At 39.2% G+C, this 212092-nt stretch overlaps 5 protein-coding genes and 1 long non-coding RNA gene across 11 annotated transcripts; 2 read left to right on the plus strand and 4 right to left on the minus strand.

The window, feature by feature from the left end:
- Window positions 1-8050: 8050 nt before the first annotated feature.
- On the plus strand, window positions 8051-24420 carry CSTA (cystatin A). Its single transcript, XM_007985613.3, has 3 exons — window positions 8051-8204; window positions 20291-20392; window positions 24189-24420. The coding sequence occupies exons 1-3, from the start codon at window positions 8139-8141 to the stop codon at window positions 24315-24317; spliced, it is 297 nt and encodes a 98-aa protein (XP_007983804.1). The 5' UTR covers window positions 8051-8138; the 3' UTR covers window positions 24318-24420.
- Window positions 24421-42169: 17749 nt separating this feature from the next.
- MIX23 (mitochondrial matrix import factor 23) lies at window positions 42170-66442 on the minus strand. 5 transcript variants are annotated; one of them, XR_005242019.2, is made up of 6 exons: window positions 66146-66442; window positions 54222-54347; window positions 50713-50859; window positions 47905-48026; window positions 45561-45620; window positions 42170-42486 (listed from the first exon to the last, which is right to left on the minus strand). XR_005242019.2 is itself a non-coding variant. In XM_007985607.3 (5 exons), exons 1-5 carry the CDS (start codon window positions 65609-65611, stop codon window positions 42436-42438), a joined length of 435 nt encoding a protein of 144 aa, XP_007983798.1. In that variant the 5' UTR covers window positions 65612-65677; the 3' UTR covers window positions 42170-42435. The 5 variants fall into 5 exon arrangements, 2 of the variants coding, with proteins under 2 accessions (XP_007983798.1, XP_007983799.1); XR_012090539.1 differs by lacking the exon at window positions 66146-66442 and adding an exon at window positions 65561-65677; XR_005242018.2 differs by lacking the exon at window positions 66146-66442 and adding an exon at window positions 65535-65609.
- Window positions 66443-66535: 93 nt separating this feature from the next.
- On the plus strand, window positions 66536-92339 carry FAM162A (family with sequence similarity 162 member A). Of its 2 annotated transcripts, none has more exons than XM_007985610.3 (5): window positions 66536-66680; window positions 84760-84882; window positions 86627-86735; window positions 89645-89753; window positions 92079-92339. In XM_007985610.3, the coding sequence occupies exons 1-5, from the start codon at window positions 66647-66649 to the stop codon at window positions 92169-92171; spliced, it is 468 nt and encodes a 155-aa protein (XP_007983801.1). In that variant the 5' UTR covers window positions 66536-66646; the 3' UTR covers window positions 92172-92339. The 2 variants fall into 2 exon arrangements, with proteins under 2 accessions (XP_007983801.1, XP_007983802.1); XM_007985611.3 differs by having other exon boundaries at window positions 66611-66706.
- A 1395-nt stretch (window positions 92340-93734) lies between these two features.
- Window positions 93735-98873, minus strand: WDR5B (WD repeat domain 5B). The gene has a single exon (XM_073009762.1). It carries the CDS (start codon window positions 98306-98308, stop codon window positions 97316-97318), a length of 993 nt encoding a protein of 330 aa, XP_072865863.1. The 5' UTR covers window positions 98309-98873; the 3' UTR covers window positions 93735-97315.
- A 3801-nt stretch (window positions 98874-102674) lies between these two features.
- KPNA1 (karyopherin subunit alpha 1) lies at window positions 102675-203045 on the minus strand. The gene is made up of 14 exons (XM_007985606.3): window positions 202942-203045; window positions 182319-182452; window positions 147914-148021; window positions 144396-144495; window positions 141949-142043; window positions 134280-134411; window positions 132653-132741; window positions 132231-132330; window positions 130132-130295; window positions 122287-122365; window positions 117452-117577; window positions 114981-115108; window positions 108219-108397; window positions 102675-107857 (listed from the first exon to the last, which is right to left on the minus strand). The coding sequence occupies exons 2-14, from the start codon at window positions 182445-182447 to the stop codon at window positions 107670-107672; spliced, it is 1617 nt and encodes a 538-aa protein (XP_007983797.1). The 5' UTR covers window positions 182448-182452; window positions 202942-203045; the 3' UTR covers window positions 102675-107669.
- On the minus strand, window positions 138450-141942 carry LOC140709821 (uncharacterized). The gene is made up of 3 exons (XR_012090540.1): window positions 140488-141942; window positions 140151-140395; window positions 138450-138548 (listed from the first exon to the last, which is right to left on the minus strand). It is a non-coding gene; the product is annotated as an uncharacterized lncRNA (long non-coding RNA).
- Window positions 203046-212092: the final 9047 nt, after the last annotated feature.

The following is a 212092-nucleotide window of genomic DNA, read 5'->3' on the forward strand; positions in this document are numbered from 1 at the left end:
CATATGACAATTTTCCAAATGAAGGTACATGTGTAACATCCATTTGCCATAATGCGTTAGGACACAGACCTCTGGGATTAACTCCTGCCTCTTGAGTGGGCAGGTGTAGTACTTGACACTGGATGCAATGTTGTACAATATCTTTTGCCTGTTTCCCTGTGATATCAAATTTGTTTTTTAACCCTGCTGCATTTACATGAGTCAAAGCATGAAGTTCTTGTGCTTTTATGAATGCAGAGGATACCAGTAAGTCAGCTTGTTCATTTGCTTTAGTTAAAGGTCCTGGTAAATTAGTGTATGCTCAAATATGAGTAATATAAAATGGGAAATTCCTTTTTCTTACAGTTTGTTGTAATAAATTGAACAGCTGGTTTAACTGAGCATCCATGCTATATTTAATTAGAGCTGTCTCAACATCCCTTGTGGCCTGTACTACATATGCAGTATCTGATACAATATTAACAGGTTGATTAAAATCTTGTAACACTGTAATGACTGCAACCAACTCTGCCCTTTGAGCCAATTGATATTGAGTTTTGATTACTTGCTCTTTTGGCCCTGTGTAAGCCGCTTTTCCATTGCTGGAACCATCAGTAAATACTGTCAGAGCATTTTCTAAAGGTTCATGTCTGGTAATTTTAGGTAAAATCCAAGTAGTCAATTTTAAAAACTGGAAGATTTTTGGTTTTGGGTAATGATTATCAGTAATCCCCACAAAATCAGCAAGACCAATCTGCCATGCACCAGAATTGATAAAGGCTTGTCTAACTTATTCCTTGGTTAAAGGAACAACTATTTTGTCTGGGTCATTACCACACAATTTTATTATTCGTAATCTTGCCTGACCAATTAATGTAGCTATTTGATCCAAATACAATGTAAAAGTCTTAATTGTACTGTGAGGAAGGAATGACCACTCCACAAGATCAGTATTTTGAACAATGATGCCTGTTGGAGAATGTGCGGTAGCAAAAATCGAAAGTTGGAGTGGGGCTAAGGGATCTATTCTACTTATTTGTGCTGACTGAATTTTTTCTTCCATTAATTTAATTTCTTTTGTTGCCTCTGAGGTTAATATTATTTTACTATTTAAGTCTGGGTCTCCTCTTAGGATAGAGAACAAATTTGACATGGCATAAGTAGGAATGCCTAGAGTTGGCCAAATCCAATTAATATCGCCTAGCAATTTCTGAAAGTCATTTAATGTTTTTAATGTGTCTTTTCTTACTTCTATTTTTTGTGGTTTAATTTTTCTATTTTATATCTGCATCCTTAAATAATGAAAAGGAGTAGAGGTTTGAATTTTATCAGATGATATTTGTTAGTCCTGCATTGGCAACCTCTGCTTGCAGAAATGTGTAACAGTCAATTAATTTGTCTCTTGTTTCTGCAGCACATAAAATACCATCAATATAGTGAATGACATAACAATCTGAAAATTTGTCTCTAACTGTTTGAAGGACTTGACCTACAAAAGTTTGACAAATAGTTGGACTATTAAGCATTCCCTGAGGTAACACTTTCCACTGAAACCTGGTGGCTGGTTCTTTATTATTTACGGCTGGTATAGTAAAGGCAAAGTTTTCACAATCCTGCTCTGCCAGAGGAATGGTAAAAAAGCAATCCTTTAGATCAATTATAATTAAAGGCCAGTCTTTTGGAATCATGGCCGAGGAGGGCAACTCGGGTTGGAGAGGCCCCATGGGTTGAATTACAGCATTTATGGCTCTTAAGTCCGTTAACACACACCATTTGCCTGATTTTTTCTGAATTACAAATACAGGAGAATTCCAGGGTGAGACTGAAGGCTCAATGTGTCCCTTTTCTAATTGTTCCTTTGCTAATAAACGTAAAGCCTCCAGTTTTTGTTTCAGTAGCAGCCACTGATTTACCCATACCGGTTTTTCTGTTTTTCAAGTTAATGGAATGGGTTTAGGAGGCTCTACAGTGGCCGCCCCTAAAAAGGATACCCTATTCCTTTTCTTTCTTGATTTTCCTCAGTCTCAATTGGGACTTTAATGCCATTTTCATTTTTTCCCAATCCCTTTCCTGGTATATATCCCATCTTAGTCATGATCTTTTGACTCATGGGGCTGTATAATGGAGCGGGCATAATGATTTCTGCACCCCACTGTTGTAACAAATCTCGGTTTGTTGAAACAAACCCAATAGACTAACAGGAATTGAAGTAATCATTGGCTGAACAGTACTTTCTTGATTATCTGGCCCTAAACAATGTAAAATCATTGTACTTTGATACACTTCTGAAGCTGTGCCCACGCCGACAAGTCTTGTAACAGCCTTTTGTTTAGGCCAATTTTTTGGCCACTGATTTAAAGCAATGACAGAGACATCTGCTCCAGTGTCTACTAACCCTTCAAACTGTTTTCCTTGAATAATGGCCTTACACACAGGTCTGCTCTCAGAGACCTGACTTGCCCAACATGCAGCCTTTCCTACCGGATCAGTGCTTCCAAACCCTCCTGTTCTTTTTATCTCATTGTTTCCAACTTTAATATAAGGTAGGAGTAATAATTGAGCAATCCTGTCTCCTGGACTGGCACTCCAAGGAATTGAGGAACTAATAACCAATTGAATTTCGCCTTTATAGTCTGAATCAACCACACCAGTACGAATTTGAACTCCCTTTAGATTTAAACTTGATCTTCCTAAGATTAGTCCTACAGTCCCCTCAGGCAATGGGCCATATACCCCTGTGGAGATTTTTCGTGGAGGCTCCCCTGGAAGCAGAGAGACTGCTTGTATAGTACATAAATCTACTGCTGCACTGCCGCTTGTGGCGGGGCATAATTGCCGTACTGTGATAACTGGCTTATTCCCTGAGGCACTTGTGACAGTGGGGGTTGTTCCTGAAAACCCTGGGGAACAAAGGGCTGAATTGGGAATGCCCCAGTTTGTTGCGGGGCCTGAGGCTGGCCCTCCTCTGTTTCCCGACAGTGGTTGCCCATTTTTATGAAATTTAGAACGACATTGATTACCCCAATGTTTTCCCTTTTTACATCCTGTACATAGGCCAGGTGGCTCTTTATCTGTTGTAGTAGCTTGAGTAGTTACATTTTGTTTATTTGAGACTAGGCAATTGTTTTTTAGATGACCAATTTGACCACAATTATAACATTTTCCCCCAAATATTCTAACTTGTCTTCCTAAAGCAACTCCTGTGATTGCTTGAGCCATAAACATAGCTTTATGCATAGCTCCTCCAATTCCATCACAGGCTTTAACGTACTCTGATATTACATCTGATCCTGCTGGGACCCTTCCTTTTAATGGCTTAATGGCTGATTGACAGTCAGGATTGGCGTTTTCATATGCCATCAACTCCATTATGACCGTATGGGCATTCTCATCAGTAATTGACTTTTGAGCAGATCTTGAAGCCTTGCTACAAAATCAGGGTAAGGCTCTTTAGAGCCTTGTCTTATTGTATTGAAGGAGGGGCAGGCGGTTCCTGGGTCTTGGATTTTCTCCCAGGCCCTAAGGCAGATAGCCCTAATTTGCTCAATGGCCTCATTTGGCATTATTACTTGTTGACTAGCAGTGCTCCAATTTTGACCTATTCCTAATAGTTGATCTACGTCTATGTTAATTGGAGGATTGGCAGTCCTATTTCTTAGGACCTGTTCTTGTGCCCCATCAATCCACCAAGTCTTAAATTGTAAAAATTGAGAGGGTGAGAGTGATGATTTTGCCAGAATCTCCCAATCATAAGGAATGAGTCTATGTTCACAAGCAATGGAATCTAATAATGTTCTCATGTAAGGAAAGTTGGGTCCCTACTGTTTTACTCCCTCTTTCATTTCTTTTAGCATTTTTATAGAAAAGGACTCATATCTGGCTTCAGCTACGGGAGGCTCTCCCTCTTGGGCCCCTTCTCCAGGTGGTCTTGATTCTAATATTACTGGGAATTGCCATGCTTCAATAGCTCCTTGTTTTCTTGCCTCATCAATAATTTTATGTAATGCACCACTCTGTCCACTAGGCAGTGCTGTACGATTACATCCCATGGTGGGCGGCTGAGGATATAGCGCCCTGCCCTGTGGCGCTGGAAACATTCCTGGCTGTCCATATGGATTTTCCGGGGGCAGCTGATACTGAAGTTTGGCTGGTAGCCAGTATTGATAGGCTACTGGCAGCTGGGTCTTATTTTCTACCAGCTGATATTGTGGACACTGTATTTGGATCGGCATTGCCATGACAGAGACTCTATCTTTTTCTATTTAATCTTCTTTTGGAGTTTGTACTTGTTTAACCTGCATTTGAGGTTGTAAAGTTACAGGCATCTGAGCTGCTGTAAGAGGAGTTGGCCATCGTGGTTTAGACTCTGATGGCTCTGCTAATTCTGGACCTTTTTCTTCTAATTTTAACGTTTCAGGATATATCACCTCCTGTAATTGATTATTGCCAACATTTTGCATTGACCAAGCCATTACCGGCTTTGCTACACATTTACAATGTGAACTTTCTGTTCCTTTCCGGGATTCTATCCCTGCCTCTTTTTCATAATCTACTGCACAGCTTTCAGGGACATCAGAAACAGAAACGCTATCTTCTTCTGTTTGAAACGGTTCTAAAGCTACTTTAATAATGACCCAATCATTCCATACTGTAAGTGGGATGATTTTACCTTCCCTCCTTGCTTGTTTTAAATATTTGCCAATTTTTCCCCAGTCTTTTAGATCTAAAGTTCCCTGTTCCAGAAACCATGGGCAAAACTGTTCTATTGTTTGAAATAGCATAATTGGATTATTGGTAAGAGACTTTAACTCCCCCTCTTTTTAAGAGAATTTTAATAAAGCTGCGATAAGAGGCATATTTACTTTTAGTTTGCCCCATTGTTACCCTAGGTTCTTCCGAGCGCACAGGCTTACCACAAGGCTGACTGTAGATGTACTCGGGAGTCTCTCGTCGACTTGTCCTCAATGACCAAGCTCGAGTGTACCTTCACCTTAGAGAAAAGCACCCTCGTTGGGCACCAGATGAAGGGGTGGCCTGCCCCTCCACACCTGTGGGCGTTTCTTGTTAGGTGGAACGAGAGACTTAAGAAAAGAAATGAGACACAGAGACAAAGTATAGAGAAAGAAAAAGTGGGCCCAGGGGACCGGCGCTCAGCATACAGAGGACCCACGCGGGCACCAGTCTCTGAGTTCCCTCAGTATTTATTGATCATTACCTTTACCATCTTAGAAAAAGGGAAGTGGCAGGATAATAGGATCATCGTAGGGAGAAGGTCAACAGTAAGACATATGAATAAAGATCTCTGTGACATGAATAAGTTTAAGGAAAAGTGCTGTTTCTTGGTATGCATATGCAAACATCTCCATAAAACTTTTTAGTGCATAAAGAGCAACATTGCGGCTAGCACGTCCCACCTTCAGCCCTAAAGTGGTTTTCTCCTTTCTCAGTAAACAGAACATACAATCCGGTTTTACACCAAGATGTTCCATTGCCCAGGGATGGGCAGGAGACAGAGGCTTTTCTCTATCTCAACTGTCAAGAGGCCTTCTTTCCTCTTATGGACCTTTGGCAGTGTAGGTGTCCCTGAGTACTTGAGATTAAGAGAACGGTGATGACTTTTCACAAGCATACTGCCTTCAGGCACTTGTTTACCAAAGCCCAACCTGCACAGCCCAAAATCTGTTAAACCTTGAGTCACCACAGCACATGTCTCTTGCAAGGACAAGGTTGGGGGTAGGGTCACAGATTAACAGCATCTCAAATACAGAACAAAATGGAGTCTCTTATGTCTACTTCTTTCTATATAGACACAGTAACAGTCTGATCTCTTTTTCTTTTCCCCACAGTTACAGGAGGAATACAAAAGACAAAAGCAATATTTGCTTTGGGGAAGTTTTTACTTCTACAATAAATTATTGAGAATCAATAGGAAAGAGCTGAAAGTACAGGGCATAGACCTCAAAAAGAGAAAAGTAGACTTGCTGTTTATCATATCCCTTACCACTGGGGAGATTCAATAAGGATGGCCTGGACTAGGATGTAAGTGAACAACTAAAAATGGGCTGCAGGCTTGGAAAAATGTCAGGGGCCTGAATATGAAAGGACTTGACTTGGGGAGGTCACATGAAGATGAGTAGAACCAGTGGCCTATGAAAGCTGAGCCAAAATCTTCAGACGACCTGTGGCCTCTTGAGGGAGAACCTTGTCATCCATATTCGCTGTTCTTCTTAATCCACAGTGTAAAGGCATTCTGTGGAGAGATTACCTGTGTAGCGCCCCTTAGTTTAGCCCATAAGACACTCACCTAGCTCCAAGAATTTGCCAAGCACCTACCAAACATCATTATAAAGAAACAAGCACCTCCCTGTATTGTGATATAGAACAATCTCCAAAATATATTGTTAGGAATAAAACAAAAAGTGTAATCATTTATATAGAATACCATTTTTATAAAAGAAAACCTATATAGATGTATATTTATCTATGTGTATGTGCATGTGTGTGGCCAATTATTATTATTATTATTATTTTTTGAGACACACTATTGCCCTGTTGCCAGGCTGGAGTGCAGCGGCACAATCTTGGCTCACTGCAACCTCTGCCTCCCAGGTTCAAGCAATTCTTCTGCCTCAGCCTCCCGAGCAGCTGGGACTACAGGTTCATGCCACCACGCCCAGCTAATTTTTGTATTTTTGGTAGAGATGGAGTTTCACCATGTTGGCCAGGATGGTCTCAATCTCTTGACCTTGTGATCCACCTGCCTCGGCCTCCCAAAGTGCTGGGATTACAGGTGTGAGCCACCGTGCCCAGCCTCCAATTATTTTTATATTTGTATGTGTATAGAATGTCTCTGAAGGATAGAGAAGAAGTTGGTGCCAATAGTTGTCTCTGGAAAGTAGAAGGGTGTCTAAGGAATTAAGTGAGTGAATAATTCCTTATATTGTAAAGCCTGGTTCCTTTCAAACATTTTTATCTTGTGTATGTATTATATATTCCCAAAATTGAATAATATAATATACATAAATATTCAGACAACGTGGTCATTTTGCTTCTAGATAAGTTGCCTGCAGAAGCACTCACTCACGTACAAAAGGGGGAAAAAATGCAACATTGTTTGTAAGAATGAAACACTAGAAACAACCAAAATCATCATCAGTTGGGAAATGAGTATATAAAATATGAACTAGTATATAGCAGTTAGATAGGTAGACTAAATAGATAGGTCTAGCATAAAGTAGCATATCGCAGTTAAAGGAAATGAACAGGATTGATCTATCTGTGGATTTCTATGTGTATATCAACATGGAAAGGCTCAAAAACATGTTGAAGAGAAAAAGGAGCATAACATAGAATATATTTAGCATACAATTTAAGTGAAGTTTTAAAAACACACCAAGTAAACGTACAAAAATGACCTGGAAGGATATCAATTCACAATGTACTTTGCTTCTGGAAGGCAAGGTTGTGTGGAGTGTGGGGCTTCCTCCATATCTGTAATATTTTATTTCTTAAAATAACTACCAAAATAAAAGATAGCAAGCAAACATGACAAAAAGATTAAAAATTTTAACTCTGAGTGATAGAAATATAGATGTTTGTTATTTTATTCTTTGTGTTTTTTCTGTATGTTAAACATCTCCAGATATTTAAATAAGAGTAAAGAAGACACATCCAGCCAAGGTCCTCCAGATAGATCGTTTTGCTTTCTTTCTAAAGTCAAGTAAATTCTAAATTAACCTTGACATTATTAGTAAGTTTTGCTTTAAAAAAAATAAAATTTTGTGTTAGAAGTTTTAAAACATTTGGAAATTCTAGTTGTAGTTTCAGATTTCATAATTCAGATGATGCAACAGGATGGAACCATTGTCAAAGAGAATGCGGGGATGTTTGATGCTTGTTAGGACATGACTCCTATACTTGCCTGTTTGTTCATCCTCCAACCCCTCTTTCTTCCAAATTCCATGTAGCATATTCTGTCCAGGAAGCAAGAAGACTTGCTTGGAGGCATACTCATTTTCCCCGTGCCTCTTTGCTATTTCTGGAAAATAAAGCATTCTATAGGCGGAGCTAGTGAATGCCTCTTTTAACACACGAGTCTCCACACTTCCCTGTTCACTTTGGTTCCAGCATCCTGTCCAGCAAAGAAGCAATCAGCCAAAATGATACCTGGAGGCTTATCTGAGGCCAAACCCGCCACTCCAGAAATCCAGGAGATTGTTGATAAGGTGAGTTGATGCCATTCAGGAAAAAGTCTAAGCCAAAATCTTGATTCATAAGTTGTCCTGGTGGAAAGGATGTGGCTGAACATGAAAACTAGAAGTTTAGGATGTGTGTGACTTTGTTCAGGTTTCTTTACAACTAAGATGAAATAAGAGGTTTTCAGATGAAACCTCGAATAATCCCCAAACTGTGAGTGTGACCTTGAGCGAATCACATTTCTTCTCTGAACTTCATTTTCTCCATGTGTAAAAGAAGAATTTGTATTGTATCATCTCTAAAGCTCAATCCTAGATATGATTCTAGCATTACTAATTCAGTTTCTGATGCAACTTTTCTAATCCCACCAAGTGAAGCCAACATGTAATTGAAATGTAAGGTTATTAACAGTTTGATGAAGTAGTCTTGGAATGTACTGCAGGGAAATTTTTAAAAAATAGATTGAATGAAGAATAATATTGTAAAGGCAATCTATTTACAAATTTCATACACTTTTGCCCAAATATACAGTGTTTTCGTCTTTTCAGAGTTAAAGGGTGATTCAGCTAATGGAGAAGAGAAGTGATAGTCTAGAGTGACTCCAAAATGTCAGAGGCTGCCAAATTATATATGGAAAAATAGAACTCAATGTTGTTAGCGGATTGATATGTTTTTCTCTTTTTCTTTTTTGTTTTGTTTTTAAGAGATGGGGTCTCACTCTGTCACCCAGGCTGGAGTGCAATGGTGTGATCATGGCTCACTGTAGCCTCAACTTCTCCAGCTCAGGCGATCCTCCCCACTCAGCCTCCTGAGTAGCTGGGATTACAGACTCATGCCACCATGCCTGGCTGATTTTGGGGGTTTTATTTTGTTTTTAGAGATGGAGTTTCATTCTGTTGCCAGACAGGTCTTGAATTCCTGGGCTCAAGCCATCCACTCACCTAGGCTTCCCAAAGTATTGGGATTACAGGTGTGAGCTACCACACCCGGCCCTGATATATTTTTCTAAGTGTTGTGTGATTAGCTATCATCTAGCTATGCAGTAAACATTTAGTTGCATATTTTATGAAGGAAAACATGTACAAATTACCATTTTAGGTTTTCAGTTTGTTACCTTATTTTCTTGTATTATTCCTTCTTGTTTTTTCTCTCTGAAACATCATTCTACGACAGCGTGGAACACAAGATCAGCTTTTGTGTGATTATAAGAGTTGGGATCCTGTATATTCAGGGAACTAGAAAGCTCTCTAAGGAGCCAGATGCCTAGAATCCCATCACTCATTCTTGGGGACTAATTATTTCTCTTTCAATCGTTCTTTTTAAAAATAAATATCTTGGAGCTTTTTTTCTGGGAGATGATATTAAGTCAGTAATTTCTTCATGTGAATCCGCAGATCAAATCCATGTTCTCAAACTTGAATGTGCACATGAATCACCTGCAGGTCTTGATAAACCTTAGATTCTGATTCAGGTGGCCTGGGGGAGGTCTGAGGTTCTGCATTTCTACCAGACTCCCAAGTGCTGCTGCTGCTGCCACCCATGGCCTCACTTGCCTGCAGAATCAGAGACGTATGGCATCCTACAAGGCCAGGGGGAGATGGCGCTTTAAAATCCAGGGTGCAGGCTGGGTGTGGTGGTTCATGCCTATAATCCCAGCACTTTGGGAGGCTGAGGTGGTTGGATCACGAGGTCGGGAGTTCGAGACCAGCCTTGCCAACATGGTGAAACCCCATCTGTACTAAAAATACGAAAAGTAGCTAGGAGTGGTGGCAGGTGCCTGTAATCCCAGCTACTCAGGAGGCTGAGGCAGGAGAATTACTCAAGCCTGGGATGCGGAGGTTGCAGTGAGCTGAGATAGGCCACTGTACTCCAGTCTGGGCAACAAAGCAAGACCCTGCCTCAAAAAAGAAAGTCAGCGTGCCAAAATAAAATTTGTCTATTTCATTTGAAAAATGAAGGTAACACCTCTTGCCCTACCGATGTCAGAGCTGTAAGGACTAAGTGAGAAAATGTGCATAAAAATAACTAGAAAATGAAAAACAAATGTGCATAGGTGAGGCATCACAATTGTTTGCTTCAAATTTGTGGCTGAAAGCATCCCTGACCCTAAAAAATCCCCCTGAGACTCTCTAAGGACCAGAGCTGTAGAAAGACAGGGAAAAATAAATTTGAAATAGAGACAGTACAGAAAATTTTAATGATTTTTAAAAAAATCTATCACTTGATTAGCAATAATTATTAATTTTTAAAATAAGAAGCTACCAGAGGGCCTTGCATTGTTAATAACACCTATCTGTGAGTCCCATTTTAAATTATAAAATTGATTTGAAAGTGTGTGTGTGGCAGAGAGGAAGCTGCTTCCCTTTGGCTCCAATGTCATCAGAGAGGTAGAATGAGAGATAAGTATTAAGAACAGCTACCTCACCCCAGAAAGGAGCTTTGCAGTTTTAAAAAGCTTGACCTCCATTCAAACTCTGATTTCATCTTCATAACCCCTGGGGCAGGCAGGGAAGGTATTGTGTCTATCTTACAGATGATGAAACCAAGACTCAAAGAGATTAAGAGTCACTTAGTTAAGCTGGGCAAGGTGGCTCAAACCTGTAATCCCAGCACTTTGGGAGGCTGAGGCGGGCGGATCACCTGAGGTCAGGAGTTCAAGACCAGCCTGGCCAACATGGTGAAACTATCCCTACTGAAAATACAAAAATTAGGCGGCGTGGTGGCAGGTGCCTGTAATCCCAGCTACCCAGAGGCTGAGGCAGGAGAATCACTTGAACCTGGGAGGCGGAGGCTGCAGTGACCCAACATCGCGACATTGTACTCCAGCCTGGGTCACAGAACAAGACTCCGTCTCAAAAAAAAAAAAAAGAGTCACCTAGTTAAGAAGTTAGCTCACCCCCAGTGTCTGACCGCCTGCACTCTCCACCACACAGTGGCAGAACACAGAGGAGCTTTGTTAGGAAAGGGAAATACACTGAGTGGAGAGAGTGTGTTAAGTTTGTCTTCTCAGTGGAAGCACCAGCCTCAAATTTAAGTCAATATAGGAGGCCAAGGCAGGCGGATCACCTGAAGTCAGGAGCTCAAGACCAGCCTGGTCAACATAGCGAAACCCGTCTCTACTAAAAATACAAAAATTAGCTGGGCATGGTGATGGGCGCCTGTAGTCCCAGCTTCTCAGGAGGCTAGGCAGGAGAATCGCTTGAACCCAGGAGGCGGAGGTTGGAGTGAGCCGAGATCGTGCCACTGCACTCCAGCCTGGATGACAGAACGAGACTCCATCTCAAAAAGTAAAAAAATTTTAAAATTTAAAAGTTAAAAAAAATTTTTTTTAATCATTAGAGGGACAGGTGCGGTGGCTCATGGCTATAATCCCAGCACTTTAGGAGGCAGAGGTGGGCAGATTGCTTGATCTGGGGGATTCAAGGGCATCATGACAAAACTCTGTCTCTACCTCCTCGAAAATACAAAAAAAAAAAAAAAAAAAAAAAAATAGCCAGGTGGTACACACCTGTAGTCCCAGCTACTTGGGAGGCTTAGGTGAGACGATCACTTGCACCCAGGAAGTTGAGGATGCAGTGAGCCATGATCACACCACCGCACTCCAGCCTGGCCAACAAAGTGAGACTTTGTCTAAAAAAAATACATAAATAAATAAATAAATATAGGAAATGAATATCAGTGAATCATTTCATGGTTGGTGCATTTCTTGCATATCTCCTAAGTGTCTAGCATTATGCTAATTATTATAGAAGCTACATAAGGGCTGTAAGATATGGCCCCTGGCCTCTAGGAGTTTACACGGTAGTTGGGAAAAATCGAGATATCTGGAACAGTATATAAAACAATATCCAATTAAGTACTTTTTCATAATCATAGGTTTTGGACCAGAAAAGATGTTAGAGATTGCTGGTCAAACCTCCTTCCTTTCAGGTGAATAATTACTGTGAGGCAGTTCAGCTACTCCCGTGTTAAAGCCCGGATTATCACTTATCTGCCCTCTCTTGCAGGAGTGAGCCTTAGGGCACAATTCCCAGTTCAGTGTTAGAAGGTAGAGGAAGAGTTGGAAAACTCGTTGTAGTTTAGGAAGCACTTTCACATCATTCATTTATATCATTTATGCCCCTACAAACAGCCCCAAGAGGCAAGTCTTATTACAACCACTTTATAGGTGAGAAACTTGAGTCAATTCCTTCTCCAAAATTACAGTTAGGTCCCCATGCAAGAACAGGGAAAATGGGTAGGTGCTGGCAATTCAGGGACAATCTCCACTACCTGACACTTACTTGCTAGTTTTATTTTTTTGATTTTTGAATGTATTTGTTTTTTTCTTTTTTTTTGAGACGGAGTCTCGCTCTGTCACCCAGGCTGGAGTGCAGTGGCCAGACCTCAGCTCACTGCAAGCTCCACCTACCGGGTTCACGCCATTCTCCTGCCTCAGCCTCTCGAGTAGCTGGGACTACAGGCGCCCGCCACCTCGCCCGGCTAGTTTTTTTTGTTTTTATTTTTTTTTGTATTTTTTAGTAGAGACGTGTTAGCCAGGATGGTCTTGATCTCCTGACCTCGTGATCTGCCCGTCTCGGCCTCCCAAAGTGCTGGGATTACAGGCTTGAGCCACTGCGCCTGGCCCTGTATTTCTGTTTTTTAAAATCACCTGTTAAAGTGCAAGTATTCTCAGAGGAGCTGAAGTTTATCAGCTTTCCTTGGCCTTCTTAGAGAGCTTCTTAGTGGAAGGCCAACTGAAGAACCCCATTAGAAGGAGAGAAAGAAGGAAGAAAAAGACCATCACATAGAGAAGGGAAGAGTATCAAAGACAAATGTTAACTGCATGGTCAAGGAATTTGATATCACCGTGAAAGAGGAATATTGGATGAGGGCAGAAAAAAAAGAAAGGCAAACAAAGGGGATGGCAATTGAGAAAACTTGAAAGTTTTCAAAGGCAGGAGAAATGAGTTCTCCTATTCTGAAAATAACAGAGACTGAACATGTCATTGTAGCATCATGTACTAAAGTACACTTGGAAGAAAACCCTCTTCCAAGATTCTCTGTATTAGCTGAGGTCATTGCTATACTCATCTTTCCTATTTGGGAAGACAAGTTGTCAGGATGGAAAACAACTGTGGTCTTTTCATTCAGAAAACATTGGTTAGGTAGACAGAACTGTGTGAACTGCTATGGGGGTAGCAGGGACATAAAATAGTGCCTGCCCTTGTGGAAATTTACAAAATAGAATGGATCTAAGAGGGACACATCCCAGAAAGACAGAGCCATACATAATCCCATTCATGAAAAGCCACAATCTGTATAATGAAGAACCAAATAAATGAATGGCCCAACAGCAAAAGCCTCCAGATCATTATTGCTGATTCATTATCTATATAATATGTTAATGAGCGTTTGATGAGAATTCTGAGCATGTTTATGAGAAGGAAAGAAATGTTATTTAATTATTTTTAGAAGGGTTATACATGCAATGTGCATGCACACAATGAACACACACACACACACACACACACACACACACACACACATACACGCTCCCCTTAGTCATAAACCTAATTGCTAAATACTATTCCTGGCTAACACACAGAACATGATTTTTGTCGGTCAGGACACCACACAAACACCTCATCTGCATACCATCCTGGGCACACCCTGGAACTTAGTATGTCATGGCTCTAACCCCATCCACAAATTTGCATTCCCCTCTCTGACCACAGCCTCCTCATTAGTCGCCTCTCCCACTGTCCCACACCCAAAGAACCTGCCATTCAGCCACACCAGAATCCTTCAGGCACCTACCTTCCCATCTTCATGATAACACACCCAGGCCCACTCAGTCTCTCATCCAGCCTGGACCCCATAACAGGAGGATAGCTTCAGATATTCCTCCACTCATGATGATTTCCTTGACCCTGGGAGCTCCTGGCTTTCTAATTCTCAATTAAAGGTCACGCCCACTGCCACCACTTTCTATGCAGCTACTACTGTTCCAGAATCAAAGAACTTTGCCAAAGCGAGGTGCAGAACCACAGAAAACTCACCCATTACAAACCTGTGGATTAATGCTGAACAACCCAGACAGGACCCAGGACTGCCAGAACATACTTTCAGTCATATTTGTTGGTCTTTTTCTAGAAACGCCACAAATGTAAATCTCTCTTCAGTTCCTCAATCCCTCCCACCCCCATGTTCCCTCCAGCAGGATGTCTCAGTTCCTACTCTTCTTACGCCAGCCATCCCCAGCCTTTTTGGTACCTTTCTGGAAGGCAATTTTTCCACAGATGTGGTGGAGGGGATAGTTTTGGGATGAAGCTCTTCCACCTCATATCATCAGGCATTATATTCTCATAAGAAGCACGCAACCTTGATCCCTTGCATGCAGTTCACAATAGGGTTCCCACTCCTGTGAAAATCTAATGCCGCCCGCTAATCTGACAGGAGGCGGAGCTCAGGCCATAATCATCACTGGCCCACTGCTCCCCTCCTGCTGTGCAGCCCGATTCCTAACAGGCCGTGGATGGGTACTGGTCTGCAGCCCAGGGGTTGGGGACTCCTGTCTTAGGAGATTGCAGGCCTCTGGTAAGAAAACGCCCCAGCTGGCCCTATCTCTTGCTGGATCTCATTCCTCCCTAGACTCTGTTCTCCTCTCTTCAGCCAGCCCTTCCTCTCTTAGCCAGGTGACTTCATTTCTTGCATCCTCAATGCCTTGTCCCACACTTTCTCCTTCCTTCAAAACATACTTAGACAACAAATGTCCACAAGTCACATCTTACTGGCCCTATTGTCCTTTCATGTTACTATTCAAGCTCTCCTTCCTTACTCTGTAAAACTCCCCCAAATGTAATTCATAAACTTTGCCACCAATATCTTTCTATCCATTTTCTCTTAAATTAGGCACAGTCCTATTGTTTCTGTAGAATGACTACAGATTAGGGGAAAGTCCTGGGTGTCGAGTGCCTCATGGCTAAAATCCTCAGATCTCAGAGAATAAACACCTCACTAAGATTCATGCTCGGTAACAATGAGAAATGCTTGAAGAACTCTGGGGTAAATGCATCATACTAGGTGCTCCTCCCTGGTAGCCTCCTCCCCTGGCTGGAGACCAAGTGACAAACCTCCTCTGTATTCCTTCAGCTCCCGTCACCATCACGCATGGCAGACTGAGAAAGGTGAAGGCCAACTGCATTCAGCAGGAGATGTGTCCATTCACCACCAGTCTCCCACCACCGTTCCCAGCTGTCCGGCATCCTCCTAGTGCCCATCCTGGGGAGTCTTTCAGTGTCAGGCTACCTTCTGAGACTTAAGGTTTCACTGACAAGCTCCCCTACTCTGCCCCTTTCCCTGCTCCTCCGCTCAAATCTCATCACTCAGGTCCACGTCGTCATCTAACATTAAACCATGCAAATCTATTTTACTGGGAAGAGGGAGGGAGGCTTCAGGTTACAAGTAGAGTGAACCAGAAATCAAGGTCCACAGTCTGACATGTGCCAGAGCACTTCAAGAAACAAACCAGATCTTTTAAATCCCCCTCTCATGGAAAATTCTGCATTTGTGGATTACACAGATATGATGGAAAGGTTAAAGATTTACATATATTTCTAGGACAGATAGAAATGAATACTTGGGGCCAGGCATGGTGGCTCACCCCTGTAATTGCAGCACTTTGGGAAGCCAAGGCGAGTGGATCACCTGAGGCCAGGAGTTCGAGACCAGTCTGGCAAACATGGTGAAATTCGGTCTCTCCAAAAATATAAAAAGTTAGCTGGGAATGGTGGCAGATGCCTGTAGTCCCAGCTATTCAGTAGGCTGAGGCAGGAGAACTGCTTAAACCCAGGAGGGAGAGATTGTAGTGAGTCAAGATCATGCCACTGCACTCCAGCCTAGGTGACAGAGCAAGACTCCATGAAAGAGAGAGAAAGAGAGAAAGAAAAAAAGAAAAGAAAAGAAAGAAAGAGAGAGAGAGAAAGGAAGAAAGAAAGAAAGAAGGAAAGAAAGAAAGAAAGAAAGAAAGAAAGAAAGAAAGAAAGAAAGAAAGAAAGAAAGAAAGAAAGAAAGAAAGAAAGAAAGAAAGAAAGAGAAAGAGAGGGAGTGAGGAAGGAAGGAAGGAATGAAGTAAGGGAGGGAGGGAGGGAGGAAGGAAGGAAGGAAAAGAAAGGAAAGAAAAGAAAGAAAGAAGAAAGAAAGAAAGAAAGAAAGAGAGAGAGAGAGAAAGAAAGAAAGAAAGAGAAAGAAAGAAAGAAAGAAAAAGAAAAGAAAAGAAAAGAAAAGAAAAGAAAAAGGAAAAGAAAAAAGAAAAGAGAAGAAAGACTGGCTGGCTTAGAAGATGTGCTTAAAAAAAAACATGACTGAAAAGCAGAAGGAACACAAATCAGATATATAAGTTATCAGGCAAGGACTTTAAAATAACTATGATTAATAATTTTTCAACTTTAAGCAGTCATGCTCAACTCATGGCCTCAGATTCCTCATTCATAAAATGAGGTTTAAATGGATACTTCGGCGGTTAGTGTAGAGATTAGCCCTTTCAAACTCAGCTCCTAATTTGACTGGTGTCCAATGCTGACCACCCCTCCTTTGGAATCTCGAAAGGCTTTGGAAAGGGACCCTAAGACAGTAACCCGTTTCCTTACTCTGCTTCTCTGTGTACCCTTTCTCCGCTCTCCTGCCCCTAGCTCTTCCCACTTCTGGTTTGTTGTCACTATTTGTCTTCTCCCTTTCTCCACTTTGAAATTTCATTTCCATCTCAACAGAGCAGTCACATTTTTCCCGTCTATTCTCAAGGTTACAGGAGAACTGAGTGGAGTGTTTGGCCTTTCAGAAGTGGTCTGAGAGCTCACAGTTTGCATATGTCTACATCTTTGAAAACAGTTCTGGTACTCAAACTGAGGCATCACTAGTAAGGGATTCAAAACATCTGCCCAGGGAGGATTGTTTGAGTCCAGGAGTTCGAGGCTGTGGTGAACTATGATCACGCCACTGCACTCCAGCCCAGGTGAGGGGGAGATCCTGTCTCTTAAATTTAAAAACAAAAAACAAAAAACAATTGCCCACTGATGGGAAGGATGAAGGACTGCCTTGGGAAAATTCTAGATGCATTGGAGGCCTGATTGAAGTTGTATGGACATGAAATGCTTTCATGAAGGGCATAAAGGCAAGTTCTCAATAAACAAGGTATATTCAATACACAGAGTTATATCCTTTTTCCTCCAAAGGATAGAAAAGAATTGAGGTTGAAGGACAAAGCCACAGATATAAAGACAACAGGCGATAGGCAAGTACCACCTCAGAAATAGCAATAAAATTTTGGAAGTTGGAAAACAGATGAACAATGGAAAATGCTGAGCAGTCTAAACAGAAGCCAAGCCCACAGAGGGGAAAGTCTAAGCCAGAAGCAAGCAGATTTACCTGCAGAACGTCACAAAGGCACAGGCATGAACACCACCAAAAACTCATAGCCAGGAGTAAGGCCTGGGACCAAAAGCAAGAGGACTGATCTGTATGAGGGACAGTGAGACCTCCCCGAGTTCCTTCTCCCTCACTGTCCTCTACCCTGGCAGAAGACGAGCTTTACACTTAGCAGGAACTGAGTCAAGAGCTCATAGTAGACTCTTGCATATCAGGCCCAGCTGAGAGTGGGAATGAAGTACTGTACAGAAAGCTGATGGGTTCAGTAAAAATTTACATATTAAATTTGGGACTCTGTCTCCCTTCTCATGCTTGGTTCGGGAATGCTGACATTTAAACCCAACCCATATCCCTCCATGGTAGACAGAATGATGGCCCTTCAAAGATGTCCATGTCCTAATCCCTGGAACCTGTGACTAGATTCCTTTACACAGCAAAAGAGACTTTGCAGGTGTGATTAAATTAAGGCTCTTGAGATGGAGAGGTTATCCTGGATTATCCAGGTAAGCCCATGCAACCACAGGGTCTTTATAAGAATTATACCCAAATACTGCACTCTAGTTAGTACATTGTTTTCCACAGGGGCATAGGTCAGCTATTCTGAAATTATTTTATGTATATGCTAGAACTGAACAAACAGGCAAATACATTGCAAATAATAAGAACCAGGATTCTTCCTCAGCGTTTGAGAAAGGAGTTATAATAAGGAAAGGGGAAAAGCTAAATGAGTCCTGTGGTATTTGATTTTTTAAATTTTATTTTTTTTATTTATTTATTTATTTTTGAGGCAGAGTTTCACTCTTGTTGCCCAGGCAGGAATGCAATGGTGTGATCTCATCTCACTGCAACCTCCGCCTCCCAGGTTCAAGCGATTCTCCTGCTTCAGCCTCCTGAGTAGCTGGAATTATAGACACCCAACACTGCGCCCAGCTCATTTTTGTATTTTTAATAGAGAAGGGATTTTATCATGTTGGTCAGGCTGGTCTCAAACTCCTGACCTCAAGTGATCCACCCACCTCGGCCTCCCAAAGAGCTGGGATTACAGGCATGAGCCACCACGCCCAGCCGTGGTATTTGATTTTAATCAGAGGAAAAAATATATGTGTGTGTGTGTGTGTGTGTGTATATACATATACACACACACATATATACACACACGCACATACACACACATACCCATACACACACATATATAATGACACACACATAAATGTGTGTATATGCACACACATACAAATGAGTAAAGATGTGTGCACATGTGTGTGAGTACACATATTATTTTGTAGCCCTTTGCATTGAGTGGGCCTAGAAGCAATGACATCTAGTAACAAGAGACACAGCACCCAAATCTTGGGTCTTAAATACTATTCTCCAATAAAAGGAGTGGGGACTCCTTGGAGAAATAGTTGATTCCAGCGAGGAGGCAAGGAAACTTCAAGATAAACCTGGAACATCTGACTCTACTTCTGTAGAGTCAGAAAGTTAGGAAGTGCTTATAAAATGATGGAGGCGTGTTGAAAGGACACAGGCATCAGGTGAAGAAGCTCCCAATGGCCAAATCTAGGACATTTGAGTAACAAAATAGAGAGTAATGAATTGTAATCCACAGAGTAAAATAAATATCCATGAGTCGTATTAACATAAAACAAGTAATTGACTACATGAAGAGGAGAGAACAGCTCTTCCTTACAGTAGAATTGCAAATAATAAATGTACAAGAAATTATTTTTTAAATTACCATTTGACCAACACCACAATTAATCATTGTTGTGGGCAAGAACCATCAATGGATGCTAAAATTCATGAATGCAAGTGCAGCGATAAAAAGACTCCTCACAAGACACTAACTAATTACAAAGGGAAAAAAAATGGTAACTTTACAGTGGAGAAACCTGGCAGATATCCTAAGTGACCAAAATTAACATCACCACTAATGAAATGTAGCTCCTGATAGGATGCACTTAAGCACAACATCACTTTTGTGCTATCCTTACAAAAATGTAATACTAACATAAGAGGAGATCACACAAACCTAAATTGAGGCACATTCTACCATTTAACAGGCCAGTATTCTTCAAAACATCAAGGTTGTGAACAACAAAGGAATGAGCCCAGATTGTACAAGACTAAGTAGAAACGACAACTAAATGCAATGTAGGATCCTGCATGAGATCCTGGAGCAGAAAAGAGACATTTTCAGGATAACTGGCAAAATTCTGTTAAGGTTTAGAGACTACTTAATAGTGATATACCATGTTAATTTCCTGATTTTGGTGATTATACTATGTTATGTAAAATGGCAAAATTAGGGAAACTGTAAATGATATAAGAGAATTCATTATACTAATTTTACAACTTTTAAGTCTGAAATTATTTTAAAATAATGTTTTAATCAAGTAGTAATTATTGCCCTACTGATTTTTGTTAATCAAAGATATATATAACTCTTAGAGTTTAACAGTCAAAATGCTCCTATATTGCATCACTACACTGAGTTTATGTGAATTCAGCCTAAAGCAACAAAATTTGATGTTTTAACCTATGTAATTGTATTAAAATCGGTGTTTTCTATTGAAATAATAAAAATAGCTCATAGATTTCATTACCATCTGTGAAGACTTTTAGGAGGATGAGGTTCCCAGATGTGTACGTCACATAGATGGAGTCTAATATAGCTTTGATTATTTGTTTCCTCTTTTCTTTTCTTTAGGTTAAACCACAGCTTGAAGAAAAAACAAATCAGAGTTACGAAAAATTGGAAGCTGTGGAGTATAAAACTCAAGTCGTTGCTGGAATAAATTACTACATTAAGGTTAGAATTCAGCACCTACTTTAGCGCCAAAAGATCTATTTCTCATTTTATGTAAAATGTTCCCTGATTTCCCTACCATATAATTCCTTCCTTACAGTTGTCCTAAATTAAGATGCCCAGCATGATTCCTTCCAAGTGGTAGACTCTCAAATTTGGTAAATGATGTGATACCATTTTTTTCTTGTGAATTCAGAAAGCTTTATTACATTGATTCTTGATTTCTGGAAATTGTACAGAAAAAGATTTCAGAACAGTTCAGGGCATGCTGGATTTGTGGCTGTGCTGCTTCTTAGGTAAGGAGGGAGGATCACGTCTCATCTGCCTGAAGGCGTGGGGCTGGACCACATGGTATCTTGAAGCCGATTCCACCTCAAAGCTGTATGATTCTATATGTCTAAATTAAATAAATTAAAGTAACGACTCAAATCATTAGCTGGGAAAATAATTTAAACCTTTTTTGTCCTTTAAATAAGCATTTTGATTAATATAATGTAAATATTATTTTGTAATTCAAATTAGTAGATTTAACTTATGGCACTCTAGGTATAGTTTAAAGCAGTGGAGTAGTTAAAATAGTTTAAAAGTTAATTTTATAGCTCTGTCAGAAAATTACACGATACATTGATCCAGTTCTAATTGAAGTTATCAAAATGAAATGAACAAGTCAACCATGAATATTTAAAAGCCATTTTTGTCCTTATGTATTAAGAAGATGATAATTCTGATTTTAAAAATAAAAACAAATATTAAAGTATATTTACTTAATCTTTACTTAACTATTCGACCAGGGCACAGTGTGGCTTATTTCTCTTAAACAATTCAATTAAAATATAAACATTTTAAAAGATGTTTTCAGCAAAAAATACACATAAGTAAGTGGAGCTAGTCAGCTTAGCATAAGAAAGTTTCAGTACCGAGCTATGTACATGGATCAGCCCTGTTCTGCCAAATGTGAGCTCCTAGTAAAGACCAGGTCCCGGGGAGACACATGTCACAGAGGACCCTGCTGTATCCTCAGAAAACAATGGCACCATTTCCTCCATTTTCAATCTGATTTCTTCATGGCTGGAAAAGAACGTTTTCCAGTTAAAAATGATTATGTGCAAAGATAGGAAGCATTCCATCAACATTAGAATATTTATTTTAATAATTTATGATTAATTCAAATGCATACATTTCACATATTACCAGCTCACAAGTCTCTTCAACAGTTCATCAGATAATTATCTTGAAAATTTCTGCCTGAAAATTTCTTCTCTTGACCACCCTTTTGCCCTCTCTTAATCAGTCTCCTCTCTCTCTGTCTGTCTGTCTCTTTCTCTCTGTCTCTCTCATCTTTTCTTCCTTCTGCTATCAAATTTTTCCTACTGGATCTCAGCCACTGATCCCAGTTCCCTTTTACTTCCTGGTAGTCTGGCTGTCGATCCCTTTGCTCTGAGCCACTCTAGATTTAAGGTCTTGACAGTGACGAGACCTTCTCTGTGTATTTCAGGTACCTATCAAGAGGCAGGTGGTAGAATGGAAGGACCACAGGCTTAGGTGTCAGAACCCTTGAAGCTCCTCCTCCTTTCTGAGCCTTCATTCCCTTATCTGCACAATGAGGGTAATAATCTGCTTCGCAGGGTGTTGTGAGGAATACATAAGCTGGAAATTTATTGAGCACTTACAATTCACCATGCACTATTCTAAGAACAGGGCTTGTATTATCTCATTTAATCCTCACAACAAATCTATGAGATAAGTACAATCACTTCTCTTGGGTTACCAATGAAAAAATTGAGCTCCAGGGTGGTGAAGAGACTAAAAAGGTCATACAACTATAAGATCTGAGTCAGGATTTGAGCCCAGATAGACTGAGCTTAACTACTGGCTGTGCTGCCTCTAATATAAAGCACAAAATAAGGGCTTTTAAAAGGTTACACTGGCCTGGTGTGGTGGCTCACGTCTGTAATCCCAACACTTTGGGAGACCAAGGCGGGAGTATAGCTTGAAGCCAGGAGTTTGAGATCAGCCTGGGCAACACAGCAAGACCTTGTCTCTACAAAGAAAATGTTTTAATTACCTAGGCATGGTGACACACACAAGTAGTCCTAGCTACTTGGGAAGATGAGGTAGAAGGATCACTTGAGCCGAGGAGTTTGAGGTTGCAGTGAACTGAAATCGCACCACTGCACTGCAGCCCAGGCTACAGAGCGAGGCCTCATTCCCCCATCAGTACCCTCCAAAGAGGTTACACTGTAGAGTGAAAAGAATGTAGATGCTAGAGCCTAACAGATCTGGGTTTGAATATTGGCTGTGCCACTTATTAGCTGAGAAATTTATGGAAAATCACTTAATCTCTCTTACTCTGTTTCCACATCTGTAAAATTTCATTGCTCCACCTTTCTTCAGGCCTATAATATAAGTTAATATAATCATTTATATAAAATGTTCATCATAGTGTCTGGCTAACAGTAAACATTTGATATATGGCATTTGTTAAAATTAGGATAGGAAGTGACATCAGAAGCACAATAAATATTTTTATAAGACAAAGCATTTATTGTCTCAAGCAAGAACCAAAGTAAAAATTCTTACCATAATTTTCCAGGTCTCAGATTCATGTCCAAACTACTGCTTCTGCTTCAACCTTCATACCAATGACTTCCTAGCAAAACCCCTTAGCTTTTTTTTTTTTCTTTTTTGAGACAGAGTTTCACTCTGTCGCTCAGGCTGGAGTGCAGTGGCACAATATCGGCTCTCTGCAACCTCCATCTCCCAGATTCAAGTGATTCTCCTGCTTCAGCCTCCCAGGTAGCTGGGATTACAGGTGTGCACCACCATGCCCAGCTAATTTTGTATTTTTAGTTTTCACCATGTTGGCCAGGTTTGTCTCAAACTCCTGACCTCAGGTGATCCACCCGCCTCGGCCTCCCAAAGTGCTGGGATTATAGGCATGAGCCACAGTGCCCAACCCCTTCACTCTAGAAGAGAGGGTGTCCACCCCCTGGACTCTGCTCAATCTTACCAGTGGGCGTTTATAAAGTAGATTCTGATATAGGTATATGAACCCTGCATCCCAAATTTTCTAGGGCAATTCTGATTTTCTTTTCCCTTATCAGATTGTATGGCAAATAAAGTGTCCCAAGTTGGGAGTCAGAAAACAGCATCACCAAAAATATAGGCTGTCACTGGTTTTCTTGATCCATGCATCTTTGAAAATAAAATGCTGTCCTTTGTGCCCAGATTATACTAAAAAAAATAACAAAATAAACCTAGGACCTATGCCTCTTGCCATGCCATTAGTCTACAATTTTTTTTTTTTTTTTTTTTTTTTAGGCAGAGTCTTGCTGTATCACTCAGGCTAGAGTGCAGCAGCACAATCTCAGCTCACTGCAACCTTTTCCTCCTGGGTTCAAGTGATTTTCCTGCCTCAGTCTCCCAAGTAGCTGAGATTACAGGCATGCACCACCATGCCTGGCTAATTTTTTGTATTTTTAGTAGAGACGGGGTTTCACCATGCTGGCCAGGCTGGTCTCGAACTCCTGACCTCGTGATCCACCTGCCTCAGCCTCCCAAAGTACTAGGATTACAGGTGGGAGCCACGGCGCCCAGCCTACTCTACTCTTTCTCTCCTAAAATAAGGTGGTGGATTTATGAATACAAAGAGTCTAAGAATGGGTGGACTAGGTCTAGCAATGCTATTCCTCAGCAGCTTTTTGGACAGAAGTCTTTATAGACCTGTAGCTCTCTCACTTGATGTAGACCCATTTGAATAAATCTCCTTTTGCTTTCTCTTTTTTTTAATACTTTTCAGGTACGAGCAGGTGATAATCATTATATACACTTGAAAGTATTCAAAAGTCTTCCCGGACAAAATGAGGACTTGGTACTTACTGGATACCAGGCTGACAAAAACAAGGACGATGAGCTGACAGGTTTTTAGCAGCATGTTCCCAAAGTGTTCTGATTCCTTCCACTGGCTACTGAGTCATGATCCTTGCTGATAAATAAAACCATCAATAAAGAAGCATTCTTTTCCAAAGAAATTATTTCTTCAATTATTTCTCATTTATTGTATTAAGTAGAAATTACCTTTTCTGTCTCAAAATCAGTGCTATTGCTTTAGAGTATAAATTCCATATAAATTGATGGCAATTGGAAATCTTATAAAAACTAGTTAAGCCTAATGCAATTGGCTAAAGGATAGTACCACACTCACCCCCACCACAGGCAGGCCGGATCATGGACTATCAGTTCGTCAGCCTCCTTGTTCCCTGTGGCTGCTGATAACCCAGTATTCCATCTCTACCCTCATATTTTAAAATTAAATCAAGTATTTTACAAAGTGTGTGTATGTGTGTGTGTGTGTGTGTATATATATATAAATATATATATAAATATATAAATATATATATTATATATATATATATATTTTTTGAGATGGAGTCTTGTTCTGTCACCCAGGCTGGAGTGCAATGGTGCAATCTTGGCTCACTGCAACCTCTGCCTCCTGGGTTCAAGCGATTCTCCCGTCTCAGCCTCCCAAGTAGCTGGGATTACAGGTGCCCACCACCGCACCTGGCTAATTTTTGTATTTTTAGTAGAGACAGGGTTTTGCCATGTTGGCCAGGCTGGTTTCGAACTCCTGACCGTAGGTGATCTGCCCACCTCAGCCTCCCAAAGTGCTGGGATTACAGGCGTGAGCCACCATGCCTGGCCTATATTTCAATTCTGAAACAAACTTAAACATAGAGAAAAGTTGCAAAAAAAAAAAAACAACAACAACAACTTTTTTTTCCTGGACATTTGAGACTTATGTTACTTACCATGATGCCCCATCACCAACAAATACTTCAGTGTGCATTTCCTCCAAACGAGGATATTCTCCTGCAAAACTGAAATACAGCCATCAAAATCAGGAAATTGGCAGGTCATAGTGGCTCATGCCTGTAATCCCAGCACTTTGGTAGGCCAAGGCAGCAGGATTGCTTGAGGACAGGAATTCAAGACAAACCTGGGCAACATAGCGAGACCATGCCTCTACAAAAAAAAAAAAATTAAAATTTAGCTGGGCGTGGTGGTACACACCTGTATTACTAGCTACTTGGGAGGCTGAAGTGGGGGGAAGACTTGAACCCAGGAACTCGAGGCTACAGTGAGCTATACTCATGCCACTGCACTCCAGCCTGGGTGATGGAGAGAGACCACGTCTCTAAAAAAATAAAAATTAAAAATTAAATTAAGCGATTAGGAAATTAACACTGATACACAGGTAGCATCTAATCCCCAGACACCATTCAAATTACCCCACTTGTCCCAATAATGTCATTTATGACAAAAAGATCCAAGCCAGGTGAGGTGGCAAGCACCTGTAGTCCTAGCTACTCAGGTGACAGAGGCAGGAGGATCTCTAGAGGCCAGAAGTTCAAGGCCATAGTGTGCAATGATCATGCCCGTGAATAGCTACTGCTGGGCAACATAGCAAGACCCCATATCAAAAACAGATCCAATCCAAAATCATGTGCTCCATTTAATTGCCATTTTCCTCTTATTTAATACCTTTATTGAGACATAAATTGAAACATACAACTTACTCATTTAAACTGTACAGGTGAATAGTTTTATACCACATTCACAAATGCATGTAAACCTCACACAATTTTAGAAGATTTTCATCACCTCAAAAAGAAGTCTCATACTGTTAGCTATCACTTCTCCAGCCTCCTCCACACATACTTCAACCCCTAAGCAACAACTAATTTACTTTCTGTCTAGATTTGCCTGGTCTGGACATTGATATATGTGGAATTATATAATATGCGGTCTTTTGTAACTGGCTTCCTTCACTTAGCATAGTTTTCAAAATTCATCAATGTTGTAGCATGTGTCAGTATTTTATTTCTTTTTATGCACAAATATTTCATTTTATCAATATATCACACGTTGTTTGTTAACTAATCAGTTGACAGATATTTAAGTTGCTTTCACCTTTTGACTATCAGGAACACTGCTACTATAAATATTTGTCTACAAGGTTTTGTGTGTATATGTTTTCATTTCTCTTGGGTATATACCTAGGAGTAGAATTTGCTGGTTCATATGGTAACTAACTCTATGTTTAATTGTTTGAGAAACTTACAGACTATTTTCTGAAGAGGCCACAGCATTTTACATTCCCACCAACAGTGGATGAGAGTTCCATTTTCTCCATATCCTCACCCACACTTGTTATTATCTGAGTTTTTTTAAGGTTAGCCAACCTGGTGGATGTGAAATAATAGCTCATTGTGGTTTTGATTTGTATTTCCCTGATGACTAATGCTGTTGAACATCTTTTCATGAGATGATTAGCCATTTGTATTAGGTTGGTGCAAAAGTTAGTGTAGTTTTTGTCATTTAAAAATAATAACAAAAACTACAATTACCTGTCTTAGTCCATTTTCTGTTGCTTATAACAGAATATCTGAAACTGGTGATTTACAAAGAAAATGAATTTATTTATTACAGTTATGGAGGCTGAGAAGTCCAAAGTTCAGGGCCAGGCACAGTGGCACATGTCTGTAATCTCAGTATTTTGGGAGGCCAAGGCAGGTGGATCACCTGAGGTCAGGAGTTTGAGACCAACCTGACTAACATGGTGAAACTCCGTCTCTTTACTAAATACAAAAAAAAAATAGACAGGAGTGGTGGCACATGCCTGTAATCCCAGCTACCTGGGAGGCTGAGGCAGAAGAATCACTTGAACCCGGGAGGCAGAGGTTGCAGTGAGCTGAGACCGTGCCATTGCACTCCAGCCTGGGCAACAAGTGTGAAACCCTGTCTCAAAAAAAAAGAAGTGCAAAGTTGAGGGACCACATCTGATGAGAGCCTCCTTGCAGGTGGCGACTCTCTGCAGAGTGCTGTCCTGAGGCAGCATATAGCATCATCACATGGTGAGGGGGCTGAGCGTGATAGATCAGGTCTCTCTTCCTCTTCTTACAAAGCCACCCGCCCCACTCCCATGATAACCCATTAATCCATTAACCCTTGAATGGATTAAGCCATTCATGAGGGCAGAGTCCTTATTACTCAATCATCTTTTAAGGGCCCCACCTCTCAATAGTACCACATTGGGGATTAAGTTTCAACATCAGTTTTGAAGGAGTCAAATATTCAAACCACAGCATATATTCTGAATACAGGCCCCTTATCTGATATGTGATTTGCAAATATTTTCTTCTCATTTTGTGGTTATCTTTTCAATCTCTTGATGGCATTCTCTGAAGCACAAAAGTTTTTAATTTTAATGAAGTCCAAATTATCTATTTATCCTTTTGCTTCTCATGCTCTTGGTTTCATAACTAAGGATCCTTTGCCAAATCCAAACTCATAATGATTTACTCCTCTGTTTCCTTCTAAGTGTTATGTAGCTTTAGCTCTTACATTTAGGTCTTTTATCCCTTTTGAGTTAATTTTTGTATATGGTGTGAGGTAAGGGTCCAACTTCATTCTTTTGCACGTGGCTATGTAGTTAGCACCACTGGTTGAAAAGATTTCTTTACCCCATTGAATGATCTTGGCACCCTTGTTGAAAATCAGTTAATCACAGGCACATGAGTTCATTTCTCGACTCTCAATTCTATTCCATTAATCTATCCTTTTACCAGTACTACACTTTTTCGATCACTGTTGCCTTGTAATAAGTTTTACAATTGTGAAGTGTGAGTCCTCCAACTTTGTTCTTCCTTTTCAAGAGTTTTTTGGCTCTTCTGAATTCTTTGAACTTCCACATGAATTTTAGAGTCAGCTTATAAATTTCTACAAAGAAGTCAGCTATGATTTTCATAGAGATTATGTTGAATCTGTAGATAAGTTTGGGGAATACTGCCATCTTAACACTATTAAGCCTCTGATTCATGAACATAAGAAGTTCTCCCAATTATTTCGATCTGTATTTTTTCAACAATTTTTTTTTAGTTTTCAGAGCATATATTTTGTACTTTTTTTGTTAAATTCATTCCCAGATACTTTGTTCTTATTGATGTTATTATAAATGAGTTTTTTTGGCTTATGTATTACAAGTTTATAGAAATACAATTGATTTTTGTATATTTTTTTTAACCTTGATGAATTTGTGTATTGGTGGATTATTAAAAATTTTCTATATACAAGATCATATCATTGCAAATACAGGCAGTTTTATATCCCCCTTTCTAACCTGGATACTTTTTCTTTCTTGCCTAATTGCACTGGTGAGAAACTTCAATATAAAATTGAATAGAAGGATGAGAGCAGGCATCCTTGTCTTGTTCCTGATCTTAGGGGGAAAACATATAATTTCTTTATTCTTTAGTATAAAGTTAGCTGTGGAGTTTTCATAGATGCCTTTTATTAAGTTAAGAAAGTTTACTTCAAGGCTGGGCATGGTGGCTCACACCTGTAACCCTAGCACTTTGGGAGGCCGAGGCGGGTAGATTACTTGAGCTCAGGAGTTAGAGACCAGCCTGGGTAACATGGTGAAATCGTGTCTCTACAAAAAATACAAAAATTATCTGGGTGTGGTAATGCATGCCTGTAGTCCTAGCTACTTGGGGAGCTGAGGCCAGAGAATCACTTGAACCCAGAGGTTGAGGCTGCAGTGAGCCAAGATTATGTCCACTGCACTCCAGTGACAAAGTGAGACCCTGTTTCAAAAAAAGAAAAAAAAGAAAGTTTCCTTCTAGCTCATTTTTATTATGAAACGACATTGGATTTTATTAAATGCTCTTTCTGCATCTATTGAAACAGTGATGTAGTTTTGTTTTTTATTCTATTGATACAGTATATTATATTGATTTTTTGATATGAAACCAACTTTGCATTTCTAGAATAAATCCCTTACAGTCATGGTATATAATTATTTTTAGATGTGCTACATTCAGTTTGCTAGAATTTTGTTGAGGATTTTTGCATTTATATTCATAAGAGATATTGATCTACAGTTTTCTTGTTGTTGTTGTTGAGACAGAGTTTTGCTCTGTCACCCAGGCTGGAGTGCAGTGGCACAATCTTGGCTCACTGCAACCTCTGCCTCTTAGGTTCAAGCGATTCTCCTGCCTTAGCCTCCTGAGTAGTTGGGAGTTGGGACTACAGGCATGCACCAACACACCCGGCTAATTTTTGTATTTTAGTAGAGACAGGGTTTCACCATCTTGAGCCTGGTCTTGAACTCCTGACTTCGGGTGATCCACCCTCCTCGGTCTCCCAAAGCATTGGGATTGCCACCATGTCTGGCCTGTCTATAGTTTTCTTATGACACCTTTGTCTGGTTTTGGTAGAATTGGTGAATTGTTATTAATTCTTCTTTAAACCTTTTTTTTTTTTTTTTATTAGAAATGGTCTCACTCTGTTGCCCAGGCTGGAGTGCAGTGCCCAATCCCAGCTCACTGAAACCTCCGTCTCCTGGGTTCAAGTGATTTTCCTGCCTCAACCTCTCAAGTAGCTGGGATTACAGGCACCCACTACCACCCTGGGCTAACTTTTATATTTTTTCAGTAGAGACAGGGTTTCACCATGTTGGCCAGTCTGGTCTCAAACTCCTGACCTCAAGTGATCCACCTGCCTTGGCTCTCCAAAATGCTGGTATTACAGGTGTGAGCCACTGTGTCCAGCCCTTCTTTAAACCTTTAGTACAATTCAGCAGTAAAGCCATCTGGGCCTGGGCTCTTCTCTGTGGGTAGTTTTTTAAATTACTAATTCAATATCCAAACTTATTATAGGTCTATTTAGGTTGACTGTTTCTTCTTGAGTCAGTTTTGGGAATATGTGTTATTCTAGGAATTTGTTTATTTTATCTATGTTATCTATTATTGGCATACAATTGTTCATAGTATTCCTTTATAATCCTTTCATTTCTGTAAGGTCAGTATTAATGTCTCCCCTTTCATTTCTGATTCTAGTAATTTGAGTATTCTCTCTTTTTGCTCTTAGTCTACCTGTAGGTTTGTCAACTTTGTTCATCTTTTCAAAAAAACAACTTTTGTTTCAATGATTCAATGTAGTGTTTTTCTATTCTCTATTTTATTTATTTCTACTTTAATCTTTATTATTTCTTTCCCTTTGCTTGCCTTGGGTTGACTTTGATCTTCTATTTTCTGTGTCTTAAGGTAAAAGGTTAGGTTATTGATTTGATATTATCTTTTTTGGCATAAGTGTTGACAGCTATAAATTTCCCTCTAAGCATTGCTTTAGCTGCATTCCATAAGTTTTGGTATGTTGTTTATTTTCATTCATGTCAAAGTACTTTCTAATTTTCCTTTTGATTTTTCCTTGATTTCTTTCTTGATTTCTTCTTTGACCCATTGATTATTTAGGAGTATGTTGTTTAATTTCTACGTATTTGTAAAGTCTTCCATCCTTGCTCCTGTCCCCCATCCTTGTGACTCCCACCTCCACCCTCCTCACCCCATCACCTGCCCCCCAATGCTCAGTCATTTACATCCTGTCCTAGACCACTGCCACTATCCCTTTACCTAAGTACCTGCCCTCTCCATGCCAGCTATGCTCCACCGTGGTGGGTGGGCACCTACCCATGGAGAAGCCAACTCCGACATCTAGTTTCGGACCATACAAAACCAATATCTGCTGTTCTTGGCCCTACTTAATGGATTTGGGGCTGAATTGTTAAGGAAGGAGAGAGGAAGAGGGAGTGGAGGGGAGAGTAAAGGAAAAGGAGAGAATGAGAGAGGCAAAGTGAAGAGAAAACTTGTTTTAAACATGCTCGGATTGGGCTGGGCACAGTGGCTCACCCCTGTAATCCCAGGACTTTGGGAGGCTTAGGTGGGTGGATCACGAGGTCAAGAAATAGAGACCATCATGGCCAACATGGCGAAACCCTGTCTCTATTAAAAATACAAAATTTAACTGGGCATTGTAGTGTGTGCCTGTAGTCCCAGCTACTGGGGAGGCTGAGGCAGGAGAATCGCTTGAACCCGGGAGGCAGAGATTGCAGTGAGCCGAGATCGCGCCACTGCACTCCAGCCTGGCTACAGAGTGAGAATCCGTCTCAAAAAAAAAAAAAAATTGCTCAAGTCGGGTGGTGGTGGCATGCACCTGTAGCTACTTGGGAGGCTGAGGCAGGAGGATTGCTTGAGCACAGGAGTTCGAGGTTGCAGTGAGCTATGATTGCACTACTGCACTCCAGCCTGAGTGAGAGAGCAAGATCTTGTCTCTTAAGAAAAAAAAAAAAAAAAAAAAAAAAGATGTTCTAAAGTGAGCTTGTCCAACCCACGACACGACCCACAGGCACCCAGGATGGCTTTGAATGCAGCCCAACACAAATTCGTAAACTTTCTTAAAACATGAGTTTTGTTGTTTTTTTTTTTTTTTCTCATCAGCCATCATTAGAATTAGTGCATTTTATGTGTGGCCCAAGACAATTCTTCTACCAATGTGGCCAGGGAAGCCAAAAGATTGGACACCCCTGCTCTAAAGTCTCCCTCTGGGCTCTGCACTCTGTCCATCACCCCATTAGTGCCACTTGACAATCCTCTGTCCCAAATAATAATAACAGCTAATATATATTAAATGCTTACCATAGTCTAGGTAGTGTTCCAAAGACTTTATAAACAAAACTTATTTAACTTTTTTAACAATCTCATGAGGTAAATATTATTGCCATCCCCTCTTTACAGAAGACTGAGTGTAGAAAGATGAAGTTATGTGCGCAAGGCCGCATGACCAGTTAGTAGAGAAATGAGGATGTGATCCAGGCTGTCTGCCTCCAGGGCCAATGCTCTTTTTTAACCCCTACACTTTACTAACATATGCTCAGAACTCCTTCCCTCAGCTATTCTGACCCCTTGAAGCAGATACGTAAGGGAGAGTTGAAACACTGGTTGTTTTTAAATAGCCATTACTAACTCTTACTGCCTCAGAATGGAGAAGCTATCCTATCCATCTGCCTTCAGCTCCTGGCACATAAACAGTCAATAAGTGAACCAAAAGATCTCCACTGGCTGACTAGTATTAGTACTCTGGAGCTCTTAGGTAACAAGAACAACTAGAGACAACTCTACTGGCTCAGAAATAAGAATTCTTTTCTGAGCAATGCAAAAACATAGACACACACACATTGGTAGCTCTTTACACAAAGCAGTTGATCAAAGATGCATGAAACTCCATAATTAGGGTGATTAGATTTACTTTAACCTGATTTTGGGGTGGAAAGTCTAAATACATCACACATTTAAAAATTAATCTAATAAGCGACATACAAAACCTATGCAAAGAGAATGACACTCATGCACTGCCATAATGATGTTTTTGTCAATGATAGACCACATATACAACGAGGTCCCATAAAATTATAATGCAGCTGAAAAATTCCTATCACCTAGTGACGTCGTAGCCATAGTAAAAATTTAATGCAATGCATTACTCACATGTTTTTGGTGATGCTGGTGTAAACAAACCTACCTTGCCACCAGTCATATAAAAATATAGTGCATACAATTATGTGTAGTACATAACACTTGATAATGATAATAAACAACTATGTTATTGGCTTATGTATTTACTGTACTACACTTTTTATCATTATTTTAGAATGTACTCCTTGCACTTTTTTTTTTTTAAGTTAACTGTAAAACAGGCTCTGGCAAATCCTTCAGGGGGTATTCTAGAAGAAGGCATAGTTATCGTAGGAGATAACTCTATGTGTATTATTGTTTCTGAAGACCTCCCAGTGGGATAAGATGTGGAGGTTGAAAATAGTAATATTATGTGGTGGCTCACGCCTGTAATCCTAGCATTTTGGGAGGTCGAGGAGGGTGGATCAGTTGAGGTCGGGAGTTCGAGGCCAGCCTGAACAACATGGAGAAACCCTGTCTCTATTAAAAATACAAAAATTAGCTCGGCATGGTGGACCTTGCCTGTAATCCCAGCTACTCAGGAGGCTGAGGCAGGAGAATCGCTTGAACCCGGGAGGCCGAGGTTGTGGTGAGCCAAGATCATGCCATTGCACTCCGGCCTGGGCAACAAGAGCAAAACTCCACCTCAAAAAAAAAAAAAAGAAAAGAAAAAAATAGTAATATTGATCATCCTGACCCTGTGTAGGCCTAGGCTAATCTCTGTGTTTGTATCTTCATTTTTAATAAAAATCTTAAAAAGTAAAAAAATTAAAAATTAAAAATAGAAAAAAGCTTCTAGAATAAGGATATAAAGGAAAAATATTTTTGTACAGCTGTGCAATGTTTCTGTTTTAAGCTAAATGTTATTATAAGAGTCAAAAAAATTTTTTTAATTTAAAAGCTTATAAAGTAAAATATTACAGTAAGCTGAGGCTAATTTATTGTTGAAGAAAGAAAAATTTTAAAATAAATGTAGAATAGCCTAAGTGTACAGTGTTTATAAAGTCTACAGGAGAGCACGGTGAGTCTCAGGCCTTCACATTCACTCACCACTCACTCACTGACTCACCCAGAGCAGCTTGTAGTCCTGCAAGCTCCATTTATCACACCATTTAAAAATCTTTCATACTGATTCTTACTGTACCTTTCTATATGTTTTTTATTTTCTTTTTTTATTTTTTTAGAAGACACAGTTTCACTCTATTACTCAGGCTGGAGTGCAGTGGCATGATCATAGCTCACTGCAACCTCAAACTCCTGGGTGCAAGAGATCCTTCTGCTTCAGCTTTCTGAGTACCTTGGACTACAGGCACATGCCACCATGCCTGGCAGATTTTCTTCTTTCTTTCTTTTTCTTTTCTTTTCTTTTTTTTGCAGAGATAGGGTCTTGCTATATTGCCCAGGTTGATCTTGAACTCCTGGGCTCAAGTGATCCTCCTGCCTTGGTATCCCAGAGTGCCTGTTCTATGTTTACATAGATACACAAATACTCACCATTGTGTTATGATTGCCTACTGTCCTATATTCAGTATGGTAACATGCTATACAGGTTAGCAGCCTAGGAGCAACAGGCTATATCATACAGACTAGGTGTGTAGTAGGCTGTACAATCTAGGTTTGTGTAAGTATAGTCTATGATGTTTGCACACTGACAACATTGTCTAATGGCATATTTCTCAGAAGGTGTCCCCATTGTTCAGTAACATGTGACTCTACAATAATTCACTGTCCAAAATAAAAGACTTGAACAAATAGATAAACATATCCTGTTGCTGGTTAGGTATACTTCATGTTAAAGAGAACATAACAATAAATAAAAATAAATAGGAAAAAATATCAAGTAATGTGTGCAGTGATTCTTGATCTTGCCTGCATATTAGAGTCTCTTAATTTATAAATTAACACCAAAATATCCAAGGTGGGGTACCACTGCAGATCGATTAAAAAATAATCTCTGGAAAATAGTCCAGGTGATTCTGATGTCAGCCAGGGTTGAGTGCTAGTGTGATATAAAGAGAAAAGGTTTAATGGAAATACTAGCTCTAATTGAATTAAAAATATATCTTAAAGTATAAAATGTATTACAAAATATTCCACTGAGCCAGGCCAGGCGTGATGGCTCAGACCTGTAATCCCAGCACTTTGGGAGGCCAAGGTGGGTGGATCACTTGAGGTCAGGAGTTAGAGACCAGCCTGGACAATATGGTGAAACCCCATCCTACTAAAACTACAAAAATTAGATGGGTGTGGTGGCACATGCCTGTAATCCCAGCTATTCAGGAGGCTGAGGCGGGAACCTCCCCTGAACCCAGGAGGCAGAGGTTGGAGTGAGCTAAGATTGTGCCGCTGCACTCCAGCCTGGGTGACAGAGCAAGGTTTTTCCCCCAAAGAAAAAAAAAAAAAAGTGAGCCAAATTTGTTTAAGCCAGATAGAATAAAAGCAATGTGAAAAAATATTTTTATTTACTAAATGCTGCTGAAATACTGCATTTTATTTTGGAATATAATCAACAATTTGGATACAAATTTCATATATACCATAATGAATTACAAATTGGTTAAAAAGTGAAAATTTGGAATAATTTAAAATCAACTTTAATGCAGAAGATTATATTTAAAAAAAAAAAAAAAAGCTTATTTTAAAGGATTAGGAGGTGGTGTTTGAATTAGCCTTATTCTCCAAGAATTGTTGGGATTCTCAGAGAAATAAGAAAAAGATAGACCTGCAACTGGATAAACTGCTGATGGAAAGAGTGTTTGGAAGTTTCTTGGCCATTAACAGCTGTTAAAGGAACAAGTTTCCCCCCCCCCCCCCAAAAAAAAACGGTCTTTCCTCAGCAGTACTCTTGCAACCAAAGGAAAAAATTACATCTCCGAAATATTTTCCCCACCAAATTTGAAATGGAATCTGGAAGCAAGAATTTTTACTCTATTGCAAATATTATTTTGCCTGACCCCAAAGGGAGAGACAGAGAATGTACTCTTGCCTTGCAGAGTTGAGAGACTCAACCCCTACTCTAGCAGGCACTCCTAGAATTTTCTGCCACAGACTGTGTTTTTGGCAGAGTGTGTGGCCACTGGTATTGGGCCAAGTCAAGATTCAGAGGGTATGACCGTGCCCAGGGCTGTGGGCAGGGCTTATTCTGTTCTTTCTGGGAAACAGATTTCCTCCCCTACCTGAGGGAGAGAATCAATCATTATCTGTCTAGTTTCTCATTTGGAGAGTTCCAGAGACTCATCCTGGGCCCTGGAGGCTCAGAGGCTTACCTTGTTGGACTTGAAGTTCAGACGCAGTGACGAGTTTCACCCAAGGAGCTATCCAAGCCCATCCCTGCTGCTCTAAACAATATGAGAAGTATTTCATGAGGAAAATAATGTGCTAACGTCGGTGGATTATTTAACAGGGAGATACTGCTTGGATACTGGCTTACTGGGAATGTTTTAGATAGGCTCTTTTGGTTCAAGAGAATTTATTTTATGTCACAGGGATTCTTTATAAAGATGCATTTGCTTAGAAATCTAGAAAATGCCAAACAGCCAGGCTTCATAGAGGAAAGGGGCCCACACAGAATGGGTCTCACAGTCAGAATCAGAATCCAGGCAGCTCTAAGAACCTGAGGAGCTGTGGTAATGGGTTTTTGTTCTAGGGCTCCATCATTAATGGGTCTCAGCTGTTCCCCAAGCAGCTGTCTGTACGTCTCTTTGTGTCTACTTTTCTGCCAGCTTCAACTGGCGTTCTTTCTTCTACTCTATATAACTCCTCTCTACCTCCCGGTGTACATCCTTACAGCTTATGCTCTCTCAGAACATTGAGCTTCCATGGCCCCTGTTGTGCCTCATCATCCCTCTCCTTCAGGCCTCACTTCCTGCTCACTACATAATTCTCTCAGTATTTCTCAGTTCAAAGCTGTGAAAAATTTGATTGCCCAGATCCTCTTTTTGCCCCAAGACATGTCACAGGACACTGGCCAACTTAAGGTTTAGCAGTTCTTGGGTAAGCTGCCCAACCTTAGTCTAATCAACCTAGTGTAAAATGGGTCATCTGGGGGTGCTCTTTCAGTAGGAGCTGTGGGTCAGTCTTAGAAAGGGCTCTGATGCGGCAGGCATCTAATCCACATGACAAATAGATGACTGGATGGATAGGTAGATAAAAAGCAGAAAGGCAGATTAGATAGATAGATAGATAGATAGATAGATAGATAGATAGATAGATAGACAGACAGATAGATAGACAGATAGATAGATAGAGTTAGACAGCCAGATAGAAATACATAGACTGACCAGCATATTTGTCCTTAAAGAAGTAGGGAGAGATTAATTAGGGGAAGAGATTTAGTGTGGGTTGAACAATTGAGCAAGGTGGGAACAGCATTCACATGTTGAAATATTTTATTTTATTTTAATTATTGTTATTTTTGAGATGGGGGTCTCACTCTATTGCCCAGGCTAGAGTTCAGTGGTGTGATCATGCCTCACGGCAACCTCTGCCTCCTGGGCTCAAGTGATCCTCCCACCTCAGCCTCCAGAGTAGCTGGGACCACAGGCACACACCACCACACCTGGCTAATTTTTTTGTATTGTTGGTAGAGATGGGGCTTCACCATGTTGCCCAGGCTGGTCTTAAACTCCTGAGCTCAAGCAACCTGCCTGCCTTGGCCTCCCAAAGTGTTGGGATTATAGTTGTGAGCCACCACACCTAGCCAACATGTTGCAATATGTTAGAGATCTGACCGCTACCCTTAGGAACCAAGTAATGGAAAGGTCCTGGTTGGGCTAGCTATTAATGCTAAGTTTCATTTTAAAGAAATAAGAGATTTCTCCCAAATTCTTCCACACGATTCTGGCTATTTCTTCATGTAGGGCTTAGTATTCTCCAGAATTTTCCTATAGAATCTGCCAAGGTTCTTCTCCCAAATGAGGCAGTCATGGAAAGTACTTAGAATGGAGCCTAGTTTGTGGTAAGCACTTGGCAAATGAGCAATTATTATTATAATCTTCATTAATTTAACAAATATATGAGCAGTGTATCACTTATGGGCTACATTTGACTGCATATAATAGAACCAAATAGGTTAAACCTCTATATTTGGGTTAACCACCCCTGTTACATCCCCAAATGAACAGATGACAACATCTCACATAATATCTCACCACCTTCATCTAATAACAAATTTGAAGGCAGGTAGCCCAGGGCTGGAATGACAACACACAATTCCTTCTCCTTCTTTCTGTTCAGCCGTCCTTAACATGGTTTTCGTCGTCTTTCGTCTTTGTCACCACATAGGCAAATAGCCCTAATCCTTGTCACTTCTAGCCACCCTAACCACATTCCAGGTAGAAAGAAGGAGGAAAAGAGGAGGAAGGGACAGTTCTCTTTGCACTGTAAATGTTTCTCAAAAATGCCCTAGCCTATCTCATTGGCCAGGATTGTCTGACTGATACGTGGAGCTGCAGGGGAAGCTGGGTACAATGCTACCCTAAACAAAACCAGGATTCCCTTGGTAAGGAAGAGAAAAATGGATATAGGGTAGGAAACTAGCAGTGTCTCATCCAGCTCAGACACTGAGAAGCACAGTGCCAGCCCTCAAAAACAGGTGGAGGAAAGAGATAAGCGAGAAATTATAACGGTGTAATAAAGATCATGATAGAGGTGTTATTGTGGATGTGCATAAAAGGGACACGTAACTTGTACTTGAGAGGTCAGGAAAGCCTTGCTGAAGGAAATGATAGCTGAGACCTGAATCACGGGTAGGAGTTGGCCAGGGAAGTGTGAGAATGCACAGATGTTCAGAGATGAGACTGGGTCTTTTCTTGGAGCACAAAGAAGTTTAGTGGGGAACAGAGTGCATCATAGCGAGCAGTGAGGTTGGAGGTGAGCAGGAGACAGAGGATGGACTTCCTAAGCCACTTTAAGGAATCTGTATCTGTCTTCAAGGCACTGAGAAGCCACTGGGGGAGCAATTTTTTTTTTTTTTTTTTTTTGAGACAGAGTCTCAAATCTGTTAAAAACCTGTCACCCAGGCTAGAGTGCAGTGGCGCGATCTCGGCTCACTGCAACCTCTGCCTTCTGGGTTTAAGCGATTCTCCTGCCTCAGCCTCCTGAGTAGCTTGGATTACAGGTGCCTGCCACCACGCCCGGCTAATTTTTGTTTTTTAAGTAGAGATGGGGTTTCACCATGTTAGCCAGACTGGTCTTGAACTCCTGACCTCAAGTGATCTGCCCATCTCGGCTTCCCGAAGTGCTGGGATTACAGGTGTGAGCCACTGCGCCTGGCCAGCCACTGGGGGCTTTTAAGCAGAAATTTTTCTTGCCGGTTTTGAAAACTGGAGTGGGAAAATCATTCAATCATAGCAATTATCTTTAAGTGCCAGTAGATTACCTATCCCTTCTTAATGCACCAGGAGATATACAAATGCACCTCAGGCAAGTCCTCTCCCCTTGGACAGGGGTGCCCCCAGCTGACCATTGCCTTCAGAAGCTGGAAGCCATGTTTGTCTAAACCTCTTGTTAACGTTTTGAATTTCCTTCCCAACGTAATTCTATGGGATAAAATTAGGCTTGTCCTGGAAATGCTACCCCAATGAGGAGGCATCACTTTCTATCTTCTTTATTCTTCAATGTTTATGCTCAATAATAAAGATTCTTTTTTAAGGGTCAATCAAGTTCATCAAGGGTATTCTACAAGGCTAAATACACACAGAAATCATGAGTAACCTAAATAATCTCTAATATGTTTGATTAGATCACCTAACTCTAGATAGAATGTTCATTTTTCTTGGTTTAAAAAGGGCTCACACATTTGATTAATCTCCCAGTTTACAAGATTACAAGTTTATCACTCCTGGACACTGGCACATTAGCAGGGACTACTATAGCAGCACTGGGTACATTATCACTACATTTCCCAAACTAGTATCTTCAGTGTACAACTTATTATTAAAACAGGATCTTGCTCTGCCACCATGGCTGGAAGGCAGTGGCACAATCATAGTTCACTGGAGCCTCAACTTCCTGGGCTCAAGAGATCTTCCCGTCTCAGCTTCATGAGCAGCTGAGAATATAGACAAGCACCATTTCAAAACATTTTTTAAAAGACTAGGTCTCACCATGTTGCCCGGGCTGGTCTCGAACTCCTGGGCTCTTGATCCTCACACCTCAGCCTCCCAAAGTACTGGGATTGCAGACATGAGCCACCACACCTAGTCCAGAGTACAACTTATAAAAGAATGACATATTAGAAAACACCCTTTTTATTACTGCACTTCCTTGGTACATTTCAGTCTTAAGTTAAAGCAACTTTTCAAAGACAAGGGCATTATATTTTCCAGGCAGCTGAAAACAGTCATTTGCAACCCACTCTCCACCCTATTCCTGATTTCCTTCTCTATTTTTTTTTTCATAGAACTTTATCACATTTTAGCATACCATATAACTTACTGCTGTCTTCCTTCACCAAATATAAGCTCTTCAAAACCAGGCATTTTTGTTTTGCTGAGTGATGTAACAATAGTGGTTAATAGTGCCTAGGAAGGCATTCAAATATTTGTTAAAAGAATTTTTAAATGTATCATCATAGGTGTTTCTTCATATGGCTGTCTGTTCTGCCAAGGAAGGGCCAAACTCACCTGTGAACTTTCGCACTTTCTACTTCTTTTGTGTGTGTATGAGTTGCTGAATCCTACCTATCTTTCAGGCAACAAAAGCGAATCAACAAATTGTTCTAAGGCAGTAATTACACACAGGACACTTTTTCAGCAAGCAACTCAACTTTCAAAAGCAGTGTCATCCATCTTCCTTCATTAGTTGAGGTTTTAAATGCCATTCATCACACTAAACCTATTCATTTATACTATCACTCCACACTGCCACCATTGCACATTTTTCAAATGTTACACTGGAATGATTCAGGCACTCTACTAACATAATTGGATTAACTAGACGGTATTTTGGCCGACCTGAAATTCTGGAAAGACTGTTAATGAATCCTTTCCAAGGATCTGAATTCCCTCCTGAGCAGCAGAATCAGGGAGATCTTCGTCTTTCTGTTCTTGTATCCATCTTTTCAACTCACTTATCTACCCAAAAATTACTTACTCAACTTTATATAAGCCATTTTTCACTGTGGACCTCTAGGAAATTTTTGTTGAGACTAGACTAAAATCTCCACAAAAAGTGTCTGACCTACAGTAAGTGCTCAAAAAGTTTTGTTCAAAGAATGGTGGGCACTTTATATCTTTATCACTCATTTCTAAATACATAATCTGATGGTGGTCAATGTACACAGGCCTACCAGAGACCTAGCTGGCTAATCTAACTGGGCCAGAGCCAGGTGGCTTATTTAAATCACTATGGTGGGCAGAGTCCTAAATTGGCTCAAGATATCCCTCAGACCATGAATATGGGACTTGGTGTCTGTCGTTTTAAAAAACCTGGCAAGAGATTTGCGGATGTAATTATGATTCTCATCAGTTGACTTTGAGTTAAGCAAAAAGATGTGGCAGGCCTAATCACACAAGCCCTTTAAAATCATTTTATCTGGTTTGTAGCATAAAGGGAAGTCAGACAGATTCCAAGTATGAGAAGAACTGAACGCACCATTGCCAGCCCTAAAGATGGAAGGAATCATGTGTCAAGAAATGTGGGTAGCTTCCTGGAGCTGAGAGTGGCACCTGACAGTCAGCAAGGAAATGGGGACCTCAGGCCCATGATGCAACGATCTGGCAACTCAATGAGCTTAGCAGCAGACTCTTCCCCTAGAGACTCCAGAACAATGCCCAGCCTGGCATTCAACTTGATTTCAGCTTTAAGACCCTAAACAAAAAAAAGGTCAGTCAAATCTGCCCATCTGGCCTACAGAACTGTAAAATACTGTTTGTGGTAATTTGTAAAGCAGCAATAGAAAACTAATAACATAACCATTCCATACTAGAAAGTGGTTTTTTTTTGCAAGGACCAAATCCTGCAATTACAGCAGGTTTGTTACTAACTCATTTGCTGTCATGCAAGCTCTTCCCTGCTTTTCCCTTTCCTGAATTTCTGCTTTCCTTTTCCATGACCATGGAAATACTGTCCAGGAAAGAATTCCACCAAAAATTAGTTTTTACATCTGAAAACAAGATCAGTTAAGGTACTAAAAGAAAACTTCTTTGGACAGTGTCCAGCTTATAATACTGCCCTTTTATAATCAACCCACAAAGATAAATCAAGGAATAAACTTATCAATAATCAAAAAGGTCCACATCCATGCCAATACATTTATAAAAATAAAAAAGTACAATACAAATCAGATATTAAAAGTGCATGCAAATTCTCTTATGAGAACTGTTGTACAACCTGACAGGATACTAAAAAATAAAAACTAAAATTTCAATAAATAAATAAAAAGAGAACTGTCTCAACATAGAAAACAATCAAATAAATATGTACACTGAGTCAGAAAATTATTTTAATAGTTACAAAACTTTTTTTTTTTTTTTTACAGAATCAGTATAAAATAGCAGTTGATTTCTCCATAATTATCAGAATTATTTATACTTGAGGTCTTGGCTAAGTGGGGCTGAAATCAACAAAAGGTCTTGGACTGTTGGCTCAGAAATCATCCTAGGAAGCCCGCCCTGTTGATATCTGTCATGCTTAGCTCTTATGAGATGACCCAGTCCTTTAAAAAAAAAAAAAAAAAAAAAGAATCTCTCTTTATTCATTCTTTGGAGGCTTGAAGTGAATTCGGCAGCGTTCATTAAACACCTAAAATATTGAAACAGAAATAAAAGTCATTGAGTTATCCTGTATAAATCAGGCCTGGAACTAAATTCAATTTAGTATACTTCAAAAGGTTATTATCATTTTTGTCCTAAGTCAACAGATTTAGGAAACAGAAGAGTTTCCTCACTAGTTCAAACTGACTTATGAGGTGCTGAATGCACAGAAGGCCTTGACATGTATTTACAAGACAATTCTAATATTTTAATAAAATTTAAGTTACTTAGGGAAAAAATCATCAAGAGCCAGGTAATTTAGTTACTAGCAAACATTTCAACTTCATATTCTGGACATTTTTTAAACAACTACACAAAAATATCTAAAATAAGTTTAAATAAAGAATGCTCAATAACTAAATGTCCACATGGAACTATGTTAAATAAAAATTTGGTATGGTTATTCAATGGAATACAAGCAAGGTTAAAAATAATTTATGCTCTGATTTAAAAAGATCTCCAAGATTATTAAGGGAAAAAAACAAAGTGTGAATAGTACACTTTCACTTGTGTAACAAAGGTAGAAAAATACACACACATAAAATCAGAAAAGGTGTATCTGAAAGCATATACCATTTTTCAGAGAGAAGGGAAAGAAGGAGGTGGCTGAAGGAAAGGGACAGAAGGTAGAATTTTTACTGTATATTACTATTTAAAAAATTTTTTAAAAATATTTTTAATATTAAAAAAATTTAAATTACATGTCAAAACTTTAAAGTGTCCAATTAAAACAATTCTGAAATTGAAAAGAATTTCTTCTCAGAATGTACCCCCATACATCATTAATGTGAAGAACAAATCACTTTTCAGGTTAAAAAAAAACAAACTACCTATGTTGGCTGCCATTGACTATTACAAAAATAAAAGAAAAATCGAAACACAGAGGTTGTGAGGTATTGTTATTATTTTATTTCTTTTTATTTATTTATTTTTGAGATGGAGTTTCACTCTTGTTGCCCAGGCTGGAGTGCAATGGCGTGATCTCAGCTCAATGCAACCTCCACCTCCTGGGTTCAAGCAATTCTCCCACCTCAGCCTCCCGAGTAGCTGGGACTACAGGTACCTGCCACTACACCCGGCTAATTTTTTGTATTTTTAGTCGAGACGGGGTTTCACCCTGTTGGTTAGGCTGGTCTCGAACTCCTGACCTCAAGAGATCCACTCGCCTCGGCCTCCCAAGGTGCTTGGATTGCAGGCGTGAGCTACTGCGTCTGGCCTACTATTGAATTTCTTAAGCTGAGTGGTGGATACATTAATGTTCATTTTATTAATATTCATTAAATTCTACGTGTCACATATCTTTGGCATATGCATCTCACAAATTAAAAGAAAATATGTAGAAATTATATAGACTCTTTCTAGCCTTTTTACAATTCATCTCACTCATTTCCAGCCCTGATATTTCCCTGAAATTCCCAATCAGACAAGAGGGAGGCTTCAATTTAGTGGCCTGGACACACTGGTTGGGGTGATATATACAACTTGGCTGAGCCTCTCCAAATCCTTTTCCCAAATGATTTCCTGTCCACTTCTGCTGGCCCAATGCACCAGAGCACGATGGCTACATTTTCCTCTTTTTAAAACAAGTAAGGGCCTCATCTTCTGTGGAGTGGATAGACCATATTTTCTTTAAAACTAATATTAAATCCAAAGTAGTTCACTCTTCCCACCACATTTTACATACATCATAAACTTCTGCACTTGTTGTTTCAAGCCAGATGTTTCACTGTACCCCTTCCCCATCCAATCCCAAGAGTAAATATGATTTCTCCAGAGAGTAAAAATGGGAAAATATTGCCAAATCCTCTCCAGTGACAGACACCTTATCATGTTGGTGGAAAGGGCAGGAATAGGAAACCTTGGCAAAGAGGATAAGATAGAGAAATGTGATAAAGCAAAGAAAGTCAATTTGTATTTTGCAATTTGTTCATGTCTCAGCAAGCTGGTACATTCTGGTTTTGGTTCAGCTAACCTCTCTTATAGGCATACAGCTTAACAACATTCCAGTAGTTAAATTCAAATGATAAAACAGAATTTTCAGTACATTTTCTCAGATTTAATAGATTTTTGCCCTTTGTAAATCTTTTAGAGTTTTAGAGAGGGGTAAATGGATATACTTTTTCAGAAAACTAAAGTCAGAGTTTTATGAATTTTGACTATATGTAAGTTTCTGGGATCTGGTCCCCTAATCTTGTTCCTAACAAGAACTATGCAATGATAATAAGGAGCTTGTAAATCTATGAGCAATCAAAAGCCTTAATATCAGATACCAGTAAAACTACATATAATAACAAGTTTTATGATCAGATAAGTTAGAAGAGAAGCAACTGTATAGGTTACCTAATGATAGGAAAACTTACGGAAAGTAACTGAGCTCAAAAAAGCTAATTTTAACAAATAGCCTCCTTGAAGGTTCTGAGTAGTTACTCTAAATGTCAACTATGCCTGTAATTAGTTAGGAGACATAGAGAATGCCTCTAATGCTGTTATGATGGCAGCTCATTTAGTTCTATCATATGCTTATAAAGCTAATTTTGTTTTGTTTGGGTTTTTTTTTTGGAGATGGAGTCTCACTCTGTTGCCCAGGCTGGAGTGCAATGGCTTGATCTCAGCTCACTCCAACCTCTGCCTCCCGGGTTTGAGCGATTCTCCTGCCTCAGCCTCCCAAGTAGCTGGGATTATAGGTGTGAGCCACCACGCCTGGCTAATTTTTGTATTTTTAGTAGACACAGTGTTTCACCATGTTGGCCAGGCTGGTCTTGAACTCCTGATCTCAGGTGATCCACCCGCCTTGGCCTCCCAAAGTGTTGGGATTACAGGCATGAGTCGCCTTGCCAGGCCCAGTAAAGCTAATTGTTATAAAATGGTGCTAATTAGATGCTAACTGAATCCTTCTCTCCCTCCCCCACCCCCCAAAAGGTTACAACCCTCAACTGTAAATGTAAATGAGTGATCTCTACTCTCCTTACAGCCTCAAGGCACTCTTTACTCCCCTCCCTTGGTTTCCTTTTGTTAGTTCAGTTTCCCTGCTACTTCTTTCCAAACACCAACGTTATTTTGTACCTTCCAGCTCCTGTCATTTACCACTTCTTCAACATTCAGTTCTGACTGCATCCATTTCAACTGCAAGAAAAAAAAAATTGAAGTTATAAAATTTAAAGAGCAAGAAAAAAATTGAAGTTATAAAATTTAAAGAGCTAAAACCACACTCATGTTTATCCAACAAAACCTGCTGCTGCTCTAGTATTTTTCTCTGTTAATGGCAGAGTTTGGAAGCTTCTTTGACACAATCAACTTTCCCCATATCTAATCAATTGCTAATCTCAAACTTTGCTGCATATTCTAATCACCTTGAGAGCTTTAAAAAAAAATCCCAAGGCCAGTCAGTTCAGAGAAGACATACAAAATGCCAGTCTTAACTAATGTATAAAGAAATGCAAATTAAGCCATAATATGACAAAATGAGTAAGTCTGATAAAACCTAACATTAGTGAAGGTATGGGAAAATATATACTTCTATATATTCTTAGTAAGAGTATAAATTGTTACAACTTCTATGAAGGGCAATTTGTCAAGACTCACAGGAAATGTACATTCTCATGTCCTTGAACCCAATGATTCCAGTTCTAGAGATTGATCATACAACTACAGACTTGCAAAGATAGCACAGAGGAAAAAAAGGACAAGGAGGTATAAACCTGATTTGAATAGAGAATTAAGAAAAAAAAAAACCTCAAGGAGGAAAGAAAATATAGGTGGAAGTGATCTAGAAAGGCATGCGCTTCCTCACACCTTAACCATACAGTCAGAGGTCTCAGGCTAAAAATGCCAAGTCTTTAGCTTTCTTTACAACAGCCAACCTAATTACTCTGAGAGAAAAGTAGCCAATTCCATTGCCAGGCCCTGAGAGCAGGGCTCACAATACTCCCAGTAACATTTTGTTAGAGGACTTGAAGGTGAAAAAGCTGGCTAGTTCCAGGCAGAAGGCTTGAAAATATTCAGGAAAATGAGGAGAAAAAAGCATGAACTATAGGTTGATGCCACCTAAGAGTTTAACAGCAGGATGACTTCCTCAGGCCAAAGTGAAGAACCCAGACCAGATTTGGGAATAAAATGCCAGACAGCTCAACAAGATTTGGGCAAGCATGAATCTGACACCCAGGCCAAAGACCCTGGCCAACTAGGAGCGCAGTTCAGGCAGGAGGTTTGAGACATTCGTGGCAACACTGATAAGAATGGAACTTGGTACAGGTCCAATAGCTCCTTGCAAACTCCCTTCTTAGATGCAGAACTGGCATCAAAGCGTAGGTCTGTACACATGGCAAGAACTGTGGAACAAGGAGAAGAACTGCATTCTGACAATTAGTCCTGTGCTGTGCAGTAGTAACAAGCCTGAAGAAGCCCACCAATGCAACCTAAGTTCCCATTTTAATCAGCCATACAGACCAAAATCATTAAAGCTCCACTTCTCTGACAAAGCCTGGACTGACTGCCAAAGAAATAATTTCAGTTGAAGAACAGTGTGAAAGTCACTAAGATAGTCTTCAAAACTGCTCTCAAATATTTAAAGGGATACTATGTAGAAAAGGGTTCAGAATTATCCTGGGTAACTCCAGAGAGAAGAATAAGAAGCAGTACTTATATATATTATGGGAGCAGAATTTCACAATATATATGAAAATCTTGGAACAATTAGAACTATCCAAAAGAGAATACACTGACGCTGAGACAGGGGATCCTCCCCTGCCACAACACCCTGCCCTTAAGCAGTAGTGAAACAAAAGCTAGAAACCACTGGTTGGTGATATGACAAAGAGGATTAATGCAACAAATACGGAGTCCCAGAGACTCATAAAGGAAAGAAACTGCTACTTCGTAGCAGCCAATATGCAAGGTCTTTCTTATATCCTTAAATCCTCCCCACACTACCCCTCTCCTCAAAAAAAATAAGAAGTTATTAGGTATCAGCTCCATTTTACAGACTCAAAATCAGAATTTTCAGAACAAGATTACAAAGCCACCAAGGTAGGTGGGATTTATTTCCTTAGAGCTGTCTGCCTTTGGATTATTTTTTAAAATTCTACAACATTGCAGATATTACAGCCAACTTCTAATATAATTTTATCAGTGCTACCAACAAACTGTCATCTTTGAGACAGTTGTCTCTAGGTCTTCAACAGGTAAACTTAAGGCCACTAACATGTGACAGCAGTTACAGAGGTCCAGAAAGGAAGGTGCTTTTTTTGAGTTAGAAAGGTTCAGGTAAACTAGTGGGGAGTTTCTGACTGGCATCTGTCTATAAATAAAATATACTCACTAAAGTATTTGACTATTAGTCACAACTTAAAGAAACTGACTGAATCCAGGGTCAGAAGAGATGGGTTAAAGTCCCAGTTCTACCACTTACTAGCTTGTGGCTTTGGGGGTGTCAGTTAGTATCTCTGAGTCTTTTTCCTCAGATAGAAAATGAAGAGGTAGAGTTGTACCATCTCCAAGAGCTCTCTCTGATTCCATAATCTTCACAGCAAACTTGAAAATTAAAAAAAAAATTCACGTTTCCTTATTTGCTTATGTACTAACCCATGGTTACCCCCAGCCCTATATGTTATCAAGCTAGAAAGCAAACCTCATGCAACTCACTGATTGGTTTCTCAACCCCTCCTTGCAGTGGTCATCCTGGTGATTCTATCTGGGCCCTAAAGACACAAGGGCAGATCTGGAGGCTGAGTAAATTGTGTGTCACAATCACTCCCAAACACTCAGTAGTTTAGAGTTTTGAACTTTGCTCTCCACTAACTAGTCACTCTATTCTGTTTGACTTGATCTGTAAACAGTGACTTTTCAGTTTCTGATTTAACAGCCTTTGCCCTGCAGTTTCCTTTGTCAACACCTTCAAGAGCATTGAAATACAAACTCCAATATTACTAGACTTTCACCAGTTTTATATAAATTATCTGTATGCCAGCTGGGCACGGTGGCTCAGGCCTGTAATCCCAGCACTTTGGGATGCCAAGACGGGGGGATCACATGGTCAGGAGTTCGAGAGCAGCCTGGCCAACATGGTGAAAACCCGTCCCTACTAAAAATACAAAAAACAAAAAAATTTAGCTGGGCATGGTGGCAGGCACCTGTAATCCCAGCTACTAGGGAGGCTGAGGCAGGAGAATCTCTTGAACCTGGGAGGTAGAGGTTGTAGTGAGCCAAGATTGCACCACTCCAGCCTAGGCGAAAGTGTGAGACTCCATTTCAAAAAAAAAAAAAATAAATAAATAAATAAATAAATAAATAAATAAATAATCTATATGCCTTCATGAACAGCAAGGGGAATAAGATCAACATCACTGCATTAGGTCACTGTCCAAGGGTTCCACCAGTGCCTGTTGCATGAGCAGGTATGGAATACAGACCTGATGCAGTAGTCATGAACAAAGAGAGCAGCAAAGACAGTGGCTGAGTCCTGGATCCAGTGAGACATCCTGAATTGGCAGAATGATCGAGAAAGTGCAGCAGCCCGGCCTACTCACCTTATGTGCAGCCAGCTACAAGGAAAGAGGTTTCTTTTCTTTTCTACTAATAGTTTTCAATAGATGATGAGGTCCCCTTTTTACAGTTTAGCTACATCTTCTAAACAAAGGGCAAACTTCATGACTGTGCAGTATGAAAAGCATGACTCAATCCCACAAGGATCCATAAGTCACCTATTATGCCATCTTAAAATATAAACATGAAGTCAGGTGTGGTGGCTCACACCTATAATCCTAGCACTTTGGGAGGTGGAGGAGGGCGGATCACTTTGAGCTCAGGAGTTTGAGACAAGCTTGGGTGACATGGCAAGACCCCATCTCTACCCAAAATACAAAAAATGAGCTGGGTGTGGTGGTTCACGCCTGTAGTCCCAGCTACTGGGGAGGCTAAGGCAGGATTGCTTGAGCCCCAGAAGCAGAGGTTGCAGTAATTGAGATTGTACCACTGCACTCCAGCCTAGGTGACAGAGTGAGACCCCATCTCAAAAACAAACAAAAAAACCATGATTTTGATAATTGTACACTGGTCCTGTAGGAAAAGTCCCTGTTCTTCGAAATAACGAATGAGTTTAAGGGTAAAGTGGTACAATGTATACAACATACTCTCAAAATGGTTCATGGAAAAAAGATATTTATGCACACGGGTGTGTGGGGAGACAGGGAGAGTGAGGAAGGCAGGGAAGGATGAAGAGAAGGAGAGAGGGAGGGTGAAGAGAATAAACTGTAAAGCAGGTGGGGCAACATATAAATAATAAGTGAATATAGGTAAAGGGCACATGGGAGTTCCTTGTACTATTCTTACAACTTTTTTGTAAGTTTGAAATTATACAAGAAAGTTGCCGCTAAGAGTCTCCTCAAAAGAAAGACAGCAATAAATCCCACATAATAAAATACGATGTATTTTTCTATTGTTTCCTTGACTTGTCACACACGAGGGCTGTAAAGAAACAGTTCTGCTGCATTAACTGTATTCTGAAGTCTACACCCTATCTATATTATAGTTGACTTGGGAAAATAAGGTTTCCTCTGACACATCCTAGGTAGGTACTTGCCATTTTCTTAAAAGTAAAAACACTGCAGGAATGGGGGAGGAAATGGGAAAAAGGCATGTCCAAGAAAAGGCCAAAGATCCCTGGCAACTTTTACACAGTAGGGAAATAAATTATGAGGTACAAGTGCATCTGGTTATATTTAAATCACACTATATTTTTATGGCTAACGAGGGTAATATCCTGAAGTTAAATAGTCTATATTACATTTCAGCAGATTTCTACAGAATGAAACTGGAGCTATTTTCAAAATATATTAGAGATGTTTTTTCTCAAGTTATGTCTCAAAAGGGAGATACTATACAGATGTGATTTCCCCAGAATTTCCGATGTGGTACTTCACCTGTAGTGATCCCTTGTCTTTAATAGAAAGAAACAAATAAATAATGAAAAATTATGACTATGTGCTCATTTTAGACAAAGCTGCTATGTTGCATTTGTTCAAGACGTGCACATTAATTTACCAATTAATATCTAAACATAATAAAATAAAGCCCACTAAAATTGAAGCACTCGTCTTTCGGTTATTTTTTTTTAAGTAATAGCCATATTATATGCCAAAATTTTCATATTAAAATTTTTACTTTGAAGGCTACAGTTGGAAAAACTTTGCCTGAGAAACATTAACTCTGTTCAACTTACCTTTGTCTGCTCTTTTCTAAGTTGCTTTAATAACGTTAAATCATCCAAATTCTTTTCTCTCTCTTCCCGGAGGTTTTTTACTACTGCTGAGGTCTGGGCTATACAATTTTTTATGACTCTGTCTCTACTGGCATGAGCTGCCATCAACTAAAGAACAAAGGAATGAAAGGAGAAAAAAAATGCATCAATTTTCACATTTTAGTGCTTTTCAAAAAAGTTCTTGAGACTATACAAATTTAATACTTTCTAAAACAATTTCTGATGACTGAAACCATGAAAGAGAAGATTGTGTTGAATCAGCTACTTCATCTAAAAACATAACCGGCAGCATCTCTGAGGGTGGAAGGTATGAAGTCTGGGGCTGTCCTCCTCCTCGATATGCTCCCGGTATTGCCCTCGGCTTCCTGCATTCCCCACACTGGACTTTTCACTTCAGTTTCGTCTACCTTACACCACTGACTTTTCCTGTGATTCCATTCATGTGTTCCTCTATTCTACAACCACCCGCGCACACCTGGCCACTGACGGCTATTCTTCCTCTCTTTGTCCTTTCATATTTTTTTCTGTCTTACATTGTTAACAAGTGAAAGAAATTATAAACTAAGTCATGTATAGAAGATTTCACTACAATAAAGAATAACAAAGAATGCTACATTTACCTACGGAAGACAGAGCCCTTTTCAAGATTATAAAGTATAAGTACTGATAAGGAAAACTTATATATGAAGCACAGATTAGTAGTTGCATCAATTGTGTGTGCTGACTGAAATTAAGGATGTCTGACAGAGCAACTCTTTGATAACCTCCATCTTAATGCAACAAATTAATAAAAACAGTTCTCATTTATTTCCCATCTTGATTCATAAAGTATCATGGTCGTGTTTCAAACATACTTCCATAATCACAGCCACATTTTGATAATACCCCAAAATCTGCATTTGTAAAGCACTGTTTCAAGTTCATAGACTTTATTTTTCAGTACTGATGTTTATGTTTACCATGGGAATAAACAATGTAAAGCTAAAAAAAGTCACAGATTGAAGGGAATATGCTCTAATAAGATCTCATTGACATTTATAAGTTTTATCTTGAGTAACTCTTGAGATTTGAAATTTCTAAAACGAGTGCTTCATAATAACTTTACTGATCATCTCCTAGGAAGAAGTGCTATTTGAAAAGGCAAATATCCCTTCTTTAGCTATAGAAGGAAGCTGGGTCAGGGATTAAAGTCAGGGTGAATATGAGCAACTTGGACATTTCATAGAGTTCTGCTTCTTGACTGACATAATACTTAAGGGAACTCAGTGGTACTTATTGGTATGGGCACTCTGCTGCAGGCTTGATCCCTGGCACAAAGCTACTTGAAAAATTAAGTTTTACTTGATATACATGTTGCTGAATCCTTCCAGGATAAAGATACAGGGAAAAACTCAAACACACACACAGGATTTCCAAAACAGAAGAGTTCTAAATTTAGTATGCAAGCTTATCCTGACTCAACAAGGAGATAAAAAATAACAACTTGTGACTCTCACAGGGCCTATTAAAAAAAATGATAGCAGCAGCAGCAAACATTTTTTGAGACAGGGTCTTGCTCTGTCACTCAGGCTAGACTGTGGTGGTGTGATCTTGGCTCACTGCAACCTCTGCCTCCTGGGCTCAAGCAATCCTCCTGCCTTAGCCTCTCAAGTGTCTGGGACTGTAGGCGCACGCCACAAAGCCCAGCTAATTTTTGTATTTTTTGTGGAGATGTAGTTTCACTATGTCACCCAGGCTGGTCTTGAACTCCTGGACTCAAGCGATCCTCCCACCTCAGCCTCCCAAAGTGTTGGGATTACAGGCGTGAGCTGCCGCACCTGACCAGCAATATTTATATACAAAACACTGAGTACTGTAGGCACTTTATAATTCAATGCGCAAACAACTGTATGAACTAGGTACTATTATTATACTAGTTTACAAATATGAAAACTGAGGCAGACAGCCAGGCATGTTGGCTCACACCTGTAATCTCAGCACTTTGGGAGGCCGAGGTGGGTGGATCACTTGCGGTCAGGAGTTCGAGACCAGACTGGCCAACATGGTGAAAACCCCATCTCCACCAAAAAATACAAAAAAAATTAGCCAGGTGTGGGAGCATGTGCCTGTAGTCCCAGCTACTTGGGAGGCTGAGGTGCGAGAATCATTTGAACCCAGGAGGTGGAGGTTGCACTGAGCTGAGATCCTGCCACTGTACTCCAGTCTGGGTGGCAAAGTGAGACACTGTCTCAAAAAAAAAAACCAAAAAAACAAACAAACAAAAAAAAAAAACCTGAGGCAGAGGTTATGTAACATATTCAAGATCACCTAGCTAGGAGGTAGCAGATGTGAATAATCTAGATCTAGAATCCATATTGTTAATCACTACACTATAAACATCTAGGTTAACAGGAAGATTGTAAATGGAAACAATTTTACAGATTATGGAAATTATATGAGTAGTGAGGTGAGAGAGGGAGTATCACCAAAGTGACCATAAATTTTAGTTCTTCAGACAGAGGTACCCAAAGAAAGTGAACTGTCTAACAGCCTCATAGCCAATTAGGACTAAGTCCCATACTATCGACTCTGGACACTGAATTCCACTCATTAAGTCCACAACCTTATGGTTTTCTCAAGCCACAAGACTTACCTGCTCATTTAAAATAACACACTTTAACACAGAACAAAAATATCAGTAGTTAATGCTCTGAATTTAACTGACATGGATAAGCTCGTCCAAAACTGATCTGAGAGAGGCAGTTTAGGTTTTAAGGATGCCTTCTTCATGACTATGAATCCAAACAATAACCTTGTGGTAGAACTTAAAACAGTAAGTGTCATTTGAACTTTAGCTTCTGCATTAATGAAAGAATATAGGTAAATAAACTATGAAAAAGATTTTGCTGCATCATTATTTCCTTCTGCTTTTGGAGATTAAAAAAGAGAAATAAAGGGGGGGCAATGAAAAAAATATACTTGAGAAACCAAAGCCTCAGGAAAGGACAATTGATCCATTGGTTTTCCTTCTCTCCCAGTTGCCAAATGCTTCTATTCCCCTTCCTGAGGAGTGAGAAAAAGAAGATTTAAAGGTGTGAAGGGTTTTAATTCTTCTTTATACCAGTTGTCTGGCTTTTTAGGACTGATGTACTCACAGTCCTTGCTCTTGTTACTGTCTTACTTCACTGTTTCACTCTCCTCTTTCATTCCTTTGTACATAAGGTCTCCGTGAGGTAAAGGCTGCAAAACAACTGCTCCCATTCTTTAGAACCATTTCTTCTCAGGTTTGGTAAGATTTCACAAGCATAAGGTCACACATTTTCTTGAATGTGTAGTAACCAGATCAAAACTTATATACACCATCAGGTATAGGCAAAGAAACCTGAAGATGTCATTCCTTTAGTCACAGCTGAGTTACAAGATAACTGATTTCTTATTCAGTCTGCAAAGAAAGACATGAAAGAAGCAAAAGACTCAAAAAATACACTTACAGACTCATAAAGTTGTTTACAGGTTTGGCTGGCATCAATTTTCCCTGCAAAGGAAGCTGTTGGAACCGTAGTGTTTAATTCATGTACTATTCTGTCATCAATTGTCCTCATCACCTTGAGTAATTCCTATATGTATTTAAAATAAAAGAATATAATCCAAATGGAAAGTTAGTGATAAAAAATAAGTATTTAAGTAAAAAATAAAGCTCTTGGATATTTTACAATCCTTTAAGTCAGGAGTGAGGAAACCAAGCCAAATACAGTGTAACCATAAGAAAATGTTCAAGGATGATAGGTAGGTTAAGTAATGGTAATTTTAACAGTGGGCACCAACTCTATATGACTGTCTTAAGAGTTAAGACTGTTTTACTCACGTTGAAATCCCGTTTGCTGGCATGGTGTTTAGCAAACAGTGTATGCTCCTTCCATCTCCAGCATACAGCCAATAAAGTATACTACTAGTTTTTACTTTTTCTTAGTAACCCTAGCTCATATGTTCCAAGGATCCCTCTTCCCTCAGAAAGCCTCCAATTCTCAAAAAAAAAAAAAAAACCTAACAGAAAAATAATATCAAAAGGGCAGGGAACTTAAAAAGACTGGTACTAACTACCCACATAGCATAGCCCTCCTACCCACATGTGATCAGTGTACTTCTTTTCACTTGTCACTAGAGAAAGGCTGGACATCAGCTACATCTTGTCTTCAGTTAAACTCTGGGATAAGTTTCTGGCAGTATATCTTTCTCTTTCTTTTTTGTTTCTCAGATTTACAAAATATCCAAACAAGAACAACAACAACAACAAAAAACCCCAGTCACTTACAAAGCATCAAGAAAATGGCTAGGCACGGTGGCTCACACCTGTAATCCCAACACTTCAGGAGGCTGAGGCAAGAATATAGCTTCAACCCAGAAATTCAAGACCAGCCTGAATGACAGACATAGTGAGACCCTGTCTCTACAAAAAGAAAAGCTTTTTTAATTAGCCGGGCATGGTGACTCATGCCTATAATCCTAGCTACCTGGGAGGCTGGGGCAGGAAGATCACTGAGCCCAGGAGTTCAAGGCTGCAGTGAGCTATGATCACACCACTATACTCCTGCCTGGGCGATAGTGAGATCCTGTCTCTTAAAAAAAGAAAGAATGAAAGAAAATAAAACAGAATTATATAATACTAGGAATACACTTATTATTGAAAACATCCAAGTTAACATTCAATATTAACATGTATTAAAAGCAACGTTTGATTCTTTCTCCCTCAATATACTATCCTACTTCTTACCTTTGCCAAACTTAAATCCATGACTGAAACCAATTCCTTTCTTTCCTCATCCATTTGTTAAAATAAAAATTCTTATTATGATTAAATTATTACTTTCATTTTAGAAAAGTTAGAAAAACACTTTAAATAAAAATCATCTATAGTTAACCATTATCAACACTTTAATATGTTCCTTTGGTCTTTTTTCTACACACACCTATTAATGTTTTTATAAAACTGAGGTACTATGTAACATTTTAAAATCTGGCTTTATGACATTATACTATGAGCACTCTGTTCTTGTTGCTAGAAACGTCTTGATTTTTTTTTTTCTTTTTTTTTTTTTTGGGACGGGGTCTCACTCTGTTGCTTAGGCTGGAGTGCAGTGGCATGATATTGGCTCACTGCAACCTTTGCCTCCTGGGCTCAGGCGATCCTCCCACCTCAGCCCCTCAAATAGCTGTGACCATAGGCATGTGCAACTACACCCAGCTGATGTTTTTGTATATTTTTGTAGAGAAAGGGTTTTGCCACATTGCCCAGGCTGATCTCGAACTCCTGGACTCAAGCAATCAGCCCGCCTCAGTCTCCCAAGGTGCTGGGATTACAGGCAAGAGCCACCACACCCAGCCCCGAAGATATTTTAAATAGTTGCCTAAGTATTCTATCCTGTTCAAGCACTACAACTCATTTGGTTACTTTCTCTTTAATGAACATTTAGGTAGTTTCCAATTACAAACCACTTAGTCCGTTCAATCTAAGTCTGTAGTCTAGATTCTGTTCTATCATTCCATTAATTTTTAATTAGTGAATTTAATGGCCTTTTCTATACCTCAATCTAGAAGTGAAACAGCTTCCAGAAGGCTCATAATTCAGACTAATAAAACACTGGCAAATATCAGGTCTAAAACCAAGTTCATTATCTTCTCGTCCTGTATCTTTCTATTTTTTTTAACAGTATTCTCTGTAAACTGGAATTCTTAAGGGATAATCTCAACATATTCACTGGGCAACCACCATACATAGTGGAGGATATATGTATTGTGCTTAAGTGGCAAATTCCAAACAAATGATGGTAGTACTATTTGGGGAGTCCAAAAAAAAAAAAAAAAAAAAAAAAGGTAAGTAGAAGACAGGGACCCACCTTGCCACTTTACCTCCTATGACTGGCCTATTAAAAAAAAAAAAAATGTCTCCTTTAAACTCTCCTTCAAAACCTTCCTTTTCACTTGCTAAACTGAATTGATCTTCTGAGGCCAAGGGTTAAGCTGTGCCTTTTGGATAGAGGTTTTCTTGGTTATAAAAGCCCTCAGCAATATTTGTCTTTAAATAATGCAGCGGTAAGAGAGAGTACCACAGAGTTCATTCATTTATTAACTCATTCTTCATTCAAAATATAATTACAGTCATTCCTTAGTATCCATGGGAGTTTGGTTCCAGGTCCTCCTATGGTTACCAAAATCCAAGGATGCTCAAGTCCCTGACATAAAATGGCACAATATTTGTATAAAACCTATCCACATCCTTCCATATACTTTAAATAAACTCTAGATTACTTATATCTAATACAATATAAATGCTATGTAAACAGGTGTTAGTTATACTGTAGTGTGTAGGGTATAATAATAAGAAAAAGTCTGTACATGTTCAGTATGGATGCAACTTTTTTTCCAACTATTTTCCATCCACGGTTGATTCAATCCATGGATGTAAAACCCATAGATATGGGAGGGCCAATTGTCCTATGTCTAGTATGTGTCAGGCACTATTCAAAACATCAAGGCCACAGTAATGAATAAAAGAGGTCCTTGCTCTTATACAGCAAAATTCCTGAAGGGGGAGATAGAAATGAAACAAGTATCCTATAAACAAGATAATCTCAGGTACTAAAAAGTACTATGAAAAAGAAAACAAACTAAGGTAACGAGATGAAGAGTGACTGAGTGGTGCTTGGGGGCTACTTTAGATAGAGAGATCAAAAAAGGCTTTTCTGAGGATGTAGCATTTAAGCTGAAACCTAAATGACGTGATTGAACCAACTATAGGAACATTTGGGCTGGGGGTGGTGGCTCATGCCTGTAATCCCAACAATTTGAGAGGCTGAGGCAAAGTAGGAGGATTGCTTGAGCTCAGGAGGTTGAGGCAGTGGTGAGCCATGATTGCACCACTGCACTTCAGCCTGGGCAAATACACAAAAAAGCTAAGGAGAGGTAGTTGGATATATTTTGAAGACAGATACATCCAACTGTTGGGTATATTTTGAAGACAGAGCTAACAGAAATTGCTGAATTGGTGGTCAGGGACGAGAAAAGAAAATAGGATGACTTTCAAGCTTGAGGCCTAAGCAACTAAATGTATGGAAATGCCATTAATTTATGGTGATGGGAGACTGGGGAAGGAAGAGACTTGGAAAGAGTGGGAACATCAAGAATTGTATTCTAACTCAGGCTGCCTGATGATTACTGTTCATTGTTTGTATGTGGTAATGGTATGGTATTAGAAAGTCATAATCTCTTGGAGATACAGTCAGAAATTTTACAGAAAAAATGGTATGGTATTTGGGATGACCTCAAAATAATCAGATTAGGGTGGGGTAAGTGGTAGTAGCGAACAGATGAAACAAGAGTGGCCATGAATTGGTTGTTGAAGTTGGGGAATGGGTACATGAGTGTTTGTGGTACAGCCTCTCCTTCTGTGTTATGTTTAAAATTTTGTAGAATAAAACTTTTTTTTTTTTAAGTTCTGTTGTGGCAACAGATATTGGCGTGCATGCGGAGAAAAGGGAATGCTTATACACTACTGATGGAAATGTAAATTAGTACAACCTCTATGGAATACGTGGAGATTTCTCAGAGAACCAACAACAGAACTACCATTTCACCCAGCAGTCCCACTACTGGGTACTTACCCAAAGGAAAAGAAATCATTATATAAAAAAAGACACCTAGAGGCTGGGTACGGTGGCTCATGCCTGTAATCCCAGCACTTTGGGGAGGCCGAGGCAGGTGGATCACGAGGTCAGGAGTTTGAGATCAGTCTGACCAATATGGTGAAACTCCGTCTCTACTAAAAATACAAAAATTAGATGGGTATGGTGGTGCGCACCTGTAATCCCAGCTACTCGGGAGGCTGAGGCAGGAGAATCTCTTGAACAAGGGAGGTGGAGTTGCAGTGAGCCGAGATTGTGCCACTACATTCTAGCCTGGGCAACAGAGTGAGACTCTGTCTCAAACAAAAACAAAAAAAGACACTTGGACTCATATGATGATTACAGCACTATTCACAGCAGCAAGCTAACTGTCCATCAACAGTTGACTGGATAAAATGTAGTGTATGTATACACACATATATATGGAATACCATGCAGCCACAGAAAAGAATGAAATCATCCAGGCGTGGTGGCTCACGCCTGTAATCTAGCACTTTGGGAGGCCGAGGCAAGTGGATCACCTGGGGTCAGGAGTTCGAGACCAGCTTGGGCAACATGGTGAAACTCTGTCTTTACTAAAAATACAAAAAATTAGCTGGGTGTGGTTGTGGGTGCCTGTAATCCCAATTACTTGGGAGGCTGAGGCAGGAGAATAGCTTGAACCCGGGAGGCAGAGGTTGCAGTGAGCCAGATCGTGCAGCCTGGGCAACAGGAACGAAACTCTGTCTCAAAAAAAAAAAAAAAAGAAGAAAAAGAATGAAATCATGTCCTTTGCAGCAACATGGATGGAACTGGAGGTCATTAAGTGAAATAACTCAAAACAGAAAATCAAATACCAAATGTGCTTGTTTATAAGTGGTAGCTAAACAATGGTGCATATACACATAAAGATGGAAAGAATAGACATTGGGGACTCCAAAGGATAAGGGGAAGGAGGAAGGTGAGGGTTGAAAAACTACCTGTTGGGTACAATGTTCACAATTTGTGTGATGGGTAAATTAGAAGGCTATGAGTGCCAGGTGCAGTGGCTCATGCCTGTAGTCTCAGCTGCTTGGGAGGCTAAGGCAGGAGAATTGCTTGAACCCAGCAGGCAGAGGTTGTAGTGGGCCGAGATTGCGCCACTGTACTCCAGCCTGGGTGACAAAGTGAGACTCCATCTCAAAAAAGAAACCCGTATATGTACCCCTAAATCTAAAATTTTAAAAATTAAAAAAACAACAAAAAACAAAGCTTTGTTTTGGACTTGTTACGTTTGATGCCTATTAGATATCTGAGTAGAAGAGTGGAATAGAAAGTAGAATATGCCAGTCTGACACTGATCAGGGGTGGAGTTATACCAATAAACTGATGTTCTTTAAAGTCAGGAAACTAGAAGAGATCACTGAAGGAGACTGTACAGAGCGAAGGGGGCCAATGAATTAAGGAATTCTAGCATCTACAAGTAGAGGAAAAATTCTGTGATGTCACCGAAGTCAGAAGAAAGGTTTAAAGGAGGGAATGGTCATTTGTGTTGAATGTTACTAACTCAAGAATTATATGGGGCCAGGTGCAGTGGCTCACATGTGTAATCCCAGCTCTTTGGGAGGCTGAGGCAGGAGGACTGCTTGTGGCTAGGAGTTCAAGACCAGCCTGGGCAACATAGTAAGACTCTTGTCTCCACAAAAGTAAAAAATTTAGCCAAGTATAGTGGCATGTGCCTGCAGTCCTAGCTACTTGGGATGCCAGGGCAGAAGGATCACTTGAGCCCAGGAGTTCAAGGTTAGATGTGCCACTGCCCTCCAGCCTTGGTGACTACGTCTCAAAAAAAAAATTGTAATGAATAAACAAATGATTCTATGAACAGAAATTAAACTTTTAAACTTGGGAGGATGGAAATCATGGGTGACCTTAAAGAGAGCCATTTAAACAGTGTTTAATGGACAGAAAAGGCAATGTGGCTTAAGTACAGAGAGAAAGATAAAACATGGTGTAACATGAGGTCCATTATTAGAGGTCATATGATAGGATTTTAGTCTTTTCTGAGACCCACAGGGAACCAAACATGTATTTTTTGTCATGATTAAGGTTACACGATCAGATCTGTGTTCTAAAATGACTGCTTAGGTTAAAGTGTGGAACATGGACTGGAGAGGAACTACAGTAGATGTCAAAATATCAGTTAGACACTGCAGCAATCCAGGTGAGATTACGTCGTTTGACATTTCCTGGGATTTTTATTGATTCTGAACTTTAACCAGTTTTAAGTTTGAACACTGGCTATACCTTAATCACTTTAGCCCGATTCATCTCCAATAAAACAATTTGGACATACTACTAAGTTTCTTACATAGCAATGGGAATCTATCCACATTAAGTAGGTAATGAGTCCATAATTTTACTGTCTTACCAATGGAACCTACAAATGTGGATTATCAAATAGTCATGTATTGCTTAATAACAGGGAAACATTCTGAGAAACGTGTCATTGGGTGATTCTGTTGTGCGAGCATCATAGCATGTACTTACACAAACCTAGATGGTATTACAGCTTACTACACACTTAGGCTATATAGTATAGATGACTGCTTTTAGGCTACAAACCTATACACCAGGTTACTGTACTGAATACTGTGAGCAACTGTAACACAGTGATACTTGTATATCTAAATATATCTACACATGGAAAAGGTACAGTAAAAATATGGTGTTATAATCTCATGGGAACACATCTGTATATGCAGTTGGTCACTGACTGAAACGTCATTATGTGGAGCATGACTGTATATCAATTTTTCTGTGTGTACCAGAGAATTATCAATATATGATCTAGAGCTTGGCTTTCAACTTGGCAGACACTAGCCACATGAGATTATGTAAATTAAAATTAAATGCAATTTAAAATTTAGTTCCTTAATTGCAGTAGTCACATTTCAAGTGTTCGAGAGCCACCTGTTACTAGTGGTCACCATATGGAGACAGCATAAATGTAGAACATTTCCACCATCACAGAAAGTCCTATTGGACAGTGCTGTATTCTAGAAAATATAATGACAATCCCTAAACTGATAACGTACTTATTCAGGAATTGCTGAAAACTGTATGCCATTCTTAAACGTCACAGAAGAGATACCAGAAAAGCTAAATAGAAAGAAAAAAAGGGAGGTAAAATGATTGGGGAAGGAAACATTGTAGCAAAATAAAGTGTGGGTGATAAAGTAGTAGATGCATGCCATTTATTCAATCATTTGAGTTATGAAAAGAGGGAGATTAGAATTTTATTTATAGGAACCTGTTGAGAACAGCGAATGTGTAGTCCAACATAGTGGCCCGTCAGTGTTTTTGTGGTGTAATGAGACAGGAAGTGATTTCTTTCAAAATTGAAAAGGCAGAAGGAAAAGAACTGTAAACCATCTCACCAGGCTCACATTTCTTCACAGGGAAAAAAGTGCCAAAGCTCTTAAGGCAACTCCAAGAGGTTCTAGGCAAAAGTTTGCGCTGCCCTCACAGATTATGAGCAAATGAAGGTGAATGCAGGCACAAAAATGCTGCATTTTTGGATCATTTTTGGATCATTTTTGATCATCCATAAGGAATTACTGACTACCTACCTGAGGCCTAGCCCCAATGGCATACACTCCTGTCCACACAAATTCACCAAGAAAATATACAGAAGACACCCCTGAACAGAACAGACATCATACACAATAAACTGCAACACCTGTCCACAGAAATAACACAAAAACACACACAGTTCAATGGTTCTCTGAAAGCCGCATCTTGTGTAGAACCCTCATGAGCTTCTCAACGTTAAATCATAGCCAAAGATAACTTTATAAATTCTGTAGTACCCCCAGCTTCTTCTTTCATCTACCTCAAAACAAGAGATCTGACTTATCATGAATCTCTCATTGTAGGCTGACTCTGAAATTATACAGGCATTTTTCTTGGAATGCATTTTATGCCTTCTCTCTAATTGGTAGGGTAAAGATCTCATCCTCTTGGAAGGCAATTTAGGTGTTGAAGCAGTGCCTATATTTAGTAGTGGGCAGGAGTAGAGAAAACTTTCTATTGCCTCTACAATTATACCATAGTCTATTCCTAAGATTCATTCTCAGGTAAAGTTATTTTATAATTCTACATATTTTTCAGGGAACATAGGGGTGAGGAGTAGGAAAGTGGTCATTGTATAACTAAAATACAGTGTACTCCAAAGAATGACATGGAACTCCCTTAATCTTTCCTCTCCTCTCCCTTTGACTGACAGTACCCAGAAGTAACATCATTGGTACTTGACATCAAGGTCCCTTTTACATGATGCTCTTTTCAGACAGATCTGGTTCCTTAAACTCTATTTTTACAACAAAGCTCCCACAGCGCTTCCCCCAAACCAGAAACACTGCCAGAGTCCTCTAACACCGAACATCCCCAAGGACAGGAATAGAAAGCAGCCCCATAAGTATAAAAGGAACCATCATTGATGCTAGAAAATAATATATTTAGTATGTGCCTAATTACAATGTGATTCAAAATCAATTATGTCAATGAATGTTCCTAATAGAAATACTAATATTTAAACAAGCATGTTGAAGTGCTGGGGGGTGGGTAGGAAGAAAGAGACATGTATGAGGACAATGGCAAGAGACATGACAAGAGGCACTTTGGGATTGGATTTTAAAAGGTCTTATATGCCATGTTAAGATGGCATATAAGATGTTTAGATCTAGTCATATGAACCTAAAACTTAAAAACATAGCTTAGATTATAAAATTCAGAATATAATAGCATATGACACAGTATTATGGAGATTAGATTGAAGGGGGAATACAGTAGAGAAAAAAGTGCCAGAAGATAGTAAGGCCTGTTGCAAAGCTAGTTCCAAAAATGACAGGGGCCTAAACAAAGCCACAGGCAGTAGTGATGAATCTTCCTAAGGCACCTCTTTGATCATCTCACCTCTTTGCCCAAAAAGGACTCCCTAACTGACACTTGACACACAAGGTCTTCCACAAATCTGGTTGCAATCTTGTGTAACCCCAATGTGACCCTGTGTAAATAATGTGTTCTAGCAATACTGATTTTCTATTTCCCTTAAATACATAAAACTCTTGTCTATTATCCTATTGCCTCTGCCTAGAATACCCCAGTCCCTGCCTGCCTAAGGCCCAACTCAACTATATCTCTTGATTTGTTTCTCTCTAAATTCTTTTAGCATTTTATTCTTTTTTTTCCCAATATTTTCCACATTTTACAGCCCTACTTAGATTACATTCCTTGTTTTATACTCCATCTACCGGGTTTTCGCAAGTGCCAGGAGGCTAGTAGGTATCTGTCATGGGTTGAATTGTGTATCCCCAAAATTCATGAATCCCTAATCCCCAACATGACTGTATCTGTGATAGGGCCTTGAGGTATGTGATAAAGGTTAAATAGAGGTCATAAGGGTGGGGCCCTAATCCAACAGAACTGATGTCCCTATAAGAAGAGGAAGAGATAGGCTGGGCGCCATGGCTCACGCCTGTAATCCCAGCATTTTGGGAGGCCAAGGGGGATGTGGATCACCTGAGGTCTGGAGTTTGAGACCAGCCTGGTCAACATGGTGAAACCCCGTCTCTACTAAAAATACAAAAATTAACTGGGCGTGGTGAGGGGCATCTGTAATCCCAGCTATGGAGGTGGAGGTTGGAGTGAGCCAAGATTGTGCCACTGCACTCCAGCCTGAGGGACAGAGTGAGACTGTCTCAAAAAAAAAAAAGAAGAGGAAGAGATACCAGAGATCCTTCTCCTTCCATGTGCAGGCACAGAGAAGAGATAGTGACATAGAGAAGACATGGTGAGAAAGCAGCCATTTACAAGCCAGGAAGAGAGGCCTTACTATAACTAATTGTGATGGCACTTTTCCCCCCTTAAATCAAACTGTGTAGCCTAGAAACTGATGGCAGCTTAATCTTGGACTTCTAGTCTCCAGAACTGTGAAAAAATAAATCTCTACTGTTTAAGCCACCTAGTTTGTGGTATTTTGTTATGGCAGCCCTAGCAGACTAATACAGTATCCAATAAATTCTTGAATGCGTGCTAAAATGGGATTCTAGGCACTCGATTTTAAACACTCTTTTCTGGCTTTTATTTCAATTTGGAAATAGGATATTTTCCAGATGTACTAAATCTAATTTTTGTAATGAAAATATAAGAATTGCAAAAATTTAAAACACTTTAGGCCGGGCGTGGTGCCTCATGCCGGTAATCCCAACACTTTGGGAGGATGAGGCAGGAACATTATTTGGTGAGACACTGTCTTACAAAATTTCTTTTAAAAAATTACCCGGGCGTGGTGACACGTGCCTGTAGTCCTTGCTACAGGGAGGCTGAGGCAGTATTCAAGAATACCACTACCTTCAAACCGTTCAAAGTACAAAGCTTACTACAGATAGGTCAATTTTTCAGTATCTTGGGTTAGTTAATGCAATACATACTTAAGATCATGATTTTGGAATTCAACTTTGTAACTAAACAGAAGCACACTTATGACTGAATTGGAACAGATAACTTTAATGGCAACTTGGTCAAAACCAGATCCCTATTCTTTAATTCAAGGGTTAATAATTAGCCCTAGATCTCTGATAATTGAACATAAAAAGGCAGAACCTTTAAATATAACATCTTTTCTAATGGGCAATGACACTAGAGCAGGTACTAGAATTAATCCTCCCTCCAAGCTTCCATACGTTCTGTCCCACAAAAATAGTAAATTGTACCAAGTGTTTGTTTTATCAACTAAATAACTCTACTTCACTTTTTTCTCTCCCACAAAAACTCTACTTAGAAAAGTACGAGACGAATGGTAGAAGCTGGAAACTGAGTTCAGGGAACTGCTACAAGATTGTTACAATCCTTATCCACGGATCCCAAGCTTTACCACCGCGGATTACCCAGAGCTTCCCACTCAAGGCCTGTGAGCCGCGGAGAGAACTATGATCCTCCTCCTCCCTCCTCCTACAGAGCAGCCTTGCTCCCTAAGGCCAAACCCGTGCCCCCCATGACCTCCAATGGCTCTACAAAAGAGCTTTGAATTGCCCGCTTTTTCCAAAGCTGGTTCATACTCCCTCGCAAAGGAGGGAATAGGGTCTGGGGACAAAAGGAGGGACATGCCTGCCACATGAGGAAAACCCCATCACCTGGAACTCGGCGAACTCCTCACAGTTCACACCGCCACTGGGCGCCGCCATATTGGACAAACACGAGGACCCCGCTGCAGGCCAATCACCGCGGAGCAAAGGTGACCGCGGAGCCGCCTGACAAAAAATATAGCATGAGGGGAATCCTTAGGAAAGCTGAGTGCAAGACTTGACTTCTACGTGGTCCGCGTCCACCTCGAAACCTGTCACCCTGCTGTCCTAACCCCTTTAACATGCCCTCCTGGAACTGGGCCAGATGCATGGATCAAAGATTGTCAGAACTTGAAGGGACTGTTTACTCCAGTCCCATCTTCACAAAAGGGAAACCATTTCCTTGTCGTTCCCCTACCACGTCGTTGAAGGAAATCTAGGCAAGTGAGGCCTAATACCTCTCACTCCAGTGCCTATCTTCCTCCCTCGACCCTGGAGCAGAGGGGTTTTTGTTAAGAACTTGGGACCACTAAGAAACGTCAAAGAAAAAACGGCATTTCTGGCAGAGTGGGTGGGTATGAGTAAGGTGTTTAGGATGGAGATGATCAAATGTTTTTAGAAAATAGGTAAATAGAAAACAAATTGAAAACATACACGTTAATTTCTCAGATTTGCCTGAGGGATGCTCCAAAGCCAAAAGGTCACTGAGCACTTAGTCTAATTACGTGTTTTCTGATAAAAGCTTATGCTCATTGAAAACACTGGAAGAGCGGCATACTGGAATACTAGTTTATCTGGTGTATTTCGGGCGTTTACAGCTCACGAAAGTTGCACTTTTCCCTTCTATTTCACACAGGTCCTTCCATGGATGCATATCCGCTAGGGCAAGAACCCACGGCGCCACACTCCACAAGACCATTTCCAAAACTGGCTCGGAACGCGGCGCCAGGGGCACTAGGCTGGCGCCGCCGGTCTCCAGCGCGTCGCGCACGTACTGCACGCCCCGCACTGGCGCATGCCGGTTCACAGCGTCGCGCACGCCCCACCCCCGGCGCCGCCTGCGTCCTTCCCTTTCCAGCACTGGGTGACATTGAGCTCACGAGCGCCGCCGTCCCCGGCGAAGTTCTGCGCTGGTCGGCGGAGTAGTAGGTGGCCATGGGGACCCTCCGCGGTCTGCTCCTGGCAGCGGGTGAGACGCCGGTCGGGCTATGGGAGGTAGGGCAGCTGGCCCGGCCGCTGCGGGTGGGGGAATCCTGAAGCCTTCTTAGGCCCCGGAGTGGCTCCATTCCATGACGCACTTTCTCGGTTGCTCGGAATCCTGCCTCCTTAGTGTCAGTGTGGGAGAGAACTAGGTGAGCAGCTACTGATAGACATTGGAGACTGCCCGTGAGTTACCCTCATCTCCATCCACTCAGCTCCCACCAATTTAACTGCCCACGTGCCTACCCTTCTCCCCACCCCAGTCCTCAGACTCCCCTGAGCTCAGTCTGTAAAACACCTACTATCCCTAGACTTCCCTTTTACCCATTCATTCAGCTTTCCACCCTTACCACCCTTATCTGTTGCTCTACTTGAGTCTTCCCTCTTCCCTGCCCCTTCCTCTCTGGAGTTTATCCCAGGAAACCTCCAGTCTGAAGTTTCCCCACTCATTAAATGTCTGATTAGGCCAAGGATTTAGGTCTTACAGATTAATAATAATTATTTTCTTAAAATGGAGGATACATTACTTTTAAACACTTATACAATTAATTGATTCGAATTTCTTGGAGGAAAGTGTGTAATTGAAGGATCTGCAGTTTGTTTTGGTGGTAGACATTTGTGTGATGACTGTTTTGGACTTAGGTAATGAAAACTCTTGGGAGGACCAGCAGAGCCTTGGCATAGTAGGGGTTGAGAAATCAGAGGGCTTGCATTTTGCCTCTTTTCTAGGTACCAGAGATCTTTTGTTCAATGGCGCTACATTATTAAAAAGTTGGTAATTCAATTTTTAAAGGAAAAATAGCCCCAAACTTGGCTATTCAAATAATATAAATGTATATTGTAAATGTAAATGAAATAATGCAAAAAAAAAAGTGAATGTTGCATAGTTTCACAAGTTTGGTATATAACCCTCCCCACCCCAAGGTTATCCTTTACACAGCTTATCTGATGTTCCAGTGGAGAATGGACTGGAAAACATGTCTCAAACTAAGGAGTATTATTATATTTGCTTCCTTTAAAAGCAAACACTTTCTCCACTAAAATCCTCAGTACTATGATTGATTTCATTGATTTTGTCAGTTTTGTTGAACTAATTCACCTAAAATATCTTCTGTACATCATATTAACCATTATAAAGCTTTTCAACAAGGCAAGTGAAAGGATCGTTGCTCTGTAAAAAAGTTAAAATGGACTGCAGGAAAAGAACTTTGACATCTTGGAACTAATACTGAGTGTATTATAAGTAGTTCACCTTCTTGCTTTGATAGTGTATTTATGCATCTTGAAAATTCCAAAGCCTCTCTGCAAACTTCTGGTATGTGAAAACTTCACTATTGACCACTTAACCAAAGCAGAATTCCTTGAGTGATTTAAGAACAATTTATTTTACTTCAGATATAAAATGTTTAATAGCACACTAAGGATGTTATATGAGCAGCTCTCTCCATATGATCTTCCACGAATATCTGATGCTTTGTGAGCAACTCCAGAACAACCTACTGCCTTTCACCCACTTCCTAGCTAAACACTTTCATATACATTATTTTGTTGGATGGATTTCTCATAGCAGCCCTCTCAGGTGAGTCTTACTCCTCCCACACTTTATAAGTGAAGAAACATAGGTTAGAGATGACTTGTCCAGGATCACTTTGCCAGCAAATGTTAGAGCCAGGATAGGAGTCGGTACCCTCTAATTCTGGAATTTTTGTGCTTTTTGCTGCTGTTCAAACTGTTCATTCAGGGGCTGTGCGTGTATGAATTTGTCATGACTAATTGGGTCTCAATCTGAAATGAAAGAGTCATGAAATGCAGATTTAGTTCTGAAATGCAAGTACATCTTCATGTGCAAATGACTTTTCAAGAAAGAAGACTGATTTAATAAGCAGCCTTAGCCAAAGGAATGATAGATCAAATAGAAATGTAGGCCCAGTGTGGTGGCTCACGCCTGCCATCCCAGCACTTTGGGAGGCTGATACCGGAGGATTGCTTGAGACCAGGAGTTTGAGACCAACCTGGCTAACTTAGCAAGAGCCTATCTCTCCGAAAAGCTTTTAAAAATTAGCTGGGCATGGTGGCTCAAACCCGTGGTCTCAGCTACTCAGGAAGCTGAGGCAAGAAGATCACTTGAGCCCAGAAGTTTGAGGCTGCATTGAGCTATAATACAGTCATGCTGCCACACTCCAGTCTGGGCAACAGAGTGAGACCCTGTCTCTGGGAAAAAAAAAAAAAAAAAAAAAAAAAAGCATAATCTAGGCATCCCTTATTTATCCAGAATATTTGGAATAAGATTCTCTACATAAGTGAAATTTCAGATGATCAAAACTTAACCTTATAAATGACGGACCTTTACTTTTGTTTCTCTTGGCGATCTTTGGTATACTCCCTTAGCAAACAATATAGCAAACATAATATAGGCTTTTATGAGCTCGAATTTGTTATTTTGTAGATGTAGTTGTAGATACAGATCAGGGTTGTTAAGTTGTGGTACTGGACACTTCCATGTTTGAGAGGTCCTGTGAACTTCTCAAATTTTTATGATTGTGTACCATTTTTGAGAGAGAGGGTCCATAACTTGTATCTGCTACTCAGAGCAGTTCATGCTCTTTAAGTTAAAAAGCACTGATACAGATGATTAGGAACTAAATGGCCATTTACCCACACTATGCTGGGTTTCATGAGGGTAAACACTAGATCTGTTTTGTTTTTACTCAATCCTTACCACTTGTTGGTGTTCAGCTCATAGTAGACAGGCAATGCATATTTTTTGGACGAAGGATGCTAGGACATATCTTGGAACATGCTGCAAATATAAGGTGAGTTTTCACACTTCTTTTCTCCTGAAAGAATAAAATAGATATAACTTTTAGGATATTGTATCTTTCTACAGAATGATTATTAGTTCAAAGGAATAGAATGACCTTACAAGAATGTTTCTTCTTGAAAGAAAGTTTTGCTGCCCTAAACTCTGTTGACTGGTCAGATTTGAAAATGAATTTATTATCGTCATTATTGTTACCAATGTAATGGACTATGGGCTGCCTTCCTTTTAGTTTAACTGACATTTCAGAGCATTGGAGTAGAGAGATATCTTAGAAGTCAGGTAATCTAGTCCTCTAATTTTTACAGATGAGGAAACTTAAGGGCCAAGAAGGGAATCGGCTTGCTAAGGATCACACAGGTACAGACCTGGGACATAGCCAATATCTCCTGGCTCCCATTCTGATTTTATTTCTATCACATTCTCCTACCTTATTGTTCTGTTTGTTCTTGCTAACCAACCTTAAATGAGAACATACCCATTTTAACTACCCCCACCTTTGGCTTTGCTCATTGCTCCTCTCCAGGTCTTACCAAGTATTTATTGAGTACACAATGAATGCCCTGTATGTATACTGTGAAGGCTCTAAAATGAATGGACTGCACCACTCCTATGGCTGATTTATTGCAGTGAACAAACAAACATATAATACACCAGAATAACCTATACAAAACAGTATATATATAAAGCTTTAGATTACAGACCAGATTATAAGTGCTGCTGTGGTGTCCTGGAGCCACTGACTTTGTGCAAGTCTCTTCCCAATTTCATATTTGGTGATGTTACATTAGTAGCTTAAGATCTGCTATGGTAAGGGTTATTGGCAAACACTACAAATCAGGACTTGTCTCCACTGGCCCCCTCCAGTATACCATCGGCCTCAAGAATTCTGAGATTCTTGAAGGCTCCATTGAAACAAAGGGGTTTGAGAGTGATGTGAGCACATGTAGGGGTGGTAATGAGTCTGAAAAAGGCTACGAGAGGAAAGATTACCTTGGATTTTGATCAGGAGGTAATAGGAGATAAAGTGTGGTGTTTGGAGAAGTTTGAACCAAATGAATTTGAACCAAAAAAACCTTTTAGCAGGAGAAGTAATACAAGAAACATTTCTGGAAAATTAACACAGTAACTACATACCAGTTGAACTGCTGCTACCTATGAAGATGTTACAGTAACTGATGTGTGAGGTGATGATGGAAATAACAAAGGAATATATTCAGGAAGTGTCTTGAAGAAAGGATGAGTTTGGAGATACTGAGTAAGGAAGGACTTAAAGACAAGTTTTTTAATGTTGAGGACTACGGAAGTATTGCCTCATTGTCAGAAATAAGAAAGTTGGAAAAATAATCAGAAATGCCATCAAAGATTTGTGTTAGTTTGGCAGAGAAGATAGTACATTATTGAGAAGGTTTAGGTGGCATTGAGTTATAGGTGGTGAGAGGTTGAAGACCTGAGGGCAAAGGAAGAGTAAAGTTATGGAGATAAAGATATGGGAGCAATTAGTCTGGAGTGGATTTTTAAAACAGAATGGATGAGTCCTTTTAGCACAGAATAGAAACAAGGACTAAGCCTTGGAGGTGTGACATAGGAACTGGGAAAGAAGTCATTAAAGAAGATAGGTCATAGAGGTTGGAGATGAAGTGAGAGAATATGGTGGTACAATGTAAGAAGGCATTGAATCCTTGTAGAAGGATGAGATCAGTAGAGTCATAGGCCACAAAAATGGCAAGAATAGAGTCAGAAGGGCTAATGATGAGAATCTAAAAAAATGTATTGGTATGACTAGAAAGAGGTTACTAATGTTGGTAGAGTAATTTTATTAAAATGATTGGAGAAGGAAACATTGTAGCAAAATAAAGTGTGGTGAAGTGAAGTAGTGGATACATGCCATTTATTCAATCATTTGAGCTATGAAAAAGAGGAAATTAGAATTTTATTAATAGGACCTGGCCGGGCGCGGTGGCTCAAGCCTGTAATCCCAGCACTTTGGGAGGCCGAGACGGGCGGATCACGAGGTCAGGAGATTGAGACCATCCTGGCTAACACGGTGAAACCCCGTCTCTACTAAAAAAAAATACAAAAAACTAGTCGGGCGAGGTGGCGGGCGCCTGTAGTCCCAGCTGCTCGGGAGGCTGAGGCAGGAGAATGGCGTGAACCCGGGAGGCGGAGCTTGCAGTGAGCCGAGATCGCGCCACTGCACTCCAGCCTGGGGGATAGAGCGAGACTCCATCTCAAAAAAAAAAAAAAAAAAAAAAAAAAAAACCTGTTGAGAACAAGTGAATGCTTTGTCCAACATAGTGGACCTTCAGTGTTATTGTAGGGTAATAAGACAGAATTTTCACTAACTACTAGTAGAAGTTACTGGAGAAGTAGTCAGCCTTTCTGGAAAGTAGTTTAGATAGATAGATAGATAGATAGATAGATAGATAGATAGATAGATAGATATAAAGATAGATAAATAAGATAGATAGAGATGTAGATGGAACCTTAAAGGGTTTCATACACTTTTACCCTTCACTTCTAGAATTTTGTTCTAAGAAAATAATTAGAAGTACCATCAAAGATGTATGTAGAGAACTGTTCATTGAAACATCACTTATAGTAGTGAATAATTGGAAACGAATCAAGTTGTAGGGAATTACTACATTCAGGTTATAGCTGTGTGTTGGGTGTTATACAGCTACTAAAATTATTAATATCTTGGAAAGTATTTGTGACATAGCAAGATACAGGATTATCTGATTATGAAAAATGTATATGTTGTATGTAAGTATAGGAAAGGTCTGAAAAGAAATATTAATGCACCAAGTTATTATCCCTAAGTGGTGTTATTATGAGTGCTTTTATTTTTCTTCACATATTTTTTTTAACTTGCAAATTTTCTTTAATGAGCAAGTGTTACTTTTATAATTTAAAGTTTATTTTACAAAAAGTTTTTTACATAATAACATGGTGTATAACAACTTGGTGGTACAAAGGTGTTTACATAGCAAGACCCCATCTCTACAAAACACATTTTTTTAATTAGCCAGACATGGTGGCATCTGCCTATGGTCCCAACTACTACAGAAGATGATACAGGAGGATCGCTTGGGCCCAGGAGTTCAAAGTTACAGTGAGCTATGATCGCTCCACTGCACTTTACCCTGGGTGACAAAGTGAGACCTTGTCTCTAAAAAAAAAAAAAAAAAAAAAAAAATTAGGTTTTTTAGTTTTGATTTTAAAAATGGGGGAAATAACATTTGGCAGGAAGAAGGCAGTGGAAAATAAGGATAAGTTTGGTACAACATCCCTCAGGAGAGGGATTACTACTTAAGAATGAAGGAAGACTGGTATTTCTCCAAGCCTGCAGGGAAGGATGAGAAAACGGATATAGGGAGTCTGTTTCTGTCACAAAGCCCAGGTCAACAGCTAAGGCCTAGAGAGTTTCAGATAGCCACTCTGGGGAGTGGGTTGTAATATTGATCCTCTGATTCCCAGAGAGTTGTCATATCTCCAGTCACATCACCTATGGTTCTCTCCAAGAGGACCTTGAAAGATTCTGAGAAAGAAAAAGCATCCCTACCTTTCCTCACTGTCTATCATGGGGTTAGAAAGGATATTTATGGAAAGGAGGGGACTACCAGGAGAAAAGCTGGTATTTCAACCAGCCTCACCCTGGCTGACCACTATAGCCTCCAGCTAGCAATAATATTTCTGAGGCACTGGTTTTCAAATTATGGGTCCCCCATAGCAGAAGTGTCACCATTACCTGGGCAATTGTTATAACTGCACATTCTCAGGTTCTGCCCATACTTACTGTATCAGTGGGGTACAGTAATCTGTTTCACGGGTCCCCCAGCTGATTTTGATAGATAAAAAAGTTTGAGAACCTTTACTCTTAAGATTAGCCATTTGCCACCCAAAGCCTTAGAGACAGCTGTGAGGCTTCATCTTAACTTCCTGCTAGGACCCCGGAGACACAGAACTTGTCAGCCAGGGACAAGCTGCAAGTCCAGCCAGAGGGTTAAAGGGCTGTTTTTCTTTTGGTTTGTATGTTTTTAATCGTGATCCACCAAAGGATGGAAAATGTCTGGCTTGGGCATCTGGTCAATATATTCTGTGTCTCTGAGAGAAAACGAAGGTCTTAGTAATGATATTAAAGCTTGTTTATTCTGTCATGTTGTTATAATTGCAAAATAAAAACCAAGACCACATCAAATACTTCAGACATTTTTTAGTGATAACTTTTTTACATTTTAAATTTTATTTTATTTTATTTTTGAGAGAAGGTCTGGCTCTATCACCCAGGCTGGAGTGCAGTGGCATGATCTCAGCTCTCTGCAAGCTCCGCCTCCAGGGCTCAAGCCATCCTCCTGCCTCAGCCTCCTGAGTAGCTGGGACCACAGGCACATGCCACTGTGCCCAGCTCATTTTTGTATTTTTTGTAGAGATAGGGTTTCACTATGTACTGATACAATTTTTAAAAATATTTTTTGAGCAAGGCCTTGTCTTTAAAAAAATATTTTTTACATTAGTCTATTATTCTAATATCTATAATAAGATAATATTTGTATGTTTTAATCAGCATTTATACTGTAGGGAGGTAAAAGTTATTAGCATACAATATGAAGTTGTAGTAAGAAAAAGTTGGGAGATATAGTCTGATCTAGGTGAACCTCTCATGTCTCCAAGTTTCTACCCCCCATGGCTACCTCAGGTACCTCTGACATCAAATTCTATTTGTCTTCCCGTTATTCATTCTGTTCTGGCCATACTGGCCTCCTCTTTATGGGCTCTAGAATCTTTTAGGGTCTTTTGCATTTTCTGTTTGGAATATTCTTCCACCAGATAGCTGCATAGCTAGCCCTTGCTTCCCTTCAAGAGTGACATTCTCACAGAGGACTTCCTAACTACCCTATATAAAATTTCATACACAGCCCATTCCAAACACATACTTCATGTCCCCATTGTTTATTTTTTTTCTCTCTGGCACTGATTATCTTATATATATATATATATATATATAACTTTTTCCCCAGTAGAATGCAAGTTCTATTGGCACAGATTTTTATCTTTTTTGTATATTTCCTAAAACAATGCCTGGCACATAGGAAGTACTTTGTTGAATGAATATCTCCAGCATACATTGATGTCACTGATAGTAAGTATACATGTTAGCATTTTTTGCTGTATTATTTCTCAAACTGAGCTAGCTGAGAGGCGGTTTGTCTTCTGTTCTCCTAAACTGCCTTTGTTCTAATTAGGAGGGATGGGGAGGGACAGCTGTCTTACGAAATAATTATTGATTCTTTTTCTGTTTAAAGAGCAGAGTCCTCCTAGCTTGCTGCCAGTTAACCTTGTTCCTTTTGTAAGTGCCTGCCAAAGGAGGAATGGGACAGCATTGTGTGAGATGGGGCCTTGTAGGTCACATTAAACCAGTGGTTCTCTGGGGAGATGAAAAAGTCCTGGAGATGGATAGTAGTAATTAGTTGCACAGCAGTGTAAATGTACTTAACGCCACTGAATTGAACACTTAAAAATAATTAAAATAGTAAATTTTATGTTACGTATGTTTAACCACATCTTAGGGGAGAGAAACTCCTAGGTTCTCAAAGTATAGTCCAGAACCAGCAGTAGCAGCATCACACTAGGAACTTGTTAGAAATGCGAATTCACAGCCTCCATTACAGAACTGTGGATGCAGAAACTGGAGGTAGGCAGCCTCATGATTTGTGTTTTAACAAGGCATTCCTCTGATTCACACTAAAACACTAAAGTTTGAGGATCACAAGATTTAATAATTGTGTCTTCATCTTCAGTGCTATTAAAAGCTGTTGAAGAGTTTCATAGACTTTTCCCATGGCCTCATAACTGCATAATTACCTTTATCAGAAATCCTAACTGTATTTGGGTAAAATTGAAAAGTGTTCTAGAAGCATTTTATCGAAGTTAATGTTTTACATAATATTTTTTAAAAAATAAACTTAACAGAGAGCCTGCTGTGTTTCAAGTGTCTTACCAGATGCTCGCATATTTGCTTTTCCATTTAACCCTCAAATCAGCTTTGGTACAAGAAACACTGCATTATCCACGTTTTAAATGAGGAAACAAGCTAAAAGCAATTAATTTATCTCCTTTCCACTAGGTATTACAGATGTTGTGCTTACCAGACCCAGGCAAAGTGTTCTGGGATTTATAGCCCTGAAAAAGGAAATAAATGAGGCCTTTTATGAAAAAGACCATGTGGCAGGTAACCACAGTTAGAGATTCCAACTTCAGATGTGTCAAGAGTAAGGACCTCTGAAAATCCATTTTTACCTAAAAGCAATGATAACACTGCCGGAAGTTAGCAGAAGCAACTTTTCCAGAACTCTGGAAAATTACCAGGCATTTGTAACAATCTGAGGAGCATTTATCAAAAAAAAAAAAAAAAAAAAAAAAAAAAAAAAGACTGAAATCGTGGTAGGACAGCAAGTCTTGTGGAGTTTTAACTTGCTTTATTCCTGTCTTCTCTCAGCTTCACAAAAGCCTTGAAAACCAGCAGCCTCACAAGTCACAGTTGCTTTGAAAACCAGCAGCCTTGCAGGCACTGAAGAAGGCGGAATGGGTTTAGAGTTCTCCAAAACTTTCAGCTCGAGAATTGTTACTATTTGACTTGTCTGACAGTTCACTGGAAACCCCATTCATAGGGCTTGTCTTTTTTCACCTGACTTGGAGTTTATTCACTGCAAACAGTGTTTTTTCCCTGGTGCATTTGTTGAAAATAATCAGCAGCACTTGTTTGACATAACATGGAGTGCGTAACAGCTGTATGCCAAAAATGACATAAACCAGATGAAATGGACACACTTATAGAAAGACAAAAATTACCAAAACTAAGTCAAGAAAAAATAAAAAATCTGAAAAGTCCTGTAACAGGAGATTGAACTAGTGATTTTAAAACTTCCTGCAAAGAAAAAGTCCAGGCCCAGATGGCTTCAATTGTGCATTCTACCAAACATTTAAAGAAAAAGATAGAATTAATCTTTCACAAACTCTTCCAAAATACAAAAGAGGAGGGATCACTTCCCAATACATTGGATGAGGCCACATTATCCTCATACCAAACCCCCCCGCAAAAAAAAACTCAAGAAAACTACAGACCCATATAGAACCCTTATGAATATTGATGCAGAAATCCTCAAGAAAATACTACAAAATGAATCCAGTGACATGAAAAATTATAGATTGTGATCAAGTGGGATTTATGCTGAAAATGTAAGGTCAGGACTCCTGACTCAACATCATTCACCATGTTAATAGAATGAAGGAAAAAAACACACAACCACATCAGTAAACACAGAGAAAGCATTTGACAAAATGCAACTTCTCTTCACTATAAACACTCAGAAACTATGAATAGAAAGGCACTTCCTCAACCTGATAAAGGGCATTAAATGAAAAACCTGCAACTAACATCTGACTTAATGGTGAAAGGCTGAATGCTTTTCTGCCATGACATGACAAGGATGTCCATTCTCAACATTTCTATTCAACACTGTACTGGAGGTTCTCGTTAGGGAATTTAGGTAGGAAAAACAGTAAGTGGCAAAAGAAGTAAGGCTATATTCCCAGATAACATGATCATGTATATAGAAAATCCTAAGGAATACATACACACACATACCCTATTAGACTAAATGTTGAACAGTTTTGCAGTATGCAAGATAAATGGGCAATGAATGATGCAAACATGAAGAAAAACAATTCCATTTATAATAGCATCAAAAAGAATAACGAAGTTTAAAACGTACTCTGGAAATTGCAAAAACACTACTGAAAGAAATTAAAGAAGACCCAAATAAATGGAAAGACATCCCATGTTCATGGTTTGAGAGACTTAATATTTTTAAGATGAAAGTATTCCTCAAATTGATCTACAGATTGAACACAATCCCCAACAGAATCCCAGCTGGGGCCTTTGCAGAGATTGGCAAGCTTGTCCTCAAATTCATACAGAAATTTAAGGGACCCTTAGCCGGGTGAGGTGGCGGGCGCCTGTGGTCCCAGCTACTCGGGAGGCTGAGGCAGGAGAATGGCGTGAACCCGGGAGGCGGAGCTTGCAGTGAGCTGAGATCCGGCCACTGCACTCCAGCCTGGGTGACAGAGCGAGACTCCGTCTCAAAAAAAAAAAAAAAAAAAAAAAAAAAAAAAAAATTTAAGGGACCCTGAGTAGGCAAACTAATCTTTAAAAAGAAAAGCCAAGTTGGATGACTCATACATCCTGATTAAAAACTACAAAGCTGTAATAATCAAGACTGTGTGGTGCTGGCATAAGGACAGACATCTGGATCAGTGGAATAGAACTGATAGTCCAGAAATATACTCTCATATTTACGGTCAATTGATTTTCTATATTGTGCTAAAACAACTCAGTGAGGAAAAGAATAGTCTTTTAAACAAGTGGTGCTGGGAGAACTGGGCATTTACATGCCAAAATATGAATTTGGATCCTTTCCACATAAAGTATACTACTATAACTCAAAATGGATCACAGACGTAATATTAGAGCTAAAACTCTGAAATTCTAGAATATAGGAGTAAATCTTTGTGACCTTGTATATGGCACCAAAAGCTCAAACAATAAAAGAAAAGATGGATAAACTGGACCTCACCTAAATTAAATTTTTTTATACTTCAAAGGACATCATCAGGATAGTGAAAAGATACTCATGGAATGGGAGACTATATTTGTAAATTATATATCAGATAAGGAAAGAACTCTTACAACTCAAAAAGACATAACCCTACTTAAAAAAAATGGGCAGAGGAACTATGTAGATATTTCTCTGGAGAAGATATGCAAATGGCCAATTAGTACATGAAAAGATCCTCATTATTACTTTTAGATAAATGTAACTTAAGACTACAATGAGATACCACTTCATTCCTACTGGGACAGTTATAATCAAAAAGAACAACAAATGTGGATATGGATGTGAAGACATTGGAACCCTCATATATGAAAATGTGAAATGTTACAGCCACTTGGAAAATGGTCTTGTAATTCCTTAAATGATTAAATGGAAATAACCCAGTTATTTCACCCCTTAGTATATGCCCCACAAACGAAAATACATGTTCCTTAAAACTTGTACACAAATGTTTATAACACCATTATTCATAATAGCCAAAAAGTGGAAACCACCCAAATGTCCATTAGTTGACTAATGTGTAAACAAACTCTGGTATAGTGGAATAAAATTAGTCAATAAAAAGGAATCAAGTACTGACAAATGCTACAGCATGGATGAACCTTGAAAATATAAGTAAAAGAAGACAGTCATAAAAGACCACGTGTTGTATGATTCCATTTATATAAAATGTCCAGAATATGCAAATCCATAGAGACTGAAATCAAATTAGTGATTTTCTAGGGTTGGGGGAAGGAGGAAACAGGGAATGACTGCTAATGTATTCAGGATTTCTTTCTGGGGTGATGAATGTCTTCTGGAATTAGATAGTAGTAATCAATACACAACTTTGTGAATACATGAAAACCACTGAATTTCACACTTTAAAAGTGAGTTTTATGATAGGGAATTATGTATCAATAAAAGTATTATTTTTAAAATCTTAAACATGAACATATTTCGTGAGAAGTCCACAGTAGTATCTTTTAACTTGTTATGTTCAAAAGATAATATATATATTTTTAACAGCAAGGGGGAAAAGTGAGGAAATGATGCTTTTCACCATCATTGGGAAAACTGCCTCTGTAACCATGTTTTACTCCTACTGCCTCTCTTACCTCCCCTTACTGCTCCAGACTCTGAGGCTGCAAGACACCCAAGTGGGAGTTTGGAACTTCCAAGGCACAGTCTTTTTATCCACTAGCAAATTCATTTTTAACCACAAAGGTCTGAGGGCACACTCTTACTACATTCAGTACACGTCTTGGGCATTCAATTTCTATCATCTAGAGCATCATATAGTGGCAAGGCCCTAGTTAGATTTATCTCTGGTGCCTTTCCAGCTTTCATTTCTGTTCCACTCTTCCACATCCTAGAGACTCAGGGGCTCTTAGATGTCTTCTGATCTCAGGAGCTTATACCAGACCTGGCCGCATCTGCACCACAGTCCCAAGATCAGAATTACTCGCCTTTTCTCCCACCTGATCAAAACTATTTCTGGTTGTCTCTGCTTCTGATTTTAATTAATTAAAATTATTCATGCTAAAGCTGAAGGTAAGAATTCCTAATTAAAACTAATTTCTTAAATGTATTTATTTTATGAAGGTATTTCCTAGCTTTATTCACTGAAAAGGCAAAAACAGTGACAAACTGAAAAAAAATGAGCCCCCCACTAAGGAGTCTCTAAAAACATTTCTTTAAAAGAACCAGAGCCCGTTGAGAGGAATGTGTGATTCCAACTCAGGGGCAGAAAACATTTAAAATCAGTCTAGAATATCTTGTCAGAAAGAAAGCTATCAATGACCACTAAGGATGTGTTGAAAGGACTCGACAGCCAATTTAGAAGGGTTCCTAATAACTAAAGATGGGATTAAAAGGAACAACTGAAATAGTTTAGAGCACATCACGTGTAAAAATGCAACATAAGGCAGTTGCAAGAAAACCAATTTGTTCATTTGAAAACTGGCAAAGGGCAATAATCCAGCATTTATTCCACATTTTCTGCGTGATTTATGCCTTAAGATAACCAAATAGTTAATGTGAAAGGGGAGAATACCACCATTTCGCAATCCCTAATGAAATAAATGGATCTAGGTAATAATCACCATTGTCTGCTAAAAAAAAAAAAAGAAATTAGATGAAAGGTTGATGGGGAACCTTATGAAAGGTGAATCAGACTGATAGCATCTACTGATCAATCTTAATATGAAAGACAAAATTGGCATATGCCTATTGATGTGGCATAATAAGACATACACAGTACCTATCACCTATGACATTCTTGCTAAAAGATCTAATCTGAATCTTTCAGGCCTCAAAAATCTGTTTACAAGGAATAGAGGAGTTTGGAGAATATGTTGGATAACACCATGGGGGTGTGATAAGCAAAATGTAAAATTGAGGGACACTCTATAGGACTAATGACTGGTTTCTTTAACAAATAAATGATTTTTAAAAATGTAAGAGGAGAGACCTATAGATTTAAAGAAACTCAGGAAGCATTAGCCATATTCAGTTTGTGCACCTATTTTGAATAAGCCAACTGTAAAAAAAAAAAAAAAAAAAAGCCTATCAGAAATTTCATCTTAATAGGATTTGATCATAATATACTGATATTAAGGAACATTTTAAAATTATATTAATATTTCAGATATGATTTTGAAATACATACTGAAGTATTTATGGATGAACTAATATAATATTTGGGATTTGCTTTAAAACAATCCAGTAAGGGGTAGATAATAGGTAGAGTTTAGGGGAAACAATATTTTTAAAATTTTTTAAGTTCAGGGGTACATGTGCAGGTTTGTTACATAGGTAAACTCATGTCACAGAGGTTTGCTGTACAGTTTATTTTGTCACCCAGGTACTAAGCCTAGTACCCGTTTGTTACTTTTTCTGATCCTCTCCTCCCTACCACGCACAACCCTCAGGTAGGCCCCAGTGTTTGTTGTTCCCTTCTATCTGTCCATGTGTTCTCATTATTTAGCTCACACTTATAAATGAGAACATGCAGTATTTGGTTTTCTGTTCCTGTGTTAGTTTGCTAAGGATAATGAATGACCTCCAGCTCCATCTGTGTTCCTGCAGAGGACATGCTCTCATTCTTTTTTTAAGGCTGTGTAGTATTCTGTGGTGTATATGTACCACATTTTCTTATTTATTTTTTGAGACAGTCTCACTCTTGCCTAGGTTGGAGTGCACTGTCATGATCTAGGCTCACTGCAGCCTTCAACTCCCAGGTTCAAGTGAGCAATTCTCATGCCTCAGCCACCCAAGTAGCTGGGATTACAGGCATGCGCTACTGTGCCCGGCCTAAAGAAAACACCACATTTTCTTTATCCAGTCTGCCATTGATGGACATTTAGGTTGATTCATGTCTTTACTGTTGTGAATAGTGCTGCAGTCAACAAACACATTCATGTGTCTTTATGATAGAACATTTATATTCCTTTGAAGATATACCCAGTAATAGCATTGCTGGGTCCAGTGGTAGTTCTGTTTTTAGGTCTTTGAGGCATCGCCATACTTCTTTCCACAATGGTTGAACTAATTTATACTCCCATCAACAGCATATAAGTGTTCCTTTTTCTCTGAAACCTCTCCACAGCATCCCTTATTTTTTGACTTTTTAATAGTAGCCATTCTGGCCAGGCACAGTGGCTCACGCCTGTAATCCCAGCACTTTGGGAGGCTGAGGTGGGAGGATCACCTGAAGTCAGGAGTTCAAGACCAGCCTGGCCAACATGGTAAAACCCCGTCTCTACTAAAAATACAAAAATTAGCTGGGCATGGTGGAAGGTGTCTGTAATCCCAGCTACTCGGGAGGCTGAAGCAGGAGAATTGTTTGAACCTGGGAGGTGGAGGTTGCAGTGAGCTGAGACCACACCATTGCACTCCAACCTGGGCAACAAGAGCAAAACTCCATTTAAAAAAAAAAAAAAAAAAAATAGCAAAGGCTTGGAGCCAATCCAAATGCCCATCAGTGATGGAGTGGATAAAGAAAATGTGGCACATATACACCATGGAATACTATGCAGCCATAAAAAAGGATGAGTTCATGTCCTTTGCAGGGACATGGATGAAGCTGGAAACCATCATTCTCAGCAACCTAACACAGGAACAGAAAACCAAACACCATGTGTTCTCACTCATAAGTGGGAGTTGAACAATGAGAACACCTGGACACAGGGAGGGGAACATCACACACCAGGGCCTGTCGGGGGTAGGGGATTAGGGGAGGGATAGCATTGAGAGAAATAGCTAATGTAGATGACGAGTTGGTGGGCGCAGCAAACCACTATGGCATGTGTATACCTATGTAACAAACCTGCACGTTCAGGACATGTATCCCAGAACTTACTAAATAAATAAAGACTGAGACTGGCCAGGCACGGTGGCTCACGCCTGTAATCCCAGTACTTTGGGAGGCTGAGGTGGCCGGATCACCTGAGGTCAGGAGTTTGCTACTAGCCTGACCAACATGGAGAAACCCCACCTCTACTAAAAATACGAAAAAATTAGCCGGGCATGGTGGCGGGTGCCTGTAATCCCAGCTACTTGGGAGGCTGAGGCAGGAGAATCGCTTGAACCTGGGAGACAGAGGTTGCGGTGAGCCAAGATTGTGCCACTAGACTCCAGCCTGGACAACAAGAGGGAAACTCCATCTCAAAAAAAAAAGCAAGACTGAGAATATAGTTACTATATAGAGATGTTCATTTGGGGAGAAATTCAATAGAGTCTTGAATATTCTCATGATGTGCAAAGATTATTTTAAATCATAAATACATCTTATATCTTAAATATGTTTTGCTTTCCGTATATACTTGATATTTCTATGAAAATGTTTTATCCTAATATTTGCCAACAAGAGTCTTATATTTGTGTGACCTTTTGAAAGTTGAGTAATAACTGTAATGCTACTTTGCTTATTTTTCATAAAAGTGATTTTGTTTAATATATCTGAAAATGCATTTTTCATTTATTTTTTCTTATTCTTATATGTATACATCAAGTGTGGCATTTGAGAATCTGTTGATAAAATTTACAAAAGTAGAATTACAATTTTATGTTCATGATGAAAGAGTGACTTAATAATATTCACCTGATTGTATCTCTTATTTTGTGTGCTTTTGTTAAACATATGTCGATTTATTTTGCCAACATTATTATATAGACAGAGAACTCCTTTTCTTTCAGGTTAGTTCATGCGATCCTGGTTCATGGAACATAAAGTGAGATTTTATGGGTGACAGGGAGAGAGATCAGGCTTGACTTGAGGGCACATGGGAAAAGAAGGGGGCTATCCTTTCACAAAGATTTAAATATCTCGTAAGAACTGTTTGCCAGTGCAATTATAAATATGTGTATTTGTGCCTAATTTTTATTTTTTAAAAGCTCAGGTGATTATAATTTTATCTGTAAAATGTTGAAAGTGTAGTCTGATTAAAATAGTGTATATCTAAAAATTAAATAAATAATAGGCATTGTGGCTGGTTGTGAGATGGCATTGCATTGTGGTTTTGATTTGCATTTCTCTAGTGATCGGTGATGTTACTTTTTATTCCATATGCCTGTTGGCTGCATGTGTATCTTCTTTTGAAAAGTGTTTGCTCATGTCCTTTGCCCACTTTTTAATGGGCTGGTGTTTTTTTTCCTGTAAATTTGTTTAAGTTCCTCATGGAGCTGGATATTAGACCTTGGTCAGATGCATAGTTTGCAAAAATTTTATCTCATTCTGTAAGTTGTCTGTTTACTCTGTTGATAGTTTCTTTTGCTCTGCAGAATCTGTTTAGTTTCTGCACAGTAAAAGTTAAATGTATTAGATCCCATTTGTCCATTTTTGCTTTTGCTGCAGTTGCTTTTGGCATCTTCATCATGAAATCTTGGCCCATTCCTATGTCCAGAATGGTATTGCCTAGGTTGTCTTCCGGGGTTTTTATAGAGGTTAAATGATACTTATTAGCCATATAGCAATCATTGTTGAAAATGGGTGATGAGTATATAGGGGTTCGTAATACTACTCTCTATTTGTGCTTTGAGTTTAAATTTTTAAAATAAACTACATATATTCTTATATATGTAGTTTTAAAGTTATATTTAGTTCAAAACTACATCTAAAATTGATTTCTAGTTAGGGACTTGTGGCTTACAAGGAGCAAGGCTTTCTAGAGTTACTTCTTGCTGACCACTGCAGCCCCCTAACCAGTTTATCAGCATAGTATGGCAACTTGGTGACCTAGTTTATCACTTTTGGGAGGTTACTAATCTTCACCTAAACAGCCCTGATGTCATAATACATAATATTGCCACCAGAGCCATTGTTATGATAAGACACATGTGAGAAGGACTTATTTAAAATTTACAGCTGGTAACATTTTTATGTTGTAAATTCCTAATTTCCTAATCAATAAAACATTTATATTTTAAAAGAGCATCAGGCATAGCACTTTAAATATAGTATGTGTATCTTACATATAGTAAATTCATTTCCTAAATGAACTAATTTTTATAAATGAAACGTAACTTGCAGGTATTTCTTATTTTGAGAAAACATCACATTTTCTTTCTTTGAAACATTTTTCTCTCTTTTTTAGGAAGCTGTTTTAGGTTATGTGAAAGAGATGTTTACTCATCTCTAAGGCTTACCAGAAGCTCTGATTTGAAGATAATAAATGGATTTTGCATAAAACCACAGGAAAGTCCCAGAGCTCCATCCCGTAAGTTTTTATTTTTTCTATTTATGGAGTAGATAGCTCCCAAGGAGTAGGAAAACTTGGAATCAAAAGAACCCAAAAGAGAGAGGTTCCTATATCATACCCTCCCATGTAGAGAGAACACATGGTGTTTACATTGTGCATGTGCACATGACCAATATGACCACAGTATGGGAGGCCTGAGGGAAGTCCATGTTCCTACATCATACAACATGGGAGGCCTGAGGGAGGCCCATGTTCCTACACCATACCTCCCATGTTTTACTCATATGCAGGCCCATGTCCTACATCACACTTCTCATGTTTTACTCATACGTAGGCCCATGTTCCTACAGCAGACCTCCCGTGTTGTACTCCTACTGGTCATGGGCACATGCACAGTGGTTTCTTCATTTTCACCATTTGTCATTTTCATCTTGCCTGTACGGTTGGACTGGAGCTTTCTCCTTTTTTTTTTTTTTTTTTGAGACGGAGTCTCGCTCTGTCACCCAGGCTGGAGTGCAGTGGTCGGATCTCGGCTCACTGCAAGGTCCACCTCCTGGGTTTACGCCATTCTCCTGCCTCAGCCTCCCGAGTAGCTGGGACTACAGGCGCCCGCCACCTCGCCCGGCTAATTTTTTTTTTTTTGTATTTTTTAGTAGTGACGGGGTTTCACCATGTTAGCCAGGATGGTCTCGATCTCCTGACCTCATGATCCGCCCGTCTCGGCCTCCCAAAGTGCTGGGATTACAGGCTTGAGCCACCGTGCCCGGCCCAGACTGGAGCTTTCTCTAGGAGAATGGATGCACCAAAGTAAATAGTAGTCCAGAAATTATGTTTTAAAGAACTCCAAAGATGAACCAAATTAAGATACTATGTGTTAGGTAAAATATAAGTAGGACCTTCTCCTTATTACCCTTACTGGCTCTCCCTTTGCACTGATTTTTATCTCTAGTCCCGACTTATTAATGAAATGACTCAGATGGCATATATTCCCTTCAGACTCAACAAATCTTTTAAGTAGTATTCATGCTCTTTCTTTCTTTAGCGGGGTCTTTTCCTGTCTTCTTTTAGTTACAATTCTGCTGTTGTCTTAGTAATCCAAGTCTGATGTTCTCGTGACTCCTTCCTCTTTGTCTTAAGCAGTCTCCACATGCTTTCAGTCATCCTCAGACTGACTTCATCTCTCTTCCCACTGCTGCAACTCTGGTTCAGACTATATCCCCTCACCCTTGTATTACTGTCTCCCATTTAGACATTTTGCCCACTCTACCCTGTCCCCCTTTTCTCTCTCCATCCATTGTACAGATAGTAAGCCTTCCTAAAACATTAGTTTCTTCCGTGTTTCAAAATGTACAGTAGTTCCCAATCAACTCTAAACCCCTTAGCCTGACATTCAAGCTCTGGTAAAATCTGATTGTACCTTACAAACTTTTTCTTAATCTACTGAAGTCAGACAAGCTCCTCACTGTTCCCTCCTTGTTCATCCTTACTTCATATTTTTGTTCTTGATGTTCTTTCAGTTTTCAATGGATGAGGCTTATATTGGGAAATAATGCTTTTATTTTACCTCATGGGATTTTATAATCTTATTTGGAAAATGAAGCATCCTAAGAAATTCCATTCAAATAAAGCTCTAATTAACTTGAAGTTTCTCAGTGTTTCTGTTTAGTGACTAGTTGAAAAGCACTAATACCATTTTTCTGTTATTAAATTTGAGAGTTATAATCTCAAACACGTAAGATTTCTTGTTTGGTTTTTCTCATAGGCACTTACAGCCACAGAGTGCCTTTACACAAACCTACGGATTGGCAGAAAAAGATGCTGATATGGTCAGGTCGCTTCAAAAAGGAAGATGAAATCCCAGAGACTGTCTCGTGAGTGCTGAATTTAGTATTACAAGCAGCTTTCATTTCTCACTAACGTAAGGGAAAAACAATGCCTCTGAGTTCCAGCTGTTTAAAACTTTTCAACCAAATTTGAAAACAGTTTTCACTTTTCCAAATGTTTTATCTTTGGTTAGTACTTGGAATATAAACAATGCTAGAAAACCTGTGTCTTATCATTGGTATGTTACATAGTGACTAGTGAAGAACTGTCAGGTACTCTGAAGTCAATTGATTATTTGATTTCATCCCCCGGCTACAGAAGTGTGACTTTTTTAAAGTTTGTTTTTAATCTAGGTATATAAATTAAGTACCACTGACAATGACTATATTCCCCCAAATCCATTTAAGTACTCAACCTTAGACATAAAAGTATTTAATTGCAACACTCTGGAATTCAGGAAAGAGTGCTTCCTGTCACCAACTTCCTTAAACCTAAGGGAAGGGATCTTGGCTGGGATCTTGGAACTTTTTCAGAGTTTGTAGATAATGAGTGCAGTTTCCTCCAACCCAGTTTCTCAACTCCGTACTATTGCTATTTGGGGCTTGATGATGCTTTGTGGCGGGGGGGGGGGGTGTCCTATTTGTTGGAAGATGTTTGGCAGCATCCCTGGCTTCTGCCCTCTCAATGCCCATAGCATTGCCTTAGCGCTGACAACCAGAAATGTCTCCAGACACTGCCAAATGTCCAAGGGGCACCAGGGGGGTGGGAATCTCCCCTGGTTGAGAACCAGTGCCCTAACCTCATGTTAAAGACCCTGACTGGCTGGCACCTTGGCTAAAAAGAGATTCTGAGAAACAGATGTCATCTTCTGTGAGGCATCATCCTATTCAGGGACAGGGACTTTGGACAAAGCTCCTGGAAGTTCCCTGTCAGCAAGAAACTATTCCTGGATCTTCTGGTCTCTGGTTTCAAGTCATGACTGAAAAAGATCTGAGCTCATTCAGGACTTCTTTCCCAGGGAAATATGTAGTATTTATTTTCTGTTTACAACAACTTTAATAGAGCTTTTCTGCTTCCGCCAGTCAAATTGATAGCACATTACTTTAACTAGAATTATTTCAGCAGGAAAGCCCTGGTTTTTCTTAGCTCAAGTCATGTATTCTTCTGGGTAATAAGAGAATACTGGAAATAACCATGACATCAGGTTCTTGCCTATGCCTTCATTCTTCCTATACCAACAGAAAATAAGCTGGTATTCTCACCCATGGCTGTAAGAGATGCTGTACAGGCTTTGTTGTAGAACACCTTCCTCAGTCTACCTAATAGTTGGTTCCAAGATCCCCTCAGGCCCAAAACACTGCCTCATGAATCACTCTGGAAGGGTCTTTTCTGGGCCTAGGCAGCCATTTACCTTGTACTGGTAGTTCTGAACAGGCACTGCTTAACTTGCCCATTCCTGTTACTCCGTATGGGATGGATTATTTTTCATGAGGATCATGGCACTTCAAATCCCATAAAATACCATCAACATGGGAAGTCAGTTTGTGGTTAGTGGAATCTCAGGTGCTCCTAACTGACCAATTTGACGGTCCTTAGCAGTTGTATTGAGTTCCTGCCAGCCTGCAGGCCCAGCTTAAATGCCTGGAGAACCCCATCCACATGCTGCTTCACAGGTACCAGCTCCTACATCACATTGTACATGCCTTCATCTTCCTCCTTCCACCTGCAACATCCCAGATCCTTTGCCTCCTTCCAAGCATTTTTAAAGTAATCCTCTCCCCAATTTTAAAAGTAATATATGTTAAATATCTCAGGGGAAAGAAAGCACTTCAATCCCATCATCTAGAGATAATCACTTCCTATTTACACATCTACTGAGAAGGCCAGAAGTTAATCTTGGGCCCCATAAGGGCTCCACATCCCCTGCCTTGAGGTTCTGCCAGACACCAAGGTAACAGAATCGTGACCACCAGGTGTGGCAATGCATGCCTTTAGCCCTGGCTGCTCAGGAGGCTGAGGGAGGAGGATCGCTTGAGTCTAAGATTGTGAGTCCAGCCTGGGCAACATGTTGAGACCCCATCTCTTTAAATAAAGTAAATTAAAAATAGAACCGTGACTCACTGCCTGCTTGCAAAATCACCAAGGTAGATTGGCCTTCTCTTTAGAATCTTCTATGTTAAGCCTCTTAGGTTTCACACAAGAATGATGAACCAACCATCAACTTTTTTTTAAGGCACATGAGTCTGTATTCAGTGGATAGGTTAGAAAAGCTGCACTCTGGCACTTGCCAAAGACCACAATATCAAGTTCACTGTCACTCAATTTTAGCAAAACATTAGTTTAAAAACATAAATATTAAGGAGCATTGCTTAAAGGACCTTCTTACTATTTTAGATATTCTCAAATCTATTCCAGGTTCAAGACAGAGAGAAAAAAGCTGGGTATATGGAACACATTGGTTAACTTTCTCCAATGTTTGATCTTTCTGAATTGTGCTTTGTGTTGAAACATATGAAGCTTATTGTAGTATCTGTTGTCAAGATGTTTTCAGATGATGACTAGATCACATAATATCTTCTTAAGAACCTCAGGGAGAAATGGCTACCTGTTTCACTTTTAGCATTTATAGGCTGGTTGGAAACCTGAGAGCTGAAATTGGGGTCCACCATAGCAAGTATAGATTAATATGCCTTGCCCATGTTTTTTTTTTTTTTTTTTTTGGCTTTGTTCGTGACTTCACTTTTTATTCTTACTTTTGTACTTAATTGTGTGCTATCTTGTATTTTATATATAAATGAGTTATTAAAAATGCCTCACCCTCCCCAAAGTCCTATGAGATCTCTAGGTCTCCCTATATATATTTATAGACACTACTATACTTTGAATTTATACACAGCTTTTTATCCTGCACAACTTCTGAAAGGGAAAAGATCTCATGATCTCATTGTATTACTAGGTTGGAGATGCTTGATGCTGCAAAGAACAAGATGCGCGTGAAGATCTGCTATCTCATGATTGCCCTGACAGTGATAGGATGCATTGCCATGATTATCAGCGGCAAGAAGGTGAGAAGGGGTTTTTCTCTATCCAGTGTGTATGTTCTCCACCAAAAACCTAGAATAAATAAGGGATTGACCCTTGTATTTACCCTCTGAGAAGAGGAGGCTACTTTCTACATTACATGAGAAAAGATAAGCAAAAAAATAAGGCATATTGGGAACCAGCCTGGAATGTCATCCTTGGGGATAAATAGCAAATCCTAACTTTGGCGTGGTGAAGGAGGACTAAATTCATTTTGTGTAATATAAATTTAAAAAGTGTTTCTGATGACAGATGCCATAATGTAAATTAAGAAATATGACACTGGCATATTTAATAACCCATTCCATATTTCCAGAGTGCTCTTGGTACCCAAGTGTATTTACCCTCACCATAACTGCCTTCATCATGGTGAGCTTTCCTAGCAGGGTTCTTTATTTGAAGCTCAGCCAGACAGGGCCATATGTCTAAGGACCGTAGCTCCTAAGCAGTACATAGGAATGCAAGTCCAGAAATCTTTAGCACAGATTATGATAATTAATAGCTATCACTAATTGAACACTCACTGCATTCCAGGTACTTTTCTAGCTGATACCTCGTCTGAACCTCACAAAAACACTGTAAGATAAGTATTATTAGGACCTCATTTGTAGATGAGGAAAACTATAGCTTAGAAAGCCTTAGTAACTTGCCCAAGGCCACACATGTCCCTAATGATGAGCCACAATGTGAACCTAGACCCAATTCAGGTAATAGGAAAATTGCTCCCATTTATTGAGTGCTTATTATGTAACAGGCACTGTTAAGCTCACTTAATCACCCCCATAACCCTAACAGGTAAATAGTTTTCCCAAACTCACATAGCTAACAAGTGGCAAGATAAAAATTTAGACCCAAGTTTGCAGGATACCAAACCTCGTACCATACTATCTTGCTATTAAGCTATAGTTATTTTTATATTCAGCAGCTTTGGTCAAATTCTTCTTTTAATACCATGCATGATTCTGTATATCACAGCTTCCATGTGGAAAGAGATGTCTTACAACTACTTTAAGATACTAAAAATGTTCTACACACCCACTCTTAACTGACTTTCTTATCCTCAGTAATTCCAGAGTAAAAGGAAATGTACTTTTGGCTGTCTTCAGTCTTGTAGTTAAATGGAAATACCATTTTAGGCTGACCTCATGGGAGTACAAAGGGGCAGATGTGCTGAGCTGGGCGAAGTTCTCTTGAAAACTCTGTTCTACCCCACTTCATTTTTTCTTGTCTCCCTCTTTGACCTCTCATGCGTAGTTCTCAGGTTAAAACCAGCAGAAACATGTGGACAGGACTGTAAACTTCTAGGATCTGAGAAATTTGCATTGCTTTTGTATATTCGATTGTACTAGCTGAGTTTAAATACTCCAGAAGCAAATTATTCACCTGGAATCACTTCTAGCATCATCCAGGGCTATATGCTGTGTACTTCAGAGAGTTCTTCTCCTGTTCTTTACCATGAAATTGTAACATTTTAGTTTTATGGAATTTCCATTTCCATAAATGCTACTGGAATGGAGAACTTTTTAACTTAATGTGATTTGGAAGAGAAAAATAGCCATTGTATATTTTGCTCTCACCGTCAACTTTCCTTTCTCCTCCCCCTCCATATACCCAATTCTTTTACATATGAAATTACACAAATAGGAGGAAATATCAGCTTAGGGTACTAGTTTCACTTATTTGGTATAAAAGTTTTGAAACTGGCCCGTATGTAAGCTTCATAGAAATCTGACCATTTACATGGAGGAAAACGAGGGAAGAGGACGGTTGCCTCTCCCACTCAAAGGATGGAATTGTAGTACAGATACTCGTGGAAATCATCAATGGTAGTATTTTGGTAAAGTCTGGAATCTCCAAAGCTGAATGTTTTTGGTAAAAGAGAAGTAAGGAACTAGAAGGGTCTGAGTGTGCAGATAAGTTGGGGAAGGAGAAAAGATAGCAACAAAGAAAAGTGAAAGAAGAAAAATGGGATAGAAATGGCAATGAGAAGGTATTTAGTATAAAAGAGAAGTGGGGTGGAATGAGAAGAAAGTATAAGAGAAAAGGAGAGGATAAAGATTGAAAGAAAGGAGCCAGAAGGGAAGAAAAAGGAGAGGTGTGGCACTTCTTACTTATGCTTGAATGGATGAGCTGCTGTTCTCGCGTACGAGGAAGTTGAAGCACATGGAGGAGACTGCCACGCCCAGTGTCCAGACAGCAGAGGACTCCATGCCTCTACTGCCCTGTTAACCTGCTGTCGTCAATGCAAAGTAAAGATACCGTCCCCTGACCAGCATACAAATCGCCTGTTCAAATCTCTTTTGCTTTAGGCTGCCCAAAGAAACGAGACTTTAACACGCTTGAACTTAGAAAAGAAAGCTCGTCTGAGAGAGGAAGCAGCTATGAAGGCCAAAACAGAGTAGCAGAGGTATCCGTGTTGGCTGGATTTTGAAAATCCAGGAATTATGTTGCAACGAGCCTGTATTAAAAAGGATGTGGTATGAGGATCCATTTCATAAAGCATGGTTTGCCCAAACCTGTACCATTTCCGTATTTCTGCTGTAGAAGTAGAAATAAATTTTCTTAAATAATGACTGTGTTTTATTGTTTTGATCCAAGTAAAGTGTAGCCTCTCAGCCTTTTGAACAAAAATGAAACAATTTATTTCAACTTGAATACCAACTCTTTAGAGAAGCAGGTACCATATCTTACTTCTCTTCCCATTACCAAAGTAACCTCTCCACAGGCGAACTCATTTTGTAGAGATAAGGAAGGCCAGTTGCGTATATGGCCCAGGTGCAGCTTGGAGGGCCAGCCTTCTCAAATGCCTTGGTGTATTTGGTGGGGAGGCTGCTCCCTAATAGAGCAAGCCCTGAGAAGCAGCCAGACCACATTCTATAATCTTTGAACATGCTGTCAAATGGAGGCTTTTAGGAGAACAGTTTTTTAAACATCCTGACAAGGTCCAGCCAGGAATTTCTAAGGACTTAGAAATCCCAGCATCATGGAGTTGCTTGGGGTCAACACAAGTCACCCTCTTAGCTTCATGCCTTAGAATTCTCAACTGGCTGTTTTCCTACCACCTGAGAAGCTAAATTTCTCAATTACAAAAATCTCATGTATTATCATTGTTAGAAGTATTTGCACCTCATGTATATCTCATTTACAGTTTGACCTTGGGATATTGAGTTGTTTCATATTTAGGTATGAATACAGGTTTCTATTTTAAACATAGATTCTCACATGCTTCTTAATTATTCATGGATGACAAGTCATTACAGTAGTCCCCTCTTATTCACGGCTTTGCTTTCTGTGGTTTCAGTTACCTGAGGTCTGAAAATATTAACTGGAAAATTCCTATAACAATGCATAAGTTTTAGATTGTATACCATTCAGTGTAGCATGATGAAATCTCTTGCCAATCCATTCCATCCACCTGCGATGTGAATCATCCCTCTGTCTGGTGTATTCACACCATATGTGCTAGCCGTCTCTTGTTATCAGATCAGCTATTGTGGAATCAGTGCTAGTGTTCAGGTAACTCTTATTTAATAATTGCCTCAAAGTGCATTGTGCTGTGCCGAATTTATAAAATAAACGGTATCATAGGTATGTATGTATATGAAAAACAGTATATGCAGGGTTGGGTACTATCCACAGTTTCAGGCATCTGGGGATATATTCCAAGACTTTAACAAGCTTGAACTTAGAAAAGAAAGCTTGTCTGAGAGAGGAAGCAGCTATGAAGGCCAAAACAGAGTAGCAGAGGTATCCGTGTTGGCTGGATTTTGAAAATCCAGGAATTATGTTGCAACGAGCCTGTATTAAAAAGGATGTGGTATGAGGATCCATTTCATAAAGTATGGAATATATCCCCAGAGGGTAAGGGATGACTACTATATACAGCCATGCCAACATGCTGGTTCTCAGAGAGTTATAAGAGAGATTAAAAATACATGCAGCTGTTTGGGCACTTTTTTCCCAAATAAAAATACCCAGTAAAATGTAACATACTACCCATAACTTGATAATCTATCTGAGGATGTTTATGATGTCTGTCCATATACTTTATTTTAATTTGGCCTTAGCTTCTTTGTAGGTATCAAGTTATCACTTGCAAATTTATTATCAAAAAGCATAGTTTCTTGTACATTTTAGAAAATTAGTTTCTCTTATTTTGAGACACCTACACCAATGTTTTAAATATGGATAAATTTTAATGCGGAACTTCTTTTAAAAATAAGTAATCCTCTTCATAGAGCAATACAACAAAAATGTGTTGTATCTTGGAGATTTACATTATAAACGTAGTAACATTGATGAGATTTAGTTTCATGAAACCCTTTTTTTTTTTTTTTTGAGACAGTCTTGCTCTGTCACCCAGGCTAGAGTGCAGGGCATGATCTCAGCTCACTGCAACCTCCGTCTCTCGCGTTCAAGCGATTCTTTGTGCCTCAGCTCCTCAGTAGCTGGCATTAGAGGTATGCACCACCACATCCAGCTAATTTTTGTATTTTTCATAGAGACAGGGGTCTCACCATGTTGGCCAGGCTGGTCTCAAACTCAGACCTCAGGTGATCCGCCTCCCTCAGCCTCCCAAAGTGCTGGGATTACAGGCATGAGCCGTGGTGCCTGGCCAAACGTTCTTATTACAAATATTTCATTAAACTAAAGCTCACAACTGTTACTATGCATCAGGAATTTACGCAGTCATTTCTCCTTTGTGTCATTCTCCTATTTGATAATGTATAGTGACTATCTCTTTATGGGTTATATACCAGTTTCTTGGCCAGAATTCAAGATCTGCCCCTAACCCTATTTCTCCCAATACCCTCACATACCAGCCTTATAGCACTCATCCCCTACTAGTAACTCTGATATCTCATATTCCTCAGAATGTATCAAGCATACAAAATTTAATGAGCACTACTATAAGGTACCATAAACTACAAAAGAGGACAGTTTTGCCCTTGTTGCTTTCAGTTAAATTATTGTACTACTTTTTGCTTAATTTCTAGATTTTTTTTGCATGTTTATCATGTCTCCATAGGTAAAGTGGGCAGAAATATTTTTCTACTTTATATTTCCTGTAAGTGCTATTTGAATAAAGTTAATATATGAGGTTATGGTTACTTTTTAATCATCACTATAGTTTTGGGAATTTATTACTAAAATTTATCAAAGCAGGCAAGGAATGAAGTTGTATCCTTCACTGTCATTCAAACATTACTTGAGTCCCTTTCCTATACAAAAAAGCCAAAGAATACAATACAGAGACATACTTCCTGATTCCACAGAATTCATAATCTGGAAACACAGCCCATGAAAGCATTTCAATACAAACTGGTAAATAATAGGGACAGGAAAACCTAACTCAGCTGTCAGCTGTGATTACAGGCAGGCAGGCAGTGGATGGTTCCATCAGTGATTTCTTTCTTTTTTTGAGTCTCCCTCTCTCGCCCAGGTTGAAGTGCAATGGTGCTATCTCGGCTCACTGCAACTTCCGCCTCCCTGCAAGCTCCGCCTCCCGGGTTCAGGCCGTTCTCCTGCCTCAGCCTCCCTAGTAGCTGGGACTACAGGCACCTGCAACCATGCCCGGCTAATTTTTTGTATTTTTTAGTAGAGACGGGGTTTCACCGTGTTAGCCAGGACGGTCTTGATCTCCTAACCTCGTGATCCGCCCACTTCGGCCTCCCAAAGTGCTGGGATTATAGGCATGAGCCACCGCGCCCGGCCCCATCAGTGATTTCTGAACTGAGTTTGAAGCATAGGCAGGAATTAGTAGATCAGACACATAACCAAGAAGAGTAGTCTTCATCAGACGTTTAGCTTGCCTGAAAATCACAAGCACAATCTAAAAAGGTAGTGAAAGGTCCTTCAGAAACACCATTTATAATGTTGTTCTGGTTTTTTTCTTGAAAAAAACTAAATTTTTAGACTCTTAGAATGAACCTAACCTTGGCGTGTTTTTCTGGTTTTTATTCTATGGACCATTTCATATCTCATCACACAGGATATTACCAAAAGTGTGCAGGTAGCATCTGGCATGTCTTTCCAATCCTCCACCACCATCCCAGGCTTATGCACTTGTTCATCTGATCTCCCAAACCAGAAACCCTGGAATTATTCCAAATTCCCTTGCTCCCCTCTTTTAATCAATCATCCTGTCCTGTCAATTTCTAAATATTTCTCAAATACACTGATCCTCTAGGAAAGTCACTGAGAGGAATGGGAAATTGTCCAGTGATAGACAAATGAAATTAATAATAGGCCTCAAGATTAGAAGTCAGTTTTTAAAGAAGATATACAAGTGGCCAACAAACACACACAAAATATGCTCAACATTACTAATCATCAGAGGAATGCAAAATATAACCACAATAAGATACTCTCTTAAACCAGTTAGAATGGCTATTATTAAAAAGTCAAAAAATGGCTGGGTACAATGGCTCATGTCTGTAATCCCAGCAATTTGGGAGGCCGAGGCAGGTGGATCAACTGAGGCCAGGAGTTCGAGATCAGCCTCGAACATGGTGAAACCCTGTCTCTACTAAAAATACAAACATTAGCCAGACATGGTGGCACACCTCTAATCCTAGCTACTTGGGACGTTGAGACATGAGAATTGCTTGAACCCAGGAGGCAGAGGTTGCAGTGAGCCAAGATTGTGCCACTGCACTCCAGCCTGGGCAACAGAGTGAGATTCTGTCTCAAACAGTCACGGCAAGGATGCAGAGTAAAGGCAGAGCTTATACACTTGGGAGGAATGTACATTTGTACAACCTCTATAGAAAACAGTATGGAGATTTTCAACTAAAATAAAACTACCATTCGATCCAGCAATCCCATTAGTAGGTATCTACCCAAAGGAAATTATATTTAAAAATCACTGGCACTCATAGGTTTATCGCAGCACTATTCGTAATAGCAAAGTTATGGAACGACCCTAAGTGTCCATCAAGAGATGATTGGATAAAGAAAATGTGGTGTGTATACTTATATACATACACACACGCACATACACACCACGGAATACTACTTAACCATAAAAAAAGAATGAAATCTTGTCTTCTGCAACAACATGGACGCACCTGGAGGCCATTAAGTGAAATAATAATAAAGTCAAAAATCACATGTTTTCATAAGTGGGAGATAAACAATATGTACACATGGACATGGAGAGCAGAATCATAGACACTAGAGCCTTCAAAGGTGGGAGGGGGGCGAGAGATGGGAAAGTATTTACTGGGTACAATGTATACTATTTGGGTGAGGGTATACTAAGACCAGATTTCACCACTACGCAATATATCCCTGTAAAAAAAGTTTCATGGATATAAATCTATAAAGATTACAAAAAGTTTCTCAAAAAAGATTGGTAGTCAGAAGCTCTGAGTTCTAGATGTGCTTTTTCAACTATCTCATTTTGTAAATGTAGTATATGAATCTCAAAATTTAACAATCGATAATTTTTAAAATACAAAACTGCCAAAATTAAAACAAACCATCTTTTTAAATATCTAAGATTTTTGGCCAACTTGGCTCTACTACTTGATTTCCAAAAGGATTAGTGGTTACTTATCCACAGTTTAATTGTTTTATCATTTTCTAACGCTGCTGATGCGATGAGGTTTTCTGTAGGATGACAAGCTGCTGAGATCACGACATCTGTATGGCCTTGTAATTTCTGTACAATCTCTTTAGTCTGAAGGTTCCAAATGTAAACCAGGTTATCCTCGGAACCAGACACAATCCACTTTCCACCAGTAACTGAAAAATTGGCAAATATGCAATATTTCTCATTCTTATGACCGGTGTATGTTTTCAGGCACCTGCCTCTGCTATAATCCCATAGTTTAAGAGTGTTGTCCAAAGTTGCAGTGAGAATGTATTTACCATTTGGAGAAAATCTTACAAAAGAGATAGGAGGGTTATCATCATCAACGAGCGTTTTTAAACACTGACCTGATGCAGCATCCCAGATTCTACAGAGGCCATCATAGCTACCTGACACTATCAAGGACCCACTACAATTAAAATGAACAGCAGAAACTGGATCAGAATGAGCAGACAAAGTCTTGAGACACTTTCCTGTTTTCACCTCCCATATTTTCACAGTCTCATCAAAAGATCCTGAGATTATAAGGTTGGATGGCGGATTGAAGTTACAACAAAATACATAATTACTGTGCCCCTTCAGTGTTTTCAAACATTTTCCAGATCTCACATCCCATAATTTTAGAGTTTTATCATCTGAGGCAGAAACAAGACGATTGGAATCTGATGACCAGGCAACATCCGATATTTCCAAATTATGACCATAGAGTGTTTTCTCATATTTTCCATCATACGCTCCCCAAATTATGATTAGCCTGTCAGCAGAAGAACTTGCTAGCCATTCTCCATTAGGACTAAACTTAACTGATGACACTGCTTCCGTGTGTCCCACGAGAGTACATCTGAGAACATAGTTTGGGTTTTTAGGCACTTCCTTGCTCTGACTGGCCGATGAGGAGAGGGCCAACTGTGCTCTGGCGTCTCCTGACTCCTTTGTTGCCATGGCTCTGAAGCTCCAAGTTAGCAGGTGTGCTAGACGTCCAGTCCTGAACAAGGCAGTCCAGTACTTTGGCTTTCTGTCCAACAAAATGAAGATAAACGCACTGGATTTAAAAAGTACGGTTCTGAAAGCTTAAAGGTTCTGGACAGTCTTTAAACTGTGAGATATACGGAATCAGCAGCACGGCTTGGACTTCAGTTTTTCATCGTTTTGTTAAGTACTTGAGAAATACTGTTAGAAGGATCCTGTGCGCTGTCAGCAAGTAGGACACAAATGTTCGGCATTCTGTTAACATGTAAAGCCTTCAAAGCAGGGGTGACGCGAGGGGCGCTCTCTACAGAAAGTATTCTTTCACTACCGCCCCCTTCCCCAGGTCGAAATGTTTCAGAATGCTGAGCAACCCTACCAGTCAGACTAGGTAACTGAAGATGAATGAACCGCCGCTTTTAGCGGATTTCAGAAGCTAAAAGCCTACGAAGCCACCGAAACTGGAAATTCTGACCCGCCGGCTACTTTTTTCAGCGCTTACCAGCAGGTGCGCACTGCCGCGTCAATCGCCAACAAAGCCGGAAAAGCAGCCTGGCGCATGTGCAAAGGAAGTCCCTCCTACTACCGAGCCAAGATGACCAATGGGAGACGGCCATCTGCGCCTGCGCAAAAAAGTTGCAGATGTTCATTTCCGGTCCTTTTCGCCCCGCCCTTCAAATGCGAAAGGGACTGCCCCGTTGGGTGAGTGCATTAGCTGGACATGGTTTGTGCGAGACCTGACTGGCCACTGTGGGGAGCAGTGGATCGTTACTTCAAAGACCGTTTCTTTTTGGAAATTGTCACAGAGAAGGACTACATTTGCTTATGCCTACCTTAGCTGCAGGCGTAGGCCGACACTTGACGCGTAAACTGCCTAAATGGCAGCTAACGTAGATCCACCCAAACGCCGGAAACGGGGGAAGCTCCTGCTTTGCGTGGGTTCCGCTCCCTCCTGTTTGTTGCGGTGTGGAGCCTGGTGGCGTGTGTGGCGATGGAGTCACAGGGTGGCGGACAGAATTTATACCAGACTGTAAAATTCCTGGTTTACGTTTCCCCTGTAAAAGTTTCGTAAAGCTTAAGAAACAGGTCTTTTGGGGGCCTTTAAAAGCTGGTGTTCTACTGGGAGTAACGAGCAGACGTTTTAGCACGTACGGTTTAAGCTTCCACAGAGAAGTCGGGATCTCAAAGTTGCTTGAAACAGAAAAGGACAAAGAGGTTGGTGGAATAAGGTAATAGATGGGTAAGGTTACTCTTAAGGAGGCTTTAGAGAGTTTTCCCCAGTTTTAGGAGATGATTAAGAATGAAAGTATAAAATATACATGCTATTGAAGTTACAACAGAAGACATAATTACTGTACCCCTTCAGTGTTTTGAAACATTTTCCAGATCTCACATCCCATAATTTTAGAGTTTTATCATTTGAGGCGGAAACAAGACGACTGGAATCTGATAACCAGACACTTTTAAACAATAGGTTTACCAAAAAACTGGAAGCCCTACTAGTTTCTCCAACCTGTAGTTGCTCGATAAAGAGTGCCCGAGGCCGAGCACTCACGCCTGTAATCCCAGCACTTTGGGAGGCCCAGTCGGGCGGGACACTTAAGGTCAGGTGTTCCAGACCAGCCTGGCCAACATGGCGCATCCGTCTCTACTAAAAATAGTGATGGCGCACGCCTGTAGTCCCAGCTACTCAGGAGGCTGAGGTGGGAGAATCGCATGAACCAGGAGGTGGAGGTTGCAGTGAGCTGAGATCCCACCAACGCACTCCAGCCTGGGCGACAGAGTGAGACTCCGTCTGAGGGGGGAAAAAAAAAAAAAAAATGCCCAAGAGAAGCAGAAAAAGCGTGGCTTAAAAGATTTTACCGCTGGCCGGTCACGATGCAAATGTCTCGTCAGCGTCAAGAATTTAAAAGCACTTGGAAACAAAGGGTCTCCTATTGTATACTTATTAGGGATAATTGAAAGTCTTTGCCTTTATAAGGCAGAACAGGCACCCTTAGGTCACCTGTAATAAACCGACTATAGTTAAAACATCATTACTTTAAGACCCCACCAGTCTAGGGGGAAATTTAAACAAGAATGGACAAATACTTTAGTCTTAGCTAGTGCATATTAACTGTATAAACACAGTGAGGTAGTCCTCAGAATGAGGACTCAAATGGTTTATTTCTATACATTAAATTACAACTGTTTTTAGCTATTAAGGTCTCCATGGACCTCCCCTTGTTAACACTTTTAGAACTTTTTTTTTCTTTCAGCATTATCTTAAAGTTCAGTTCTAACTAAACCCTGCTGCTGCTTTTCTCTTCCCATTAGCCTGGATTAGTGATTTTGCTGAGAAGTTTAGAAACTGCACCAATTGAAAACATGGTGGCAGGCGCCTGTAATCCCAGCTACTCCGGGGGCTGAGGCAGGAGAATCGCTTGAACCCAGGAGGCGGAGGTTGCAGTGAGCCTAGATTAAGCCATCACACTCCAGCCTGAGGAACAAGAGCGAGACTTAATCTCAAAAACACAAAAAACAACCAACCAACTTTGTAGAGACGGAGTTTCACTACATTGCCCAGGTTGGCCAAGCAAAATTTCTTACATGGTCTCATTAACAGTTTCTATTTCTGCTGCCCTTAATCTTTACCATTTAGGTGATTTGGAAGTTTCCTCACTATAAAAATCAACTAGGTTTCTTTAAATTTCCCATAGACATCTTAGAAATGAAAGTCTCTTAATATAGTTTAAAGGTGTTTCCCTTGCCCCTCAGTATTGTAAATATCTAAACAGATGTGTTGCCACAAATGGGGCAATTTTTTAATTTAAAAACAATTTTTTGTGTGTGTTGGACCAAACCGTGGTGTGGGAGTGATTGCCACATTAAGGAATGTCTCAACTTCCTTCATAGCAATTCTTGACTACCAAATCCAGTCTCAATATCAAGCATTAATAGAACTATCTATACACCTAGTTGCTTAAGACCATTAGCCAATGTATGAAAATCTAGTTGGGCTAAATATGGAGTGGCCACATAACATCATCTAAACTAGGACATTTTTAAAAGTGAAAGGGGGCAGTAAAATAATTCACAGGTGTTAGTTGATCTCCAAATGTAAACTCTGGGGCTGTGCCCAGCAAACTACTACTTTTGACTTCCCAAGAGGACACTCTTCATAATCATAACTTAATCTTACAACATTGTACACTCTAGTAGTTTACACCTCAGCCTGAGAAGGTCTCTCTCAAACCTGGTCCCATCCTCTCACCACCCACTATGGTCTTTTGAGTTTCTGTTTTCTCCTTACCCATCACTGTATCTTAATAATGCCAGGCCCAAGTGGTGGGTAAAGCAGTGATCCTTATTGAGGACTCCCAGTGAACTCCATTGGCCTTCTGCAGGTTAAGTGGATATGAATGAAGGATTAAATGAGTAATTTTACTTTCTGCAAAAAGCAATCATAGAAATGACTATATTAATTTAAAATGAGAGAAAACGACTCCTTCAAAATGCAAGTGAAATGGGGCAACAATCATTCAAGCTATCTTTAATAAACCTGTAAACCCACTGTTTTTGGAGGCTGGAGTGCACTGGCGCAATCTCGGCTCACTGCAACCTCCACCTCCCAGATTCAAGCGATTCTCCTGCCTCAACCTCTTGAGTAGCTGGGATTGCGTGTGGCACGATGGCTAATTTTTATTTCTAGTATAGACGGGGTGTCGCCATGTTGGCCACGCTGGCCTCGAACTCCTGACCTCAAGTGATTTGCCTGCCTTGGCTTCCCAAAGTGCTGGGATTACAGGCATGAGCCACCACATCCGGCCATAAACTCAGTAACTTTGTACAATAGATACAACAATGTAGTCTGCAGAAACTAAGGCTATGTTTTGCCTCAAATGTTGTTTTCAGAAAAAAATACTTGGTCAGTGGAATCTCTTCAACAAAATAGAAAGCAGCAGTCATGGAGTGAAGAAATAAATCATCTTTGTTTCTACTCATCTGTCACTTATGTGATACACACAAGATGTAAAAAGGAAAAATCTGTTTAATAGCCTAAGGCAACCAGCAGCTTCCACACTGGTTGGATACTAATAAATTTTTTTCTTTACTGTCAAATATACCCATCAGCTTTTCTAAAACACTTTGTTTTTAAACACCAGACCTCTGCTATGACAATGTTTGATTTTGTAAACTTCAGGTCAAATCATGTCTTCTGAAAAGTAACTGTATATAAAACACATGTTAAGACACTTGCTTAAGATGTTAATCCTGGTTTCAAATAACAGCATAAAGGAATTCCTTTGAATTTTCTTTTGTAGTCAAGCACCCTTTACTAACATCACAAAGATGCATGCAATTCCTTCATTTAGTATTTATTGAATGTCTACTATGTGCAAGGCACTCACCCATGGCCTGACAGACCACATTCAAGTACAAAGAATCATTAGAGCCATTCCAAATCTAAGTGTCAGAACACTTTGAAGCAGGATGTAGAGTGGTCAGAATGACTTGAGGTAAAGCTGAAATACTCAACAACCAGTACATTAAAAGGCGATTTTAATTTTTGTCATTCCTTGGGATATTCCTTTAGGAAGAAGTAGACTGTATAAAATTCACATCCATGGCACTGCTTCCTGAGGCAGTAATTCTTCAAAGCCTTTCCTTCTGTGTCAGTACCTTCCACATTTGTGTGTTTGAATGGATCCGTCTGTTTAGCCATTATGTTACTAAACTCGAAATCATTTGCACAAAAACAAAAACAACCTGTTACTATACTTGTCTGGTCATACAGAATTTTAGCACCACACAAGAGGAAAGATGTTTGGCTTGAGAGGGCCTAAACTCCAGTCTGTGTAACCTAAAACCAACTTAAGTCTGATTTCGTCATTTTAAGGGTGCTGATGGTGAGGAAGAGTCAGGAAGAATGGTCCAACAAAAAAGGCTGGCCCAGCTGTGGCTGCCAAGTCTAGTTCTGGGAGTTGCTGGGCACGGAACTATTGCGTGGCCACTGCTTTCTTCAAGACACAGAATTTGCAGGGCTCTTCCCCTCCCTTGGACAGCCATCTAAGTGTTGTAACCTTCGGGCAAAGTAGTTTCTCCCAAGTCTTCACTTTGTCATCTATAATATAGTGATAATTATCAAAGAACATTTGGAAGATTACATGAGAAAAAAGGAAGGCCCTTAGCCAGGTATCTGGTGTACAACAGATGATCAAATAAAGACAAGTTACCTTAATTTGACCTATAGGGAAAACACTCTAGGACTTTGTTTACCCTTAGTTGAAAACAGAATGGAACACTACTTTTCTTTCTTCTTACCCCAAGTTCCAGATGTATTTTATGTCCAGTAGCAATTTGATATTTTAAATTAGCATATAAATATTTGCTTTATCACATGTTCTGATGTCCTGGTATCCGTTGTTATAACCTGTATATAACCTGTAATCCCAAAGTGCTGCGATTACAGGCATGAGCCACCACGTCTGGCCATAAACCCAGTAATTTTGTACGATAGATAAAACATTTTATGGAATATTCTTGATGACAGCCAACTTACTGTAGGAGTCACATTTGACCTTTGATAATTTTTTTAAATTACTTTAACTTCTGATGACAGGAAAAGGTAGACCAAAATATTTCCCAACCTGGCAGATATATATTTAATCTATTCACCTCACAACACAGAGAAATGGTCATACTGAGATGGATAAAAATTCAGATTTGAGACTTCCATGTATATAGGCATACCTGTCTGCAAATGCCACCATTTTGGAATGTAGGACTTAGCATACAGTATGGAAGCTGAAAGCAAACAATGCCGGTTTCTTAAAGTGAATCCCTTTTCTTCACTGAACATCATCCTTCGACACCACAATTTCCAATATACTTAAAAACCATCAACCCCTAAAAAGTTATAATGATTTGCCTATTGATACAAAAGTTTTCACAAAACTAGCAAGAAAGAAAAACCCCTTGACTCCAGGAAAACCTTTTCATAACGCATCCCCAAGCTAGGGGATTAAATCGCTGAAATGTTTATTTAGAACTACAGAAGTAAATTCAAAGTTGCCTGTGGGTAGACGTACAATAGAAGATTTGGTTGACAAAGTCTGGTTTATAAAATATACTTACATATTGTTTCTTAGGCAAAATTCGGCAGCAATCTGGAATAATTCAGATTTTTTATGAGATAATTGCCAATCTTTTTATCTGTGACGATAATGCCGAAAATGACTCAGAGCCAATAACCTTCATCTGGCATATGGAAGAAACAATCCTAGGGCAATAGAGTTTTCAAAAGCAGAACTAACAAAGATAAGCGTTTAAAAGGGTCTTGAACAATTACAGGAACATGAAACGAAGTGTTCCACAGAGAACTCTGTCCCCTAAAATCTCTTTCTTCTATCATCTACCTTACCCAGAAATTCTCAATCCAACCACATCTACCTGCTGGTCCATCAGATACCAGATGCCTTTACATCAAAATTCTCTTAATGCTTTTTTCCCCCACTGAAGTTCTCATTACAAGTAATATAGATTGGAAGTTTGGAGGATGGGCGGGAATAAAAAGGAAAGGTAAAACAAAGCCACTTTCCCCAATCCATATATAAAACTACAAAAGAGTTTTCCTGTATTGAAATTAACATGCTTTTGTAATGAGCAACGCCTTAGTGGTAGCGTATTCAGTGAATTTAAGTTAACAGAATCTGAGAGGCAAAGAACTAAAAACAGGATTTACAGTTACCCCTTGCAATGTCATTTCTATTACCAAAAAGGCTGCTTCAGTACCAACAAGTTCCAACACATCTGAGTTACGCTATTTAACTTTTAGCCAATTCCAACTTTGATACTTTAAGAAAAAATTTTATTGTTAAAAAAAAAAACTTAGATCTTATAGTTCATGAACTTCTAGGACAAGATAAATTCCTCTGTTTTAGACACAAAATAGATCACGTCAGTTAAATAGACTTTGTTTTAATTCATTCACTGAAACATCTCGCAACTGCTAGCAAAAATTCTGAATGCACACTACTCTTCCTAATGTGGGGAGACAACTGTGTGCTTTGTATTTTTCCCACTCAAATTGGCATATAAAATGAAATTATTTTAACTATCCAATGGAAGGTACATAATTTAAAACATCCTATAGAAATGACATGTTACTAGTAATTTACAATTTAAAAAAACAGCCACAAAAAAGTCAAAGCTAAAACAAGATTTTTACTATGAATCAGTGCTTCTATTATCCTTCTGAAAGAAGTTATATTTTAATGTGATGTAAAGGCAACATTGAAATTTCTTCTTTAAATTAACCACCTAATTTATCCCTAAAATTACAAAGAACCAAAGTCTTTTACAGGTCAAGTGCAGTAAACTAAAATGTTCTCTCAGCACAAAGCAGCACTAGAAAAAGTAACAGTTATAGATGGGAGTTGTCTAGTTTTGCAGTGGCTGCTCCATCAATAACAAACAGACATCAGACGGTATCCATCCCAGAGCACAGACACTACTACAGACTAGATGCGAAGAATGCGTCACACTCTTGGCTGATAAATGTCCTTTGTCTTTGACTCTTTCTAGTTTGAAGTGGATTTTTTAAAAGTTTAAATCAGGTCACATAAGTTGGCTGCTTAAATAACATGATGAGGTATGAAAGCTCTGAATATCCCTTACATTCAGCAGGATTTACCAGAGATGTATAATAGCTTGTCAGGGGCAACTTCCAAATAGTTTTTACACTTTGGGGTTATAATGAATTCTAGAAGAGGACAAGTCTAAAAAGGTTTAAAAGGGTATGCTCTGAAACAGAGGTGAGCAACCTTTTCCTTCAGAATTCACTTGAACAGCGCATCAACAAAAAAATCTTCTCTGGTAGTGTATCCCAACATTGAGTCAAGATGGCCAACTAGCACCGAGAAGTCGTATTGAACTCATTTGCAGTTCTCTTGGCAATTAAGCGTATTTTTTTCATTCCAGTCCAAGCACAAATGTGGATCACTGAACACAGTACTGGAAGCGCCATTTGCAGGTACAGATTGCAGTCATCATTAAATGAGCCAGAAGGCAGATACTGTTTTTATTTTTCTGGAGGGGAAGGGGAAGCGGCACAGTACTAGCAGGAGATGAAATAAAATGATTAGGGAACAATGAGGTTATAAGATCACTGTTCTTATTTGGGTTAAGCAAGTCACGTCGAGAAGATGGTTATTTTTTTCAGATAAGGACACTACATTAAAGAAATCGTGTGCAGCATGAAAACATTAGAATCGAGCTGCACCTAAGAAAAAAATCCCAAAGTTACTTTCAAAAGTATGTGTTATCTGCCAGTCACAGAGGGGAAAAGCACCTAGGGTGAACTGCAATTTTTTAATGAGGACCTTGATCAGGACCACAAAGCCTGAAACATTTGTTTTAATGCAGAAACACAGCCTCTAGTTACACTGATTGCATTTGGGAAAATTGGAGGGTTTTTTCTTCCTTAGTTTTTTAAATTAAATTATAGGATATGGTTTTGATTACTAAGTATTCGAAATCCTCATACCAGCAATAGAAATGAACCACTTCCAAATCCTAAGACACAAAAGACCAAAGAGAAGCAAAAGCAATACAAATTAATATGTGCCCCTCTCCTTTCTGCTCTAAGGGAATCTGCAAACCAGTATCATATTTAAGAGTCAAAGTGTTAATTCTTCAGCATTCCTGACAACTAGAAAGCACATTCACTGAAGGCTGAAGGTGAGGGAGTGGATGGTTTAACTTTAATATCTGAAGAATGGCGCCAATAGAGGAAAGAAAACCATCCAATCTCAGTAAGGTTTAATGCAAATCTGGCTAGAAAAAGCCACCAGGTAATCCAAGGGTTCACTGTGGAAGAACTCATGAAAAGTACTCTGAAGTATACACAACAGGTCTAAACTTCTCCCTTGTCGTAAGTAGTTGTGTAAAATTCAAGATAAAGATTTAGTCTCATCTTTTAATGTCAGTTTTTTCCCCCATGTTAAAGGGAATGAGGAGTCCTCCTCTTTTATTCCCCCACAAGAAAAAGGGAGCCACATTAATACTTGTATATTCCCATAACTCTAATGTAAGTGCGGATCTTCAAAGCCTAGGGATTTTTCCATAAGAGAGTGGGCCGTTCTGGTTACCCTTTTATTAGAAGGGTATTCCACCACAGAGAGCCGGAGGTTTTCCAGATGTGTGTAAGAGAGCAGGTGCGCAAGGCAAGCAAATGAGCGCAAACAGTATTATGGAAAACATTTGAGAAGTTAGCTCCATGAGGACTGTGGGCTCCACAAGAGGACTCGACTGGGTAGCCTGGTCTGACACAGGAACGTGAAAGCAGAGTATTGCTTCAAAGCTGGAAACCTTCCATAGGAGCCTCACACTGTTGGAAGATGTACTGCTGCTGGTTAAGGTCAACCTGGGGTGCAATGCTGCTGTCTTCATCTTCGGTCCCGAAGTAATGCTCAATAAGATCAAAGGCCTTTTGGTAGATCTCCTGGTTTTCATGACTCTGTAAGAACTCAATTTTATCCAGACCTAAAATGGAGAATAAAGGAAAATCTTTATTGAAAACTTCAATAAATATTGGAAATTCCATAACTATATATTCCCAAACTATATTTTGTCATATATCTCTGTTCTTGATGTAAAGAAAGATTATTTGTATCTCATAAGTATTTTATAATAGCACAGAAATGACTGCTGGGATTACATCTGAAAGCTAATATTATAAACTGACATCTTAAATACATATGCAAGCAACATCCAGTCTGCAGAAGCAGCAATTTCCCTAACAGTCCTTTTCATCCAGTGCCTAGCAGCAGTATTGTTTTTATTGAACTCTATCTATGACCCAATTAATTCTTTGCCATAAACTTCTTCAACCAAAGCATCTTACCATAAGCTTCTTCAATCAAAGCACAGTAAGGGTTAATGCCAGTGCCATTCCTTTTGGCTTCCTGTTCTCCAAGCCTCAGGATATTTTCCAAGCCATTTAGGGCAACCTGTACAATCTTAGAGTCCATGACCGTGAGGAGATCACAGAGCGGCTTGATACAACCCAGTTCTACTAGGTACCTAAATACAAAGAATAATGTAGTCAAACAAAACTTTAAATTTTGTTAAATTTTTGAAATTAGTGAACAAGTCATCCTCAACCTTACTGCAAAGACTTAAAAAAAAAAAAAAAAAAGGCACTCTTTCAACCATACAAGCTATACCTTTTCACAAAAACAAAACACCCTCTAAATAAATTATCCCAAACCAGTTCTCTGGCACCTTTCTCCATTCTTTTCCCTTCACAATTTATGCATTCCAAAAACAGGAACACTCACCTATTAAAACTTTGAAATGAGCAACTCATCAAAATAGTATAATTTTGAGTAATTTCATCTTTGTTTCCATAGAAAGCCATACCTCCCAAAACATGACACTCTTGGTGCTAAAAGCCAGCACAAGCCTGATAGGCCAAATCTTTCAAACATGATTCGAATTTTAGTAAAGTAAGTTGTGGGAAGAATAAACAAATGTCAGAGGACTCTAGAGCTGGTATTTTTCCTTTAATTCAAGCAGAATGTATAATCATATGTAATCAAGATTAATCATACTTGAACTGCAGAGACATGATTACATTCACAATAAATAGTCATGTCATTTTTTATCATTCTGGTTTCTCAAGTTGAGTAGAGAGAGGCAGGGATAATGAATCCAGTTGCATTCTGTGGATGGGTAAGGTCATTATGAAACTTACTGCTAGTGCTAATCTATTTCTCTCTCGCATGCTGCTTTTTTGTGTGGGGGAGGAAGAATTCAAAAATATATAAAAATAAATCTCTAGCCAAACAAGAAAAAAAGGAGAAAAGACAAAATTACTAATATCATGAAAGAGAATCATCATTTGATCTCATGGATAGTAAAAGGATAATAAAGGAATACTACAAACAACTCTATGCTGACACATTTGATCATTCAGATAATAAAATGAACAATTTCTTGAAAGACACAAACCACCAAAACTCAATCATGGAGAAATGAATGATGTGAACAGGCTTACATGTATTAAATAAATTGAATCATTAAATAATAACTTCCCAGAATAGAAAACACCAGGATGAGGGTTTCACTGGTGAATTCTGGCAAACATTTAAAGACAAAACGATACTAGTATTCTACCATCTCTTCCAGAAAACAAACAGTGGGGATACTTCCTAAGTCAATCTATGAGGCCAGCACTTCCCCAATACCAAAATTAAATAAAGACATTATAAGAAAGGAAAATTACAGACTAATATGTCTCATGAACATGAATGCAAAAATCCTCAACAAAACATTATCAAATCAAATCCAAGAATGTGTATGAAGAATTATATACCAAGTGGATTTATTCCAAATATGCCAGGCTGATCTGTCATTTTAAAAAAATGAATCAATGTAATCAACTTATGATAACTTCAACAGATGCAAAAAAGCATTTAACAAAATCCAATGCCCATTCATGATAAAAACTCAGCAAACAGGCCAGGCGTGGTGGCTCACGCCTGTAATCCCAACTCTTCGGGAGGCAGACGCAGGTGGATCACCTGAGGTCAGGAGTTCAAGACTAGTCTAGTACACATGATGAAACCCCATCTCTACTAAAAACACAAAAATCAGCCAGACGTGGTGGCGGGCACCTGTATTCCCAGCTACTTGGGAGGCTGAGGCAGAATCGCTTGAACCCAGGAGGCAGAGGATGCAGTGAGCTGAGATCGTACCACTGCACTCCAGCCTGGGCGACAAAAGCAAAATTCAGTCTCAATAAATAAACAAACAAGCAAACAACCCAGAAAACAAAGAGACAGAACTTCCTTAAGAGATTCTTTGACAGAATCTCAACAAAGAACATACAGTTAACATTATACTTAATGATGAGAAAGACTGGTAATAAAGCAAGGATGTACTCTCTCACCACTCCTATTCAACAGTGCACTGGAAGTCCCATATAATGCAGTAAGAAAAGGGAATAAAAAGTATACAGATTAGGAAGGAAGAAATTAAGACTGTCTTTCTTTTCAGATGACATCATTATGTAGAAGGCCCCAAAGAATTTATTTAGAAGGTTGTACGATACAAGGTTACTAACAATTCAATTACCATCCTATATTCCAGTAATTAACAATTGGAATTTGAAATTTAAAAGACAGTATCTCAATCCCAGTACTTTGGGAAGCCAAGGCAGGCGGATCTCAAGGTCAGGAGTTCAAGACCAGCCTGGCCAACATGGGGAATCCCTGTCTCTACTAAAAAAAAAAAAAAAAAAAAAAAAATTAGCTGGGCATGGTGGTGGGCGTCTGTAATCCCAGCTACTCAGTAGGCTGAGGCAGGAGAATCGCTTCAAACTGGAAGGCGGAGGTTGCAGTGAGTCAAGATCGTGCCACTGAACTCCAGCCTGGGAGAAAGAGCGAAACTCTGTCTCATAAAAAAAAAAAAAAAAAAAAAAAAAAAAAAAAAGACAATATCTCATTTACATCAGCATAAAAAAAGTGTAAATCTAATAAAATATGTACAACAGGGTATATATGAGGAAAACTACAAAATTGATGATCTAAAAAAAAAAAAAATGGAGAAATATTCCATGCTCATGGACAAGACAACTCAATATTGTTAAGATGGCAATTCTTCCCAACTTGATCTACGGATTCAATGTGATACTCCCAGACAAAATCCCAACAATAGATACCCACAAACTGATTCTAAAGTTTATATGGGAAGGCAAAAGGCCCAGAATAGTCAATACAATACTGAAGAACAAAGTTGGAGGAACGACTTACTATAATCTAATCAAGACAGTGTGGTATTGGTGAAAGGACAAACAAAAAAACCAATGGAACAAAATAGAGGGCCCAGACATTCACAATACTTGAATGTTTGTTCCCCTGATGGTATCCTAGATGCCATTTAGGCTTTCTTTTCTTCTCTTTTCTCTTCCCTACCTCCCTCCCTCCTTCCTTCCTCTCTTTTCTTTTGTTTCTTTTCCTTCCTTCCTCCCTCCCTCCCTTTCTCTTTCTCTCTCTCTCTCTCTCTCTTTCTTTCTTGTATGTCTGACTGGGTTATTTCAAAAGACCTATCTTTAAGTTTAATAATTCTTTCTTCTGCGTGATCTAATACACTGCTGAAGGTCTCAACTGTATTTTTACTTCACTCATTAAATTCTTTAGTGCTGGGAATCCTTTTGTATGTCATTATTGCTTTTTAAATTGTGTGGTGGTAGGATGGTAGGAGATGCTCATAATAACTTTTGTTTTGTAAATATGTATTCTTTGATTTAACCCACCACCACTACTACTACCATCATTCACGGATTCACAAAAAATTGGGTAATAATTATACTTGTTTTTATTAATCTTTCTTACATTTATGTATAGCTCACATCTGTTTCAATGTTTAATATTAGAAGGTTTAGGGGTCTATATTTTGAAGGTTGGTGATGTTTCCTTGACCAGAAATATCATGTAGTAACTCAACTGATTTATATTAATTAGCCTATGGTAAAATTGGTTTTGATATACAATGTTTCCCTTAAAGTTTCCTGGAACCTATCAATGATATTAAGTGAGGACTTCCTATACTGAACTAGCAGAGTGTGTGTGTGTGTGTGTGTGTGTGTGTGTGTTTGGTTTCTCAGATAAACTGCAAATTCATGCACGCACACACAAAAAAAGAATAGAGGGCCCAGAAACATACCCACACAAAAACAGTCAACTGATCTTTAACAGAAGAGCAAAGGCAATTTAGTGGAGAAGGGATTCCACCTTTTCAACAGTGCTAAAACAACTGAACATCCATACAGAAAAATAATGAACCTAGACACAGGCCTTACTGTGTGTTACTCATGAGGTTAGACAGGCCAAGTCTTCCCAATACCCAAGACTGAGGCTTTCATCCCAGTATTCACCAATCAATTACTTAATCATCCTTGTGAAAGAATGACCTATAGCAAGACTGACCTGCCACCTCCAAAAACACTGCATTCTCTCACTTTTCCTCATGCTATTCTCCCCTCCAAAATTGCCAAATCTCTATACAAATGGTAAGTTTCACTTCTTTGACAAATCTTTCTCTAATTTCAGTTAATAATCCTTATCTCTCATTAAGAACATGTGTTATATATGTATTAACATTTGATTATATTCACCCTAAAATTCTAGGTATTTCCTAAAACATTCTTTTGAGACAGAGTCATTCTGTCTCCCAGGGTGGAATGCAGTGGCACAATCTTGTCTCACTGCAACCAACGTCTGCCTCCTCTCATTTCAGCCTCCCAAGTACCTGGAACTACAGGAGAACATCAACACGCCCAGCTAATTTTTGTAGAGACAGGGTTTCTCTATGTTGGCTAGGCTGACCTAGCCTAGGTCTCTAACTCCTGACCTCAAGTGCCTTGTCCTCCCAAAGTGCTGGAATTACAGACGTGAGCCACCACGCCCAGCCAAGATATTTCCTAAAATATTCTAATTGTTTCTTGCATCCAAATCTGGTATCTGCAACAAGAGTAAGGAGAAGCCAGATAGATGTCTTTTATAAGTGATAAGATCAGTTTGTTTTTGTAATTTGGACTGTAATATTTTTGTGACATTCTTTCAAGATAACTCTTCTTGTGGGGAAGAAGAAACTGCTAGGAGAGTGATAATTTTATTATAAACAGCTATGCTGAATTTTACAAAGGGACAGTAGCAATTCTATGCTTCTCTAACAGAGCAAAATACTCCCGAATACTTTCTCATGAAAGATGGCCTAATAAAATATATATGTTTATGGTTTATTTCTTCTTCTTCTTTTTTTTTTTGAAGCGGAATGTCACTCTGTCGCCCAGGCTGGAGTGCAGTGGCATGATCTCAGCTCACTGCAACCTCTGCCTTCCAGATTCAAGAGATTCTCCAGTCTCAGCCCCCCAAGTAGCTGGGATTACGGGCGCATGCCACCACACCTGGCTGATTTTTGTACTTTTAGTAGAGACGGGGTTTCACCATGTTGGCCAGGCTGGTCTCAAACTCCTGACCTTGTGATCCACCTGCCTTGGCCTCCCAAAGTGGTGGGATTACAGGCATGAGCCACTGCACCCAGCCTGATTTGATTAAGAAAATATATTTACTATAAAATATAGAGATAATAATTATAAATGTGAATTTGAACATAAAGCTTATTCAAATAACTACAGTACTTCATTATTTTTGCCATCTGGTGGCAGCATAATTAAAATCATGGTACCCTAGAACCAGAATTTTGGAGGTTGGAAAAAACCTACAAGACAAATGCGCTATGTCTCCCTGAAATAACCTGCCCATGATGAACTTTACCAAAATAGCTACTGCATGTGTTAATCTGTTTGTAATTTTATTATTTCAGGTACATATTTCTTATTTTCTCTACCTGATCAATTTCTGCACTTTGTTACGACTAATTTTATTTTTTAATTCCAAACAGAATACTCAAAACTAGCATCTGATGAATGCCTACATTCAGTCCACAAAGCAACAATATAAGTAGCAGCTATGTTTGTCTGACATTACATATGAGTAAGGAGTTAATGCTTTAGCACTCATTTGAAACCATCTTTCCCTAATTTTGGATTCCCCATAAAGAAAGTTAAGAAAGGCTGGGTCTAGGCTCCATTTTTCTCTTCATCATTACTTTTTTCCCTGTCTGAAATACTAGATGTCCTGAATTTTGCATTTAATTATATGACGCTCCTTTGAAGAACTGATTCCCATCCATATTTATGTTTTCTTCCACTCATTAAGCTTATAAGCTGCTCATTGGGCATGATGGCTCACACCTGTAATCCCAGCACTTTGGGAGGCCGAGATGGGTAGATTGCCTGAACTCAGGAATTCAAGATAAGTCTGGCCAACAGGGCAAAACTCTGTCTCTACTAAAAGTACAAAAATTAGCTGGGTGTGGTGGTGCACACCTGTAATCCCAGCTACTAGGGAGGCTGAGGCAGAATTGCTTGAACCCGGGAGGTAGAGGTTGCAGTGAGCCGAGATTGTGCCACTGCACTCCAGCCTGGGCGACAGAGAGAGATTACATCTCAATCAATCAACCAACCACTAAGCTGCTACCAAGGGACCCATTTAAGTCTTGAGCTGCTACAGTTCTCTCCCTTTAACAAATGAATACCATAGTACTTTAGAAGATACCTGCCTCTACGAAATTTGGCACTTTATTCTTAGACATACCACTCTTTCAATTCTGATCCAATTCTACTATTAAGACATCTAAACTAATAAGGGCAAGAGTAAGTTATTAAACTTGGGCTCTAGGTTCTACAAGTAACCTATACTACCAAGATATTTCTAACAAGTAGCTCCAGAGTAGGTTGAAGCGAGGATTTCTATTGCCTCAAGCCTCAACTATCCCTTACTTCTTATATCCCAGGATTACTTTTCAGCAAAAAGAAATGGGAGAGATATAAAGAATTAAATATACATCTAATTATGACACCAAGGACAATTTCCTAAGGACTGGAACTAAACATTCTTACTTAATAAGATCATCTCTCACTTACCTTTCCCCTCAAATGCAGATAATCTTTTACTCTAGGTAATATGTGGGAGGTTAGAAAGTGATAGACACAATAATTTTTCTTTAACTTACAATATGCTGCCTGATTGGTACTTACTTGATCTGCTCAGCTGATCCTCCAGAAGTTGCATTTGTGATGGCCCAAGCTGCTTCTTTTCTTGTCCGAAATTCAGCAGTTTGTAAAATACTAATGAGGGCTGGGAAAATGTTGGCATCTATCACAGTCTAAAATTTAAAAAAAACTTAAATGGAAAAACCTGTAAGATTTATAAAAATATTCATGATACTAATTATAACTTCTAAGCTAGTTTGACTATTAACACACCTTCTCCTGTCAGAAATAAATGGGAAAGAGTTACATCATTATCTGCCCCCCTTTTTTTTGTGAGATAGAGTCTCACTCTGTTGCCCAGGCTGGAGTGCAGTGGTTCTCAGCTCACTGCAGCTTCCACCTCCTCGGTTCAAGTGATTCTCCTGCCTCAGCCTCCTGGGTAGCTGGGACTACAGGCACACAACACCAAGCCCGGCAAATTATTGTATTTTTAGTAGAGAAGGGTCTTCACCATGTTGGCCAGGCTGGCCTTGAACTCCTGACCTCAGGTGATCCGCCCACCTCGGCCTCCCAAAGTGCAGGGATTACAGGTTTGAGCCACCATGCCCGGCCTATCCCTAACCTTTATGCTATACTTGGTATCACTGAAAACATCTTCCCTGGAGTTTGTGATCTTATAATCTCCTATTTTCTCTGAGTTCTTTTCTCTTTTACTGTCCTCTTTTGTTCCGCCCATAGTAACAAATTTTGAGAGTTCAATTTTCTGCTCCTCTGCTATTGCATTCTCACATAGCATGTAAACTTGCATGTGCGTGTGAAAACTCTCTAGTCCTCACTTCTCACTGGAGCATCAGCCCAGGGTAGCCAGCAGTTTACATTAGGTCTGCCAGTCACCTCAAACACATCATCTGCCCGCTATATCAAGTTTCCTTTTAAGCCTCTCTAGTTCACAAAGGCTATTAATTTACGTTCTCAATTTTTAAAATCCTGAGTCCCATCTTTTTCCTTTCCTTTGGCATTGCCATGCTATTCCAAGCCACCACCTCCCAGATTACCAAAAATAAGTCTTACAGTTGGATGGAGTACTTTTACTCAATCCCATTCATGTACTAACACTAAAGTAGCCTTCCCAAAATTACTTTCTCCCGGTTTCTCCCTGGCTCAAGTACCTAACATAGGTTTATATCATTTCCTACATTAAGAAACTGAGAAGTTCTGCATAAAAAAGCCTGGTGGTGACAGGCAATCAAATACAGATGAAATCACTTCATGTGAATGTTACAGATTGTTATAGCTATTAATCTCAGTTCGTAATTCAGCATTTTGGGGACAAACTGCTTTCCTGGTCAAAAACTCTTATTATACCTGTGAAGGACTTCAACAAAGTTTGACAAAGTTGATGAATAGAAAGACACCTAATCCTGGTCCTGTCATTTTACTAGAGTTGCTCTTGAGCAAACCATTTTAATTCCATGAGCTGTTTCATCTTTTTATTCAAATTTTATTTTTATTGACAAATAGTAACTGTATATATTTTTGGGATACAATGTAATGGATGCTTCAATGCACACACACAAACACACACACACACACTATTGTGATAAATGAAAAATTTGGATTAGATGACCTCTCTGTTTCCATTCATCTCCAAGGCCTTCTATGTCTGTGTTGTCTCTTTTCCTACCCATTGTTCCCATCCTTGATCACTGCCCAGGCTGAACACTTTGGCCCACTGCTTGTTGTCCACTTGAGTTACTCTCTCACCAATACAAAGACAAAAAGTAAAAACCAAGTAACTATTTAAAGAAAAATGGGTATCCAAAAATTCATGAAAATTTGAGGCAATCTACTACATGGATCCACTGGAAAAATAAGTATCTTACTTGGAAAGAGTAAAGCCAATTGTGTTCAGCATAAAGCCCATCAAAACATTTTGAAAATACAAGACACTATTTCTTGGATCTTGGTGAAACATCAAATATGAAAGACAACAGGAAAAATGAAGGCTTATTTTCAAAAGACTTAACATCTATAAGCTAGGATAAAGTAAAAAGCTGACTATGAAGTAAGACAACAACACTGAAAGTTAGTGGTCTTCAAAGCAATTATGAAAACAATATACGTTTTGTTTTATTCTGTATTGAGATGGGGTCTTGCTCTGTCACCCAGGATGGAGTGCAGTGGCACAATCTCGGTTCACTACCAGCTCTACCTCCCGGGTTCAAATGATTCTCCTCCCCCAGCCTCCCACGTAGCTGGGACTACAGGCACCTGCCACCACGACTGGCTAATTTTTTGTATTTTTAGTAGAGACAAGGTTTCATCATGTTGACCAGGATGGTCTCGAACTCCTGACCTCAAGTGATCCACGGACCTCAGCCTCCCAGAGTGCTGGGATTACAGGCAGGAGCCACTACACCCAGCCGAAAACAATATATGTTTTAAAGGGTGACTGAGAAAAAAACCTTACTTTTCAATAAAAATAATGAAAGAAAAGTTAGGTCCTATGAGGTTACCTGGATCTGTGCCCTATTTCCAGCTGTAATATTAGATATCGTCCAACATGCTTCCTTTTTGATAGATTCCTTTGGGCTACTCAGCAAATGCAATAAACTCTGCAGAGCTGAGCAATTCAGAATTACCTAAAAGAAAAAGTTTGAAAATTTTACTTATTGTATTGTTCTAAATATAAATGTTTAACTTAAAGAACATATTTTATGAAAGACATAACATCTCCCCCTTGAAATTTTATAAATAAGTAACTTTATACAGGTAAAAAAAAAAGTATTCACTGTTAATAAGAATTAGTTTCTAAGATTATCAATCCAGTTTCATTGTACACATTCACAACTGCTAAATTGTACTTAGTAACTGCAATAGCATTACTCATTCACCTTCCCATCCCAACAGCGTAAGTCTTCTGAATGGATAAATAAATATATCAAGTGGCCAGAAAAGTCAGGAGTCTCAGATTTGTAGGTCCTCTGATAACACACTACTTGGTAGTCAATGAACGAATACGTACTTAATGAGGTATATCAGGTGCTTCATAGGATACAAAGATAAAAAAGATATGACCTCAGCTATCAGTTTATAAAGGTGAAGGAGGTAACACAAATACACATGGAGAAGGAGACCTACTCTACTAGAAACAAAAATAAAAAAAGTGTGATTAAAATAGTATATGGCAGGTTTAAGAATTAATCACTAAACAAAGAGAATAGAGATCTATTCTAAAAACAAATGCAGCTATGTATAAAGTTTATAATAAAAATTAACCCTTTCTCCCTATGACTGGTGGCTTTGACAGAACTGGAATAAAAAGCTAAATAGATTAAAAACAATTTTTTCAAAATCAGTTCTTAACACTGATATGGTTTGGATCTGTGTCCCCACCCAAATCACATGTCAAATTGTAATCCCCAAGGTTGGAGTGGGGCCTAATGGGAGGTGACTGGATCATGGGGTAGATCCTCCAAGAATGGTTAGCCATGGTTCTGTTCTAGTATGTAGCACCTTTCCCTACTCCTTGCTCCTGCTCAGGTCACGTAAGACATGCCTGCTTTCTCTTCACCTTCCGCCATGACTTTAGGTTTCCTGAGACCTCCCCAGAAGCAGAAGCTACTATACACGTTATGTATGGCCTGCAGAAACATGAGCCAATTAAACCTCTTTTCTTTATAAACTACTCAGTCTTAGGTATTTCTTTTTCTTTTCTTTTTTTTGAGACAGTTTCACTCTTGTTGGCCCGGCTGGAGTGCAATGGCATAATCTCTGCTCACCACAACCTCCGCCTCCTAGGTTCAAGTAATTGTCCTGCCTCAGCCTCCGAAGTAGCTGGAATTACAGGCACGCACCACCATGCCCAGCTAATTTTGTATTTTCAGTAGAGACGGGGATTCTCCATGTTGGTAAGGCTGGTCTTGAACTCTCGACCTCATGTGATCCACCTACCTCGGCCTCCCAAAGTGCTGGGATTACAGGCGGGAGCCACCGCACTCGGCCAGGTATTTCTTTATAGCAGTGAAATAACAGACTAATAAAAACCCTAAGTTGCCAAAATAAACTTGCAGCTACTTAAGAGTAAATATTTTTAAAAGGAATCATAAAGCAGAATATTAGAAAATAGCTGATTTGGGGATGGTAAAAGACTGAGCATAAAAATAAATTATAGGGGAAAACAAAAATTTCATGAAACAAATGTTTTCTTGTCAAAAATCATAAACGATTTAAAAAATGTACACCATCCAATGTGAAAAATATTTGCAACAAATGAGAGGGTTGCTATCTTCCTTGTGTAAACTGAAAAGAGAAACTAAAATTTTAATAGAAAATTATCTCATAAGTAATGAAAGAAATGCAAATTAAAATCGAGTCTTTTATGCCTATTAAATAGGCAACAGGATTTCATTAGCAATAAGGAGGACTGACACTGCACATAAGAAATGAAAAAATGCAGAGACAAGCTATTACAAAGTATCATAAGAACACACTACTGTGGCTATTTTTCATTTTAAGAAACAGTATGGTTCTATCACTAAGGCTGGAGTGTGGTGGCATGATCATAGCTCATTGCAACCTCAAACTCTTGGGCGCAAGCAATCCTCCTACCTCAGTCTCCTGAGTAGAGTAGTTAGGACTACAGTTACATGCCATCATGCTCAGCTAATTTAAAAAAAATGTTTTTAGAGATGGGGTCTTGCTATATTGCACAGGCTGGTTTGGAACTCCTGGGCTCAGGCAATTCTCTCCCCTCAGCCTCTCAAAATGCTAGGAATACAAGCATGAGCCAGCATACCTGGCCATGATGAGGCTATTAAGAAAGAGTTCTATGCCCCAAAAATAATAGGCTAGAAAGAAGAATGAGACTAAAATCTTATGGAGAAATTCCTTTGAATCTTTTCAAGGTTCTTTATCTTACAGGCACTAAGGCAGCTTATTGTTTCTAAAAGAAGATAATGTAAGTAACATTATTTCAGGAGAGATTCAGTTGTTATTAGGGGGAATAAACTGAGATGAGTAACTGCTTAGGAGAGGAGGAGGATGGGTGGGTACAGCAACAACCTGTGTGTGTGACAAGGACCAAAAGAACGTAATTTGATGGGGATCTAGTAACAATAAGAATCAAGAAGACCTGGCAACTTGCTATACAAAGTAGAAGGGAAGAAGACACCACATGTGACTGCCAAGTTTCATGTGTAGGTAAATACAATAGTTATATCATTACTTGAAATAGGAAAAATAAAAACTTGGAACTTGCTTTGTGGGGGAAAGAAGACATACTGCGAGACGTATGTGAGATATGCAAAGCAAGCAGAAGTATGTAAGAGACTACTGCAGATATAGGACTGAAACGTGAGATAGATTGGAACTAGACGTATAGATTCAGAACTTCGTTCCATTCAGTAAATATTCTTTAGGTACCTATATATTGTGCCAGAAATTATTATATTTACAGAGGCACAGAAATAAACACTGACATAATCTACCTCTAGAATCTTAAAATCTAGTAATTAGTTACAATACAATGTGATTAGTATTCTGATGGATGAAGAAAAAAGAATAAGTACCTAACTTAAAAGTTTAGGGTCAAACAGGCATTCTCAGAGAAAATAATGATAATACCAAGAATTCAAGAACAAGAAACATTAGGAGTAGAGAATATGGATATGTGTGAGGTGGCAGTCAGAGCAAGGGGTAGCAGTGAAGGCATATGTTCCAGGCAGAGGGAATAAACCATATGTTAAAGCTCAGAGCTGAGAGTGGCCACAGCCAATTCAAGGAACAAATATGGCAAAAGCATACAGCATATGGAGGTGGGTGAGGGACAGAAAGATACTGATAGGGTTCAAAAATTCAGAGGGTATAAAAGACACTATAGTTGCTAAAAGTCTCTTTCCCCTTCTTGTATCCCAGCCAACAAGTTCCCCTCAAAGACAACCAATATTTTCAGTTTCCTGTATATCCTTCCAGAGAAATGTTATGCAAATAGAGTCAAACATATATTAGTTTCCTCTACTATTCTCTTCTGAAGTGTCTGAACTAAGCCCTGCAAAGGATGAATAGAGACAGAAAAACAGGACTTAGTAACTGATGAGGGAGGTGGAGGAAAGAATCAAGCTGATTGGTCCAGGTTTCAGGGGAACTGTTGGTGCCATTCACTGATACAGGGGAACATAAGCAGAAGTTCAGATAGTACAAGGGGAAATGAGTTCCCTTGTGTAGATAATAAATTTAAAGTAAATACATTACAGTTAGAAGACAACTGAGAGAGCAAATCTAATCTCCTTAATTTTAGAGATTAGAAAAGGCATTAAATGTGTTGCTGAAAGTCAGAACTGGTGAAGAAAATGCTAAGGCTAAAACTCAATTCCCAATTCTCAATCCATGCACACAAGGGTGATCACTGACATTATAAAAAAAGATCTATGAATGAGGCTGAAAGATTGCCCCGTGAATGATGTTCACAAAAGGAGACAAGAGGAAAAGGAGCTTGCTAGGGAGAAATAAGTGGTCGCTGAGGCAGAAGAACCAAAAGACTTCAACGTCACAACACAGCTGAGATTTCAGGAAGAAATATAGCTAGAACAATGCACTGTGAATGGTGTGTCTTGATACAGAAGTTGAATGGAGAAGATGCGGACATTAGAAAGTAGGAGGGAAGAATCTTCCTCACACAGGGGACTTACCATGTACAAAAGGAGAAAGCTATCAGAGAAGGTGATATTGAGATGACAGAGAAAAGATGCTACGAGAGGATTCCGATGCTCATCAGAACTATTTCAAATAGGAGTGAAGAAAAACAAATCTGTCTGACCAAAAAATAGTCACTATCATAGGAGAACCCCAAATTACTACAGGCAACAGGTCAAGTCGGAGATACTGAAGGTACTGAGAGTAGATGCCTAAACCAACCTTTTTTTTTTTTTTTGAGTCAGTCTCGCTCTGTTGCCCAGGCTGGAGTGCAGTGGCACGATCTCAGCTCACTGCAACCTCTACCTCCTGGGTTCAAGCGATTCTCCTACCTCAGCCTCCCGAGTAGCTGGAACTACAGGCACGCGCAACCATGACCGGCTAATTTTTTGTATTTTTAGTAGAGATGAGGTTTCACCGTGTTGCCCAGGCTGGTGTCGAACTCCTGAGCTCAGGTGATCCGCTCACCTCGGCCTCCCAAAGCGCTGGGATTACGGGGGTGAGCGACTGTGCCTGGCCCAACATTTTTAAACATTAGTGAAACACAGTATCAAGTTTCCCTAACAATATGGAGTAAAATATGATAAGAGAAACATGATCATGAAGTTCAATGTACTGTTTTTAAAGGAAAAAAGAAACAGTTACCACTTCTTCATACCTGTGTCTGAATATCATCCCCTGTGACAATGTTTCCCACAGCTCGCAAAGCAGGAGAAACCACTTTATAATCATTATGCCTGCAAAAACAAAAAGTAATGTTATAGCCAACAGTTCTATCCTTAGTTTCATTTCTTTAAGACCAAAATTTAAAAACAAAAAATAGTGATAGAATTTTAAAGCAGAAATGTACCCATGGGGTTAATTAAGGGAACGTTTATCATGATGATGGGATGTCTGGTGTTCCCTAGAATGACTGTCTTTCCTCTTATTTTAGTACATTTGGAAAAAACTACCAATCTTTCTGAAGAATCTTTCCCAGCTATTCCATCACCTGGATTTCAAGTTTCCCTCTCTTTCTTTAATATAGGTTTCATTTCCTCTTTACTTGCTCTGGTATGGTTGCTGAGATAATTGAGAGCAATAGTTAACATGTACGCAACATTTTTAAGTTTTATAAATTGTCTTAATTTTCACAGAGGTAAAAGTGACACATCAACAGCTGAACTAACTTGAAAATGCAAGTCAGGAGTCACACTCCAAATACAAAGGTCTTTCAACTAAACCTACTAAACTGCCTTACTGGTCCAAAAACCACTCCACAAAGCCATATATATATATTTAAAGACAGATATTAAGTCCTTATTTCTAGCTAAGTAAGTCACTATCTTTTGATTTTCCTTAAGGGTCCTATTTTTCCCTCCACTTAAATGAGACTGATCACTCTCTAAAAACTGTGCCAGTTCCTTCAAATTTAAGATGTGACGATTAAAAAGAAATGGCTGGGTTCCATTCCAAGATAGGCAAATAGGAACAGCTCCAGTCTGCAGCTCCCAGCGTGACTGACGCAGAAGATGGGTGATTTCTGCATCTCCAACTGAGGTACCTGATTCATCTCACTGGGACTGGTTGGACAGTGGGTGCAGCCCACAGAGGGCAAGCCGAAGCACGGCAGGGCATCACCTCATCCGGGAAGCACAATGGGTCATGGGATTTTCCTTTCCTAGCCAAGGGAAGCTGTGACAGACTGTACATGGAAAATCAGTACACATCCGCCCAAATACTGTGCTTTTCCCAGTCTTAGCAACTGGCAGACAAGGAGACTGCTCTCCCATGTCTGGTTCAGCGGGTTCCATGCCCACGCAGCCTTGCTCACTGCTAGCGCAGCAGTCGGAGATCGACCTGCGAGGCTGCAGCCTGGTGGGGGTACAGGTGTCTGCCATTGCTGAGGCTTGAGTAGGTAAACAAAGCAGCCAGAAAGCTCCAAATGGGTGGAGCCCACTGCACCACAGCAAGGCCTACTATCTCTCTAGACTCCACCTCTGGGCGCAGGGCATAGGCTGAACAAAAGGCAGCAGACAACTTCTGCAGACTTAAACGTCCCTGTCTGACAGTTCTGAAGAGAGCAGTGGTACTCCCAGCATGGTATTTGAGCTCTGAGAATGGACAGACTGCCCCATGTGGCCAATCGGGGGAACCAGCCCCCAGTATTTCCATGTAGGTTCTATTTTCCCTAAGAGTCGGCCGGTCTGAGAAATAGAGAGAAAGTACAAAAGAGAGAAATTTTACAGATGGGTGTCTGGGGCTGACATCACATGTTGGCAGGTTCCGTGATGCCCCCAAGCGGCAAAACAAGCAAGTTTTTATTAGCGATTTTCAAAGGGGAGGGAGTGTACAAATAGGGTGTGGGTCACAGAGATCACAAGCTTCAAAGGGCAATAAAATATCACAGGGAAAATGGGGACAGAGCAAGATCGCAAGGCCAGGGCGAAATCAGAATTGTGGATGAAGTTTCATGTCCCACTGTGCACACGTCGTCATTAAGAAACATCTTAACAGGAAACAGGGTTCGAGACAGACAACTGGTCTGACTAGAATTTGTCAGGCTGGAATTTCCTAACCCTAGCAAGCCTGAGGGCGCTGCAGGAGACCAGGGTGTATTTTATCCCTTATCTTCAACTGCATAATACAGACACTCCCAGAGCGGCCATTTTAGAGGCCTCCCTCGGTACTGCATTTTTTTCCCAGGGCTGTTCATTGCTGAGAAAAAGAATTCAGCGATATTTCTCCTATTCACTTTTTCAAGAAGAGAAATATGGCTCTGTTCTGCCCGGCCTCATAGGCAGTCAGACCTTATGCTTATCTCCCTTGTTGCCTGAAAATCGCTGTTATCCTGTTCTTTTAGGATCCCCAGATTTCATACTGTTCAAACACACATTTCACAAACAATTTGTATAGATAATGCAATCATCACAGGGTTCTGAGGCGACATACATACTCAGCTTACGAAGATGATGGGATTAAGAGATTAAAGACAGGCATAGGAAATTATAAGAGTATTAAATGGGGAAGTGATAAATGTCCATGAAATCTTCACAATTTATGTTCAGAGACTACAGTAAAGACAAGTATAAGAAATTATAAAAGTATTAATTTGGGGAACTAATAAATGTCCATGAAATCTTCACAATTTATGTACTTTGGCCGTGGCTTCAGCTGGTCCCTCCGTTCAGGGTCCCTGATTTCCTGCAACAGTAGCCTAACTGGGAGACACCACTCAGTAGGAACTGAGAGACACTTCATACAGGCGGGTGCCCCTCTGGGATGAAGCTTTCAGAGGAAATAACAGGCAGCAATATTTGCTGTTCTGCAATATTTGCTGTTCTGTGGCCTCTGCTGGTGATACCCACAAAAACAGGGTCTGGAGTGGACCTCCAGCAAACTCCAACAGACCTGCAGCTGATGGACCTGACTGTCAGAAAGAAAACTAATAAACAGAAAGGAATAGCATTAACATCAACAAAAAGCACATCCGCACCAAGACCTCACCTGTAGGTCACCAACATCAAAGACCAAAGGTAGATAAAACCACAAAGATGGGGAGAAACTAGAGCAGAAAAGCTGAAAATTCTAAAAAGTAGAGCGCCTCTTCTACAAAGGATTGCAGCTTCTTGCCAGCAACGGAACAAAGCTGGACAGAGAATAACTTTGATGAGTTAACAGAAGTAGGCTTCAGACAGTCGGTAATAACAAACTTCTCCGAGCTAAAGAAGCATGTTCTAACCCATCGCAAGGAAGCTAAAACCCCTGAACAAAGGTTAGATGAATGGCTAACTAGAATACACAGTGTATAGAAGACCTTAAATGACCTGATGGAGCTGAAAACCATGACACAAGAACTTCGTGATGAATGCACAAGCTTCAGTAGCCAATTCGATCAAGTGGAAGAAAGGATATCAGTGATTGAAGATCAAATTAATGAAATAAAGTGTGAAGACAAGATTAGAGAAAAAAGAGTAAAAAGAAATGAACAAAGCCTCCAAGAAAAATGGGACTATGTGAAAAGACCAAATCTATGTTTGACTGGTGAACCTGAAAGTGATGGGGAGAATGGAAACAAGTTGGAAAACACTCTGCAGGATATTATCCAGGAGAACTTCCCCAACCTAGCAAGGCAGGCCAACATTCAAATTCAAGAAATACAGAGAACACCACTAAGATACTCTTCAAGAAGAGCAACCCCAAGACACATAATTGTCAGATTCACCAAAGTTGAAATGAAGGAAAAAATGTTAAGGGCAGCCAGAGAGAAAGGTCAGGTTACCCACAAAGGCAAGCCCATCAGACTAACAGCAGATCTCTTGGCCAGAAGAGAGTGCGGGCCAATATTAAACATTCTTAAAGAAAAGAATTCTCAACACAGAATTTCATATCCAGCCAAACTAAGCTTCATAAGTGAAGGAGAAATAAAATCCTTTACAGACAAGCAAATGCTGAGAGTCTGTCACCACCAGACCTGCCTTACAAGAGTTCCTGAAGGACACATTAAACATGGAAAGAAACAACCGGTATCAGCCACTGCAAAAACATGCCAAATTGTAAAGACCATCAATGCTAGGAAGAACCTGCATCAATTAACGGGCAAAATAACCAGCTAACATCATAATGATAGGATGAAATTCACACATAACGATATTAACCTTAACTGGAAATAGGTTAAATCCCCCAATGAAAAGACACAGACTGGCAAATTGGATAAAAAGTCAAGACCCATCAGTGTGCTGTATTCAGGAGACCCATCTCAAGTGCAGAGACACACATAGGCTCAAAATAAAGGGATGGAGGAAGAGCTACCAAGCAAACGGAAAACAAAAAAAGGCAGGGGTTGTAATCCTAGTCTCTGATAAAACAGACTTTAAACCAACAAAGATCAAAAGAGACAAAGAAAGCCATTACATAATGGTAAAGGGATTAATTCAATAAGAAGAGCTAACTATCCTAAATATATATGCACCCAATACAGGAGCACCCAGATTCATAAAGAAAGTCTGTAAAGACCTATAAAGAGACTTACACTCCCACACAATAATAATGGGAGACTTTAACACCCCAATGTCAATATTAGACACATCAACGAGACAGAAGGTTAACAAGGATATCCAGGACTTGAACTCCGCTTTGCACCAAGTGGACCTAATAGACATCTACAGAACTCTCCACCCCAAATCAACAAAATATACACTCTTCTCAGCACCACACTGCACTTATTCTAAAACTGACCACATAATTGGAAGTAAAACACCGAAATCACAACAAACTCTCTCTCAGACCAGAGTGCAATCAAATTACTCAGGATTAAGAAACTCACTCAAAACTGCACAACTATATGGAAACGTAACAACCTGCTCCTGAATGACTACTGGGTAAATAACGAAATGAAGGCAGAAATAAAGATGTTCTTTGAAACCAGTGAGAACAAAGACACAATGTACCAGAATCTCTGGGACACATTTAAAGTAGTGTGTAAAGGGAAATTTATAGCACTAAATGCCCACAAGAGAAAGCAGGAAAGATCTAAAAGCAACACCCAACATCACCAATAAAAGAACTAGAGAAGCAGGAGCAAACAAATTCAAAAGCTAGCAGAAGGCAAGAAGTAACTAAGATCAGAAAAGAACTGAAAGAGATAAGACATACAAAAAACCCTTCAAAAAAAAAATCAGTGAATCCAGGAGTTGGTTTTTTGAAAAGATCAACAAAATTGACAGACTGCTAACAAGACTAATAAAGAAGAGAAAAGAATCAAATAGACACAATAAAAAAAGAATAAAGGGGATACCACCACCAATCCCACAGAAATACAAACTACCATCAGAGAATACTATAAACACCTCCACGCCAATAAACTAGAAAATCTAAAAGAAATGGATAAATTCCTAGACATATACACTTCCCAAGACTAAACCAAGAAGTTGAATCCCTGAATAGACCAATAATAGGCTCTGAAATTGAGGCAGTAATTAATAGCCTACCAACCAAAAAAAGCCCAGGATCAGATGGATTCACAGCCAAGTTCTACCAGGTACACAGAGGAGCTGGTACCGCTCCTTCTGAAACTATTTCAATCAACAGAAAAAGAGGGAATCCTCCCTAACTCATTTTATGAGGCCAGCATCATCCTGATACCAAAGCCTGGCGGAGACACAACAAAAAAAGAGAATTTTAGACCAATATCCCTGATGAACACTGATGCGAAAATCCTCAATACAATACTGGCAAACCGAATCCAGCAGCACATCAAAAAGCTTATCCACCACGATCAAGTGGGCTTCATCCCTGGGATGCAAGGCTGGTTCAACATACGCAAATCAATAAACATAATCCAGCATATAAACAGAACCAAAGACAAAAACCGCATGATTATCTCAATAGATGCAGAAAAGGCCTTTGACAAAATTCAACAGCCCTTCATGCTAAAAACTCTCAATAAACTAGGTATTGATGGAACATATCTCAAAATAATAAGAGCTATTTATGACAGACCCATAGCCAATATCATACTGAATGGGCAAAAACTGGAAGCATTCCCTTTGAAAACTGGAACAAGACAACGATGTCCTCTCTCACCACTCCTATTCAACATAGTGTTGAAAGTTCTGGCCAGGGCAATCAGGCAAGAGAAAGAAATAAAGAGTATTCAATTAGGAAAAGGGGAAGTCAAATTGTCCCTATTTGCAGATGACATGATTGTATATTTAAAAACCCCATCGTCTCAGCCCAAAATCTCCTTAAGCTGATAAGCAACTTCAGCAAAGTCTCAGGATACAAAATCAATGGGCAAAAATCACAAGCATTCCTACGACAAAGGGCTAATATCCAGAATCTACAAAGAAATTAAATTAATTTACAAGAAAAAACAACCCCTCAAAAAGTGGGCAAAGGATATAAATAGACACTTCTCATAAAAGACTTTTATGCAGCCAACAGACACATGAAAAAATGCTCATGATCACTGGTCATCAGAAAAATGCAAATCAAAAACCACAATGAGATACTATCTCATGTCACTTAGAATGGCAATCATTAAAAAGTCAGGAAACAAGAGATGCTGGAGAGGATGTGAAGAAATAGGAACGCTTTTACACTGTTGATGAGTGTAAATTAGTTCAACCAATGTGGAAGACAGTGTGGCAATTCCTCAAGGATCTAGAACAAGAAATACTATTTGACCCAGTGATCCCATTACTGGGTATATACCCAAAGGATTATAAATCATGCTACAACAAAGACACATGCATGTTTATTGCAGCACTATTCACAATAGCAAAGACTTGGAACCAACCCAAATGTCCATCGATGATAGACTGGATTGAGAAAATGTGGCACATATACACCATGCAATACTATGCAGCCATAAAAAAGGATGAGTTCATATCCTTTGCAGGGACGTGGATGAAGCTGGAAATCATCATTCTGACTAAACTATCACAAGGACAGAAAACCAAACACTGAATGTTCTCACTCATAGGCGGGAACTGAATGATGAGAACACCTGGACACAGGGTGGGGAACATCACACACCGGGGCCTGTGGTGGAGTGGGGAGCAGGCAGAGGCATACCATTAAGAGAAATACCTAACGTAAATGACAAGTTAATGGGTGCAGCAAATCAACATGGTACGTATGTATACCTATGTAACAAACCTGCATGTTGTGCACACTTACCCTAGAACTTAAAGTATTTTTTAAAAAGTCAAAAAAAAAATGGCTAAAATATATAGTAGTCTAGTGACTGAAGAATACAAAGGATTACTTCCCAAATTTGAATGATGTACTTCAGACTCCTGCAGCATCATACTGCCATTAATTCACATTAGCATGACATTACTGATCTGCATCTGGTCTGTAGCCTGCTATAATCCCAGAGTTTTGTATTTTGTATTAATACATTATAACTATCTAATCTATTCGAAATGTCACGTTCGAGACAATGTCTCCTTGCATCTACTTTCTACTTTGAATTTCCCATGGCTTGTAACTGTACCATTTCTCCATTATGTTATCATTTTCATTTTTTTCTGCTGCAGTATCTAAAAATTTGATTATTACGGTCTCATATTATTTGTCACGAGTAAATTTTCCACTTCGTTATCAAAAGCATCACAGACATGATAAAGCAAAATAAGATTCAATTTCTGATACTTGTCTAAAATAAGCTCTAAATGAGACAGACAGATAAGGAATGACTATTTTAGTGGCAGTATGCCTTCTGATGTCCAGTGGCTGATCTCAGGTCATCCAGTACGAGCCTGCAACTACACATGTCGGAGTTTTCCCAATGTTTCTGCCAAAGGTCTGCTAACAGCAGAGGAGTAAGAGGTTCTCTATAAACCTCAATAAAACAAGACAAACGGATCTGACATCAACATAAACAAGTAACAAAAACAGTAGCCCAAAGCACCATAAATCAATTATCATGTACAATCAATTAATATTTAAGTATTAGCAGCTAGAAAACTAGTACCAAGGGAAAAAAAGTGGACACACTTTCTCAAAGATATCTTACATCAGCAGTTCCACAAGTCTCCTACATACTCCCGCATCGATGACTGCTTGAATTTTATCATTGGGTCCATCTGATAGATATGAGAGGGCCCAGCAGGCATCAGCCAGTACATCAGTGTCACTGACAAACAGCAACCAGGAAAGCACATTCAGACATGGAGAAACCTGTAAAAGGAAAATGATGATTATGAAATTTAATAGCCTAAAGCCAGAAGTGAGGTGAGATACTCAAGAAGGCAACCAGGCATATACTTGGTGACTTCTAGGGTGATCTGCTCTTCTAAAGATGAAGCAGCAAGTACCTAAGTGGCATTTCCATCTTTGGCAATGTTGTCAGTGATCTTGCACTAATCTGTAGTCAAAGCCCAAGGAAAATAATTTCAGAGAGCAAAGTTTTATATACATCAATTCTTGGAGTGAGATTCCCTGTCAAAACACATTCTTTGTGGACTAAATAGGTAAAGGAACTTTCACAAATGCGAAAGCTATAAAATTCTGTATTTCAGATACTTTGTTATAGACCAAAAATGCTAAGGTTTTAAGATGAATTCAGTGAAATATGATTCCAAATTAAAAACAACTACAAAAAAACCCGTTTAATATCCAGAATCTACAAGAAACTCAAATCTAACAAAATCAATCCCATCAAGAAATTCAAATCTAACAAACACAATCCCATCAAAAAGTGGGCTAAGGACACAAACAGCCCATTCTCAAAAGAAGATATACAAATAACCAATAAACATATTAAAAAATGCAGCCAGGCACGGTGGCTCATGCCTGTAATCCCAGCACTCTGGGAGGCTGAGGTAGGTGGATCACCTGAGCTCAGGAGTTCAAGACCAACCTGGCCAAGATGGTGAAACCCCATCTCTACTAAAAATACAATAATTAGCTGGACGTGGTGGTGCGCCTGTAATCCCAGCTATTCGGGAAGCTGAGGCAGGAGAATCACTTGAACCCAGGAGGTGGAGGTTGCAGTGTGCCGAGACCGTACCAGTGCACTATAAGCCTGGGCAATAAGAGCAAAACTCTGTCTCAAAAAACCAAAAAACAAACAAACAAGAAAAAGAGACGTTGGCATGAATGTGGTGAAAAGGGAACACTTTTACACTGTTGCTGGAAGTGTAAACCAGTAAAACCACTATGGAAAACAGTGTGGAGATTCCTTAAAGAACTAAAAGTATATCTACCATTTGATGCCCAATCCTATTCCTGGGTATCTACCCAGAGGAAAAGAAGTCATTATATGAAAAAGATACTTGTACACACAGGTTTAGAGCAGCACAATTCACAACTGCAAATGCACAGAACCAGCCCAAATGCCCATCAATCAACAAGTAGATAAAGAAAATGTGATATATATACCATAGACTACTACTCAGCCATAAAAAGGAACGAAACAATGGCATTTGCAGCAACCTGGATCGAACTGGAGACCATTATTCTAAGTAAAGTAACTCAGGACTGGAAAACCAAACATCAGATGTTCTCATCCATTAAGTGGGAGCTAAGCTATGAGGACACAAAAGCGAAGAATGATACAATGGACTTTGGGGACTCAGGGAGAAAGGATCGGAGGTGGGTGAGAAATGAAAGACTACACACTGGATACAGTATATACTGCTTGGGTGATGGGTGCACCAAAATATCAGAAATCACCACTCAACAAGTAACTCATGTACCTAAACACCACCTGTTCCCCAAAAACCTTTTGAAAAAAAAAAAAAAGAATCTCATGGACTCCCAAAGAACTCACAGATCACACTTTGAGAACCACTGTTTTAGGAGAACTGAAAGGATAGTCTCTTAATACAGTATACTAATTGTATGCAGCCTAATTTCAATAAGCTTTACAAATTCTTCCTTCATGCTATGCTTTATTTGCAGTCCCTTCGTAAATGTGCACCTTCAAGTTACATTTTAAATTTGCTTTTTAAATAATAAAGAGAACCAACAAAAACAACACTGTCTGAAAACAGATGAAATTCTAACATTTTAAATTTTAACAAAAATTATCTTTCTGTTCACCTTACTATTGGTTGCTATATTCTTTTAATTGTATTTTTTCTGCCAATGTCCCAAAAGCATAGTCCTTACCTTTGCAAATTCTGGAGGTGGACTTTTCCCTCTACAGAGATTAGACAAAGCCCATACTGCATTCCGGGTCATGGTCAGGCGGTTTTGCTTTGAAAATAACCTACAAGCACGATGGTACAATGGTAAACTATATAACAGACAGTGATTATCTGATGACATAAATACTAAATAATACTTTTGATAAAGAGATGTCTTCAGATAGCTTTTCTCCAAAACATTAAAACTTCATTAATTCTGATGCAAGTAATTCAGAATTTTGGCACGGAAAAAGATAGGGTGCTGGAGGAAATGATCTATACAAGAAAATATCTGGAATAAAAAATAACACTAGAAAATCCAAAATGATTTCCAAAGATGTAATGCTTTCTGAGGAATCTCTTACATTTTTATTCTCAAAAAGGAAGAAGGAAGAAGAAACTTACTGCAAAAGAGGGGGAAGGATATTGCAGTCTAAGACATAGTCCCTGCACATGGTACTATCTCCAGCAATGTTGCCAAGAGCCCAGACTGCCTGTGAAAGAATAATTCATTAATAAAGGCTACATAGTTTAATTCCCTCATAATTCTTTCAGATGCCAGTATATCACAATAACACGTTCATCAGCGAGTCAAATGAAATAGTTGTAGGATTGGGGGAGGAAGATAAGTAATATCCAAAAGTATACAATAAACAGAGGTTTTCGGTTTATTAAAGGAAAGAACTAATTCTTTTTTGTTTGTTTTTGTTTTTTGAGGCAGAGTCTCACTCTGTCACCCCGTCTGGAGTGCAACATAGTGAAACCCCATCTCTACTAAAAATACAAAATTAGTCAGGTGTGGTGGCAGGCGCCTGTAATCCCAGCTACTCGAGAGGCTGAGGCATGAGAATTGCTTGAACCTGAGAGACAGAGTTGCAGCGAGCCGAGATTGAGCCAAAGCACTCCAGCCTGGGTGACAGAGATTGTAAGACAGAAAGAAAGACAGACAGAAAGACAGACAGACAGACAGACAGAGACAGACAGACAGAAAGAGAGAGAGAAAGAAAAGCAAAGTAAAGCAAGAAAGCAAGAAAAAGAGAAAGAGAAAGAAAATTTTCTTGCTTACATAAGAAAACAGTGAACAAAAAGAAGTTTGTTTTCTGTACCCTTCTGCACAAAAGTAGCAAAGACTAGCCACTTTCTTTTTTTTGAGATAGGTCTCGCTCTGTTACCGAGGCTGGAGTATGGTGGCGTGATCTCGGCTCACTGCAGCCTCCACCTCCTGGAGCTCAAGTGAACCCTCCCACCTCAGCCTATCAAACAGCTGGGACAACAGGCGTGTGCCACCATGGCCACCTACTTTATTTTCTGTAGAGATGACGGGTTTCACCATGGTGCCCTGGCTGGTCTCGAGCTCCTGGGCTCAAGCAATCTGCCCACCTCAGCCTCCCAAGTGCTGGAATTACAGGCATGAGCCACAGCAACTGGTCTACCTTCAACACTTGAAATTTCTACAAGAAAAAACCTCTATCAGTAACTGCTTACATGGTCTAAAAAAGTACATATACATGGCTTAAAGAATGTCAGGTTTGGAAGAGGAAGATTATTTTGTGTCTAAGAGAAATTCCGCCTACAGTCACTAAGACATTTTCTATTTGATTAAGACTAAATTTCTAGAACACTCCTTTTTGACAATCCATAGATTACCAAAGCCAACTGGCAAAACTCAGCCCCTTATTATGACTGAAGGTAAATACTGTTTCTTTTTTTTTTTTTGAGACGGAGTCTTGCTCTCGTTGCCCAAACTGCAGTGCAATGACGCGATCTCGGCTCACTGCAACCTCCGCCTCTCGGGTTCAAGTAATTCTCCTGCCTCAGCCTCCCAAGTAGCTGGGATTACAGACACATACCACCACGCCCAGCTAATTTTTGTATTTTTAGTAGAGACAGGATTTCACCATGTTGACTAGGCTGGTCTCGAACTCCTTGTGATCCACCCACCTCGGCCTCCCAAAATGTTGGGATTACAGGCGTGAGCGACGTGCCCAGCCGAAAAATTTCTTTCACCTGCTTCTTTTTGTTTCATTTTTACCTGTTCCTGGACATCTTCAAACTCTGAGCTGAGCAACTCTATGAAGATAGGCACAGCTCCTGCCTGAATCACAATCCGGGTCTGAAGAGAATTTCCTGAAGCAATATTTGTCAGTACCCAAGCTGATTCAAACTATAAAGATAAAAATAATTTTCATTATCATTTTAGAATGTAAAAGCTTATTTACTTATAACAGTAACATTTTCTGTACATGAAAAAAAGATTCTGAGATCATTATTTGCACGTAACCTATCAGTTGAGTACTTTATTAATTTTAAAAGAACATCCAGAAGAGACACCTCAACCTAGAAGAATATTCAGGGTGTCTAAAATTTCAGTTCAAGAAAGAGTAAACATGACACCATAAAAAGAATGAGGGAGTGTTACATATGCTGATATGGGATGATCTCCCAAGATATACATGAAAACAAAATGCAAACAGTGTACATTAATATGGCATTATACCATATTTTCTAAAAGCGTTAAAAAGGAATACATGCATTAATTTACTTATTGCACAGATTATCTCTAGAAGGAGTTATAGGAAACTAAATACTTGTTGCCTGCATAGAAAGGTCATGGTAACTAGGGAACAAGGATGAAAAAGACATTTTTCACTGGAAAGCCTTATGTGCCTTTTAACCTGTACCATGTATGTTATCTAATAAAAAAAAAAAAAAAAGATTGACAAACTTCTGTAGAATGGGCAAAGTAAAATGGGGAGAGAATGTTAGTGTGAAACATAAAATATAGGCACAGTGAAAAAGGCAAAAGGTATCAAATGTTAGGTACGTGAAAGGAGTTAACAGCACATAATGAAAAGAAATGACAACTTCAAAGCATAAGAGCTTCCAATAAATAAGAGGGCTCCAAACCAAAATACAGAGACAGGACTTTTTGGGCATTCTTAATAGGGAGGGAAAAATGAAGGTAAACTGACTAAAGGTTGATATATAGCATTATAGCACTGATAAACAGAAGATGTAAAGGAAATTATGGCCAACAAAAAATAGAGCATACTACACTAAAATATATCTCAAACACTAACTTGACTCTTTAGCCTAATATTGAGAAATCCAATAATGTACTCTACTTAGTTAAGAATTCTTAATTACATTTCAGATTGTTTCTTCCTCCATTCTCTCTTCTATTTAATAAAGCACATACACAGAAAAAAAGAAAAATTCCATGGTATGTCCTTTAAATCAGAGACAATAACAAGTCATCATCAAACGACCTGTGATTCTTCTAAGCTTCCGGATTAACTAAAAGGTAGCTGTCAGGTAGAAAACTAAATTCATTAATCTTTGGGAATAGAGGAAGACAGAGGAAATGGGCAATCTGATCAAATCACATTCAAAGCTATGCTAATGATACAAAATTCACAGCAGAAGACACATAACCAATGGATGTTCCAAAGAAAACTATAAAAGTGACACACATGAGTGAGGTAAGGGGGTTTAGCAGCAGCAGGGAGGCCCAGAGTAGGAGCACTTCAGTTAAGGAGCCCGTATCTGGTCCCTTTTTGTTATAACAAAAATTCTGGAGACTTGCACATTAAACCCCAGGTACCATGAAATAAAAATTCTTCCCATATTTATCCCTGTGATTAAATTACTAATGAAAACAACACTCCGACCCTTTCAGTACGTCTGAATTAAAACTTGACATTTGTACCGTACTTTATACTTTCTTTTTCTTTTTTTCTTTTTTTTTTTTTTGAGACGGAGTCTGGCTCTGTCGCCCAGGCTGGAGTGCAGTGGCCGGATCTCAGCTCACTGCAAGCTCCGCCTCCCGGGTTTACGCCATTCTCCTGCCTCAGCCTCCCGAGTAGCTGGGACTACAGGCGCCGCCACCACGCCTGGCTAGTTTTTTGTATTTTTTAGTAGAGATGGGGTTTCACCGTGTTAGCCAGGATGGTCTCGATCTCCTGACCTCGTGATCTGCCCGTCTCGGCCTCCCAAAGTGCTGGGATTACAGGCTTGAGCCACCGCGCCCGGCCTATACTTTCTTTTTCTGAGACGGAGTCTCGCTCTTGTTGCCCAGGCTCGAGTGCAATGGCACATTCTCAGCTCACTGCAACCTCCGCCTCCCAAGTAGCTGGGATTACAGGCATGTGCCATCACGCCCGGCTAATTTTTGTATTTTTAGTAGAAACGAGGTTTCATCACGTAGGTCAGGCTGGTCTTGAACTCCTGACCTCAAGTCATCCTCCCATCTAGGCCTCCCAAAGTGCTGGGATTACAGGTGTGATCCTGGCCACTTTATATTTTCAAAGTACTATTCACATACTCGCAGAGGATCCCTACGATAACCCAGAGATGTAAGGTATCTGGCTTTTCTTGTGTACAAATGAGGAAACTATCCAAAAAAATCCAACAATTTGACTAATGATTCGAGTAATGTTACACAGTCCAAGACAAGGACTGTTACAGTCTCCTAATCTAATACATTATGAAGCCCAGTCATAGTTTCCTGAAACATAATGCTGACCCAGAAATATTTCAATTGCTTGTAGTTTGGATATCTAGTGCAAGAAATTTTAAATAACAGTATGCCAGATTATTTACACTAAAAAAGAAAAAACAAGTTCACCTAAAATGTAGTTTATTTTGCTTACTAGGAAAATTAATTTGTAAACCAGAGTCATATGATGTAAGTATAAAAGCAAACTGTCCCACCACAAGGCAGGCTCAAAGTTCAATAAACAGTCATCAGATACTGCAAACATCAAGTCGAATAAAAGGAAACTGTAAGGAAAAGTAATCTGGAAAAAAAATAAGATCAGAATACATACCGTCTGTATAAAAGAAAAAGATTACAGTGAGATTTGGATGCAAAGAAATTATAATTATAACCTGGGTACATAGGGATATAGTACAGAGTTATTGGTGAGAAAAAATTACTTAGAATACTAATTGGTGCCAGCATTCAAACTGCTATTTTGAGTTTAGCACCAAAGATCTCAGGGGAAATGAGGGAGAATTCCAGAAGCTACACAAGTTAATAAAATAGAAAAGCAAAACAATTCAAGTGACAATGACTAAGAAAATGAAAAATAAGTGAATAACAGCCTGAATACAGATGGTAAAAAGAGAGAGAAATTATTACATCTTAGCAAAAGAATAACATGCCAGTTATGCTCATCACTAAGTAGTACACAATGATGACAACCTCTGAATGCAATTCAGGAATGAAAATCAAGAACATCTTTGCTATTACTGGGGATAGAAGTAAATGGGTAACTCTAACAAGAGGACCACTGAAAATACAACCATATTCATGCATTAAAAAGGCAATAAAAACACACAGGGTGCTGATTACTTTGCTGTTTTCACTTTGTGAAAGCTAATCAAGCTGTATTTGTGAAATTTTCTACACCCATCTACACATGTGTGATATATATGTATGTTTATGCATGCATCCATATATGCATGGGGGGGAGTAAAAAACAGAATTTCCCTGAGTATAGGTCTGTCTCTATTAATGTTAGAAGAAGTAACTGTTAAACATATTTAAGTATACGTTTTTTAAAAATTAGATGTACTTTAAACTACATAACTTCCCTTTCATCATAGTCTATACTTTAAAGCTGTACTCCACTGAGATTTGCCATCTATTTTTGTTTTTGTTTTTTTTCTAAATGTTTCAGCCTTGGGTACTAGATTAGAATTTAACAAGAAATAGTTGTGAAATGGGAAAGCCTAGAATTGATGGCAAACACATATGCATAAAGTGATGATAGAAACAGCCAAAGAAATTAATTAAAGTAAGCAACACTACTACGAGGAAATCATTAACCTGGAAAAAAAAAAAAAAAATCTAAGAAATGGTATTGCTGAAGTAACAAATGGTGGCCAAATAAAATTTTCACTTCTTTCATTGTTTTAAACTATTATATTCTTAATATCCAAGAATGGCAATGGCACCATACAAGGAAACAAGCTATCATGCAGCTGTAACTACTTACAAACTGTAATTCCACTCATTATTTTTCACTGTCCTGAACTCACTAAATAAGGCTACAACTGAAATCTGCAAACTGAAGGTTTGATGTTTTCTCTCTTCCCTTTCTTAGTCTCTACCTTCTGGTGCTCAGTTCCTTAAATAAGGAAAATGAGAATCCAAAGCTGAAGTACTTCTGACCTCCTATCAAGTTTCCCACTCCAGGTTGAGGTACGCCTGGTTCCCTTTCTCCATTTGGATCAGGACTCTGTTGCTGGCCACTTTGCCGGTTCCACTCTGGTTCCTAGCAAATGCCAGGCTCACCTGGAGAGCAAGTGAAAAGAAAGGCTCACATCAGAAAAATAAACCCAGATTGCAAACTCTGCAGAGAACACTGCCTGAGTCATCTGAGCAACCTTCCAGGAAAGGCAGAGAGATCAATGAAGATGGGAAAAGACACAGGAGGATGAAGGCTTACTGCAGTTTATCACATTAAGCTTTTAGAGGGGACAAGAAAGGCAGAAAAGGGGAAACTAAGCCAATGTAATTCAAATTTACAATTTTTCAAGGATTATCTGTCTAATACTTGGAAACAGAAGGCAATATATTTATTTCTAGCTATTTTTATAAGCTTCTATAAGAAAGTTTGGGAATGCCACATCTCAGCATTGCAAAGGACAGTACAAAGATACTGGGCCTGGACTCAAAGAACCAACAGAGTAAGCTCACAGACCATGCCATAAACCAGACCAGTCTCATGACAAGGGCTCAAGTCTATCTGAGACCTAGATGTCACTGAGCTTGAGAATGCTCTTAGCTAAAAGGCATTGTTTGCTTCCAAAATCCTAGATTCCACCCATGTTCACCTTCAGTACCTGGCCAGCAATGCTCAAAGCAGGCACTTTTATCTCCCTGGTATGAGGTACCTTACTGACTTGGGAAGCCAGAAAGAACATAAAAAGACCCTTCACTAGGATTCACAGTTCTTTATCTATGGAATGAAGAAACTAAGTTTGTTCACAAGATTTATTAGTGAGCTGAGCCATCAAATTTCCTCTTGGCACCACACAGTATGACTCTCCTTCTGGAAGAGAAATGACAAAAGCCCTATTCCAAAGCTGCATTATTCAACTTTTAGTAAGCAGGTAAAAGTATCAGGGATAGCTTACATCTGTGTGCTCTCCAAGAAGACAGAGGAAGGAGTAACCTCCAAGCTTCCCAGAGCATGTCTAATTATTTGAAAACATGGTAGAGCAACAAGTCTCCTGGCTTTAAGGTCTCTCTCAATATACTTGCCCTTCTTGCTTCTAGGTGGTCAAAGGTCCCCACTAGTCACAGTGGAGAAAGAACACCATGGTGTCCTTAAATGTGCACATAAAAAAGCTAGAGATGGCCCTTAGATAACAAACAGGTTGGTTATTTCTCAGTCTTAGGACAGCTAAGACTATCCTCATAAAATCATGAGGTTATCACTTCCAGAGGAATCATTCTGCAATATTTCAGCCTAATTATTAGTTTGCACAAGGGTGGAATCTGGGAGTTTACGTAGAAGCAAATTTGAGATTTCTGAAGGCTTTCATCTTCAGATGTGTTAAAATACAAGTTCCACAATTACAGAGTAATGAATTAAAAAAAGATGTAGAATGTCTTAGCCAGAAGAGGGCACTGTCTGAGAATATACTTGTACTTTTTAAGGAGTACAAGGGAATGCAGAGATGTGGAAAGATCCATTTCTCCGACTTTTTTCATTTTAGATCTGAAAGGTTATATACCATCTATCTTTAATACATAAAAGAACTAGACTTCCACAACCACCTAATAAAAACTGCCAGATCAAGGAGTAAATTCAGTATCTCTCATCTACTCTCATTCCCAGAGACAGGATAGAAACACTTTTTTCAGCACGAACAAAATAACTTTCCCTACCTCCCTCTTCCTACAAAGCATTTCAAATGATAAACTGCAGTAAGGTTCCTCATTTGGTCCCTCTGGTTCTTGGCAGGTTGCTTACGGGATCAGGCTCTGTTCTCTGCAGTGTTGTTTGTCTGGATTTCCTTTTTTCCTGAGAAAAGTCTCTCTCTTCCCTTGCTCTCAGGGTGAACGTGATTATTTTTCAGGCGTCTGATGATCCTGGCCTTAGATGGGGACCAGAATTACAATCCAGGAGGCAGCTAGCAAAACAGAACCTTAATTCAAATGAGCATGGGAACTGGTAAATGTCAAACTGGAGAAGAAAAACTGATGGGACATTGAAGTACTCTACCTTTTCTGGACTTCTTGTTTTTCCTCTGGAAGGAACTCATCACCGCAACAAAGAGTGTAAAACAAAGAGAAAGAAAGGATAGGAGGAAAGGAGAGAAAACATCAAGGCAAATCATCAAGTTGTAGGAATAATCTATAATGGTGTGGACAGTAAGGAACCTGGGGACAAGAGCTATCATTTACAAAAATGCCCCAGTGTCTACATGGTTCCAGTCTCAGAGTAAAGAACAGCACACAAGGGATGGGGGATATCTCCATGATTAACTAGTTTTTGGCCAATATTTTCTTAGAAAGATAATCCCATTTTGTGATCAACTTGGCATCTAACCAATTTTTGTAGTTACATAGTCTCAAGGTCTAAGCCTTTGAGATTAGATCCTACAGGTGAGAATTTAGGGATCACATATATTTGTTACTAATAAAGGCACTGACTCAGTTGGTTACTCCAGGGAAGTTTACTAAAAAATCATCAGTTTACTAAAAACCCAACTTTATCCGGGCGGGGGGGGAATAGTATTTTAGAATTTCTAGATAACTTCCAGGATGACAGTCAGCTGACTGTTGGTTTCTTTTCTTATGAAAATTACTGAATTCCTGGCTGGGCACAGTGGCTCACGCCTATAATCCCAGCACTTTGGGAGGCCAAGCAGGTGGATCACTTGAGGTCAGGAGTTCGAGATCAGCCTGGCCAACATGGCAAAATCCCGGCTCTACTAATAATACAAAAATCAGTCGGACGTGGTGGCGGCTGCCTATAATCCCAGCTTCATGGGAGGCTGAGGCAGGACAATCACTTGAATCTGGGAGATGGAATTTGCAGTGAGCTGAGATCTTGCCACTGCACTCCAGCACCGGCGACAGAGCAAGACTCTGTCTCAAGAAAAAGAAGAAGAAAAAAAAACCAAAATTCTGAATCGAGATTACAAAATTTCCTCTTGGAATCTCTTATATAGTAGAGTACTGAAAGCCTAAACTGACACAGCAATAAGGACACAGATTCCTGACAAGGTTATCTCCTTATTGGCTTTTTGTGGGGTGGAGGAAGAATTAATTAGGAACAGATTTGGGAATTAATGAGACTCTGATCTAGCCCATGTTACACCATCCTGAGAAAGTCACCAAGTATCATCTAAAACTCCCTCAAAACCAAAGTTTATGTAGCCCACACTTAAGTTCCTAGCTGTAATGGCTCCTCTGCTGTAAACATTTCCCGATTAGAGAAGTATTATCCACAATCAAAAAACATTTTAAATGATTAAAAATGACAAGAATTATAAAGAGTGTAATGAAGGCCTACATGTTAACAAAGCTATAAAAGCAGCTTGCAATGCAGTTGTCAGGAATATCATTATAAACAAACTTAATTCTTCATACAGATAAAAATTAGTAACAAATTTGTGTACAAAATAAAAATTTTCAAAGGGAATTAAGTTATGAGGCAATAAATAAAAGTTATTCGCACCTGCAGCGTACAATTCTCTTTTCGTTTGAGGAACTCCACAAACCTTGCCACTACTCCTGGTGTGCTGATAACTTCATCAATAGGAGGGTTAGGTTCTGTTTCCCCATAAAATAAAAGAAAAAAACAAAGTCCTTTGATTTCAATGCAAGAAGTTGACACTCAAAACTCCTTAACATCCCTCCCTCCATTTACCATCTCTCATGTTCGAAATCTATCCAAAACAAATGAAATGTCAAATTGGGTTTATCACTTTGAGGACAGGGTAGTCTGAAAGGTTTCACAATGAAGACAAGTCTCAATATAGGAATAAAGGATGGGAAGAATTCTTAAAAATTAAAATTACTGCATCCACTTTTTAGAAAACCTAGAAACCAGGGGGCAAAAAAACCCCCAAAAGACCATTGTTACTGTTCTGGTGTACTTCCTTCTAGCCTGTTTCCTATACATGGGTTTTAAGTCTAACTGCTCTTGTCTGTTGTAAATCGTCTTAAGGAATTGCATTACAAGATTCTCAGTAGGCCTGTAGAATTTATTTGTGTACCTGTAGGAGCTAGCAAGAATTTACGAAGACTGACTTGCCAACTTAATCTCACTTTCATTCATAATACAGTATCCTATAAATGATGTCACTCAATCAAAACTTGTAAGGCAAATAGGAAGGAAATGTCATAGACAATCAGATTAATAACTTCAGTCAGAGACTGACAAAGTTACTGATAATATGCATGTGGCAATGCCAGAAAACCAGCAATTAGATCACAATACTACTAGGGAGACTCTTACCCAAGTCAATGGCCTTACTGAAAGAGATGACTAACGGTTCAATGTTAATTTGGAGAGGACTCTAATGACATGCCATTTACCTGGTTCAACATTTCTATTAACCACTCAGGTAAACACAAAAAACAAATTTGATGATTACAATAAACTAGTTAATACGCTGAGTTACAGAAATAACACAGAAAAAGAACAACAATAAGTCAGAATAGGCAACAACAACAACAACAACAAAAACAGAAATAAAGCAAAGTTCAGCATCTAAATTGTTTAAAACACAATTTTAAAAAATCTACATGACTTTACAAACAAAACCTACAACAGTTCAAAAAGAAAAGCACTAGGGAGTTTAGTTTGCTGAAAATTCAACAAAATATTACTATGCCACGACTATCAAAATAACTAGCTATCTTGGACTACATTATCAAAATAGACACTCTTAGGGCAAAGAAGGTAACCTCTCACCATACCCTAAATAAATAACAACATATCTGAAATACTGGATTCTAGTTACCACATTTTTAAGAGGGATGCTGGCAAACTAGAATACATGCAGGAAGGTAGCAGAATGGTGAAAGCCCTTAAAAAAAAAAAAAGCACATTACAGAAGAAAACTATTAGGCTTAGCATGTTGAAAGAGATAAGACTTTTTTTAAAGGGGTGAGGAAGTATACATTTCCTTCAAATATTTTTAATAAGCAGTCTGCAAAAGACAATTTTCTTTTGTCTATAGTGGTAGCTTTTTATTCCACTTAACCTCAAGGGATATATTAAATTTTTTTTAATCACCAATGACTCTAAACAACCATAACTTTATACTGGAGGGTTTAAGTATCTACTACCAACATTATAATCTGGTTCAGAATTCTTTTTACTTGCCCAGGTTGATAACAAATATCAGATTCCATTCTACACTAATTATACCAAAAAAAGTAACTACTGGCTGGGCGCAGTGGCTCATGCCTGTAATCCCAGCATTTTGGGAGGCAGAAGCAGACGGATCATGATGTCAGGAGATCGAGATCATCCTGGCCAACATGGTGAAAACCTATCTCTACTAAAAATACAAAAAAAAAAAAAAAAAATACACAAATTAGCTGGGCATGGTGGCATGTAACTATAATCCCAGCTACTCAGGAGGTTGAGGCAAAAGAATTGCTTGAACCAGGGAGTTGGAGATTGCAGTGAGCTGAGATTGTGCCCAGCCTGTGCTCCAGCCTGGTGACAGAGCCGTTAAAAAAAAAAAAAAAAAAAAAAAAGGAATCACCCTGCCCACCAGTAAATCCATTCTTAACTTTCAGTGGTAAATCGCTGACATTAAAATCAACAATCATAGCTCTTTCAAGGAATATTTTTAAAGTTACTCTATAAAAAAAAGTTAATCTCTCAATTTGAATTAACATGAGATACTGACTACTATTCTCTATAAGGTCTTTTATAAAACAACCCAAAAATGAAAATAATTTTGCTTTCTGATCTTGGTAAGATTCCACAAATACACAGGAAACTTAAAATTTAGGCATGGTTCACAATTACATGTATGTCTACACTTTTATCCTTTTATTGATAAATATACTCCAAAACAAATTATCTGTGGTATGAAAAACAGATTATGGGAAAGTAATTTTGTAGAGAGATGAAAAAATATACTCAACATATTCATAGCTCACCTTTTGAAAGCAGTTTCCTGAATTTCTGTGTTGCTGAAAGCTGTTGCTCTGGGCTTTTAGAAAATATCATTTCAATCATGTCAGAAGTGATGACACCACCCTGGGATCACAAACAAAAAGAACATATAATACATTATCAACCTTAATTCAAAGGAAACAAAGGTAACAGATATCATGGCCAAGTTATTAAGTTAATCATACTTTCCCAGAAGTTACACAAAGGTAGGACAATCTTTACATGTAGAAATGTGTAAGATGATTAATAATATAATGAAGCCAAATTATCTATCATTAAAAAGCTCACAGTAGAAAGTAACCTTACTAGTAAATAATAAGACAAGGAGCTTATTGCTCTTCCCCTTCTTGTTCATCACATAGTTGGCTATTCTTTGTTATCAAAATTAAATGTTAAGTTTTAAAAGATGGCTTTTCAAGACCTCCAAGCCTAAAGTAGCCACTCTATCTCTATCACATCACCCTATTTCAATTGTATGCCCAGCCCTTATTACACTCCCAGATATTTTTCTGTGTTCCTCCAGTATACTGTAACCTCCTTGTAAGCCCAAGACTCTGTCTGTCTTACCACTCTATCACACTGAGGGCTGGTGTACTGCAAATGCTCTGCAATATTTATTGAATGAGTATATAGAGTGGTCCTGTATAAATCTAGCCACTGCCAAATTCAACAGCTGACTCTTAAACTTATTTAAAATTTATTTCTTGTTATATTAAAACTTTCCAGTTTCCCACTACCTCCTTGCTTTATTAGAATGTTTCCATTTCCCACCATAACTCATCCCCAGTATTAGCAGTTAATTTTCTTCTCAGGGTTATTTGTCACAAAGAAACAAAGTTCTTATTTCATGAAGGGTAACAGTCAACAAGATGAATTGCAAAGAAAGCTGCACTAAGCTGCAAATGCTGGATGACTGGTAAGCAGTATCTAAAAATCCTCATAGGGGAATATATGAAGCATTCTACTCAAGAATCAGAAAAGTATTTTCAAAATTGCAAGACTGATTCCTAAAGGTTTCTATATGATTTGTTATGAATATGTTTGCATAAACACATTCATATATATATATACACATTAAGCAAATATCTTTTTCTTCCCTCTCTTATCCTCTTATAGCAAGCTGTACTGACTTTACATCACACTATTTAAGTACTGTTAACTTTACATTATAATATTTAAGTCACAGGCTATCAAGGACAGGAGTGAACATCACCCAAAGATTTTGCATCCTCTTCTGCAGAGTAACTACAGATATGCCTCAACTTACAATTAATGGGGTTATGCCCCACTAAATACATCATAAGTTGAAAACAGCGTAAGTAAAAAATACACTTAATACACCCAACCTACCAAACTTCATTGCCTAGCCCACCTTAAACATGCTCAGAACATGTACATTAGCCTAAGCTGAACAAATGATCTAACACAAAGTCTCTTTTATAATAAAGTGCTGACTATCTCATGTAATTTACTTAACACTGTACTAAAAAATGAGAAACAGAGTGACTGTATGGGTATTCCAAATACGGTTTCTACTGATTGCATATTGCTTTCACACCACTGTAAAGTTGAAAAATCCTGACTTGAACCCTCATAAGTCAAGAACCATCTATATATTTTCAGTTGCACAAAAGAAAGTTGTAATCTGGCTGGATGTGCTGGTTCACGCCTGTATTCCCAGCACTTTGGGAGGTCAAAGCGGGTGGATCATGAGGTCAGGAGTTCGAGACCAACCTGGCCAATATGGTGAAACCCCATCTCTACTAAAAACACAAAAAATTAGCTGGGGGTGGTGGCGCACACCTGTAGTCCCAGCTACTCAGGAGGCTGGGGCAGGAGAATCACTTGAATCCGGGAGGCAGAGGTTGCGGTGAGCCGAGATCATACCACCGCACTCCGGCCTGGGTGACAGAGCAAGATTCCCGTTTCAAAAAAAAAAAAAAAAAAAAAGGTTGTAATCTTAGATGAGGTACAGCTTTGCTGTTACCTTTATTTGAGACAAAGTATATGGTGTAAGGAGATGTGTATGGATACCAACTGGCAAGGGGTAGACTATGATGGTTAATTTTGTGTGTCAACTTGACTGGATTATGATATCCTGGTATCCAGTTATCTAATTAAACACCAGTCCAGATGTTGCAGTGAGAGTTAAGTTTTAGATGTGATTAAAATTTAAACCAGTATGCTTGACGTAGACGGCCCCATAATGCAAGTTGGCCTCATCCAATCAGTTGAAACCCTTAAGAGCAAAGACTAGGTTTTCTGAAGAAAAAGGGATTCAACAACATCAACTCTTAACCTGAATTTATATTGGGCCAGTGTGCCCTACAGATTTCACACTTGCCAGCTCCCAAAGACATGAGCTACTTTCTTAAACTAAATTTTTTTCTCTCATTAGTTCTGTTTCTCTGGAGAACCCTGACTAATACAATCCATAAAACACTTTATATTCACTTAACAGTTCCTCTTTTAAAAAACTGGAAAGACTAGCTTTCTGAAGGGCCTAGAAACTTTCATTACAAAATGATGGCATTGGCTATGTCTGTATGAATTCCAAAGGAAATAATACTACTACCCCCCCAACTCTCAAAGAAAGTTGGTTCATGTAAACTGGAGATCTATGAAATGAAATAAAAACAAAAACGACAAAATACTATGAATAGTATGCCACCATTTACCAAAAAAAAGGTGGGGGAGAAGAGAACATTTTAATATACAAAAGTTCTCAGAAAGAATAAATAAAAATTAAATCTAGATAGGTCTAATCCATACAAATAAAGCATGACTTTTATCTCTTCATGTTAACTTCAAAAAAGTAACAAAATGGTTTACAACAGAAAAATCCAACAGTTCTGATGTGGAATCAAGTTTTTAAATCATACAAACAGGTCAATTTTGTAAATGAATTAAAAAATCATTATTTTCTTTAAAGTATCTCTTATGGCTGGGTGTGATGGCTCAAGTCTGTAATTCTAGCACTCTGGGGGGCCAAGGCAAAAGGATCACTTGAGGCCAAGAGTTCACCTGGGCAACACAGTGAGATCCCGTCTCCACAAAAAATTTTAAAATTTGCCAGTCATGGTGGCACACGCCTGCAGTCTCAGTTATTTGGGAGGCTAAGGCAGGAGGATCACTTAAGCCCAGGAGTTCAAGATTGCAGTGACCTATGATTGCACCACTGCACTCCAACCTGGGCAACACAGCAAGACACTCTCTCTTCAAAAATAAACAAATAAATAAATAAATAAGGTATCTATTATTATTCAACTTTTAAAGAACAATTTTATCTTATAATTAGCTTTCTAAGTTTTTATAGCAGAATTAATCCTTACAGTTTAACTGTACTTTATCCAAAATATGAACCATGAAATTAAGCATATTCTTTTTAAAAATGAAATGCCAAGTACTTTTTGTAGCCATCTAACCTTTTTTTACAACTCAAAAGGAAATCTACATCTCGTATCTTCATCACAAAAACACCAAAAAGAGTTCATTATCTTACTGGTGCCATCTCCATGTTATTGATCTGGGCCTCATGAAAGCCTCCATCTGACATAACTTCTTCTTCTGTTTCTTCTTCTGCTGTAGCAACATTTCTCCGCTTGAATAACTGAAATACAAAAGATTGGTAGTAATGTAAACGTAAATTCTAACACAAGGGAGTTCAACATTCAAATACTAGGCACCCCATTCAAAGTGGAGTCTTTGAAAATCATTTTTAAAATTCTAAAGTCATCGGCTTTTACTGATGAGTAACCATTTCAGATTTCTCCATAGTCTTATAATCAAATACAATTAACTATCACAATGTGTTATAAACAACACTTGATAAGGTAAAACTTACTAAGAGAGGGCTGATACTATATGACATGAAAAAAAAAAGTTGGAAAAAGAAGCTGGGTCATGCTTGGACATTTTCCTCATCCCTTTAGGTAAAGTATACATCAGGACAGTCCTAACAACGTACCAGGGAAAATGAAAATAAAAACTATGTTCAAATGACTTAATACTTCCCTCCTAATCTCCAAAGACCGTGGACTGAGGCTTCTGACCTTCCCAACCTATCCAGCAACCAGTGGCAACAAATGATGAGTGATAAGCACTACCTTTAAAGCAGCCCCGTTAATTTGTATAGGCAAAGGAGACTAGTTCTCTCCAAAGTCAGCCAACTAGGGTGATTACCATTATATTCTTATGAGTCCTGGGCAGCACATTTATTCATCAAGCCATGATGGAGTAACAGTAACTTATCCTCTCTCATCCTAAACAACTGAAAACAGATAAAATACATAAAATAATGTTTCAGCCATTGGACAACAAGAAGCACAGAGCAGTGATCTCTCAGAAAGCAACATCCAAGACAAGCCCCATTACTGCCTGAGATTACTACGCAGACAGTTCCAGGCTGCACTGCAGGGAAGGTAAACTCAAACAGAGTTTAGATGCTCCTTGAATTTGAGGAAATACAGTTCAGAGCTGAGAAGGCCAAGAGACCTAAAGTTTGCAAGGCAGAGTACAACATAGAAAGAACACCCAAGATCTACAGGAAGTTCCCTCTGAGATTTAACTTAATACTAATCAGCACATAATCATATTCTTCCAGAAGACAGAAGCAGAGATAGTACTTCTCAACTCATTCTAGGAGATCAGCATTACTCTAATACTAAAACCACCTACTGAAGACCTATTTAACAGCAGTTTCTTTTACCCAGTACATGTCCAGCTATCAAGGAAAAAATACAAGGCATACTAAAAGATAAAAAACACATTTTAAAGCAACAGAGCAAGTATCAGAACCAGATTCAGCTACGGCAATGATATTGGGATTATCGGACCAAGAATTTAAAACTACGATTAATATGCCGAGGGCTTGAAATGAATAAAGTGGACAGCATACAAGAACAGATAGGCAATGCAAGGAAATAGATGGAAATTCTAAAAAAGAACTAAAAAAATGCAAGAGATCAAAAACAACAGAAATGAAGAATGCCTTTAATCGACTTTTTAGTAAACAAGACACAGCTAAGAAAATAATCTCTGAGCTTAAGGAAATCTCATTCAAAATCTTTAAAACTGAAAAAAAAAAAAAAAAAACAGAAAAAGGACTGACAAAAGTAGAATAGAGTATCTATGAACTGAAACAACTACAAATGGTATAATAAACATGGAATGGAAATATCAGGAGGAGAGGAAAGAACAAAAGAAATATTTGACACAATAATGACCGAGAATTTCCCCCAAATTAGTATCAGACACCAAACTGTGGCAGGCCACGGCTCACTAATGCAGGGCTCCATAACAACTGTTGCAGCACTAACTGAGTGGTTAAGTTAAATATTAAAAGCTGAAAAAAGTCAGTGCCCTTATACAAAGGCTGGAATGTAACAAAAGCCCACCAAGAGTTTTGCCTGGGCCTTTCCTGGGCCTTAAAACATAACAAAGAAACTCCCCAGGCCTCCACAAACAAGTTTATTGGAGATCTGAAAGAACACCCCAAACCTCCCTGAGCAGGAGAAAAGACAAGGGTAATCACCCCAGCACCTGGATTAAGTAAATTTACTGAGACTCCAGAGGAAGATCTTCAAGACTCGGACCTTAGTTAGAGATTGAAAGAAGTTAATCACTTATGTCTTCAGATGAATACACACTTACATGTAGACATATAGCTTAAAAGGTATATAATATCTGGAAAACTTTGTAATTTTGAGTTGGGCTGGCAATAATTTCTAGGCCTTCTCCCTGTAACCGGTTACAAAAATAAAAATTCTCTTCCTCCCCAGTTCATCTGCCATCTCGTTATTGGGCCACGGGAAATAGCAGCCCAACCCTCAGTTTGGTCTGGGAACAAAACCACAGGAAGCCCAGAGAACACCAAGCTGGACAAAGGCCAAAAAAATCCCACTAAACCTAGGGATATCATTTTCAAACAACAGAAAATCAGAAATAAAGGAAAAACAATCGTAAAACACAGGGGGGAAAACACTGTACTTACACATGAATAAAGATAAGAATGATAACCACACATGCCAGAAGAAAGTGAAGTGAAATATTTGAAGTGTTGAGAGAGAAAACCACCAAACTAGAAACTCTGAACCTTGCAAAATCATCCTTCAAAAGTGAAGAGATGAAATAAAGATTTTTTTCAGAATACTAACAAAATTTATTGTCAGGAGACCTGCTTTCCAAGAAATGTTAAACGAAATTCTTTAGCAAAAAGGAAAATTATATAGGTCAGAAACTTGGATCTACATAAAGGAAGAACACCAAAGAATGAGTAAGTGAATGTAAAATTAAAACATTTTAAAAATTGATTTAGCAGGTAAAATTTTGTTTAAAATAGCAACAATGCATTTGATTATGTATGCTAACGTAAATATATATAAGATTACATACATTTCTGTATAAGTTAAATGAGTAACAGCAATGATACAAAGAATGGAAGGGAGAAACAGGATTATCTCATAGTAAGATACACTACCTGTGAAAGGTATATAGTGTTATTTTAAAGCAGATTTGAGGTAGTTGTAAATATACATTTACAATCTAGGACATTCTAGGACAACCACTAAGCAAAGTAAAAAAGTACAACTGATAAGCTAAGAAAGAGAAAATGGAAATCATAAAATGCTCAAATAAAACTACAAAAGCAGAAAAAGAGTGAAAGACATAACTAGAAACAAAAAACAAGGGTAACAAATAGAAATCAGTAATGAATGCAGTATCAATCCAACTATCTTTGCAATTTCTTTGACTGTCAATAGTCCTTAAGTGCATCAATTAAAAGAGATTGTCAGATACATCTTGCAGTCATCCTATTCAAGGGTGAGGGAACTGGGGTATTATTTATACATCATCTTCCATCATCGGTTCAAGGTTGTTGGGGAATGTTAATTTTCTAGTACCTGCAACCTGCTACACAGATGCAAAATTGGAATTCAGTGGTCACAGAAAGTCCTCAGGTAAAGAAACACAGGTTCTGACATGTAGAAGTTGGGCCTGCATACAATGCAGGGGTGACAGTAAGGGCAGGAAATAGAAGAGGTCAGCTATAAAATACCTTTATATTTGTCAACATGATCACTCTACACCTTTACATTTAGTCCCACAATTCCTTGAAAGTACGCAGTATGTCCCACAATGTAAATCATTTTGCTTATACAATGTATTCCTTCACTGATTTTAATTTAATTGACTGAAATATTCAGTTCAATATTCTAAATAAATCAGCATTTTGGCAAAAAATAAAGACTAAAAGAGATTGTCAAAGTGGATCACAAAAACAAGAACCAACTGGATGTGGTTTACAAGAAACCCACTTTAAATAAAAACACAGATTAAAAGTAAACAGATGGAGAAATATATATCATATTAACACCAATTAAAAGAAAGAAGAGTTGACCAGGCATGGTGGCTCATGCCTGTAATCCCAGCACTTTGGGAGGCCAAGGCAGGCAGATCACATGAGGACAAGGGTTCAAGACCAGCCTGGCCAACATAGCGAAACCCCATCTCTACTAAAAACACAGAAATTAGCCAGGCGTGGTGGTGCATGTCCTGGGAGACAGAGGTTACAGTGAGCTGAGACCGCACCCCTGCGCTCCAGCCTGGGCCACAGAGCGAGACTCTGTCTCAAAAAAAGAAAGTGGAGTTATCTGTAATAATTTCAGACACAGCAGATAAGGCAAGTTAGGATAACTTTTATCAAGGATAAAAATAAGGATAAAAAGGTCATAAAAATAAGGATAAAAAGACATAATAATGCTTAGCGTGCATAAGCCTAACAACAAAGTGTCTATGTAGGCAAAAACTGACAGAATTGCAAGGAGAAATAAATGAATTCACTATTACACTTGGACACTTCAACGCCTATCAGAAATGGACAGATCAAGCAGGGAGAAAACCAGTAAGGACATAATTGAACTCAACATCAATCAACTGAATATAATGAATATCCACAGATTATGTCACAGAAGAAATAACAGAACACACATTTTTACACTCACATCAGATATTCATCAAGATAGACCACATTCTGGACCATAAAACAAAACTTAACACATTCAAAAGAACAAGTCATAAAATGTCTCCTCTCCGGCCACAATAAAATTAAATTACAAATCAATAACAGAAATATAATTGAAAAAAAAAAACCCAAATACTTGGGAGATTAAATAACACACTTCTAATAACACATAGGTCAAAAAAGAGATCTCAAGATAAATTTTAAAATATTTTGAGCTAAATGAAAATAAAGGCACAACTTATCAAAATCTGTGGGATGAAGTGAAAGCAGTGCTTAGAGGGAAATTCGTAGCATTGAATGTATTTACCAAAAAAGACAAAAGATCTAAAATCACCTAATCAATCACCTTAAAAAAACAGAAAAAGAAGCAGCGAATTAAATCTAAAGTTAGCAGAAGAATAAAAATAAGAGCAGATATCAATGTAACTGAAAACAGGAAATCAACAGAGAAAAATCAATGATAAAAACCAAAAGCTTGTTCTTTGAAAAGATCAATTAAACCATAAACCTCTAGCCAAGCAGACTAGCAAAAAGAGAAGAGGACACAAACTCCTAATATTAGAAATCAAAGAAAGAAATCACTACAAATCTCATGAAGATTAAAAGGACAATAAGGGGGCGGAGCAAGATGGCCGAATAGGAACAGCTCCAGTCTCCAACTCCCAGCGCGAGCGACACAGAAGACCGGTGATTTCTGCATTTTCAACTGAGGTACTGGGTTCATCTCACTGGGGAGTGCCAGACGATCGCTGCTGGTCAGCTGCTGCAGCCCGACCAGCGAGAGCTGAAGCAGGGCGAGGCATTGCCTCACCTGGAAAGCGCAAGGGGGAAGGGAATCCCTTTTCCTAGCCAGGGGAACTGAGACACACAACACCTGGAAAATCGGGTAACTCCCACCCCAATACTGCGCTTTAAGCAAACAGGCACACCAGGAGATCATATCCCACACCTGGCCGGGAGGGTCCCACACCCACGGAGCCTCCCTCATTGCTAGCACAGCAGTCTGTGATCTACCGGCAAGGCAGCAGCGAGGCTGGGGGAGGGGCGCCCGCCATTGCTGAGGCTTAAGTAGGTAAACAAAGCTGCTGGGAAGCTCGAACTGGGTGGAGCTCACAGCAGCTCAAGGAAACCTGCCTGTCTCTGTAGACTCCACCTCTGGGGACAGGGCACAGTGAACAATAACAAACGCAGCAGCTCTGCAGACGCAAACGACTCTGTCTGACAGCTTTGAAGAGAGCAGTGGATCTCCCAACACGGAGGTTGAGATCTGAGAAGGGACAGACTCCCTGCTCAAGTGGGTCCCTGACCCCTGAGTAGCCTAACTGGGAGACATCCCCCACTAGGGGCAGTCTGACACCCCACACCTCACAGGGTGGAGTACACCCCTGAGAGGAAGCTTCCAAAGCAAGAATCAGACAGGTACACTCGCTGCTCAGAAATATTCTATCTTCTGCAGCCTCTGCTGCTGATACCCAGGCAAACAGGGTCTGGAGTGGACCTCAAGCAATCTCCTACAGCTACAACCTACAGCTGAGGATCCTGACTGTTAGAAGGAAAGCTATCAAACAGGAAGGACACCTACACCAAAACCCCATCAGTACATCACCATCATCAAAGACCAGAGGCAGATAAAACCACAAAGATGGGGAAAAAGCAGGGCAGAAAAGCTGGAAATTCAAAAAATAAGAGTGCATCTCCCCCGGCAAAGGAGCGCAGCTCATCGCCAGCAACGGATCAAAGCTGGACGGAGAATGACTTCGACGAGATGAGAGAAGAAGGCTTCAGTCCATCAAATTTCTCAGAGCTAAAGGAGGAATTACGTACCCAGCGCAAAGAAACTAAAAATCTTGAAAAAAAAGTGGAAGAATTGATGGCTAGAGTAATTAATGCAGAGAAGCTCATAAACGAAATGAAAGAGACGAAAACCATGACACGAGAAATACGTGACAAATGCACAAGCTTCAGTAACCGACTCGATCAACTGGAAGAAAGAATGTCAGCGATTGAGGATCAAATGAATGAAATGAAGCGAGAAGAGAAACCAAAAGAAAAAAGAAGAAAAAGAAATGAACAAAGCCTGCAAGAAGTATGGGATTATGTAAAAAGACCAAATCTACGTCTGATTGGGGTGCCTGAAAGTGAGGGGGAAAATGGAACCAAGTTGGAAAACACTCTTCACGATATCATCCAGGAGAACTTCCCCAACCTAGTAGGGCAGGCCAACATTCAAATCCAGGAAATACAGAGAACGCCACAAAGATACTCCTCGAGAAGAGCAACTCCAAGACACATAATTGCCAGATTCACCAAAGTTGAAATGAAGGAAAAAATCTTAAGGGCAGCCAGAGAGAAAGGTCGGGTTACCCACAAAGGGAAGCCCATCAGACTAACAGCAGATCTCTCGGCAGAAACTCTTCAAGCCAGAAGAGAGTGGGGGCCAATATTCAACATTCTTAAAGAAAAGAATTTTAAACCCAGAATTTTATATCCAGCCAAACTAAGTTTCATAAGTGAAGGAGAAATAAAATCCTTTACAGATAAGCAAATGCTTAGAGATTTTGTCACCACTAGGCCTGCCTTACAGAGGCCCTGAAGGAAGCACTAAATATGGAAAGGAACAACCGGTACCAGCCATTGCAAAAACATGCCAAAATGTAAAGACCATCAAGGCTAGGAAGAAACCGCATCAACTAACGAGCAAAATAACCAGTTAATATCATAATGGCAGGATCAAGTTCACACGTAACAATCTTAACCTTAAATGTAAATGGACTAAATGCTCCAATTAAAAGACACAGACTGGCAAACTGGATAAAGAGTCAAGACCCATCAGTCTGCTGTATTCAGGAGACCCATCTCACACGCAGAGACATACATAGGCTCAAAATAAAGGGATGGAGGAAGATTTACCAAGCAAATGGAGAACACAAAAAAGCGGGGGTTGCAATACTAGTCTCTGATAAAACAGACTTTAAACCATCAAAGATCAAAAGAGACAAAGAGGGCCATTACATAATGGTAAAGGGATCAATTCAACAGGAAGAGCTAACTATCCTAAATATATATGCACCCAATACAGGAGCACCCAGATTCATAAAGCAAGTCCTTAGAGACTTACAAAGAGACTTAGACTCCCATACAATAATAATGGGAGACTTCAACACTCCACTGTCAACATTAGACAGATCAACGAGACAGAAAGTTAACAAGGATATCCAGGAATTGAACTCATCTCTGCAGCAAGCAGACCTAATAGACATCTATAGAACTCTCCACCCCAAATCAACAGAATATACATTCTTCTCAGCACCACATCGTACTTACTCCAAAATTGACCACGTAATTGGAAGTAAAGCACTCCTCAGCAAATGTACAAGAACAGAAATTATAACAAACTGTCTCTCAGACCACAGCGCAATCAAATTAGAACTCAGGACTAAGAAACTCAATCAAAACCGCTCAACTACATGGAAACTGAACAACCTGCTCCTGAATGACTACTGGGTACATAACGAAATGAAGGCAGAAATAAAGATGTTCTTTGAAACCAATGAGAACAAAGATACAACATACCAGAATCTCTGGGACACATTTAAAGCAGTGTGTAGAGGGAAATTTATAGCACTAAATGCCCACAAGAGAAAGCAGGAAAGATCTAAAATTGACACTCTAACATCGCAATTAAAAGAACTAGAGAAGCAAGAGCAAACACATTCGAAAGCTAGCAGAAGGCAAGAAATAACTAAGATCAGAGCAGAACTGAAGGAGATAGAGACACAAAAAACCCTCCAAAAAATCAATGAATCCAGGAGTTGGTTTTTTGAAAAGATCAACAAAATTGACAGACCACTAGCACGACTAATAAAGAAGAAAAGAGAGAAGAATCAAATCGACGCAATTAAAAATGATAAAGGGGATATCACCACCGACCCCACAGAAATACAAACTACCATCAGAGAATACTATAAACACCTCTACGCAAATAAACTAGAAAATCTAGAAGAAATGGATAATTTCCTGGACACTTACACTCTTCCAAGACTAAACCAGGAAGAAGTTGAATCCCTGAATAGACCAATAGCAGGCTCTGAAATTGAGGCAATAATTAATAGCCTACCAACCAAAAAAAGTCCAGGACCAGATGGATTCACAGCTGAATTCTACCAGAGGTACAAGGAGGAGCTGGTACCATTCCTTCTGAAACTATTCCAATCAATAGAAAAAGAGGGAATCCTCCCTAACTCATTTTATGAGGCCAACATCATCCTGATACCAAAGCCTGGCAGAGACACAACAAAAAAAGAGAATTTTAGACCAATATCCCTGATGAACATCGATGCAAAAATCCTCAATAAAATACTGGCAAACCGGATTCAGCAGCACATCAAAAAGCTTATCCACCATGATCAAGTGGGCTTCATCCCTGGGATGCAAGGCTGGTTCAACATTCGCAAATCAATAAACATAATCCAGCATATAAACAGAACCAAAGACAAGAACCACATCATTATCTCAATAGATGCAGAAAAGGCTTTTGACAAAATTCAACAGCCCTTCATGCTAAAAACGCTCAATAAATTCGGTATTGATGGAACGTACCTCAAAATCATAAGAGCTATTTATGACAAACCCACAGCCAATATCATACTGAATGGGCAAAAACTGGAAAAATTCCCTTTGAAAACTGGCACAAGACAGGGATGCCCTCTCTCACCACTCCTATTCAACATAGTGTTGGAAGTTCTGGCTAGGGCAATCAGGCAAGAGAAAGAAATCAAGGGGATTCAGTTAGGAAAAGAAGTAGTCAAATTGTCCCTGTTTGCAGACGACATGATTGTATATTTAGAAAACCCCATTGTCTCAGCCCAAAATCTCCTTAAGCTGATAAGCAACTTCAGCAAAGTCTCAGGATACAAAATTAATGTGCAAAAATCACAAGCATTCTTGTACACCAGTGACAGTCAAACAGAGAGCCAAATCATGAATGAACTTCCATTCACAATTGCTTCAAAGAGAATAAAATACCTAGGAATCCAACTTACAAGGGATGTAAAGGACCTCTTCAAGGAGAACTACAAACCACTGCTCAGTGAAATCAAAGAGGACACAAACAAATGGAAGAACATACCATGCTCATGGATAGGAAGAATCAATATCGTGAAAATGGCCATACTGCCCAAGGTAATTTATAGATTCAATGCCATCCCCATCAAGCTACCAATGAGCTTCTTCACAGAATTGGAAAAAACTGCTTTAAAGTTCATATGGAACCAAAAAAGAGCCCGCATCTCCAAGACAATCCTAAGTCAAAAGAACAAAGCTGGAGGCATCACGCTACCTGACTTCAAACTATACTACAAGGCTACAGTAACCAAAACAGCATGGTACTGGTACCAAAACAGAGATATAGACCAATGGAACAGAACAGAGTCCTCAGAAATAAAACCACACATCTACAGCCATCTGATCTTTGACAAACCTGAGAGAAACAAGAAATGGGGAAAGGATTCCCTATTTAATAAATGGTGCTGGGAAAATTGGCTAGCCATAAGTAGAAAGCTGAAACTGGATCCTTTCCTTACTCCTTATACGAAAATTAATTCAAGATGGATTAGAGACTTAAATGTTAGACCTAATACCATAAAAATCCTAGAGGAAAACCTAGGTAGTACCATTCAGGACATAGGCATGGGCAAAGACTTCATGTCTAAAACACCAAAAGCAACGGCAGCAAAAGCCAAAATTGACAAATGGGATCTCATTAAACTAAAGAGCTTCTGCACAGCAAAAGAAACTACCATCAGAGTGAACAGGCAACCTACAGAATGGGAGAAAATTTTTGCAATCTACTCATCTGACAAAGGGCTAATATCCAGAACCTACAAAGAACTCAAACAAATTTACAAGAAAAAAACAAACAACCCCATCAAAAAGTGGGCAAAGGATATGAACAGACATTTCTCAAAAGAAGACATTCATACAGCCAACAGACACATGAAAAAATGCTCATCATCACTGGCCATCAGAGAAATGCAAATCAAAACCACAATGAGATACCATCTCACACCAGTTAGAATGGCGATCATTCAAAAGTCAGGAAACAACAGGTGCTGGAGAGGATGTGGAGAAATAGGAACACTTTTACACTGTTGGTGGGACTGTAAACTAGTTCAACCATTATGGAAAACAGTATGGCGATTCCTCAAGGACCTAGAACTAGATGTACCATATGACCCAGCCATCCCATTACTAGGTATATACCCAAAGGATTATAAATTATGCTGCTATAATGACACATGCACACGTATGTTTATTGCAGCACTATTCACAATAGCAAAGACTTGGAATCAACCCAAATGTCCATCAGTGACAGATTGGATTAAGAAAATGTGGCACATATACACCATGGAATACTATGCAGCCATAAAAAAGGATGAGTTTGTGTCCTTTGTAGGGACATGGATGCAGCTGGAAACCATCATTCTTAGCAAACTATCACAAGAACAGAAAACCAAACACCGCATGTTCTCACTCATAGGCGGGAACTGAACAATGAGATCACTTGGACTCGGGAAGGGGAACATCACACACCGGGGCCTATCATGGGGAGGGGGGAGGGGGGAGGGATTGCATTGGGAGTTATACCTGATGTAAATGACGAGTTGATGGGTGCAGCACACCAACATGGCACAAGTATACATATGTAGCAAACCTGCACGTTGTGCACATGTACCCTACAACTTGAAGTTTAATAATAATAAATAAATAAATAAATAAATAAATAAATAAATAAATAAATAAAGGACAATAAAATAATACTGGCCAGGCACAGTATACTGGCTCACATCTGTAATCCCACCACTTTGGGAGGCCAAGGCAGGCAGGTCACTTGAGGACAGGAGTTCAAGACCAGCCTGGCCAACATGGCGAAACCCTGTCTCCACTAAAAATATAAAAATTAGCCAGGTGTGGTGACGGGCGCCTGTAATTCCAGCAACTCAGGCGGCTGAGGCACCAGAATCTCCTGGATCCGGGAGGCAGAGGTTGCAGTGAGCCAAGATGGCACCACTACACTCTAGCCTGGGTAACAGCGAGGCTCTGTCTCAAAAAAATAAAAATAAAAGAAGAATGCTATGAACAATTCTATTGCTACAAATTTTATTACCTAGATAAAATGAACCACTTTCCCGAAAGCCACAAACTACCAATAACTCACACAAGAAACAATCTAAATAGGCCTGTATTAAAAGAAACTGAACCAATAATAACCTTTCAAAACAGAAAACACCAGGACCAGATGGGTTCGCTGGTGAATTTTATAAAACACTTAGGAAAGAAATTATACCCATTCTCTATCATCTCCTACACAAGATAGAGGCAGAAGGAATCCTTCCTAAGTCATTCGGTAGAGGCCAACATCAGAGTATTCCAAAACTCGACAGAGACATTATAAGAAAACTACAGACCAACATGTTTTATGAACACAGGTGCAAAACCCTCAACAAAACATTAGCAAAACAAACCCAACAATGTATAAAAAGAATCACATACTATGATCAAGTGGGATTTATCCCAGATGTAAATTACTGGTCTAACGTTTGAAAATCATTAATAAAATCCATCACATCAACAAACTAAGGAAGAAAAATCACACAACCATATCAACAGATGCAGACAAAGTATATGAAAAAAAATCCCACACCCATTCATGGTTTAAAAAATTCTCATTCCTCAACTTGACAAGGAATATCCAGAAAAAACCTACAGCTAACATCATACTTAAATGGTATGAAACTAGAAGCTTTTCTGCTAAGATCAGGAGCGAGACAAGATTTCCTCTCACCACTCCTTTTCAGCATTGTATTTCAAGTCCTAATGGATTCATTAAGACAAGAAAAGGGAAAAAGGCATGCTGATGAGAACAGAAGAAATAAAACCATCTGTTTTTCTCAGATGACATAGTTGTCCACATGAAGAATTCAAAAGAATCAATGAAAAAAACCTCTGGAACTAATAAGTAATTACAGCAAGGTTGCAGGATACAAGGTTAATATACAAAATTCAACTGCTTTCCTATACACCAGCAATGAACAAGTGGAATTTTAAATTAAAAAGTGTCATTTACATTACACTCCCAAAAAACAGAATACTTAGGTATGAATTTAACAAAATATATATGAGATTTCTATGAAGAAAACTACAAAGCTCTGATGAAACAAATCAAAGACCTAAATAACTGGAGAGGTATTATTCCTATCTATACAGGAAGACTCAACATTGGCAAGATGTCAGTGCTTCCCAACTAGACCTATATATTTAATGTAATTACAACCCCAGAAAGTTATTTTCTATCACCAAGATGATTCTAAAATTTATATGGAGAGGCAAAAGATCCAAAATAGCCAACAAAATACTGAAGGAAAAGAACAAAGTTAGAGGACTGACTCTACCCAACTTCAAGCTTTATTGTGAGCAAGACAGCATGGTACTGGCAAAAGAACAGACATACAGATCAATGAAACAGAATAGAGAGCCCAGAAACAGACCTCATAAATCTAGTACAATGATCTTTGACAAAGAAATGGATAAAATACAACGGTGCAAAGGTACTGTTTTCAATAAACAGTGCTGGAGTTCAACAAAGTATTAACAAAATTCAACAGCACATTAAAAGGATCATTCAATATGAACATATAGGATTTACCTCAGGGATGCAAGGATGGTTCAACATACACAAATCTATGAATGTGAATCACGTTAACAGAACGAAGGACAAAAACGTATGATTGTCTCAATAGATGCAGAAAAAGCATGAGACAAATTTCAACATCCTTTCATAAAAACTCAACAAATCAGGTATAGAAAGAATTTACCTCAACACAATAAAGGCCATATATGAGAAGCCAATAGCTAGCATCATACTAAACAGTGAAAAGTTGAAAGCTTTTCTTCTAAGATCAGAAACAAGACAAGGATGCCCACTCTTGCCATCTTCACTCGACATGCTGTTGGAAGTCCTAGCCAGAGTAATTAGGCAAGAGAAAGAAATAAAAGGCATCTAAATTAAAAAGGAAGAAATGAAATTGTCCCTGACTGCAGAACACATGATTTTACATAAAAGAACTCTAATGACTCTGCCAATAAACTGTTAGAAATAATATATGGATTCAGGAAAGTTGCAGGATATAAAATCAATAAACAAAAATGTGTAGCATTTCCATATACTAACAACAAACTATCTGTAAAAGAAATTAAGAAAACAATCCCATTTACGATGGTTACAAAAATAAAATAAAATATTTAGGAGTTAATTTAGCCAAAGAAGTGAAAGACCCGTACATTAAAAACTATATAAAACACAGATGAAACAAACTGAAATAAATGAATGGAAATATATTCTTATGTTCACGAATTAGAAGAACAGTATTAAAATGTTCATACTAACCAAAGCAATCTACAGATTCAATGCAACCTCTATCAAAATCCCAATGGTATTTCTCACAGAAATTTTTTAAAATCCTAAAATTCATACAGATCCACTAAAGACCCCAAATAGCCAAAGCAATATTGAGCAAAAATGAACAGAGGAGGCTTCACACTGACTGATTTCAAAATACAACTGACCCTTAAATGACACAGGCATCAGGGGAGCCAATCCCCTATGCAGTCAAAAAGCTGCATATAACTTTTAACTTCCCTACAGCCTAACTACAAATAGGCTACCATTGACTGGAAGTCTTAGCAATGATACAAACACTAAATTAATACATTTTGCATAATATATATATTATATGCTGTATTCTTACAATAAAGTAAGCTACAAAAAAAAATGTTATTTAGAAAATCGTAAGGAAGAGAAAATATAGTTACAATTCATAAAGTGGAAGTGGATCATCATAAGGGCCTTCATCTTCTTGTCTTCAAGTTGAGTAAGCTGAGGAGGAGGGAAGAGGAAGGGTTGGTCTTGCTGTCTCAGAAGTGGTAAAGGCAGGGGAAAATCTGCATATAAGTGGACCCAAGCAGTTCAAGACCTTGTTCAAGGGTCAACTGTATGCTACACACTATAGTAATCAAAACAGCAAGGTCTTTGGCATGAAAACAAACACATAGAGCAATGAAACAGAATAAACAGCCCAGAAGTAAATCCACACATTTATGATTAATTGATTTTTCTACAAAGGTGCCAAGAACACACAACAGGGGAAGAACAGTCTGTTCAATAAATGGGGCTCAAAAAATTAGATATCCACGTCCACAAGAAAGAAACTGAACTCTTATCCCACACCATAAACAAAAATTAATTCGATATGCATTAGAGACTGAAACGTAAGACCTGAAACTGTAAAACATAGGGAAAAAGCTTCCTGACACTTTTTTTGGATGGGACCCCAAAAGCACAGGCAACAAAAGCAGGTAGACAAATGGGGTTACATCAAACTTTTTAAAAAGCACGGCAGAGGAATCGAAAGAGTGAAGAGAATTTATGCAATGGAAGAAAATATTTGCAAACCGTACATCAGATAAGCGGATACTATCCAAAATATATAAGGAACTCAAAAATAACTCAATAGTAAGAAAACAATCTGATTTTAAAATAGGGAAAGAACTTAAAGAGACATTTCTCAAAAGACGACATAAAATGGCCAATAGGTATATGAAAAAATGCTCACCATCACTCATCACCAGGGAAATACAAATTGAAGCCATAATGAGGTATTACCTCATACCTGTTGGAATGACAATCATCAAAAAGATGAAAGATGGCATGTTGGTGAGGATGCTGAGAAAAGGAAACCCTTGCACATTGCTGATGGGAATGTAATTTATTATAGTCAGTATGAAAAATAGTATGGAGGCTCCACAAAAAAACTAAAAGAATTACCGTATGATCCAGCAATCCCACTACTGGGCACATAACCAAAGGAAAGGAAGTCAGTATGTCAAAGAGATATTTGCATTCCCAGGTTCACTGTAACATTATTCACAATAGCCAAGATATGGAATCAACCCAAGTGTCCATCTCAGATGAATGGATCAAAAAAGTGTGGTACAGACCAATGTTCTTAAAAACAGATCAATGTTCTTAAAAATGAAAGAAATCCTATCATTTGCAACAACATGGATGAACCTGGAGGACATTATGTTAAGGAAATAAGGCAGACACAGAAAGACCACATAAACATCTCACTTTTATGTGGAATCTAAAAAAGTCAAACTCATAGATGTAGAGAGTATAATGGTTGTTAATAAGTGTGGAGGGTTGGGGACAGGAAAGGCTGGATAGATGTTGGTGAAGGGATTCAAAATTTCAGTTAGGAAGAGTAAGTTCAAGAGATCTATTGTATGACAAGGTGACTATAGTTCATAACAGTATATTGTACATTTGAAAACTGTTAAGACAATAGATTAGCCAGGCATGGTGGCTCACACCTGTAATCCCAGCACTTTGGAAGGCTGAGGACAGAGGATCATTTGAGGCCAGGAGTTCAAGACTCATCTGGGCAACATAGCAAGACCCTGCCTCTACAAAAAAGCAAAAAATCAGCTGGGCAGGATGGCACTGGCCTGTAGTCCCAGCTACTCGAAAGGATAAGGTGGGAGCTCCAGGCTACGGTGAGCCACGATCACACCACTGCACTCCAGCCTAGGTGACAGAGTAAGACCTTGTCTTAAAAAAAGAAATCCTGCTGAGACTGTAGATTTTAAGTGTGCTTAACACAAAATGATGGGTATATGAGATGATCTGTATATTAATTTGCTTGATTCAGCCATTCCACAATATACACATATTTCAAAACATCATATTGTACACCATAAATATATACAATTTTATTTGCCAATTGAAATATCCGTATTAAAAAAAAAAAAAAAAAAAAAAAAGGTCCAAGCCGGGTGTGATGGCTCATGCCTGAAATCCCAGCACTTTGAGTGGCCAAAGTGGGGGAATCACGATGTCAGGAGATTGAGACCATCCTGGCCAACATGGTGAAACCCGTCTCTACTAAAAATACAAAAATTAGCTAGGCATGGTGGCACACGCCTGTAATCCCAGCTACTCGGGAGGCTGAGGCAGAAGAATTACTTGAACCAGGGAGTCGGAGGTTGCAGTGAGCCAAGATGGCACCACTGCACTCCAGCCTGGCGACAAGAGCGAGACTCTGTCTCAAAAAAAGAAGAAGAAGAAGAAGAAAGGTCCAAAGGGGGAAAATGGTGCTGGAACAACTGGACACACACAGACAAAAATAATAATAAATCTAAACCACAGGTCTTACACCCTTCATTCACAAAAATTAACCCAAAACAAATCACAGTCCTAAATGCAATAAAATAAAAAACTAGGTCAGGCACACTGGCTCGCGCCTGTAATCCCAGCACTCTGGAAGGCTGAGGTGGGTGGATCACCTGAGGTCAGGAGTTCAAGACCAGCCTGACCAACATGGTGAAACTCCATTTCTATTAATACAAAAATTAGGCCGGGGCAGTGGCTCACACCTGTAATCCCAGCACTTGGGGAGGCTGAGGCAGGTGGATCACAAGGTCAGGAGTTCCAGACCAGCCTGGCCAACATGGGGAAACCCCGTCTCTACTAAAAATACAAAAATTAGCTGGGCATGTTGGCACATGTCTATAATCCCAGCTACTCAGGAGGCTGAGGCAGGAGAACTGCCTGAACCGGGACCCAGGAGGCAGAGGTTGCAGTGAGCCAAGATTGCGCCACTGCACTCCAGCCTCGGCTACAGAACGAGACTCCATCTCAATTAACCAACCAATCAACCAAACAAACAACAACAAAAAAAAATTAGCCAGGCATGATGGAAGGCATCTGTAATCCCAGCTACTCAGGAGGCTGAGGCAGGAGAATCGCTTGAATCCAGGAGGTGGAGGTTGCAGTGAGCCAAGATTGTGCCATTGCTCTCCAGCCTGGGCAACAAAAGCAAAACCCTATCCCCGCCCCCCCCCAAAAAAAAAAAAAAAACTGAAAAACTCCTACAAGGTAATAGAGGGGAAACGCTGGAGTTCCTAGGATTGGTAATGATATTTTAGATACAACACCAAAGGCATGATCCATGAAATAACTGATAAGCTCAACTTTGTTAAAATTAAAACATTCTGCTCTGTGAAAGACACTACCAAGAGAATGAAAAGACAAGCCACAGACTGGGAAGAAATATCTGCAAAATATCTAATGAAAGACTAGTATTCAAAATATATAAAAAACTTAAAACTTAACAAGAAAACAAACAACCCAACTAAAAATGGGCCAAAGACCTTTAAAGACACTTCACTAAAGAAGATATATAGATGGCAAACAAGCATATGAAGAGGTAATCCATATTATATGTCATCAGGGAAACGCAAACTAAACGAGATACCACTACCTACCTATCAGAATGGCCAAAATCCAAAACCACTGCTAACACCAAATGCTGGCAAGGCTGTGGAATAGGAACTCATATTCATGCCAGTAGAAAAGGCAAAATGGTACAGCCACTTTTGGAAGACAGTTTAGCAGTTTGTTACAAAATTAAACATACTCGGCCAGGTGCGGTGGGTCATGCCTGTAATCCCAACACTTTGGGAGGCCGAGGCAGGTGCATTACCTGAGGTCAGGAATTCAAGACCAGCCTGGGCAACATGGTGAAACCCTGTCTCTACTAAAAATACAAAAATTAGCCAGGTGTGGTGGTAGGCGCCTGTAATCCCAGCTACTCAGGAGGCTGGGGCAGGAGAATCACTTGAACCTGGGAGGCAGAGGCTGCAGTGAACCAAAATCGTGCCACTGCACTCCAGCCTAGGCAACAGAGCAAGATTCCGTCTCAACAACAGCAACAAAAATTAAACATACTTTTCCATAAGATCAGCAACAATATTCCCTGGTATTCATCAAAAAAAAAACAACAACAACAACAACAAAAACAAAAAAAAAAACCTGAAAGTGTCTGTCTACACAAAATCCTGCCCACAAATGTATATCGGAGTTGTATCCGTTAACTGTCAAAACTCAGAAGCAACCAAGATGTCTTTCAGCAGGTAAACGGATAAACTACGGTGCATCCAGACAATGGAATATTATTCAACACTAAAACGAAATGAGCCATGAAGCCGTGGAAAGACATGAAGGAACATTAAATACATATTATTAAGTGAAAGAGGCCAATCTCAAAAGGCATACACATTGCATGATTCCAGCTATATCACATTCTGGAAAAGGCAAAACTATAGAGACAGTAAAAAGATCAGTAGTTGTTGGAGGTTGGGGGAAAGGGGGACAAACAGGTAGAGTACAGATTTTTAGAGCAGGGAATCTACTCTGTGTGATATCAAACCCACAGAATGTACAATACTAGGAATAAACTCTAATATAAACCATACACTTTGAATGACAATGATGTGTCAATGTAGGTTCACTAATTATAACAAAGGTACCACTCCATGGGGGATGCTGACAATGCCGGAGGCATTGCATGTGTAGGGGCAGAGAGTATATAAGAAATCTCTGTACTATCTGTTCAATTTTGAGGGGAACCAAAAACTGCTTTAAAAAAATTAAATAAGGTCTTTATAAAAATAGTGAAATAAACATTTTTCAGACACACACAAACTGAATGAATTCATCACCAACAGGCCAGTCCTGTAAGAAAATGTCAAAGGATGTTCCTTAGATAGAAGGAAACTAACACCAGATGAAATACAGATCTACAAAAAGGAGTAAAGACCATCAGAAATAGTAATAATGTGGTATGATATTTTTTTAAACTTTTCTCATTAGAAAAAAAAAAAAGTATTTAAAAGAAACCATTGAGGCCAGGCATAGTGCCTCACACCTGCAATCCTAGTGCCTTGGGAGGCTGAAGCAGGAGGATCACTTGAGGTCAGGAGTTTGAGACCAGCCTGGACAATATAGTAAGACTCTGTGTCTACAAAAAATAATAAAAAATTAGCCAGGCACGGTGGCGCGTGCCTGTAGTCCTAGCTACTTGAGAGGCTGAGGTGGAAGGACCACTTGACCCTGGGAGCTCAAAGCTGCAGTGAACCATGATGGCATCACTGCACTCCAGCCTGGGCAACAGAGGGAGACCCTGTCTCAACAAAGACAGATAATAACAAGTGTTCCAAGAATGTGGAGAAACTGAAACCTTTATACATTGCTAATAAAAATGCAAAATGGTACAGCTTTTGTAGAAAACAGGTTGGCAGTTCCACAAGATATTAAACGTAGATTTACCACATAACCCAGAAATTCCACTCTCAGTACACTGTACTAAGAGTTGTACTTAGCATACTGTGTAAGTACATACATAGAAATAAAAACATACATCCACAAAAAAACTTACATGTGTTCACAGTAGCATTATTTACAATAGTAAAAAAGTTAATCCAAATGTCCAACAACCGAATCAATAAACAAAAAGTAGTATATCTGCACAATGGAATATTTAGTGAGAAAAAGGAATGAGGTACCAATACATGTTACAACATGGATCAATCTGTAACACACTCTACTAAGTTAAAGAAACCAATCACAAAAGACCACATATACTGTATGATTCCACTTACATGAAATGTCCAGAATAGGCAAATCTATAGAGACAGAAAGTAGATGAGGGTTGAGGGGTGCTAAGTGGGAAGCAGAGGGAATGGAGAGTGACTGCTAATGGGCATAAGGGTTTTTTTAGCGGGTGACCAAAATGTTCTAAAATTGGTTGTGGTGAAGTTCTGGAACTCTATGAATATACTAAAAACCACTGAATTACACACTTCAAGTGGGTGAATTGTACAGTATGTGAATTAAATATCAATGCAACTGTTTCAAAGCCAATGCTAGCTAACAGAAAGTTGGAGTGACTGTATTATAATGTCAGACAAGTTGGTTTAAGATAAATAATATATCAGAAAGTAGGTAATTTCATAATGATCAAGGAGTCAGTCAATCAAGAAGATGTAAGAACCCTAAACGTTTATGTATCTATTCAACTAGGAACAGAAGAGAACTTTCTTAACGTCATAAGACATTTTGGGCTCAATGAAATTTTTCTTAAGTTTTTAAAGAAACTCTTTTAAAAAGTTTTTCTTTAGTATACTGTATAAGTACATACATAGAAATAAAAACTTTTTAAAAAGAGAACTTCCTTAATCTCATAAAATATACACATGTATCACTTAACAAGAGTCTGAGAAATACATCAGACGACTTCATCATTGTGTGAACATCACAGATTGTAGTTACACAAACCTAGATGGAACAGCCTACTACACACCTAGGAGATATGATACAGCCTATTGCTCCTAGGCTACAAACTTGTACAGCATGTTACTGTACTGAACACTGGAGGCACTTTTAACCCAAAAGTAAAAATCTGCATATCAAAATATAGAAAAAGTACAGTAAAAATATGGTAATTATAATCTTATGGGACCACATCATATATATGGCCCACAGCTAATGGAAACAGAGTTACGTAGTACATGACTGTATATGAAAAACCTGTAATTAACATCATAAGTAATGAAAGACCCACTACTTTTCACCTAAGGTCAGGAATAAAACAGATAGGTCTGTTTTTACTATTTTCATTCAACACTGCACTATTAAGTTCTAGTCAATACAACCAAACAAGTTAAAGAAATAAAAGGCATCCAAGTAAGAATGGAAAATAAGGATACTTTTATCTGTAGATGACATGATTACCTATGTAAAAAACCCAATGGAATCTATAACAAAGGGACTAGAACAAGTGAGTTCAGTAAGCTTTAGGAGATCAGTATACAAAATTAAACTGCATTTCTACATATTAACAATGAACAACTGAAATCTAAAAAATAACAATTACAATAGCATCAATAAAAATGAAATACCTGGGGAAAATGTGACAAAAGATAAAAATCTGTAAGACCTACACACCAAAAACTACAAATTATCGAGAGAATTTAAAGATGACCTAACCCCCGCAGCAGGTCTCAGTAGCTGGCAGAGAGTGGAGAGGACGGGATGGGACAAGACCAGACAGCAACAGCCAGGCAGCCTAGCTTCACAAAGGCTCTCACGCCTCCCCACCACCAAAATATCCAAGAGGAAGGAAGGTCAGCTCAGCTGAAGGGATAGGGAAGGAAGAGCCCAGGTGGAGATCCAGCACAGTTCTCAGCTAACCCTGCTCCTACAAAAGTGGAAAGGAAGCCAAAAAAGGCAGCAGGAAAGGATACATCTTCAGACAAAACAAAAGTAAAAAGGAAGGCAAAGAGAAAATACACCGAAGTGGCTAACCAAGAAACTAAACATTTACCTACAGAAAACAGAGAAACTAAACTGATAAAGCCAGAGGAAAAAAAAGCCAAGTGTGATTAATATCATATACCTTGTCTCATGAGTCATTCCTGTCTCCCTTGTACTATCCACAGGAATTTTCTGGGTTTTTGTTTTTTTTTTTAAATTGGAGTTTCACTCTTGTCAAGGCTGGAGTGCAATGGCATGGTCTTGGCTCACTACAACCTCCACCTCCCGGGTTCAAGTGATCCTCCTGCCTCAGCCTCCCAAGTCGCTGGGATTACAGGCGCCCCCCCACCACAACTGGCTAATTTTTGTATTTTTAGCAGAAATGGGGCTTCAACATATTGGCCAGTCTGGTCTTGAACTGACCTCAGCTGATCCGCTCGCCTCAGCCTCCCAAAGTGCTGAGATTACAGGTGTGAGCCACCATGCCCAGTCCAGAGGAATATTTTTATAAACTATTTTGTAAGTTTTCTAGTAGCTCTAGAAACGTTTTTAGAAGGAGGGAATCCCAACTCATCCCATTTTTTAGGTGTAAATGCTTTTTTTAAGAGGTGAAATCATTTGCTGGTTATTTTTTGGTACAAACAAAATAGTGTGGGATACTGAATTATGGCAGGCTTTGACATTCCATATATGAGGGGTTAGTTTTTATATCCTACAATAAAAAGCATACAAAATGGCAATATGGAATCACAGTCCTGCATTTAATGTCTTGAATATTTTAAATTACTTCTATTCCTATGTTGTTTTTTAGCAGAATTGTTTCCTAAAGAAAACCACTCCTTGATCATGGCTCTCCCTATCAGAAATGTGCATACTCTGTAAAATCTTCAGTCATGGTAGTGCTGTTTTCCTAATAACTTTGTTAATGTACTGCAAAAGATTGAAAATTTGAATATGTAGTATATATGCTATTAAACTGTGAAATGGTGGGATGTACGTAGTAACTTAACATTTTAAGATACTGGTACCTGACAGCCTCTTAAAAATTTGCCTCCAGATTTTAAGCTGGAAATTCACTGGAATAACTGTTTAAAAAAGAATTACAATACACAGCTTTTTAGATTTTCAGTACATATGTTAAGAACTGTGTACAAATTGAAATGTCTGTATACTGATCCTCAACATAACCAATAAAATCTCAATTATAAAAAATAAATGTGGCCAGGCACAGTGGTTCACGCGACTGTGATCCCAGCACTTTGGGAGGCCAAGGCAGGCAGATCACCTCAGACCAGCATGGCCAATATGGTGAAACCTCATCTCCACTAAAAATACAAAAATTAGCTGGCATGGTGGTGGGCGCCTGTAATCCTAGCTGCTTGGAAGGCTGAGGCAGGAGAGCTGTTTGAACCAGGGAGGCAGAGTTTGCAGTGAGTTGAGACTGCGCCACTGCACTCCAGCCTGGGCGACAGAGTGAGACTCCATCTCAAAAAAAAAAAAATAATAAAATAAGAAGAAAGAAAGAAAGATGACATAAACAAATGAAGATACTGTGCTCATGGGTCAGAGGACTCAAGATTGTTAAGAGTATCAATTCTCCAAACTGATTTATAGATTCAGCATAATCCCAATCAAATTCCCAGTAGGCTTTCATGTACAAACTGTGAATAGCTGATTCTAAAGTTCATATAAATGTGAAGGACCTATAATAACCAAAACAATGTTTTACTTTTTAAGGGATGAGATCCCGCTTTGACACCCAGGCTGGAGTGCAGGGGCACAATCATACCTCATTGCTGCCTCAAAATTCTGGGCTCAAGCAATTCTCCCACCTCAGTCTCTTGAGTATCTGGGATTACAGGTGCATGCTAATTGGTTTTTGTTGTTGTTGTTTTGCTCTTTTTGTAGAGATGGTGTCTTGCCATCTTACCCAGGCTGGTCTCAAACTCCTGTGCTTAAGCGATCTTCCCACCTCAGCCTCCCAAAGTGCTGGGTTTACAGGCATGAGTCACTGCGCCCAGACCAAAACAATTTTGAAAAAGAAAAAGTGCTCTAACACTACCTGATTTGAAACTAATCTTAAGGCTACAGTTATCGGCCAGCATGGTATTTAACCTATATAAATAGACCAATAGAACAAAGTAGAGGTCCAGAAACAGACCTATACATATAGGGTCAACGGTAAGTGTTTCCAAGGAAATTCAATAGGGAGAAATAATCTTTACAATAAATGGCACCTGAACAACTGGATAGCCATATGAAAAAAAAAAAAGAACCCTTAACAGGTACCTCACATCAGAAATAAATGCTTGTTCTTTAAAATATACTTTTGTAAATGAAAAGGCAAGCCACTGACTGGGAGAAAATATGTGTAAAACATGTACCTAGCAAAAGACAAATCTAGAAGACAATTGACTCAATTAAAAAATTTAACTGGAAAGGAATTTTTTTTAACAGACTTCACTAAAGCAGATACACAGCAAATAAGCCCATGAAAAGATGCTCACTGGTGATCTATTGTATAGCATGGTGACTACAGTTAATAATAATGTATTACATAAGTCAAAATTGCTAAAAGAGTGAATATTAAATGTTCGCACCACAAAAAAGTATATAAGATGATAAATATACACAATTATTATTTGCCAATTAAAAATAAACTTTTTTAAAAAAGAAAAGATGCTCACAACTTTATTTATTAGGTGAATGAAAACTGAAACCATCATGGAGTACTTCTACATATCCCTCAGAATAGCTGAAATAGAAAAGACTGACCATACCAAGTGTGAACAACGATGTGCAGCAACTCAAACTCTCATTCACTGCTCATGGGAAGGTAAAATAGTACAACCCATTTTGGCAAACAGTTGACAGCACCTTAAGTATACACCAGCAATACAACCCAGCCATATCACTTCTAGATACTTATCTGAGGGAAAAGAAAAGTTATATCCACACAAAAAGCTGTCCATGAGTGTTCCTAACAATTTTATTTGTAATCAACAAAAACTGGAAATAATCCAAATTTCCATCAACAAGTAAATGGATAAACCAATTGTTGTTTACCTATACAACAGAATACTACTCAATCATAAAATGGAATGAACAATTCATACATAAAACAATAAGTGAATACCAAAATGATTAAATTCTGTGAAACGAGAAAGAAAAAGAATACACGTTGCATAATTCCATTTATGGTAACTAATCAGTGGTAACAGAAAATAGATCAGAGGAAAGGGGTAGAGAAAAATGTACTAAAAAAGTATACTAGGAAACCTCTGGGTGAGATGAATATGTTCACAACTTAATTATGGTGATGGTTTTCACAGACTGTCAACCAGACTGTCATAAACCTATTTTTAAAAGATTCCATGTTAAATTCTGTGCATTCTTAATGATATTAAAGCACACATTATTTCACCCCTTTGGAGGATGCTAAGAAACCAACTCATTATTATGAAAAAAAATATAGGAAGAGAATCAAGCATTTCTCTGTCCTATGTGAACTGTAGCTAAGGGAAAGGTCTTCTTTTGAGTGACCTTCCAGCTAATAAAAGCAGAAGGAATGATCATTGTAACCTCTACAAAAGTAATAGATCTAGGCAGGGACCATCAAACACTGCCAAAACTTGAGGTAAAAAGCTGTTGGGGCTCTTTATAATGACAGATCAGGCTGACAAAACCAGAATGTAAGGATTAGCCAAGTAATGAATTAAAAAATAGGCAAAACAACCACATAGACATTTCTCCAAAGACATACAAATGCCAGCAAGCATATGAAAAGATGCTCAACATCACTTATTGTTAGACAAATGGAAATCAAAACTACCATAAAATGTGTAGCCACTATGAAAAACAGTAGGGAGGCTATTGAAAATATTTAAAATGAAATCATCATATGATCTAGACATCCCACTTATGTGTATATGTCCAAAAGAATTCAAAACAGAATATCAAAAGAGATATTTGCACACTCATGCTCACTGCAGCATTATTCACATGGGCCAGGAGGTGGAAGCAGCCCAAATGTCCACCAACAGATGAATAAAGAAAATGTGGTAATACATACAATGGAGTAGTATTCAGCCTTAAAGAAAAAGGGATCCTGTCATAAGCTACAACATAGATGAACCTTGAAATCATTATGCTGAGTGAAATAAGTCAGTTACAAGAGGACAAATATTGTATGAGTCTACTTATATGAGTTATCTAGAGAAATCAAAATCATGGAAACAGAAAGTAGAATGTCAGTTGTCAGAAGCTGGGAAAGGAGAAATGAGGAATACCTGTTTAATGTGGTATAGAATTTCAATTCTGCAAGAAGAAAAAGTTCTAGATATATGTTATATAACAATGTGAATATTGTTAACACTACTGAACTGCACACCTAAAAGTGGGTAAGAGGAAGAATTTTGTTTTCACCAAATAATAAAAATTGTTTAAAACAGTTAAGAGACAGTATCAAATACAATGTATGACTTATTTAGTTTCTGACTCTAAGAAACAAACATAAGATTTTGTGACAATGTAGAAAATCTGAATGTTGACTAGATGCTTAATATTAAGAAACTAACTCTTTAAAGTATGATAACACTATTCTGAATGACCTTCCAGCTAATAAAAGCAGAAATGATCACTGTAACTCCTATAAAAGTAATGGAACTAGGAAGGGACCATCAAAGACTGCTAAAACTTCAGGTGAAAAGCTGACAGGGCTCTTTGATGATTTTTAAGTTTAAAAATCTTTATCCAGGGCTGGGCACCGTGGCTCACTCCTATAATGTCAGCACTTTGGGAATCCAAAGCAGGAGGACTGCTTGAGGCCAAGAGTTTGAGACCAGCCTGGGCAACATAGTGAGACCCCATCTCTACAAGAAAAGTTTTGAATCAGCCAGGCGTAGTGGTGCGTGCCTGCAGTCCCAGCTACTAGGGAGGCTGAAGTGGATCACTTTGAGCCTGCGAGATTGAGGCTATAGTGAGTTGTAATCACACCACTACACTCCAGCCAGCATGGGCAACAGAATGAGACTCTGTCTCCAAAAAAAAAAAAAAAAAAAAAAAAAAATCTTTATTCTGTAGAGATACATATTGAAGTATTTACAGATAAAATAATTTGATAGCTGGGATTTGCTCAAGTAATCTAGGACATTATTTTACTTCTGTCTCAGTGCAACGTCTGGTGGTGAGAAATTCTTTGGTTGACAGTTTCCTTCTTTAAAGATGCTTCTCCACTGTCTTCTGGCTTGTATTTTTACAATGAGAATTCTGATGTCATCCTTATCTCTGTTCCTCTGCATGTAACATGTCTTTACTCTGGGTGTTTTTAAAGAGTTTCTTTTTAAGATTAGGTTTGAGCAGTTTGGCTATGATGTGCCATGATACAGTTTTCTTCATCTTTCTTGTGTTGGGGATTCACTTAGTTCCTTCAACCAGTGGATTTACAGTACTTCATTATAAAACGTTTTCAGACATTATTTCTTTAAGTATTTTTTCTCTTCCACACTCTCTTTTCCTTTGGGGACTCCAATTGTCTGTATTCAGGTTTCTTGAAGTTGTCCCATAACTCACTTGTGGTTTTTTTTGCCCTCGTGTGTGTGTGTGTGTGTGTGTGTGTGTGTGTGTGTGTGTGTCGGGGCGTGGGGAAAGGGGGGGTATCACCTCTTTTTCATTCTTGATAGTTTCTATTCCTATGCCCAGAAGTTCACTAATCTTTTCTTTTGCAATTTCTAATTGCAATTAATCCCATTTGTGAATTTCTCATCTTGGACATCACAGTTTTTATCTCCAGGAGTTCAAATTGAGTCTTTTCATACCTTTTTACTTTATTAGTTTTTTTTTTTTTTTTTTTTTTAAAGAGAGTCTCACTCTGTTACTCAGGCTGGAGCACAGTGGCACAGTCATAGGAATAAGCCTCAAATTCCTGGGCTCAAGCCACCCTCTCACCTCAACCTTGGGATTTAGGACCATAGTGTGCGGCACAAGTTTTTTACTTATTTATTTACTTTCTGGTAGAGACCGGGTCTCGTTATGTTGCTCCTGGGCTCAAGCAATCCTCCCATCTCAGCCTCCCAAAGCACTGGGATTATAGGCATGAACCACCATGCCTGGCAGAGTCTTTATCTTCCATATCTCTAACTTTCTGAACATATGGAATATGGTATGGTTATAATAACCATTTAAATTTTATTACCTGCTAACTCTAACATCTTTATCAGGTGAGTCAGTTTCAACTGATCATTCTCCCCATTGTGTTGTGTTTTCCTGCTTTTTTGCATATGTCACAATCTTTGGATGCCAGACAATGTCAATTTTACCTCGTGTACTAGGTATTTTTGTATTCCTATAAACATTCCTGAGCTCCATTTTGGTATACAGCTAAGATATATGGAAACTTTTTGATCCTTCTGGACCTTGCTTTCATTTGCCAGGTTAAGTCTGGAGCAGTACTAAGTATACAGCTCATTAATCTTAACTACTGAGGCAAGGCTCTCCTAAATACTCTACCTAATCCCTCATGAATTATGAGTTTCTCCAATCTAGCTAGTGGGATAGGCACTATTTCCAGCCCTGTATAGGTACCAGGCACTGTTCCCTCTAATCCTTTAAAATGATATTTTCTCTAACCTTGGGTAGTTTCCTCAAACACGTGCTAATCAGCATTCTGCTGAATATTTGTGGAAGGCCTTTGAAGATTTTCAGGCTTCACTCAATATACAGGTCTCTCTTCTTTGATATTCCATCCTATGAACTCTATTTGCCTGGTATTCACAGACTCTCAGCTCTGCCTCAACGCAGCAAGGCTGTGGGCTCTGCCTTAGCGCCTTTTTCTATGTTTACAACTAGAAACTCAAAACAGTAAGCTGAGATAATCACAGGATTTATCTCATTTGTTTCCCATCTTTAGAGATCACTATCTTTCACTGCCTAATGCCTAGTGTCTTGAACCGCTGTTTTCATGTATTGTATCTGTTTATTCCTGGTTCCTTCAGGTAGGAGGGTAAATCCTGGTCCTAAAACTCCATTTTGGCCAGAAGCAGACGTCTTTATAACTTTCCTGATACTCAAAATACCCCATTTTTACCCAATGGGAGCTAGTTCAAGTTAGCTCTGAGTCTTTTCAACAAAACTCCAGTGGTCTCAGATAACTTCTTTGCTTTATAAAATATTCCCTATCTTTAACCAAGAACCAGTTATTTTTGCAAGGAACCTGGTTCCTTTGAAAGAAAAATTCTACATACCTCAGAATGCCAGTGCTCACTGCAACAAGGTAATTTACTATTTCTAGGCCCTCTCAGGACAGGGCTGGTGTTTTGTTTTATTAAAGAAAATATATCATAAATTCCCAGTGATATTACCAATTCAAACTTACTTAACTTCTTTAATTTTCTTATTTACTTATTTTCTTAAAGTAAAAGTATCAGATTTCTAATATTAATATAAATATGAATTTCCTTTATTCATATACAAATATATATAGTTTCATAATAACTACCAGTTTTATATGATTACCAAAAGCAAGTGAAGATTCATTTATACTTCTCTTTTGCCGTTAAGATATAAACTAGCAGAGGAAATTAGCCAAATTACCATAGTTTAACAGTATATTAAATTAATTCTTCTCTGTGTGGCTTAGCCATAAGCATGACAAACCAGGTCACTTGTTTCCTGCTTTTGAATTTGAAGATTTCTTCTCTCATTTTGATTTAATTTTGTTTTACAGTTATTTAAAACATTTACATGATTCCAAAATCATACCTAGTCACTAACATTACATCTATTGGACATGCAGTTTACATGCACAGGCAGTTTGGTACCGTGGGATGCTGTTAATAATCTTTTAAGTACTATAGGTCGTGAAAAAAACAACTGCTCGTGCGATATTTGACTCAGAACAGCAAAGCTATGTCAACAGTATTCAAAACTGCTAGAAAAAAAATTAGCAACAGAAAATATTTTAAAAATGTACAACCAATTTCAAGACACGTTAAGTGTTATTAATGCAGTGATAAAAACTGTAGCGGCTGTTGGTTAAACAGCAGGTGAAATCAAAGGGCAAACTGACCAACATGCAACTAATACTACTAGCCAAAAGAAGCACTAACAAAAACTGGTTGGATAAAAGTGGAAGAACGAGATTGATTAACATATTAAATTTGTCAAAGACAATTTATAATGTAGTAAAAGGTTGGAAAACATGCAAGTTATGCAATTACTCAAGCAAAAATGTCTCAGCATGATGGACAACTGTGAAAATCTTTAAAATGGCATTAAATGAAATAATCCCAAAAGGGTAACAGAGGTCATACAGAATAAGAGATGTACCATGGTATCCAAATAGCTATAATCAATATCATTTAATCGTTAGTAGTTATAAGAGGTGGGCTAAGCATGCAAAGCAATGTTGTGACCATCACATTTTAATTATGCTTTCTTTCCAATCCTGCCCTGCAAAACAATCACAAGATTTGTGTCACAGCATGCCAGTACAACTTTTATCAGGTAGACCTAATGCTGCATGAGCCTGTGGAAAGAACACTAATTCAGATATGAAAAGATCTTGGTTCTACTTATCTGCTATGTAATCTTGGCCAAATCATTCAAACTCAAAATTCTGGTATAAAATAGAAACATGGTTTGTACCTGCACTGCTCTACAGAAATATAATGAAAGCCACAAATGAAATTTTAAAAATTTCTAGTAGCCACATTTAAAAAAGGAAATAAAATTAATTTTAATACCATGTCTAGAATATTATTTCAGTATAAAAATTGAGATACTTATTTTTTCATACGGAATCTTCAAAATCCAATGTAAATTTTACACTTACATATATCAGTTTGAATTAGCCACATATTAAATGCTCAATAGCTAACTGTATGCTGTCATACTGGACAGCATAGCTCAACCATTTTCAAACTTTTCATGGGGAAACAGAAGCAGCATGAGACTCAACTGAGCCTCAAAGCTCCACGGAACATAATTTTAACACTGCTGGTCTAGATTATTGCAAAGGTTCTTTCCAGTGAAAAAGACTATTATTCTTTATGGCAATGGTCACTTACACTGAACTGCTGTAACCACTTAGCTGAGTTTCAGATAAAAGACCAGTAATGCTATGAATTTATTTTCTATCCATTTCAGTGTTTTTACATACATATGCTTTATCTTGTCCATAATCAGACACTTAAAGACATTCACAATTATTGTGTAACTGTAATATATCAGAAAATAATAACCTATCTCAGAGTTTGGTTGAGATGATTAGAGAAGTTAATTCATTAAGTGCTTAGAATAGCAAACACTCAACAGTTAACTGTTATCATCAATACTTCATCATTAATCCACTACACTATCCTAGAACTGTCCAGCTCTATTCACGACAGGATTAAAACATATTATAGCTTTTCTTCCCAAGGTCAATAAAATTTTCATGCCAGTTGTAAACTAATCAGCATAATAATCTACCTTATACAATGAGACATACAGATCAAAAATAGTAGAATCAGGCCTTCTCATCCTTTTAGTCTCAGAAATACTACCCCACAATGACAAAAGGGACAAGAAACAAAAACAGTATGTGTAGCTCCCAGCCATATCTACGACAATGGAAAAACAGATTGAGAAACGACATACGAGTTAGAGTGGAGGAAGATCAAACCTAAGAGCCTATGGAGGAATATACTGTTGAGAAGCAAGCCCACAAACCACACAGAGCCTTGGAAAGCCTCAGAAATTTTTCTTAATTGAGGTATAACGGAAAGCTGTAGTGAGGTAGCAGACTGAAACAAGGGCACGGTTTGAAAAAGAGAAAATTAAGAAAACCAGCCTAGTAAGTCTAACATTTGACTTACAGGATTATGAGAAAGGAAGGAGCTTCTCAATGAATTAACACAGGAAAATTCCCAAGAACAGAGTCTTATACTGAAAGTACCCTCCTTTACCCCATCACCACACCAGCTAAATTTTGTATTTTTAGTAGAGACAGGATTTCACCACGTTGGCCAGGATGGTCTCGAACTCCTGATCTCAGGTGATCTGCCCACCCTGGCCTCCCAAAGTGCTGGGATTACAGGCATGAGCCACCCCACTCGGCCTCATTATAGTTTTAACTTTCATTTATTTGATAATTAGTGATGTTGACCATTTTTTCATGGTCACTTGTATGTCTTCTTTTGAGAAGTATCTTTTCATGTCCTTTGCCCACGTTTTAATGGAGTTTTTTCTTGTTGAGTTCCTTGTAGATTCTGAACATTAGAACTTTGTCAGATAGTGTTAACAAATATTTTCTCCCATACTGCAAGTTGTCTGTTAAATATATTATTGCATTTGCTGTGCAGAAGCCTTTTAGTTTAAGCCCCATTTACCTATTTTTGGTTTTTGTATGTTTCCTTTTGAGGACTTAATCATAAATTCTTTGTTTAGATCAATGTCCAGAAGAGTTTTTCCCAGGTTTTCTTCTAGGATTTTTATACCTTCAGGTTATATATTTAATTATTGAATCCATCTTGAGTTAATTTTTGTATATGGCAGGGGTACACTTTCATTCTTTTGCATACCGCTCTCCAATTTTCCCAGCACTATTCATTGAATAGTGTATCCTTTCCCCCGTATATACTTTTGCCAACTCTGTCCAAGATCAGTTGGTTGACAGTATGGGGCTTTATTTCTGGATTCTCTATTCCATTCCATTGACTTATATGTCTACTTTTATACCAGTACTGCGTTGTTTTCAATTACTACAGCCTTGTAGTATAATTTGACATCAGCTAATGTGATACCTCCAGCTTTATATTTTGCTTAAGATGGCTTTGGCGATGGGGGTTCTTTTTTGGTTCCGTATGAATCCCAGGATTGTTTTCCCTTATTCTGTGAAGAATGACATTGGTAATTGGAGAGAAATTGCACTGAATCTGTAGATTGCTTTCAGTAGTACACAAATTTTATAATGAAGTTTAATTACATGAAATCAGTAGTCACCAAGAAGAAATAGAATAAAATGAACACTGCGTTAATCAAAGAGTGCCACTGCTACACCTTCAAATGGTGTTATGCCAAATACGATCCATACACTGGTGGTTATATTCAGACCTATACCTGGGTTCACATGTATCATACATGTATTCCATTTAAATATATGAATATAAATATATAACCATGCTGTTATGATTTCTGAGAATAAAAGGAAAGGAAATTACTGTAATCTCAGCATTTTGGGAGGCTGAGGCAGGCGGATCACGAGGACAAGAGATCGAGACCATCCTGGCCAGGATGGTGAAACCCTGTCTCTACTAAAAATACAAAAATTAGCTGGGTGTGGTGGCATGCGCCTGTAGTCCCAGCTACTCAGAAGGTTGAGAATCGCTTGAACCTGGGAGGTGGAGGTTGCAGCAAGCCAAGATCACGCCGCCATACTCCAGCCTGGTGACAGAGCAAGACTGTCTCAAAAAAACCACACACACACACACAAAAAAAACAAAAAAAGAAAGAAAAGGAAATTCACCCAAAAAATACAAGCTAATATAAAAGCTCACTGAAAGAAAAGGATCCATTTCCAGTTCAAAAATAAATAAATATATAAATAAGAGAAAATTAAGGGAATACATTCAAAGATGATAAAGCAGAAGGTCAAGAACTCATAATTTGCTACACTCAATATAAAGTCTATTACAATATTACAAAGTATCTTTGCCAATAATAAAGTGCTTGATTCATATATCTACAACCCTAACAAATAAAATACTGAGGTTGTAATGTACTGTTGGACTTCACCTAACTGGATTATCTAATGCAGTTTTTCATAAAATCTATTTTGAGAATATTTCACTATGACTGCAAAATATTTATAATAGAATATCTTATTTCTCAAGCATGAGGGTTCTAATTCATCTGACTTTATGGAATTTCTATAGTAAGGATCAAATGCTCCTTCAGGCTCCAAAGTCCCTCCTTAGCAAAAAAAAAAAAAAAGTCACTTAAGCCTTATGTCTTTTCATTTCTTTGCCAAAAGTAATAGACCACTTGTCAACAGCATTTTCAAAGGAAGGCTAAAAAAAAAAAAATGTTCTAACTGTCTTTATGAATAATAATTAATCTGGAACAAAAAGACATATTCTGTGAATGAAATTTTACTTTAGAATGTTAGGTAACAAATAAATGTAAAGACAAACATGAAACAAGTGCAAGTGTAGCAAATTGTTGACAATTACTGAATTCAAAGGACTGGTTTATGAGGTTTCTCCTTTCATTTTTACATTTCCAATTTTAATTTACAATGAACAGCAACACTTTATTGGTCACTTGTGAATTTATTAACAAACATACACCAAAAAAATCTTAAAGAAATTCTAAAGTTTACACCTTTAGAAAACTAAAATACACTAAAAACAAATAGGCGAAAATATTGAACAGTGTAGTTATGCTGAGAAAATGAGAATGTGACAGATTTCCCCATTCTTGTATACCACTTTTCAGGACCTCCTCATTCCCACTCCAAAAAAGTAATTTTACAGGGGAGAACAGGAACACACACACACGCGCGCGCGCACACATACACACACACACACACACACACACACACACACAGACAACATTGTTAAAATAAAAGAAGGTAGTTTCAGGCTTAAAATGGAACATTAAATTCTTTAAAACAAAAAAAGGTAAAGGATTTACCTGTTCTTCTCTTTTCTGCTTTCGTAACTGTAGTCCTTCTTCCTCCCTCCTCCTGCGCATCTCATCGGGATTCAGAGATTTGTTCTTATAACTTTTTAGGCGAAAGTTCTCTTTTCCTGGGGTAGTCATGATTTCTACAATAAAAGTGGGCAGAGAACAAATGAGTTTACTGTGAAGAGCTCTGTTATTCTAGGAGCTCAGTCTTTTAAACATATACATGCCCAGACATATCCCAAAGGGACATCAGAAATGGCTACTTCCCCTCCCCAACTCCTGCCTTTTTTGAGACAAGGTCTTGCTCTGTCCACCCAGACTAGAGTACAGTGGTGCAATCATAGCTCACTGCAGCCTCAAACTCCTGGGTTCAAGCAATCCTCCTGCTTCAGGTTCCTGAGTATCTGGGACCACAGGTGCATGCCACCACGCCCAGCAAATTTTTTTATTATTTGTAGAGACAGGGTCTGATCATGTTGCCCAGGCTGGTCTTGAACTCCTAGCTTCAAGTGATCCTCCCACCTTGGCCTCCCAAAGTGCTGGGATTTCAGGCGTGAGCCACTACCCCTAGCCAGGTTACTTTAACAGTTTTATTAAAATGTGCTATTCAACAGCTTTTAGTGTATTTACAGCTTGTACAACCTTCATCACAGTGAATTTTGGGACATTTTAATCACCTCAAAAAGAAATCCTGTATTGTTTAAGCTATCGTCCCTATTATGGACATTTCACATGAACAGAACAGAATCATGTAATATGCAATATTCTGTGACTGGCTTCTTTCACTTAGCATGTCTTCAAGGTTCATCCATGTTGTAGCATATATCAGTACTTCATTTCTTTTTAGGCTGAATTCCAAATGGACATTTGGAATGTTTCCACCTTTCAGCTACTATGAATAACACTTCTACAAACATTTGTGGTCAAGTTTTACACGTTTTAATTTCTCTGGGTTACATACCTAGAATCGCTAGGTCATATGGTAACTATGTTTAATTGCTTAAGAAACTGCTCAACTGTTTTTCCAAAGTGTCTGTACCATTTTATATTCCCATCAGCAGCATATGAGGCTTGCAGTATCTCCACATCCTTGCCAGCACTTTACTATTAAAACTTTCATTGAAATCATCCTAACGGGTGTGAGTGGCATCTCATTGTAGTTTTGGTTTGCAATCCCCTGATGACAAATGAGATAGAGCATCTTTTCACATATATATTTGTTAACTGTGTATCTCCCATTAAAATAAAGTATATTGAGAGCCTTCGCCCATTTTTAAATTAGGCTGTCCTTTTATTATTGAGTTGTAAGAGTTCTTTTTACATTCTAGATAAGCGTCACTTATCAGATATGCTTTTCAAATATATTCCATAGTCTTTTCACTTTCTTGGTGTCCTTTGAAACACAAAAGTTTTAATTTTGATAAAGTCCAAATTAATCTGTTTTTTGTTGTTGTTGTACATGCTTTTGGTGTCATATCCAAGAATCCTTAACCTCGTACTTCTTTCCAAGAGTTTTACCTGTTACATTTAAATCTGTGATCCATTTTGAATTAATTTTTGTTTGTAGCATGATATGAGAGTCCAGCTGCATTTTCTGCTTGTGTCTATCCAGTTATCCCAACACTACTTGTTGAAAAGACTCCTCTTTCTCCACAGAATGGTCTTGGCACCTGCTACAGACTGAATGTGTATCTCACCCAAATTCTTATGTTAAATCCTAACTCCCAATGTGATAGAGGTTGAAGGTGAAGCCTTTGGGAGATGATTAGCCCTTAGTGGTAGAGTCCATATAAATAGGATTAAAGCCCTTAAAAAGAGACCCCCAAAGAGTTCACGTGCTCCTTCAGCCATGTGAGGACACAAGAGAAAAGAAAGACATCTGTAAACCAGGAAGCAGGCACTCATCAGACACTGAATCTGCCAGTGCCTTGATCTTGAACTTCCCGGCCTCCAGAACTGTGAGAAATAAATTTCTATTGTCTGTTAGCCACCTAGTCTCCGGTATTTCATTACAGCAACCCAAACGGACCATGACAGCACCTTGTTGACAACCAGCTGACTATATACATATATGTGGTTTAATTTCTTGACATTCAATTCTATTCCACTGATCTCTATGTGTATCCCTGTACCAGCCCCACACTGTCTTGGTTACCATTGCTTCAAAGTAAGTTTTGAACTCGAAAAATGTGAGTCTTCTTACTTTTTTGGTTCTTTTTTCAAGATTGTTTTGGCTATTATTGATCCCTTGCAATTCCATATGAACTTTAGAAACAGTTTGTCAATTTCTATGAAGAAGTCAGCTACAATTCTGATAGGAGACTGCACTGAAATCTGTAGATCAATTTGGGAAATACCAGCACCTTAATGTTAAATCTTCCACTTATTTAAGATAGGAGTTCTATTTAGATCTTAATTTCTGTCTATAATGTAGCTTTCAGAGTATGTTTTATACTTTTGTTAAATTCATTCCTAAGTATTTAATTTTATGCCAATGGAAATGAAATTGTTTTAATTCTCAGATTGTTCATCACAAATCTAGAAAAATATGATCGATTTTTGTATATTGATCTTGTATTCTACAATCCTGCTTATTTAATTGTTGCTAATGCTTTATCTGATACACATCATGTCATCTACAAACAGATAGCTTTACTTCTCCCTTTCCAATTTTGATGTCTTTTACTTCTTTTTCTTGTCTAACTACCCTGGCTAGAGTCTCCAATACAATGTTGAATAGAAATAGAGCAGACATCCCTGTCTTATGCTAGACCTTAGAATGAAAGCAGTCTTTTACATTAAGTATGATGTTACCTTTGGATTTTCTGTGAATGCACTTTTATCAGGCTGAGAAGTTCCCTCTTATTCTCAGTTGACTGTTTTATCAATAAAGAGTGTCAGATTTTGTCAAATGCTTTTTCTGTGCCTATTGAAATTACAACGTGTCTTTTTTTTTGTTTGTTTTTTGGGGTTTTTTTTAACACACAAGGGCCAGGTACAGTGGCTCATGTCTATAATTCTAGCATTTTGGGAGGTCAAGGCAGAAGTATCACTTGAAACCAGGAGTTCAAGACCAGATTGGGGAACATGGTGAGACTGATAAAAATCAGACAGGCTGGTGGTGTGCACCTGTAGTCCCAGGTACTCAGGAGGCTGAGGCAGCAGGATGGCTTGAGCCCAGGAGTTCCAGGCTGCAGTGAGCCATGATCACACCACTGTACTCCATCCTGGGTGACAGTGAAACCCTGTATCTTAAAAAAAAAAAAAAAAAAAAAAAAAAAAAAAAAAAAAAAAGATGGGTTTATATTTTCTTGTGATATGTTTGTCTGGCTTTGATATCAGAGTGATACTGGCTTCATAAAATGAGTTGGAAAGTATTCCCCAAGAAGATTTTGTGAAGAATTATATTCTTTATTTCTTTAAATATTTGGTAAAATTCAGCGTAAAACCATATGGGCGTAGGCTTTTTCTTTGCAGGCAGTTCTGTGACTACTAATTCAATGTCTTCACATGTTACAGGTCTATTCACATGGTCTGTTCCTTATTGAGTCAGTTTTGGTAGTTTTTGTCTTTCCAAAAATTTGTGCACTTCATCTAAGCCATTTAATTTACTGGGATACAACTGTTTTTTTGTTTTTTTGAGACAGAGTCTCACTCTGTTGCCCAGGCTGGAGTACAGTGGCGCCATCTCAGCTCACTGCAACCTCTGTACCTCAGGTTCAAGCCATTCTCCTGCCTCAGCCTCCGAGTAGCTAGGATTACAGACATGTACCACCATGCCTGGCTAATTTTTGTATTTTTAGTAGAGACAGGGTTTTACCATGTTGGCCAGGCTGGACTCAAACTCCAGACCTCAGAAGACCCACCTGCCTCAGCCTCCCAAAGTCCTGGGATTATAGGCATGAGCTACCATGCCGGCCACAACTGTTAATAGTATTTCTTTATAATCTTATTAATTTTTATAAGGTCACTAGTGATGTCCCCTCTTTCATTTCTAGTTTTTCCCCCCACAGACACTCTCTCACTCTGTTGCCCAGGCTGGAGAGAGCAGTGGCACAATCATGGTTCACCGTAGCGTCAACTTCTTGACTCAAGCAATCCTCCCACCTCAGCCTCCCAAGTATCTGGGACTACAGGCACTTGCCCAAATTATTATTATTTACTGGTGGGGGGGCGTTGGGGGGATAGAGATGGGGTCTCAGCACGTGGGAAACTGGTCTCAAACTCCTGAGCTCAAGTGATCCTCCTGTCTCGGTCTCCCAAAGTGCTGGGATTACAAGCATGTGCCACTGTGCCTAGGTAATCTGAAAAATGTTGAGTTTTTTCTCAATCTAGCTAAAATTTGTCAATTTTATTCATCTTTAATGCTCTCTATTGTTTTCCTATTCTCTGTGTCACTAATTTTCACTCTACTCTTTATTTGCTTCTTTCTGCTTGCTCTGTTCTTCTTACCTCAGTCACTTAAAGTAGAAAGTTAAGTTACTGATTTGAGATCTTTTTTTTTTTTTTTTTTTTTTTTTGAGACAGAGTCTCACTCTATTGCCCAGGCTGGAGGGCAGTGGCACGATCTCGGCTCACTGCAACCTCTGCCTCCCAGGTTCAAGTGATTCTCCTGCCTCAGCCTTCCAAGTAGCTGGGATTACAGGTACCCGCCACCACACCCAGCTAATTTTTGTATTTTTAGTAGAGATGGGTTTCACGATGTTGGCCAGGCTGGTCTCAAACTCCTGACTTCAAGTAATCCACTCACCTCCGCCTCCCGAAGTGCTGGGATTACAGATGTGAGCCACTACACCCAGCCTCCTTTCTTTTTAATAAGGGCATTCACGACTAAGTTTCCTTTTAAGCACTGCTTTAGCTGTATCCCTAAGTATTCCTACATGATGTCTTCATTTTCATTTATCCCAAAGCGTTTTCTGATTTCCTTTTTGATTTCTCCATGGACCCATCAGTTATTTAGAAGTATGTTCTTTAACTTACACATATTTGTGAGTTTCTCAAATTTCTTACTGTTACTGATTTCTAATTTCTTTCCATTGTGATCAAAGAACATGATTTGTATCAATTTAATCCTTTTACATTTATCTAGCTTGTTTTGTAGCCCAGTAAAACGCAAAATGCACACGTAACACTTCCTATCCTGGAAAATACATATTTCCAAGATATACATATTTCCATTTGAAAATACGTATTTTTGACTTGCTGGCTGGGATGTGGTCCATACATGTCTGTTAGGTCTAGTGGGTTTATCGTACTGATTCCTTCCTGACCTTCCACCAAGTTGTTCTGTCCTCTATTGAAAGTGGGGTACTAAAGTCTCCAACTCTTATTATTGAATTCTCTCTGTTTCTGCCAGTTTTTGCTTCTTTCATTCATTTACTGTGTATGTCCTAGGACCATTTCCAGAGGCTTTCCATGGTTATTTTTGAAACACTTTACCCTAAGTTTACCGGGTAGTGGGCCAGCAGTGCTCTTTATTATGCTAAAAGCTGCATACTTACTTACATGATGATGATTTTGATGCAAACCTGGGTTGAGAATCACTAATTCATAACATGCTATCACATCTTCTATTTTACTTGGATCTCTTAACAAACCTTTATGGCAAAAATTATCATTCTCACCTTTTACAGGTAAGCAATCAGAAGGCTCAGAGTGACTTGGCCGGGGTTACACACTTAATAAAGATAGAGCTAGGATATGAACGCAGGTCTCATTACACACCCAGTGATCTACTAACATGGACTGAATTGTGTCGTCCCCCCAAAACTCTTATGTTGACACCCTAACCACCAGTGTGACTTGTATTTAGTTATAGCACTTTTTAGGAGGCAGAGTTAAAGGAGGTCATGAGAGTCCTACCCTGATAAGACTGGTATCGTTATAAGAGAATGAGACACTAGAGACTTCTCTGGGAGATAGAGAAAGACTGTACAAGCAGACAAGAATGCAGCTGTCTACAAACAAGAGAGTCCCCAGAAATCAACTCTGTTGGCACCTTGATCTTGAATTCTAGCCTTCAGAACTGTGAGAAAATAAATTTCTGCTTAAGCCACCCAGTCTGCAGTATTTTGTTATGGTAGCCTGAACAGATTAATATATCTACCCAATGGAAATTTGGCAGAAACTTTATCAGACTAAAAGGTGGGTGTAATACAGATGAGAACTTGTGAATAATTCCAAGGGAATCATATTTAAAGCTGCTGAAAAATGATATAAAGAATGCTGGTTTCCTGAAGCATGCAGCATTTTAGCTATGAAATATCACAATATGGCACAATAATAGCAGTGTTGCAATGATGACTCAAATTCAAAATCTGGGTGGGACATGGTAGCTCCCACCTGTATTCCCAGCACTTTGGGAGGCCAAGGTGGGAGGATCACTTGAGCGGAGTAGTTTTGTAGTGACCCTGTTTCCACAAAAAATACAAAAAAATTAGGCATGGTGGCAGGCACCTGTGGTCCCAGCTACTTGGGAGGCTGAGGTGGGAGTATCACTTGAGCCTGGAGGCTGCAGTGAGCCAAGATCACACCACTGAGCAAAATCCCATCTCAAAACAACAAAAAAAAAAATTCATAAGTTTCAGTTTCAGGTCAAACAAAGGAAAAAGCCAACAGTAAAGTCTAACAAGACCAAAAACCTAAAATTAGCCTTAAGGAAGTAACTTAGAAGTCTGTATTCAACGTGGAGCTGTAAGGGTAAGCAATTAAAGCCAGCATTGGAAGCATGCACATATATATATAAAGAATAAATGATAAATAAGGCAAAAGATGAAACGAACAACTGAGAAATGTCAATGAAGGCATAAGAAAGTCTCGTGCACTTCTAAAACGTTTTTGTACTTTGAAATGATTTCAACCTTTTTTAAAAATCTAAAAGGAAAGAAATGTTACACAAAAATTAAATATTCATCTGCATTTTTATTAAAATGTCATAGGCAGCAAGTTGAACGAAGCCTAGCCTTCCACAAGTCCCGTGTTCAAATATGCTTCGCAGAACAATGACATACAGAAGACAGTGGCCTTTGTGAGCCTGTTTCCTCATCAGTACAATGGAGATAATGATACCTCATAAGGTGAAGAACAACATGTAAAAGCATACTTCCCACTGTGTAGCCCTTGTATAGTTTATACTTGGGAGTTATTAAAAAGGTCATTATTTTTCTCTTTTGAACTATTAAATATGGTGAATTATATTAATAGACCTCCTAATACCAAATGATCCTGTTTCTTTGGATAAACACACTTGGTGATGGTGTATATTACCCTTTTCCAATTCTATTTTTTGTATTTGCCACATTGAGAGCTGTTTGAAAAAAAACACGGCTATGATTCCAATTATATTACATTCTGGAAGAGGTAAAACCAGAAACAAACAAACAAAAAATCCAGTGGCTGCCCGGTGTTTGGGGGAAGGCAGGATGAACAGGTGGAACACAGAAGAATTTTAGGGCAGGAAAACTATTCCATAGGATACAATAGTAGCTAATGCAGGCTATTACACATTTGTCAAAACCCAAAGAATGTACAACATTAAGAATGAACCATAATGTAAACCATGAACTTAGGGTGAGGATGATGTGCCAATATTGGTTAATCAATTGTTTTAGCCTGTTCAGGTTACTGTAACAAAACACCAACAACTGGGTGTCTTATAAACAATAGAAATTTATTCCTCATAGTTCTGGAGGCTGGAAAGTCCAAATCAAGATCCTAGCTGATTCAGTATCTGGTGAGGGCCCACCTCTTGGTTCACAGATGACCATTTTTTCACTGTGTATTCACATAGCAGAAGGGGCTAAGGAGCTCTCTGGGATCTCGTGAAAGGGCGCTAATTACATTCATGAGGGCTCCATTATCATCATCCAAAGGCCTCATCTTCAAACACTACCATACTGGAGACTGGGTTCAACACATGAATTGTGAGGGGACATAAACATTCAGTCTACAGCATTACTTGTAACAAATGAGCCATTCTGGAGCTTGTGCAATGCTGATGGTGGGGGAGTCTATATTCACGTGGGGCAAGGGGTTGACAGAAACCCTGTACTTTCCATTCAATTTTGCTATGAACCCAAAACCGCTCTAAGAAATTGTGTGTGTGTTTGCACACGCGCGTGCACATGTATGTATTTAGATTCCCCACCCTAAGGGGGACAACCAATCTCATTCATGAATACTGGTGAGGAGATTTTTAAGTTTCACTCCTTTCACTGTATTACTTCAATGGATGTATTTAGACTTTGGGTGAGAGAGACAGAGATTTTTAAAACATAAATATCTCCTCACCAGTATCCATAAATGAGACTGGTTGTCCCCTCTTAGGATGGAGAGGGGATTACATTTGTTCTGTTGGGAGATAATTTTTTTTTTTTTTTTTGAGATGGAGTCTCACTCTGTCACCCAGGCTGGAATCCAGTGGCACAATCTCAGCTCACTGCAAGCTCTGCCTCCCGGGTTCACGCCATTCTCCTGCCTCAGCCTCCTGAGTAGCTGGGACTACAGGCACCCGCCACCACGCCCGGCTAATTTTTTGTATTTTTAGTAGAGACAGGGTTTCACCGTGTTAGCCAGGATGGTCTCGATCTCCTGACCTCGTGATTCGCCCGCCTCGGCCTCCCAAAGTTCTGGGATTACAGGCGTGAGCCACTGCGCCCGGCCGAGAATTTTTTAAACACACACCTCAAATGTCCCTCTTAAAGAGTCTAATCAATGTGTCTGAAGCAGACACCTTTGGGTTTTTCTTCCTTTTAGGATCCCCAAGTGGGCCGGGCACAGTGGCTCACACCAGTAATAACATCACTTCGGGAGGCCAAGGGGCAGGTTTGAGGTCAGGATTTGAGACAAGCATGGCCAACATGGTGAAACCCTGCCTCTACGAAAAATACAAAAATTAGCCAGTGTGGTGGTATGCACCTGTGATTCCAACTACTTGGGAGGATGAGGCACGAGTATGGCTTGAACCCGGGAGGCAGAAGTTGCAGTGAGCCAGGATTGTACCACCGCATGTCTCAAAAAAAAAAAAAAAAAGAACAGTAAAAAAAAAAAACCCAGCGAATTCTGATATGCATCTGCAGTTGAAAATCACTATAGTAGAGCACAAGTTTTATTTTTAAAACAATGTAAAACACAGTTGAAAATGAAGGCTGAAGTTGGACTGAAGACAGCTTTGACAGGAAAGAAAGGAAATAAATTTCTATGTCTGTGATAAGAGGAATAACAAAGTAATTGTCTGAGAAAATTAGTTTATCCTAAGCAAGTATTTTTAGGTGTTATCACCTAAGCTACTAATTTAAAAACTGTAAGTTACCGTCAATTACTTTTCAAAGTACCCTCTCAGGAATCAGAAGCCTTCAAAATTAAAGCCATTACACCTAAACTTCCTCTTGTTTTCTAGAGAAATAAAGCCAAAGAAGCAATAAACTTAAAAACAAGATGCAATACTGGTGGTGAAACAGAAACACACTCTATTCTTTCAAAAAGAGATCTCCCACTTTCTCCTTCATGTTCACTTACTCAATTATCAAACTTTGCTTATTCTATCCAAAGTCTTTGATTTTATCTGATCCTATCTATTCCCACTGCCACCAGCCTGGCTCGAGTCTGTGTCAACTGACACCTAGGTAACTACAACAGCTCTAAACCAGCATTCTTAACCTCATACTCTTTGCTTCTTAATTCATCCTTCACACAGCCCTCAGATTAATCTCAATACCCTTTTCACTGTATTACTTCAATGGATAAGGAACTACAGTGTTTTTAACCACTTCTTAGATCAAGTCTAAACTTCTTGGTCCTGCAAGATCCTTTTGTCTGGATTCATTCAATGCCATTCTCCACCAATCTAAATCCAAAACAGTGAGTTTATATTTTCATTATATTCAAGATGTTATATATTCAGTGCACTGAGTCAGCTCACCTAATCAGTAAATCTCAAACACATTCTAAATGTTCTGAATATTTAAAATCCTTAATACTCTTGTGGAACAACTTGAAATGCTAATACACTTAATTCTACCATATAAATCAGGCATAATTTTACTAGAAAGTATATGATATGCATTTACTATTAAAAACCAAAACTACAAGTATGACTACAAAAAAGTTATGAATTTAAATAAGTGTGAGTGTAAGTATAAAGTGTTCAGTTCATTTGAAAATATAAATTATTCACGTTAACAGCTTCTAGTCAAATGGTAGTAGTTCTGTTTAAGATTTCAATAAAAATTAGAGAAGAAAATTAAAATTTGAAATATCCTACCCATTCTTTTCCTACAAGATAATTAAGGAGTAGCTTTATTTTTATTAACAACATTTCAATGTTCAATGAAAGGAAAGTTTGAAAAACCCTGCAATAAAGCCTTTCCTGTGAGAAGTCAATGTGGCAGACATATGATTCATAGGTGTTCATTTCTGGCCTCATCTTAGAGCTCTAACCAATAATCCAACGGCAATACGTATTTTTTTTCACAGCCCAGTTTCAAATGTTTTCCTTTGAGAGGTTTATCATAACCTTTGACCCAAATTCTGACCCCCCAACTCCCAGTATCTATAGATTCCCAAGCTGGGAAGTTCTCCAAAGACATTCTCAATATCAAAACACTTAAAGGAAAATATTTGTCAAGGACTTGGAGAACTCAAACCCTGAATTCAGTAATTCCACTTCTGGTATGTACATAAAGGAAATAAAACGAGCAAGACTGTTCACTGCAGTGTGATTATTCTAGTGAAAGATTGTAAACAACCTAAAAGTTCCAGTATGAGGGCCTGGTTAAAGGAAATGTTCACAATACATTGAGAAAACAGAACACTAACATGAAAAATCTGAATGCTGGGAACAAAAACCCAACCTACATTATTCTCTATACTTTCGAAAAGTATTTCATGACTTAAGAAATCAAAACATAGATGGGCATAGTGGCTCATGCCTGTAATCCCAGCACTTTGGGAGACCAAGACAGGCAGATCACATGAGGTCCAGAAGTTCAAGACCAGCCTGGCCAACATGGCAGAACTCCATCTCTACTAAAAATACAAAAATTAGCCAGGCATGGTGGCAGGCGTTTGCAATTCCAGCTACTCAGGAGGTTGAGGCAAGAGAATCACTTGAACCCGGAAGGTGGGGTTTGCAGTGAGCTGAGATGGCCCATGCCCCATTGCACTCCAGCCTGGGCGACAGAGCAAGACTCCATCTCAAAAAAAGAAAAGGAAAAAAAGATATCAGCATATAAAATTTGTATATGGAAATATTTTATCTTCTAAATTTTCTATGCTAAGCAATATACTAATTATACAATAAACTTTCAAAAAGTAGAGCTGAAAGCATATTTTTACTATGATAAAGGTCATCAACCTACCTAAAACACAATTTCTGTACTTTTCGCTAGTATTTTCTCAACTCAGTATGCTGTTATTTCATCAGAAGTTCTGATATTTAAGGTCTTTATGAAGGAAAAAATTATCTCTTATCTAAAAGTTGAATGATTTTTTTGGGGGGGAGGTTAAAAAAAAAAGACAAATCTTTCCAGAAGATGAGATAAAGGGCTCATTCTCTCAGTAGCAAAAAATTTAATTGCAAAAACTTGCCTTCATTCAATTCATATCCATCACTGAATTTAATAACCACTGTAATATATCTATTTTGCGGACACTTATGAGGGCTTTCAAATTTCAAATTAGGAATTAGCACGTATAGAATGCGCTTTTCTTCCCAAATCATATTAACAACTGAAAGCCAGAAATTCAATATGAATCATCAATAATGGGCACACGGTGGTCATTCAAATGCTATGGAAAGAATGAACAGGTCAGAAAGCAGAGAGTTTATGTAAAGAAATAAAACGGTGGACATGGTAGAATACTAAAATTATAAAGAAACATATTTTTCAAATAAATGAACCAGAACCACAGCATACAGAGAATAGGTAAGGACAGAACCAGACTTGATGTCAAAACCTAAAAGAAGCCATAAAATAGACAAATTATATGTCACTAGCAAAGTGGAAAACTCTGAAGCCTAACCTGCAGACAAAGAAGTCAATAAGAAACAAGCTGATTCACACTATCTACCCACAAACAGGAGGCTTCAAACAGATCACCCAGGTACTATTCCTCCTTAAGGTAGTGAGGAGTTGGGCTCAAAATCAGAAGGTTCATTGAAAGTCTACAAAACAGTCATCACATGCCCAGATTTCCTCCTCCACTCTTCACAACCAGACAACCATCCTTCAGTAATCCCTTAAAATGGATGCTCCAATGCAGGTGAGAGGTGAGGGTGGGGGTGAGGTGCCTTATTGAACACAGAATTACATGAGCACAACAGTAAAAACCCAAGCTCCTTTTCTAAAATGAGTTCTCAAAACATGGCAGCCAGATATACATTCTCCTGGCAAGAGACTGGAGACTCTCAGGGAAACTGACTAGCCCAAGAGAAACAAACCTATGAGTATAAGCCCTCCACCACCCCCCACCACACACACACAAAAAAGGCCTACTCTCTCCACCCTTCAAGAAGCCACACTTTTAGAGCTTCCAATTTAGTTTTTGGCCCTTCATTCTTAAATATGAATGGACAGCCACAAGACTACCAGACATCTGGGGAAAGTCTCAAAATTGGTAGCAAAAGACAAAAATGGTAACAAAATTTTTAAAACTATCATTAATATCCCCAAAGAGTACAGCATCTATGAAACACCACAAATATACTATAAAATAAGAGTAAGAGGCTGGACGCACTTTGGGAGGCCAAGGAGGGTGGATCACTTGAGGTCAGGAGTTCAAGACCAGCCAGGTCAACATGGTGAAACCCCCTCTCTACTAAAAATACAAAAACTAGCCAGATGTGTTGGTGGGTACCTGTAACCCCAGCTACTCAGGAGGCTGAGGCAGGAGATCACTTGAACTGGGGAGGCAGAGGTTGCAGTGAGCTGAGATCACGCCACTGCACTCCAGCCTGGGGGACAAAATGAGACTCCATTTCAAAAAAAAAAAAAAAAAATTATAATGAGATCTATGAAATTTAAAATATGGATGGAAGTTAAAATTCAACAGAAGGCTTAGAAGATAATACTGAGGAAATCTCTCAAAAAAACAGAACAAAAAAGACTAAGGGATGGAAAATAAGGGGCAGGGGAGAGAAAATTAGAACCTAAGAGTTCCAATATTCAAAAAACACCAATTCCAAAAAAAGACAGAACACAAAGTTGATAAGGATAAGACTATCAAAGAAACAAAGCATCAAAATTTTGACTGTTCAATGAGAGTCACTACGGACAAAATTAACAGGAAAGAGGACAGACTTAGAGAAGATATTTTCCAAGTCTGATATCAACAGACTATTCAAATCTAACCTCCACAAGGAACTTCTGCAAATCAAAAAGGAAACGCAAAGTAAAAACAAACAACGAAACAACTAATTATCAAAAATAACAATCAAAATGGATCCAAGAGATGCTCAAATTCACTAGTAATCAGAAAATGTAAACTGAAACAAAAAGATACTATTTCCCCTGCCCCTCCAACTTAAGGGATCCTCCCATGTCAATCTTAGTAACTGAGATTACAGGCACACACCATGGTGCCCAGCTGAGATTCCACTTTTATACCCAACAGACTGACAAAAAATAGAAAGCAGCGGGACACAGTAGCTCATGCTTAGAATCCCAGCACTTTGGGAAGCCAAGGCAGGCAAATCGCCTGAGGTCAGGAGTTCAAGACCAGCCTGGCAAACTGGTGAAACCCCATCTCTACTAAAAATACAAAAATTAGCCAGGCAAGGTAGCAGGCCCCTGTAATCCCAGCTACTCGTGAGGCTGAGTCAGGAGAATGGCTTAAGCCCAGGAGAAGGTTGTGGTGAGTCAAGATCACACCATACCATCCTACCTGGGCGAATGAGCAAGACTCTGTATCCAAAAAAAAAAAAAAAAGAAAGAAAGAAAGATAAAACCAAGTAACGGCAAAGATGTGGGCAAAAAAGAACTCTCAAGCACTAAGAAAAAGACCTTTGCAAGTCTATATCACAATACCTAAACATACAAACCTCGACTACATATTTCACAATGTTTTGTGTCCGGAACTGGTGGGTTCTTGGTCTCACTGACTTCAAAAATGAAGCCGCGGACCCTCGCAGTGAGTGTTAAAGTTCTTAAAGATGGTATGTCCGGAGTTTGTTCCTTCAGACGTTCAGATGTGTCTGGAGCTTCTTCCTTCTGGTGGGTTCTTGGTCTCCCTGTCAGGAGTGAAGCTGCAGACCTTCGTGGTCACTGTTACAGCTCTCAAAGCCAGCGCGCGTCTGGAGTTGTTGGTTCTTCCCGGTGGGTTCGTGGTCTCGCTAGCTTCAGGAGTGAAGCCACAGACCTTCGCAGCGAGTGTTACAGCTCATAACGGCAGCGTGGACCCAAATAGTAAGCAGCAGTAAAACTTATCACAAAAAACGAAAGAACAAAACTTCCACAATATCGAACGTGACCCAAGGGGGTTGCCACTGCCTGGCTCGGGCAGCCTGCTTTTATTCCCTTATCTGGCCCCACCCACTTCCTCTTGATTGGTCCACTTTACAGAGAGCTGATTGGTCCGTTTTGACAGAGTGCTGATTGGTACGTTTACAATCCTTGAGCTAGACACAGAGTCACAGAGTGCTAGTTAGCTAGATACAGAGTACCAATTGGTGCGTTTACAAACCTTGAGCTAGACACAGAGTGCTGATTGGTGCATTTATAATCCTTGAGCTAGACACAGCGTCACAGAGCACTAGTCCTCCAAGTCTCCACTAGGTTAGCTAGATACAGAATACCAATTGGTGTATTCACGAACCCTGAGCTAGACATAGAGTGCCGATTGGTGCACATACAATCCTCCGGCTAGATATAAAAGTCCTCCAAGTCCCCGTCCAGTTCAGGAGCCCAGCTGGCTTCACCCAGTGGATCCTGCACCAGGGCTGCAGGCGGAGCTGCCCGCCAGTCCCCAGAAACGCCTGCACTCTTCAGCTCTTGGGCTGTCGATGGGACCCAGCGCCACGGAGCAGGGGGCGGCACATGTCCGGGAGGCTCAGCCCGCGCGGGAGCCCACCGCAGTGGGAGGAGCTCAGACACGGGGGGGGCTGCAGTTCCTGAGCCCTGCGCCGCCGGGAAACAGCCAAACCTGGCGAGAATTTGAGTGCAGCGCCGGTAGGCCGGCACTGCTGGGGGACCCGGCACAACCACCGCAGCTGCTGGCCCGGGTGCTAAGCCCCTCACTGCCCTGGGCCGGCGATGCCTGCCGGCCGCTCCGTGTGCGGGGCCCGCCGAGCCCGCGCCCGCCGGAACTCACACTGGCCCGCGAGCGCAGCGCGCAGGACCGGTTCCTGCCCGCGCAGCCCGGTTCCCGCCGGCGCCTCTCCCTCCACACCTATCCCCAAGCAGAGGGAGGAGGCTCCGGCCTCAGCCAGCCCAGAGAGGGGCTCCCACGGTGCTGCGGCAGGCTGAAGGGCCCCTCAAGCACCGCCAGAGTGGACGCTGAGGCCGAGGAGGCGCTGAGAGTGAGGGATGTTAGCACTTTGTCACCTATCAGTTTCATATACAATCAAGGAATCTACCAATCACAATGTCATAAGAAGAGGTAACAGACGTAAGGCTCAGAAGTTTAAGAGAAAAATTTAAAGGACCTGTATGACCTGATGTGTGACAAGAACTGAGAAGCATAATTCATTCTAAAACTGTTTTTACCTAACGTCCAAAATAATAACGAAAACTTCCCAGAACTAAAGGACAAGAACTCCCAGCTTATAAAGGTCCATGGAATGCCCTTAAACAAAAAAAGGCCCATACCTAGACATATCATCACGGAACTTCAAGGGTTAAAAATATCCTAAAAACTTCTAGAGATTGGGGGTCAGTAAGGGAAGATCACATACAAATGAAGAATCAGATTGGCTTCGGATTTCAACAGTAACCCTGGAAGAAAGAAAACAACAGAACTACGACTTGCAAACTTGAAGTAAAAGTTACCTTCAGCTCAGAATTTTATACCCAAATTATCGATCAAATGCGAAGTCAGAATAAAAATTTTTTTCAGTCATGTAAGATGTCAGAAAAGTTTTTGTTTTCCATGTATCCTTTCTCAGAAAGCTACTAAAAAACGTACTCCAAGGAAGTAAACCAAAAAAGAAAATACAGGAAACAGTAAATGGGAACCAGTACTAGAGAGGGCAAATAATTTTAAGGATGATGAAAAGAGAAGTCCCAGGAAAACAACTATGAAATAGGACTAGAAAGTAACTAGTCCTAATTGCATTAAGAGGTTCTAGGTTAGCTGTCTCACGAAATGAAGCAAACAACAACAAAAAATACTAACTTCTAGAAAAACAAAAATTTATCAAGAGAAGAAATGATATCATAGTACTCTACATGGGTCAGCTGTGAACATTTATATAGTTATAATATTGTAAACACTAAATATTGGTTTAATAAACACCTGTAACTATATTTGGAGGATGGTAGAGTCAGTGTGTGCATGTGGCAGGTGAGGTGAATATATATGTGAAACACTAAGGATCATCTTACTTAGAAGAAAGCCAATAATATCTATAATTGCTGTATCATGAAATAGCAGTAAAAGCAAGTCACTGTATTTGTAAATATGAAAGCAAACATAAACAGCTAGGAGAAAGAAAATGGTAGCTTCTCAAGTGCAGAAGCTGAGACAAGGAACAGCTGCTTTTTCAGGTATTCTAATTTTAAATTTTTATTTTTTTAATGTTGACAAAACAAGGAACTTGAACAATCTCACAATGGTTATATTAGATTTTCAGTATTATTTCATGGTGTTAAACAAACTACATCTAGTTTGTTTTGCCAAAGAGACTGAACGGCTAAAACTGATCTTTAACGATCAATGTGAACACAGTACAAACAGCCCTATTTGAATCTCAACTCCACTACTTTGTGAAGTAAGGCAAGTTACCCAATCACCTTGCACATGTAATCACCACCTCAAAATGGTTTTGCAAGAACAATTAAGTGAAAGCAACTGATGCAGAACCTGACCCATCAACAGATGTTAGTATTTTCAGCAGGTCTTTCTGTTCCTTAGCTGCAAACGCCTATTCTGACCCCAAGCTGCCTTGTTGCTCACAGAGTATATAGGGACTCATGGACAACTCAGCACATATCCCTCCTCACGCTAGAAAATCAATCATGATGAGTAAGCAGACTTATCTTTGTATATGAAGGGCAGCATTACTGTTGTTATATGAAGGAGATTATCCCCATTATCCACATTCTGGATTACTGCCTGCTTTCAAGAACTGTCCCAATTAGTCTACAGCACTTGGACAGAACCATTTTTTCATGTTCTGTTTTGTAGATTTGTAACATCTTTAAAAAAAAAAAAAAGAAAGAAACGTACGTTCCCATAGTCTTCATCCCTACTCTTCCAATGTACAACCTCAAAATTTTCTAATGCCGGCCCTATCTGGTCTCCAGTTGGCCTGAGGCCATCTCCTGCTTACCACAGCAAAAGAGAGAAATCAGCCCAAATCAGCTAATTAACTATTCACCACTTCCAATGTTTTCTTCCGTATTATGGCTAAATTCGTAACACCATGCAAAGTACAAAGATACCTTAAAACAAAACAAAGAGTTATCTTTTATCACTAGGTCAGTCATCTTTACTTGCAAGACCAATCAAAGGTCTTAATTGATTTTATACACAGTATTCATACATCTAAAAACAATCTGGCAGACTTAAAAGCACAGACTTCATAAATCATTAAAACTCTATTTTATCATTAATACAACAAACACTGCTAAAACACTGAAGATGAAAACAATAGGATATAATCCTATTCTCAAATGTAAAGGGAAAAGGACCATCGAGAGCAACAGAGAATAAAGAAAATAATCCAGGAAACAACTGACAGCAATTCCAGATTACATATAAAATAATTTTTAACAAAGTTGAGACTAAAGAAAATTATAAAAATTGAACACAGCTCTGAGCCTCCTGACAGTCAAAAGTATGGAGAAACAGGATGGCTTACAAAACAATCTAATAAAACCAGTCATCTGTTTAAAAAAAAAAAAAAGCTTAATACTGGGGTCTTAGGAAGAATTTGTCTCCAAGGTCTGTATTTTATAGGAACCAATAAATAAATCAGAAATTTCTTCATTAGATTATAATAAAGAAAATATGTTTTTCATGGCCCCTTTTGGTATGTATCAGTTCTAGATAAGATGTATATTAAATCATAGTTCTGTGAAGAAACTTCTGTGAGAACCACTTTATAAAGTAACATAATGCAGCTGCGCGCAGTGGCTCATGCCTGTAATCCTAGCACTTCAGAAGGCCGAGGAGGGCGGACTGCGTGAGCTCAGGCGTTCGAGACCAGACTGGGCAAGACGGTGAAACCCCATCTACACTAAAATACAAAAAATTAGCCGGGTGTGGCCGTATGCGCCTGTAGTCCCAGCAGTCTCAGGCAGGAGAACTGCTTGAACCAAGAAGGCGGAGATTGCAGAGAGCCTGTAGGGAGCCCAGATCGTATCACTGCACTCCAACCTGGGCAACAGAGCAAGTCCCCCACACCAACCCCAGAAAAAATAATAAAATAAAAAATAACATAATGCAAGAACAGTGATTTTAGGTGATACCTTTCTCATTTAGTTTATTCTAGGTTTTCATAAATGTATGTTTTGTTGCCCTACAGGACTGTAAATTCCTCAAGGCTTACGTTGTCTGCTTCCATTTCAACTGCCTTTACTATTTAGTAGAGTGCTTTACAGTTGCTACTCAACTATAACTGATAAAATGTTATGCAGTCAATGTTTGTAATATTAGCTTCCCCCGCTACACTATAAATTCCATGAGAACAGTGACAGTGAGTTTTGATCGCGACTATATCCCCCCAAATCTAGAAGATCACGCTATAAGTATTCGCTGATTGAACGAATTAAATAAAGAAAACACAACGAAAAAGTATGAAAGGAGAGAATTTAAATGGCAGTAACTTTGGGTTCTAAGGTTGTTCTCAACAAGAGCTAGAAGACCTCAGGTAAGTTACTTAACATTTGATTGTCAATGCTTTCATCTGTAAAATAGAAAAATTAACAGATATTTCAGATTTAAATGTTTTTAATATATATAAAGCATTTAACACAATACCTGAAAAAGAACTCAATAAATGTTAATTCCTTTACTTTCTCTTACATCTCATCTATCCATAAAACAGTGCCTTCCAGGAATATATTATTTCAGTAAAAATACAACAGTACTCATTCTTACTTTCCTTTGAAAAATTAAATTTTCATCTCTTTAATCTTTAAAAAGGAGGGAAAAATAACTTGTGAACTGCTTTCAAAATATTACAAATGCAAAAGCTAGTTAAGAAAAAAACAATGTCGAGAATGAGCCTTGTTGGTGGCAACCGCCTGTAGTTCCAGGTAATGGGGAGGATGCCTTGAGGCCAGGAGTTCCAGATCAGCCGGGGAAACAAAGCAAGACTCCATCTCTTAAGAAAAAAAAAAAACAGGAGGGGGGGAATCACCTTATCTACTAATAGAGATTTTTAAGCAACCGTTTATTTAAGAAAAAAACGGTGAAATTCAAGTTAATATTACTTGAAAGTACTCGTTTCAGAAAAAAAAAAAAAATACTCTGCATTGCTGGGTGTGGTTGCCCGAGACTAGTCCCAGCTACTTGGGAGGCCAAGGCAGGAGGCCAGTTTGAGCTCAGGAGTTGGGAGTACAGCCTGGGCAACATAGCGAGACCCCATCTCTTTAAAACACAAAAATTCAGCAATCGTTTGTTCCGAGTTGAAACCTTAAAAACGAAATATTTTGAATGCTTTCACTTAAAAGTGGAACACGACCCAATCCTAAAAACATTACTTCATGACGACTCCCTTGACTCCAGTCATCCTTCAGTTTTATCCTCCAGTTGTGAGCTTAATCTGATACCTAGCTGTTTCCCTCGCATCGCCACTTTAACACGCGGTGTGCAGACCAAGTTCTGTCATTCCTGTAATTACCACACCCCCAATCAGCCGCCCCAGGCCCCTGTTGTTATGACATCTGTAAACTGCAGCCGGTCGTCTCCACCTCCCCGTCCCCCCGCCCCGCTTCCCCTACCTCCCTCCGGGCCGCCGGCTCCGACCCAGGCTGTAACTTGTGAATTCCCAAGACGGTCCCTTCTTGCCAGGATTAGAAATTTTACACGCCATCCCTGCTCCTTCCTGCCTCTGTCAGAGCGCTCTGCACGGCCCACCCCCGCCTCCCGCCCGCTGCCCAGCCGCGGCGCAGGCTCCGCGCTCGCCTCCTCTCCGCCCGCTGCCTCGGCACTCCGCAGTCCCCGGCGCCGCTTACAGCCCTGCCGCCGCGCCGCGCCACGCCGCCCCGCCCCGCCTCGACCGGCGTTCCCGATGGCGATCACACCAGGGCTCCCCACCCCCACCCTCTCCTCCGCCGGCCGCGCGGCCGTTAGGACAGCAGGGCCCGTGACGCACGGACGCGGGGCGAGCGTCCGGGCCCAGGCACCGCGGCTCGAGGCCCGTCCGGCGCCCGCCCTCGCCCCAGGGCCTCTCCCGAGTCCCTCCTGGACTGCCCGGATCTGCCGGCGGGAGGGGGAGGGGCCGGGGCCGCAAAGCCCCCGCACTCACCAGGCTCAAGGCAACCGATCCCGGTGCCACCGCTGAAGTGAGCCCTCGCTCGCCCGCCCGCCGTGCCGCTCCCGCGCACAACCTCGAAGAGCTGGCCCGCGCCTCGGCGGTGCTCAGCAGGCCTCGCTCTCCGCCGCCGCGCACCCAGCAGCAAGACTCAGCTCAGCCGGCGTTCGCAGTGCGCCTGCGTGCGGGGGCCGGCCCGAGCGCCTACGCGCGCCCCTCCGGCGCTTGCCGCAGAGGCTGCCGGGAGACGTAGTCTTGTAACGCTCTCTCGCTGCACGTTCCTAGCGGTTCTCGCCCAGCCTGTGAAGAGTCGGGGATCGGGGAGAGGAGAGGGTCTCGCTAAGAAGGAGGTTTGCAGACCATAACAAAGGTTGGAGAAAGTTATATGTACAAACCTGTCTTTGCTAAGCTCTTCCAGGGCGGATCGATGTTCACCTCTGTATAGCTTCTAACAAAGTAGGTAACTAATACGCGTTGATGGAATGAATGATGGAATGATTGAAGACTGAGGGAGTATTACAAAATTAGTAGGTCAGCGCCTCGTGTCTAAAGGGCTCACATGCAGCATGAATGCAAGAAGCTTCTGGACATTCCTTTTTTAGTTATCTCCCATCCCCTTTGCTTGATAATGTATGAGTAGTATCAAAAATAATTAAGTGCCGGGTGCAGTGGCTCACACCTGTAATCCCAGCACCTTGGGAGGCCTAGGCGGTTGGAATACTTGAGGCCAGGAGTTTGAGACTAGCCTGGGCAACATGGCAAAACCCCGTCTCTACTAAAAATACAAAAATTAGCCGGGGGTGGTGACGGGCACCTGAAGTCCCAGCTACTGGGGAGGCTGAGGTGGGAGAATCACCTGAGCCCGGGGTTGACGATGAGGCTGCAGTGAGCCGAGATCGCGCCACTACACTCCAGCCTGGGCAACCGGAGTGAGACCCTGCCTCAAAAAATAATAATAATAATAATAATAATAATTAAGAAACTACATGAAACACAAATACTCGTTTTACTCTCAAGTGCTCTCAAACGAAAACTTGGAGCAAATGATTGTTAATGTTAAATTTGATGGAATTCTTTGGGGGAGCAAGTGTAGTAGCTTCAAAAGAAAAACTGAAGCCAGCCTAGCAGGGGTCACAGAATAGTAGATAGATTTAAAACATATGCCAAGAAGCAAGGTAAAAGAGATGAGGTAGATTAGTACATTTATAAATGTCCCAGGGAAGAGGAGAAGACAGAGGACCACTCTACCTGAATCCTAGGTTATGCAATGTTCATTTGTCCTGGACTTCACTCTGCTGCATCAGCATTCTCCCGCGATGTGTTTACTAAGATCAGAGTTAAGTTTGAGCAATGTGGCTGGGGAAAGGGAAGGTGTGTTCACCAGGAGAGACTTAAGGGCAAGTTTGCCTGACCACAGCTAGACTGAAGACAGATCACCTTATTCCAATAAGGAGGTAAGACTGATTATTCAGAGCTGGTCTTCAGTCTTCGGGAAAGCTAATTTATTTCCAGTTCACCCTTAATCCTAGCTAGTCCTTGATGGTCCCATCCAAAAGTCTGGGGCATTTACTTGGGGCTCTTCTCTTTGATGGGCCTTCTAAGGCCCATGAGACAACCATAAGCTCTGCTCACTTTTTCAGCCACTGCTTTCAGAGTCAGTAATCACCTTAGCTCTGGAAAAATGATGACAAATATCAGGCTCACCTCTGGTGGCTTCCTTTTTCTTTCAGATCTTGCACTCACAAATTCTCACTTCCTTGGTAGCTCTTCAGTACATTAACGTTTTTATATTTTGTCCAGTTGTTCTCTGTAGTGGAAAGGTTGATTGAAAACAACAGTAGGCCATTGCTGGAAGTTGAAGTCCTATGTATGTTACTTTTACAAAAGTGTTATCTTACTGTACATGATGTTTTATAAGCTAATGTCTCTCTGACAATATCATTTTATATTTTGAGAAATTTGAAATTATAGAACAGTATTTTTTGTTATCACAAACAATGCTGCTATGAACATTCTTGTACATCTCTACTGTATATAGGGAAACTGCTAGATCCTAGGACATTGCATCTTTAACCTTACTGTATATATTAGACAGAAATCTAAGATGGCCCCCATAATCTCTGGTCCCTGGTGTTGCCTATATAGTCTCCACCCCTTGAGTGTAGGTGGGACCTTTGACTTACTTCTAGCCAACAGAATATGGCAAAGATGATAGGATGTCACCTCCATGATTCCTCTTCATTATATAAGATTGTCTTTCCAGACTGGAGCTAGAGATTTGCTGCTGGCCTTGAAGAAGCAAGCTGTCATGTTGTGAACTGCCTATGGAGAAGACCACATGCCAGGGAACTGCAGATGGCTTCTAGAACTTGAGTGCAGCCTCCAGCTGATAACCAGTAAGAAGCCAGGGCCCTCAGTCATACAACTACAAGGAAATGAATTCTGCCAACAGCCTGAGAGAGGTCAGCCTCCAGATGAGAAGACAGTCTGACTTACACCTTGATAGCAGTTTTGTGAGATCCCAAGCAAAGGAAATAGCTAAACTGTGCCTGGACTCCTGGTCCACAGAAACTGTGAGATAATAAATGTGTCTTAACATACTATATTTATGGTAATTTATTATACAATAGAAAACTAATACACTAGACATTGCTGGATTATTTCATAAAGTAATTGTACCAATTTGTACTCTATAAACGGTATATAAGATACTCTTCACTTGCTAACAGTTAGAAATGTCTGGCTTTTTACATTTTTGCCAATCTAACATATAAATTACTTGAACATAAAAACATGAAAAATAGATATTTACTTAGAATTGTGTATTCTGTTGTATTTCTTTTCTGTTGCATAAATGCAATTAAATAAAATAGCAGGCTGGGAACAGTGGCTCATGCCTGTAATCCCAGCACTTTTGGAGGCTGAGGCAGGAGGATCGCTTGAACCCAGGAGTTCCAGACCAGCCTGGGCAACATAACAAGACCCCATCTCAACACACAAAAAAATTAGTCAGCCATGGTAAGTCGCACCTGTAGTCCCAGCTATTCAGGAGGCTGAGGTGGGAGGATCACTTGACACCAGGAGTTTGAGCATACCACTGCACTTCAGTGTGGGTCACAGAACAAGATGTTGTCTCTTTTAAAAAAAAAAAGCAACTAGTAGTAATAAATAGAGGGACTAACTGAGCAAATAATATGTGTGAGAAAAATACAACAAATTCATAAGATTTCTTTCTTTCCACTGGTATACCAATTTAGCTCTATTGCATATTTGAATTTTGTAGGCTATATTATATTCTTGAGAAAAATAAGTGTAAGAATTTTTTAAAGAATGTATACAATAGAACTAATGAAACAGATATTACCTATGGCCTCTTCGAGGATTATCAGACAGTTTCGGAGAACCAGCAGTTTTATTTCTGTTTTATCATAAACCTTCTCTCCATTCTCATCTTCAATGTATTTCCAAATTGAAGCAGACCATGCTGTTTTGTTCCACACTTAAAGATATTTTATGGCAAGCCAACATTTTAACATCTTTTCTGTGGCCAGCTTCAGTGATAGCCACCTTATAGGCACGTGCTTAAGGAATCTATCTCCTTCTATTTCTATAAAGTCAAAAATTTTATTAAGTGCTTCTGTACATTTTGAGGAAATTGAAATGACCAAAACTTTCATTATCAAAGCCTCCATATCTCAGGTAAGCAAATCACAGCTCTCTTTTTGCATTGTTTAGCAGATGAGATCCTTTCATTTTATTTGGTAAGAAGTTAAGAGACTGAATAGAATTCGTCAAAATTATCATTTACATCAAAAGCAGATAAATGAGCCAAGTCTAGTTTGTATTTGGCCAAGATATGATACTCTTCGTTTTATGTTTCTGTGATTTTGTGAAAATCTTAATAGACATCAAGATGACAATTTGAAACTCCAGTTTTCAAGTCAAGTCACCTAAGAACTAGAGGGAACACATTTTTTTTTTTTTTGAGACGGAGTCTTGCTCTGTCACCGAGGCTGGAGTGCAGTGGCATGATCTCAGCTTACTGCAGCCTCCACCTCCCAGATTCAAGTGATTCTCCTGACTCAGCCTCCTGAGTAGCTGGGACTACAGGTGTGCACCACCACAACTGGCTAATTTTTTTTGTATTTTTAGTAGGAACAGGGTTTTGCTATGTTGGCCAAGCTGTTCTCAAACGCCTGGCCTCAAGTGATCCACTCGTTCGCCTTGGCCTCCCAAAGTGCTGGGATTACAGGCATGAGCCACCGCACCTGGCCCTCTTTTCTTTCTTATTATGCTGGACAGGAACTCTAATTGATTGCTGATGAGTAGTAACAGGAAGCATTTATTGTCTCATTATTTCATGGGGAATCATTCTAATGTTTAATCATGAAATACTTGTTTTGGTAGCTATCCTTTAAAGAATTGTCTATCAGGTGATTTTTCTCTATATATTGAAATGAGCACAACCTTTAACATATTTATATGGTGAGCTACACTAATTGATTTTTGAAAGTTAAATTATCCTTGCATTTCTGAGGTAAACCCAAGTTGACTATGATTTACTTATTTACACAGAGCCAAATTATAATTGCTAATATTTTATTTAGAATTTGTACATCTACTAGCACAATTTAATTCATCTATAATTTTTTTTATCTTATACTGTTTTCTATTTTTTGGTATCAAGGTTATACTTGCTCTAAAAAAATTGTCAGGGAGTGTTCCCTCTATTTCTGTTCTCTAGAAGATTTTATTTAAGATTAGAATAATCTGTTCTTTGAATACGTTGTAGAATTCACTAATAGAGTCAAAATCATCTTAGCCTGCTGTATTTACCTGTTTGCTTGGTAGGTAAATTTTTAAATACCAATTCAATTTATTTAATAGATATTAGAAAATTCAGGATTTCTAGTTCTTCAATCAATTTTGGTAAATTATATTTTTCTAAGAAAGTCTATATTTTGTCCAAATTTTGAATTTATTAGCACAAAACTGTTTCTAGTTACTACTTTTAGATCTCTAGTGTGTCTTGGTTACATTCTTCCATTATTAACAATCTTTATTTGTACCTTTTCTTATATTTTCTTGATCAGTCTTACCAAAGGTTTGTCTGTTTCTTTAATCTTTACCAAAAAAAATCTATTCATTTTATTGTTCTCTGCATTGGATATTGTTTCTATTTCACTATTTTCTGTTTATATTTTCTTTCTTCAAGTTTGTTCTGATTTTCTTTTCTTACCTTAAGTTAGATGTCTGCCTCGCTCATTGATTTATTCCTTTATTTTTCTTAATATAACCTTTAAGCTTAGAAAGAATTTAAGCACTATTTTAGCTTTATGTCACAAGCTATGGTAGTATTATTTTCATTATCATTCAGTTCTAAATATTTTCTATTTTGTTATGTCTTCATGACCCATGGGATATTATTTTGAAGATTATATCTAATTTCCAAACAGATTTATTTTAAACTATTTTTAAAATTGAATTATATGTTAATTGCATAATGGATGATGGCCAGACAACATAGACCAACTGAGAATGTCTTTAAAACTGTTGAATTTAGTGATTTCTTATCTAGGGTCTTTGGCAAAAAGTAAATAAGTAAAAAGAAAATTGTTAAATTTGGAATATGGTCAATATACATAACTGCTCAGTGTATTTAAGAGTATTCAGTGTATTTAATGTATTCTCTCATTGTTGTGTGAGGATTTCTATACATATAAATTAAATAAAAACTGTGTAACTCAGTTCTATAGTCTCACTAATTTTTTTTTACTGGGTCATCTACAAGTTACTGAGAGGGCTGTGAAATCATTAAGATAGTGGATTTGTCCACTTTGCCTATAATTCTGTCAGGTTTTGCTCTAAATAGTTTGAGTCTATGCTATTAAATGCATATGGGCTTAGTTTCATGTCTATTTCTGATGAATTCAACCTTTTGTTATTATCAGGTAGGTATTTTTTATCCCTAATAATACTTTTCAACTTAACATCTATTTTGCCTGATTTTATTTTATTTTATTTTATTTTTTGGAAACAGGACCTCAATTTGTTGCCCAAGCTGAAGTGGTGTGATTTCGGCTCACTGTAGCCTCCACCTCCTGGGCTCAAGTATTCCTCCTGCCTCAGCCTCCTAAGTGGCTGGGACTACAGGCACGTGTCACCATGCCTGGCTAATTTTTGTATTTTTTGTAGAGAGCAGGACTCACTATATTGCCCAGGCTGGTCTTGAACTCCTGGGCTCAAGTGATCCGCCCTCCTTGGCCTCCCAAAGTGCTGGGATTACAGGCGTGAGCCACTGCACCCAGCCTATTTTGCCCAATTTTAATATAGCTATACCAGCTTTCTTTTGGTTAATGTTTGCTAATTACATTTTTTCCATTTTTAAATTTTTGATCTTGCTGTAGTTTAATGATTTTTGTTATGTCTCCTACAAACAATATGTAGTTTTTAAAAATACAATCTCTTAATCTGTGATTTACCTAGCAAATTTAATCCAAATTACACATATTGTGATCACATATACATCTGGAATTATTTCTACCATTTCATGTTGTTTAATCTTTCTTTCTTTTTGCTTTATTTTTCCTCCTTCCCTACTTTCCCTGATATTTTCTTTCTTCTTTTTTATTTTTGGTTTCCTGAGTTGGGGTCTCTGTCACCCAGGCTGGAGTGAAGTAGTACAATCATGGCTCACTGCAGCCTCAAACTCCTGGGTTCATGCAATCCTCCTGCCTTCATCTGCTGCGTAGCTGGGACTACAGCCACACACTACCACGCCCAGCCCTGACTTTTTAAATTCAATTTTTTTTGCCTACTATTTGGAGGTTACATGCTTTATTTCTCTTCTTTTAGTGGCTCTGTTGTCAATGTGCTTAATAAACTTAATATCTCCAATCTCCTCTTGCAAGGACTTATTTATTTCTTTAGAGATGAAGTCTTGCCATGTTGTCCAGGCTGAAGTGCAGTGGCTATTCACAGGTGCAATTACAGCACACTACAGTCTTGAACTCCTGATCTCAGGGGATCCTCTTGCCACAGCCTCCAGAGTAGCTGGGACTACAAGTGCCTGCCATAGCACCTGGCCCAGTGTGAGGACTATTAAACATTTTAACTGTAGTCACCACTCTACCATATTACATAGTTCATTTTCCAGTATTTTATTTCAGTCTTATTGCCAAAATTAGACATTTCTATATGTTGCTTTATAAAGACAATGGTCATCATGATGTGTCCATATTTACCGTTTCTTTGCTCAAAATGCCTTCTTGCAGCTTAAAGTTTTCTTTGATTTCTCCCCTCATCCTGAAGTATTAATATATCCTTTAAATTTTAAGTTCTATAAGTGAGAGCCCATTGTTGGTAAACTCGGTTTTCTATGATCTGTGATACAGTATGGCTCTGTACCTGCACCCAAATCTCATGTTGAATTGTAATCCCCAATGCTGGGGGAGGGAAGGTGTGTAGTACCAGCCGCTTCACTCTCTCCCTCTCTCTCTCCTGCTGCTACGTGAAGATGTGCTTGCTTCCCCTTCACCCTTCCACCATGATTGTAAGTTGCCTGAGGCCTCCCTGGCCATGCCTCCTGTATAGCCCGTGGTACTGTGAGTCAATTAAACCTCTTTTCTTTATAAATTACCTAGTCTCAGGTAGTAATTATTTATAGCAGTGTGAGAATGGACTAACACAATCTGTTAGTGTCTTTATTCAAAAATTATGGCAAAATGAAAGTTCAGCTAATTGTAGAATTCTAGGCTAACAGTTAACTTCTCTCAGCCCTTTGGAAATATACTAACGTCTTCAGACTTTCATTGTTGCTATTGAAAAGTGTATTCATTGTTTTATGGCTGTCACAAATTACCATGACTTTACTGGACTGAAAGAGCACAAATTCAGTGTTTCAAAGTTCTGTAGGTGAAAAGTCAGGAATGGATCTCACTGGGCTAAAATCAAGGTGTTGGTCAGCTGGCTTTATTCCTTTCTAAAGGTTCTTGAGTTTGTTTCCTTGCTCATGCAGGTGTTGGAAGAATTCAGTTCCATGCAGGTAAAAGACTGAGGTATGTTTCCTCACTGGTTGTCAACTGGGAGCTACTCTTTACTCTTAGAAGCTCCTCTCTGATCCTTGCACATAGCCTCCTACATCTCAGGATCAAATTCTTCCCATGCTGCCATCTCTTTGACTCACCTAGTAAGCATTCTCTACTTTTAAAGCATTCTCTACTTTTAAAGACTTTCGTGATTAGATTGGGCCCACCTGTGTGGGAAGGACATTATTCTGCCAAACGAAGAAATGGGCTGTCAGTCTAACTGTCTTTCCTTTGTAGATGATTTGGCTGTTCTCTTCAGCTGCTTTTAAGATCTGGCTGTTTCTTTGTATGTATTTCTTCTTATTTACCCTTGTGAACACTGACTCTCCTCCATTCTCTTTTAAAATTCCTATTAAGCACAAACTAGATCTTTCTTCACTCTTTCTCTCTTTCTTTTCTTAACAGGGTCTTGCTCTGTCACCCAGGCTGTAGTGCAGTTGCTCCATCATGACTCACTGCAGCCTCAAATGCTTGGACTCAAGCAATCCTTCAGGTAATTTTTGTGTGTGTGTGTGTGTGTGTCTAAGTGTGTGTCTCTGTGTGTGTGTGTGTGTGTGCGTGTGAAGATGGGGGTCTCACTATGTTGCCCAGGCTGGTCTCAAACTCCTGGCCTCAAGTGATCCTCTCACTTTGGCCTCCCAAAGTGTTGGGATTATAGGAGTGAGCCACAGCACCTGGCCAGCTAGGTCTTTCATATCTGTCCTCTCACTCTCAGCTCAGCTGTGCACCACAGACCTCAAGCGTGTGTGGACACTTCAGCACCCATGTCCAAGCCTCATACACACAAATGATCATCCATTGGCTATTCTTGATGCAGACTCTGGTACAGCCCACACTCAGGAGGAGGGATGCAAGAAAGAGACCCGATCAAGCCCTGGAAGTAGACTCAGAGCTGTTAGGGCAGGAAATTTGGGGGCTCCACTTTCCTAGTGGGTGATTTTGGAATGAAAAGTGCAAGGTCCAGATGAATCCAATCTCTTGGCCCTGTGGAGTCCTCACCTTGTGAGCATGGGCACAACTGGAGGAGGGCTAGAATGAGACCTTCTTAAGTAAGGAGC

Source organism: Chlorocebus sabaeus, chromosome 22 (genome assembly GCF_047675955.1).
Source record: "Chlorocebus sabaeus isolate Y175 chromosome 22, mChlSab1.0.hap1, whole genome shotgun sequence".
NCBI lineage: Eukaryota > Metazoa > Chordata > Mammalia > Primates > Cercopithecidae > Chlorocebus > Chlorocebus sabaeus.

What these genes read in the sequence shown, in the direction of transcription:
- KPNA1 (XM_007985606.3), bottom strand. Translation starts at nt 182,447, where the DNA reads ATGACTACCCCAGGAAAAGAGAACTTTCGCCTAAAAAGTTATAAGAAC. An exon ending in CAGGAAACTGCTTTCAAAAG is followed by an intron (nt 142,044 to 144,395) that starts GTGAGCTATGAA and finishes ATGGGGAAACAG; the next exon opens with AACCTAACCCTCCTATTGAT. An exon ending in GGATCAGCTGAGCAGATCAA is followed by an intron (nt 108,398 to 114,980) that starts GTAAGTACCAAT and finishes CTTTGTATTTAG; the next exon opens with GTACCTAGTAGAACTGGGTT.
- MIX23 (XM_007985607.3), bottom strand. Translation starts at nt 65,611, where the DNA reads ATGGCGGCGCCCAGTGGCGGTGTGAACTGTGAGGAGTTCGCCGAGTTC. An exon ending in AGGAGTTCGCCGAGTTCCAG is followed by an intron (nt 54,348 to 65,560) that starts GTGATGGGGTTT and finishes AAATACATATAG; the next exon opens with GAATTACTCAAGGTGATGAG. An exon ending in GTAAACAACTTTATGAGTCT is followed by an intron (nt 50,860 to 54,221) that starts GTAAGTGTATTT and finishes TTTGTTCTTTAG; the next exon opens with TTGATGGCAGCTCATGCCAG.
- WDR5B (XM_073009762.1), bottom strand. Translation starts at nt 98,308, where the DNA reads ATGGCAACAAAGGAGTCAGGAGACGCCAGAGCACAGTTGGCCCTCTCC.
- CSTA (XM_007985613.3), top strand. Translation starts at nt 8,139, where the DNA reads ATGATACCTGGAGGCTTATCTGAGGCCAAACCCGCCACTCCAGAAATC. An exon ending in TCCAGGAGATTGTTGATAAG is followed by an intron (nt 8,205 to 20,290) that starts GTGAGTTGATGC and finishes TCTTTTCTTTAG; the next exon opens with GTTAAACCACAGCTTGAAGA. An exon ending in GAATAAATTACTACATTAAG is followed by an intron (nt 20,393 to 24,188) that starts GTTAGAATTCAG and finishes AATACTTTTCAG; the next exon opens with GTACGAGCAGGTGATAATCA.
- FAM162A (XM_007985610.3), top strand. Translation starts at nt 66,647, where the DNA reads ATGGGGACCCTCCGCGGTCTGCTCCTGGCAGCGG. An exon ending in CGGTCTGCTCCTGGCAGCGG is followed by an intron (nt 66,681 to 84,759) that starts GTGAGACGCCGG and finishes TCTCTTTTTTAG; the next exon opens with GAAGCTGTTTTAGGTTATGT. An exon ending in TGATTATCAGCGGCAAGAAG is followed by an intron (nt 89,754 to 92,078) that starts GTGAGAAGGGGT and finishes CTTTTGCTTTAG; the next exon opens with GCTGCCCAAAGAAACGAGAC.